This window comes from Salvelinus namaycush, chromosome 31 (genome assembly GCF_016432855.1).
Source record: "Salvelinus namaycush isolate Seneca chromosome 31, SaNama_1.0, whole genome shotgun sequence".
Classification (NCBI taxonomy): Eukaryota; Metazoa; Chordata; class Actinopteri; order Salmoniformes; family Salmonidae; genus Salvelinus; species Salvelinus namaycush.
The window spans coordinates 46907733-47196090 of NC_052337.1; the positions used below are offsets into that span (position 1 = coordinate 46907733).

At 43.4% G+C, this 288358-nt stretch overlaps 1 protein-coding gene across 1 annotated transcript; it reads left to right on the plus strand.

The window, feature by feature from the left end:
* Window positions 1–9599: 9599 nt before the first annotated feature.
* col27a1a (collagen, type XXVII, alpha 1a) lies at window positions 9600–218977 on the plus strand. The gene is made up of 61 exons (XM_038970195.1): window positions 9600–9619; window positions 15121–15191; window positions 21324–22780; window positions 27875–27928; window positions 34841–34897; window positions 35504–35698; window positions 43729–43782; window positions 48427–48480; window positions 48651–48704; window positions 57075–57119; window positions 65986–66039; window positions 66765–66809; window positions 70803–70856; window positions 71638–71682; window positions 80823–80876; window positions 83645–83689; window positions 86475–86528; window positions 86894–86938; window positions 88287–88340; window positions 88573–88626; window positions 91621–91674; window positions 95017–95070; window positions 95432–95476; window positions 98517–98570; window positions 98877–98921; window positions 99037–99090; window positions 101662–101715; window positions 111016–111069; window positions 125133–125186; window positions 131711–131755; window positions 132196–132240; window positions 132607–132660; window positions 144867–144920; window positions 153753–153806; window positions 154149–154202; window positions 154312–154365; window positions 154771–154878; window positions 156915–156968; window positions 157167–157274; window positions 160523–160576; window positions 165507–165560; window positions 167698–167754; window positions 167852–167905; window positions 176582–176635; window positions 187174–187227; window positions 187502–187555; window positions 192304–192411; window positions 197813–197920; window positions 198190–198297; window positions 198482–198535; window positions 203255–203317; window positions 205789–205842; window positions 205936–205971; window positions 207350–207367; window positions 207493–207519; window positions 211900–211926; window positions 212101–212157; window positions 212282–212450; window positions 212676–212785; window positions 214524–214742; window positions 218293–218977. The coding sequence occupies exons 1-61, from the start codon at window positions 9600–9602 to the stop codon at window positions 218437–218439; spliced, it is 5349 nt and encodes a 1782-aa protein (XP_038826123.1). The 3' UTR covers window positions 218440–218977.
* Window positions 218978–288358: the final 69381 nt, after the last annotated feature.

Genomic DNA, 288358 nt, shown 5'->3' on the forward strand with positions numbered 1-288358 from the left:
ACAGCAACCACCCGAGCCACTGCCTGTTCACCCTGCTACCATCCAGAAGGCGATGTCAGAACAGGTACATAAAAGCTGGGACCGAGAGACTGAAAAACAGCTTCTATCTCATGGCCATCAGACTGTTAAACAGCCATCACTATCCCAGAGTGACTGCTGTCTACATACAGACTTGCAATCATTGGCCACCTTAATAGATGGATCACTAGTCACTTTAATAATGCCATGTAATAAGGTTCACATATCTTACATTACTCATCTCATATGTATATACTGTATTTTATACCATCTATTGCATCTTGCCTATGCAGCTCTGTCATTGCTCATCCATATATTTATATGTATATATTCTTATTCCATTCCTTTACTTAGATTTGTGTGTATTAGGTATTTGTTAGATTACATGTTAGACATTGTTGCACTGTTGGAACTAGAAGCACAAGCATTTCGCTACACTCACAATAACATCTGCTAACCACGTTTATGTGACCAATAACATTTTATTTGATTTAATTTCATTTGATAGACCTGAAAGTAGCTGTGCAGCGAAGCTCCCTATCCAACCAGCGCTTGAGAGGATCTGCAGAGAAGAATGGGAGAAACTCCCAAAATTCAGGTGTGCCAAGCTTTTAGCGTCCTACTCAAGAAGAGTCAAAGCTGTAATCACTGCCAAAAGTGCCTCAACAAAGAACAGAATAAAGGGTCTGAATACTTATGTAAATGTGATATTTCAGTTTTTATATTTAATAGTTTTGTAAACAATTATAAAAAAGTGTTTTTGCTTTGTCATTATGGGTTATTGTTTGTAGGTTGATGAGAAAAAAAGTATATTTCATCCATTTTAGAATAAGGGAGTAACATAAAAAAAATTGGAGAAAGTCAAGGGATCTGTACACTTTCCGAATGCACCGTATATCCTGATGCCAGACAAAGAGTCTGTGTTCGACTCTGAGGAGGGATACAACTTCATGAGCAAGATAGCACTCAACATCCGAGCAAAGCTGATGGCTGAGCTGAACAAAAAACCTGGGGCCTGATTTATCAATCATGCATGAGCACAAATATGTGCTTAAACCATGCATGGGCTCATTTCCACGCAAAGTGTGAGATTTAGCAAAACCCACAGTTACATCCAATTTCCATACACAAGAAGAGTTTCTGTGCCATCAAGGTGTTCGGAAATACAATCGGAGAAATAGACGACCCCCACATCGCCATCAAAGCGCAATGCGAGTTCAACTATGTGAACAGAAAATACTTCCACTCACTTAATGTACAGGTGAAATGTTATAGCAAAAATGCTGAGGGAATGTGGCGGCCAGGTGGAACGCACGACTCGTTCCTTCCGCCGAACAGCAATGTTGTTCTTTGCCTACAGGAGGGAGCTGTTGATGATTGATGGCTTACTGGTGAGTGTTGCCTGATCATTTGAAGTATATTTGCCATTGCTAAAGCGACTTGAGTTGTGCTAGTGGCTCTCTCTCTCTTTATAGGAGACAAGGGTTATCCACTAAAACTCTGGTTGTTGACAACCTTGACAAATCTACCCGTTTGGAAAATAATCACTAAAATCAAATAAGATGGCAGAAAATTATTAAATCTATCTGTAATATTTTTTTTTATGTTTTGATGTAAACAGTATGTCAGTACTGTATTTGTATATGTGTTAACTTATGTGCCTCATGTAGGAAACACAATTGAATACAATATTGTGGTGACTTTCCTACAAGACATGGTATGACATATATGAGACAAAAAATATGAATTATTATGTGTCTTCTATGAGTATTATAAGAAAAGTGTATGCTCTGACAATGTAACAACTACAAGATAAATGTTGTCCTAAGTCATCATTATAAAACCCCATGACAATTACTGTAAGAAACATATAATAATAACACCAGCTCTGTCAGGAGGAATGGGCCAAAATTCACCCAACTTACTGTGGGAAGCTTGTGGAAGGCTACCCGAAACATTTGACCCAAGTTAAACAATTTAAAGGCAAGAGACTTTGGGCTATAAATGCCTATACATCCATGCCACTTTGTTGGATCAGCTTGAAACTCATGCTAATGACTGATAACATGTTCCTGAAGATATGTACAGTACCAAGTTTGGTGTTGATGTCTAAAAAACATTAAAAGGTATGGCTTTTTCCCATTTCATTGCCATGGTGTTCTACAGGTGACCCTGTTTCTATTGCTAGGACTATTTCTATTGCTTGTAGGCTTGCATATATATTTATATCTTCATTTTTATTTTGTAGGCTTATAACGCAATTTAGCTTTTAGCTGTGATTGAGTATCCTAAAAGATTAAATAAACAAAAGAACCAATACACCATTCTATCAAATCACAAACTATAATGTCCATTTTAATCCAGTGTATTGGTCACATGCACATTATAACGTATCACACATTTCTGGCAATACTGTGCTGTTATGTACATTTATTGCATGTACAGTATACCACACTGTAAACCCTGACATCTAAACAGACTGCATTGTGTTTCGGTGCATCAAAGAACAGCCTTGTGTCTTGGCGCGGGCCAGGTCTGCAATTTGGGCCAGGGCGTGGTGCAGCACCCAAAGGGGTGTGTCCGCCCTGCGCTGCAGTAATGACCCCTTCCATTGGGAAGCGTTTGATCTGGTGTGCCTCTGTGCTGCGACAGGGGCTATTTCTGGAGCATGGGGGATAAAGGAGGCCTTCAGACAAGTGCCAATGACCGTAATTAAGCAGCTTTAGGGTGGCAGCGAGCGCAAGCCGGGTTGTAATTTGGAAAGGAAGGTAGAACATATCTTATTGGAAATGTATGGGAGGGTTGGTGGCACCCAGCACTGAAACACAGGGGACAATGTGTGTAAAGAGGAGTGTAAAGAGGGTGGTAATGAGTGGGGGTCCATTAGCACCCACCCCTAGGGTACCTGTAGAGTGACTGTGGCCTCAGGGAGATGGTGACTGACACACTGTTGGAACATCTGAACTAGCTGAAGTAGGGGAGATCAGGGCTGGAACTCAGTGGTAGGTTATCACAGTGCTCAGAACAGAAAAAATGGAGGGTGCTTTGTGTTGGAACTTGATTTATCTCTGTGGTTGGAAGTGGCTGAATCTGAATTAGCCAAACTAGCGGGAAATACATTTTCACTAGCCCAAAGCCACTCACTCACTAGCGCACCACTATGTAGAACTCTCCGGAAAGTGCTAAATGCATCAACTTGGATGTTTACATGAGCAATTTTGTGGGGCAAAAGTCAGAAGTGGACTAATGATGAATATATGTTTTTGAGTAAAATGGCCCATTTTTTTAGACGGGTTAAAAATGAAATATAATTTAATTTGAGATCACTTAAACTCAGATGTTGGGGACTTTGAGCGGATCTGGACCGGTTCCCGACTGAAATGGTGTGTTCAAAGCACTCTGAACACCATAGGTTCCTGCACCTTATAATGCCAGAAAGCCCCATCTGTCTGCTCTCCACTTCCGCTGTCTCAGTGGAGCTGACTTGAAGTGTCAGGTTTCAGACCAGGGCTGTCTCCAGGCATAAGCGGTCGCGTCGGGCCCCGGGCCAGCTAGCGGGCTCCAAACCTTCAGTTGATGTCTTAACTTTCTGTTGAGAGTTAGAATAGTAGAATACACAATCTCACTCAGATATCCTTAACATGGCATAAGTCATGGCAAAATGTGTAGAGTTGCAGGGGATTATCTTTGAAACTGAAAAAAATTATCTCTGCCCCATGGCAAAATCAGAAGAATTGCATGAAATGTGTTAGAAATTGCTACGTTTTCTCTCTGCCCAATGGCAAAATGTGTGGAACTGCAGAAAACTTGCTTTAAAACTGCAAGAAATTACTTAATTTTGGTAACTCAGTCTGGGTCTCAACTTACTTTTAAGAGTTAGAATAGTTAGAAATCTGGTTGTACATACTGTAAGCAATTTTCCGCTTGTTACGTCAGTCACCAACAGTCACTCAATTAGCCATATCATCTAACAATTTTTAGCTTGGTAAGTTAGTCTAGTGCTAAAAATAGCCAACATTAACATATGTAGAAATCAATTACTTGCTAGTAACAGATGACATTCATAATCTGACTATCTCTGAAACTCACTTAGATAATACCTTTGATGATATTATTATAAAAAATGATTGTTGTCTATCAACAATGACAGGCCACTGAGGTCTGAAGACTTGGATGGAAATTACAAAGGATAATATCGGACAATATTGCCACTACTATTTGCCATACCTTCAATCTAAGCATACTACAAAGTGTGTGTCCTCAGGCCTGGAGGGAAGCGAAAGTCATTCCGCTACCCAAGAAAAGCAAAGCCCCCTTTACTGGCTCAAATAGCCAACCAATCAGCCTGTTACCAACCCTTAGCAAACTTTTGGAAAAAATAGTGTTTGACCAGATACAATGCTATTTTACAGTAAACAAATTGACAACAGACTTTCAGCACGCTTATAGAGAAGAACATTCAACAAGCACGGCACTTACACAAATGACTGATGATTGGCTGAGAGAAATTGATGATAAAAAGATTGCGGGCCCTGTGTTGTTAGACTTCAGTGCAGCTTTTGACATTATTGATCATAGTCTGCTGCTGGAAAAACGTATGTGTTATGGCTTTACACCCCCTGCTATATTGTGGATAAAGAGTTAACAGTCTAACAGAACACAGAGGGTGTTCTTTAATGGAAGCCTCTCCAACAAAGTCCAGGTAGAATCAGGAATTCCCCAGGGCAGCTGTCTAGGCCTCTTACTTGTATAAATCTTTACAAATGACATGCCTATGTCATGACATGTCTATGTATGCGGATGACTCAACACTATACACGTCAGCTACCACCACACCTGAAATGACTGCAACACTTAACAAAGAGCTGCAGTTAGTTTCAGAATGGGTGGCAAGGAATAAGTTTTAGTCCTAAATATAAAAGAAAACTAAAAGCAGTGAATTTGGGACAAATCATTCACTAAACCTCAACTAAATATTGTAATGAGTCGTGTGGTCAGGTGCCACAAAGAGGGACTTTTACAGAGAGGAACATTACAATAGGCTCAGAACAGGGCAACATGGCTGGCCCTTAAATGTACATGGAGAGCTAACTTTAATAATATGCATGTCAATTTCTCCTGGCTCAAAGTGGAGGAGAGATTGACTTCATCACTACTTGTTTTTGTAAGCAGTGTTGACAAGCTAAATGCACCGAGCTGTCTGTTTAAACTACAAGCACACAGCTCGGACACCCATATATACCCCACAAGATATGCCACCAGAGGTCTCTTCACAAGTGCAGAACAGACCATGGGAAGTGCACAGTAAGACAAAGAGCCACGACTACATAGAAGTCTATTCCACATCAGGTAACTGATGCAAGCAGTAGAATCTGATTTTTAAACAATTTCAAAAAAATACACCTTATGGAACAGTGGGGACTGGGAAGAGACACACACACAAGTACAGCCACACACATGCTAGCACACACACTCCACACACATGTACACTACCGTTCAAAAGTTTGGGGTCACTTAGAAATGTTCTTGTTTTCCATGAAAACATACATGGAATGAGTTGCAAAATGAATAGGAAATATAGTCAAGACGTTGACAAGGTTATTAATAATGATTTTCAATTTAAATAATAATTGCTTTCGTCAAAGAATCCTCCATTTGCAGGAATTACAGCCTTACAGACCTTTGGCATTCTAGTTGTCAATTTGTTGAGGTAATCTGAAGAGAGTTCACTCCATGCTTCCTGAAGCACATCCCAGAAGTTGGATTGGCTTGATGGGCACTTCTTATGTACCATACGGTCAAGCTGCTCCCATAACAGCTCAATAGGGTTGAGATCCGGTGACTGTGCTGGCCACTCCATTATAGACAGAATACCAGCTGACTGCTTCTTTCCTAAATAGTTATTGCATAGTTTGGAGCAGTGCTTTGGGTCATTGTCCTGTTGTAGGAGGAAATTGGCTCCATTTAAGCGCCGTCCACAGGGTCTGGCATGGCGTTGCAAAATGGAGTGATAGCCTTCCTTCTTCAAGATCCCTTTTACCCTGTAGAAATATCCCACTTTACCACCACCAAAGCACCCCCAGACCATCACATTGCCTCCACCATGCTTGACAGGTGGCATCAAGCACTCCTCAAGCATCTTTCGTTTTTTCTGCGTCTCACGAATGTTCTTCTTTGTGATTCGAACACCTCAAACTTATATTTGTCTGTCCATAACACTTTTTTGCTATCTTCCTCTGTCCTGTGTCTGTGTTCTTTTGCCCATCTTAATCTTTTATTTTTATTGTCCAGTCTAAGATATTGCTTTTTCTTTGCAACTCTACCTAGAAGCCCAGCATCCCAGAGTCGCCTCTTCACTGTTGGCGTTGAGACTGGTGTTTTGCGGGTACTATTTAATGAAGCTGCCAGTTGAGGACTTGTGAGGCGTCTGTTTCTCAAACTAGACACTGTAATATACTTGTCCTCTTGCTTAGTTGTGCACCGGGGCCTCCCACTCCTCTTTCTATTCTGGTTAGAGCCAGTTTGCGCTGTTCTGTGACGGGAGTAGTACACAGCGTTGAAGAGATCTTCAGTTTATTGGCAATTTCTGTATGGAATAGCCTTCATTTCTCAGAACAAGAATAGACTGACTAGTTTCAGAAGAAAGGTCTTTGTTTCTGGCCATTTTGAGCCTGTAATCAAACCCACAAATGCTGATGCTCCAGTTTTATTGCTTCTTTAAACAGAACAATAGTTTTCAGCTGTGCTAACATAACTGCAAAAGGATTTTATAATGATCAATTAGCCTTTTAAAATGATAAACTTGGATTAGCTAACACAACGTGCCATTGGAACACAGGAGTGATGCTTGCTGATAATGGGCCTCTGTACGCCTATGCAGATATTCCATTAAAAATCAGCCGTTTCCAGCTACAATAGTAATTTACAACATTAACAATGTCTACACTGGATTTCTGATCAATTTTATGTTATTTTAATGGACAAAAAATGTGCTTTTCTTTCAAAAACAAGACATTTCTAAGTGACCCCAAACTTTTTGAACGGTAGTGCACATTGTAATATTATTGTATGTACTGGTATATGTAGTGGTGTAATAATGTTATATTACGTACTATTTTATCTGTGATGTAAGTCCCTTAATGCTGCCTTGGCATCAGCCAATGGGGATCCCTCATAAATACAAATACAAACATGTTGAAGGTAAACAGTTAAATAAATGTTGATTTTGACACCACACGTGAGAGGATGGTTACACAATATTCCTGAGTATATAAAATTACTTATGAGATAGTGAGAAATATAAATGTCGGCGAAATGAAAGATAATTTCCAAAAAGTTGTCAGAGGTGAAACCGTGTAACTTCTTTTTACATTGTTCAACAGGAACACCTATGTAAGAGGATGGTTACATGATTCATATGTGTGACCAAAGCCAAAGGGTGAAAAGTTCTCAGAGCAGACATGTCAGTGTTTCTATGTTATAGAAGGGTTACTTGGATATGAGTGTGTGTACCTTTTTTCCCTCAAATATCTCAACCCAGCTAGCACAGTGGATCTGGGCCGATTCCGGCTGAGAGTAGGGGCACTCAGCTGAGAGTCAGACTCGGCCGACGTCATGTGGCCCAAGTCTGGGCTGCCTTTGGCAGTATTACTTATGGCTAGGATGCGGCGATTGAGCTCTGGCCGATTCCGGTGTGAGTTATCTGGCCAAAATGTATTATTTGGGGCTCGGGCCGATTCCGGTAAGAGTTATTTGGCCGAAATGTATTACTTGGGGCTTGGGCCGATTCCGGTGAGAGTTATCTGGCCAAAATGTATTACTTGGGGCTCGGGCCGATTGGGACTACTCTCTGGCAGATGGTTACACTTTATATAATTAGTGTAGATCCCAAAATTATATAATTAATTTTTCCATATTTTCTCATTGTTTCTGTGATCAAAAAATACAATTAACATTTAACTTAAACTCTTTAAGAGTCCTGTGTTGTATTTTAGTATTTTGATAGATTGTGCAAGGCAATTGATAAGGATTAAAAACTTAATGGCAGTAGCCTCCCGAGTGGCGCAGTGGTCTAAGACACTGCATCGCATTGCAAACTGCGTTGCTCCAGATGCTGGTTTGAGACCCGTGCCGGCCGTGACTGGGAGACCCATGAGGCGAAGCACAATTGGCCCAGCATCGTCCAATTTAGAGGAGGGTTTGGCCGGTCCGGGATGTCCTTGTCCCATTCCGCTGTAGCGACTCCTGTGGCAGGCGCATGCACGGTCACCAGGTGTATTGTGTTTCCTCTGACACAATATGTTTTTTTGTGGATGGGTATAATTTGTATGTATAAAATGTATAACAGTAATATTCAAAATGACTAAATCGGGTAATTTTGTATACATTTATTTAAATTTGCATCGGGCCGCTTCTGGTGGGATTCTGGTTAGACGCCGGCAAAGTCGGCTGAATGCCGGTAGACGGAAACGGCCCGATGTACTTGGGCCGATTCTGGGCAATCATTCATTTTTGATTTCGGGCCGAGTCCGACACATGATTCCGGGCCGATTCAATCAGTTCCGGCACCCCGGAAGAGGGCCGCTTCTGGGCCGATTCCTCATTGCTAGCTGGGAAATATTGCAGCTGCTGTATGGCTTTTCAAACTTCATCCCATTATCATGTACACATTGACATCTACTACAATATGGCTCAATCATGCTTGTTTATACACCTTTGATTCACTTTTTTTTTGCTTTGTTAAGTAGGCCTAATGGCCTTCTCTTTATCCAAGATACTGTCCATTAAAGATGCACTATGCACAAATCTCTCTGCCATTTCCTGGTTGCTAAAATGCTAATAGTTCACATAATTTAAATGTATGTCACAAAACAAGCAAGTATAGTGTAGATAGATATTGTACCATCTAAACAGCTGTGAAATATATTTTCCATAACCAAAAATGTTGTATTTTCAGCTGTTTGAAGCTCATGTACAAAACCGAAAGTAAAAGATGCAAAAATGAAACTTAAGACCAGGAAGCACATAAATAGCATACATAGAACAGATATACCGCTTCTTAGACTTGCTTTCAATGAGAATGACAGAGTTTTATATTTTAATTTAGTGGGGTCACTCAAAAAGTTACAAATTGCAGCTTTAAGTAATCACGTCTATCTCAAAGGTTCTTGCTCCTGTTTATACAAGGGTGACTTGTAAGACACACCTTCCAAGTTTGCTGCAACATCTGTGAAAACTAGAGTGCTGGGAGGTTTTGTGAAACAAGTTAATTAAGAGTCACAGGCTAATGCAGGAAATATCTATGCTCCAGGCCCTCATCATAAGTAATGATCATCTGTTAGACATGGTACATGAATTCAATTAAACCTGTTAAATAAACGTTCTAGTGCATAAAGATCCCGTCGAGCCTATTTTCATAACATTGTAGATAATGAATATACGCACCTTCTCACATACGGCCGTGGATTATTTCAATGGTCATTTTAACAGGACAGTTTCCCGATTAAGCGGGTCCGTGTGGCCACCCCCTGGAGGCCTCGTGTAGTTGCCCAGCGCAACCGCTGGGTTTGTAACCCGACACCATGTGCTGCGGTGCCTTACGGTCGGTCACCCACAGAGAGGCTGTTTAAAAAGGAAAAGGATGAGTCCTCCGCTCCTGACTCCGTAACCTCCGCTCCTGACTCCGTAACCTCCTCAAGAACTAAACGTTTTCTTTCTGATTCAACGTCCCTCATTACGGATCGGCATAAATGAATGAACCACGGGGAATATCGGAAGAAAGTCACCCTGGAAAGGTTCCTGTCAAACTGCTCTCTGGCTGACCACAGTCATTTATGTTGGTCTTGATAGGAAAATCAACAGAAGAGCTTTCCCTTGGAACTGTATTGCAAGCTTCTCAAATGTGTTAGAGGACAACCGGTGCTTTCTGTTCCCTTGCAAAGGAGTCACGCTGTGATTAACAGATCCGGTTTTTGACTGCCAGGACAAATGAATACAAATGAATCTAGGGATCCGAAGGAGAGATTGCAGAACCTCTCATCTCGACACAAAGTAAGTATTTCTATACTGGATGGTTTTCTGTGATGGGGATCAGAAGTTGATATGAAAGTGATGGAGTCACTCACACACTTGCATATGCAGCCTAATTGAAGTGGACCTGACTGATAGTTACGATGTGATTTTGAATGCAGATGTTCAGTTATCCTAGCCTGCATACACTGAGTGTACAGAACATTAAGAACACCTTCCTAATATTGAGTTGCACCCCCCTTTGCCCTCAGAACAGCCTAAATGATTTCGGGACAAGGTGTCGAAAGCGTTCCATAGGGATGCTGGTTTAAATTGTCTGAATGTCCTTTGGGTTGTGGACCATTCTTGATACACACAGGAACCTGTTGAGTGTGAAAAACCCAGCAACATTGCAGTTCTTGACCCACTCAAACCCACCTACTACCATACCCCGTACAAAGGCACTTCAATATTTTGTCGTGCCTATTCACACTCTGAATGGCACACATACACAATCCATGTCTCAAGGATTAAAAATACTTATTTAACCTGTCTCCTCCACTTTCACCTGGTCATTTGGCAGACGCTCTTATCCAGAGCATTTAGGAATAGATGCCTTGGGCAGATCGACTGATTTGTAACCTACTCGGCTCGGAGGTTCGAACTAGCGACGTTTCGTTTACTGGCCCAACCTTTTTGGTATGTATCCTACCTGCCGGCTGGCAATGGTCCAGCAGCCTGTCACAAACGATGTTCATTTGTGGCAGGTTTACAGTTGCCTAGAGTCTGAAATATCCTGAAGCTGTTTGTATTAAGCTCCAGAGAAAGTTACTGATTCAGTTGGAACAGGATCTACTTTGTAACCTTTTCGAATATGATGTTACAATAGGCTAATTTAGGTCGAATATGCAGTCAAGCAAGGGTTTTTAGGAGAATACCGTTGAGGGCGACAGTGAGAAGAAGCCTATGCTACTATATGCCTACTGTAGGTTTATTATTAATTTGAAAAATAACCTAAAATACATTTGCTATGTTATCTTTGGAATGCACAGCGCTCTCGTCAAAGCTGTCTCAGCGCAAAGTGCGCGTACAATTAAGCCTATTAAATTCACCCGGCGACTGAAATCGAACGTCTTTCGTCTAAAAGTGGCGGTATTTAGAAGGCAATGTGACATTCGTTTTCACTTAGCCGAAGCCTCTGAAGTGTTGACCATTCCAGCGACTTTTCGTCGTTTTTTTGGGTAACTATTTTAACAAATCACACTGCATAATGAAGTACTAACGACGGACCCGGATAATGACCGCACTCCACACTTAAACCAGCTGGATTCGGCGGGTGAGTTGTGTGAACAGCTATCGCTCAGTCTTATCGAAGAGGGAGATTCTGTGAAGTGATTTGTCAACTTTTGAGTTCCATCTGTTTTTGGTTTTCGTCAGACCATTATCCGTCTCCAAACAAGCAACTGGTTGTTATCAGTCTCTTTCGTGTTGTTTGTTTGTCAACTTTTCATTTTCCATAAAGGAGGCTAAATAGGCTTTCATTTTTTTCATAGGTCATACTATTCATATTTTATCAGATGACTTTCACTATCAAATAGCCTACCATTTCGTATATGAAAGGAATATCCCAAAATCGTATTACCCCCAATGAATGAACGAGTCTGTTAATCAATAAAAGGAGGCAGAAGGAAGGGAAGAGCCAGGAAGTAGATCAAGGAATGTCCAGTGCCTCAATTCATGTCCTGACACAATTGGTGTCCACAGCTAGTCACTGTTAGGCTATCTACTCTTCAAAATAAACAGCTAGGTTTTCAAAGTGATATATCATAACAATATGAATAAATGTATAATGAAACTACACCACCTTGTTTCACTGGTGTCTACAGTGGCTTTGTTGTTCAACTGATGACAATAAACAGCGTAACCTATTTAGCTAACAATATTGGCAAAAAAAATAAATCAGGATATTCTCAAAGTTCAATCAAATGTGTATATGTGTTGAGACCAGATGGATAGCGCTCTGACAGAGAGAGAAATACATATAGAAAGAGAGAAATACAGATTGGGAAAAAAGAGACAAAGAGAGGACAGAGATAGATGGTGGAGGTAATAAAGGACTGAGAGTGTGAGGATAGGGACAGAGGTCAGTGGAACCACTAAGGTTGAAGGCATGCAGAAAAGTAGAGGAAGAGGAGCCCTACACACTGACTACAAAATGAGAAACAGAGCTTTAGTATAATGCCATTTTTAAGTCAGACAGGCTGCCTGGTATATTGATTGTAATGGTCACTCAGAAGCTCCAGGCATCATTGAGGTGTCAACATCTGAACAGTTGGGCGCTTTGGCATGACTCAAGGATGTCAAAGGGGGCAATAAATAATAGACCATTTCCCGATTGTGCCCCCCACTGATTGGATTTGTGCATCTCTTACATAAGGGAAGATGTAGAGAGTTTGTTGTGTTGTTATTGTAAAAGAGAACTTGTTCTCAATGACTTACCTGATAAAAAAAAAAAAGGCAAAATCAAAACAAGTATGCCAAAGAATTTACATTTGACATTTTAGTCATTTAGCGCCACACTTATCCAGAGCAACTTACAGTTAGTACATTCATCTTAAGATAGCTAGGTAGGACAACCACATATCACAGGCATATACAGTAGAGAAATGTTTTCCTCAATATCGTAGCTATAAGTAGTGTCAAGAGCTGGGGGGAGGGTGATGACGAGGATTATTTAAGATACTGTTTGAACAGGTCGAGTTTCAGATGTTTTCGGAAGCTGGTTCCACCGTTGGGACAGGGTGGGAGGGCCAAGAGACCTGAGGTGGCAGAACGGAGTGCTCAGGTTGGGGTGTAGGGTTTGTGCATAGCCTGTAGGTAGGGAGGGGCAGTGTCTCTTGCTGTTCCGTCGGTAAGCACCATGGTCTTGTAGTGGAAGCGAGCTTCGACTGGAAGCCAGTGGAGTGTCATGAGAGAACTTGGGAAGGTTGAAAACCTCGCGGGCTGCAGCGTTCTGGATAAGTTGCAGGGGTTTGATGAAACAAGTGGGGAGCCCAACCAACAGCGAGTTTCAGTAGTCCAGACGGGAGAGGACAAGTGCCTGGATTAGGACCTGCACTACTCCCTGTGTGAGGTAGGGTTGTACTCTACCGATGTTGTAGAGAATGAACCTGCAGGAGCGGGTCACGACAGGCTGTTGTCCAGGGTCACGCCAAGGTTCTTTTCACTCTGGGAGGGTGACACTGAGGAGTTGTCAACCAGGATGGAGAGGTCTTCGAGAGGGCAGGCCTTCCTACTCAACTATGTTGAGTGTTGTTTCCAAACAGTGTTGTTTCCAAACGAATAGAATCCGATTGCCCAGCAAACCCACATAGTCCAGACCTGCCACAGAGCCCGTCATACAAGCATCAGTATCTCCTCGAACCAAACCATCTTTAGGATACAGATTTTGCCAGCCCAGTAGGTAGACTTTAGTCGGTAAAAACAGTGCAACTGTAAAAATACTGTTAATTTCAAGCAAACTTAGTTGACTCAACATTACGTCTGGTTCACATACATGAAAACCGACTGACAGAATGAGACTCACTTCCAGCGGCTCCCTGCCCAGCTGATAAGAGACAATCTGAGACCACAACCAGCTGCTTGTCGTGACACACACACACACACACTCCCAGACCTCTGAGACCACAACCAGCTGTTTAGAGTGGTGTCGGGTTGGTGATGATGGCACTCCGCTGCGTTACTTACTGTGAGGTCAGACAGTGGTTTCAGAGCATTCTCTGGTTCTCCGGGTTGTTATTTGCTAAAGCAGAATGACTGTGTTCAGACTGGGGAAGGGGGGGGGGGGGGGGGGGGGGGGGTTGAGTCTCTGTCTATCTGCCTGCTAACCCCCACACACCCACAGCTGCTTAAGACATTTCCTCCAGTGTCTCTCGATGTCTTCCGATGGTAATAACCAAACAGTGACAGCTCCTTTCCTCCTGTTACAGGATCCCCTATTCACCTAAATCAAATCACATGTTATTGGTCTCATACACATGGTTATCAGATGTTAATGTGAGTGTAGCGAAATGCTTGGTGCTTCTAGTTCCAACCATGCAGTAATATCTAACAAGTAATCTAACAGTTCCACAACAACTACCTTATACACACAAATCTAAAGGGATGGAATAAGAATATGTACATATAAATATATGGATGAGCGATGACAGAGCGGCATAGGCAAGATGCAATAGATAAAATACAGTATATACATATGAGATGAGTAATGTAAGATATGTAAACATTATTAAAGTGCCATTATTAAAGTGACTAGTGATCCATTTATTAAGGTGGCCAATGATTTCGAGTTTGTATGTAGGCAGCAGCCTCTCTGTGTTAGTGATGGCTGTTTAACAGTCTGATGGCCTTGAGATGGAAGCTGTTTTTCAGTCTCTCGGGCCCAGCTTTGATGCACCTATACTGACCTCGCCTTCTGGAGTTACTAGTCCACCTGTCATTCACTCACCTCACCCCTCTTGGGACACCAAACTGAAATAGAAAACAGACTGAAACAGGGAGGGACTACCTGGACCTATTAAGAAATGCTTATTGTAGCTTTCCATTGCTAAACGTTTTTGAAGGTTTTCCATTGCGTGGCCCAGTGAACACGATCCCTGTAGTGTGGTGAGATGGACATGTTCAGTGGATGTTGCTGCTGCTGGGTGTTAGAGACTTAGCTACCTTTAACGTGAAATAGTTCTGCAGAGAACTTTATTGCAATTCTTTATGATGATGATAATTATGATGGAGAGAGTTATTAAATGACCAACTGTGATTGGGTTGTTGTTTTGGGGGTATGTTCTGACCCAGATTTAAGCTTTTTATTTCACCTGACGTTACCATAATGCAGCAACACTCATAAGTCTTTCTCATGTCATGATCAACTACAATGATATAAAGTGAAGTATAGTGTCTCGTGAAAGGTACGTTTTTCAATATAATAAAAAATGCATTTTGGGCCTTAAGTTTTATAAGTTGTTTAGTGAGCCAACCTAGCTGTAACATTACTTGCTGTAGAGTGTTTCTAACCAGCCTCTCCTTTCTTCCTCACAGGAGAGTCCTATTGCTCTGTACAGTTTTATATTGTACTTGTTATCTGGGACTTGCACAAGTACACTCTGAAGGTAAGACATGACTTCCTTCTGGCATTAATTTATTTTCTTTTCCACCCTGGTTTCACAGTGCCTGTTTAATAGCGGAAAAGCAGTACAACAGATTGGATTGGAGTTATATTGTGCTCATAGCACAAGCCTGTAAACATGCTGTATGGGATTTGGATGTTTCCATGGCAATGTGTGTAGAGCTCAAACGGCTCATTAAGGTGCGATGGCTCTTGTTTGCGGCTTTCCAAAGACACAAATGAACACAATTGACACAGAATTGCAATAACTGCTCTGGTTCAAATTAACATTTAAAAAAAAAAACTATTTTGGAGTAATGAGGCCCTGAACTCATCCATTATGTGGAATTGAACTAGAAGCGAAGAGGCATAGGCCATAGGGGCCAATTCCGACCCGAGTTAAAGGCGCACAAATGGAACATAATTCCCTTCTTCTGTACTTTTCTCTATGCGTATTAGGACCTTGAACTTAAGTGTGAGAATTGCCTGCTATTCACCCGCTATTTGTTCTGGGTGGAGATCTATGAACAGAAGGTGTGGTGGAAGTGTGTCTACAGATATGTCGTATTCAGACCTTGACTTAATTCCATTACCTTTATGTGCGAGGAGACGGCGAATAAGGTCGTGTGAACATGCGGAAAAAGTGGAAAAAGCATCTACTTTATTTTTTCTGATAGAAATAACAGCATGCTCCATGCACTGTAATTTATAAATCAATAAGAGCTAGGTATATTAGTAATTCATTTGGAGAAGGGGATTGAGAAGGATCCCTAGAGATGATTGTGAAACCAGTCATATGGAAGGAAATGGAAAATCATGTATTGAGGCCCCCTTTCTACAGTTAAGTAGTCTATAAATAACTGTACCACTATTAATTGTGTGCCCTCATCATTTGCGTGGATGACATTTGGAGACGCAAGCTATAGGATTCTGTAGGGCTGAACCTGTTTATGCTCTTTTCTCCGTTATATTTTACATTTGGTATCATGTTAAATATTAGCCACTATTGGGAGCCACCGTCAGTAATACCCACATACATTTAGAACTCTCACTGTAGTGTGCAAAAATTTGGGACATGTAGCCTATTTGAATCATTATGGAACCAAACGTAGCAGGTTAAACATGGACCTTAGTGCACGGTTCACGACGACTGGACAGTTCCATGATTAGTGAGGATTAATGTAGATTTATAGGGCTATTGTTCAACCCTTTATTGTACACTTTTTTCCACCTTCCAATATTTAATGGATTGAACTTGATTATGGCAACTTTCCGGATGAATCAAACCACTGTAGGCTCTCCAAACCTGTTTTTTAAATGAATAATACATACTTTCCTTACCCCAAAATGTGCCTAAGTAATCTACAAAATCAGAGTATTTTTTTAATCTACCAGTTAGTGTTCAATCGGAGATGAATATGCACATATTTAGTTGGCTTTCTTTTGTTGATCCCTATATTCTGAACCTGTTTTTTTATGTATTCTAGTTTGTCGACAAAATTGGAGTTAAAGGTACACCGTTTTTAAAGGGATGGCTTAAGATACATTTACTGAAAACCCCATGAGAAAATCTGTTGGCCAGTAAGTGGGAGGGTTTTCAGCGGTTTAATTAAATGTATTGAGCGCGCACACCAAGCCTGCAAAGCCCGTTACGCACCTGCATAAGGTAAGTCTGAATACTAACTACTGAGAAGGGCGCAGGAAAGGCGTGCGTAGGAAAAGTGTACATTTCCTAAATTGGAGTCGGGCCCTATGGAGTTTGGCAGGGATACCAGAAAGGCTGTGAACACCAACCAGGTGCTAAACACAAACTGTATGGCTGCGTCTCTGGCTCCCAATTCCCTATGGAGTGCATGTTTCTGTCTTAGAGCAGAGACACACCAATCAACCCAAAGCAGTCGGTGGCAGTCCCATCGCCTGCAGTCCCCATGGTGTATTCCAGGGCCCACTTGCTGGGCGGTTGCGAGCGGGGGCTGATTTTTCCCGTTGAACATATTATTATTATCATTATTTTTACGTTTATTTGAACAGGCGCAATATACAACAAAACATAAGTCTCAGTACACTTGATAAAATGTGTTGTACTAGGTTTAGCCAACAGCTAATTTCCATCTGCAGTCCCCAGGCAGGTGAACATATAAACTAAAAAAACATTTACGAGCAGACTACATACAGATATCAAACATATTTAAAAGAAAAGAAAAGAATAGTACAAAAAACAGAGGTCAGGACATACAGATAAGTTTCCACACAGAAGTCAAGACATTGCACATAATAATTATCGGACACATTGTTATTGGACCTATGAGTTGTAAAAACAAATAGTAAAAAAACAGTAACAAAAACAAACAGCAACAAAAAAAATTCATAAGTGGCTATAAACCTGCTGTTCTTTTAACCACTGTTTTAACTTTTGGTGTAAAAGCAGTGGTGTAAAGTACTTAAGTATTACTTTAAAGTGTTTATACTTAAGTAATTTTTTGGGGTATCTGTACATTACTTTACTATTTATACTTCACTACGTTCCTAAAGAAAATAATATAATTTTTACTCCATACATTTTACCTGACACCCAAAAGTGCTAGTTACATTTTGAATGCTTAGCAGGACAGGAAATGGTCTAATTCACACACTTATGAAGAGAACATCCCTGGTCATCCCTACTGCCTCTGATCTGGCAGACTCACTAAACACATGCCTAGTTTGTAAATTATGTCTGAGTGTTGGAGCCTGCCCCTGGCTAGCCATACATTTAAAACAAAAAATTGGTGCCACTGGCACTTTGCTTTATAGAAGGAATTTGAAATTATTTATACTTTTACTTTTGATACTTAAGTATATTTTAGCAATTACATTTACTTTTGATACTTAAGTATATTTAGAACCAAATATTTCTAGACTTTTACTCAAGTAGTATTTTACTTTTGAGTAACTTTCTATTAAAAGTATCTATACTTTTACTCAAGTATGACAATTGGGTACTTTTTCAACCACTGTGTAAAAGCACTGACATTAGCTACACATTTTTAAGTTTTCAGGAAGTTGGCTCCAGTGGTAAAAATGCAGATTGGGCAAAAGCTGTTCTACACACTGGAACTCTACAGTTTCCATTAATTGCTCCCCTAGTGTGTGACCATATAGATAGTAAAGTAGTAGTAGTCACTTGACTTGTTGTGGAGCAAGTCCATGTACACGTTTAAAAAGCAGTTTTACATTTGAAAATGTACAAAAAAGTTCAAAACTTAACAAATTGTGTTTCTTGAGAATTAAACAGTGGTGATAAGTAGTGTCCAGAGCATGGAGGCGCTACCAGGAGACAGGCCAGTACATCAGGAGACGTGGAGGAGGCCGTAGGAGGGCAACTACCCAGCAGCAGGACCGCTACCTCCGCCTTTGTGCAAGGAGGAGCACTGCCAGAGCCCTGCAAAATGACCTCCAGCAGGCCACAAATGTGCATGTGTCTGTTCAAACGGTCAGAAACAGACTCCATGAGGGTGGTATGAGGGCCCGACGTCCACAGGTGGGGGTTGTGCTTACAGCCCAACACCGTGCAGGACGTTTGGCATTTGCCAGAGAACACCAAGATTGGCAAATTCGCCACTGGCGAATATGCCCTCCTACGGCCTCCTCCACGTCTCCTGATGTACTGGCCTGTCTCCTGGTAGCGCCTCCATGCTCTGGACACTACGCTGACAGACACAGCAAACCTTCTTGCCACAGCTTGCATTGATGTGCCATCCTGGATGAGCTGCACTACCTGAGCCACTTGTGTGGGTTGTAGACTCCGTCTCATGCTACCACTAGAGTGAGAGCACCGCCAGCATTCAAAAGTGACCAAAACATCAGCCAGGAAGCATAGGAACTGAGAAGTGGTCTGTGGTCACCACCTGCAGAACCACTCCTTTATTGGGGGTGTCTTGCTAATTGCCTATAATTTCCACCTTTTGTCTATTCCATTTGCACAACAGCATGTGAAATTTATTGTCAATCAGTGTTGCTTCCTAAGTGGACAGTTTGATTTCACAGAAGTGTGATTGACTTGGAGTTACATTGTGTTGTTTAAGTGTTCCCTTTATTTTTTTGAGCAGTGTATAACGTCATAACGAGTCAAGCAAAAATGTACAATTGAGAGGAATATGGTAGTTAATGTAGAGACAAACGATTGTGCATATTTTTTTGTCATAAAGTTAATTTTCGAAAATCGCTATTTAGCAAGTTTTTTTCCAGTCATATATCCAAAACCTGGTGTATCAAACTCCATTATTTGAATGATGCTGTGTCTGCATGTATGTATTACAATTATACACTTAAACACAACAGTGTTTACCACTTCTGCTCCTGGGACATCAATGATTACACGTTGTAACTATGCAATAGACCAGAAACATGATTTAAGTAAAGGCTGATTTGTAATTCATATATACAGAATAAAAAAACAGTACATCCTGCCAGCACGCCCACAAGCATGCTGAAAGACGTGTGGAAGAGAGCGAGGAATGAGATGGGAGTAACAATCTAGGCTATTTGCTCTGAGACCGGCATAATAATGTAATGCAGGGAGCAGGTTTCGAACCCTCAACATTCTAGCCTGAAGTCGCGCATGCTATCGACTGTGCCCAAATGTTTTAATTGGGGTTGGTGCCGATTGTGGCTAAAAACACTTTATCAATTGGAATCTTTAACATATGGAAAGGGGGAAAAGTATTATTATTTGTTTTTCACAAGCGTAGCAGGATGGGCTATTAGCTGAACAATAGACTATTCAACCTTTACTAAAGAATTGTGTAATAGCTGAGCTAGGTGTGAACCCCCCCCTCCCCAACTTGCAACAAATCATTTGTATCTATCTTTCGACATCTACCTACACACGTATCTACTTACACACGGTTAATGTTCTGATATATATATAAACTCAGCAAAAAAAGAAACGTCCTCTCACTGTCAACTGCATTTATTTTCAGTAAACTTAACATGTTGAATCTTGTTACGTTCATACAAATATTTACACAACTGAGACATAAACTGAACAAGTTCCACAGACATGTGACTAACAGAAATGGAATAATGTGTCCCTGAACAAAGGGGGGGTCAAAATCAAAAGAAACAGTCCGTATCTGGTGTGGCCACCAGCTGCATTAATACCTGCAGTGCATCTCCTCCTCATGGACTGTGCCAAATTTGCCAGTTCTTGCTGTGAGATGTTACCCCACCCTTCCACCAAGGCACCTACAAGTTCCCGGACATTTCTGAGGGGAATGGCCCTAGCCCTCACCCTCCGATCCAACAGGTCCCAGACGTGCTCAATGGGATTGAGATCCGGGCTCTTCGCTGGCCATGGCAGAACTCTGACATTCCTGTCTTGCAGGAAATCAGGGTTTCTTTTTTTGCTGAGTTTAGTTTGTTGAGTGCAGTCATAGTGCAGCATTGGTTTGTGGTGGTAAGTAGACAGCTACGAAAAATATAGATGAAAACTCTTGGTAAATAGTATGGTCTACTATTGAGATTTCCTTAATATTAGAGATTGCGCACCAGCTGTTGTTCACAAAGAGACTCATACTCCCGCCCATTAGTTGATGAGACGCTGCCATTCTGTCTAGTCGATGCATAGAAAAACAGCTTGATTTATATTAACCATGTCCTCGTACAGCCACTACTCCGTGAAGCATAGGGTATTACGGTCCCATTTATAAGATAGTCTCAAACAGAGCCAGTCTAGTTTGTTCTCCAGTGATTGTACATTCGCCAATAGAACAGAGGGTAGAGGCATTTAGTTTCATCAGGGTGCCCCCAAGTCGGCCTCTATATATATATTGCTTTTCCTCTTCCGGGTGTCTTGGATTAGGGCCTGGTCTCAGGTCAGCAGTATGTTCTGCGCAGCTGAGTTATTGAAGTAGAATTCTTCCTCCAAATCAAGGTTAGTGATCACTGTTCTGATGTCCAGAAGATCTTTTCGGTCATAGGAAACGATGGCGGAAACATTATGTACAAAAACAGTTCAAATCAGCGCAAAAAAACACAAAATAGTATAACTGGTCAGCAGCCCGTAAAACGGTTACTCCCAGTGCCATTCTTCCTTCAGTCTGTGTGTGCGTGTGCGTGGCCACTCTAATCATACACCTGTCCTGCTCTCTTGCAGATGTGGACATCCTCCAGAGGCTGGGGCTCAAGGGAGAGAAGACATCAAGCTCCATCCGTCCGGGGATCATTCCGTTCCGATCGGGAGTCATCCTCACCCAGCAGGCACGTGTGGAGGCCCCTGCCCGCTCAGTCATACCACCGTCCTACTGGCCCAACCTGGCGCTGCTTCTGAGTGTGCGTTCCCACCGTGTCAACAACGCCTTCCTCTTCACCGTGCTCACCGGCCGCCGCCGGCTCCTGCTGGGCCTGCAGCTGGCCCCGGGGCAGCTTGTCCTCCACACAGGGCCCAATAGCGCCGTCCCACTCCACTACGACCTCCACGATGGCCAGTGGCACCACCTGGCTCTGGACATCCGTGACCAGAGGGTTACTCTGTACTCTGCCTGTGGGAAGCAGAGCGTTCACGCAGACTTGACTTCGGGCGACAGAGAAGGCCTGGACCCTGAGAGCTCCTTCCTGCTCGGGAAGATGGGCCAGGGCTCGGTGCAGTTCGAGGGTGCCATTTGCCAGTTTGACCTGATCCCCTCCTCCCAGGCAGCTCACAACTACTGCAGGTACATTAAGAAACAGTGCAGGGAGGGTGACACCTACAGGCCAAATATAGCGCCCCTCCTTCCCCTCTTAACCCGAGACCCCAACATCACGGCCAGCCTGGCTCCGCCAGCTCCCTCCGAGCTGAACAGGAAGCCCATGGTCATGAACCTAGCAAGGAGCGCCACTGCGGCTGCCTCTGCTGTTAGGTATGTGGTGCCGGCCATCCTGCTAAAGCCCACCCCTAGGACCACTCCTTCTCCCCTGCCTGGTACTGTGATGCTACTCACAACACGGCCTGGGCTAGCCTTCCCGACCAAGGCTCAGAGCGAGACCATTACAGCACCACTCAGGAATGGAGTTGCCCCTCCCTCCTCCCCCAAAACCTACACCATCACTCAGAAATCCCCCAAGCCCACCCATATCAAGCCCGTCAATGTCAAGCCCACCCCTGTTAAGCCTGCCAATTTCAAGCCCACCCCTCCCAAGCCCATCCTAGCCAACCCCACCTCTCGCAGCAGCCCCAAGAAGACCACCTTGGGGCTGGAGGCAAAGCAGAAACCCTCTGTCACTGCTGCGGCCAAGCCTACCAAGAAGAAGCCAGACTCTGCCCTTCTAGCCCAGGGGGCAGTCAGCCCCGGGCCAAAGAAACTACCACAGAAACCACAGCCTACAGCAGCCAAAAAGACAATAGCCCCGCCTAAAGTCACAGCCACTCGCCAATTCAAAGCCACCAATGCACCTGCCAATCCAAAGCTATCCAAAGCCACCAATGCACCTGTCACCCAACGGCCCACCAAACCCACCTATGCACCCTTTAACCTCCCCACCACGGGCTGGTGGCAGACGTACGATGTGGAGCCGACCCATTTTTCTCTACTATTGCCAGGACCCCAAGGGCGAAAGGGTGAACCAGGCCTTGCGGTAAGAGCCTCTTAATACTCTTTCCTACCGACTGGGGATGCATAAGAGATTGTATTTAGCGCACAAAGGCAGTGTACATAGGTGTTTTCATGTGTGCGTGAGTGAGTATGTGCGAGGTGGAAGTGTGTGGCAGGTTGAGTTATTAAACTGGATTGGTGAAAGTGGAGCATATGTGAGCCCTCTCTTCCCCATCCTACCCCCGTCCCCTCTTACACTCTCTCCCAGACTCTATTCCAGTCTGATTACAGACCTCTATCTCTTCAACCCGCCTCACTGTGAACAATCGAGGCTCAGTGACGTTCCGCTGAGGGAATATGGGGGAAACACAGCCTCATCAAAGCTCTGCCAGCCCAGGTAGAGAAAGTTCCCCCCCTTTTCAGTGGAGAGGGGGAGGAGGACAGGAGGGCTGGGTCTGTGATCAGAGAACCTTCAGTGTATATATGACCAGATGTCTACAGTGGAAAGTGGGGGTGGGGGGAGAAAGGAGGATGACTGAAGACAAAAGAGAGACAGAGATGGTGATGGAGAGAGACCATTATGGATGTGGTTCACAAAGTTTCTTGATTCAAATGTCTCTCCTTTTTCTCAGTTTGTTTGTCTTTACTGTCCTCTTCTGCTTTTCAAAACACAACAACATCAAATGTATATCTATTGGGACGTACAGAGTACAAAGCATGTCAGTGTCCTTGTTTGAAGTGAAACGCTGCTAGGGTTTAGCTTTGGGGTAGTGGGGCAAGCTTGCAGGCTAAAGGTCACTGCAAGGTTCACTCCGTCGATCGACGTGAGTGCATGTGCATAGGCGGAGCTGGATTTTTGGGGGCAGAATGCACTTTTGTCCACATCATTGTTGAGTCTGACTTGAGTAGTGTCTATCCACTAGGGGGAGCCAGAGTAGCTTACCAAGCAAAATTAGCCTTGTGTAGTGTTTATCCACTAGGGGGAGCCAGAGTAGCTTACCAAGCAAGATGAGCCTTGTGTAATGTATATCCACTAGGGGAGCCAGAGTAGCTTACCAAGCAAGAGGAGCCTTGTGTAGTGTATATCCACTAGGGGGAGCCAGAGTAGAGTTTTAGAGCACTCCTTTGGATTCCTTGTTGCAAGATGGAGGATCCTGGGACGAGCCCACGAGGTTGGTCCAGAGAAAGCTGAGACCATTGTGAAGGCCTGCGGGGCCCTCCACAACTGCCTTTGCATCACAGACAACAGAGTCATCAACACGGTACATCCACCCCACGTCTGTTGACCACTCCACACTCATTGGGGACCTGTGACCAGGAGAGTGAAGGCAGGTGGTACAAGAGGACACCAGCTTCCTGGACCCAAGGAACATGACGGCAACCAGAGTTGCTATAGACGTGCACAACAACCTCAAGGAGTACCTCCTCACACCAGCTGGTAGAGTGTCTTTCCAGGATGCTGCCATCACACGTGGCACCCTACAGTAAATATAGATATACAGAGGTAGATGGAGTGCCAGGGCAGAGAGTGAAGGTGCGCCTTGGAGCGCTGGATGTTGGTGAGAAGACCAGGGGACGGTATGAACCAGGCCAGGAAGAAGATGTACCAAGGGGCGATGAACCATCTGTCGGGGCTCAGCTCTGTCTCTGTGCTTTCCCCAACGCCATCCTCCTCCAACACCTACAAGCAGATGGCGAATTCTTTTGAATACCTTGCAAGCAATCTTAAAACATCTCCATGGGCTCCTTTTTGAGTTTAATGTTGACTCAAAAGAACTGATTTAATAAACATCTCAATCTCTCTAGCACATACACACCACGGTGTCTGTTTCCAGATGTTTGAACTAGCGCTGCTAATCATTATGATAACAACACAGGCACAGGATATTTCCCAAGCAGAATTTCTCCCATACAGAACTGAGCTGATTTCACATGTTTTAACTACATCTGCTAAACATAAGATCACACACATTGAACAAAATGACTCAGTGAGTACGTACAGTGCCTTCGGAAAGTATTTAAACCCCTTGACCATATACACATTTGTTACATTGCAGCCTTGTTCTAAAATGTATTAAATTGTTTCCCCCCCCCTCAATCTACACACAATACCCCATAATGACAAAGCAAAAACAGGTTTTTAGAAATGTTTGCAAATTGATTAAAAAGAAAAAACTTAAAATATCACATTTACATAAGGATTCAGACCTTTTACTCTACTGGGTTGACGCACCTTTGGCAGCGATTATAGTCTCGAGTCTTCTTGGGTATGACGCTACAAGCTTGGTACACCTGTATTTGGGGAGTTTCTCACATTCTTCTCTGCAGATCCTCTCAAGCTCTGTCAGGTTGGACGGGGGGTGTCACTGCACAGCTATTTTCAGGTCTTTCCAGAGATTTTTGATCGGGCTCAAGTCCGGGCCCTGGTTGGGACACTCAAGGACATTCAGAGACTTGTCCCTAAGCCACTCCTGCGTTGTCTTGGCTGTGTGCTTAGGGTCGTTGTCTTGTTGGAATGTGAACCTTCGCCCCAGTCTGAGGTCCTGAGCACTCGAGCAGGTTTTCATCAAGGATGTCTCTGTACTTTGCTACGTTCATCTTTGCCTCGAACCTGACTAGTCTCCCGCTGAAAAGCATTCCCACAGCATGATGCTGCCACCACCATGCTTCATCGCAGGGATGGTGCCAGGTTTTCCATCAGATGTGACGCTTTGCATTCAGGCCACAGTGTTCAATCTTGGTATCATCAGACCAGACAATCTTGTTTCTCATGGTCTGAGAGTCTCCCTGGGGCCGTCCAAGCGGGCTGTGATGTGCCTTTTACTGAGGAGTGGCTTCCGTCTGGCCACTCTACCATAAAGGCCTGGTTGGTGGAGTGCTGCACAGATGGTTGTCCTTCTGGAAGGTTCTCCCATCTCCAAAGAGTAGAGCTCTTTCAGAGTGACCATCGGGTTCTTGGTCACCCACCTGATCAAGGCCCTTCTCCCCCGATTGCTCAGTTTGGCCGGGCGGCCAGCTCTTGGAAGAGTCTTGGTGGTTCTAAACATCTTCCATTCAAGAATGATGTAGGCCACTGTGTTCTTGGGGACCTTCAATGCTGCAGACATTTTCAATGCTGCAGACACTTTCCCAGATCTGTGCCTCGACACAATCCTGTCTCGGAGCACTACGGACAATTATTTCGACGTCCTCTCTTGGTTTTTGCTCTTGACATGCAATGTCAACTGTGGGACCTTATATAGACAGGTGTGTGCCTTTCCAAATCATGTCCAATCAATTGAATTTATCACATGTGGACTCCAATCAAGTTGTAGAAACATCTCAAGGATGATCAATGGAAACAGGATGCACCTGAGCTGAAATTCAAGTCTCATAGCAAAGTATATGAAATACTTATGTAAATAACGTCAGTTTTTTGGAAAAAAATTAAATAATGATTTTCGCTTTGTCATTATGGTGTATGGTGTTTATTTAATACATTTTTGAATAAGGTTGTAACATAACAAAATGTGGAAAAAGTCCAGAGGTCTGAATATTTTCCGAATGCACCGGATGGGTGTCTGTCCGATGTTTTACATACACTACCATTCAAAAGTTTGGGGTCACTTAGAGATGTCCTTGCTTTTGAAAGAAAAGCACATTTGTTGTCCATTAAAATAACATCAAATTGATCAGAAATACAGTGTATGTCACGACTTCCACCGAAGTCGTTTCCTCTCCTTGTTCGGGCGGCGTTCGGCGGTCAGCGTCAACGGTCTTCTAGCCATCGTCGATCCACTTTTCATTTTCCATTTGTTTTGTCTTGTTTTCCTACACACCTGGTTTCCATTTCCCTCATTATTTGTTGTGTATTTAACCCTCTGTTCCCCCCATATCTTTGTGTGGGATTGTTTATTGTTGAGGTTGGCACGCTTCCGGCTGGTTTGCGCCGGGTTTATTTTATTACCCGTGCTTTGTGGCAGCCTGTACTTTGTACTTGTGTTTTTGTACTTTGTGCTGCCTCACTGGTTCGTTGGGCATTTGTTTTGTGACGCAGTTGCGTTCTGTGCAATTGATTGCCTTAGTAAAGTGCTTTGTCCACTCATCTCTGCTCTCCTGCGCCTGACTTCGATGCACCAGCTGCACTCACCTCTTGACAGGTAGTCAGCTGGAACGCTTTTCAATTAACAAGTGTGCCTTGTTAAAAGTTAATTTGTGGAATTTCATTCCTTAATGCATTTGAGCCAATCAGTTGTGACAAGGTAGGGGTGGTACACCGAAGATAGCCCTATTATATTATGTCCATATTATGGTTAGAACAGCTCAAATAAGCAAAGAGAAACATCAGTCCATCATTACTTTAAGACATGATGGTCAGTCAATCCGGACAATTCCAAGAAATTTCAAGTCGCAAAAACAATAATGCACTATGAAGAAACTGGCTCTCATGAGGACCGACACAGGAAAGGAAGACCCAGAGTTACCTCTGATGAGGAGGATAAATTCATTAGAGTTAACTGCACCTCAGATCGCAGCCCAAATAAATGCTTCACAGAGTTCAAGTAACAGACACATCTCAACATCAACTGTTCAGAGGAGACTGCGTGAATCAGGCCTTCATGGTCGATTTGCTGCAAAGAAACCACTACTAAAAGGACACCAATAAGAAGACGAGACTTGCTTGGGCCAAGAAACACAAGCAATGGACATTAGACCGGTGGAAATCTGTCCTTTGGTCTGATGAGTCCAAATTTTTGACTTTTGGTTCCAACTGACGTGTTTTTGTGAGACGCAGAGTAGGTGAACAAACAATTTCCGTATGTGTGGTTCCCAAAGTGAAGCATGGAGGAGGAGGTGTGATGGTGTGGGGGCCAACAAGTGCTCAGCATATGTGTAAACTCCTTCAAGACAGTTGGAAAAGCATTCCGCATGAAGCTGGTTGAGAGAATGCCAAGAGTGTGCAAAGCTGTCATCAAGGCAAAGGGTGGCTACTTTGAAAAACGTTTTGGTTGCTACATGATTCCATGTGTTTTTTCATAGTTTTGATGTCATCACTATTATTCTACAATGTAAAAATGAAGAAAAACCTTTGAATGAGTAGGTGTTCCATTAAAACAAAACAAAACAATGTGTGTGTGCTTTTTCTCCCACCTTCCAGGGCCCTCCAGGACCACCAGGGAAGTTAGGCACACCAGGGAAGAGTGGTCCTCAGGTAAGCCTCTATTTCATCTCCCTGTCCCCAGTGTTGTTTGTTTGTTTGTTTGATTGTCTGTTAGCCAAGCTGTTTCACCTCTCTCCTTATACATCCCCTCTATCTCTCTTCCCCTCTCCCCCCTCCATCCCCAGGCCTGCTAACCTAACATAGAAATACCAGATCTCAGATCTCTGCTCTGAAATAGAGTTCTGTGGGTATAGTGATGGAACTGGTCATATAAGCAAATAAGATATGTTGACTAATCAAATCAAATCAATATTCCTTGGCTTACTGTGTGCATTCGTGTCTGCTGTTTAACGTGGTCTGTTATGACGGTTGCTGCCACTGCATCAGAGGTCCAAACAAACACACACTAATCACCACCCCAAGGAGGTAAAAGGGGCTCTGCTACTCAGACACACCACCCCACCCTTCGTATGCATTGCAGTCAGATTGACCCTAATAAGTGTAGGGCTGAGAGCGTTGACCTCGAACCCCCAGGCATAAACAGGAAAACTCACATAAAGAGACCTTTGAAAAGACTCCCTATCTGACAGGATGCCTAACAAAACCTCTAAACACAGAGGTGGTAGAGATAGAGAGAGAGACTAGTTAATCCTGTGGTAATAACAACGTATTTAACTGTTTTGGATAACATACAATGATGTATAATGCCAATCTACCCACGGGACACATCAGAGACCTTCTGTTCTCATATCAAGGATACACTCTGCTCTCGCGAGTGAGATGAGATGGGGGTGCAGAAAGAGAGAAGGGGTGGGGGTATAAAAAGAGAGATGAATAAAGACAGACAACGAGAGAGAGATTGAAATAGAGACAGAGAGAAACCGGGAGAAATACTAGTTGACTTTGGTAATAACATACAATGATGTATAATGCCAGTCTACCAGTGGGCCACATCACTTGTAGATGGGCATAGCATTGTTGGCTTTCGCCGTAAAGCATTTTTGACCTTAACAAAAACACAATCACTTAATTGGGGCATCCAGAACTAGCTATATATATATACAGGTCACACTCACCTCAGCCACTGTGGAGACAGCTGCTTGTCTCTCCTCTGATTCATTTTGCGTCTCTCGCAAGTCCCATAAATGTCAATGTGTAAAATACACATAATAAAAACGTAATATGTTTATGAACATCATATCAACTTTGCACAGCACTATAACAACAGTGTCAGTCCTATCAAAAGATGAGTACTCACATTTTGTGATACAGTGAAGTGGCACAGTGTTCCTTTCTTTTCTACATCGAGGTCTGTCAAGGTTTTGACAATTCTCCTACAGAAAAAATAAATTTGGCATATTAGGAATGTGAGCATGTCCGTCCCAGAGAAAGCCACAATCTGCAATCTGTTCAGTGTTCTGGGCTAACTGGGTGACAGTTGCTAGCTACATTTTCAAGTCAGCTCGCCAGGGAATTAACCTCTCTGGGATATGTGGGACGGTAGCGTCCTTTCTGGCCAACATCCAGTGAAAATGCAGAGCACCAAATTCAAATAAATTACTATAAAAATTAAACTTTCATGAAATCACACATTCAATATACCAAATTAAAGCTACACTTGTTGTGAATCCAGCCAACGTGTCAGATTTCAAAAATGCTTTACGGCGAAAGCAAACAATGTTATTATCTGAGGATAGCACCCCAGCTAACAATCACAGACCATCATATTTCAACCCTCCCGGCGCGACACAAAACGCAGAAATAAAGATATAATTCATGCCTTTGATGAGCTTCTTCTGTTGGCACTCCAATATGTCCCATAAACATCACAAATGGTCCTTTTGTTCGATTAATTCCGTCGATATATATATCCAAAATGTCCATTTATTTGGCGCGTTTGATCCAGAAAAACACCGGTTCCAACTTGCACAACGTGACTACAAAATATCTCAAAAGTTACCTGTAAGCTTTGTCCAAACATTTCAGACTACTTTTGTAATACAACTTTAGGTATTTTTTTAACGTAAATAATCAATAAAATTGAAGACGGGATGATCTGTGTTCAATACCTGAGGGAAAAATGTGTAGCATGCTTTCTGGTCACGCGCCTCTAACAAACAGTACACTTCACTGGAGCCTCATTCTGAACATGGCTACTTCTTCATTTCTCGAAGGAAAACCCTCAACCAATTTCTAAAGACTGTTGACATCCAGTGGAAGCGATAGGAACTGCAGGAAGGTCCCTTAGAAATCTGGATTCCCAATGAAAACACATTGAAAAGAGTGACCTCAAAAAAAAAAAAAAAAATCTGAATGGTTTGTCCTCGGGGTTTTGCCTGCCAAATAAGTTCTGTTATAGTCACAGACATGATTCAAACAGTTTTAGAAACTTCAGAGTGTTTTCTATCCAATACTAATAAGAATATGCATATATTAGCATCTGGGACTGAGTAGGAGGCAGTTTACGCTGGGCACGCTTTTCATCCAAACGTGAAAATGCTGCCCCCTATCCTAGAGAAGTTAACTTGACTTAAACTAACGTTACCTCTAAATGACAAGATAATGTATAATTTCTTAACGGTAGCTAGCTAGCTATATGAACTTTGGCGCTTGTGCAGTGGAAACATGTTATGTGCTAAACGTGTATTCTAGCTAGCTAAGGTAGGTTGTTATCAAACGTTAACACTCACTGTAATTTCCATCTTGTTCAAGTATATTTGTGAACTCCATCTCTTTTGTTCTTCTGTGTTAGTGGAACACTTTCTTTTAGTTAGTTAGTTAATTAATAATTAATTAAGTTAGTTAATAGTTAGTCTAATTCGTAACGACAATCCCTACCTTAGCTTTAGATAGCTAGCGGCGCCTTTTTTGCCTATATTTTGCGAGTGTCTTTATTTACAAACGTACGGGTGACGTAGCTCGAATTTTGCTGTCAACGAGTCACCACAACGACAAGCGGAAAGGTTGGACAATTAGATTTTCTAAAGTCAGTCAAACTTCCTCAGCGCATCTGACTGTGAGCTAGCAAACGCAAAGGACAGTGGCAAAATGCTTGCTGATCCAGCTTACAGTATCATGCATTTTACTGTTGTGATCAAGACACAGACAGCCATAGTGTATACAGTGTGTGTGCATCTGTGTGTTAGGTAACTCTTTGTGTGTCTGTGAGAGAGAGACGTGAGGGAAACACCTCTTACTTCCATAGCAGAAAGTCCTCTTTGTCTGCATCTAATTAAGGGCATTTTAACCCCACCAGCCCTCTCACCTTGTCTGTGGTAGCAGGGCACGTCAGTTTCAGCCAGATACATTCAGCATGTAGCAAAACTGCCACCTGTAATCCATCTCATATAGACAAGGTGCACCTTATCGAGGCCAAGGGTGGCTGAAGTGTGGTTCAGAGAGAGAAACGGGGATATACACAGACAGCCAACACTGATCTACACCAGGCACCACAGAGGAGAGAGGAAGGGAGCGGGCAGGCTTAAGCTAATTTATATGTTCCCCTCAAACACTGCTGTCTGACCACTCTCTCCCTTGCTGGTTGACATTGCGCTTCAAACAAAACAGGCATCCACAGAAATCCTATACAGTGAATTCCTCACCACATTGCTCACGCTCGTGCACAATCACCTGCTCACATCTATGCAGGCAGACACGTATGCACCACACACACAGCTCTGTTAATATTGTGCAGAAGACATGACCCTCACAGGGAGAAATATAAAGAGTTTTATACAGGGCTCTGAAGCACAGTAAGGCTGCCTCTGTGGGCTTACGTTTCGCACCTGCACATATAAAAGCTGCCTCTTAACTCCCCCCTAAAACAAATGCCTTTCCAGTCTCTCGCCGCTCGCCACATGTGCATACTGCAGAACACACTCAACACCACCCTCAGGCCAGATGGAGGAATGGTTTCCATTTGAAAGATAAGCTCTTGTTGTTGATTGCTGAAATAATCAATCGGTAACCCAATTTTACACTGCAGGTTTAGCATTCCTCACTTTAGATAGTTGTTGTTAATTTCTAGGTTAGTCAACGACACTCTGAAATACCATAGTAGAATACTACTAGAGCTGTTGCAGTGACCATATGACCATCACTCCGGCAGTCATGTGCCATGATCGCAGTAAAATTTCACGTGACTGTTGAGTCACAGTAATCTTCTCTTATGCACTCTTTGTTTTGTTCGTACCCAATTTGCTAATGACAATCAGGCCCTAATGGCCTGGTACTCAGGGCTCTATTGTTCCTCTAACCACTCTGACATCAATGAAAATGCAATCTTAAATCACATCAAACACATCATTACATTTACATTTAAGTCATTTAGCAGACGCTCTTATCCAGAGCGACTTACAAGTACATACATTCATACTTTTTTGTACTGGCCCCCCGTGGGAATCGAACCCACAACCCTGGCGTTGCAAGCGCCATGCTCTACCAACTGAGCTACACGGGACATCATCAAAACAGTATGCTGCTTTTAAAACTCACCTCACTGCGATGATCAGTTTGAAGAAAGAAGTTCAACAGCAGGTTGAAACTGAGTGCAAAACATGGTCATTGTGGATGTTGTTTCAAACACAACGAAATGGACAGCGCTTTCTAAGGTGAGGATTAATTCAAAAATTTGCATATGCATAGGCCCGAAAAAACCATGTGCCATTATACAATACATATGACATATTACGCATGGCAGAAAAACATAAAAAAAAACTGATTTAAGATGTCTTTGGTACAAAATTGGTCTAGACTATACTCCACAATTAAACAAATTTGAGTAATTGCCTTTGAGTGTGGACTGTATTCATTTGCATATGCTACGCTCCAAAATGTATATCCACGAGTCTGGGAGAAAATGTACAGTGCATTGGGAAAATATTTAGACCCCTTCCCTTTTTCCACGTTTTGTTACGTTACAGCTTTATTCTAAAATGGATGAAATATGTTTTCCCACATCAATCTACACACAATACCCCATAATGACAAAGCAAAAACAGGTTTTTCAACATTTTTGCAAATTTATTACAAATTAAAAAACTGAAAAACCTACATAGGTATTCAGACCCTTTACTATGAGACTGGAAATTGAGCTCTGCATCCTGTTTCCATTGGCCATTCTTGAGAGGTTTCTACAACTTGATTGGAGTCCACCTGTGGTAAATTCAATTGATTGGACATGATTTGGAAAAACACACATCTGTCTATATAAGGTCCCACAGTTGACAGTGCATGTCAGAGCAAAAACCAAGCCATGAGGTCGTAGAGCTCCGAGACAGGATTGTGTCGATGCACAGATCAGGGGAAGGGTACCAAAACATTTCTGCAGCATTGAAGGTCCCCAAGAACACAGTGGCCTCCATCATTCTTAAATGGAAGAAGTTTGGAACCACCAAGAGTCTTCCTAGAGCTGGTCGCCCGGCCAAACTGAGCAATCGGGGGAGAAGGGTCTTGGTCAGGTGGGTGACTCAATACTTTCCGAATGCACTGTATCAATCAACAGCTTGAACAAATTCCTTTACAGGCTTGGGCCCAGGTAACAGTCAACTTCTGGTAAGTGCAATTTGGATAAGTTCAAAATCTGTATATGTGCAATATCCTCCTGACAATTGTATACTCCGGTTTAGTGTGCACAGTTAGTGCAGTACCAAACCATTACATTTTTGTCAGGGGTCAATTGTACTATATGTACATGTAGGATAGGCTTGAAACTGGAGAGGGTACCAAGTAGGCTTTTGGATATTTAGCATGTATTCCACTGAGCTCAGAGTTGAGGCTGTTTTGGTCACAGAATTGTGAAAGATCTACTTGTAACGGTTTTAAAGGTCTCTGTAATCCCAATTTTTAAAATGGGTATGGACAACTCATGTGGAACATGACTGTAATATTCTCCAAGCTATTAAAAACAACTCCATGTTCCTTCTCCAAGTCTGACATTTGTGCAGTCCCCAATAGGGCTAATCATGGCACAAGGGCATCCAGTTGGCAGGACTGGTGAAATCAGAGATGCAGTCTTTTAACGTCTTTATTGATTTGTGCTGAACCCTGATGAGACCAGTTAAAGTAAGCCATGCAAAGCGTTTGAGCGTTTTACGTTTTTGATACTACAATTATGCTGGTTATAACTGTATGTTGTGTTGGTGTAGTTATATCTATGGTTTCTATGGTAATTCAAGTTTTAATGTCACGTGCGCAGACACAGTGACCTGCCTTTCTTACAAGCTCTAAACCCAACAATGCAGTAATCAATATCAATGTAGTACTAAACAATAACACAAGGTTGAACAAAAACACACGAGAAATAAAACTAAATAATAAGAAGAGCACGAGAAGTCAGTAAGCTGCTGTGTATATATAGGGTCGGTTCCAACACCATAGTTTCAATGTGCAGGGATACTGGAGTGATAGAGGTAGACACAGTGCATTCGGAAAATATTCAGACCCCTTGACCTTTTCCACATTTTGTTACGTTACAGCCTTATTCTAAAATTGATTTTTTTTTAAATTCCCTCATCAATCTACACACTATACCCCATAATGACAAAGCAAGAACGTTTTTTTTCTTCTACATTTTTACATAAGTATTCACTTTTACAGAAGTATTCAGACCCTTTACTCAGTACTTTGTTGAAGCACCTTTGGCAGTGATTACAGCCTTGAATCCTCTTGGGTATGACACTACATTTACCTTTTGTTTCATCTGGCTGTGAACACATTGGACAATAGTGCAATATTGCATACAGAGTTTTTAAGGAGACATACAAAACAGGTCTGCTGAAACTCTTGTGGCCTTCTTGGATATATCTGGGCACCCTACTCTGCACTGGGGCATTATCTGAGCAGACACCTGCTTACTGTTGCTTTCATCCTTCCACTTGTCATTGTGCCCTATATATTTTTGGACTGCTGCCAAACTTGAACTCTTGGATTGACTCTTTTTGACTCTCCTGTGTCCCGGTGTAGCTCTTGCCACCCTCCCTGCTTTCCATCGACCTGTACTGGAAACTACATTCCTCCAAGGTGCTTCTCTCCTGGCTATCATACTGGTAACACAGCCTCCATTGCATTGCTGATGGAACCTAGCATTCAATTGTATTGAGTAAGTCACTGCGCTCTCCTTGCTGTTGTTATGCTGGTGAGTTTTGTGCCTTGGTTGTGTTTTGTGGGTCCTAGTACTGGCTGGTTTCGAGTCTGTGGTTGGGTTCTAGCTTGCTGCCCATGACTGTAGTGATCCTACAAACTGTGTGATTCAATCTAACTGACTTTCACACAGTGTGGGTTGATTGACTTTTAGCTGATTCTTTGACAACCTATTTTATTTGTGTGGATTTTAACAGAATTGTTCCAAAATGAGTCTACCACTTTCTGCCACACGGGGAAACTGACTTTTTCAAGATTGGCAGCAACCACGTTCAGAGACTATGGTGAATGTTCCATCCCATGTAGGAGCTGCACCTATTTCGCACAGTTCTCTGGATAATATTGGCCAGCCAAATTTCCAATGTGGAAACTGTCAGCTTATCGAGGAATTATATGTCTGAGCTGGATGTCCAGAAGAAAATTGAGACATTGCAGAGTATCCTGGATAGGTCCCCCTCTAAGACCTTTTCCTCTTCTACTCCTCAGCCTGGTCGTTGTGCCACTGCCTCGCCACAATATTGCCACTCTCTGACTGACTGGCCAGAGCTGCCCTGCAGAGACCCCTCCCTAGTGAAGTCACCTCTCCCCTCCCATCTCACCTGCCCCCCCCCTATAAAGCAAGGACGCTTTGAGCAGCTGGCGGATGCCGCGGTTATCGATCCTGCATCCCAGTGGAGGCACGTCACACACCGTAAGCCCAGCGCAAGGCAGCGGTCCTAGGTGAATGGGGCTGAAATGGCTTTGGGGGATCCCACCCTGCTGACCAACAGTTTCGCCCACCTGCTTCCAGAGATTCCTGCTCCTTCATCCTCTACCCTGACTCCAGCCCAGGGGTCTCTACCACATATACTACAGCCGGCTCTGGTGTACAGGACATTACAAGGCTGCTTCTGACCTTTCTACGACAGATGCCGGGAGCTGATGCTGTCGTAGTCCATGTGGGGTCAAACAACATCAGGAGGGCTAGCTTGGAACATCTGAAAATTGATTTTAAAGAACTGATTTTAGCATTGAATGAGTCCAAAATGTGGCCAATCATTTCCGACCCAGTACCATTCAGCAGGCTACTGGCATTGCACATCTGGCTAAAAGATTACTGTAGCTCTGTTGGCATCACTTTTATAGATAACCTTTGTTCAGATTGTCAGTCATCCTACCAGGGTAGTTACAAAATGCACAGGAAGGAAATCATCAACATGTACTGATCACATCTTTACTAATGCTGCAGAAATGTGCTTTAAAGCAGTATCCAAATCCATTGGATGTAGTGATCACAATATAGTAGGCATATCTAGGAACACCAAAGTTCCAAAGGCTGGGCTTAATATAGTGTATAAGAGGTCATACAATAAGTTTTGTAGTGATTCTAATGTTGATGTAAAGAATATTTGCTGGTCTGTGGAGTGTAATGAGGATCAACCAGACACTGCAGAGTGAGTGTGGAAGAGGTAAAAAAATGATTGTTGTCTATCAACAATGACAAGCCTCTGAGGTCTTACAATCTGAATGGAAATTTACTGAGGATAATAGCAGATGATATTGCCACTCCTATTTGCCATATCTTCAATTTAAGCCTACTAGAAAATGTGTGCCTTCAGGCCTGGAGGGAAGCAAAAGTAATTCCGCTACCCAAGAAAAGTAAAGCCCCCTTTACTGGCTCAAATAGCCCACCAATCAGCCTGTTACCAACTCTCAGTAAACTTCTGGAAAAAATGCTGTTTGAACAGATACAATTGAGCAAGTTGAGGTCACTAAGCTGCTTGGAGTAACCCTGGTTTTAAACTGTCATGGTTAAAACATATTGATACAATAGTAGCTAAGATTGGGACAAGTCTGTCCATAATGAAGTGTTGCTCTGCCTTCTTAGCAACACTATCAACAAGGCAGGTCCTACAGGACCTAGTTTTGTCACACCTAGCCTACTGTTCAATAGTGTGGTCAGGTGCCACAAAGAGGGTCTTTGGAAAATTGCATTTGGCTCAGAACAGGGCAGCAGGGCTGGCCCTAATTACAAGTACATAGAGCGCTAACGTTGATGATATGCATGTCAATCTCTCATGGCTCAAAGTGGAAGAGAGATTTACTTCATCACTGCTCGTTTTTGTAGACCAGCTGAATATAGCGAGACTTCTGGTACTTGTTCCTGTTCTCAGCCGTAGCCTCAGGGTTGTCTGCGATAGCCCTGTGTGCAGTAGCCCTGTCCTTTATTTTAGTGCCAACCTCGGTGTTATCCCAGGGTTTTGATTTGGGAAGCAACTAACCTTGACTGTGGGACAACATCGCTGACACATTTCCTAATGAAGCCGGTGACGGAGGTGGTTAGCTTGTCGATGTTATCGGCACCGTCTCAAAACATATTCCTTTATAGTTACATTTGATTTGATTTAATATTCCAATCACCGCTAGCGAAGCAGTCCTGTAGCATAATCTCTGATTCTGATTACCATTTGTCAACGGAACGAGTCACGGGTATGTCCTGTTTGAGCTTCTGCTTGTAAACTGGAAGCAGGAGTATGGAGTCATGATCTGATTTGCTGAATGGGGGATGAGGGAGGGCCGTGTATGCTTGCTTGTGGGTAGAGTAACAGTGGTGTAGGACTTTATCGCCCTTAGGGGCAAAGGAGACGTGTTGATGGAAGTTGGGCATCACTTGTCCTAATGACGCCAAATTAAAATTAAAACAGCCCCCGGGTCCAGGTTTTCCTGCTTGTTTATAGCTTCGTACAGTTCGTTAAGTGCCAGCTTGTTATTTTTCTTGTACTGTGGTGGAATGTATACAACATTCACGATAACAGCTGAAAACTCACTTGGGAGGTAGAATATTGCAGTTACGAGAGTTCCGTTGGTATCAAATCCATGATCGGAGGTCATCATCTTATTATAAAGTGTTATTGGCCAATAAAATGCAGGGAAGAAGTAGCCAGTTTTCCCTTCACCTTAATCTCGCCAGCACTCAACCTCTCCTGCCTCTGTAACACATGTGTTTCCTCTTGGATACCACGAAAATTGGGTCAGAATTACAGAAAGAGTCCTGGGCAGATGACTCAAAGTTGAAGCCAGAATTTAGGTAACTAACTGCCGATCTGATGTTCAAAAGTTATTGCTGGTTCTAAGAAATTATAGCCGATACATTTTGTCAAAATAAAGTAAAAATAAACTGCAAAAGTATAACAAAATAGAATAGTTTGGTCGGAGCCATCATTTTTTGTTAGTAATTCTTGTTTCTTCTTGTTAATTGTTGTTACTATATACTGAACAAAAATATAAACGCAACATGCAACAATTTCAATGATTTTACTGAGTTACAGTCAATCAGTCAATTGAATTAAATTCATTAGGCCCTAATCTATGGATTTCACATGACTGGACAGGGGTGCAGCAATAGATGGGCCTGGGAGGGCATAAGCCCACCCACTTGGGAGCCAGGCCCAGCCAATCAGAAAGAGCCCTTTTGTGAGGAAAAACTCAGTCACAGACTCCTCAGTTTCATCAGCTGTTCGGGTGGCTGGTCATAGACGATCCCGCAGGTGATGAAGCCAAATGTGGAGGTTCTGAGCTGGAGGGGGTTACACGTGGTCTGCGATTCTGAGGCCGTTTGAACTTACTGCCAAATTCCCGTACACCACGTTAACATTAAATTCTGCGGCAACATCTCTGGTAGACCTTCCTGCTGTCAGAATGCAAATTGCACACTCCCTTAAAACTTGAGACATCTGTGGCATTGTGTTGTGTGTCAAAACTGCAAATTTTAGAGTGGCCTTTTGTCCCCAGCAGAAGGTGCATCTGTCTAAGGATTTCGGAGATCTTTTTATTTCAGCTCATGAGACATGGGACCAACACTTTACATGATCAGTATATTTGAGGTATTGTTGTTATTATTATAATATCCAAAATTGTATACTGGCTTTCTTATATTTTCCCTCTTTATAGAGTAAGAATACCACATGATTTATTTAGCTCTACAAGCTGGTGGATTTTGGCTTTAGAGAATTACTTTATGAAGCATGGCTTTAAAGCACTTTGGACCCTTGTCTCTCTCTCTCTCTCTCTCTCTCTCTCTCTCTGTGTGTTTGCCTGTATGTGTGTGTGTGTGTGTTTGTTGGTGTATTACGGTGGCGTGAGAGGGCAGAGGGGGCAAATGCAGTGAAAACTATTCCTGAGCCTCCAGAGGGTAAATTACACCTCTGGTCTGACGACAGTGGGCTCTGTAATTAAAACGGTGCCTTGGATCCTGTACACACACACACACACACACACACACACACACACACAAGTCTGGTGTCAGTAATGACGCTTCCCCTTGTAGTGGGGAGTGCTTTTTTGGCACCAGTTCATACAGAATTACTTTTATATTGGCCATTTACAGTACATTCAAACTGTCTTTACAATATGTTGTATCAATTTAAACCTTCTTTACTGCGTGCCCTAAAATATGACAGCCTGAAATATGTGCTATATTCTATACATTGTTTGGGTATCGGAAACAAGAAGGACGTTAGTCTTTCACATTTAAAAACCAACTAAATGTATTTTACATTGAGGTTGAAAATATATACCGTGTGGTATTGTAAAAGGCCTACAGCTGAAGTAGAGGGCACTAGTAATATTTTTATACCTGAACGGTAGGTAGACACTGCCAGAACTTGAAACATTTGGACCTATTTGAACACTTTAAGTTTGTCCAGTTTTAGAGCAAGTGCTAATCTTAGGGAGTAGGTTTCATTGTTACCAAAGTTACCACCGTTGACGCCCTGGCTCCCAGTTCAGAGGTTGCGGTTTTCAGTCTCGTATCCCAGTAGCCTCTAGCTAGCTGCGTGCCCCGCCCTGGAATTGTCCTAATTCGAACACCTGCCATGTGAGATGAGAGACAATAAGATGGCATGCATACAGTACAATGCCAACTGCAAGACTCATGTGCCAATGGCTAGAACCAATGGTGCCAACTAATACTACCAAAACTGAGTTGAACTGCTGGCCTATTTGAGGCATGTAATTCAACATTTGAAGGCTACACCACCCTTTCTGTAACAAGCCTCTAGCTAAAGAAAGGGCCTACCGACAGCAGCTAGACAATGACCCTGCAGTGTGTGTGTGTGTTTGTGTGTGGAAAAAATTAGTGGGCTCTGAATTATATCAAGTAGCAGATCTAGCTAGGCCACACACCCTTAGTGACTTGAAATCTCTTACTTGTATAAGAAAAGGGCACTGAGGCTCTCCCTGGAGGAATCAGAGATGGGATTTATGAGGTGTCTGAGAGAGAATAGAAAGAGGGGGGGTGTAGTATTATGTTTTCATTGGTCTCTCATGTCTGTATTTAAACTTTGGCAAATGGGCTTTCATGACTTATCAATTCCAGCCCAAACTAAATTAATTTCCCTTCATGGGACAAAGAATGACTTGACGTGACTTTGGGGTGTGTGCTGGTCTAGTACTCTGAATCAATAACGTGTTCGCTGAATCGTCTTACTGTACCTCACCCCAGCGAAAGTCACTGACCCCACTCTGGAACCGGTTGTGACTCTTTTTCCGGCCACTACTCTGACACAATTGACCTTTGACCCCACATGGAGGGAGTGCTCGGGGTCAAGCAAAATAAAGTGTCTCAGTCAGAGGTGGGGGACCCCTCAAAGGCCCTCAACCATATGGATAGAGAGAGGAAGTGTGTGTGTGAGTCACATGTCGACAGCACAGAGAGGGGCTTGTGCCGTTCGGGCAGTTTAGAGTATTGATTGGGGACTTATTTATGGAGGAATGTAACTGTTATTCTAGGTGATTTGTGATGTTTTACTTGTGCTTCCCATGACTGTGTTTTAGTGTTTTTTGTGTATAAAGGATGTATTTGTGTTGTATTGTTCAGGGCACATTTGAAAAACAGACCTAAGTCTCATTATGTCTTCCGTGCAAAAATAAATAATATAAACATCTAATACATAAAGAGTGTCGTTATCAAATGGAGTCAGTCATCCAGGGGTGGATTATGTCACTTTTACTGCCGGATTTCAGAATTTAAAAAGCTAACGTCTGTTTCCCGTAAGATAGGGAGAAACTGGATCCCATTATCAATTTGCTACTGTATAGATCAAAATGTTTGATTCCAACAATAGCCTGTAGACCAAACGGGAGTACGAGTAATTAACGGGTAACCAAATGGGAGTACGGGTAATTAAACCATCTATTGTTCAGCGAAATAACAACACAATGTCATACAGGTAGCCTAGTCAAATAATTAACATCCAATCACATTAACCGTTACTCTTTCGCGGGAATTCCACTAACGATCCGTATGTAGCCAAGCGTAGCCGCTGCTCATTCCGTTTGCTCGAAAAAGGATAAATGGTTGAAAAGACACATACTGCTATTACCAGCAGTACTACACCTGCACCTGTCGACGACACAAGTTGTTCTTCTTCCACGAGCACATCCTTTGCTAGCATCAGTAATTCTACATTTGTTGTTGGCCCAGCTAGCATGGACACTGACAGTTGTGAAGAGTTATAAGAGCTCTCTGTCACTTTCCACGAGCCGGGTTGTGTTAAAAACTCACTCATTCTTATGTTTAATAAATGTATAGTGTGTGGCAGGCTTACAATGATGGAAAAAAAACTTTTGAGAGTGCGCTGACCCTTTGCTAGAGAGGATGCGCAGCTAGAGTTTAAATGTTTGAAGGCGTACGGGACTATAAAAAGTTTGGGAACCACTGCTGTAGACTAAAATGTGAGCCAATGGACAAAATTATATGTACACCAATCCATCTGTGTGTGTGTTTCTTTGTGTTTATGCATGTTTCTGCTTGTGTTTGTGTCTGTATGCAAACAAGCTACCATTTTTGCCCTGGGGAGACTACAGACTGGGGGGCAATACGGGTGGCGGTTAGAGGAGAATGGAGTGTGGAGTGTGGGAAAACCAAATCCATGTGCTAGAACCCCTTCATTTTACATCCATTTTCCATAATCTTCCCCTTTTACCTAATCCCCCAACGTACACACATGCTCAATCATATACAGTTTGAGTCAGAAGTTCACATACACTTAGGTTGGAGTAATTAAAATGTGTTTTTCAACCACTCCACAAATGTCTTGTTAACAAACTATAGTTTTGGCAACTCGGGTTAGGACATCTACTTTGTGCATGACACAATTAATTTTTCCAACAATTGTTTACAGACAGATTATTTAACCTATAATTCACTGTATCACAATTCCAGTGGGTCAGAAGTTTACATACACTAAATTGACTTGGCCTTTAAACAGCTTGGAAAATTCCAGAAAATTATGTCATGGCTTTAGGAGCTTCTGATAGGCTAATTGACATCATGTGAGTGAATTGGAGGTGTACCTGTGGATTTATTTCAAGGCCTACCTTCAAACTCAGTGCCTCTTTGCTTGACATCATGGGAAAATCTAAAGAAATCAGACAAGACCTCAGAAACAATTGTAGACCTCCACACGTCTGGTTGATCCTTGGGAGCAGTTTCCAAATGCCTGAAGGTACCACGTTCATCTGTACAAATAATAGTACACAAGTATAAACACCATGGAACCACGCAGCCGTCATACCGCTTAGGAAGGAGACGCGTTCTGTCTCCTAAAGATGAACGTACTTTGGTGCGAAAAGTGCAAATCAACCCCAGAACAACAGCAAAGGACCTTGTAAAGATGCTGGAGGAAACAGGTTCAAAAGTATCTATATCCACAGTAAAACGAGCCCTATATTGACATATCCTGAAAGGCCATTCAGCAAGGAAGAAGCCACTGCTCCAAAACCGCCATAAAAAAGCCAGACTACGGTTTGCAATTGCATATGGGGACAAAGATCATACTTTTTGGAGAAATGTCCTCTGGTCTGATGAAACAAAAATATTACTATTTGGCCATAATGACCATTGTTATGTTTGGAGGAAAAAGGGGGATGCTTGCAATCCGAAGAACACCATTCCAACCGTGAAGCACGGGGGTGGCAACATCATGTTGTGGGGGTGCTTTGCTGCAGGAGGGAAGAAAAATGTGGATATATTGAAGCAACATCTCAAGACATCAGTCAGGAAGTTAAAGCTTGGTCGCGAATGCGTCTTCCAAATGGACAATGACCCCAAGCATACGTACAAAGTTGTGGCAAAATGGCTTAAGGACAACTAGGTCAAGGTATTGGAGTGGCCATCACAAAGCCCTGACCTCAATCCCATAGAAAATTTCTGGGCAGAATTGAAAAAGCGTGTGCGAGCAAGGAGGCCTACAAACCTGACTCAGTTACACCAGCTCTGTCAGGAGGAATGGGTCAAAATTCACCCAACTTATTGTGGGAAGCTTGTGGAAGGTTACCCAAACCGTTTGACCCAAGTTAAACAATTTAAAGGCAATGCTACCAAATACTTATTGAATATATGTAAACTTCTGACCCACTGGGAATGTGATGAAAGAAAGAAAAGCTAAAATAAATCATTCTCTCTACTATTATTCTGACATTTCACATTCTTAAAATAAAGTGGTGATCCTAACTGATCCAAGACATGGAGTTTTTACTCTGATTAAATATCAGGAATTGTGAAACTGAGTCTAAATGTATTTGTCTAAGGCGTATGCTATCTTTCGACTTCAACTGTAGGATATGGGGGTCAAAGATTTGACATTCTCCAGACTACCCACGGCCTCTGCTTATGCCAATATAAAGATTGTCATTTTGATCAACATTTGATTGTGTTTTGTCTCTGATAGGGTGAACCCGGTTCCCATGGAAAACCTGGCCGTCCAGGTCCACCTGGACTTAAGGTATGTTCCACACACACACCATTTTTTAAATTTGTACATTAGAGTAATTTAGCAGAAACTCTTATCCAGAGCGACTTACAGTTAGTGCATTCAAGCTAGTTGGGACACCTACATATCATAGTCATAGTAATTTCATTTTTCCTCAATAAATTAGCTATCAGCAAAGTCCGAGCTAGTAAGATTACATTTTTTGGGCATGACAACATTTTAGCTAATGTTAGCTAACGAGTGAAACAGTGTCCGAGACAGTCCAAAAGAAGTGTCAGACTTAGCTAGCTAAGGTAGCTAGCTAGGTAACCCAAACATCGACAAAAAATTTACATTTAGTTATATTCCGCTACAACACTTCAGTGAGCTAGCATAGCGAGCATGGTAACGATACTAACGTTAGCTAACTAACATTACCACAGACAGAGATATTAGCACAGAAAATGGCTCGCTGCCTAACAGTCGTTAGCTAACGCTCAAGCTAACATTAGCTAGCTACCTTTTATGATAGAACAACCTATTTAACCTGAATGACCATGAAATCCATAATTTGTAATGTTTGTTACTTGCCGTTTTCAGTTTTAGTCTGTCAAAATAACATTAGCCATTTTCCACTCAGTCAGCCACTCAGTAGCACTAGAACTAGAAGACTTTCTCACGTTCTGGTGGACTTCATGTGCTGGTGGCGGGAGAATTAACCCGTTGGCTGGGTCAAATATTCATAGCCCAACCTTAATAACCCTCCACCAACAACCCAACCTTGCTGTTCTTACAGAAAACAACCCAACTATTGACCCAATGCCTGCAACCCAGCAATTGGGTCATCCAAACAATCTAACATTTTTTAGAGTGTAATTTACATCTCAAAGCTATGCATGCAAGAAGCCTTGACCTGTCTGGTGCACATATATTTCGCTGTCCTCAGATTGATTGAAGGCTTCAATCTGTATTTTTGTCTTGTAACTGATTGCTTCTAGAAAGAGAGAAGTAACAACACATGATCAAGATGAGTTAGCTACTAGTTTAAAGCAATGAAAGATCTAATTGTTACAAATAATGAATGTATGGACTATGTTTGAGAATAATACATGCATTTGTTTACCTTATTACTCTTGAAGACGATGCACTCATTTATCACTCAAAAAGTGTTATGAGTGAATGCACCACAAACTGATGAGCTTGGAGTGCACTATGGTGTTGAATGCTGAGCCGTAGTCAATGAACAGCATTAAATAGGTGTTCCTCTTCTCCAGGTTGTAAAGAGCACTGTGGAGTGCAATAGAGATGGAATCATCTGTAGATCTGTTGGGGTGTATGTGAATTAGAGTGGGTCCAGGGTGTCTGGGATGATTGTGTTGATATGAGCCATGACCAGCCTTTCAAAGCATTTCATGGCTACAGATGTGAGTGCTACAGGGTGATAGTCATTTAGACAGGTTACCTTGGTATTCTTGGGCGCAGGGACTATGGTGGTCTGCTTGAAACATTTAGGTATTACAGTCTGGGAGAGGTTGAAAATGTCAGTGAAGACACTTCCCAGCTGGTCATCGCATGCTCTGAATACACGTTCTGGTAATCTGTTTGTGAGTAAGACCTGTTTAAAGGTCTTACTCACATCGACTACAGAGAGCATGATCACACAGTCGTCTGGAACACCTGGTGCTCTCATGCATGGTTCAGTGTTGCTTGCCTCGAAGCGAGCATAGAAGGCATTTAGCTCGTCTGGTTGGCTTGCGTCACTGCACAGCTCGCAGCTGGTTTTCCCTTTGTAATCCATGATAGTTTGCAAGCCCGCCACATCCGAGGAGCATCAGAACCGGTGTAGTAGGATTCCATCTTGGTCCTCTATTGACGCCTTATGTTTTTGATGGTTCATCGGAGGGCGTAGTGAGATTTCTTTTAAGCATCCGAATTAGTGTCCAGCTCCTTGAAAGTGGCAGCTCTAGCCTTTAGAAACTCAAATTTGAAACTTATGTGCCTAGGAAAAGACCGTTGTGAACAGAGTGCAAATGTCTTTGTACTTCATAATTACAATGGAGAGAGATAAAGAGAGCGATGTTGTAACTAAGATTGTGTCTATTAAAACTGAGCACAAATGGACAAAAAGTGGAGAAAAGCATTTCACCTCTATCCAGCACCAGCGGGAGGAAAGCACCACTCACTGGTCTGATCCCAGCACTGTGTTGCTTGCTACGGGCAGGAGCAGGCCTTTGACATGGGCATGAGCAGGCCTTTGACATGGGCAGGAGCAGGCCTTTGACATGGGCAGGAGCAGGCCTTTGACATGGGCAGGAGCAGGCCTTTGACATGGGCAGGAGCAGGCCTTTGACATGGGCAGGAGCAGGCCTTTGACATGGGCAGGAGCAGGCCTTTGACATGTGCAGGAGCAGGCCTTTGACATGTGCAGGAGCAGGCCTGCGAGCTGTGGGTGAGAGAATGCCATGCTACTTATTAGATATTGTTTCCATTCCCTTTTCGTTAAGTTTAGAATTGTAAACTAATAGAAAACAGAAGTGAATAACTAATTGCGAGCACTGCTCCAGTTTTATTTAACCCGGCAAGTCAGTTAAAAACAAATTCTTATTTACAATGACAGCCTACTGGGGACCAGTGGGTTAACTGCCTTGTTCAGGGGCAGGACAAAATATTTTTTACCTTGTCAGCTCAGGGATTCAATCCAGCAACCTTTCAGTTACTGGCCCCAACTCTCTAACCACTAGGCTACCTGCCCCCCAGATCACTTGATATCCACCACAAGGGGGAGAGAATAGAAAAGGGAGAGAGCGAGGGGAGAGGTACAGCAGAGCATGTGTCTGACTCAAATCCCCACAACTGAATAGATAAGAGCATATTATGAGTGCACCGTTTACAAAACAGAGCTGAGAGCTCTCCATTCAGAATGGGCCCCATATATAACTATTCCATGTTTTTTTCCCATTCCCTACCCCAATCCCATTATCATTTATATCAATCATTTTATGTTTTATTTTACTGCAACACACATTACAGTTTTACCATTTCACAACCAGGGGGTGCTGCAGCACCTTCAACACCCATACTTCGGCTATGCCACATTGCGTCAACATCAGCCAATACTTGTAAAAATGTCAATTCTGAAAAAGTGTTCCTATACAACTGCAGTCCTTCCGCGATGTTATGAAACTCATACATTTAATTTAAAAAATCTATTGAATACATCCACCAACTTTTTCCTCATTTGTGTTGCTCAACTCAGTGCGAATGCGCTTGTGCCATGTTGAATGCACCGAGCTGTCTGTTTGAACTACTGGCACACAGCTCGGACACCCATGCATACCCCACAAGACATGCCATCAGAGGTCTCTTCACAGTCCCCAAGTCCAGAACAGAGTATGGGAGGTGCACAGTACTACATAGAGCAATGACTACATGGAACTCTATTCCACATCAAGTAACTGATGCAAGTAGTAAAATTTGATTTTAAAAAGAGATAAAAAATACACCTTATGGAACAGCGGGGACTATGAAGCAACACAAACAGACACAGACACATGCATACACACACACGATAACATACACACAGGTACACATGGATTTTGTATTGCACTGTAGATATGTGGTAGTAGAGTAGGGGTCAGAGGGCACACACATAATGTCAATTCTGAAAACGCATACCTGTACTTATGTTCGTCCTGTACAACTGCTGTCTGTTGTGAATGTATTGTATTACTGCCTTCATTTTGCCGGACCCCAGGAAGAGTAGCTGCTGCCTACTAGCTTACGTAGTACGTCAAAGCAGCAATGTCTCCAGTTGAGCAACATAAATTATCCTCTGTAAACACACGCCTTAGGTGTTGCTTGGGGGGGTGGGGGGTGGCGTCAGAGCCGCTCGCTTCGTTAAGCAGGTGTGTTGAGAGAACGTTTTCAAAGTGTTTGATGTGCAGGAGCGCTACCCGGTAGTGCTCTTTCATCACCCCTTAATACAGAAAAGTTGTAAATCCCAGGAGCTCTTTGGGAAAAAGAAGTCCATACGATGAGTTAAATGTCCGACCTGCGGCTTTGAAGTGTAGAGACCCATTCTCTTCACTCCAACAACGAATCCTTGTTTTGTCTGGCAGGAAGGCCGCTGGGGAGAAATCTCACCACAGAGTGATCCGGAGACAGTCTGTAGATGGGGTACCCCTCAAGAAACCGATACAACCATATGGTTTTTCCAAGGAGGGGTACCCCAAAAAGACTGCTACAATCATAAGGTTTCCCATGTGTCCAAGGAGGGTTGCTTTCACTCCTTCCACTCCGGTCACTCGCTGTTTGAGCAGGATGTTGCTAATATCTTGTGACAATCATATTGATAGATGATGATTCATTCATTGATTAGGCCTCAAAAGCTATCAAAAATGAGGTAATGAACATAGCATTCCCATGTGTGAGGAGAGGAGTTTTTTCCCACTTCATGATACCTTATATCAAACCCAATTGACAGTATCCATATAAAAGCAGTGTAATTACAGTATAGGTACTCTACTGCGGTACGGCATAACGTTTATCTACGTATGGTAAAATAGGACCAAATAACCAAGTATCACTGTTAGGTGGTTGTATGTGTCAGTGTGAATAAGTGTGCTTTGTTTTTTTTAAGCGTCACTAATTGGTCCTCTTTCTCTGTGTTTTTCTCAGGGGAGGAACGGAGACCCTGGTCTCTCATCTGGAACAGCCGCTAAAGGAGAGAAGGTAAGCCCCCCCCCCCGTCCTTCACCTAACTTCACCTTGACCAGTTCCTTGACCAGCAAACTGTATATTTATCAAGTACAATAAAGTCATTCTATTCAAGTTTAGTCTAACTTGAATCTAGGTTGTGTATTGAGATGATATGTATTTATATGTGTTTGACTGTCTTTCAGGGAGACCCAGGCATTCTTGGCCAAGTTGGACTAATCGGCCAGGCTGGTCGAAAGGTAAGAGAGACAGACACTCACCTATCGTTTGCTTTAAACCTCATTGCCTCTCATCCTCTACTACTTTCTCATCAGAAAGCCCATATAACTGGAGTCTCGTGTTGTGAGCTGGAATGGGTCCCTCTCTATGTCAAGATGTGAGCTGCAATGTGGCCCAGACACGCACACAAATGCGCCCACACACACACACATGTCTAGTACTCCAAAACACAAGTTTGGACCAAGAAAGAATACTCTCTGCACAATGTGTGTGTGAGGTCATAACATCAGTCAGCCAAATATGCTAGAACATGACCGTAAGAAAAGACAGTTCGGTATGAGTCAGTCACTATTATATATCTTCTCTCTCCTCTGTTTTTCTCTCTCTCTCTCGCTCTCTCTCTCTCTGTGTGTGTGAGTCCCTTTTTGAGCTGCAGGAGATTCTCTTCTCTCTCCTCATGCTTTGTTGCTCTATAACAGGGGTGGGCAAACTTTTTGGCTTGAGGGCCACATCGGGATTTTGAAATTCAACGGAGGGCCGCATTTTTTGGCGGACCAATTGTTTGTTAAAATCAATTTGCTGGGTGCCTCCCGAGAGGGTGAGCAGTCTAAGACACTGCATCACAGTGCTTGAGGCGTCACAACAGACCCGGGTTCAATCCCAGGCTGTGTCACAACTGGCAGTGACTGGGAGACCCATGAGGTTCTGACCCATGCCAGCGGTTCCGCTGTGCTCACCACTTCTACAATCTGTGTCAGCTGGGTCGGCTACAGTTTTGTTCGGAATGAAGGAGAGGGAGGGAGGAGGTTCATACTGTCAGCAGGAGGAGGGGGCTCAGGGTGGAGGGGGGGACATACACATGTAAGTCACTGGTGTCATAATGAGCAGGAAAGTCTTGACTGGGGTGAGTCATACTTCTAGGAAATTGATATCGGGAACTTGGACAGAGGTTCTGTTGGATTGGATTCTCTCTGTGTGTGTGTGTGTGTGTGTGTGTGTGTGGAAGCCTCTTCTCTGATGACAATGTAAACTACTACCCTTGTCCTCATAGAGAGGATAAATGATGAGTTTAGTAGAGTAATCAAATTGTTATGATACAGGCACACGTTGTCAAGGGATAATACATCAGACATATGCGACTTGTTTCAGGAAACTAGGTGAATGTCGCACGTCACTACTTCACATTTGAACATCAACATTTATTTTTTGGCAGAAATGAATTCTGGAACATGTGAACTTTCATGTGCCTTAATAACAAGCTTGTACTGTATGCCATCTGTAAATACGAATAAAATTGTTAAATGACGAGCCAAGTTGGTTTAGCCACGGAAAAAGACATGCCGCTAACCATGATTGGCTGAGATAATGGTTTTGGCTGGAATTAGTATTTGGTAGCATTGCCTTTAAATTGTTTAACTTGGGTCAAACGTTTCAGGTAGCCTTCCACAAGCTTCCCACAATAAGTTGGGTGAATTTTGGCCCATTCCTCCTGACAGAGCTGGTGTAACTGAGTCAGGTTTGTAGGCCTCCTTGCTCACACACGCTTTTTCAGTTCTGCCCACAAATTTTCTATAGGATTGAGGTCAAGGCTTTGGGATGGCCACTCCAATAGCTTGACTTTGTTGTCCTTAAGTCATTTTGCCACAACTTTGGAAGAATGCTTGTGGTCATTGTCCATTTGGAAGACCCATTTGCAACCAAGATTTAACTTCCTGACTGATGTCTTGAGATGTTGCTTCAATATATCCACATCATTTTACGTCCTCATGATGCCATCTATTTTGTGGAGTGCACCAGTCCCTCCTGCAGCAAAGCACCCCCACAACATGATGCTGCCACCCCCGTGCTTCACGGTTGGGATGGTGTTCTTCAGCTTGCAAGCATCCCCCTTTTTCCTCCAAACATAATGATGGTCATTATGGCCAAACCATTTCTATTTTTGTTTCATCAGACCAGAGGACATTTCTCCAAAAAGTACAATCTTTGTCCCCATGTGCAGTTGCAAACCGTAGTCTGGATTTTTTATGGCGGTTTTGGAGCAGTGGCCTCTTCCTTGCTGAGCGGCCTTTCAGGTTATGTCGATATAGGAATCGTTTTACTGTGGATATAGATACTTTTGTACCTGTTTCCTCCAGCATCTTCACAAGGTCCTTTGCTGTTGTTCTGGGATTGATTTGCAGTTTTCCCACCAAAGTACATTCATCTCTAGGAAACAGAACGCGTCTCCTTCCTGAGCGGTATGACGGCTGTGTGGTTAAAAGGTGTTTATACTTGCGTACTATTGTTTGTACAGATACATTTGGTAACTTCAGGCGTTTTGAAATTGCTCCCAAGGATGAACCAGACTTGTGGAGGTCAAAACTTGTGGAGGTCTTGGCTGATTTCTTTTGATTTTCCCATGATGTCAAGCAAAGAGGCACTGAGTTTGGATGCATTTCAAGGCCTACCTTCACAGGTACACCTCCAATTGACTCAAATGATGTCAATTAGCCTATCAGAAGCTTCTAAAGCCATTACATAATTTTCTGGAATTTTCCAAGCTTTTTAAAAGCACAGTCAACTTAGTGTATGTAAACTTCTGACCCACTGGAATTGTGATACAGTGAGTTATAATAGAATTTTTTTTATTGTGTCATGCATAAAGTAGATGTCCTAACCAACTTGCCAAAACTATAGTTTGTTAACAAGACATTTGTGGAGTGGTTGAAAAAACGAGTTTTAATGACTTGTGGATGTATGACCTAAGTGTATGTAAACTTCCGACTTCAACTGTATATGTTTGAACACTTTCGAACCATCTAATGAGTGAACATGTAGTTAATCTATAACTGTCGAGCCCTGACCGTAGAGATCTTTTTATTCTCTATGTTTGGTTGGTCAGGGTGTGACTCGGGTGGGAAACTCTATGTTCTTTATTTCTATGTTTTGGCCAGATATGGTTCTCAATCAGGGACAGCTGTCTATCGTTGTCTCTGATTGGGAATCATACTTAGGCAGCCTGTTTTGCCACCTTAGCTTTGTGGGATGTTGTTTTTTGTTAGCTCTGTGAAGCCTACGGAACGTGACGTTCGTTATTCTTTTGTTGTTTTGTTTGGTGTTCTGAGAAAATAAAGAATCATGAACACGTACCACGCTGCACCTTGGTCCACTTCTTTTATTTCACAATCGGGGAGCCCAGCCAACAGTGAGTTGCAGTAGTCCAGCCAGGAGAGGACAAGTGTCTGGATTAGGACCTGCACTGCTTTCTGCGTGAGGTAGGGTCGTACTCTACAGATGTTGTAGAGCATGAACCTGCAGGAGCGAGTCATTGCTTTGATGTTTGCAGAGAACGACAGGGTGTTGTCCAGGGTCATGCCAAGGTGCTTTGCACTCTATTAGAGCAACACTGTGGAGTTGTCAACCGTGATGTAGTGGTCTTTGAGTGGGTAGGCCTTCCCCGGGAGGAAGAGCACCTCTGTCTTGTCGAGGTTGAGATGTTGGGCCGACATCCAAGTTGAGATATCTGCCAGGCGCTCTGAGATGCATGTTGCTACCTGGGTGTCAGAAGGGGGGAAGGAGATAAGTAGTTGAGTGTCATCTGAATAGCAATGATAGGAGAGACCATGTGAGGATATGTCGGCACCGAGTGACTTGGTATATAGAGAGAAGAGGAGAGGGCCTAGAACCGAGGCCTGAGAGAAACCAGTAGTGAGAGTATGTGGTGCAGACTTAGATCCTCTCTACTTCACCTGGTAGGAGTGGCCTGCCAGGTCGGATGCAATTCAAAAGTGTGCAGAGACGCCCACCCCTGAGAATGTAAGGAGGAGGATCTGATGGTTCAAGGTCTCGAAGGCAGCGGATAGATCTAGGAGGATGAGAACAGAGGAGAAAGAGTCAGCTTTTGCAGTGCAAAGGGCCTCTGTGATACAGAGAAGTGAGGAGGAGGGGAGGAGGGGATGGGGTCGAGTAGGAAGATTGTCGGGCAGCCAGACCTCAGAAGTCACAGGATTTCATCTGGAGAGAGAGGGGAGAAAGAAGTCAAGGCATAAGGTGATTACATGTGAGTGAGACCAGTGGACTCAATAGGCTAAGGGAATGAGTAGCGGATGTCATCAACCTTCTTTAGAAAGTGGTTGACAAAGTCGTCCGTAGAGGGAGGAGATTATAGGTCCTCCGGAAGTTCAGTTTTCCTCAGCTGCCTGCAGCCCTGTTCTGTCAGCTCACAGTGAGTAACTCAGCCACGGAGCAGGAGGGGAGGGCGGGAGGAAAGGAGACAATGCGAGTAATAGGATGCGGAAAGGGAAAAGTGTAGGGTCGAAGAGGCTGAATCAGGAGACAGGAGGGAGAAGGATTTAGCAGAAGGGAGATATGACAGAAGAGGAGAGAGCAGTTGGAGAAAGAGTGAATATTGTGTGACCATCTGGGTAGGGGCTGAGTGGTTAGTGTTGGAGGAAAGGGAGACAAAGGAAACAAAGCAGTGATCAGAGACCTGGAGGGGGGGTTGCAGTGAGAGTAGTAGGCGAGCAGCCTCTACTAAAGATGGGGTCAAGCTTATTGCCTGCCTTGTGAGTTGGAAGGGATTGGGAAAGGGTGAGGTCAAAAGAGGCAAGTAGGGGAAAGAGAGAGTTGGAAAGAAATTAATCGAAGGCGGACGTCGGGAGGTTGAAGTTGCCAAGTACAAAGAGTGGTGAGCCATCGTCAGGAAATGAGCTGATCAAGGTGTCATGCTCATTGAGGAACTCTCCAAGGGCACATGGTGGGCGATAGATGGCAATAATGTTAAGCTTGAGTTGACAATTGACGGTGACAGCATGGAATTCCAATGAGGAGATGTACAGGTGAGAGAGGAAGAAAATAGAAAATCTCAATTTAGGAGAAATGAGTAGACCTGTGCCACCACCGCGACGACCAGATGCTCCTGGACTATGAGAGAAAAAGTAGTCAGATGAAGAAAGTGCAGTTGGAGTAGCAGTGTTCTCTGGGGTGATCCATGTCTCCGTCAGGGCCAAAAAGTCAAGCGACTGAAGGGCAGCATAGGCTGAGATGAACTCTGCGTTCTTGACAGCAGATCAGCATTTCCAAACGCTGCTTTCAAAGAGATAACCCGCTGAAATAAAATGGTGATTAATGCATCGATTATGGAGGCCACTGGGCTCAATTGTAATGAGGCCAGTGTCTGAATTCATGTGTTGTGGCAGAGAGGAGGAAATAGAACCCTTTTTAGGTTTTTGACAGTTGTACAGAATTGAACCAGGTTCCATTACAATCTGAACGATTTGTCTTACACAATGATTCCTCAGTTGCTTAAAAGCTTGCCAGTCCGGGCCTAAGCCTGTGTTCCTGGCCTTGACCCAAGCATTATCTCTTTTATGAATGACCCCGGAGTGTACCAGGCATTCAATCTACCATTAAACCCTGATTATCCACAATAGTATTGAATACATCTGCAAAAAGGCTCAAAGCTAAATCAGGTTCAGGTATAACTGAAATACAATCAAGGTCACCGAAATACAAATCATGTAAAAAAAAAAAAAAAGCCTGTTCACTGAAGTTTTTGAAGTTCCTCTTTGTGATGACACGGATCTTAGATTTAGATCTCTAACACAAACAATTGTGCAACGGTTGCTAAAATCTTGGGGCGAAGACACCAGTAGAAACATATTTATATGGTGTATTCGTTAAATTAAGATCAATGAGAGTTTACTTTGAAGGATCTTCGAAGAATCTTTTATCGAGCGATATAAACCAGATTTGTTTTTTTTGTTCGAACCCGGTTCAGAACTTTATTTCGCTGGTGGTTCTCGCTGGTGGTTCACACTCTATGGAGAGTGTGATCACACTGTCGTCCGGAACAGCTGGTGCTCTCATGCATGCTTCCAGTGTTGCTTGCCTCGATGCAAGCACAAAAAGCATTTAGCTTGTCTGGTAGGCTCGTGTCACTGGGCAGCTCGTGGCTGGGTTTCCCCTTGTAGTCCGTAATATTTTTCAAGCCCTGCCACATCCGATGAGCGTCAGAACCAGTGTAGCAGGATTCAGTCTTAGTCCTGTATTGATGCTTTGCCTGTTTGATGGTTCGTCTGAGAGCATAGAGGATTTCTTATAAGCGTCCGGATTATTGTCCCGCTCCTTGAAAGCGGAAGCTCTAGCTTTTAGCTCGGTGCGGATGCTGCCTGAAATCCATGGCTTCTGGTTGGGAAATGTACGTACGGTCACTGTGGGGACGACGTCGTCGATGCACTTATTGATGAAGCTGGTGACTGAGGTGGTATTCTCCTCAATGCCATTGGATGAGTCCCGGAACATATTCCAGTCTATGCTAGCAAAACAGTCCTGTAGCAGAGCATCCGCGTCATCTGACCATTTCCGTATTGTGCGAGTCACTGGTACTTCCTGCTTTAGGTTTTGTAAGCAGGAATCAGGAGGATATAATTATGGTCAGATTTGCCAAATGGAGTGCGAGGGAGAGCTTTTTATGCGTCTCCGTGTGTGGAAGTAAAGGTGGTCTAGAGTTTTTTTTCTTCTGTGGACTCGTGACATGAGGGTAGAAATTAGGTAAAGCGGATTTAAGTTTGCCTGCATTAAAGTCCCCGGCCGCTTCTGGATGAGCATTTTCTTGTTTGCTTATGGCCTTACACAGCTTGTTGAGTGCAGTCTTAGTGCCAGCATTGGTGGCGGTAAATAAACGTCTGCAAATAATATAGATGAGAACTCACTTGGTAAATATTGTGATCTACAGGTTATCATAAGATATTCTACCTCAGGTGAGCAATACCTCAAGACTTATTTAATATTAGACATTGCACTCCAGCAGTTATTGACAAATAGACACACGCCCCCGCCCCTCGTCTTACCAGACATAGCTTCTCTGTCCTACCGATGCACTGAGAAGCCAGCTCTTTATTATCCGCGTTGTCGTTCAGCCACATCTCGGTGAAACATAAGATATGACCGTTTTTAATGTCCCATTGGTAGGAAAGTCTTAATCGTAGACCGTCCAGTTTGTTTTCCAATAATTGCACGTTAGCCAATAATACGGAGAGTAGTGGTGGTTTACCTACTCGTCTGCAAATTCTTCCAAGGGACCCCGCTGTCCTCCCCCTTTTCCTTGGTCTTTTCTTCACGCTGATGATGGGGATTTGGGCCCTGTCTGGACAAAGCAGTATTTCCTTCGCGTCGGACTCATTAAAGAAAATCTTTGTCCAGTTCAATGTGAGTAATTGCTATTCTGACGTCCAGATGCTCTTTTGGGTCATAAGAGACAATAGCAGCGACATTGTGTACAAAATGAGTTACAAACAATGCTAAGAAAACAAACAAAATTGCACAGTTGGTTAGTAGCCCGTAAAACGGCAGCCATCCCCTCCGGCGCCATTATTAAATAGGTGGTATATTTGAGTATGAGGTGTGTGAGCTTGTGTGTATGTGTTTTGTGTTACTGAGTGAGTCTATATTTGTCTCTTACTTACTACAGGAGTACTACTTACTACTCCCACTTACTACAGGAGATGGCATGATGACTGTTCGAGAGTTTGATGGCCTGGAGATAGAAGCTGTTTTTCTTGTCTTTCGGTCTCGGCTTTGATGCACCTGTATTGTCTCTTTCTGTTAAATGGTAGCAGAGTGAACAGATCATGACTCGGATGGCTGAGGTCCTTGATGAACTTCTTGGCCTTCCTTTGACACAGAGTGCTGTAAGTGGCCTGGAAGGCAGGCAGTGTGCCCCCGGTGATGCATTGAGCTGACCACACAACCCACTGGAAAACCATTCGGTTGAGGGCCGTGCAGTTGCTGTACCAGGCGATGATGCAGCCTGACAGAATGCTCTCAATGGTGCATCTATAGAAGTTTGTGAGGGTCTTATGGGCCATGCCACATTTCTACAGCTGCCTGATGTTGTGCATTATTCACCATGATGTCGGTGTGGTGGGACCATTTCAGGTCCTCAGTGATGTGCACATCAAGGAACTTGAAGCTCTTGACCCTCTACACTGTGCCCCATCGATGTGGATGTGGGCATGCTCCCTCTTCTGTCTCCCGTAGTCCACGATCAGCTCCTTTGTTTTATATTTTGAGGGAGAGGTTATTTTCCTGACACAACTCCACCAGGGCTCTAGCCCTCCCTGTAGACTGTCGTGGCGTTGTTGGTAATCAGGCCTACCATTGTCATGTCGTCAGCAAACTTGGTGATTGAGTTAGGGTCGTGTGTAGATATATGGGTGAACAAGAAGAACAGTGTTAGCTAGTGTTCCGTGACTGCAGTACTCTCGGCTGCGTGTGCCCTTTCATAATTCTTCAGTGTTCTCTCAGATTTTACCTAATTTCTTTAACTGTTTCAATCTATAATTTCTCACTTGCTCTCTCTCAATTTGTCTCTATGCGTGGTACTCATTTCTTTGTGTTTCTCTCCTCAGGGACAGAGAGGGCATCCTGGTCCACCTGGTCACGAAGGAGAGCCTGTGAGTATTAATTAGTTCATATCCAGTAAAAACTCAGTTATAACTGGTTACCACATGTCATGTTACACCTCTACATACACACAAGGCACTGTTTTGATAGTACATAAATGCGTAGATAACATAAATATCCCTAATTTTCCTTTAGCCAGTCACAATACTTCACTAATTTCAAAACCTCTCCTTTTATGATGTGCATAAGGCCAACACTTACTTATGTGGGTGTAAAGCAGTGGTACTTGAGTAAGACCGTCATACTTGAGAAAAGGGAAAGTCACCCAGTAAAATACTACTTGAGTAAAAGTATAAATAATTTCAAATTCCTTATATTAAGCAAACCAGCCAGCACAATTTTCTTGTTTTTAAATGTACTGATAGACAGGGGCACACTCCAACACTCAAACATCATTTACAAATTTGTGTTTAGTGAGTCCGCCAGATCAGATGCAGTAGGGATGACCAGGGATTTTCTCTTTAAGAGTGTTAATTGGACATTCTTCCTGTCCTGCTAAACATTAAAAATGCAGTAGTACTTTTGGGTGTCAGCGAAAATGTATGGATTAGAAAGTACATTATTTTCTTTAGGAATGTTGTAAAGCAAAAGTAAAAGTTGTCAAAAATAGAATTAGTATTACTTAAGTATTACTTTAACCACAGGATCGGTGTTCCCCCCCCGTGGGACGGTTGAGCTAACGTAGGCTAATGTGATTAGCATGAGGTTGTAAGTAACAAGAACATTTCCCTGGACATAGACATATCTGATATGGGCAGAAAGCTTAAATTCTTGTTAATCTAACTGCACTGTCCAATTTACAGTAGCTATTACAGTGAAAGAATACTATGTCAAATCAAATCACATTTATTTATAAAGCCCTTCTTACATCAGCTGATGTCACAAAGTGATGTATGGAAACCCAGCCTAAAACCCCAAACAGCAAGCAATGCAGGTGTAGAAGCACCATGCTATTGTTTGAGGAGAGTGCACAGTTTTGAATTTGAAAATGTATCAATAAACCAATTAGGCACATTTGGGCAGAATTGAAACAACATTTTTAACAGAAATGCAATGGTTCATTGGATCAGTCAAACTTTTTGCACATACAATGCTGCCATCTAGTGGCCAACATCGAAATTGCACCTAACCTGGAATAAAACATTGTGACCTTTCTCTTGCATTTCAAAGATGCTAAAAAAATAATATCGTTTTTTTTCTTTGTATTATCTTTAACCAGATCTAATGTGTTATATTCTCCTACGTTAATTTCACATTTCCACAAACTTCAAAGTGTTTCCTTTCAAATGGTATCAAGAATATGCATATCCTTGCTTCAGTTCCTGAGCTACAGGCAGTTAGATTTGGGTATGTAATTTTAGGCGAAAAAAAGGGTCCGATCCTTAAGAGGTTTTAATGTAGTTTTACTTAAGTACTTTACACGACTGGTGTAAAGTTAACATTGTGTATTTGCAAAGCAATTGCTATTGTCAATCAAGTGTTGTGCTGGGTATTTGGAATGATGCAGTTTGTTTTGGAAACATCTTCGCATTGTCGCTCTGTCAAAATGTCTCTGCTACAGTGCCATAGGAAAGCTCTTATCAATGACCCCTGATGCAAAAAATATCTCCAAGACCAGAGCAACTCCAAACCCATTATGTCTCGCCTCAGTCTGCCACTCTCCGTCAATGTCCAACAGCCCAAATTATGGACTGTATTATGGGATCGCAAAAGTGCTATGGCGACCATGGTAACGGATGATGATTTGGCATTCTAAGGCATCTATCAATCAGATTGATTCCATTATCGACTCTTGGGAGTTCCAGCCCCAATCCCTTTTCTGCAGTTGGCAAATGGCTGAGCCAAACATGCCTGGAGGCAGCCAGAACTGGAGTGAGGAGAGATCTGGCTGGCTGGGCTGTTCCAGCTCCAAGAGCAGAGCCACTCACACCATCCAACACAGACACAGTCACTCATACCATAGCAGCACTATACTGATTCAACCCAAGGAACACACAACAGTAGCAACGCTCATTCCCCTCCCACCTGAGGATCTGTCTTTTTCATTCATCTATTTCCTGTGTTTGAGGGGGGTGCAAAATCCACTTGTCACTTAAATCTCACTGGATTGATTCTTTTCACTTTATTGCGACTCTTTCTTACTCTTGCTTTGTGCCTGTCGTTTTTTTCCCCTTTAACGTTACAACCACAGACGTGTTTGTAATGACCTGTCAAAATGGAATATATTGTCTTTCCGTTGCATCTATAACAACGCTAAAGCTTAGTCAGGGATTTAATGCATGGTCTTGGAAGTTACATCACAAGAAAGAAAAGAAAGGTAACATTATTTTGATGTGTGTTGATTTTTTTGCCCTATTGAAAAAAAAAATGAGAAAAAAAAGTAATAATTTAATACAAGTTGAAATGTTTACAAATGAAATGTGCTGAAATCAACACTCAGTTTATAGTGCTATTATGTCTGAACTCGCAAACAATGTTGTAACGTGTGCGCTGAGAATCGGGAAGCAAGTTCAGGGAGTGAGTGGTTTAATAAATAAACGTAACATAATTCCAAACAAGAAAACACAAACAACGCACAGACATGACACAGGAACAGAAACAATGACGACTGGGGAAGGAACCAAAGGCAGTGACATATATAGGGAAAGTAATCAGGGAGGTGATGGAGTCTAGGTGAGTCTGATGACGCTCAGGTGTGCGTAACGATGGTGACAGGTGTGCGCCATAACGAGCAGCCTGGTGACCTAGAGGCCGGAGAAGGAGCGCACGTGACAAATGTATAGTATGAATAGAGTAGGAAAGTGTATACATTCACTACTGTAAGTCACTCTGGATAAGAGCTCTGGATAAGAGCATCTGCTAAATGACCAAAATGTAAATGAAAAATGTATGTATAGATAGATGTAATATAGAGTCAAGCGTGTTGATTTTTAATCTGATGGTATACTGCTATTGACACACTTGCTGAATTATGCAACAGAACGTGGTGAGTGCAGGTAAGCCTAGACAGAGCAAGTGTTTGGTGTTTGCAGCCCTGTTCCACCCCTTTATGTTAATTTATTGGATCAAATTATTATTAACTTTTATTTAACTAGGGAAAAACACATTGAGACCTAGGTCTCATTTGCAAATGTGCCCTGGGAACAATACAGAAAATAACATTTTATACAATTTAAAACACAAACTTAAATAGCAAATATTATATACACAATAAACAATCAAACATAACAGACACATTTATCATTATAAAAATCCTTAGCCTTTCAACTAAACTGACCCACAGACAACAACACATCCAAATGAAATGTTACTTGGAGATTATTACACATGATAAGGGCCTGGTAGGAAAAGGATGATTTGCCCAACTCTATGGATACATGTGGAGTCTCCAGCATTAAAACCTGTTTGGGACTGGGGTTCCGCTAGCGGAACTCCTCCCACATTCCACTGAAAAGGCAGAGCGCGAAATTCAAAAAAAATATATTTTTTAAATATTGAACTTTCACACATTAACAAGTCCAATACAGCTAATGAAAGATACAGATCGTGTGAATCCAGCCAACATGTCCGATTTTTAAAATGTTTTACAGGGAAGACACAATATGTAAATCTATTAGCTAAACACCTTAGCAAAAGACACCATTTTTTCTTTGTCCACCAACACCACTAGCTATCACCAATTCGGCCAAATAAAGATATTGATAGCCACTAACCAAGAAAAAACCTCATCAGATGACAGTCTGATAACATATTTATGGTATAGGATAGGTTTTGTTAGACAAATGTGCATATTTCAGGTATAAATCATAGTTTACAATTGCACCCACCATCACAACTCGACTAGAATAAATACACAGAGCAACGTGTATTACCTAATTACTAATCATAAAACATTTCGTAAAAATACACAGCATACACTAATTGAAAGACAGATCCTGTGAATACAGACAATATTTCAGATTTTCTAAGTGTCTTACAGCGAAAACACAATAAATCGTTATATTAGCATAGCACATGTGCAAACATTACCAGAGCATTGATTCTAGCCAAAGAGAGCGATAACGTAAATATCGCCAAAATATATTAATTTTTTCACTAACCTTCTCAGAATTCTTCAGATGACACTCCTGTAACATCATATTACAACATACATATAGAGTTTGTTCGAAAATGTGCATATTTAGCCACCAAAATCATGGTTAGACAATGACAAAAGTAGCCCAGCTGGTCAGAAAATGTCGTGCGCCATATTAGACAGTGATCTAGTCTTATACATAAATACTCATAAACTTGACTAAAAAATATAGGGTGGACAGCGATTGATAGACAATTTAATTCTTAATACAATCGCTGAATTACATTTTTTAAATTATCCTTACTTTTCAATACAGGTTGCGCCAAGCGAAGCTACATCTAACAAAATGGCGGCATAAGCGATTAACATTTTTCGACAGAAACACGATTTATCATCATAAATTGTTCTTACTGTGAGCTGTTCTTCCATCAGAATCTTGGGCAATGAATCCTTTCTTGGGTCTAATCGTCTTTTGGTCGAAAGCTGTCCTCTTGCCATGTGGAAATGCCCACTAACGTTCGGCATGAACTGGAAACGTGCCCAGAGGTTCAAAGTGTCTCAGAAAGAAATGCCTCAAAATCGCACTAAACGGATATAAATTGCAATAAAACGGTTTAAATTAACTACCTTATGATGTATTTAACACCTATAACGAGTAAAAACATGACCGGAGAAATATTACTGGCTAAACTAAAGCTTGGAAAAAGAGCAGGTCCGTGTCCACCGTGCGTCAGGCGCAGGCAGGAAAGGGACGCTACTTCCACCTTGTGCTGTTTTATACAGGCCCTGATTGCGCAATCGACTCCATTCAAAGCGTCATCACGTAATGACATCCAGGGGAAGACGTAAGCAGTGTTTGTATCCTCATAGCGTTTACAGGGACTTTACAACTGACTCCAGATCAGGGGCCAAGATGTCTGAAATCTGACTCCATGTCAGGGAAAGTGCTGTAGAATGAGTTCTGTTCCACTCAGAGACAAAATTCCAACGGCTATAGAAACTAGAGAGTGTTTTCTATCCAATAATAATAATAATATGCATATTGTACGAGCAAGAATTGAGTAGGAAGCCGTTTAAAAATTACACGATTTCCAGAAAAAGTGACAACAGCTCCCCCTATCCTCATGAGGTTTTTAACCAACCCTGTAATCTAGTGTTGTAATATCCGAGACAGAGTCTCTGAATAAGTAAGGTGTGATCCACAGTGTCGAATGCCTTGGACAGGTCAATGAAGAGGGCGGCACAGTGTTTCTTCGTATCTAAACAATTTATGAGATCATTTAAAATCATAGAAGTAGCAGAGATGGTACTATGACCTGGTCTGAACCCTGACTGTTTTACTTTCAGAAAAGATGTAGCAGTTAAAAGAGATCTAAACTGAGTATTTTTTTTTTTCTTGTTCATTTTGCTATTTGCCTCATGACTCCTGCATGCTTTGTTGACTATTAACTTTCTTGTTTACCCTACCGTGGGACAGACTGTTCGGGACTCTGACTCTCTATTGGTTACACAGACTTTTGGCCCCCATCCTATTCTATCCACCTCTCGCCGGCTTTGTATTCATGTTACCTGGTGAAATTGCTGTATAATATGATCCTGTTGCCATCTAATGCACATTCTCATGTCATACATCAACACTGCAGAGCTTTCCCTGTCCTCTGCTGTGCCTTGATTGTATTACTGTTGATGATATCTGGAAATGTGCATGTACACCCTGTTGCTAGCCCCAATTCTGACTTGTGCTCTGTTTCACTGATTTCTGCTCTCGTAAAAGCCTGGGTTTTCTGCACGTTAACACTAGAAGATTATTACCTAAAATGGATTGAAAGTGTGGGTTTTGACAGCTCCAATCCAGATGTGTTGGTCATTACTGAGACGTGGTTAAGAAAGAGTGTTTTGAATACTGATGTTAACCTTTCTGGCTATAACCTTTTTCGGCAAGACAGATCTTCCAAAGGTGGGGGAGTGGCAATCTTTTTCCAAGGATCACGTTCGGTTGTCTCCACCAAGTCTGTCCCCAAACAATTTGATTTGCTGGTTTTAAGCATTAAACATTCAAATAACACTTTGTTGGCTGTTGTGGGGTGTTATCGTCCTCCATCAGCGCTGGCCTGTTCCCTACCTGCACCCTAAGCACTCTCCTGGCCCCTTACACTAAGTCTGAATTTGTTCTGCTACGAGACCTAAACTGGGACATGCTTGACCAAGTCCTAAAGCAATAGGACTCCCTAAATCTTTCTCATATTATTACCAATCCCACAAGGTATGACTCCAAATACCCAGAAAAGGTCACTCTCCTTGATATTATCCTCACAAATAATCCTGATAGGTACCAGTCTGGTGTTTTCTGTAATGACCTTAGTGATCACTCTTTTACAGCCTGTGTTTGTAATGGTTGCTCAGTGAAACGTCCTGTCCTGATTTGTCATAGACACTTGCTAGAAAACTTTAATGAGTAAGCCTTCCTTCATGACCTGGCCTCTGTAAAATGGTATAGAATCAGCTTGATCCCCTCTGTCGAAGATGCTTGGACCTTCTTTTTTGATGTCTTCAGTGATATTGTTAACAAACACGACCCCATGAAGAAAATGAGAATTTAAAAAATGTTTAGCCCTTTGTTCAACCGTGATTTTACAGAGTTACTCCACCTCAGAGTGGCACTTGGTGAAAGGCTCAGCACACGCCTACTCATGGTTGAATGGCTCTCGTTCAGGCAAATGAGAAATAAGTGCACCCAGGCTATCCGGAAGGCCAAAGTTAGTTACTTTAAGGAGCAGTTCTCTCTCTGTGGGTCTAATCCCAAGAAGTTCTGGAAAACGGTTAAAGACCTGAAGAATAAACCCTCCTCCTCACAGCTGCCCATGTCCCTTAAAGTTGATGATGTGGTTGTTACTGACAACAAGCACATGGCTGAATTCTTTAATCACCACTTCATTAAGTCAGGATTCCTTTTTGCCCACTCAACATTTCCTCATCTCCCACCCCTTCTAATGCGACTAGACCCGATGCTCCTCCCTCTTTTCCCCCTGCCCTGCTACTAAGTTTCTCCCTGGAGGCGGTCACTGAGTCTGAGGTGCTAAAGGAGCTCCTTAAACTTGACCCCCAAAAAACATCTGGGTCAGATGGGACCAGGATGAATATGTATGAACTTTCCAATTTGTAAGTCGCTCTGGATAAGAGCGTCTGCTAAATGACTTAAATGTAAATGTAAAAAATATGAGTGGCATAATTGCTGTTCTATCCAAGATGTCAGACCCCGGTGGCATGTCATTGTTGATAGAGAAAAAAATTATAATTCACCTCTTCCTCAATCACTTTACAGAATTTGAAATTACAATGCTTTTCTTTCATAATTTGGTCCGATATACTTGGATGTGTAGTGTCAGCAATTGTTGCTGGCATGTCATGCTTAAGTTAGCTAATCTTACAAATTAGAAAATCATTAAAGTAGTTAGCAATATCAGTTGGCTTTGTGATGAATAAGCCATCTGATTCAATGAATGATGGAACTAAGTTTGCCTTTTTTCCCAAAATTGAATTTAAAGTGCTAACCAAAGTGCTTTTTACTATCATTGTTTATATCATTTATCTTTGTTTAATAGTGTTAATAGTTAATTCTAATTTTTATGCAGTTTAGTCATGATTTCCCAATCGGTTGTGCAGCCAGACTTATGAGAGTCAAAATTGAGCTCAGGTGCATCCTGTTTCCATTGATCATCCTTGAGATGTTTCTACAACTGGATTGGAGTTGATTTGGAAAGGCAAACACCTGTCCATATAAGGTCAGTTGACAATGCATGTCAGAGCAAAAACCAAGCCTTGAGGTCGAAGGAATTGAACACAGAGCTTGAGAGGATCTGCGGAGAAGAATGGGAGAAACTCCCCAAATACAGGTGTGCCAAGCTTGTAGCGTCATACCCAAGAAAACTCAAGGCTGTAATCGCTGCCAAAGGTGCTTCAACAAAGTACAGAGCAAAGGTTCTGAATATTTATGTAAATGTGATATTTCAGTTTTTTTTTTATATACATTTGCAAACATTTCTGAAAACCTGTTTAACAAGTTAGTCCATTTTAGAATAAGGCTCTAACATAACAAAATGTGGTAAAAGTCAAGGGGTCTGAATATTTTACGGATGCACTGTATAATTCCAAAACACAATCTTGTTGATATGCATTCATGCATTGCTAGACCATTTATCATACACATTTGCATGTTAAAATGACTTGGTGGTTGTATCAACAATTGCATCAACTTAGATTGGATTTTTTTTTTAAATATACAAGCATATAATGTGATACCGAACACACTTTCAATGTGTTATGAAGATTATTAGGATTGTTTGTTAATTTATATATTGATTTATTATTTCTGTGCGTCTACATCTTTGCAATGTTGTCGCTGACAAGGAAAATAGACTCAAAGTGTAAAACTACTCTGCTTCAAGCGATCCTCGCTTTGCAGACGTGCTGCTTCAAGCGATCCTCGCTTTGCAGACGTGCTGCTTCAAGCGATCCTCGCTTTACAGACGTGCTGCTTCAAGCGATCCTCGCTTCGCAGACATATTGCTATTACTTTCGGTATAGCATGTCTCATAGATCATGTGAGTTGTTAAACAGCGACTCACGTTATGGAGCCGTTACGGTGACGTGGCAGCTTTGGTTTAGTTTGACCGTTACACTACCTATTACTCTGCACAAGGCGCTGTCTGTCACTGGCTTACTGTAATTTTTTATCAATCTTTTCTATCTGCCTTTAACCCCACCTTCCTCCTTTCCCACAGGGGGAGCGAGGTCCAGACGGAAGCCCAGGTGCCAAAGGTTATCCTGGCAGGCAGGTGCAGTAAATCCTCTGATGTGCTGTGACTGTTATAGTAAGGTCAGGGGTCAGGCTTGACTGGTACAGTGGGGTCAAGCTTGTCTGGTACAGTAGGGCAAGGGGTCAGATTTGACTAGTAGAGGAGGGTCAGGGGTCAGGAGGTTATGCTCATCTAGAGTAGGGTTAGAGGGTTCATACCAGCTCTTGACTGGTGGATTAAGGAGGATTAAGTGTTAACAGGTTGTACCTGTGCAGGGGAGAGTGAATGGACTAGAGCTATGATGCATAATTATGCGTATCACAATTCTGCACATCTACACAAAGTGCAGGACAAGAGTTGTTGTCATGTAAATCATGCCACAGAGTCAGCTGAAGAGCTATAGTAAATCTTCCTAAGAATAAATGTTTTGACAATATATTAAGAGACTCTTTCAACTACATACTTCAAACCCAAGTCTGCTTCAGACACAGCTGCTTTCCTGGCATCTACTCCTAGGATGGGTTACTGTGTTTCTAGAAACTGCTACACTAGAGGAAGTCCTGTCTCTCCCTGCTGTTAATCACACACCGACTCATAAATTCCCAATTGACAGACTCATAAAATTGCACACAGGCGCACGTATGCACGAACGCACGCACACACACACACACACACATAGTATCACTGTGATAATTGGTTGTTTTTTATCTTAACCACTAATTGTGTTTAACCGTTCAACTACTTTTTCTCTGTCTTCGTCTTAGGGTTTGCCAGGTCCCATAGGAGCCATTGGGCCGAAAGGCGCTCGGGTAGGTGTACCCTTAACTCCCTCTACCCCAATTATTTTCCAGTGGAGCCTGACTTTCTTTAGCAGTGCTATAGCCTGGATATTTGAGTCATACCCATAAACACCACACTGAACGCTGTTGTCATGCCTACGGGTCGTGATTTGATCAATTCTGGAAAGAGGCTGATGTTCTTATGTTTACTGTATGTCTTTGGTTTTCAAGGGCAATCCATCTCTGTCTTCTATGTTTCGGCTGATCTGACCTTGACTTCTATGCATCCGGCTTGACACAGATTTTACTACTCTCTGTTTACAGTGGATAGTGTCTCCAGTCTGCAGCAAAACACACTCGCTTGCCAAGAGTTGTTTGATCAAAGTTATTGGTTTTGTCTGCTATCACACACACACACACACACACACACACACACACACACACACACACACACACACACACACACACACACACACACACACACACACACGTAGCGTACTTCTGCCTTTTCCACATAAACAGTTGTCTAACTGTATACAGCCGCCACACACACACACACACACACACACACACACACACACACACACTCTCAGTGATGTGATGTTATGTTGCGCTTCATTAAAGACCCTTTATCAGCTCCCATGGCTGTTCCAAAACAGGCCCTGCCCCCACCGGCTGGAATTTCCTGTTTAAAGTAGTAAAAAGAGGCCTTCCATCCTCTCCTTCTCTCCATCAGCAACCCCCATGCCCTGATCTACCACACAACCATCTCCCTGTCCTATCTACATCCATCCCTTACCTACCTATAACTACCACCGTATCTATCTCCTACCTACAACCATAAGCTATGCATCAACCAACTCCCTCCCAACCCCTGGTTCACACATCTACCCCTTATCCCATATTTACCTTCAAGTACTTACCTACCTATAGTATACTACAGCTACCCCGTCAATTACATCTAACCACCCTGTATCTCTGATCTACATCTACCCTGTCTGCTACTGTGCCTCACAACCAGCCCCTGATCCCCTAGCTACAACTAACCAACTCACTACGACTAACCACCACTATCGCTTAGCTATAACCGTAATCTACAAACTACCAGCTATAGGACTCTATTTTTGCCTAGCGTTAATGCACCCTCTTTGGTCAATTTGACTTGTAAAAGCCAGCGCTCTGCTATTTTCCAACCCTGGTAATTGTAACAACACACAAGAACTCAAGTCCTTTTGTTCACATGATCTAGAATTATTCCTCACAACCAAATGCCGACCATATTATCTCCCAAAAGAACTCTCCTCAGTTATAGTCACAGCCGTGTATATCCCCCGCAAGCGGATACCAAGATGGCCATCAAGGAACTTCACTGGACTTTATGCAGACTGGAGGCTGCCTTTATTGTAGCTGGGGATTTTAACAAAGCTAATCTGAGAACAAGGCTACCTAAATTATATCAGCATATCGATTGCAGTACACGAGCGAGTAACACACTTGACCACTGCTACTCTAACGTCCGCGATGCGTACAAGGACCTCCCCCGCCCTCCTTTTGGCAAATCTGACCATGACTCCATCTTGTTGCTCCCCTCCTATAGGCAGAAACTAAAACCGGAAGCACCCGTGCTTAGGTCTACCCAATGCTGGTCTGAAAATCAGATCCACGCTTTAAGATTGCTTCAATCACGTGGACTGGGATATGTTCCAGGTAGCCTCAGACAATAACATTGACATACAGTGGGGAGAACAAGTATTTGATACACTGCCGAGTTTGCAGGTTGTCCTACTTACAAAGCATGTAGAGGTCTGTCATTTTTATCATAGGTACACTTCAACTGTGAGAGACGGAATCTAAAACAAAAATCCAGAAAATCACATTGTATGATTTTTAAGTAATTAATTCACAGAGAGGTGACTCCCTACCTACAGACTTGATATCATTGGCCATTTTAATAAATGGAACACTAGTCACTTTAATAATGCCACTTTAAGAATGTTTACCTATCTCGCATTCCTCATCTCATATGTACAGTTTATACTGTATCTTTCACTATCTATTGCATCTTAGCCGCTCTGTCACTGCTCATCCATATATTTGATACATATATATATTCTCATCCCGTTCCTTTACTAGATTGTGTGTGTTAGGTTTTGTTGTGGAATTGTTACATATTACCTGTTACAAACTGCCTCGCTGTCAGCTCTAGAAGCATAAGCTTTTCGCTACACTCGCAATAACATCTGCTAACCATGTGTATGTGACCAATAACATTTGATTTGATTCAACAGCATATAATCAATACTGGACATTTATTTTTGTCCGTGCAGCTTTTGTGAAACACTTGGACTCATTATGCCCATTGAATGAGCATTGTCAGTGACAGTAGGGAATCTGTTTAGGCACATCACGTTATTACAATAGACTGCTTATTGTTTTTCCTTTATCAATTTGTTAACAAAATGGATCTTCCACTTTCGTCTGGACTTCACCTCCTTGATGCCGAATCTATTTGTAGCCTCGGCTATTTGCCTGTTCATTTGTTTACCTTTCACGTGGCAACGTCACTAACAGGCCATGTCAACGGTGATGGTAGGCTAATCTTCTTAACGTTTGGGCAATGTCCAATTGTCCATGGCTCGAATATGCAATATGTGTAGATCAATATGTCCATGTTGAAGCCAATTTTTTTTTTAAACTAGATGGGCTACACGTTTGAAATAACTACGCCTATTGTGGGGTTAGTTTATACTCTTTAAGAAACGATATTAATTGGATAGGACACACATCCATTCCTCCTGCCGAAGACCTCTTAGACCTGCATGTGCTAACATGGCCTTATGCTCATGTAATGAGATGTGATTTGTGATATCATGCTTCTGACCCGATCATATTTAGAAATGTTGCTGTTGATTTGGAGATACACCTTGATTGTTTTTTAAAAATCAAACTAAACAAAAAACAAACTTAGTATACACCCATGGGGAGCAATTCGAGTAACTCCATTTAGACAGTCTATATAAAACAAGTGGTTGTTAATTTTGTATTAGAATTATACACTGTCTTATCAATAGCCGAGTTAATTTAATCTTGCTTGTTGACTGTTTGGCATGTCCATGTCCAGACTGCAATTTACAGTAGGCCTAGCCCCTATATCAGTATTAATGCTATAGCCTATGTTTAACAATGTATTTCCATATTGAAGCAATGCCATTAGAACAATGTAGACATGTTCAACATGTTTATCAAATATGGGGCAGGCTATTTAACAAACTAGGCTATAATAGACTAACATTCAAATTGGAGTTGATGACAATGCAATACACAACTTGACGCAACCACATATTTAGGCATGGAGCATGTTCTGGTTGGACAGTGAGGGCCAAGCCTCAACACACCCACAACTTGTTTATGTATCAAAATCACCCCCCCCCCCCCCCCAATTCCGGTTGTGAAAATAGCTCAAATATTACTGACACCTCACCAAACCTATAACGCTAGCGCTAAGATATACCATTCCATTAGGTTTGTTAAAATAGAGCACATCTAAAAATGCTACATCTCAATCAACTCCTGATCTACGTAAGTCTTTTCCCTATGTACCTTCAACCTTAACCCATCAGCTGTACCTGAACCAGTATCAGCACTCCACTACTCCACTGTCTTATAGAAAACATTGCTACTGCTATTGCTGCTGTTGTTCCTGGTCTTGTTCTGTTTTGTTGCCTTAAACCGCTATCAACAGGCCAGATTGGTGTCATCTTCAGAGATCCCTGGCGTGAGGGTATGTGCCCTTGGACTACATCGTGGAAGCCAGCACCATGCAGTCCATGGGCATATACACTTGCCTCATGGCTTAGTTCTTCATGGAGACCTGATCCATCAACACTGGAACCTTCAGACCCGCAGCACTGGACTCCTCAACTCTCAACCTATAATAGATCTACTTCGCAGTCACTGAAAATGGAATTCCTCTACCTCTCTCTCTTTCTCTCTCTCTCTCTCTCTCGCTCTCTCTCTCTCTAGGGCTTCATTGGAATCGCGGGCCTTTTTGGCCTACCTGGTGCTGATGGCAAAAGAGTACGTTTGTCTTTCTTTAACTTACCGCTACACACATCTAAATACTCACAACGTCTGTAATGATTAGGGCCAGGACTTTTTCCTGACCTCACCAAACACTTCTTGTGTACAAGAATGGAGGCAACTCTGACTACCTGTCCCAGTGGTGACTCTGATCTGCCCTCCCTCTGTTGATTTAAATGTGGGAACTGCCTCCAGCGTGCTATCAGGCTGCATTGAGTAAGACAGTGCGGGAGTGTTGGTGATGACTCATTGTGACCCCCCCCCCCCTATTGAGCCTTTGAACTGGCTAAACTAATCGAGGCCTTCCAAAAGCTCAGCCTCCAAGAACACCAGACCATTAGCCTACTTATCGCATGCACCCGGGGTTGCGTCATGGGTGAGCCTGCAATGGACCTTTCCACTATGCAGCTCCGCCATACTGTAGCAGGCCAATCTTTGTCTGTTGGTCACTGTGTCTGTCTGTCCTCTCTAACTTCCTCCTAATCTTAAAGGAAGACACCTATATGAGACAGAGCACGATGAAAGAGCTCCAATTAGCTGGCACAGCTGTAGGTTTGTGCAGAGCGCTCTAGAAGCAATACAAGTCGGCATGTACATCAAGCAGTATTTACACAGAGTAGCTAAACAAAATACAAATATATACAATACTCTAGGTAGCTTACAGTCTGTGATGGTTTGACATTATTACATGAGTGTAGTTGTTACTAGAATTATTCCCAGAGAGTACAATGTTGCTCTGATCTTATTATTGTCTCTCTCTCTCTCGTTCTATTTTCAGGGCGTTCCTGGAGAACCAGGGAAGAGGGGCAAGATGGGTAGGCCGGTAAAGTTGTCTCAACATACTTTTATAGATAATTATTTATATGAACTGTTATGAAATGTGTTGATGTCAGCCACAGCAGATGCTGTGTTAAGACCTAACCCACATGCATAAGACATCTATGGTCTCCAGAGACTGATACCGACAACCCTAACAGGACATGCGGTATATAGTGTCATGGAGGCTGATGGCAATGATAGACATAGCTCAGAGCTGTGTTTAGCAAATGTTAGCTTATTGAACAGTCAGACCTCTTTCTCTGTCATTCGGGTCCTCAGATCCTTATTTGTATTCAGTAGCGTTTTGCAGTGGGAAACAAGAGTGAGCATTCTTGTTTGGACAAATTCACATTCAGCACCTCCCAGTTCAGAATTTCAAAATGTTTTGTGACCACTGAACATGACGTTTGTTTCAGTGAGTCAGTGTTCTAGTTCCAGCATGGTTCTACAATATTGTAGCCAGACCTGCTCTCAAGCTGAGAACTCCTTTAAGAGGTTTGGTGCAAAGTCACACATTTGTCTACATCATTGTATGCTTCTCTCTTTGTTATTTCCATTGCTAATAGAAGGGTTACTCTAGGTTGAACACGTCGGAGATGTGCTACAACGCGGGTTTTTTGGACATAATAAGAAAAGGCTCATATTGAAATGATCTTATTTGGTCACCTTTCTCTCGATGGGATCATGTAGTTTGGATACTTTTTAAAAATGTCACCTTTATTGGACCAGGTAGGCCAGTTGAGAGCAAGTTCTCATTTACAACTGCGACCTGACCAAGTTAAAGCAAAGCAGTGCGACAAAAACAAAAACACGGAGTTACACATAAACAAACGTACGGTCAATAACACAATAGAAACATCTATGTACAGTGTGTGCAAATGTAGGGGGGTAAGGCAATAAATAGGCCATAGAGGTGAAATAATTACAATTTAACAATAACACTGGAGTGATAGATGTGCAGATGATGATGTGCAAGTAGAGATACTGGAGTGCAAAGGAGCAAAAAAATTAAATAAAATGACAGTATGGGGAAGCGGGAGTTGGATGGGCTATTTACAGATGGGCTGTGTACAGATACAGGGATCGGTAAGCTGCTCTGACAGCTGATGCTTAAAGTTAGAGGGATATATAAGACTCCAGCTTCAGTGATTTTTGCAATTCATTCCAGTCATTGGCTGCAGAGAACTGGAAGGAAAGGCGGCCAAAGGAAGTGTTGGCTTTGGGGATGACCAGTGAAATATACCTGCTGGAGCGTGTGCTACGGGTGGGTGTTGCTATGGTGACCAGTGTGCTGAGAAGGCGGGGCTTTACCTAGCAAATACTTATAGATGACCTGGAGCCAGTGGTGGGGTAGTATATGGGGCTTTGGTGACAAAACGGATGGCACTGGGATGGACTACATCCAGTTTGCTGAGTAGAGTGTAGGAGGCTATTTTGTAAATGACATCGCCGAAGTCAAGGATCGGTAGGATAGTTTTACGAGGGTATGTTTGGCAGCATGAGTGAAGTATGCTTTGTTGCGAAATAGGGAGCCGATTCAATTTGAGATTGGAGATGCTTAAGTCTGGAAAGAGAGTTTACAGTCTAACCAGACACCTAGGTATTTGTAGTTGTCCACATATTCTAAGTCAGAACTGTCCAGAGTAGTGATACTAGTCGGGCAGGTGGGTGCGGGCAACAGTCGGTTGAAGAGCATGCATTTAGTTTTACTAGCATTTAAAAGCAGTTGGAGGCCACGGAAGGAGTGTTGTATGGCATTGAAGCTTTTTTGGAGGCTTGTTAACAGTGTCCAAAGAAGGGCCAGATGTATACAGAATGGTGTCTGTGTAGAGGTGGATCCGAGAATCACCAGCAGCAAGAGCGACGTCATTGATATATACAGAGGAAAGAGTCTGCCCGAGAATTGAACCCTGTGGCACCTCCATAGAGACTGATAGAGGTCCGGACAACAGGCCCTCCGATTTGACACACTGAACTCTGTCTGAGAAGTAGTTGGTGAACCAGGCAGAGGCAGTCATTTGAGAAACCAAGGCTATTGAGTCTGCCGATAGGAATGCGGTGACTGACAGAGTCGAATTCCTTGGCCAGGTTGATGAAGACGGCTGCACAGTACTGTCTTTTATTGATGGTGGTTATATTGTTTAGGACCTTGAGCGTGGCTGAGGTGCACCCATGACCAGCTTGGAAATGGTCGGTGATCTGTTTGTTAACTTGGGTTTCAAAGATTTTAGAAAGGCAGGGCAGGATGGATATAGGTCTATAACAGTTTGGCTCTAGAGTGTCTCCCCCTTTGAAGAGTTGGATGACCGCGGCAGCTTTCCAATCTTTGGGGATCTCAGACGATACGAAAGCGAGGTTGAACAGGCTAGTAATAGGGGTTGCAACAATAGAAAGAGAGGGTCAAGATTTTAGAAAGAGAGGGTCCAGATTGTCTAGCCCAGCTGATTTTTAGGGATCCAGGCTTTGCAGCTCTTTCAGAACATCAGCTATCTGGATTTGGGTGAAGGAGAAGCTGCAACGGTGAGAGACTTGTTTCTGGAAAGGTGGATTTTTAAAAGTAGAAGCTCGAATTGTTTGGGCACAGACCTGAATAGTATGACAGAACTCTGCAGGCTATCTCTGCAGTAGATTGCAACTCTGCCCCCTTTGGCAGTTCTATCTTGTCGGAAGATGTTAGGGTTGGACATTTCAGGAGTTTTGGTGTCCTTCCTAAGCCATGATTCAGACACGGCTTGGACATCAGGGTTGGCGGAGTGTGCTAAAGCAGTGAATAAAACAAACTTAGGGAGGAGGCTTCTAATGTTAACATGCTTGAAACCAAGGCTTTTACGGTTACAGAAGTCAACAAATGAGAGCGCCTGGGGAATGGGAGTGGTGCTGGGGGCTGCAGGGCCTGGTTTAACCTCTACATCAACAGAGGAGGAGTAGGATAAGGGTACGGCTAAAGGCTATCAGAACTGGTCGTCTTGTGCGTTCAGAACAGAGAGTAAGAGGAGCAGATTTCTGGGCGCGGAAGAATATATTCAAGGCATAATGTACAGACAAAGGTATGGTTGGATGTGAGTACAGTGGAGGTAAACCTAGGCATTGAGTGACGATGAGAGAGGTTTTGTCTCTAGAGGCACCAGTTAAGCCAGGTGAGGTCACCAAATGTTAGGGGGATGGAACAAATGGGCTATCTAAGGCATATTGGGCAGGGCTAGGGGCTCTACAGTGAAATAAGACAATCGCTAAACAAAACAGCAATAGACAAGTCATATTGACATTAGGGAGAGACATGTGTAACCGAGTGATCATAGGGTTCAATGAGTAGCACTAGATGAGTCAGGGAGCCAATTCTGTAGTCGCTGCTACACTAGGCGAGCTGGAGACACGGCGATTCAGACAGCTAGCGGGCCGGGGCAAGCAGATGGGCATCCGGCGACATCGCAACGGAAGAGCCTGTTGAGACCACCGCGGACCGTTACATTGGCAGACCAGTCGTTATGGATCGGCGGGGCTCCATGACGGCAGTAAAGGGTCCGGGTCAATTGGCAAAAGAGGTATTTTGGCCCAAGAATTGGCTGGTGGACTTCTTTGGCTAGCCGGGAGATGGGCCTAGCTCGAGTCTAGCTTCAGGCTAACTGGTGCTTGCTTCAGGACAGAGACGTAAGCCAGGAGTAGCCACTCGCATTGCAGCTAGCTGCGATGATCCGGTGTAAAGTTTCAGAGCTTGCGGTAGGAATCTGGAGATGTGGTAGAGAAAAAGCAGTCTGATATGCTCTGGGTTGATATCGCGCTGTTTAGACTGGCAGGAATTGACCAGGTTGAGGCTGGCTGATGTCCGAGTTAACGGTGAGGACCGCTAGCAGTGGCAAACTGACTACTAGCTAGTAGCTAGTTAGCTGTCTAGCTTCTGATGGGGGTTCCGATTTGAAAGTATAAAAATAGCAGATCCGTACCACAGTGGGTGAGGCGGGTTGCAGTATATTCAGTCCGTAGATGGAAAGTGAGAGAAAAACATATGCAAAATATATACAAATAAAACGATATATACACGGGACAAGACAAAGACACACGTCCGACTGCTACGCCATCTTGGACCTCCTGTAGGTTTTGTTTGTGTGTGAGTCTGTCTTTCAAATAACATTTTATTTGTCATGTTTTGTAAACAACAGGTGTAGACTAACAGTGAAATACTTACTTACGTTAGCCAGGAGTAGGATTCAAAGAAAGAAATAGAAAAATAACAACGAGGAATAAATACACAATGTGTAACGATAACTAGTATATACTATATACACAGGGTACCAGTACCGAGGCGATGTGCAAGAGTATGAGGTAATTAAGGTAGATATGTACATATACTGTAGGTAGGGGTAAAGTGACTAGGCAACAGGATAGATAGATAAGCAGTAGCAGCAGCATGTGTCTAGAATCAAGAGGGTCAAAACTTAAACTAAACACAGTCTCAAATAGCTGCCTGTCCCTTTTAATAGCTGGGCATCTGCACACATTTCATTAAATCAACACCGGTTTCAAACGCAAGGTCTAAATGAATTGTTTACGAGGTTCAATGCTTGATTTGGTACAGTAAATTATTCAGTACTTGACTTTTTTGTAATGACTAAGAAACTGCTAGCCATTTGGCTGCTAACAGCTGAGAACTGCTAGCTAACTGGCAAGCACATAAACAACTTCAGGAGTACAGGCCCCTAAAAATCGGTTGATCGCCCTCTAGTGACAAAGGGAAGAACTGACAAATGCACTGTCAAAGAGGATAAACATTTTTTCTGTCAAGGAAAGGTTTTTATTTATAGAGGTTCCTGGTGGAGAGCCAGACGCGATTACCAGGATGGAACATGGGAGCCTCACTTGCGGTGGTGATCCGCCTGCTCTTTCTGATGGCAGGTTGTGCGCTGGAGTCTCACGTGGGCATCGTTCCATACCTCTTCTGCACATCTGAACTACTGAAAGCCAATGCAGCCTGCTGCCTATTGGCTTTCAGTAAATAAGACTTACAAAGAAACGCAAGCCACTGTTGTTGAAGCGCTAGCGCGGCTTAGAAAAAACTATTCTCCAATGAGGTTATTATTTATGTGGTAGCTTTTAAGTGGGGTTGTGTGTATAGTATGCATGCACTTGCATTCATGAGGGAGCGTTTGTATGTGCAGGCATTTTCTTTGTTTTGGCATATGTACAGTTTGTGTTTTTGAGTGTGTGCATGCTCTCTTCCCCTCTGACGCATCTAGAGGTCAGCTATTCCCTAGGGATCTTTGACTGCCTCACTTACAGTATGTCAAGTGGTAAAGCCATTCTCTGTACGCAGATTCCCTTTTTAGGTTCAGCAGACTGTCTGTTAACTGCTAAACTCTGTTCTCACGATCTTACAATTGTTTGCCGACATTTAATACTTGCTGACAGAGGCTGTTTAGTTTTTCAGACAGAGTGGAAAGATGACCTGTGCCTGCAGAGATTTCGGATGTTGTCCTGTGACAATGATAAATTATATCCACATAGAAACAAAATGCACATAATCGCAGTGTATGTACTCACTCGCTCACTCACTCGCACATTTTGCGACTCCTGTGGCAGGCTGGGCGCAGTGCACGCAGACACGGTCGCCAGGTGCACGGTGTTTCCTCCGACACATTGGTGCGGCTGGCTTCCGTGTTAAGCGGGCATTGTGTCAAGAGGCTGTGCGGCTTGGCTGGGTTGTGTTTCGGAGGAGGCACGGCTCTCGACATTCGCCTCTCCCGAGTCCGTACGGGGGTTGCAGCGATGAGACAAGACTAACTACCACTTGGATCCCACAAAAAAAAAGAGTGGAGGCTGTTATAGCAGCAAAGGGGGTGACCAACTCCACATTAATACCCATGATTTTAGAATGAGATGGTCCAAGATGTGTCCACATACTTTTGATCATGTAGGGTACCTGCAGGATTTAAGTAAAGTTTTACCAGAGATTGCATTCGCAACACATTGACATTTTAATTCGGGATATGGGGATCCCTAAGGGCTCAGACATTTGCTGGCAGAGAGTACTTAGGATCTCTGAACCTAATTTGCGAATCGAGTACGTGCCCATTTTACATGTGGAATCACAGGAAAAATCGGATGCCTTAGGGTGGTCCCTAAAACACGGCAGACGAATGCCAGATCCACTTTCGTTGCGATGTGTACAAGCCTTACGACACATTGCTTGCCCTCTTGGAGTACTGCTCAGCTACAGTCCCAGGGACCTTTACGTTTTATCCAATCAAATCATGTTTAGATGTTAGTTTGGTAGATTTGGATACTAAAGTTATTTTCAATTTAAGATGCCATTTTTGGGCTTAAAATTATTCAGTGAGTTTGCTTAGCCTCTGGTGTAGTATTGTGTGGTGCAGACTGAAGACCTGTATAAATTAGTGTTTTTACTTAGCTCCAGAGTAATCAGATTGACAGAGTACACTCCTCGAAAGTAATGTGATGTAGTTTTGCAGACACAATAGCTTAAGAAAAGGGCTACCTGACATAATTCAAAACAGTCATCCATTAAATGAGTTGGGAAAAAAGCAAATCTGCCTCTTTGAGTTGTGTTTTTGGCACAACAAGTCTGTTTCCACATTTGTTCCACTTCCATAAGGCAGTGATTATAGTATGATTTGTCATTGGGCTGGCAATTAAGGCAGTACAATTTGTCTGCTCGTGTTCCCCCCCCATGCATTTGAAACCGCAATCGGCGGTCTCAACAAATATCACTCAGGCAGAATTTTCCTGTCAAAAGTATCTCCATTCATCTGAAAGGTTGCAAGATCGAATCCCTGAGCTGACAAGGTAAAATCTGTTCTGCCCCTGAACAAGGCATTTAACCCACTGTTACTAGGCCGTCATTGAAAATAAGAATTTGTTCTTGACTGACTTGCCTCGTAAAATAAATAAATATCTAGACATCTGATTTTCCAGCTCATTTCCTGGCACTGTAAAATGCACTCATTTTTTGTTTTTGTTATGTGGCGCTAGGTGAGTGTGTTATGATTCTCCTCGTCTGCGAGCTTAGAGGGGTGTTCAATAGACTTTGTTGTTTAGAAACAAAACTGCTGCGTGCTCAACTGTGGGGTAAAACAGACAGGGTTGGCTTAAATTGTTGACAACATGTAAACAATATTTAGTCTCCAATGTTTATTGAAAATATAAATAAATGTGCACAATGAGCACTTGTCTCAAATACATTGTTGCAGTTGTTGGTTAGCTAACTAGGTCATTTTTAAACATAATAGCATAGACATTCAATCAGTCAAAAACACGTCAAAACAAGACATGATATCAAGAACAAGATAACCCTAGCTGAAACGAGCCACCTACCATTCCCCACACGACAGCTTCTTGTCATTGTTGCTAGCTATCTGGCCATCCAGAATCACAACAACGCAGACTTCTGCCCCATTGAAGCGTGCACATCATTTTCGTGACGTTCTCAGCTAACCTGTCTAAGGTGCTGTCAGTGACATTCTCAAATGGGATTATCTGTGCACTTTGCAGCAGTTTAACCAACCCAGATTAAGCCCGCTCCTTGACTCAAGTGCATCTATTGAGAATTTTCTAGTCCAGGAGTATGTTTTAATATGGGTTTAATGTACTCATGGAGACTCTGAAAGTGTCATAACTTTACATACCTTTGAGCTTTGGAATATTATGAAGTTTGACAAAAAGTTCTATCAATTTATGACTAAGGCTTCCTAAAACTAAATTACCTTTGTGTCGGAATGAAAGTATGAAACCTCAAGGAAAGCTTTGTCTGCAGATTACACCCATCTGGTAAGAAATATGCATTTAATGATACACAGCTCTGCACATCCACCCCGATCAAGACTAATGAACCATTCGCAATTGGCCTTCTAAAACAAGGCATACTGTAGAGGAAAAAGAGCAGAGCCCATCCATTACATTAAGTGTTCCTGGATGGTTTAGTTTAGTGTAGTGCCATTGCTCCTGTTCCAGTAAGGGGAAGCTACAACCTCAGAACACCCATCTCAAGCATAGCTCATATTAGCAACTCGGTTATTTCTAACAGGACTGACTGGCTGGCTGTGTTGTTCTCAGGCTCCTGAGTGGCGCAGCGGCCTAAGTCCCTGCATCTCAGTGCTAGAGGTGTCATTACAGACCCCGGTTCAATTCCAGGCTGTAGCACAACCGGCTGTGATTAGGAGTCCCATAGGGCGGTACACAATTAAATTGGCCCAGCGTCATTCGGGTTTGGCTGGGGTATTTGATCTTTACTGACTTGCCAAGTTAAATACATTTAAAAAATGTAAACCGTTTGTTTCTAAATTGAGCGATAGCAGTACACACCCGTTATGCTATGTGCTTTCAAATAATGGGTCATTTTGCTACTGATTTGAAGATGTTTTTGAATGTAATATATGTCATGTTATATTTCACTTATGTTACAATTACTAGAAGCTATACAATTACTGCAATGGCTTTGCTGTGACTAAAATGAAAGTGTATTGTGTAATAATAATCTGAAGGCAGAATTTGTGATATTCTGTAAGAGTTATTTCTGACCTGAAATGAATAAATGTAAGATAAATTGAGTTTGAATGTGAAATACTGTAGAATGCAAACGTTTTCAACAACTCTGTAGTGTGATAGCCCATTGTCGATTATAAAACCTGATTTAGCATGCATTGTACTAGCACACGTTTTTTCTAGAGTGAATAAAAAAATCTAATCAAAGCCAAAGGGCAAACAAAGATTGGGATGATGTCTTCATGATTTGTTTTTGATTTCTGAACAGCATTAGCATCAGGGTCAAAGTTAGCCTGGTTCCAGATCTGTATGTGCTTTAGCCAACTCCTCTGCCATCTGCTCTGACCATCGGAGCACTTGTAGGTCTGGGACCAGACTAGCAGTAGCACTCTTACTTTCTTTATAATCAGACCTGGTGATACTATGCAGTAGTACAAATGTAACTACTGTGATTAGTAGAACTACTGTGCAGTAGTACAAATGTAACTACTGTGATTAGTAGAACTACTGTGCATTAGTACAAATGTAACTACTGTGATTAGTAGAACTACTGTGCATTAGTACAAATGTAACTACTGTGATTAGTAGAACTATTAGTACAAATGGATGTACCAATCGCAGATTGTCGCTTTAACGCTGCTCTCTCTCCAGGGGTTTCCTGGAGACTTTGGTGAAAGAGGACCACCAGGACCAGACGGGGACCCAGTAAGTGACCTTTCGTGAACAAACACGCACACACACAGCATTGGTCCATACAGTTTCTATCTAGGCATACTATATTACTTTACCCCACATCACTATGTAGGAAGGTGTAAAACCTCCACAGGCACTGTCCTACATAGTACACATCCACATCCCCTCTTTCCCAGTGAAATACTTTTCCATTTACCTCATTCTCACCTGTGTAATGAAGTGAAATCTTTAAGAGCACTTAACTCACCACACCAACCGCACACACACTCCCATACACACTCTTCCCCTGGCTTTTCACTCAGTGGGAATGTGGACTGTGATACTTTTCAACAATGATAAGAAAATCCTCTCTGACCACAAAGGATCCAAGAGATTGACTGTGTTTCCATGTTTTCTTTGTAAATACTTTTTGGACATACAGATGGACAGACAAGGTTTATGATACTGCATGTGTTTTTTGTAATATTGATTTTTTTTTTCCATTGGCATCATTAATTGGCATCAAGGCCTTAAAAATTGTCAGACTCCAGCCATCCTAGTCATAGACTGTTCTCTCTGCTACCGCACGGCAAGCGGTACTGGAGCGCCAAGTCTAGGTCCAAGAGGCTCCTAAATAGCTTCTACCCCCAAGCCATAACACTCCTGAACAGCTATTTAAATGGCTACCCAGACTATTTGCAGTTGGAAGCACAGAATTGTCTAGAATGTCATTGTATGCTGTAGCGTTAAGATTTCCCTTCGAACTAAGGGGCCTAGACCAAACCATGAAAAACAGCCCCAGACCATTATTACAGCTGGCACTATGCATTGGGGAAGGTAGTGTTCTCCTGGCATCTGCCAAATCCAGATTAATCTGTTGGACTACCAGATGGTGAAGAGTGATTCATCAATCCATTGAACGCGTTTCCAATACTCCAGAGTCCAATGGCGGAGAGCTTTCAACCACTGCAGCCGATGCTTGGCTATGCTCATGCTGACTTTAGGCTTTTGTGCGGCTGCCTGGCCATGGAAATCCATTTCATGAAACTCTCGACGATCAGTTCTGCAGCTCTAGCAGGGCAGAAATCTGACAAACTGACTTGTTGAAAGTCACTGAGCTCTTCAGTAAGGCCATTCTACTGCACTGCCAGTGTTTGTCTATGGAGATTGCATTGCTGTGTGCTCTCTTTTATACATCTGTCTGCAACGTTTCAGGCTGAAATAGCTACGTTCACTCATTTGAAGGGGTGTCCACATGCTTTTGTGTATATATAGTGTATATTGTATGCCCCAGAAATCTGGAAATGATATTTTATGCTAATTCATTTTTTTTTTTTTTTACTAGTTATTTAAAAAAATAAGGGTCAAAATGATTGGCAACCTTTTTTTTCAATACTCTGCCACCTTCCCCTTGCGGGGATAATGGCACTGAGCCTTTTTCTAAAATGTTTTACGAGATTGGAGAACACATGGTGAGGGATCTTAGAACAATCCTGCAAACTGAATCAATACAGCCTGATCAACTCTAATAGAAGGAGATGTTGCGCTGCTTGAGGCACATGGTGGTCACACAACGTATCTGTATACCCACTCATATGAAATCCTAATTTATTTATTTCAACTGACAGATTTCCTTAAATGAACTGTAATGCAGTAAAATCTTTGAAATTGTTGTATGTTGCGTTTATACTTTTGTTCAGTATAGCTCAGTATTTTCGTTATTTCTTTTATACAGTCTTTTTTTGGTCATCTTTATCAAGGGTGACAATAACTGTCAGGCTATTGCTATTGGAAGGTGAATGCAACAACAACCTCAGATTGGCTGATGAAGGCTGAAATAATTTGGCCGGTGGGCGGATCTCCACAGATCATGTCCCGCTATCTTTTCAGTTGACTTTATTTTCACTTTTCCTCTGGAAAAGGGAATTTAGCTCGTTTGAGTTTCTTGACTTCCTGCGAGGCTAGCCTCCATCTCTCCTCTCTTCAGAAAAAGGAGAGGAGAATAAAGTGATCCTTTCATCATGGGCTGCAAGGCAGGAGGAAATGGGCATGGCACGTAGCAGAGGGGGCGAGGCAGGGGGTCAACAATCCTCTCTCTGTGTCCCGCTGCAACTGTTCTCTTCTTGCATTGCCAGGGAAGATAGAACCTGGAGATTACATGAACTGCAGCAGGACGGACAGCGGGCCTAGCTCCCAATTCACCTGCTCTCACACATGCACGAGCATGCACTAACATTCGCACACACACAAATGTCCCTCACCACCCCCTTCCTTAGTCTTCACTAAACACTCTTCTGAGCGTGTTTGTTAAAAAAAAGCAGGTCATTTTTAAAATGTGATTTCGCCTTCATTTAACCAGGTAAGCTAGTTGAGAACAAGTTCTCATTTGCAACTGCGACCTGGCCAAGATAAAGCAAAGCAGTGCGACACAAACAACAACACAGAGTTACACATGGAATAAAAAAGCGTACAGTCAATAACACAATAGAAAAAAAAGAAAGTCTATATACAGGGTGTGCAAATGGCGTGAGGCAGGCAATTAATAGGCCACCGAAGCGAAGTAATTACAATTTAGCAGATTAACACTGGAGTGATAAATGAGCAGATGATGATGTGCAAGTAGAGATGCTGGTGTGCAAAAGAGCAGAAAAGTAAATAAAAACAATATGGGGATGAGGTAGGTAGATCGGGTGGGCTATTTACAGATGGATCCAGCATATATCCCCAGAAACCTGTTCTCTCTCTCTCTCTCTCTAGCGCTCTCACAATCACACTTCCTCTCTTCCTCTTTCCTCTCCAAGGGTTTGCTTGGAGCCTGTGGTCCTAATGGAGTTCTTGGACTTATTGTAAGTATAAACTGTGTCTGTGCCTCTGTTTGCTTCTGTGTACCATTTTTATGTTTGTTTTATTGGTTTGTGTGCACGGGTGTCAACATCCATTTCCACCCAACACTGGCTTTGAAGACCATATCTTCAAAAGGCGTGGAGAGCCGTTTAATGTACTGTAAGTCTTTTCATTGGTTGGATATGTTCAGAATGACTTACTGCCTGGCCCATATTTTCCCACTGGGCACACACTGATTGAATCAACGTTTTTTCCACTTTGAATTGACGTCTGTGCCCCGTGGGGGGGCTTTTTGTTGGCCACACGACACGACCCAAAGGCATCTCAGAAGCCCCGTGACAGAATGGCCTTCCCTTCTTTTATCCTGCCTGGGATCTATAAATGACACTCCAAACAGCACACGGCCTTCAATCTACACCAATTCCCCCAGAGACTAACAAGGGAGCTGCTGGGTACATCCCAATGATCTCTCCTTTCTCCCCAAGTGTGCATTTGTTCACTTCCCTTCATGGATTTGAAAGGGAATTACTGGTAGATGGAAACTCCCTCAGCACCAATCCAATGCTTTTAAATTGTTGAGAAGTAGTGAACAAGTGCACACTAAAGGAGGAATGAGAGAATATTGGGGTGTGCACGCTGTGTCCTCTGATTCCTTTCTAATTTGGCTTTATAAAGAGCCAGTTCCTCCGTCATGGGCGAAATTGCATCTGACTATAACGTTTCCCTAGTTTTCTCCCGTCCGCTTTGTTCCTCGCAGCTCCCCCTACTCTATCCTCAGCCACCAGCAGGCCTATACTTGGAAATACTGAGGGCCTCTAATTACAGCTGTGCCCTTAGTCTCAGTCTGACTAGGCATCCACCTGATCCTGGTGGTAAACACAGCAGCCCTTTCCTCTGCCACCGAGCCACATTTCTGTTTGCTTGTAAATATACAACTGCCATTTTCGAGCCGACACCCCACCGTTGCACCATTTGGGATCCAGCCTGTGACAGTTGCCGTGGCCCATTTGCTACTGTTTGAATGCGCATAGGTCAACATTATCTGCAGGCCTTCAATCGAGCACAGGATTCTTTCTAATAAGACTCCTTTGTAATGGCCGTCAAAGACTTGGATCATGTCTCGAATTTGAGCAAACTTGAACACACACTGGAGAGAAGGAAAGTAATACTCTTCTTTTGGGACACCCAGTTCTGAATCCTCGAACTTAGAGGGACCTCCTAACTGAATGAAACTCAAAGCATGCATTCACACGCAGCCACACACACACACACACAGCCACACACACACACACAGATCCAGCTAACGCCATGCTCTCAAAGGCAGGAAAATGTAATTAAATTAATCTCCAACCCAATACACCCAATCTATGTATTTGGTGCTTATACCTAGGAACAGAGGAACTAGCTGGAAGATATTCACTATCATTAGAGTAACACTTGACAGTGTTTTGAATTGTGAAACTGTAACGGGCTTCCTCCTTCTCTTCATCCGAAGAGGAGTAGCAAGGATTGGACCAAAGTGCAGCGGGGTGTGAATTCATAATGATTTATTTAACAAGACAAAGACGAAACGAAATCCACTTTAGAAATACAAAATAACAAAACGAACTAAACAGACCTAAACTTACGAACTTACATGAAACGAAGAACACACGAACAGGAACAGACAAACCGAAACAGTCCCGTGTGGTAACATGTACTGACACGGAAGACAACCACCCACAACAAACAATGTGAAACAACCTACCTTAATATGACTCTCAATCAGAGGAAACGCCAAACACCTGCCTCTAATTGAGAGCCATACCAGGCAACCCATTAACCCAACATAGAAAACACATAACATAGACTACCCACCCAAACTCACGCCCTGACCAATTAAACACATACCAAACAACAGAAAACAGGTCAGGAACGTGACAGAAACACTTCCTGATTTCCTTCCTCAAGGGGTGCGTTCCAGGTCGCCTACATTGTACATTTTTGGGGGGGTGATTCAACGTACAATTGTAAGGCAACCAGCTGTGATAGGATTGTGAGTTTTGTAGCATATAGCTGTACTAACATACATTCTCAAGTTGAGTTGTATGTTCACTCAACTTTGAATTTTAGGTTGAGTGAACATTCATTTCATCTTGAGAATTTATTCAACATTATTTGCATATGTCCCCGTGTAAAATGTAAGTATTTATGACAATATATAACATATATCATAAGGCCTTTGAGGGCCTAGTTACTGTACACCCTAAAGCAGTGGTCTAAAAGTTGCATTATGCTGGCTTGCAAAGTAATGTATATTCCTATTGGAATCCAGTCAGAGTGAGGATATCCAACAATTTGACATTTTTATTATCTCTAACCTATATTGAGAATAACTGCCAGGGTAATGTACATTTGTCATTTTACTCAACAAGCTTGTTGAAATTCAGCTCAATTCGAGTAGAGTTTGTTGATTAAATTAACAATTGTAAGGCAACCAGCTGCAATGGGAGTGTGACTTTTCTCAACATTTGGACATGTACTGTAGCTGAACAAACATACAGTGTTGCCTTCCAAAGGCAAACATGAATTTGTAATTTTACTCAACAAGCTTTTTCAAATTCAGCTCACTTCAAGCAGAGTTTGTTGAGTCAACACACTTTAACACATTAGCTCAAAGTCTTGTCCTTCTGAAGTCCACTAAACTCGCATAATAACACTGATTAAGCAATTGGTTAAATTGGCTTTTTACAGACCAGATTATCAGGACATTAATATGGCTTTGTGTCTCTCTCCTTCTGGCCTCAGGGTGACATGGGACCTAATGGGAAGGTGGGCCTTCTAGGACCCAATGGACTGAAGGTGATCACACACACACACACACACACACACAGAGGGCCATTGCACCTACCTTACTCCTTTATAACCCCACTAGTGTAGTAGTATACTGTACATCTGGGAAAATATGAGTTTCTGCTCCTGTTAAAGTAGTGAGTTACTGTTGTCCTATCTATACTATATGGAATAATACTGCCAATTTAATTAGATGCCTTCGTGGAACTTTAACAAACAGTTTATAGCTGTCAGTGCAGTTGTTGACCAGTGCAGCTCCACAATAATATAGTGAATAATACTAAGTTACTGATTTATTGGGGTGGGACAGGCCAGACAGGAAAGGGGACAGTTTGATTGGTCCCAATCTCTATATGTGTGTGTGTTTCTTGCAGGGGGTGCCCGGCAACCCAGGAGAACCAGGACTGAAAGGTGATAAGGTGATCTGAATATTCCCGTTATTGGCCTGTGATTGAGCAGCATGTGATGGATAATGTACTGGATAATGTACTGGTCATGTTCATTAGGTCACACAACATAATCCTTTTTTTCGACGGAAAACAAAAATTATGAGTCCAGGTAGTAGCTCCATGTTACATTAAGTTGTCTTCTGTTTAGTGCCTAATGAACACAACCCTGGCCTAGTGTAAGTACAAGTGAGACTTGTTGCCTTAGCTTAGCATGTAAGGTGATAAACTGATATTTTGGTAGTCACACATACACAATTGTTAAAACCGGCATTTTTACAGAAATGTTGATTAATCTACATTGTCCTTGTAAAAATAACCTTAATAAAGTAAAGTAAATATAGGCCATCATACAGTAAGTCAAGGAAGCCAACACTCCCCTCCCTGTTCTCTCTTGTTCTTAATTTGGGTGGTTCGATCCCTGAATGGTGATTGGCTCACAGCCAATATACCACTGGTATGACAAAACATGTATTTTTACTGCTCTAATTACGTTGATAAGGCACCTCGGGTTTGTGATATATGGCCAATATACCACGGCTAAGGGCTGTGTCCAGACACTCCGCGTTGCGTCGTGGTATAAGAACAGCCCTTATCTGTGGTATATTGGCCATATACCACACACTCTCGTGCCGTATTGCTTAAACATGCCCCGGTGAACTCATCTATTGAATTGAGTGTCAGAGACATATGGATGGATGTTACTACATCCATACATTTACTCATTGGCATCAGCACCACGTGGAACAGGTGTATTAGACCGCTGTGCCACTCGGAGGGGATAACATTTATTGAAATTACTGGAATTCTGATAGACTTTGGTTTTTAATGTAAATATATAATTTAATCGTATTATTATATGTAGTAGAAAGCGATGGGTTAGAAGAAGCCTACATGACCAACCCATAAAGTAAAATGTAACATCCATATATGGCCAGCTATGTAAACTTTAACATTGATTTATCCTACAGTAGGTGTTGTTCAATTGGTAACATACATTTTTGTCTTCTTCTAATGCCTCTTAAGGGGGAAAAGTAACTGAATGTAATCAAAATGCGTTACTGAGTGTGGTTTATCCAAAAGTTACGTTAATGATTAAAAATTTGGACAGGTAACTACTAACTGTAAAAGATTACATTTAGAAAGTAACCTACCCAACCCTAGTGATCGGGTATAGGGAATGCTAATCGTTGCAAAGTTGTAATGAGTATTGTCTTGTGGTAAAATGTTGAATATGAGCAATAGAACGCAGACATTTCACTTTTGCTAACGGTGTTCTCTCTTTCCCCCTCCATTCTTTCACTTCCTCCAACCACATTAGGGTGACATTGGGCTTCATGGAGAGCAGGGAAAGATCGGCTTCCAAGGAGACAAGGTAGAACCCAAACCCCCCAGGTTAACCCTTTAATTTCCTCTCCGCTGACCTCCGACTGCCCAAGCAAATGTACACACTCACACACAGAGCCTTGGCCTTGGAGATGTGAACCAAAGTCGTGCATGTCTGACGGCTGGTGAAGTTCCCATCGATCTCATTGGATATCATGCTTTCAGAGTAGTTCTGTTGCTGCTGAGTTTATTAAGATAATTGGGGTCTGTGTATCTAACAGGGTGTTCAGGGTACTCCAGGGTTGCCAGGTACCAGAGGAAAACCAGGACTTCAGGTGAGTTCTCCCGCTATGAATTGCTTTGGGATAAGGATTTTAGTTTGGCCATGCAAAATGCATCATCATCACCGTTTTTGCTCTGTACTGAAAGTGCTCGAATTGATATGCACAATTCTTTGAAGATGTTATTAATAGTGGACTAATGAACAAAATAGATGCCATAACTTAATTTAAGCCAGTTTCACATGACGTTTTAGTAGACACTCTTATCCAGATCGACTTAGAGTAGTGAGAGCATACATTTTCATGCTTTCTCGTACTGGTCCCTTGTGGGAGTCCAACCCACAACCATGTTCTACCCAACTGAGCAACATGGGACCACGTGGCAGGAAAATAATCATGCAGCAACAGTAAATGTGAATTGTTATGTGGCTTTTAGTTATTGGTCCAAAATTCCTGTAAGGCATATTGTATGATCTGTTTGATGTTGTGTTCATATATTTGGCAAGCGTGGTAAGGAGTAACAGAAGCAGCTCATCCTAGAGCGATGTGTTCAATTTGTCCTGATGGTGGCGCTATGGGGCCTGTGTTTGAGTAGTCTAGAGGAAAAAGAAACACACACCTATTTAGGTGCTGGCTAGCGGAGTGGAAAACTTGAAAATAAAGGAGAGCCGCACACTCTAAGAGCTCAGATGCAAAAATGTCATGTCCAACGTTTCGACAGGCAAGCTGTCTTCATCAGGATAATGAGTAGTGTTTATGAGTAGTACCTGAAGATGTGCATCAGGAGTATTGATAGTGTTTCACGATTAAACATTTCACATACATAAATATGTATGTACAGTGCATTCGGAAAGTATTCAGACCCCTTAACTTTTTCCAGATTTTGTTAAGTTACAGCCTTATTCTAAAATGTATTAAAATATAATAATCCACATCAATCTACTCACGATACTCCATAATGACAAAGCAAAAGCTATTTAAAAAAAAATATATCTTTGCAAATGTATTAAAAATAAAAAACAGAAATACCTTATTTACATAAGTATTCAGACCCATTGCTATGAGACTCGAAATTCAGCTAAGGTGCATCCTGTTTCCATTGATCATCCTTGAGCTGTTTCTACAACTTGATTGGAGTCCACCTGTGGTAAATTCAATTTTTTGGACATGATTTGTAAAGGCACACACCTGTCTATATAAGGTCCCACAGTTGACAATGCATGTCAGAGCAAAGAAAAAGCCATGAGGTCAAAGGAATTGTCCGCAGATGGGTTGGGTTAAATGCGGAAGGCACATTTCAGTTGAAGGCATTCAGTTGTACAACTGACTAGGTATCCCCCTTTCCCTTTAGCGCTCCAAGACAGGATTGTATCGAGGCACAGATCTGGGGAAGGGTACCAAAAGCTTTCTGCAGCATTGAAGGTCCTCAAGAACGCAGTGGCCTCCATCATTCTTAAATGGAAGAAGTTTGGAACCACCAAGACTCTGACTAGAGCTGGCAGCCCGGCCAAATTGAGAAATCGGGGGAGAAGGGCCTTCGTCAGGGAGGTGGCCAAGAACCCAATGGTCACTCTGACAAAGCTTCAGAGTTCCTCTGTGGAGATGGGAGAACCTTGCAGAAGGACAACCATCTCTGCAGCACTCCACCAATCAGGCATTTTTGGTAGAGTGGCCAGATGGAAGCCATTCCTCAGTTAAAGGCACATGACAGCCTGCTTGGAGTTTGCTAAAAGGCACATAAAGGACTCTCAGACAATGAGAACAAGATTCTATGATCTGATGAAACCAAGATTGAACTCTTTGGCCTGAATGCCAAGCGTCACATCTGGAGGAAACCAGGCACCGCTCATCACCTGGCCAATAACATCCCTCGGTGAAGCATGGTGATCGCAGCATCATGAAGTGAGGGTGTTTTTCAGCGGCAGGGAGTGGGAGACCAGTCAGAATCAAGGGAAAGGTGAACGGAGCAAAGTATAGAGAGATCCTTGATGAAAACCTAATCCAGAGCGCTCAGGACCTCAGACTGGGGCGAAGGTTCACCTTCCTACAGGACAATGACCCTAATCACACAGCCAAGACAACACATGATTGGCTTAGGGACAAGTCTCTGAATGTCTTTGAGTGGCCCAGCCAGAGCCCGGACTTGAACCCATTCAAACATCTCTGGAGAGACCTGAAAATAACTGTGCAGCGACGCTCCCCATCCAACCAGACAGAACATGAGAGGATCTGCAAAGAAGAATTGTTGAAACTCCCCAAATACAGGTGTGCCAAGCTTGTAGCATCATACCATGAAGGCTCGAGGCTGTAATTGCTGTCAAAGGTGCTTCAACAAAGTACTGAGTAAAGGGTTCTGAATGCTCATGTAAATGTTTCCGGTTTTTATATGTAATGAATTTGCAAGAAATTCTAAAAACCTGTTTTTGCATTGTCATTCTGGGGTATTGTGTGTAGATTGATGAGATTTTATTTTGCATTTTATCCATTTTAAAATAAGGCTGTAATGTAACAAAATGTGGGAAAATTTAAGGGGTCTGAATAGGCTGCTGGACATGCTGTTGGACAGGAACAATCATTAATGCAGGCACATTGGCTTATTGCGGGCATATTGTTTGAATATGTGCATCCGTAGACGCCATGTACCAAATTTGGCACTGATCAGTCGAGCGGTTCTGGAGAAGAAGACATTTAAAGTAGTCTGTATCATAAATAATTGTCTCAAATTGTCTAAAATATTGTATGATCTGTTTAATTTTTAGTTGTGATATTTGGCAAGCATGGTAAGGAGTACAGAAGTAGCGCATCCTAGGGCAATATGTCCACTTTGTGCTGATGGTGGCACAGCTTGCAGCTTTAATTTTCCTTGCATTTCCCTCCTACTCCCAGGGCAGGCCAGGAGAGAGAGGGCCTGATGCTGTACCTGGCCTTCCAGGAGCAGAGGTAGCCACTTACAGTACACATGCACACATGCATGTACACACACACACACACACACAAGTACACAACAACAACAACATAAATATGTTCCCTTTTCTCTCTAAATCACAGGGTTTCCCTGGAGACATTGGGCCTCCTGGAGATAATGGCTTAGAAGGCCCAAATGTGAGTAAATAACTTTTGTTCTTTTTGGGATCTGTTGAATGTTAGTATGACCCACATGAAAAAATACGAATGCATACTATGGTATAAATACTGTAGTATTACTGTATTACTGCAGACTAGTATTGTTTTTGCAAACATTTTGCAGACATTGCATACAGTTTACTAAAGTATAAATACTGCACTATTACCATAGTTAAAAAACTATAGTATTTCAGGCATATCTGTAGTATTTACTATTGGGTTTTTGATTTATTATCTTTGACATAGAAGTGGGGGCTTCTACAAATACTAAAAGAGCAAACTTTCCATAACCTGTTCGTAGGTAGGACTGCAGTCTGAACCGCTTGTTCAGCGCTTCTGCTCTTTTCTGTAACCTGTATAGAACACAATATATGTTCTATACTCAAGGTTGGGTACGTTACTTTCTAAATGTAATTCGTTACAGTTAGTAGTTACCTGTCCAAAATTCTAATCAGTAACGTAACTTTTGGATTACCCAAACTCAGTAACATAATCGGATTACATTCAGTTACTTTTAGATTACTTTCCCATTAAGAGGCATTAGAAGAAGACAACAATTTGTGTTACCAATTGAACAACATCTATTGCAGATTAAATCATTGTTAAAGTTTACATAGCTGGCCATTTATGGATGTTACATTTTACTTGATGGGTTGTGTATGTATGCTTCTTCTAACCCATCGCTTTCTACTACATATAATAATATGTTTAAATTATATCTTTACATTAATATATGTAATTTATAAGTCCAAAAATGGATGTAGAGACTACAGATTTCTCCTTTAAATTGATCAAAAGTCTGCAAGTTTGAGCATGTGTCCATTAGGCCTATGGATTTTTTTTTTTTTTTATCAGCTTAAATTAGATTGAGCAATAAAAGCCCCACTTTTATTCCACAGGTTGGGAGCTGCACTGTGCAGCTGTTGCAAGAGCGCATTTTTCACTGGCTGTCCACTGGTTTCGAAAACAATGATTGATAGGCAGCTTAAACTTCTTGAATTCAACCCTGATTGGGTTCAAATGCACATTTCGATTGGTGAACAGCCATCCACAGCAACCACAATCCGTAAGGCGCAAATAGCTAAATGAGAGAGCAGCATTGTGATTCACATCAATGCGCTATGGAGATATCAATAATAAGTCATTTCCTTATCGTCTTTAGATGTTTGATAATCTTTGGATGCCGACAGCAGTCGCACCATTGGAAGACATAGCTACAAAAGCCTATTCCTGCTCTTTGCCCACGATCCATGAAACAAATTTGGTGTGTCATTTTTATCTTAACTGACTTGCCTAGTTAAATAAAGGTTAAGAACACATTCTTATTTACAATGACAGCTTTCCAGGGAACAGTGGTTTAACTGCCTTGTTCAGGGGCAGAAAGACAGATTTTGATCTTGTCAGCTCGGGATTCCATCCAGCAATCCTTCGGTTACTTGCCAAACTTTCTAACCACTAGGCTATCTGCCGCCCCAAAAGTAGTCACAAAACGTAGTCCTAAAGTAGTCAGTAGTAACAAAACGTCATCATAGTGGTCTCTGACTTGTGGTCAGACTCGCAGAGGTGGAACTAACTTAAACTTGCGTCTTTTTTCAATGCTGATTTGAATGTCATTGAGAGCAGAGAATCAAACATCCTTTCTGAATTTAAAAGTAATCCTCGAAGTAATCCTCTAGTTTTTCAAAAGTGTCTGTAATCTGATAAAAAAAAAATGTTGCTGGTAACAGATGCCAGTTTCTTGTAATCCCTTACATGTAAGAGATGTTACTCCCCAACCCTGTCTATACTTGGCATGTAGGTTTCTCACTCATGGGTGGCACAAGTTAGAATATGAGGGTTGGGAATGGGTGGGGTATATGCAAATTAAATGCTGTAGTAGTACAATAGTTAAAAGATGTATTAGTATTTAAACACTACAGAGTGTTTTTGTGGATAATACTGTAGTATTGTATATTAAGTACTACACATGATCGAGGGATACTACAGTTAAACAATAAGGCCAGAGGTTAAGGGCTGTTCTTATACACAACGCAAAGCTGAGTGCCTGGACACAGTCCTTAGCCGTGGTATGGTATATAGGCCAAATACCATAAAACCCAGAGGTTCCGTATTGCTATTATAAACGGACTACCGACATAATTAGAGTAAACGAGTAATGTTGCATCATAACCGTGGTCTATTGTCTGATATACCACAGCTTTCAGCCAATCAGCATCCAGGACCCAAACTACCTGGTTTATAATGTATAGTATAAAAAGGCAGTAACTGTTCATAGTGTGGAACTGAGAAAAATGACTTTTATTTACTTTGGTTTCACAGTAACTTTATGCAGGTACTGCTAACATGACCCCGATTTTCTCCAAAACACAATTACAATAGAGGCAGGATACTTGTCCACGCATGTATTTAATGTATCAAAAATGACTAACTCATTTTCGACCTAATTAGCAGTTACTGCCCATTTGCTTGGTAAAGCAATACAGGTATCTACAGTTTACTACAGAATTACATTTTTTAGATGTACTTTTAAATGACTAAAACCAAATCTAAACTGTCTAGAAATTATAATGGACCTACATTTATACAATTTACTGAATGTGCACAGCTCGCTAATAATCACCGGAAGTAAAGCTAGACAGTCAGGAAGTATGGAAAATTCCAAAAATGAAGGATATTTTACCTTTATTTAACTAGGCAAGTCAGTTAAGAACAAATTCTTATTTTCAATGATGGCCTAGGAACAGTGGGGTAACTGCCTTGCTCAGGGGCAGAACAACAGATTTTTACCTTGTCAGCTTGGGGATTCAATCTTGCAACCTTTCGGTTACAAGTCCAATGCTTTAACCACTAGGCTACCTGCCTCCCCAGGATAGAGGACTATATTATGCAAATGTTTATGCCGAGGAAATATAACACATTTTCAGTGCGGCCCGACGGACCTTGTTGAAGACCAAATGCAGCCCCCAGGGCGAAATTAGTTTGACACCCCTGTTCTACAGTAAGAACTACACGATCAACATATAGTAAGAACTACACGATTGGATACTACAGTGTGTAGTATAGTATACTACAAAATTCAATACTAAGTAGTACTACGCATGATCGAGGGATACTACAGGGTGGAGTATAGTATCTACAGTATGCTACAGGTTACTACAGAGATCTATAGAATTCTCGATTAAGTACTGTAGTATTCTATAGAAAACTGAAGTATTCTTTCATGGGGGGAGACACAGTAGGTGATGAGCATGAAGAAGTGCCTGCTTTTGGTTATGATACTGCACATTCTGCCTTTGTAAAATGTTTTGTAATGTCCTGCAGGGAAAGCCAGGAGTGAGGGGGTTGCCTGGTCCTAGAGGGGTGCCCGGGCTAGAGGTACAGTATGATATGATACAGCAGCTTGTTTTATGCCAGGGGTGGGCAAACCCCAGTCCATGAGTTCTGCTGTCCCGGTGGTTTTTATTGCTCTCTGTGGTTTTACTGACCCTGTTGCTGATTGGCTGGGGTCATGTTCAGTAGTCACAAAATGCTACAAGGACTGGAGTTGTGCACCACTGCTCCTGAAACAACCGTGAGGACAACCAGCTCCATATACATGTTGTGTCCTATTTATAATGCACTTCTTTTCACCAAGGGCATATGTCACAAGTATATTGTGCCATTTGGGATGCAGCCACAGTAACTGTGTTTCATTTTAATAAAAGATAAACGCTAATGACATTATCACTGTTTTCAGGGAGATGAGGGCCCACTTGGACCACTGGGTCTGACAGGACTGGAGGTGAGTGGTGATTGGATGAAAACGGGAAAGGGGAAGTGAAGATAGCGGGGATCATTGTGGCTGCCTGTTTTTTATTTTTAACTGAGCTTTTTATCTCAGCACAGCCCCTCTGGCTCCTGTAACTCACACTCGCTTCTCACTGCGCTATGGAATAAATATGTGCACGTGCCTTCGGAAAGTATTCAGACCCCTTGACTTTTTCCACATTTGTGACCCGTTTCAGGAAGCTAGACATATGTCGCGGGTCACTACTTCACAGGAGAGTCGTTTGAACGTTAACTCTTTTTTAGGCAGAAATGCCTTCTCGAACATTTGAACTTTCATGTGCCTTAACAAAATTGTATGCCATCTGTAAGTATGAATAAAATTGTTAAATTACGAGCCTAGTTGGTTTAGCCACAGAAAAAGTCAGCAACCTTCCCACTAGCCATAATTGGCTGAGATAATGATTTGGCTGGACATGCCGAGAGATGAGTTTGGATTTGTCTGCCATATAGCACCCGTCTGTCTATTTGAGCTGGTCAGTATGTCTAGGTAATCCTGTCTAACGCGGCTTTTAAAAAAATGTATCATGTAGTAAAACTGCATATGTAACGATCTGGGTGTCGTGGGTGTGAAGTCAGGCGCAGGAAACAGAGAGTTCAAGGTAGTGCTCTTTAATGCACACACGGCGGACATAGGCCACCCCACGATGCTAAAATGCTAAAAAAACAAATGCCCCAAACACGGGGACTTAAACAGTCCAGCAAAACCCACGAACAGGAACAAACACGTTCGTCTCCAACATACACAAATGTTACAACAAACAATCCCACACAAAGAAACAGGCGGGCCGGCTGACTAATAAAGCCCAACTAATCACCACAAACGCATAACAGGTGTAACCAATAAACAGACAAGGAGGGGGAGGAAAGAATCAGTGGCAGCTAGTAGGCCGGCGACGACGACCGCCGAGTGCCACCCGGACGGGAAGGGGAGCCACCTTCGGTCGGAGTCGTGACAGCATAAGTGTTCCTCTCCACTTTCTGGAGGTCTGAGTTTTTAAATCAGTGGAATTCGAGTGTGATAGCTAAGGAGATGCAGAAAACACCTGTTTCCAGATAACATCTTCAAACTAAGGGCAACCATGGCATTGGACAGGAGACGCGTCCATCCATGAATGATGTATACGGACGGGTAAGATAGTCTAGCTAGCTACATTGTCAGATATTGCACATTTCTAATTTCGACAAAGTTGTTTAATTTAAAGTTAGTGTACTGTTAGCTAGCTAACGTTACGTTATGATCTTATTATTCATAGCTCAGAGCCATTTGCTTGGCTAGCTATAGCCTAATGTTAGCTAGCTAACATTGAACCTGGTTGGTTAGCTACCTGCAGATTCATGCAGGGTAGTAACATCATGGGATTATGGTTCATTGTTTAACTAGCTAGCTACATGTCTTAACAAAAGAGTCCACTATGCAAGTAACCATTTCGGGTGCGTTCGTAAATACAGTATTGCCATCTACTCTGATTTCTGAGCACTCTTGCAAAAAAGCAGAATTAAATTGTTGCCAGCAGCACAGTTACAGTCACCAACACTCTAGATAACATGAAAACAGACTAACCAGCTCTGCTAGGGCAAGTAAAATGGTCAGAGTGGGGTGTTTTCTCATTTGGTATCCACCCCCCCCTCCTCCTCCTTCCTTCCCCATGGGCTAGGTCCGTCTTTCCCATGGGCTAGGTCCGTCTGTGCACGGCTCTGCAGCCCATCCCATGCCCCCTGCCCTCGTGCCTTGAACCTCGCACGCTTTCAGTGGATACAGCTGGAGAACTGCAAGGCAATCCCATTGTGCGCCATGACCAATAGGACCAATATATATTGTCCTGCTAATAACAGGGTTAATAATATATCTGTGAGATTGTCTAAGGGGCTTTTATATAATTCTAAATGTATAATAATTACAATCACTTTGTTTAAAAAATAATATATTTTGGAGATTATTTATTTTTCAAATATCGTAAAATGAGCGAGAAAAAGGCCATTCTTGAACATGGGGTGAGACATTGTTACTAATTTGTAAATAAAGCCAGTTTGCTATTTAGAATGATATATTTCTGTTTTTAGAGGGAGAGAAACCAAAAACCTACAGTCATCTCATGGGTCTCCCAGTCGAGGCCAGCACGGGTATTGAACCAGCATTTGTAGAAACACAGCTTACACTACTATGCTGTGTCTTAGACCATTGCACCACTCAGGCACTGAGTGACTCATCGGGAGTGGGCCACACAACTACAGTAAGAGCAAAATAATCCTAATAAAATAATAAAACCTTAGCGTAACAACAGTTTTAGTAAGTAATACTGAAGTCGTGCACAATTATCAGTTTCTATTTAGGTTTATGTCGCCCATTCATTGTCAGTTAGAGACACAGTAGGACCCAAAAGCATAATCAGTGCTCTAACTCCCCCTTGCGCTGGTCTGAATCAATGAAGTGGTGACGCAGGGTACCATACTAAACCACAAGTTACCTCTAAGTTCTGCAGCATGATCGCAAAACTTTTAGTGGAGCAACCACTGTATGCCTTTCCAAATCATGTCAAATCAATTGAACGTACCACGGGTGGACTCCAATCAAGTTTTAGAAACATTTCAAGGCTGATCAATGGAAACAGGATGTACCTGAGCTCAATTTCAAGTCTCATAGCAGTGGGTCTGAATACTTATGTCAATAAGTTATTTCTGTTTTTTATTTGTAATACATTTGCAAACATTTCTAAAAAAAACTGTTTTTGCTTTGTCATTAAGGGATATAGTTTGTAGATTGATGAGGAAAAAATATAATTTAATCCATTTTTAGAATAAGGCTGTAACGTAACAAAATGTGGAAAAAGTCAAGGGGTCTGAATACTTTCCGAATTCACTGTATGTGACCTGCTGGGAGTGTTACCACTAGACCACAGGCTCTACACATTGAGTGGTTTTCTTTGTTGTCATACAGTAGATGACTGGTACATTAGTACAATGAGGGTCAACGGTGGGCTATGTGTTTTGTTCAGGGTAGAGTCGGCATGAAGGGCTTCCCTGGGAAGATCGGAACGGATGGAGTGAAGGTGAGGACAGCTGTGAATTACCTCACATCCTTGACATTTTCATACATTGATGCTGACTTTTTACTCTAGTCGCACACACGCAGTGAGCAGAAGCTGTCTATGAGAAGTTGGCAATTTATTTACGCTGATACAAATTTAGATGAGTAAAATGTTGCCTTTTTATATCTTGCTCCAGTAATTATTACATTCAATATGCTATATGGAATATAAAATACATTATACTGTTCAGCATGCTTGCTATCGATTTTGGGTATTCTTCCTTGTGGGTACAGTAAAAAATAAGTAACGTGCTATTTGTTCTCTTAGGGAGAGCTTGGTATCATCGGGAAGGTTGGAGGCATGGGTGAAAGGGTACGAGTTTTCGCAAACGCCTAGTGTTATGGCCACTTGGTTGTTTTATTATTAACACAATAATACTAATGTTAATATTAACTCCCTTTCTGGCTCTTTCTGTGTTGTTTCACAGGGCCTGGTTGGCTTTATTGGTCCTGTTGGAGAGACTGGATTGGCAGGGGAGAAGGTAAGACACCCCCATCTCTCATCTGTTATTGGGTGTTTATTTTGGATGTACATGTGTGTGCCTGCCTGCATAGGGGTGTATGTCTGTGATCACCATGGTGCATTTGAGTGTCTGAGTTCCAATGTCTGACCATTATCTGATAGTCCTGTATGTGTGTGCCCTATAAACAGAAAATAAAAATAAAAAGATGTGGATTCAACGTACAATTGTAAGGCAACCGGCTTCAATAGGATTGTGAGTTTGCTGTACTTTGTTGATCAAATGTTGAGCCAACTCACAATCCTACAGAAGGCTTGACTGACAACATGAAAAGGATGCGTGGTTATCGACATGACCGGAAGGCGTGTTTTGTAATGATTCTGAACGGTCTTATAGCTAGCAACAATGACAAGAAGCTGTCATGTGGGGAATCGTAAGTGACTCGTTTCTGCTAGTTTTATATCGTTCTTGATACCATCTCTTGTTTTGAGGTGTTTTGACTGATGTCATGTCTATGCTAATATGGCTAAAGTGTGCTAACTAGCAAACCAACAACTGTGCTCATTGTGCAAATGTATTTATGTTTTCAATAAACCTTTGGAGACAAAATATAGTTAACATTTTGCCGACAATCTAAGCCAACCCTTCTGTTTTGTCCCATAGTTGTGCATGCGTCAGTTTTGTTGTTAAACAACCAACCGGTCTATTGCAGCTGGCTGCCTTACTAGTGATGTTACGTTTGATACAGGAGCTCCAAGTTATGCATCGAAACTGCTAAGCATTTTACTTCGAAGCAGTGTGCTGACGCTTGTATCATTTTATCAGAAGCACGTGATCGATTCCCGAAGCTTAGTTTAGTAGAACAATCACCTGATTGGTTCGGTTTCGGTAGAAGACTATCCTAAGGCTATCCTTCGACCGGTAAGGCTATCCTGTGTGTGTGACGTCATCTATAATAATTTGGCTGTTCTAAATTCTTTTGACTAACAGGTGCCATTAGTGTGTTGATCAAAGCCTCGAGTAATGAACCTATTTGACACAATTGGCTCAATGTTCAAGCGTCGTTGCCCCATCACTATGCCTTACAATTGTATGTTGATTCAAACCTCAATGCTGGCTTGCAAAGTTATGTGTAATTCCTATTTGAGACTACCTCAATCATATAAACTGGAACATTCATCTCAGTAACGGGTGCAAAAAGTCAAACTACTAACAGGTTGGATTAGTTTAGATTTTTTATTTATACTGCACAAAAATATAAACTCAACATGCAAGCATTTTCAAAGATTTTACTGAGTTACAGTTCATATAAGGAAATCAGTCAATTGAAATCAATTCATTAGGACCTAATCTATGGATTTCACATGACTAGGAATACAGATATGCATATGTTGGTCACAGATACAGTACCTTAAAGGTAGGGGCGTGGATCAGAAAACCAGTTAATATCGGTTGTGACCACCATTTGCCTCATGCAGTGCGACACATGTCCTTCACATAGAATTGATCAGGCTGTTGATTGTGGCCTGTGGAATGTTGTCCCACTCCTCTTCAATGGCTGTGCAAATTTGCTGGATATTAGTGGGAACTGGAATACGCTGTCCACCTCATCAATACAGAGCATCCCAAACATGCTCATTGGGTGTCATGTCTGGTAATTATGCAAGTCATGGTAGAACTGGGACATGTCAGATTTCAAGAATTGTGTACAGATCTTTGTGACATTGGGCAGTGCATGCTGGAACATGAGTTGATGGCTGCGGATGAATGTCACGGCAATGTGCCTCAGGAGCTCAACTTGCCATCGATAAAATGCTATTTTATTCATTGTCCGTAGCTTATACATGCCCATACCATAACCCCACCGCCACCATGGGGCACACTGGTCACAACGAGTTCTCTAAAATGACGTTGGAGGCGGCTTAAGGTAGAGAAATCAACCTTAAATGATCTGACAACAGCTCTGGTGAACATTCCTGCAGTCAGCATGCCAATTGCACACTCCCTCAAAAGTTGAGACATTTTTGTCATTGGGTTGTGTGACATAACTGCACATTTTAGAGTGGCCTTGTATTGTCCCCAGCACAATGTGCACCTGTGTAATGATCATGTGGTTTAATCAGCTTCTTGATATGCCATCATCTTGGATTATCTCGGCAAAGGAGAAATGGTCACTAACAAGGATGTAAACAAAAACTAGAAAGAAATACGCTTTTTATGCATATGGAAAATTTCTTGGATCTTTTATTTCAGCTCATGAAACATGGGACCAACGCTTTACATGTTGCGTTTATATTTTTATTCAGTGTGTGTTGTGTAGCATATGATTAAATCAACCAATCAATGTACAGTACATGCAAAAACGCAGGTATTGAAACCTACGATAGAACATGCTGGGAAATGTGATGATGACGGGCGTGGTTTTGAGAACATACATTTGGAATTTCACTCAACAAGCTTGTTCAAATGCAAACTTTCACTCCTTAGCTCAAGTTCTTGTCCTTCTGAAGTCCACACAACTCAGAGAATTAAGCTGATTAAGCAATGGTTAAGTTGGCGTGCTCACAGTGTATGATTGTGTGTGTTTTCTAGGGGGAACGAGGGGAGATGGGCCTGCCGGGACCTGCTGGAGAAAAGGGATCAATGGTAAGATAGAGATGTGAGGAGCCAGAGTATTTTGAGAGTCCAAGTGAGGGGGTACGAGGGGTGGGGCCCTCATAAAAGTGAAGTTGAAAGTCAGTCCTCTAAAATTGTTTATGTAATTCCCATGGGAATAAATGGTCCTATTGAGACCATGCATGTACGTACGCACACGCACGCACTCTCTCACACACACACACACACACCCACACAAGATGTGTGTAAATGTCTAGCTGACAAAGTAACCTGGCCAGTTCAGAACTGCCATTATTGATGATCTCACATGAGTCGCAGAGGCAGCTGAAAACACGTCTGTCTGAACCGCAGCCAACAGCCATGTTACACACACACACACACACACACACACACACACACACACACACACACACACACACACACACACACACACAGTAACAGAAAACTGTAATTTATAGGGATATCTGGGGTATTATAAAGAGTAAAATACTCAAACGTTTTACAGTGGCATAGTGTAAATGATGGTGCATTGTGGGAAAATGTTGTGGGTGCTGTATTTCCAATGATACTGTAATTTCACCCCACAGAATACCGTACCTTTTGACCACTAGTGGATGCAACATATTTTGAGGCGTGCCTATTTGTTGCACCCGTGAATGAGAATGCTGTACGAATTTATCTTCTATGTGGTTTTATTCCCAGTTCAATTTAAAATGTATAGGAGACAGATTTGACTGGCAGCAAGTCTTAAAGTTTTAATGGTTGAGCATTTTGCCATGTCCTTTTTGCTGCCTTTTTGGAAGCCTTTGTTAAGGCATCTAGAAGTGTAAGTGACCTAAAACACAAAATATTCATTAATATGCTGTAATGTGCAAACATTTAGCAGCAAACCTGCTCACACCAATCCCTTGTAATTACAGTAAAATATTGTGAAATACAAACCCCTCCCGTCAATGAATTTCATCCATTCCGTTTACGGTAGCATCTGCTTTTTTATAGTATAATAGTAAATTTTACGGTATTGTAGTGTGTCAATACAAAGTACTTTCTCTGATGCCGTATTTATATTACAGTAGATGTACTGGAATCACAGTATACACACTGTAACCTTGTACCAGGCTCAATTGCTACTGCATATAGAGCCTGGTACCATTGTGCTTCAAAGTGGAACTTGAAAGGGGTGTGTTTAAAATTGAGGGAGCGAGCCTGCTACAGTTGTATTAGATGGGTCTTTGAAAAATGGCAAAAATTGTCAATCAAAATAAATGCTCTATCACATTGACCATATTATTTTTGGGAAGCCCATTTGATTCTGAGTTCGGACATATAAAGTTTAAATGTCAAAATTATTTCTAAGATGTGTACTTTCAGTTTTTCCAAACTCACTTTCTGTGATGCTCGTGCTTTGAAGTCAACAATGTAGGGGGGAGGTACTAAGGGACAAGCTAGATGGTGATACACAGAGGTCAGCCAATTAAAACCAGCGGTTGTTTCGTCCGCTCCTGCCATAGGCTTTCAGTAAAGTTCATTCTGAGGCGCTGTGAAACCAGACGGTTTGACAGAGAGAGACAAGATTACACAGCATGTGGGTTTTCGTGTGTACCTTACAAACAGCCCAACAAATCCATCCCCTCCTGTATGTAGGTGGCAGAATAGAGGCTCACCCTAATCTAAAAACAACACAGCTGACAAGGACCACTGCTCGCCTCCTCAGGACCAAGCAGAAAAGGAACGTTTGTTTGAATGCACAGATTTTTAAGTCATCATAGATACACTACATCGCCAAAAGTATGTGGACACCCTTCAAATTAGTGGATTCGGCTATTTCAATCACACCCGTTGCTGACAGATGTATACAATTTAGCACACAGCCATGCAATCTCCATACACAAACATTGCCAGTAGAATGGCCCATACTGAAGAGCTGTGACTTTCAACGTGGCACTGTCATAGGATGCAATTTTCCATCAAATCAGTTTGGCAAATTTCTGCCATGCTAGAGCTGCCCCGGTCAACTGTAAATGCTGTGAAGTGGAAATAGCAACAACGGCTCAGCCATGAAGTGGTAGGCCACATACGCTCACAGAATGGGACCCCGAGCGCTGAAGCGAGTAAAAATTGTCTGTCCTCGGGTTGCAACACTCACTACCGAGTTACAAACTGCCTCTGGAAGCAACGTCAGCACAATAACTGTTCGTCAAGAGTTTCATGAAATGGATTTCCATGGCCAGGCAGCTGCACACAAGCCTAAGATCACCATGCACAATGCCAAGCGTTGGCTGGAGTGGTGTAAAGCTCGCCACCATTGGACTCTGGAGCAGTGGAAACGCGTTCTCTAGAGAAGTGGTTCCCAAACTTTTTATAGTCCCGTACCCCTTCAAACATTCAACCTCCAGCTGCGTAACCCCTCTAGCACCAGGGTCAGCGCACTCTCAAATGTTGTTTTTTGCACTCATTGTAACCTGCCACACTATACGATACATTTATTAAACATAAGAATGAGTGAGTTTTTGTCACAACCCGTCTCGTGGGAAGTGACAAAGAGCTCTTATAAGACCAGGGCACAAGTAATAATATAATAATAATCAATAATTTAGCTATTTTTTTAGCCATCTTACATATAATGCCTTATTTGTTCATCAAAAATTGTGAATAACTCACCACAGGTTAATGAGAAGGGTGTGCTTGAAAGGATGCACATAACTCTGCAATGTTGTATTGGAGCGTGTCAGTCTTAAATAACTTTCCACACAGAGTCTGTGCCTGTATTTAGTTTTCCTGCTAGTGAGAATCCTGAGAATCCACTCTCACATAGGTACTTGATTGCAAAGGGCATCAGTGTCTTAACAGCGCGATTTGGCAAGGCAAGAAACTCTGAGCGCACCCCTATCCAGAAATATGGCAGTGGCTTCCGATTTTAAATTCAATTTACACAGAACCGCTTGTTGCAATTTCGATGAGTCTCTCTTGTCCAGATATCGGTAAGTGGACTGGAGGCAGGGCATGAAAGGGTTAACCAATCCAGTTGTTTGTGTCGTCTGTTTCGGGAAAGTACCTGCGTAACCCAGCCCAACATTTGACATTGTCTGTAAGCTTGAATTCATTTGTACACAAAAAAATCATACAGTGATGGAAAGACCTGTGTGTTGTCCTTGTTAATGCAGACAAAAGAGAGCTCCAATTTCTTAATCATAGCCTCAATTTCGTCCCGCACATTGAATATAGTTGCGGAGAGTCCCTGTAATCCTAGATTCAGATCATTCAGGCAGGAAAAAACATCACCCAGATAGGCCAGTCGTGTGAGAAACTCGTCATCATGCAAGCGGTCAGACAAGTGAACATGATGGTGAGTAAAGATAAGCTCGTCTCTCAATTAAAAGAAACGTGTCAATACTTTGCCCCTTGATAACCAGCGCATGTATGTATGTTGTAAAAGCGTTACATGGTTGCTGCCCATATCATTGCATAATGCAGAAAATACAAGAGAGTTTAGGGGCCATGCTTTAACAAAGTTAACCATTTTCACTGTAGTGGCCTCTCGGTGGATGCTGCAGTGTACCCAAGTGGCGTCGGGAGCAACTGCTTGCACGCGCGTTACCACTCCACTATGTCTCCCTGTCATGGCTTTTGCGCCATCAGTACAGATGCCAACACATCTTGACTACCAAAGTCCATTTGATGTCACAAAGCTGTCCAGTACTTTAAAAATATCCTCTCATGTTGTCCTGGTTTCCAATGGTTTGCAGAAGAGGATATCTTCCTTAATTGACCCCCCATAAATGTAACGGACATATACCAGGTGCTGTGCCAGGCCCGCCACGTCTGTTGACTCATCCTGCTGTAACGCATATAATTCACTGGCTTGTATGCGAAGCAGTTATTGTTTCAAAACATCTTCTGCTATGTCACTGATGTGTTGTGAAACAGTGTTGTTTGATGAAGATATTGTCTGTATAGGTTTTTCCCCCAGCATTGTCCCAGCCATTTCTGCGGTAGCAGGAAGAATTAAGTCCTCCACAATAGTATGGGGCTTGCCTGTCCTAGCCACTCGGTAGCTCACCATATAAAATGCTTCTAACCCCTTCTTATTAATGGTATCTGTTTCTTTTATACGTCTTACTACTCAAAAGTCATCTTTATTATATCTCAAAAAACTCCCGTGGCTTATTTTTCAAATTGTCATGTTTTGTTTCTAAATGTCTGCGCAAGAGTGAAGGTTTCCCGCGAGAGAGTAACGGTTCATGTGATTGGATGTTAATTATTTGACAAGGCTACATGTATTGGACATTGTGTTGTTATTTCACTGAACACTAGATGGTTTAATTTTATTTTTGGCAGTGAAACGAGGCTACTCAGGCAAGGAAAAAAAACTCACCTAAATGTATAGCCCCTTTGGAAAATATAAATGTACTGTTTTTAAATGTGAATCACATTTTGTTTGGCGTACCCCCGACGGCATTGCGCATACCCCTGGGGGTACTCGTACCCCAGTTTGGGAATACCTGCTCTAGAGTGATGAATCCCGCTTCACCACCTGTCAGTCCGAGGGATGAATATGCAAGAAGAACACTACCTGCCTGAATACATAGTGCCAACTGTAAAGTTTGGTGGATGAGAAATAATGGTCTGGCGCTGTTTTTCATGGTTAGGGCTAGGCCCATTAGTTCCAGTGAAGGGAATCATTAATGCTACAGCATACAAGACAATTCTGTGCTTCCAACTTTCTGGCAACAGTTTGGGGAAGGCTATTTCCTGTTTCAGCATGACAATGCCCCTGTTCACAAACAGAGGTCCATACAGAAATGGTTTGTCGAGTTCGCTGTGGAAGAACTTGACTGGCCTGCACAGTGCCCTGGCCTCAACCCCATTGCACAACTTTGGGATGAATTGGAACGCCGACTGCGAGCCAGGCCTAATCGCCCAACATCAGTGCCCAACATCAGTAATGCTCTTGTAGCTGAATGGAAGCAAGTCCCGGCAGCAATGTGGAAGGCCTTCTAAGAAGAGTGGAGGCTGTTATAGCAGCAAAGGGGGGACCAACTCCATGCCCATGATTTTGGAATGAGATGTTCGAAGAGCAGTTGTCCATATACTTATGGTCATGTAGTGTAGGAGCGACTGCTAAATGACTAAAATGTGAATACAACTTCAGACACTTAACCTTTTGTTTGGTCTTCTTTCAGGTTTTACAATTTTATTTAATTCCCATACCTGTTTCAGACATGCTTGAAAAGTTTCAAGACAGGAAAGACAGCAGACGGTTTAAAGTCCTTTCCTACATACTGTATCCCTGTCAGTCCTTAAAGAGAGAGTCCTTGCAAGGTTATGATGGTTTATGGGTTAATCAAATGGTGCCTGACTTTTATATAGGATGATATGTATGACCAGTCTGAGTGGATAATATGAATGGAAGTCAGCCATCAATCATGTTGAAACAGTTTCCTGGTTACCTGCTGATTGCAAAGGGAATCCTTTGGGGCTTGACTCGTGCATGAATATGAGGAGACTCTGTCAGCTGCACTAAAGCCTCTGGGAGAAAAAAAAAGAAGTATAAAAGGAAAAACCTGACCAGCACGTTGTCTCTGTCTCTCTCTCTCCCCCTGATGCAACAGACATGTTCCCCACAGTGCGTTAATCACATTCATGTGACGAGGGACTCGTGTAGCCAGCCACCACCATTACTTTCCCTATTCACTCTCACTGTGTGAATCCCCATCCATTTCCTACCCTCAATGACTGCTTGCCAATTGGCACCATAGTCTCTACATGCACTACTGTTGACCAGAGCAAGGTCATATGATATAGGTTGCCATGTGGGACACAGTCAATAAACCTTAATTTACACCCTTCCTAGCATAACTGGGAGGAATAGTTTGCCATGAGTTTTAATGTACAGTGGCAAGAAACAGAATGTGAACCCTTTGGAGTTAGCTGAATTTCTGCATACATTTGACATAACATTTGATCTGATCTTCATCTAAGTCACAACAATAGACAAACTCAGTGTGCTTAAACTAACACACAAATTATTGTAATTGTCTTGTCTATATTGAATACATCATTTAAACATTCACAGTGTAGGTTGGAAAAAGCATGTGAATCCCTAGGACATTGACTTCTCCAAAAGCTAATTGGAGTCAGGAGTCAACTAACCTGGAGTCGAATCAATGAGACGAGATTGGAGATTTTGGTTAGAGCTGCCCTGCCCCATTAAAAAAAAAAAAAAACACTCACAAAATTTGAGTTTGCTATTCACGAGAAACATTGCCTGATGTTAACCATGCCTCGAACAAAAGAGATCTCAGAAGACCTCAAATTAAGAATTGTTGCCTTGCATTAAGCTGGACAGGGTTACACAAGTATCTCTAAAAGTCAGTCCATGGTAAGACAAATTGTTTATAAATGGAGAAATTACAGCACTGTTGCTACTCTCCCTAGGAGTGGCCGTCCTGCAATGATGACTGCAAGAGCACAGTGCAGAATGCTCAATGAGGTTAAGAAGAATCCTAGAATGTCAGCTAAAGACTTACAGAAATCTCTGGAACATGCTAACATCTCTGTTGATGAGTCTACAACACGTAAAACACTAAACAAGAATGGTGGTCATGGGAGGACACCATGGAAGAAGCCACTGCTGTCCAGAAAAAACATTGCTGTCCAGAAAAAACATTGCTGCACATCTGAAGTTCGCAAAAGAGCACCTGGATGTTCCGCAGCGCTACTGGCAAAATATTCTGTGGACAGATGAAACTAAAGTTGAGTTTTTTTGGAAGGAACACACAACACTATGTGTGGAGAAAAAAGGCACAGCACACCAACATCCAAACCTCATCCCAACTGTAAACTATGGTGAAGGGAGCATCATGGTTTGGGGCTGTTTGCTGCCTCAGGGCCTGGACAGCTTGCTATCATCGCCGGAAAAATGTATTCCCAAGTTTATCAAGACATTTTGCAGGAGAATGTAAGGATATCTGTTCACCAATTGAAGTTCAACAGAAGTTGGGTGATGCAATAGGACAACAACCCAAAAGACAGAAGTAATCAACAACAGAATGGCTTGAACAGAAGAAAATGTGCCTTCTGGTGTGGCCCAGTCAGTCCTGACCTCAATCTGATTGAGATGCTGTGGCATGACCTCGAGAGCGGTTCACACCAGACATCCCAAGAATATTGCTGAACTGAAACAGTTTTGTAAAGAGGAATGGTCCAAAATTCCTCCTGACCATTGTGCAGGTCTGATCCGCAACTACAGAAAACATTTGGTTGAGGTTATTGCTGCCGAAGGGAGGGTCAACCTGTTATTAAATCCAAGGGTTCACATACTTTTTCCAACCTGCACTGTGAATGGTTACTCGGTGTGTTCAATAAAGACATGAAAAATTATAATTGTTTGTGTGTTATTAGTTTAAGTGTTTGTCTGTTGTGAAGATTGGATCAAATTTTATGACCAATTTATGCATAAATCCAGGTATTTCTAAAGGGTTCACATACTTTTTCTTCCCACTGTATGTAAAAACTCAATTAGTCACTGGAATGTCACGTTGTAAAGTTCTATGGTACTAAATCAAATCAAAATCAAATACATTTTTATTTGTCACACGTGCCGAATACAGTGGTGGTAAAAGTAACCAATTGTCATACTTGAGTAAAAGTAAAGATACCTTAATAGAAAATGAATCAAGAAAAAGCGAGTCACCCAGTAAAATACTACTTGAGTAGTCTAAAAGTATTTGGTTTTAAATATACTTAAGTACCAGAAGTAAATGTCATTTTTGAAATGTACTTAAGTATCGAAAGTAAAAGTGTAAATAATGTCTAAGTCCTTATATTAAGCAAACCAGACGACACCATTTTCTTTTTTTATATATTTACGGATAGCCAGGAGCATACTCCAACACTCCAACACAGCATTTGTGTTTAGTGAGTCCGTCAGGTCAGAGGTAGGAGAGATGCCAGGGATGTTCTCTTAAGTGCGTGAATTGGACTTTCTGTCCTGCTGAGCATTCAAAATGTAATTTGTACTTTTGGGTGTAAAGGAAAATGTATGGAGTTTCTTTAGGAATGTAGTAAAGTAAAAGTTGTCAAAAATATAAATAGTAAAGTACGGATACCCCCAAAAAACAACTTAAGTAGTACTTTAAAGTATTTTTAATTAAGTACTTTACACCACTGGGCGAATACAACCGTAAAATGCTTACTTACAAGCCCGTACTTCACAATACATTAGAACATAAGCTTCCTCGGTTTCAGAGCCGTCAGCAATAATCACAGTAAATTGTGTTTATGAATGCTTACATTACAATAAACACACACACATCATAAGGTACACAGTAAATCCTGTGTCCTTCCAATTGGAAGTTTAACTATCTTTCTGCTCTTATTCTGATAGCTTGTTCCGTTGTTACAACTCGTATTAAGGAATGGGTGATATGTAAAACTCTAACTACTGTGATACAGTCTGCTATTGTTCTTAAACAGCAGTGTCCTGTGCTGTCATCATGTCGTTAAGTAGTTTATTAATCCCTCAGTGTGTCGTTGCTCTCTAAACAGGGTCACCAAGGGACACTAGGTGAAAGTGGGCCATCTGGTGAACTTGGAAGACCGGTAAGTCACCATCCATTCATTCACCCACACTCACTCACACGATATATTGAATTAGCTATGGTCTTAGCATAGCTTACTTCACATAATATTAGCTCTAGGCTAATGTTTGCAGGGATGAGCTGTGTCATGAGATCTAATGTTAAACATTTATGTTTGATCCATTATGATCACAAATATAAAAGAATAGAATATGACTTTACCGTATGTCTTTAATGACATTTGACCCTGTTTGCTACAGTAGCTACTATATTGCAAGAACTGTAACATGTTACAGCAACTCTACAGCAAGTCTACAGCCTGTGTTGTTGAAGGGTTCTGAGGCTTATAGGACCTGGCTTCCCGCTGCTGGATTACCCTCCTGTCAGTCAAAACTCCAACACCTCCAACCAATTAGACGTACCCCCTGACCCTGTGATGTGTTTTGCCCCGGCCCTGTGCCGCCTCGCCGGGCTCACACAGTGCAGGGGTCCAGAGGAGAGCTCTAGAGGAGGCGGGGGGCCACAGAGGCACCAAAACAAACATAAACAGAGGGCCTCAGAGGAGCAAGATTCCTGAGCCAGCTCTTTAATTGGGCTGAGTGACATCTAACAACAAACCCCAGAGTGTGTTCCTGAGGTCAGACTGCACCCCAGGGTGGGCAAAAAGGGGCTTTGCGGTTATTCTAAACCTTTGTTTTATCTCTACCTCTCTCTTTCTCTCCCTCCCCCACTTCATTTTGTTGTACAGGGCCCCCCTGGATCTCGTGGGCCAATTGGTACCAGAGGACCCAAAGGCAGATGGGTACGAGATGGAATATTTCCTAATTTACTGCATGTTTCACACTCTTGCCCTTTTGGGACTGTGTAGAGAAGTAGCTACTGATGTAGGATCTGAATTTGATCACCCTGTTGAAGGAGAATTTTCCTGCAATGAAGGACATTTTAAACTTGTAGTATATTTGAGAATGAAAAAAGCTTCTTCTGAATTTTGTATTTTCCACTTTGAAATTTCAGACTTGATTTCCCTTATGAAAAATGTATCATATCAGCCCCTACAAAAATGTCCATAAATTATAACCCACATAATAACAACTCTTCAGCCTTTGGAGTAGGTGAGATGCTTACAGTTTGTCTAGTCTAGTCAGTCTGTCATAATTCACAAGCCTGTGAGTGGGTATGCATTTGTGCTAGTTAATGCATGTCTGTGTGTGCTTACACATTGTGTGAGCGTGCACATGTGTGTGTATGGATTTATCTTCACAGATTCTGTTCTAAACATGTGTCCACGCGCGCGCGCGCGTGTGTGTGTGTGTGGTGCTGGAGTCTTTATCGATATGTTGAGGTGGAGGAAAACATTTAGCTGTGTAATAAAATTATATGGAACTGCTTCTACACATTCTCGGGGTCAGAGGGACTGAGAACCAATCGAATAAAATGTATTTAAGGCCAGATTGTTCTTCAAGATAGCCAAGCATTCAGATGTCGAGACAGCAGGTGTGAAAGAGCGAGAGAAAGAGAGAGACCCTAGCATTTGTCATCTTCGTTGGAAGTCAAAGCTCATAGGCAGCTATTATTTGTTACCAATAAAAATATAACAATGAACAGTTAAAATGGGTTTCAGTGCAGCTAAATTGGATTTCTGAAAAATGGACTTGGCTGTTCCTGGTTATAGTCACAAGTAGTGGTCCTGGAGGATGATGGACACATTTTGTGAATTAGAGGGACAGGCCATGTTCTAACTTTAACCCCCCAGGGAGTGGTAACTAGGGGTTCACGAAGAGAACAACGAGATGTACCTTTCCACTGTTTACCCCAATAATAAGAGGTAAATGGGTTGATCTGTCGATCAGCTGCCTCATGGGGTCAAAAAGGGATCACGAAGAAGAAGAGCTCATGAATGACAATGATTATGGAGGTCATGAAGAGGAAGATGTTTATCGTGATGATGGAGAAAACGGTGAACAAGTAGGTTCATCTGTAAAAATGATGACAGAGACATACGCTCTCTTCTACCCAAGTAGCTGGACGCCGCTAACAAACTCAAAGGCTTTAAAGTCAGATGTCTATTTTGGTAATGTTATAAATAATAATAATGTTATGGCAGTAGGCGGAAAAGGCACGTGTAATACTTTCGATATGGTATCAAAGATGACAGACCAATAGTTATGTAGAGAAGATAAGGACCAAAACATATGTATTGATGAAGCAGGGGCTTGCCGACACCTGTCGCAAACAGGGTCGACATCAGGATAGACCTTTAGAAAGCCTGAGTTTAGTCCAGTGAGTGCGGTGTAGGATTTTGCATTGGATCAAACCATGTTTGGCACAAATAGAAGAGAAGTGGACACGGTACCGAATATCTTCCCATGTGTCACCAGTAAACTCGTCAACTTGATCATGTTCCCATACAGTTTTAAGAGCTGCGAATGAAGGATTGAGAGTACATTTGATCATAGCTATGAGAAATAATACCTTTTACTGTTGGGGATGGTGTGTAAAATGCATCAGCGGGAGGGCCCACGGGAATTGAGACGTCATTTCACGGACAAAGATATCTCAAGAAATGACTATTCGGAAGATGGAATTTAGCTGAGAGTTGTTGCAATGATGTAAACGTGCCGTCAATATACAAATCATTGAATGATTTGATGCCAAGGCTGAACCACATTTAGAAGGCTCCATCTACTAGGGATGGATGTAAAACGTGATTTCTGAGTAGCGGGGCCCTTAATGAATAGGATTGCAAACCAAAGTGACGTCTAAACTGGTTCCAGATCTTGAGAGTGGTTTTAACTAAAATGTTTTTGGTATAACTTGAACTACCACAATGGATAGGAGAATGTGCCAAAGCATCAAGTGAGGATGGCATACATGAGGAAGATTCTATCTTCATCCATGCTGGAATGATATGTGGGGTATCTGCACGAATTCAGTACTGGATTACACGGAAGTTGGCAGCCCAATAATAGAACTGGAAATTTGTAGGAACACCTTGCGGATCCTTGGATTTTTTTTATTCCAGATGAAGTGTGAGAATCCCATCGAGTTTGCATAAAAACGATTTAGGAATAAAAATAGGTATACATTGAAAAAGGTAGGACAATTTAGGAAGGGTATTCATTTTAACCAAATTATTTCGACCAGCTAATGATAGCGGGAGTAGTCACCATCGTTCAAAATCTTTCTCCAACATAGTAAGGAGAGGAGTAAAATGTTCCTTAAAAAGATCAAATTTGTCTGTGACATGTACCCCCAAGTATGTAAATTTGTTGAGAACGACTCTGAAAGGCAATGTGTGTAATCGGTATTTACGAGCTGACACATTTAGAGGGAAACACTTGCTCTTATTCAGATTTAACTTGTAACCAGAGACTAGGCCAAATGCATTAAGACCACAATGGGTAAGGATACATCAGGGTTTGAGATGTAGAGAAGCAGGTAATCAGCATAAAGTGAGAACCTCTGTTTGATGTCGCCTCTGAACACTCCCTTTATATGTAGGTTGGATCTAAATGCAATTGCAAGGGGCTCGATGGTGATGGCAAAAAGTAAGGGAGACATTTGACACCCCTGTCTAGTGCCTCTGAAGAGAGGGAAATAGGCTGAGTGGGTGTTTGTTCGGTCTGACAGATGCAAGTGGAGAAATGAACTTGATCCAAGCAATAGAATTTTTGCAGAGGCCACATTTTTCTAAGGTATGAAAAAGGTAGCCCCACTCCACTCTATCAAAAGCCTTCTCAGCATCTAGGAGATTAGAATCTCTGGGAGCTTTGAGATAGAGGAATTATACATAACATTAAAGAGTTGTCTGATATTTGAAAAATAATGTCTATTTTTTTATAGAACCTGTCTGGTCAGAGGAAATAACAGATGGTAAGACCGACTCCAAACGCATAGCTAATAGTTTAGCCAAGAGCTTAACATCCACATTGAGCAGTGAGATTGGGCAATAGGACCCGCAGAAGAGAGGGTCTTTTATTCCTTTTCAATATCAATGAAATGGAGGCCTGTGTTTAGGATGAAGGACAGTTAAAGTATAACAAAATGTATCAAGAGCAGAGGGGTCAGCAGATTGTTCTGAAGTGTATAAAGATGCATAGAAGTCCTTAAACTGGTTGAGGTTCTGGGGACACATTCCAAATTTTTTCAGTCTCCTGAGGGGGAAAGGAAAAGGCATTGTTGTGCCCTCTTCATGACTTTCTTGGTGTGTTTGGACCATAATAGTTTATTGGTGATGTGGACACCAAGGAACTTGTAGGCTGTCTCGTCGTTGTCGGTGATCAGGCCTACCACCATTGTGTCTTCAGCAAACTTAATGGTGTTGGAGTCATGCTTGTCCACGCAGTCGTGGGTGAACAGAGCACAGGAGGGGATTAAGAACACACCCATGAGGGGCCCCCGTGTAGAGGATTAGCGTTTGTTGTTGCCTATCCTTTCCACCTGGGGGCGGCCTGTCAGGAAGTCCAGGATCCAGTTGCAGAGGGAGGTGTTTAGTCCCAGGGTCCATAGTTTAGTGAAGAGCTTTGTGGGCACTCTGGAATTGAACTGAGGTGTAGTCAATTAACAGCATTCTCACATAGGTGGTCCAGGTGGGAAATGGCTGTGCAATTGAGATTGTGGATCTGTTGTGGCGGTATGTGAATCGGAGTGGGTCTAGGGTTTCTGGGATGATGGTGTTAATGTGAGCCATGACCAGCCTTTCAAAGCACTTCAAGGCTACCAACGTAAGTGCTATGGGGCGGTAGTCACTTAGGCAGGTTACCTTCGCTTTCTTGGGCACAGGGACTATGGTGGTCTGCTTGAAACACCGTTAGGTATTACAGACTCGGTCAGGGAGAAGTTGAAAATATCATTAAGGACACTTGTCAGTTGGTCCGCTCATGCTCGGAGTACACATCCTGGTAGTCCGTCTGGCCCGCTGCCTTGTGAATGTTGACCTGTTTAAAGGTCTTGCTCACATCGGCTACGGAGAGCATCATCAAAGAGTTGTCCGGAACAGCTGGTGCTCTCGTGCATGCTTCTGTGTTGCTTGCCTCGAAGTGAGCATAAAAGGCTTTTAGCCCATCTGGGCAGCTCGCGGCTGGGTTTCCCTTTGTAGTCCGTAGTAGTTTGCAAGCCCTGCCACATCCGACGAGCATCAGAGCCGGTGCAGTAGAATTCAATCTTAGTCCTGTATTGACGTTTTGCCTGTTTGATGGTTCGTCTGAGGCCGTAGTGGGAGTTCTTAAGTGTCCGGATTACTTTCCCGCTCCTTGAAAGCGGCAGCTTCAGCCTTTAGCTTGGTGCGGATGTTGCTTGTAGTCCATGGCTTTTGGTTGGGATATGTACGTACGGTCACTGTGGGGACGACGTCGCTTATGCACTTATTTATGAAGCCGGCGACTGAGGTGGTATACTCCTCAATGCCATTGGATGAATCCCGGAACATTTTCCAGTCTGTGCTAGCAAAACAGTCCTGTAGCATAGCATCCGCATCATCTGACCACTTCCATAATGAGCAAGTCACTGGTACTTCCTGCTTTGATTTTTAGCTTGTAAGCAGGAATCAGGAGGATAGAATTATGGTCAGATTTTCCAAATGGAAGGTGAGAGAGAGCTTTGTACACGTCTCTGTGTGTGGAGTAAAGGTGGTCTAGAGTTTTTTTTGCACATGTGACATGCTGGTAGAAATGAGGTGAAACGGATTAAAAAACCCGGCCACTAAGAGTGCTGCTTCTGGATGAGCATTTTCTTGTTTGCTTATGGCCTTATACAGCTCGTTGAGTGCGGTCTTAGTATAGTATAGACGAAAACTCTCTTGCTAGATAGTGTGGTCTACATCTTATCATGAGGTACTCTACCTCAGGCGAGCAATACCTCGAGACTACCTTAATGTTAGACATCGCGCACCAGCTGTTATTGACAAATAGACACACACCCCCACCCTTCGTCTTACTGGACGTAGCTGTTCTGTCCTGCCAATTTCACGGAAAACCCAGCCAACTGTATATTATCTTAATGTTGTCATTCAGCCACAACTCAGTGAAACATAACAGTTTTTACAGTTTTTAATATCTCGTTGGTAGCATAGTCTCGAACGGAGCTCATCCAGTTTATTCTCCAGGGATTGCACTTTGGCCAATAGAACGGATGGTAGAGGCGGGTACCCACTCGCCAACAAATTCTCACAAGGCACCCTGATCGCCACCCCCTGTATTTCCTTATTTTCTTAATGCGAATGATGGGGATTTGGGCCTTGTCTGGGAGCAGCATTAATCTTTGTCCAGTTCGAGGTGAGTAATCGCTGTTCTGATATCCAGAATCTCTTTTCGGTCATAAGAGAGGTAGCATCAACATTGTGTACAAAATAACTTACAAACAATGCGAAAAAACACACAAAATAGCACAAATCAATTCACATATTATTGGTCACATACACATATTTAGCAGATGTTATTGCGGGTGTAGCGAAATGCTCGTGTTCCTAGCTCCAACAGTGCAGTAGTATCTAACAATTCACAACAATACACCAATCTAAAATTAAAAGAATGGAATTAAGAAATATATACATATTAGGATGAGCAATGTCGTAGTGGCATTGACTAAAATACAGTAGAATAGAATACAGTATATACATATGAGATGAGTAAAGCAGTATGTAAACATTTTTAAGTGACTAGTGCTTCATTATTAAAGTGACCAGTGATTCCATGTTAATGTATATATGGCAGCAGCCTCTAAGGTGCAGGGTTGAGTAACCAGGTGGTAGCCGGCTGGTAACGGTTAGGAGCCCGTAGGACGGCAGCCATCCCTTCTGGCACCATACAGTATAGGAGCTCAGGAGCAGAACAGATGTTGGTGTAGTTATGCCAAAATATCTATGAATGAGTCTGTGGCCACAGGTTCTGGGCCTGAACATGTATTCTGAGCAGTAGCTGTAGGCATGTCTTCTTGACCTCAGATCCCGATGGAACCTGAGTAGGCATTTTCTGGTGGTTTTATCATGGAAATATGGTGAGCCACCAGGAGGTTTAGTTGGCTCTGGGCAGCAAACCTTCAGTGCCTCGTTAACCAGTAAACCACCAGGGTAACCAATCAACCCCCTTCTTCTCCATCTCCCTCTCTCTCTTTTCCTGTCTCTCCCTTCCAGTAACCGAGGGCTTAATCTTTCTTAACTGTTGCCATGATGTAGCGTGTCTGATGTTCAATGGTTTCTCAGGAATGGCCATCAAATCTTCAGCGAATAGCTTCCCTATTGATCGTCATAATATTATTTTGTGTTTATATCCCATTTGGGGGCTTATGAACAACAATAGCTTGTACTGTATGTGTTGTGTGATAGTTAGTTGTGTTTTCTGGACTTTCTGTGGCACACAGTAGTCTTGTTAACCCGAGTTTGGGGAGTTGGTGTCCTTGCCTGTTTTTAAGACTCTATTTTATGGACACGCTGCTATTTCCCTGTTTTGACTTCTTGCCAGGTCGCGCTCGCAAAATAGGTTTTTATCCTCAATGGGTTTTACCTGGTTAAATAAAGGTTAAATAAATAAAAAACATTGTCCTGATGTTGCAAGAATGTTCCTAAAACACATTTAATATATTCTTTAGCAGGATACCTAATGAGAACTTGTGGGGTATGTTCTTTGGTGGTTGTTACAGATGTTGTGCATAACATTTTTGTGAATGTTAGGAAATATTCCAATAATATTTCATAAAATAAAAAAATAAAAAAACTTATTGCTATCAAAAACATTCTTTGTGTAACGCTCGTCTTTCTCCTCGTCTGAAGAGGAGCATGGATCGGACCAAAACGCAGCGTGGGTTGAATACATATTTGTTTATTTGATAAAGAAAGACGAACACAAAAAAACACTTGATAAACTACAAAACAATAAATGACGTGAACAGACCTGTACTTGAGAACATAAAACAAGAACGCACGAACAGGAAAGAACACACGAACGAACGAACGAAAACAGTCCCGTGTGGCACAAACACTGACACAGGAACATTCACCCACCAACAAACAGTGAGAACAGCCTACCTTAATATGGTTCTCAATCAGAGGAAACGTAAAACACCTGCCCCTGACTGAGAACCATATCAGGCTAATTGAAAATGAACCCAACATAGAAACACATAACATAGAATGCCTACCCAGCTCACGTCCTAGCCAACTAAACAAAGACAAAACAAAGGAAATAAGGTCAGGAACGTGACAGTACCCCCCTCCCCCCCAAGGTGCGGACTCCGGCCGCAAAACCTGAACCTATAGGGGAGGGTTTGGGTGGGCATCTGTCCACGGTGGCGGCTCTGGCTCTGGATGTGGTCCCCACCCCACCATAGTTAATCCCCGCTTCCGTAGCCTCCTCCTAAAGGCTACCCACCATATTAACCCCACTGGATTAGGGGGCAGCACCGGACTGAGGGGCAGCTCCGGACTGAGGGGCAGCTCCGGACTGAGGGGCAGCTCCGGACTGAGGGGCAGCTCCGGACTGAGGGGCAGCTCCGGACTGAGGGGCAGCTCCGGACTGAGGGGCAGCTCCGGACTGAGGGGTAGCTCCGGACTGAGTGACGGCTCTGGCAGGTCATGGCTGGCTGACGGCTCTGGCAGGTCATGGCTGGCTGACGGCACTGGCAGGTCATGGCTGGCTGACGGCACTGGCAGGTCATGGCTGGCTGACGGCACTGGCAGGTCATGGCTGGCTGACGGCACTGGCAGGTCATGGCTGGCTGACGGCACTGGCAGGTCATGGCTGGCGGGCGGCTCTGGCTGCTCCTGGCTGGCGGGCGGCTCTGGCTGCTCCTGGCTGGCGGGCGGCTCTGGCTGCTCCTGGCTGGCGGGCGGCTCTGGCTGCTCCTGTCTGGCGGGCGGCTCTGGCGGCTCCTGACTGACGGACGGCTCTGGCGGCTCCTGACTGACGGACGGCTCTGGCGGCTCCTGACTGACGGACGGCTCTAGCGGCTCCTGACGGACGGCTCTGAAGGCTCAGGACAGACGGGCGGCTCTGAAGGCTCAGGACAGACGGGCGGCTCTGAAGGCTCAGGACAGACGGGCGGCTTTGAAGGCTCAGGACAGACGGGCGGCTTTGAAGGCTCAGGACAGACGGGCGGCTTTGAAGGCTCAGGACAGACGGGCGGCTCTGAAGGCTCAGGACAGACGGGCGGCTCTGAAGGCTCAGGACAGACGGGCGGCTCTGAAGGCTCAGGACAGACGGGCGGCTCTGAAGGCTCAGGACAGACGGGCGGCTTTGAAGGCTCAGGACAGACGGGCGGCTTTGAAGGCCCAGGACAGACGGGCGGCTTTGAAGGCTCAGGACAGACGGGCAGTTCAGACGGCGCTGGGCAGACGGCACTGGGCAGACGGGCAGTGCAGGCGGCTCTGGGCAGACGGGCAGTGCAGGCGGATCTGGGCAGACGGGCAGTGCAGGCGGCACTGGGCAGACGGCAGACTCTGGCCGGCTGAGGCGCACAGTAGGCCTGGTGCATGGTGCCGGAACTGGAGGTACTGGGCTGGAGACACGCACCACAGGGAGAGGGTGTGGAGGAGGAACAGGGCTCTGGAGACGCACAGGAAGCCTGGTGCGTGGTGTTGGCACTGGTGGTACTGGGCTGGGGCGGGGAGGTGGCGCCGGATATACCGGGCCGTGCAGGCGTACTGGCTCCCTTGAGCACCGAGCCTGCCCAACCTTACCTGGTTGAATGCTCCCCATAGCCCGAGCAGTGCGGGGAGGTGGAATAACCCGCACTGGGCTGTGTTGGCGAACCGGGGACACCCTGCGTAAGGCTGGTGCCATGTATGCCGGCCCGAGGAGACACACTGGAGACCAGACGCGTTGAGGTGTCTGCCCGTACTTTCGCTCTCCACGATAAGCTCGGGGAGTTGGCGCAGGTCTCCTACCTGACTTCGCCACACGCCCTTGTAGCCCCCCCCCCCCAAGACATTTTTTGGGCTTACTCACAGGCTTCCAGCCTCGCTTCCGTGCTGCCTCCTCATACCACCGCCTCTCGGCTTTAGCTGCCTCCAGCTCTTCACGAGGGCGGCGATATTCTCCAGGTTGTGCCCAGGGTCCCTTACCGTCCAGAATTTCCTCCCATGTCCAGAAATCCTGTGTATGTTGCCGCTGCTGTCGCTGCTGCCCGTTACCACGCTGCTTGGTCCTTGGTTGGTGGGTGATTCTGTAACGCTCGTCTTTCTCCTCGTCTGAAGAGGAGCATGGATCGGACCAATATGCAGCGTGGTTTGAATACATACTTGTTTTATTAAAGAAAGACGAACACGAAAAAACACTTGATAAACTACAAAACAATAAACGACGTGAACAGACCTGTACTTGAACATAAAACAAGAACGCACGAACAGGAAAGAACGAACGAACGAACGAAAACAGTCCCGTGTGGCACAAACACTGACACAGGAACATTCACCCACCAACAAACAGTGAGAACAGCCTACCTTAATATGGTTCTCAATCAGAGGAAACGTAAAACACCTGCCCCTTATTGAGAACCATATCAGGCTAATTGAAAATGAACCCAACATAGAAACACATAACATAGAATGCCCACCCAGCTCACGTCCTGACCAACTAAACAAAGACAAAGGAAATAAGGTCAGGAACGTGACACTTTGAATGTTTTTGTGATGTTATCATCTTAATGTTAAATAAACCCTAACTAGAACTTAATATGAATCTTAGCTAATGTTTTGGAATTGTTCCCAGTTCGCTGGGTAGGGTCTGGTTTCAATGATCGACTCTTTTGGCAACCTCAATAAGAAAATAAGAAAATCTGGGGTGGGTCAGACATACAACTCTACCAACAAATCAGGAGCGGGACATGCAAGAAAATCGCGATTTGAAACCAAAGTATGCAGGCAAAAAAAAGGTAATTGATAAACGATCCACTTGTGAAATGTACTCATTAAAAATAACCTCAGTGATCTCCATCTTGCCAGTTACTATTTTGCATTTTATTCAAGCGGATAAGGTAGTGACATAGTTCCTTAACGCCAAAAATACTATTACCTACAGAGGTGTTAAGCCAGAACATTTGAAAATTGTGGGAGGCAACTTGGATGTCTAGAGACATTAGGCACACAGGGGTGTTGGTTTAACAAAAACATGAAAATGTTTTGTGCATCGGTTGCCTATTTTCAAGCAGACGTGTGTACTTTATATACCACTGGTTTGGTATGGTTTTCCTATACAGTAGCTAGAGAGGTGCAGCCTATGTACTATTTAGTAAGTTACTCAGGAATGTAATTCACTCAGGAATTTTTATGAGTTCATCTTATCCATCTCTGTGTGTAATGGGCTTATATTTTCGCACTGGCCCAGAGTAGAGCTCCCACTGAGCACCCAGTCATATCGCACTCAAATGTTATTCACACTGTCTGAGTCCTATGACTTACTATAATGCCTCACTGTCTGAGTCCTATGACTTACCTCGCGCCTCACGTCAAAATCATTGTAAAGTAACTTCATTGTAGACACTTTAGGATGATTTAGACATGAAGCAAAAACAATGCTAGTATCAGGCAAAAGTTATCATTTGGAGATACTGTAGTCACCAGGTTAACAAAACCAAAGCATGAATTGCTGTCTTACCTTACCTTCCTGACAAGGTAAGGAAACCAAAAGGTAATTTTGGAACTTGGATTAACTATCCCTTTCATTGCTGTACATCCATTGACAGATTTTTGGTTGATATTTTGTACGTCCAGCCTGGCCTTGATTTAAACATCCATAGACGTTGATATTTGGTCTGGTCCCGGCCGGCCTTGATTTGTCCCCAAAATAGACATTTATGATTGGTTCAGATTTGGTAGGGTCTGGATCGGCCTTGATTTGGCCTAAAAATAGATGTCTATGATTGGCTCAGATTTGGTCCAGACATGCCCAAAAATCTATGTCTGTGTAAGTTCAAATCAAGGCCATGGTGGACCGACCAATTTTGTCGTTGTTTGGGGGTGGAGCTCATTACAATAATACCCAGTGTGTTTTGCAAGTGTTCATTGTTACGTTCACATTTTGGGCCTTTAGCGGATGCTCTTATCAGAGCGATTTACAGTCAGTGAATTCAACTAAAGTAGATAAACAACCACATATGTGACATGCTTCATTATTATCAGTCGCATTGACCTCAACATGCATGTTGAGCTCTATATTTGTTAAAAGAGGAGATTCTAAGCTTCAAAACAATGTATAACTTCTGTATCAACTCTCCAAATTCAGCTCAGTATAGAGCTACTTAAAATGGAGGTTTCAAGTTTTATTAGTTGTATGTATGGGATACACATGGTATAAACCGTACAACAAAATGCCTACTTGCAGATTCATTCTCAACAATGCAACAACAATAAGAAAATATAAGAATACGAACCAGGTAAATGGCTCAGATGAAGGCCATCAGCCCCCCCCCCCCCCCCCCCAAAGCAAATTATTATGCTCACTCAGCTGTGCCTCACAAATAATACAACAGATACAATCGATTACCGGTGTGATCATATACCTACTATTTTTTTAACATAATTTCAAAATGGTCAGAAGAACATAGAAGAACAGGGCATTTCAAGCATACCCAATATTTTGTGATAATGTATTGGGCCTATAGCCTACTGCACAAACCTCATTGTTACAAAACTGTTTTAATCGCTTAGTGAGTACATTTACATGCACAGTACTAATTCAATGTTAAACTGATTATGGCAGTAGGCAGATTTTGCAATAGTCATGTTAACATCTTACTCTGCTTATCTTAATCGGTAGTAAAAAATCTAAGTAAGCATACGCTGATTAAAACACCTGGGTTTCTGAGCAATCTTTCTAATCATTAGGACACATAAACACCTTAATCGGCATTCCAGCAGTGTATTTGATCTGTGCATGTGCTAGCTAGCACCAGGCAAGCGAGCCTCCCTTTTTAGCGTGAGTGAAGTGAATGTATGCATTTTAGAGGTCCTTTTCACATACAAGCTTCATATGTCCAAACTCAGAATCAAATATGCTTACCAAAAATAACATGGTCGCTGTGGTGGAACGTTTATTTTGATTGGTGATTTTCTGCATTTATCAGAGTGCCATCAGGTAACCTGATTTCAGGATGTGTCCATGTAAACACGATTATTAGGGAAATCGTTCTTCTTGCAAAGCATGTAAATGTTTTAATCAAACTATTATATTAATCTGACATTAATCGCATTATTGTGTGAATGTAACGGTACTCAATGTAACATAGGCTTACGGTTATTAAGTCATGTTTTTTTTATTAAGTCGGGCTCCTGAGTGGTGCAGCGGTCTAAGGCACTGCATCTCAGTGCAAGAGGTGTCACTACAGACCATGGTTTGATTCCAGGCTGTATCACATCCAGCCATGATTGGGAGTCCCATAGGGTGGGGCACAATTGGCCCATCGTTGTCCGGGTTTGGCCGGGGTAGGCCGTCATTGTAAATAATAATTTGTTCTTAACTGACCTGCCTAGTTAAATAAAGGTTAAATAAAATATATTATAACTTTTTTTTACAATCTGAGCAGTAGATCTCGGCTTGCATTTGTACTTTTTTTTTTTATCTTTTAGGGTTAAATCAGCTTTAATATTGCAGATAAATTGTGGGTTCTATCAATGCATAATTTAGAATCCCCGATATATATATACAGTGGCGGCGGCGGACGGGCCAGTTGCAGCTGCCGAAGTTGCGTTGTCGTCAGACGGGTATATACAGTGGCAGCGGCGGACGGGCCAGTTGCAGCTGCCGAAGTTGCGGAAGAGGCGACTCCGGGATGTTGGCTTTCGAGGCAGAGTTCCTCTGTTCAGTGTCTGTGTTCTTTTGCCCATCTTAATCTTTTATTTTTATTGGCCAGTCTGAGAAACTGATTTTTCTCTGCAACTCTGCCTCGAAGGCCAGCATCCCGGAGTTGCCTCTTCACTGTTGACGTTGAGACTGGTGTTTTGAAGGGTACTATTTAATGAAGCTGCCAGTTGAGGACTTGTGAGGCATCTGTTTCTCAAACTAGACACTCTAATGTACTTGTCCTCTTGCTCAGTTGTGCACCGGGGCCTCCCATTCCTCTTTCTATATTGGTTAGAGCCACTTTGCACTGTTTTGTGAAGGGAGTAGTACACAGAGTTGTACGAGATCTTCAGTTTCTTGGCAATTTCTCGCATGGAATAGCCTTCATTTCTCAGAACAAGAATAGACTGACGAGTTTCAGAAGAAAGTTCTTTGTTTCTGGCTGTTTTGAGCCTGTAATCAAACCCGCTAATGCTACAGATACTCAACTAGTCTAAAGAAGGCCAGTTTTATTGCTTCTTTAATCAGAACAACAGTTTTCAGCTGTGCTAACATAATTGCAAAATTATTTTCTAATGATCAATTAGCCTTTTAAAATGATAAACTTGGATTAGCTTACACAACGTGCCATTGGAACACAGGAGTGATGGTTGCTGATAATGGGCCTCTGTACGCCTATGTAGATATTCCATTAAAAACCAGCCGTTTCCAGCTACAATATTAATTGTTAGCATTAGCACTGTATTTCTGATACATTTGATGTTATTTGATTGGACAAAAAAATTGCTTTTCTTTCAAAAACAAGGACATTTCTAAGTGACCCCAAACTTTTGAACGGTAGTGTATGTCCGCGGCAATTTAGTACATGGAAACCTTTCTGCCCGTTAAAATTACAAATGCAAACAACAACCACAGAGGAACATTTTTATTCCTTGCTGACAAAATACACCCTCACACTCACTTATTGATGTTTTTAAGGCAATGATGGCTTATGTAAAGTAAGAGTCTGTTGTGCTGTGCTATGTTGTGGCTGTCTGTCTGTCTGGCTGTTTTACAGCAACCTCTACTGGTCTATAATAAACTCCTCTCTTTTTAGGGTGCGAGAGGGCCCGACGGTCCAACGGGGAAGCTTGGGTTAGTGGGCATGAAGGTAAGACTCCTGCTTGTGTCAAAGGTCACAGCCCTGCAGGGTGTAAGGGACTTCAGCTGTAACACACCCCCCCAAAAAGAGCAAGCTGCAGATACACATGGGGCCCACATAAAAAATACTACAGTTTACTGTAGATTACTATAGTATTTACTATAGAAGTATATAGTAAACTGTTGTAAACTATAGTATACTGTAGAATCCTATAATCCACACTGGAGTATTCCTCGATTGTGTAGTGCTTACTTAAGAACTTTGTAGTATACTGTAGAGTACTACACTGAGTATGCAAAACATTAACACTTGCTCTTTCCTTGACATAGACTGACCAGGTAAATCTAGGTGAACGCTATGATCCCCCTATTGATGTCACTTAAATCCACTTCAATCAGTGTGGATGAGACAAGAGGAGGAGACAGGTTAAAAAACCCTTTGTCTATGCCCTGTCAAAAGGATGTTTATTCTGAAGTGTCTGTCCTACAGTATATCTGAATGGTGTAAGAAAGATCAGGAAACATATTTCTTTTTTACATGTATTTGTCCCCTTATTTTTGGCACTAAACAGTGTTCATATACTGTATACTTTCATTCCTTTTTTCAACTGGTACCGGGGGACCATCATATGAGTCTTGTGAGGCCTGTGGGCATCCTACAGCAAAACAACTGACATGTACGTGTTTCACCTTTCTATGGAGGGGTCATGTGTAGCCCATACTGTTTGGATGCTACAGACAGAACTTGTCAGATTGGCTGCACCGACTTCAGATGAGTCCCAAGACGCTTGTGGGGGTCGTAGAGCAAAACTGAGAAAACCATGGCGTTCGTGAGAGTCATCTTTCCATAGAGGGGTCATAATAGTAGGCTACAGATGATTTTGTGAGAAGACCGATTTTCGGGATGTCTCATGGTCTGACAAACACCTCTCTAGCTCTGTTCCGCATATGCGGAAGTGCGACATAGGCAGATGCGGTGGATTGAGACACATCCAATGCAAAAAAGAATATCTCTAAACTGACAGATTTTTATGGAGAATTTTTTATTATGCGGTATTTCTGCGGGTATTTACTGTAGTGTTTTTGCGGACAAGACTGTAGTGTACTATAGTATTATTGCGGACATGACGGTAGAACACCTGCCGACTAGGGTTAGCTAAAATGGAACAACTGCCAGACTTTGCCAGTTACTGTTTAATGTGTGGGACATCTTAACCAGAACATAAAACACAGGTTTGTGACAGGCCACCTATTGAGATGGGTCAACAGTTCTGAGCAATGCAACGGACCAGAAAACACCTTAGCAAAATCATTACAGTGAATACTACAGTATACTGGTCATGTCCACAAAAACACTACAGTGAATACTACAGTATACGAGTCATGTCCACAAAAACACTACAGTGAATACTACAGTATACGAGTCATGTCCACAAAAACACTACAGTGAATACTACAGTATACTGGTCATGTCCACAAAAACACTACAGTGAATACTACAGTATACGAGTCATGTCCACAAAAACACTACAGTGAATACTACAGTATACGAGTCATGTCCACAAAAACACTACAGTGAATACTACAGTATACGAGTCATGTCCACAAAAACACTACAGTGAATACTACAGTATACGAGTCATGTCCACAAAAACACTACAGTGAATACTACAGTATACGAGTCATGTCCACAAAAACACTACAGTGAATACTACAGTATACGAGTCATGTCCACAAAAACACTACAGTGAATACTACAGTATACGAGCCATGTCCACAAAAACACTACAGTGAATACTACAGTATACGAGTCATGTCCACAAAAACACTACAGTGAATACTACAGTATACGAGTCATGTCCACAAAAACACTACAGTGAATACTACAGTATACGAGTCATGTCCACAAAAACACTACAGTGAATACTACAGTATACGAGTCATGTCCACAAAAACACTACAGTGAATACTACAGTATATGAGCCATGTCCACAAAAACACTACAGTGAATACTACAGTATACGAGCCATGTCCACAAAAACACTACAGTGAATACTACAGTATATGAGCCATGTCCACAAAAACACTACAGTGAATACTACAGTATATGAGCCATGTCCACAAAAACACTACAGTGAATACTACAGTATATGAGCCATGTCCACAAAAACACTACAGTGAATACTACAGTATACGAGTCATGTCCACAAAAACACTACAGTGAATACTAGAGTATACGAGCCATGTCCACAAAAACACTACAGTGAATACTACAGTATACGAGTCATGTCCACAAAAACACTACAGTGAATACTAGAGTATACGAGCCATGTCCACAAAAACACTACAGTGAATACTACAGTAAAGTCTGCAAAAACACTATAGTAAATACTACAGTCATGTGTGCAAAAATACTTAAATGAATACTATAGTATACTAGTCATGTCCGCAAAAACACTACAGTGAATACTACAGTAAAGTCTGCAAAAACACGACAGTGAATACTACAGTATGGTGGTCAAATCAAATCAAACTTTATTTGTCACATACACATGGTTAGCAGATGTTAATGCGAGTGTAGCGAAATGCTTGTGCTTCTAGTTCCGACAATGCAGTAATATCCAATGAGTAATCTAACCTAACAATTCCACAACAACTACCTTATACACACACGTGTAAATGAATGAATAAGAATATGTACATAAAAAAATATATGCATGAGTGATGGTATAGAACGGCATAGGCAAGATGCAGAAGATGGTATAGAGTACAGTATATACATATGAGATGAGTAATGTAGGGTATGTAAACATTACATAAAGTGGCATTGTTTAAAGTGGATATTGATACATTTATTACATCAATTTTTGGCTGGAGTTGAGTCCGTATGTTGGCAGCAGCCACTCAATGTTAGTAATGGCTGTTTAACAGTCTGATGGCCTTTTAGATAGAAGCTGTTTTTCAGTCTCTCGGTCCCTGCTTTGATGCACCTGTACTGACCTTGCCTTCTGGATGATAGCGGGGTGAACAGGCAGTGGCTCGGGTGGTTGTTGTCCTTGATGATCTTTTTGGCCTTCCTGTGACATCGGGTGGTGTAGGTGTCCTGGAGGGCAGGTAGTTTGCCCCCGGTGATGCGTTGTGCAGACCTCACTACCCTCTGGAGAGGCTTACGGTTATGGGCGGAGCAGTTGCCGTACCAGGCGGTGATACAGCCCGACAGGATGCTCTCGATTGTGCATCTGTAAAAGTTTGTGAGTGTTTTTGGTGACAAGCCGAATTTCTTCAGCCTCCTGAGGTTGAAGAGGCGCTGCTGCGCCTTCTTCACCACGCTGTCTGTGTGGGTGGACCATGATGTTTGTCCGTGATGTGTACGCCGAGGAACTTAAAACTTTCTAACCTCTCCACTACTGTCCCGTCGATGTGGATAGGGGGGTGCTCCCTCTGCTGTTTCCTGAAGTCCACAGTCATCTCCTTTGTTTTGTTGACGTTGAGTGTGAGGTTATTTTCCTGACACCACACTCCGAGAGCCCTCACCTCCTCCCTGTAGGCCGTCTCGTCATTGTTGGTAATCAAGCCTACCACTGTAGTGTCGTCTGCAAACTTGATGATTGAGTTGGAGGCGTGCATGGCCACGCAGTCATGGGTGAACAGGGCGTACAGGAGGGGGCTGAGAACGCACCCTTGTGGGGCCCCAGTGTTGAGGATCAGCGGGGTGGAGATGTTGTTACCTACCCTCACCACCTGGGGGCGGCCCGTCAGGAAGTCCAGGACCCAGTTGCACAGGGCGGGGTCGAGACCCAGGGTCTCGAGCTTGATGACGAGTTTGGAGGGTACTATGGTGTTAAATGCTGAGCTGTAGTCAATGAACAGCATTCTCACATAGGTATTCCTCTTGTCCAGGCAGTGTGATTACGATTTGCGTCGTCTGTGGGAATATTGGGGCGGTAAGCAAATTGGAGTGGGTTTAGGGTGTTAGGTAGGGTGGAGGTGATATGGTCCTTGATTAGTCTCTCAAAGCACTTCATGATGACGGAAGTGAGTGCTACGGAGCGGTAGTCATTTAGCTCAGTTACCTTAGCTTTCTTGGGAACAGGAACAATGGTGGCCCTCTTGAAGCATGTGGAAATAGCAGACTGGGATAAGGATTGATTGAATATGTCCTTAAACACACCAGCTAGCTGGTCTGAGCATGCTCTGAGGCTGGGGATGCCGTCTAGGCCTGCAGCCTTGCGAGGGTTGACACGTTTAAATGTTTTACTCATGTCGGCTACAGTGAAGGAGGGCCCGCAGGTTTTGGTAGCGGGCCATGTCAGTGGCACTGTATTGTCCTCAAAGCGAGCAAAGAAGTTGTTTAGTCTGTCTGGGAGCAAGACATCCTGGTCCGCGACGGGGCTGGTTTTCCTTTTATAGTCCGTGATTGACTGTAGACCCTGCCACATACCTCTCGTGTCTGACTCTACTTTGTCTCTATACTGACACTTAGCTTGTTTGATTGCCTTGCGGAGGGAATAGCTACACTGTTACTACACTGTTACTGTATTCGGTCATGTTTCCGGTCACCTTGCCCTGATTAAAAGCAGTGGTTCGTGCTTTCAGTTTCGCGCAAATGCTGCCATCAATCCACGGTTTCTGGTTTGGGAATGTTTTAATAGACGCTGTGGGTACGACATCGCCGATGCACTTGCTAATAAACCCGCTCACCGAATTAGTGTATTCATCAATGTTGTTCGACGCAGTGCGGAACATATCCCAGTCCACGTGATCGAAGCAATCTTGAAGCTTGGAATCCGATTGGTCGGACCAGCGTTGGGCAGACCTGAGCGCGGGAGCTTCCCGTTTTAGTTTCTGTCTATAGGCTGGGAGCAACAAAATGGAGCCGTGGTCAGCTTTTCCGAAAAGAGGGCAGGGGAGGGCCTTATATGCGTCACAGAAGTTAGAAGAACAATAATCTAAGGTTTTGCCAGCCCTGGTTGCGCCATCGATATGCTGATAGAATTTAGGGAGCCTTGTTTTCAGATTAGCCTTGTTGAAATCCCCAGCTACAATAAATGCAGCCTCAGGATATTTGGTTTCCAGTTTACATACAGTCAAATTAAGTTCTTTCAGGGCCGTTGATGTGTCTGCTTGGGGGGGAATATACACGACTGTGATTATGATCAAAGAGAATTCTCTAGGTAGATAATGCGGTCGGCATTTGATTGTGAGGAATTCTAAGTCAGGTGAACAGAAGGACTTGAGTTCCTGTATGTTGTTATGATCACACCACGTCTCGTTAATCATAAGGTACACACCCCCGTCCTTCTTCTTACCAGAAAGATGTTTGTTTCTGTCGGCGCGATGCGTGAAGAAACCAGCTGTACCGACTTCCGTGAAACAAAGAACGTTACAGTCTCTGATGTCTCTCTGGGATGCAACCCTTGCTCGGATTTTGTCTACCTTGTTGTCAAGAGACTGGCCATTGGCGAGTAGTATGCTCGGGAGCGGTGTGCGAAGTGCCCGCCTACGGAGCCTGACTAGAAGACCGCTCCGTCTGCCCCTTCTACGGCGTCGTAGTTTTGGGTCGCCGACTGGGATCCGGTCCGTTGTCCTGGGTGGTGGGCAAAACAGAGGATCTGCTTCGGGAAAGTGGTATATCCAATAGTTCATCTCGGCTGTATGTAATAAAACCTAAGATTTACCTGGGGTAACAATGTAAGAAATAACACATAAAAAAACTAAATGCTGCATAGTTTCCTAGGAACGCGAAGCGAGGCGGCCATCTCTGTCGGCGCCGGAAGTGCTCACAAAAACACTACAGTGAATACTACAGTATACTAGTCATGTCCACAAAAACACTACAGTGAATAGTAGAGTATTTAGACCATAGTGTACTATTAAAAAAAACATATGGGGGGAGTGTTACGTCTGTCGATGAATGAGTGAGACCAAAGCGCAGTGTGGAAAGTGTTCATGATAATTTAATAATGAAACACCGACAAAACAACAAAAAATATAAACGAACGTAAAGTTCTGCAGGGCTAGACGGCTACTGTGCAAAAACAAGATCCCACAAACTAGGGTGGAAAACAGGCTGCCCAAGTATGATTCCCAATCAGAGACAACGATAGACAGCTGCCTCTGATTGGGAACCATACCCGGCCAACAAAGAAATAGAAAACTAGAATGCCCACCCAAATCACACCCTGACCTAACCAAATAGAGAAATTAAAAGGCTCTCTAAGGTCAGGGCATGACAGGGAGAGAGTAAAAAGCATTTTATAGACACATTGACACTCACGTATGTCTTATTGTATAGACACTCTTCACTGCACTAGGCTGCACACAATTCATCAGACACTGGTTAGTGATTTTGTCTCTGTCTCTCCATCCATATATCTGCTGTCTGCTTTCCTGATGTTTGTCTCTTGGTCTGCCTTTTTTTCTGCCTCTCTCCTTTTTCCTCTCACTCAAACACGCACACACACTTCTGTCACACGTTTCACATATTCATACTTTCCCTCCTTATCCCTCCTCATCATCCCTTTCTCTCCACAGGGCCCTGATGGTCTTCCAGGAAAAATTGGTTTTTCGGGAGATGAGGTAAAATTATGCTGAAGTTTCCTATCACTGTCATATTTCACCCCTGGTTATGTTACACTGGATAGCCCAGCCACTTATCCCTAACTGATTGACTGACAGGCACGCCACTTGAGACAGGCAGCTTTTTTACAGTTTCTTGTTCTTAGGAGCTTGTAGGTACACTGTAATTCATTGATTTACTGTGTGTTGCAATTTATTTCTTCAAGCATATACTGCTTTACCTTGTAAGGAGAGGACTCACCTTATCCACTGTCAACATGTTGCACTCACACGGCAGTGCTGCAACAAATATGCTCATTTGTATTTCAGTTGTAGCTGTGTGTTAGTCATATGATGGTCAGTCTTTTCTTAGCCTTTGTTCGGTAGCACATTTGGTGTATGTTAGGTCAGCTATCTCGTCTGGTCTTATTTTTCCTGCTTCTTTTGTGCTCTCCCCCCAGGGGAAAATTGGAGAGCTGGGAGAAGCTGGACCTCAAGGGTTTCCCGTAAGTTCTAAGGTTTGAATCTTAAGCAACCTGCCTACACATAGTTTGAAGTACAATACCAACACAGCTACTGTAGTAGGTCAAAGCTGTGTGCTGGAAAACCTTTTGTAAAGCATGGGTGGAGTAAGCATTTTTGTGCTTTTTCTTTATTTTTGAGCTTCAGACTAATGCCTACTTTTCACTTAGAATATAGTTTTTTGTTTTTAATAGTACTGCTTTTGGCCAGAGCTTTATATCTTATCTTATGACTGTCTGAAAGTGGAGATTTAACCCATCATTAACTGCCCACATGTTGCGTGTTGTTCTGCTTCCCCCTCGGTGCGTGTGTGTGCGTGTATCTGTACTCATTAGCTGTTATATCAACAGGGTATTCAAGGACCCTCTGGACCTCCAGGAGACCAAGGAATAGCAGGCGAGCCAGTAAGTCCCTCTCTCCATCTCCCCCTCTCCTTCTACTCTCTTACTCTTTCACTTTCTCCGTCACCTTTCTCTCCATCTCCTCTCTCTCTATTTATACTCTTTCTATTTCTCCTCTCTCATCACTCCTCTCCTTTCTCTCTCCACCTCCCCCTCTCCTTCTACTGTCTCTCTCTCCCACTTTCACCATCACATTTCTCTCCATCTCCTCTCTCTCTATTTAAACTCTTACTATTTCTCCTCTCTCCATCGCTCCTCTCTTTTCTCTCACCATCTCTCTCCATCTCTCTCCATCTTCTCCCTTTTCTCTCTCCATTATATTTTCTCCCTATTTATCTCCTCAACCCCATCTCCACCTCCTTCTCTTCATATGCCTCTCCTCTCTCCTTCTCCATCCTCAATAAATTGCCTCCACTTCTCTTTCACACTCTCATCTGTCTGCATATTATTGTCTCGCCAACACCGCCCTCTCTCTCTCTTGCTCTTAATCGGTTAATAAGCACTAAATCCATCATACTTAACAGAGTTCTCTCTCTGTATCCCTGAACAAGCCAGTTACCTCAGGGAGAGTGGCAGCTAGTTTATAAGAGATATATGAATGTCTATTAAAGATGTACACTTCCGGTTAAAAGTTTTACAACCCCTACTCATTCAATTTGCCCACCGGACGACGGTGGGCAAATTGTGCACCGCACTATGGGACTCCTGGTCATTGCCAGTTGTGACACAGTCTGGGACAAACTATTGCCTCAAGCACGGCAATTGAACAGAATAATAACCTAAGCTAATTTTAGGTGACACATTCATTTGCAAAGGACACATTCATTTAACAATTTGAATGACCAGGATCTCTCCCTGCGCATTGTATAGTAGGGTCCACTTGAACCACGTCTATAGAAATCACCCAGTTCTCCTAACCACACCAATATTTCAACTTTCCTTTTTCAAACGACCCAAGGTAGATTTGAACATTAAAAACTATATCAAAATTAAATTGTACCTGGTAGAAAATAGGCAGAATAACGAGAAAAAGTATTCCAATGTTATGAAAGTGATTTAATAGTTTTGTAATTGTGAGAAAATAAAAGCAAAGCGGTAGCTATCTCCTGCAAAAGTGATATGCAAGGACGTCGATCGCCAGTGCAGTGACTTGATCAGCTGCTTAGCTAACTGTTGTAGCTAGCTTGCTTACTGACATAGATGTTAGCTAGCTATCTCTACCTTTACTGATGTAAAAAGCTTGCTTAGCCTGTTTAAATGACCCTGAATTTGTCAAATTGCAGCCCCAAAATGAAGAGGGACTGTTATCAGAAATCTGTCCGTAGATCTATTTTTACATTATGCTCCCTTCAGCTCTAAAAGCCTACGGAGTACCCTGGCATTCCCTTATTGCCACCCATCCCCTGATTGAGACTCTTTTGAATACTCCCAAGTCTGATGGTCTGGTCTCCATCCTCTACTCCAAACTTAACTCAACCAACAAGAGTTCACCTGCGGTCACTTCCATCTGGATTGGAGAACTCCTAGGTTTTGGAGAACAGTTGAACGGGTCTGGAGCAATGTTTTCTCATCATCAAAAAAACGTATCTCTCCAGTTAATTCATTTGAAATGTATTCACAAATTGTATTATGCATCATATCGCCTCTTCCAGATGAAACTCTCTGATGATAATCTCTACAACGGTTGCCCTCTTGGTTTAGTCAGGACTAGGGTTGAATGGTGGGTTACCGAGATTTAACGCCCAAAACCACTCCCCTTTCCGGGATAAATAGCTGCGAAGAAACAGTACGTTCTAATAAATTATTTATATGAACGGCATGGAATGAAATGGAACTGTTAAATTATATGTGATGTCTAAATCTGTCTAAAGATTCTCTACGGCCTCTGCATGATGAATCATCAATGCTCAGGGTGGGGACATACAGCCCATCTCAGTATGGAGCGCAGGTCACAACGCATGTACTGTAGACCCATCATGGTAACATTTTTTCTTGTGACAGGTTGGCCTGCATTCGCTGTAGCATATAAAGTAATATGCATTAATATAAAGACTGAATGCCGGTCTAATTTACTCATCTCCAGCTTGCTTTCGGGGGTCACCTTCTTTTTTTTTTTAAATTGCAGCTACAGAGTTTTAAAACAGCCTATCACTCGAATATCGTTGCTTTAAATCAGTGCACACGTGAGCAGTCTTGCAGTCTTTCTCTCTTGTCATCAACTCCATTCAAATTGCATCCAAAATAGATAATCCTGTTCTATATTTATATATATATATATATATAGCCCTATATATAGATGACCTAGCCTGTCTCCTTCAGGTAATAAATGAAATGTGGTATTAGCCTTATATTTACAGTGCCTTGCAAAGTGATTCATCCCCCTTGGCGTTTTTCCTATTTTGTTGCATTACAACCTGTAATTTAAATGGATTTTTATTTGGATTTCATGTAATGAACATTTTCAAAATAGTCCAAATTGGTGAAGTGAAACGGAAAAAATAACTTGTTTCAGAAAATGCCCCCCCAAAAATTATTTGAAAAGTGGTGCGTGCATATGTATCCACCCCCTTTGCTATGAAGCCCCTAAATAAGATCTGGTGCAACCAATTACCTTCAGAAGTCACATAATTAGTTAAATAAAGTCCACCTGTGTGCAATCTAAGTGTCACATGATCTGTCACATGATCTCAGTATTCTGGAAGGCCCCAGAGTGCAACATCACTAAGCAAGGGGCACCAACAAGCAAGAGGCACCATGAAGCAAGAGGCACCATGAAGACCAAGGAGCGCTCCAAACAGGTCAGGGACAAAGTTGTGGAGAAGTACAGATCAGGGTTGGGTTATAAAAAAATATCCGAAACTTTGAACATCTCACAGAGCACCTTTAAATCCATTATTAAAATGGAAAGAATATGGCACCACAACAAACCTGCCAAGAGACGGCCGCCCACCAAAACTCATGGACCAGGCAAGAGACCAAAGATAACCCTGAAGTAGCTGCAAAGCTCCACAGCGGAGATTGGAGTATCTGTCCATAGGATCACTTTAAGCAGTACGCTCCACAGAGCTGGGCTTTATGGAAGAGTGGCCAGAAAAAATGCATTGCTTAAAGAAAGAAATAAGCAAACACGTTTGGTGTTCGCCAAAAGGCATGTGGGAGACTCCCCAAACATATGGAAGAAGGTACCCTAGTCAGATGAGACTAAATTCTTGAGGGAAACATGTTTGTCTTCCAGAGATTTGAGACTGAGACGGAGGTTCACCTTCCAGCAGGACAATGACCGTAAGCATACTGCTAAAGCACCGCTCGAGTGGTTTAAGGGGAAACATTTAAATGTCTTGGAATGGCCTAGTCAAAGCCCAGCCCTCAATCCAATTGAGAATCTGTGGTAGGACGTAAAGATTGCTGTACACCAGCGGAACCCATCCACCTTGAAGGAGCTGGAGCAGTTTTGCCTTGATGAATGGGCAAGAATCCCAGTGGCTAGATGTGCCAAGCTTATGGAAACATACCCCAAGAGACTTGCAGCTGTAATTGCTGAAAAAGGTGGGTCTACAAATTGACTTTGGGGGGGTGAATAGTTATGCACGCTCAAGTTCAGTTTTTTTGTCTTATTTCTTGTTTGTTTCACAAGAGAACATGTTTAGCATCTTCAAAGTGGAAGGCATGTTGTGTAAATCAAATGATACAAACCCTCCAAAAATCTATTTTAATTCTAGGTTGTAAGGCAACAAAATAGGAAAAATGCCAAGGGGGTGAATACTTTCGCAAGACACTGTAGCTAATTAATGATGGGTTATGCAAAATCATCTTCTAACCTATAGCATCTGTCTCTTGCGCAATATGCACGCACCTGTGCTCCGCTGGCCTCTCTCCTTAAGGGCTTTGTAAGTAAGCATTTCACTGTAAGGTCTACACCTGTTGTGTTCAGCGCATGAACAAATACAATTTAATTTGATTTGATTAGCTTTTCCTGCATGGGACTCCAAGACCTAAGGAGCGTTTCTTTAACCAACAATGCTTTAAGAAGCATTAATAAAAAATAAGTGTTAAGTAAAAATAGGAAAAAAGTTACAAATAATTAAACGGTAGCAGTAAAATAACAAGTGAGGCTATATACAGCAGGTACCAGTACAGAGTCAATGTGCGGGGGCACCGGTTAGTCGAGGTAATTTTGGTAGTATGTACATGTAGGTAGAGTTAAAGTGACTATGCATAGATAATAAACAGAGAGTAGCGTAAAAGAGGGGTATGGGTAGCCCTTTGATTAGCTGTTCAAGAGTCTTATGGCTTGGGGGTAGAAGCTGTTTAGAAACCTCTTAGACCCAGACTTGGCTCACGGCACCGCTTGCCGTGCGGTAGCAGAGAGAACAGTCTATGACTAGGGTGACTGGAGTCTTTGACAATAGTTAGGGCCTTCCTCTGACACCGCCTGGTATAGAGGTCCAGGATGGCAGGAAGCTTGGCACCAGTGATGTACTGGGCCGTACGCATTACCCTCTGTAGTGCCTTGCGGTCGGAGGCCGAGCAGATGCCATACCAGGCAGTGATGCAACCAGTCAGGATGCACCCGATGGTGCAGCTGTAGAACCTTTTGAGGATCTGAGGACCCATGCCAAATCTTTTCAGTCTCCTGAGGGGGAATAGGCTTTGTCGTGCCCTCTTCACGACTGTCTTAGTGTGTTTGGACCATGTTAGTTTGTTGGTGATGTGGACACCAGTGAACTTGAAGCGCTCAACCTGTTTCACTACAGCCCCGTCGATGAGAATGGGGGCCAGCTCGGTCCTCCTTTTCATGTAGTCCACAATCATCTCCTTTGTCTTCATCACATTGAGGGAGAGGTTGTAGTCCTGGCACCACAAGGCCAGGTCTCTTGATCTCCTCGCTCTAGACTGTCTCATCATTGTCGGTGATCAGGCCTACCACTATTGTGTCATCAGCAAACTTCATGATGGTGTTGGAGTCGTGCCTGGCCATGCAGTCATGAGTGAACAGGGAGTAAAGGAGGGGACTGAGCATGAACCCCTGAGGGGCCTCCGTGTTGAGGATAAGCATGGCGGATGTGTTGTTCTTTACTACCTGGGGGGTGGCCCGTTAGGAATTTCAGGATCCAGTTGCAGAGGGAGGTGTTTAGTCCCAGGGTCCTTAGCTTAGTGGTGAGCTTTGAGGGCGCTATGGTGTGAGCACTGAGCTGTAGTCAATAGCAAAGTGTTCCTTTTGTCCAGGTGGGAAAGGGCAGTGTTGGGGCGGTATGCAAATTGGAGTGGGTCTAGGGTTTCTGGGATAATGGTGTTAATGTGAGCCATGACCAGCCTTTCAAAGTACTTCATGGCTACAGATGTGAGTGCTAGGGGTCGGTAGTCATTTAGGCAGGTTACCTTAGTGTTCTTGAGCACAGGGACCATGGTGGTCTGCTTGAAACATGTTTGTATTACAGACTCAGTCAGGGACTGGTTGAAAATGTCTGTGAAGACACTTGACATTTGGTTAGCGCATGCTCCGAACACACGTCCTGGTAATCCGTCTGGCCCTGCGGCCTTGTGATTGTTGACCTTTTTAAAGGTCTTACTCACATTGGCTACGGAGAGTGTGATCACACAGTCATTCGGAACAGCTGATGCTTTCATGCATGCTTCAGTGTTACTTGCCTCGAAGTGAGCATAGGAGTAATTTAGCTTGTCTGGTAGGTTTGTGTCACTGGGCAGCTAGTGGATGTGCTTCCCTTCGTAGTCTAACCCGGCAGCCCTGGCTCATCCGACGAACATCGGACCGGTATAGTACGATTTAATCTTAGTCCTGTATTACAGCTTTGCCTGTTTTATGGTTCGTCGGAGGGTATAGTGGGATTTCTTATAAGCTTCCGGGTTAGAGTACCGCTCCTTGACAGCAGCAGCTCTACCCTTTAGCTCAGTGCAGATGTTGTCTGTAATCCATTGCTTCTGGTTGGGGTATGTACGTACGGTCCCTGTGGGTACGTATGGTCACTGATGCACTTATTGATGAAGCCAGTAACTAATGTAGTGTACTCCTCAATGTCATCGGAAGAATCCCAGAACATATTCCAGTCTGTGCTAGCAAAACAGTCCTGTAGCTTAGCATCTGCTTCATCTGACCACTTTCTTATTGACCGAGTCACTTGTGCTTTTTTATTTTTTATTTTTTTTATTCTTTTTTTATCCCATTTTCTCCCCAATTTTCGTGGTATCCAATCGCTAGTAATTACTATCTTGTCTCCTCGCTACAACTCCCGTACGGGCTCGGGAGAGACGAAGGTCGAAAGCCATGCGTCCTCCGAAGCACAACCCAACCAAGCCGCACTGCTTCTTAACACAGCGCGCCTCCAACCCGGAAGCCAGCCGCACCAATGTGTCGGAGGAAACACCGTGTACCTGGCCCCCTTGGTTAGCGTGCACTGCGCCCGGCCCGCCACAGGAGTCGCTGGAGCGCGATGAGACAAGGATATCCCTACCGGCCAAACCCTCCCTAACCCGGACGACGCTATGCCAATTGTGCGTCGCCCCACGGACCTCCCGGTCGCGGCCGGCTGCGACAGAGCCTGGGCGCGAACCCAGAGACTCTGGTGGCGCAGCTAGCACTGCGATGCAGTGCCCTAGACCACTGCGCCACCCGGGAGGCCCCCCTGCTTTAGTTTTTGCTTGTAAGCAGGAATCAGGAGGATTTAATTATGGTCAGATTTGCCAAATGGAGGGCGAGGGAGAGCTTTGTACACATCTCTGTACAACATTAACAATGTCTACACTGTATTTCTGATCAATTAGATGTTATTTTAATGGACATTTCTAAGTCACCCCAAACTTTTGAACGGTAGAGTATGTAAATTAGATATTTCTGTATTTCATTTTAAATCAAATTGCAATATTTTCTATGAACATGTTTTCACTTTGTCATTATGGGGTATTGTGTGTAGATGTGTCATTATGGGGTATTGTGTGTAGATGTGTAAGACGCAGAATTTTGAATTCAGGCTGTAGTACAATACATTTATAATATAAAAACATTTAAAAGACGCTTTCGACAGGATTACCAACACAGACTGACGTTCGGCTCAAATAGATAGCAGCCTTCAATATGGCAGACCAATCCAAACTCCTCTCTCGGCATGTCCAGCCCACTCATTATCTCAGCCAATTATAGCTAGTGGGAAGGTTGCAAACTTTTTCTGTGGTTTAACCAACAAGGCTTGTAATTTAACAAATGTATTCGTATTTACAGATGGCATACAAGTTTGTTATTAAGGCACATGAAAGGTCACATGTTTGAGAAGGCATTTCTGTCCAAAAACGCATTTTGATTTAAAAAAAAAATGTTTACGTTCAAATATTTCTCCTGTGAAGTCGTGACTTGCGACATACACCTAGTTTCCTGAATCGGGTCACGTATTGGGGGCTTTTCTCAGACACCGCCTGGTATGTATGTATGTCCTGGATGGCTGGGAGCTCACTCCCAGTGATGCGCTGGGCCGCCCGCACCACCCTCTGTAGGGCCTTCTGTTCGAAGGTGGTGCAATTTCCATACCCGATGGTGATGAAATCAGTTAGGATGCTCTCGATCATGCAGCTGTAAAAGTTTTTCAGGATCTGAGGAGCCATGCATTCCACGATCAGCTCCTAGGTCTTGCTGATGTCTCTGTGTCATTGGCGTTGTTGATCAGGCCTACCACCATCGTGTCATCAACAAACTTTATGATAGACTTGGAGTCGTGGGTGGCTACATAGTTGTAGGTGAACACGGAGTATAGCAGGGGGCTAAGCACACACCTCTGGGGGGGGGGGGGGGGGGTTGTTGCCCACTCTTAGCACCTAGGGTGAGCCCCGGAAGTCCAGGATCCAGTTGCAGGGGGAGGTGTTCAGTCCCAGGATCCCGAGCTTGGAGACGAGCTTGGAGGGTGTTAAGGTTTTGTGGAGTACAATTGAGGTTGCGTTGTCTGTGGATCTGTTGAAGCGGTATGCAAATTGGAGTGGATTCACGGTGTCTGGGATGATGAGTTGATGTGTGCCTTGACCATCCTTTCAAAGCACTTCATTATCACATATGTGATTGATACAGGGCGGTAGTCATTGTGGCAGGATGCCTTTGAGTTTTTGGGAACAGGAATGATGGTAGTCAGTTTGAAATATGTGGGGATTACAGACTGGGACAAGGAGTTGTGTCTGTGAAGACACTTGCCAGCTGGTCTGCACATGCCCTGAAGACTTAAAAATCTTACTTACATAAGCCTCGGAGAGAGAGCTCCCCCAGTCCTCCGGATCAGCAGGGGCCCTCATGCAGGGCTCTGTTGTTTTTGTCGAAGCATTCATTAAAGGCATTGAGTTTGTCTGGTAGAGACACATCGTTGGGCAGATCACAGCTAGGGCTTATTTTGTAGTCTGTAATGCACATTAGCCCCTCACTCTCTGGATTTTCCTGAATCTGATGTCCTGTCCGCTCTGTGAATTGAGAATCCATCGAGTTGGATAGTCATGGGGGGTAATCTTGTCCAAAAGCCATGTTTCAGAAAAACAGAGAATATTGCAGTTACGAGTGTGTAATGTTAGCACTAGCAGTAAAGTTACTACAATAGCTTACGACATACGTTACTACAGTAGCTTACTAGCTAGCTTTTGTTGGAAGCTGTCAACATTGTATGTCTAGCACTAACTAGGTAGCTGGTTGGTTAGCAGCATCGTTTCAGTGACTGGCTCAGCCGGCAAGCTAGTAATGTTGGACACATTTCTGTTAGCTTTTGTGCCCATTATGAAACTTCAGAAATACTGTTCATTGAAGCACAAAACTCCTTAGTTAAATGTGAAATGGTGCAACTAAGACTTCCTCGCCAAAAAATAAAATAATATCTATCCCATTACTCTTTGCGAGATACAAGACGGATCAGTGCAGGCATAATCGTCACGCTATCTGACGTTGAAAGTGGAAATGTTACATGTAGCTCCTTAAGGAACCAAGCTTGTTCCATACACTGTTTATGCCTTCAGTAGTGTTGGGAATTCATTTAATCCATAGAAGGGTCATTTGGAGGAAGGATTGTTGATAAATATTTAACATCTGTATCTAAAAGCATAATTGAGAGAGAATTCATCAACAGTGGCATATTTATGACATTTTGGCCTAACCCAGGTCTCCTTTTAGACTACGTAATGTTTCATCTTTAGATAATACAAAACAAACATCGGTGTCATGTGAAGCTTTACTGCTTGCTCTGTAGTATGAGTAGTATTTTGATTTTAATTGTAAAAAATATTTAATTAATTAATGAAGATTGAAAAATGTAAACATGAACATTGCATTTTTTTAATATATATATATTGTTGAACATAATATACCCTACCAGCATGTTAAATCTCCAGAGTTTGATCTCTGCTACTTTTAGAGTAAAGGCCCATTTTATACAGATAAATAGGCATAGTAGGCAATGTAACCAATCACAACCCACAGCCCTCCTTTAACTTGTATCTTTGGGCATGTAAAATGGCGCTGGAGAGGAAGGCAGACGTTTTACGTGCCCCCAACCGATTGTGTTTTTTTGTTTGTTTATTTGTGTTGTTTTTAACTTATTTTTTTACTTATTTTGTACAAAAATAACTTTTAGACATCAGGACTGCGATTACTCACCACGGACTAGAAGAATCCTTTTTTTTCCCTTTCACGACTCTGATGAGCCCGACGTGAAGGATGTACTGCTTTCTCGGGAACAGGCCCCGATCTCCATGATTTGCGTGAAGAGGAGATGGAGAAAAAGGGGCCAAAAGGCAGGCTGCCTTCTGAGAATTCATAGGCGATCGAATAAACCCCCACTTCCCTCCATTTAAAAAATTATTATTATTTCACCTTTTATTTAACCAGGTGGGCCAGTTGAGAACAAGTTCTCATTTAAAAATGCGACCTGGCCAAGATAAAGCAAAGCAGTGCGACAAACAAAACAGAGTTACACATAGGATTTAAAAAAGTACAGTCGATAACACAATAGAAACATTTATATACAGTGTGTGCAAATGGAGTAAGGAGGAAAGGCAATAAATACGCCATAGTAGCGAAGCAATTACAATTTAGCAAATTAACACTGAAGGGATGGATGTGCAGATGATGATGTGCAAGTAGAAATACTGGTGTGCAAAAAAGTAAATTAAAATAATATGGGGATGCGGTAGGTAGTTGGGTGGGCTAATAACAGATGGGCTATAGCTGCAGCGATCGGTAAGCTGCTCAGATAGCTGATGCTTAAAGTTAGAGAGGGATATATGAGTCTCCAGCTTCAGTGATTTTTGCAATTCGTTCCAGTCATTGGCAGCAGAGAACTGGAAGGAAAGGCGGCCAAAGGAAGAATAGGCTTTGGGTGTGACCAGTGAAATATACCTGCTACAGATGTTTTTGTGCTGGTCAAGGGCAGTCAGGTCTGGAGTGAACTAAGGACTATATCTGTTCCTGGTTCTACATTTTTAGAATGTGGCATGCTTATTTAAGATGTTGAGGAAAGCACTTTTAAAGAATAACCAGGCATCCTCTACTGACGGAATGAGGTCAATATCATTCCAGGATACCCGGGCCAGGTCGATTAGAAAAGCCTGAAGTGTCATTGACATCAGTCATTGGCTTCATCAAAAAGTGCATCGATGACGTCGTCCCCACAGTGACCGTACGTACATACCTCAACCAGAAGCCATGGATTACAGGCAGCATCCGCACTGAGCTAAAGGCTACAGCTGCCATTTTCAAGGAGCTGGACTCTAACCCGGAAGCTGTAAGAAATCCCGCTTTGCCCTCCGACGATCCATCAAACAGGCACAGCGGCAATACAGGACGAAGATCGAATCGTACTACACTGGCTTTGACGCTCATCGGATGTGGCAGGGTTTGCAAACCATTACAGACTACAAAGTGAAGCACAGGCGAGAGCTGCCCAGTGACACGAGCCTACAAGATGAGCTAAACTACTTCTATGCTCGCTTCGAGGCAAATTACACTGCTTCAATATGAGGTCCTAAACTTAGCATGAAAGTGCATCCTTGTAGGTGTGTGTGCTAATATAGTCAAAATGTTTGGGGTAAGTTTAGCCAATGTCCATGGGATTAGCTGAGCCAAGGGCTGAGCCAATGGCAAGTTGATCAAATTTAAGTGTTTTCTTCCCAGGCGTAATGTAAGGCAAGTTGAGCCTGTCCTGCGGCTCAATACACAGGATTTACAGCATCCTGCAATATATGTAGATATCTTTGTTTGAAAATGATACTATATTTCCCTTGACGGAGTGATGCTGATGTGCTTTGAAAGACTGTTCATGGCTCACATCAACAGCATCATCACGGATACCCTAGACCCACTCCAATTCGAATACCACCCCAACAGATCCACAGATGAGGTAATCTCAATCGCACTCCACACTGCCCTTTCCCATCTGGACAAAAGGAACACGCATGTGAGAATGCTGTTCATTGACTACAGCTTAGCGTTCAACACCATAGTGGCCGTAGAACTCATCACTAAGCTAAGGACCCTGGGACTAAACACCTCCCTCTGCAACTGGATCTTGGACTTCCTGACGGGCCGCCCCCAGGTGGTAAGGGTAGGCAACAACACGTCTGCCACGCCGATCCTCAACACTGGTGCCCCTTGGGGGGGTGTGCTTAGTCCCCTCCTGTACTCCCTGTTCACCCACAACTGCATGGTCAAACACGACTCCAACACCATCATTAAGTTTGCCGATGACACAAAAGCGGTAGGCCTGATCACCGACAATGATGAGACAGCCTATAGGGAGGCGGTCAGAGAATTGGCAGTGTGGTGCCAGGACAACAACCTCTCACTCAATGTGAGCAAGACAAAGGAACTGATCGTGGACTACAGGAAAAGGCGGGACAAACAGGCCCCCATTATTAACATTGACGGGGCTGTAGTGGAGCGCGTCGAGAGTTTCAAGTTCCTTGGTGTCCACATCACCAACGAACTATCGTGGTCCAAACACACCAAGACAGTCGTGAAGAGCAGCACCTGTTGGGCAGCACTTGTTCTCTTGTAGCCTGATCCACCAACCCGACCTGACTGTAACCCTCGTGGATCCATGTAGCGAAACAGAACGCAAGCTCATGAGATCAGGATGGTTGAACAAGGATAGTTCTTGTGTGGTTTGAGCACAAAGCTGCATTGGTTTCTCTTATATGACCATCTCTCATCAACATTGTGTCTCTGCTCTGTTTTCTAGGGACTCCCTGGGCCAGTGGGGACAGTGGGGCCACTAGGAGAAATGGGTCTAAAGGTGAAAATTTACACATACAGTACACACACACATGGATGCTCACACGTACACTCATGCGCGCACGCACACACACACGTACACACACTTTATCACTCTCTCTCACACACACACAGACACATACACATTCACATCGTCTGGTCTGGTCTCACTAGTTTAATCAGGATGTGTGTGTAACTACCTGTTTCTTCCTCCCACTATAATGAATAATGATTGATTGACTGATTTTATTTGTCACTTAGAAATGCCCTTGTTTTTCAAAGAAAAGCACATTTTTTGTCCATTATAATGACATCAAATTGATCAGAAATACAGTGTAGACATTGTTAATGTTGTAAATGACTATTGTAGCTGGAAAATGGCAGATTTTGTTATGTAATATCTACATAGGCCCATTATCAGCAACCATGTGTTCCAATGGCACGTTGTGTTAGCTAATCCAAGTTTATCATTTTAAAAGGCTAATTGATCATTAGAAAACCCTTTTGCAATTATGTTAGCACAGCTGAAAACTGTTGTCCTGATTAAAGAGCAAAAAAACTGGCCTTCTTTAGACTAGTTGAGTATCTGGAGCATCAGCATTTGTGGGTTCGATTACAGGATCAAAATGGGCAGAAACAAAGAACGTTTTCTGAAACTCGTCAGTCTATTCTTGTTCTGAGAAATGAAGGCTATTCCATGCGAGAAATTGACAACTGAAGATCTCATACAACGCTGTGTACTACTCCCTTCACAGAACAGCGCAAACTGGTCTAACCACAATTGAAAGAGGAGTGGGAGGCCCCGGGATGCTGGTCTTCTTGGCAGAGTTGCAAAGAAAAAGCCATATCATATTGCTGCAAATTGAGGATTCTTTGACGAAAGCAAAGTTTGAAGGACACAATTATTTCAATTAAAAATCATTATTTATAACCTTGTCAACATCTTGACTATATGTCCTATTCGTTTTGCTACTAATGTCATGTATGTTTTCATGGAAAACAAGGGCATTTCTAAGTGACCCCGAACTTCTGAACGGTAGTGTATATACACAGTGTATATAAAGTGCATTCGGAAAGTATTCAGACCCCTTGACATTTTCCACATTTTGTAAGCTATAGCCTTATTCTGTTTTTTTCCCTCGTCAATCTACACACAATACCCCATAATGACAAAGCAAAAACGTTTTTTTTCAACTCTAGAGAGTTGAAAACAGCATGTCTGGGACAGGTAGCACGTCCGGTGAACAGGTCAGGGTTCCATAGCCGCAGGCAGAACAGTTGAAACTGGAGTAGCAGCACGACCAGGTGGACTGGGAATAGCAAGGAGTCATCAGGCCAGCTAGTCCTGAGGCCTGGTCTTAGGGCTCAGGTCCTCCGAGAGAGAGAAAGAAAGAAATAGAGAAAAAGAGAGAATTATAGAGAGCATACTTAAATTCACACAGGACACCGGATAAGACAGGAGAAATACTCCAGATATAACAGACTGACCCTAGCCCCCCGACACAAAGTATTGCAGCATAAATACTGGAGGCTGAGACAGGAGGGGTCGGGAGACACTGTGGCCCCGTCCGACGATACCCCGGACAGGGACAAACAGGCAGGATATAACCCCACATACTTTGCCAAAGCACAGCCCCCACACCACTAGAGGGATATCTCCAATCACCAACTTACCATCGTGAGACAAGGCCGAGTATAGCCCACAAAGATCTCCCCCACGGCACAACCCGGGGGGCGCCAACCCGGACAGGAAGATCACGTCAGTGACTCAACTCAAAACTCAAGTGAAGCACCCCTCTTAGGGACGGCATGGAAGAGCACCAGTAAGCCAGTGACTCAGCCCCTGTAATAGGGTTAGAGGCAGAGAATCCCTGTGGAGAGAGGGGAACTGGCCAGACAACGACAGCAAGGGTGGTTCGTTGCTCCAGTGCCTTTCCGTTGACCTTCACACTCCTGGACCAGACTACACTCAATCATAGGACCTACTGAAGAGATGAGTCTTCAATAAAAAGACTTAAAGGTCGAGACCAAGTCTCCAACTCACACATGGATAGGCAGACCATTCCATAAAAAGGGAGCTCTATAGGAGAAAGCCCTGCCTCCAGCTGTTTGCTTAGAAATTCTAGGGACAATAAGGAGGCCTGCGTCTTGTGACCATAATGTACGTGTAGGTATGTACGGCAGGAACAAATCGGAACGATAGATAGGAGCAAGCCCATATAATGCTTTGTAGGTTAGCAGTAAAACCTTGAAATCAGCCCTTGCCTTAACAGGAAGCCAATTTAGAGAGGCTAGCACTGGAGTAATATGATCACATTTTTTGGTTCTAGTCAAGATTCTAGCAGCTGTGTTTAGCAATAACTGAAGTTTATTTAATTATTTATCCGGGTAGCCGGAAAGTAGAGCATTGCAGTAGTCTAACGTAGAAGTAAAAAAAGCATGGATACATTTTTCTGCATCATTTTTGGGCAGAAAGTTTCTGATTTTTGCAATGTTACGTTGATGGAAAAAAAGCTGTCCTTGAAACAGTCTTCATATGTTGGTCAAAAGAGAGATCAGGGTCCAGAGTAACGCTGAGGTCCTTCACAGGTTTATTTGAGACGACTGTACAACCATCAAGATTAATTGTCAGATTCAACAGAAGATCTCTTTGTTTCTTGGGACCTAGAACTAGCATCTCTGTTTTGTCCGAGTTTAAAAGTAGAACATTTGCCGCCATCTACTTCCTTATGTCTGAAACACAGGCTTCCAGGTAGGTCGGTTTTGGGGCTTCACCATGTTTCATCAAAATGTATAGCTGTGTGTCGTCCGCATAGCAGTGAAAGTTAACATTATGTTTCCGAATGACATTACCCGTGCTCAGGCTAGGCCATTCAATGACATTCAGAGATTTGTCCCGAAGCCACTCCTGAGTTGTCTTGGCTGTGTGCTTAGGGTCATTTTCCTGTTGCCTTCTGGATGATAGCGGGGTGAACAGGCAGTGGCTTGGGTGGTTGTTGTCCTTGATTATATTTGTGGCCTTCCTGTGACATCGGGTGCTGTAGGTGTCCTGGAGGGCAGGTAGTTTGCCCCCGGTGATGCATTGTGCAGACCGCACTACCCTCTAGATAGGAATCCTATAGGATTTTTTGGCTAGGGTGCTGCTACTCTGTTTAATATCTAACCTGATTGCCTAGTCACCTTTACTCCTACCTACCTACATACCGTCCCAATAGTGGACCTTTGGTCTCGACCCCGCCCTGTGCAACTGGGTCCTGACGGGCTGCCCCCAGGTGGTGAAGATAGGAAACAACATCTCCATCCCACTGATCCTCAACACTGGGGCCCCACAAGGGTGCGTCCTCAGTCCTCTCCTGTACTCCCTGTTTACCCATGACTGCGTGGCCATGCACGCTTCCAACTCAATCATCAAGTTTGCAGACGACACTACAGTGGTAGGCCTGATTACCAACAACGACAAGACAGCCTACGGGAGGAGGTGAGGGCCCTCGGAATGGTACGGCAATTGCACCTCTCTCAACCGCAAGGCAATAAAAAAAATCCAATAGAAAATCCTATCAGATTTTGGAACCAATAGGACTGGTTCCAAAATCTGACTTAAATGTTTCTATTGGTCATACTGCAAAATAATTTGCAGCCTTGAATCACTCCCATATTGCGATGGTGTGTTGAAGAGGTTGAGAACCCCAGGGAATTATCACTGGTGTGAGTAGGTAAAGATATGGAGATTGTGTTCTGGACATAGGAGGGGGGTTTAGTACCATTGATTTTGTCAATGGTATTGGTATTTCAAATTCTACTAGCATTTTCAAATTCAAATGGCAGGGAGAATATGGGGTGCTTTCTGTATAAAAGTCGCTGGCTTCACACTTATACATGGATTTGAGAGTCAAACTATCACTCAAACAACAACCAATCTTTGTCACTGTTGATATTCTATAGTGGGTTGTGATTCTTTTGAAGTTAAATAACAAAGCAACTGATTAGTTTCCTTCCCTGTTTCAGCAGCCTCCCAAAACTTCCATCCGACATTCTAGAATTTAGATGACTGTTTTCAGCAAATTATTTTCTAACCAGTGATAGGAAAATTATTCTCAGATTCAAAGTGAGCTTTAAACAGTGTTAGTTTAAACAATGCATACACCCCAAAAGTTTGCCTCAGATCTATTGATTTCAAATAAATATCAATATTATTGATTGAAAAATAAGTGTTGGGTTTCTCTTTTTGTTTTGGCGACCCCCAAAATAAAATATGTATATGATTACTATTGTGGCACATGTACAGTGGGGCAAAAAAGTATTTAGTCAGCCACCAATTGTGCAAGTTCTCCCACTTAAAAAGATGAGAGAGGCCTGTAATTTTCATCATAGGTACACTTCAACTATGACAGACAAAACGAGAGAAAAAAAATCCAGAAAATCACATTGTAGGATTTTTAATACATTGATTTGCAAATTATGGTGGAAAATAAGTATTTGGTCACCTACAAACAAGCAAGATTTCTGGCTCTCACAGACCTGTAACTTCTTCTTTAAGAGGCTCCTCTGTCCTCCACTCGTTACCTGTATTAATGGCACCTGTTTGAACTTGTTATCAGTATAAAAGACACCTGTCCACAACCTCAAACAGTCACACTCCAAACTCCACTATGGCCAAGACCAAAGAGCTGTCAAAGGACACCAGAAACAAAATTGTAGACCTGCACCAGGCTGGGAAGACTGAATCTGCAATAGGTAAGCAGCTTGGTTTGAAGAAATCAACTGTGGGAGCAATTATTAGGAAATGGAAGACATACAAGACCACTGATAATCTCCCTCGATCTGGGGCTCCACGCAAGATCTCACCCCGTGGGGTCAAAATGATCACAAGAACGGTGAGCAAAAATCCCAGAACCACACGGGGAGACCTTGCTAGAGAGCATTTGGATGATCCAGAAGAAGATTGGGAGAATGTCATATGGTCAGATGAAACCAAAATAGAACTTTTTGGTAACTCAACTCGTCGTGTTTGGAGGACAAAGAATGCTGAGTTGCATCCAAAGAACACCATACCTACTGTGAAGCATGGGGGTGGAAACATCATGCTTTGGGGCTGTTTTTCTGCAAAGGGACCAGGACGACTGATCCGTGTAAAGGAAAGAATGAATGGGGCCATGTATCGTGAGATTTTGAGTGAAAACCTCCTTCCATCAGCAAGGGCATTGAAGATGAAACGTGGCTGGGTCTTTCAGCATGACAATGATCCCAAACACACCGCCCGGGCAACGAAGGAGTGGCTTCGTAAGAAGCATTTCAAGGTCCTGGAGTGGCCTAGCCAGTCTCCAGATCTCAACCCCATAGAAAATCTTTGGAGGGAGTTGAAAGTCCGTGTTGCCCAGCAACAGCCCCAAAACATCACTGCTCTAGAGGAGATCTGCATGGAGGAATGGGCCAAAATACCAGCAACAGTGTGTGAAAACCTTGTGAAGACTTACAGAAAACGTTTGACCTCTGTCATTGCCAACAAAGGGTATATAACAAAGTATTGAGAGAAACTTTTGTTATTGACCAAATACGTATTTTCCACCATAATTTGCAAATAAATTCATGAAAAATCCTACAATGTGATTTTCTGGATTTATTTTTCTCATTTTGTCTGTCATAGTTGAAGTGTACCTATGATGAAAATTACAGGCCTCTCTCATCTTTTTAAGTGGGAGAACTTGCACAATTGGTGGCTGACTAAATACTTTTTTGCCCCACTGTATACTTTATATTTACTATATACTCCGCGATGCGTCATGCCTAAGAATAGCCCTTAGCCGTGGTATATTGGTCATATACCACCTCTTCGGGCCTTATTGCTTAAATAACAAACAAGAAAAAACACATCATGACGCTGGCCCTTTCAGTGATTTGGCTAGCAGAGATGTGAACAGCAGTTTTATTACCTTACAACCACATCATAAATACCACAGACTCTCCCTGACCATGCAATTGAGAGAGTTTCACAGTAAAAACAAGGGATTCTTCTGCCCAATTCTACTACGTCCCATAATTTGAGAATAGAACAATATTCCTATTTTGGAGAATGTGTAAATGATCGGTGGAGAAGCCAGCTATGACCCGGTCCATTTTGTTTCATGTTTGTGACCTCATGAAAGACAATACAGCCACATTACCCTAACTCTGTTTATACAGGTGCCTCAGTTATTAAGTTTGCATCTAATTCTTGTATAAAATGAATGAGTAAAGATGAAACTATTTACGAAATTATGTAATGTGATGTTAACTTTTAAAATGAGAAAATTGTCTTCCTGTAAAGTTGAACAAAGTCAGTAGCCATGCCCAAGTGAATAGGCATTGGTTGGAAATAATGAGCCAAACCATTTTCTACATTTCTATAAGAGCCTCCATGACCCAATTCACGTTAGACGAAGCAAACCCCAGCGTGAGCTGAGGTTGCAAATGGTTGAATTTCTGAGACCAAAACATGCCAGGTGACGCTGGTGTGTGAAGTGGTTGAAACTACAACTCTACCAAAGGACAAAACTATTCCACGTGGGGCATTGGTTACACAGCTGGAAATGGTTAAACTCTGAGACTATCGATCCCTACAGAATAAGAGCACATTTTAGGCACAAATTACTAGTCTGCAGCTAGAAATTACGTAAACCGAGGACGAGAATACAGACAACCTCCGAAATATCTATATATGAAAACATTTCTGAATGGTACTCTAAAGTATCTATTCTAACCACGAAATACTTGGTTCGGGGAAACGCAACCAGAGAGACGGAACTCTATAATCATACAACCACATCATAACATATAATCATTTTTCTGAGATTTATGTGAATTTTGGAATTTTGGAGTAATTTTTCAGCAAAGCTCTGTCATTGACGTACATTGTGTTCCCAGGCCCATATGCTTAAAGGATTAGCATTTCAATAAATATAATTATAGAATGTGTGTAATGAATCCATTTGTCTTTCCCACTCTTTCTCAGTCCCACCCCTTTCCCTTTGTCCACCAAGCCGTTATATTGGCTTAGCCCACTAGAGACTCTTTCCGATCATTGTTAGTAACCAATGTCTGTTTGTTTATGTATTTCTGTGATTGTTTAGTTAGTTAGTAAATAAATAATTGAGCCAATTAGTAAATGGATGATTCATAGTAGAGGCTGGATTCGTGCAGATAACCAATAATTTACGATGTTCCGATGAGACTGTCGAAGGTAATAATAATAATTCATTAATATAAGATAAATTGATCAGATATTAAAATATCTGAAGAGTTATATTGTCACGCCCTGACCTTAGTTTTATATGTTTTATGTATTATTTTGGTCAGGTCAGGGTGTGACGAGGGTGGGTATGTTTGTTTGTCCTGTCTAGGGTTTTTTGTATATCTAGGGCATTTGTTAGTCTAGGTTATTATAGGTCTATGGTGGCCTGAATTGGTTCCCAATCAGAGACAGCTGTTTATCCTTGTCTCTGATTGGGGATCCTATTTAGGTTGCCATTTTCCATTTAGGTTTTGTGGGTTATTTTCTATGTGTAGCATGTCAGCACTCGTTATTATTAGCTCCACGTTATTTTGTTAGTTTGTTTAGTGTTCTTTGTATATAAAAGAAGAATGTATTATAATCACGCTGCGCCTTGGTCTCATTACGACGAACGTGGCATATATTCGGAAAATTATAACTTTGTAATCTGAACATTTTCCTTGGTGCCCCGACTTCCTAGTTAATTAAATTTACATGATTAGTTTAATCACGTAATAATAATTACAGAGAATTTATTTGATAAAATAACAGTCTTCACATTTAATGATACTAAAGACACGACACTTATCATCTACTATAACAATACAGTGACTAAAAATGGCATACAAATGGCTACAACTTAGCTAGCTAGCTAGTCAGCTGACAGGAAAAATGTGGCTAACAGTAGTTTCTTAGCATAAAATAAAATGATGTACAATGATGAAAATATGTCTAAAACATTGACAACTTCATCAGGAAACATAAGGAAATAAATACTCTACTCAAAATTATTGCATTCACGCACAGTAAAGGATAAAACAGAATAATCATTTTAGAATGTGGCAAGCTTAACTTGGGAGTTTGGCTAATTAATGCTGCGAGCTCGTGCTAGCTGTGACATCATCAGTCACTCTTAAAGGGACAGGCTGTCTTACAAGTGAATGAAACAAAAATTAATATAGAACTGTTGTTTCCGATCAACGAACATTTTGTAATTAATTTTGTTGTATTATACTGGAAGTAATGAAAACAAACTAATTTAATGGGTTCAATTAAGAAAAAGTTATAATAAAATCCTACAAGAGATCTAAGACCTATAGGATCTTTGATTTCCAAAAGGAAAAAAAGTAGTCCAATAGGATTCTGATAGAGGAGATACAAAATCCTATAGTTAGTGTGTGTTTTGTGTTTGTAAGCGTATGTTGTGTGTGAGTGTGTGTTGGAGTGTCAGTGTAGTATGCGTGAGTGTGTGGGTAGAGTCCCGTGAGTGTTCATAGAGCCAGTGCAAGAGAGTCAGTGCTACAAAAAAGAGGGTCAATGCAAATAGTCCGGGTAGCCATTTGATTATCTGTTCAGCAGTGTTATGGCTTGGGGGTAGAAGCTGTTCAGCAGTCTTTTGGTTCCAGACTTGGCGCGAGCAAAGAGATGGGTGCAGTGAAATGTGTTGTTTTACAGGGTCAGACATAGTAGTACGGCGTCCTTGGAGCCAATTAGGGATAAGTGCCTTGCTCAAGGGTACGTCAACTGATTTTTCAGCTTGTTGCCTTTGGTATTTGAACCAGCGAGCTTTCGGTTACTTCTCCTTTACTCTTTTTGTCTGTCTCTTAGGGTCCTCCAGGCAAAGTGGGTCATCCAGGACTGCCTGGCGAGCCGGGGGAGAAGGTCAGTCACGAGTACTCACCACATCCTACTCTTATCACCCTCTTTCCTCATTCTAACACTGTAACATGGTTGTCTGTCCATTATAATAAGTCAGTCTCTCACTTCCTACACACACACTTACTGTCGTGAATGCAATGATGTTTCTGTGATGAGTCTGTGTAAATGACAAATTAGTGAATAACAGCACAGTTACTGTATGTAGGCAGTTGTTACAGCACATTCACACACCCATGCACACACATGTACGCACACACGCATAAGCACACACACACACACACAGGCAGAAACATATCTGTAACGTTAAGGAAACCCTGCCCTCAAAATTGTGTGTGTGTGTATCAGGGAGCACTCGGAGCCATTGGTAACATCGGAGAGCAGGGACTAATGGGACAACGGGTCAGTGTTTCTGTCATTCTCTTCTTAAAATGAATTTCTCCTGATCATTTTGTGGTTTTTGTTAGCCATCAAATGTCAATCTCATTCACTGCTTGTGCTCTGTGTGTAGGGAGAGCCAGGGCTTGAGGGAGAGGCCGGTGCTGCTGGTCCTGATGGAACAAAGGTAAGGCCTGAGACAAATCTCAATGAGTCATTGTGTGCGTCCAAATGGCACCCTATTCGCTATGAGCCCTGGTCAAAAGTAGTGCATAATACATTTTTATTAACTTTGGTGCTCTCATTATTCTGATGTCTTTTGTGAGGTAATGGTCAAGTTGTTTATGGTGTTTTGAAACCACCAGGCAAAAACATATCTGAACAGATAAAAAAACACTATTATGAAGCAGAAATACCTCTATCTGATGACTCCACAACCAGAAAAACTGTTTACACCCAGAAATATGACATCATTATGACATTCCATGCCACATTATGCCTGCTGGTTTCACCAGCTCTCTTTGCAGATCATTCCGTTTTTAGCTGTTGTATTGAGCTGCCCAGTTGAACCCATGCTGTTCTGTTTTATTAGGGTGAAAAGGGTGACATGGGGCAGGAGGGCGACAAAGGAGAGAAGGGTGAAACCGGAATGAAGGGAAAGGACGGCCCACCTGGGAATCCTGGACTCATAGGCATCACAGTGAGTGACAAACGTAACCAAACACCCCCCCACACACACACTCAATTGTTCTCAATTGCTCACCTTGGTAAATAAAAGCTTTCTATGGCTACAATATGTTGACCCGACACACTACACCAACTGTGACTGGGTTGTAGTTGTAATAAATAAATTCGATTTAATTACCACTAATATTCCATGAAAAACGATAGAACGATAACCCAAATAAATAGCCTATGTATAGCAGCCTAGAAGTAGGTGCTTTCTTCCCTGTCTTCTCTCTGGCGGTGGTGAGAATGATGAAGAAGCTGCGTGTGTGCACTGCGGAGGCCGTCAGAGACTTGACCGCTTTGGCCAATGAGAACGTTGAAAAACAATCACCAGCAGCTCCCGTCTAGCCTTATAAACAACATGAGGAGCTGCTAGTTCAAAACCACAAGCTTTAGAGGCACGTCCGCAGTGGACCAGACTGCAGCGCGGTCCGATTACAGAGAGCTGGTCAGAGCCTCTCATTCTGAGATTCAGGGAACAAGACATTCGCATCCTGTGCCAACGCTTCTCCCTCCCGTGCGCCTCCACTATCAATGGCTTTAGGGACTTTGTTCACAGTAGGGGACACGCAAGCTGAGACCACTGCTTAACTGTACACATCTCCAGTTCTTGACTTGAGTCTGACTAGCTCAAAAGTATTGTGGAGCTCCCGCAGCTAAATATAAACTGTACCGGCAAGAAAAATTAGTACCGGAACCTATTTCAGGTCAAGCACTGTTCACTGTAGCTCGGCAGCATGTGAGAGGGGGTTTAGCCACATGAACCTTATCATCACACCAACAAGATCTAAGATCCAAATTCACCATGCGCCTGCATTGATGTTCATAAAACTCCACGAACCCCCTCTTGCACAGTGGAACCCAGAACAATGTGACCACTTGGTTACGGCGACACTATTCTGTTGAGGAAACCCAAACCAGATTAGCCACAGCAAAACCCAAGGAGCCTGACCATCTCTGGGAGTATTTAGCCTATATTGGCTATTGGTTGAGACGCAGGAACCGTTCTAGCTTAAAATAATACATGAAGGTTATAGTTTATTAAGATGCATGAATACACCACACCAAAAGTTTGATTTTATGGCTGTTTTAAAACAAATTTTCTGCAATTCTAAGTAGTAATGATTTATGTTAATACTTGGTCAATTGATTTGATGTTTGTTTAATCTATGCGTGTTTAATCTATGCAAATAAATGATATGAATTGATAGTTCACCCCTCTGTTTTATTTTATAATAGCATATTGTAACCATGTGTTCAAGCTAATCAAATCAAAGTTTATTTATGATACAGCGTGGTGTAAGCTACACAATGCAATGAAATAGCTACTCGCAACGAAAGCTCTCCTCGCAAACAGTGCAATGATATTAAGCTATATGTATTTGTATTTACTCCACTTGGGAGGCCCCGAGTGGAGTAAATAGTAAAAGTTCAATAGTAAAAAAAGAGCGGGCAGGATATGTGCTTTAATTGAAACAAAATACAAGGCTGATAGTTTGTTAACCCCATTTGCTCTAATCCGTTTATGAAACAGTAATTCAAGAAGATCTAAATGCATATTACCATGAAACTGATTGAGATCAATCAAATCATTGGCATGCAGATACAGTTTGGACGTTTTACTGGTAAAACATTGTAATGCTGGGAATCGAGAAGCAGGTGCAGGTGGTAAGTTTAATATGACAAGTATCATGGAGAAAAAACCTAAGGGAGTGCCAGATAAAGGGGAGGTAATGAGAGAGGTGCGCGTATTGATGAATGCCAGGTGTGCGTAATGATGGTTCCCAGGACCGGTGGTTAGTAAACCGGCTACGTCAAGCGCAAGAGGGGAGGAGCGGGAGTAGAGGTGACATACATGAATAATTATCATTCACGAGTTACATTATTTTGCGCTCTCTCACCTAGAAATATTTCACAACACCATTGTCTATCTCTGTTAAATTTTGTCATATGTAGCTATTCAGCTGAAATGTCTATTTCTCAGTCTGTCTCATATCTCCACTCCAGGGACAAGAGGGTAAATCCGGCAAGATTGGTGAAAGAGGCAAACCAGGAAGAAAGGTATTCTTATCAACCACATATTTGATTTCACGTATTATTTTCCATTGCTACATCAAAACATGGTCCAGAACCCTGCATTACCAATTATACCTGTATTATACCTTTATAAATGTATCTTTGTTTACAGGACTTGTATATCAAGTAATTTTACTGTATAATGTTTCATAATATCATACCAATTATATGTGTATGTTGTAGGGAGCCAAAGGTCATATGGGTCATCTTGGGGAGACGGGACCAATCGGAAAGACAGGGCCAAAAGGGTTTGTGGGACCGAAGGGCTCGAGAGGAACCATTGGACCTGTGGTAATGTGGACCTGTAATATTGCAGACAGTGAGATCATTTTCTGGGCCTGTATTCATAAACCGTCTCAGAGGAGGAGTGCTAATCTAGGATCAGTTTTTCCTTTTAGATCATAATGTATCAAATTACATGGGCAGGGGGCACCTGATCCTTCACCCTTAGAAAGAAAGGTGCTATCTAGAACCTAAAAGGGTTCTTCAGCTGTCCCCATAGGAGAACCATTTGAGGAACCATTTTGGGTTCCATGCAGGACCTTTTCCACAGAAGGTTATACATGGAACCTAATAGGGTTCTGCAATGGGGACAAATGAAGAATCCCTTTGGCAGTAGGGATGCGTGGGCAAGATCAAGCCAACCCCCCCCCCCCCCCCCCCCCCTCCACACACACAAAAAAGCCATATTGCAACCTACACTATATGTGTTCTGTAAATTGCATTGTTTGCTTAATTCATATGCCTTGCGACCATGATATATATAGGCCTAAAGGCCGAGACAATAAGAAGACAGTGGCAGAATAAATTCAACCACACCATTGTTTTATCACAAAAACGGATAGAAACCTCTGTCCAGTGAAGTCCAGAACGCATATTGCATGTAACAGATAGTTACATGACCTACAGCATGGTTAAGCAAGTTAACTTCTAGTTCCTCCCAAACCCGGATCCGGGAGCACCCCCACCAGTAAAAAAGCTGACTAGCCTAGCATAGCGTCACAAGTAAATACTAGCATCTAAATATCATTAAATCACAAGTCCAAGACACCAGATGAAAGATACACTTCTTGTGAATCCAGCCATCATTTCTGATTTTTAAAATGTTTTACAGGGAAGACACAATATGTAAATCTATTAGTTAACCACGTTAGCAAAAGACACCACTTTTCTTACTCCACCATTTTTTTACTGCATCAGTAGCTATCACAAATTCGACCAAATAAAGATATAAATAGCCACTAACCAAGAAACAACTTTATCAGATGACAGTCTGATAACATATTTATTGTATAGCATATGTTTTGTTAGAAAAATGTGCATATTTCAGGTATAAATCATAGTTTACCATTGCAGCCACCATCACAACTCTCCCCAAAGCGACTAGAATAACTACAGAGAGCAACGTGTATTACCTAATTACTCATCATAAAACATTTCTTAAAAATACACAGCGTACAGCAATTGAAAGACACAGATCTTGTGAATCCAGACAATATTTCAGATTTTCTAAGTGTTTTACAGCGAAAACACAATATAGCGTTATATTAGCTTAGCACAATAGCAAACCACACAACAGCATTGATTCCAGCCAAACATAGCGATAACGTATTCACCACCAAAATATATTAATTTTTTCACTAACCTTCTCAGAATTCTTCAGATGACAGTCCTGTAACATCATATTACACAATGCATATAGAGTTTGTTCGAAAATGTGCATATTTAGCGGCACAAATCGTGCTTATACAATGAAAATAGTGTCCAAATACTCAAGCAATCTGTCCGGCGCCATCTTGGAAAGGCACCTATTCTTATCGAAAACTATTCATAAACTTGACTAAAAAAATACAGGTTGGACAGCAATTGAAAGACAAATTAGTTCTTAATGCAATCGCTGAATTACATTTTAAAAATTAACGTTATTGCGCAATACAGCGTGCGCTAAAGCAAGGCTACACTGAAATTAATGGCGGCTTATGCATTTAACATTTTTCAACAGAACAACGATTTATCAGCATAAATAGTTCTTACTTTTTGATGACCTCCCATCAGAATCTTGGGAAAGGTGTCCTTTGTCCAGAACAATCGTCTTTTGGTTGAAAGCTGTCCTCTTGTCCTGTCGAAATAGCCGGTAACGTTCGGCATGTGCCGGAAAGGTGTCCAACTCTTGAAAGCGCGTCACAAAGAAATGCCAGAAAATCGCAATAAACTGATATAAATTGCTATAAGTCGGTTTAAATTAACTACCTTATGATGTCTTTAACAACTATAACGAATAAAAACATGACCGGAGATATAGAACTGGCAAAACGAAAGCTTGGCAGGAGGCAACTCTGATGTCCCTACTGCGCCAGGCGCACCGTTGAAAAGGACGGTACTTCCGCTCCAGGGTCTTATATAAGGTCCCAGATTGCGCAATCCACTCCATTCAAATTCTCACCACTTACTGACATCTAGAGGAAGGCGTATGCAGTGTTTGTAGCCCCACAGCGTACATAGGGACTTATAAACTGACCCCAGAATAGGGACCTCGATTTCAGAAATCTCACTCCCTGACAGGAAATGTGCTGCAGAATGAGTCCTGTTTCACTCAGAGACATAATTCAAACGGTTTTAGAAACTAGAGAGTGTTTTCTATCCAATAGTAATAATAATATGCATATTGTACGAGCAAGAATTGAGTACGAGGCAGTTTAATTTGGGAACTCATTTTTCCAAAGTCGAAATAGCACCCCCCATAGGCTCAAGAGGTTAATTAATGTTTCCCGACATTTTCGGACCACTAAACAACTAGTGATTTAGAACCACAGAGAGTTACTGCAAGTCGCATAAAAAAACAGGAGCTGCCTCCACTATCCCAGCACCATTTTGCGTGCACGCGTCGGTGCAAGTAGAAAAACATGTTGACTCACCCTACTTGTAGAGAAACGCCAATGCCATCCTCCTCTCTTTCATGTTGACAAAACGGTCTATCACTCTGTCATACAGTACATACTTTTAGATTTTGTTGTCCTAGGCTACTTGGCTAAAATGCTTGCTTGCTAGCCTAACTTCCATTCATGGGAAACGTTAACTAGTTAACAGTAGTCTTCTACATCTAGCTACATATTTAACTTCCATCCTCTCATGCCAGGGGCACAATGTATGAGTTGATGGTTGGATCAGAATTGCCGTTATCATCAATTGCCCAGTATTGAAGGAAAATTATGAAACACAGAGTAATGAAAGATACATTATTTTATGTGTCTTTGTGTTCCCTATGTTCCCTTGGAATACACGGCACTACCCTTTCGGAAGTCTCTTTTTTTTTTAAGAGTCTAGATCAGTACTCCTGCTCTGTGATGCTTTATGAATATGGGTCCTGATGTTAGAACTAGAAGGTCAAACCCAGTAAGAAGTCAAGCAGTCAGAGCCCAATCCGTATTTAGGTTATGACCTTCATTGACATCTGAAGGCTGTCACTTTTAGATGGGTAATGTGGTTATTTGCAGTTTTAGCTCCGGTGTGACCAAACCCTCCCTCCCTTCCTCTCACAGGGTCCCCCAGGTAGAATGGGTAAACAGGGGGACATGGGTCTAGCAGGTTACGAGGTAAGTCTACATATTTATTTACCTTTATTTAATCAGGGAATCAACATTAAGACCAGTGTCTCTTTTATGAGGGAGCCCTTCATATACAGTCGTGGCCAAAAGTTTTGAGAATGACACAAATATGAATTTTCAAAAAGTCTGCTGCCTCAGTTTGTATGATGGCAATTTGCATATACTCCAGAATGTTATAAAGAGTGATCAGATGAATTGCAATTAATTTCAAAGTCCCTCTTTGCCATGCAAATGAACTGAATCCCCCAAAAAACATTTCCACTGCATGTCAGCCCTGCCACAAAAGGACCAGCTGACATCATATCAGTGATTCTCTCGTTAACACAGGTGTGAGTGTTGACGAGGACAAGGCTGGAGATCACTCTGTCATGATGATTGTGTTCGAATAACAGACTGGAAGCTTCAAAAGGAGGGTGGTGCTTGGAATCATTGTTCTTCCTCTGTCATCCATGATTCCCTGCAAGAAAACACGTGCCGTCATCATTGCTTTGCACAAAAAGGGCTTCACAAGGATATATATTGCTGCCAGTAAGATTGCAACTAAATCAACCATTTATCGGATCATCAAGAACTTCAAGGAGAGCGGTTCAATTGTTGTGAAGAAGGCTTCAGGGCGCCCAAGAAAGTCAAGCAAGCGCCAGGACCGTCTCCTAAAGTTGATTCAGCTGTGGGATCGGGGCACCACCAGTACAGAGCTTGCTCAGGAATGGCAGCAGGCAGGTGTGAGTGCATGCACAATGAGGCGAAGACTTTTGGAGGATGGCCTGGTGTCAAGAAGGGCAGCAGAGAAGCCACTTCTCTCCAGGAAAAACATCAGGGACAGACTGATATTCTGCAAGAGGTACAGGGATTGGACTGCTGAGGACTGGGGTAAAGTCATTTTCTCTGATGAATCCCGTTTCCGATTGTTTGGGGCATCCGGAAAAAAGCTTGTCCGGAGAAGACAAGGTGAGCACTACCATCAGTCCTGTGTCATGCCAACAGTAAAGCATCTTGAGACCATTCGTGTGTGAAGTTGCTTCTCAGCCAAGGGAGTGGGCTCACTCACAATTTTGCCTAAGAACACAGCCATGAATAAAGAATGCTACCAACACATCCTCCGAGAGCAACTTCTCCAACCATCCAGGAACAGTTTGGTGACGAACAATGCCTTTTCCAGCATGATGGAGCACCTTGCCATAAAACTCCCCATTGTCAATAAAAGCCTTTGACACTTATGAAATGCTTGTAATTATACTTCAGTATTCCATAGTAACATCTGACAAAAATATCTAAAGACACTGAAGCAGAAAACTTTGTGAAAATGAATATTTGTGTCATTCTCAAAACTTTTGGCCACGACTGTACTGTACAATTTCATAAAACACAGACATGTTTTTTATATAAAACAAAATACAGCTTTTGACCTGTTCCTTGAGCTCCAAATCTCTCCTGTAATGCTTTAATCACACCGTACTAGTTTGTTAAAACTGGGTTACAGTAATGTACTGAGTTAAACTGTTCCTGCAACGCGCTCCACTCCTAATGCTTTTGATCACACTACTTAGGTACAGTTTGAAATTTAAGGGAGAGTGGTCTAACAATTTTTCTTTGCTTTGGGGAGGGCTGTGTGTTTTTTCCCTGGTTTACATTCACCCTTTTGCAGGTTTTACTATAGAATTCCATCCTAGACAAATGTCCTTATCTGCTTGCATGGGCCTCCCCTATATTAAAGTGTTTTGATATTGCCCTTATGCACTATGCTTTTCTGCGTGCTAACTATATTATAGGTCAATATAGTCTTCCAGTCTGTCTATCCTGCCCTCTATCCACTATTCAAAGTAGCAATAGTGGTAGGTGGATCGTTTATCCAGATCGGGAATAGGCTAACTATACTGAACAAAAATATCAACGCATCATGCAACAATTCCAAAGATTTTACTGAGTTACAGTTCATATAAGGAAATCAGTCAATTTCAATAAATTCATTAGGCCCTAATCTATGGATTTCATATGACTGGGAATACAGATATGCATCTGTAAGGTAGGGGCGTGGATCAGAAAACCAATCAGTATCTGGTCTGACAACTTTTTGCCTTATGCAGCGTGACACATCTCCTTCACTTAGAGTTGATCAGGCTGTTGATTGTGGCGTGTGGAATGTTGTCCCACTCTTCTTCAATGGCTGCGCGAAGTTGCTGGATATTGGCGGGAACTGGAACACGCTGTCGTACACGTCGATCCAGAGCATCCCAAACATGCTCAATGGGTGACATGTCTGGTGAGTATGCAGGCCATGGGTGATCTGGGACATTTTCAGCTTCTAGGAATTGTGTATAGTTCCTTGAAACATTGGGCCGTGTATTATCATGCTGAAACGTGGTGGTGGCGGTGGATAAATGGCACGACAATGGTATCTCTTTGCATTCAAAATGCTATCAATAAAATGCAATTGTGTTCATTGTTCATAGCTTATGTCAGCCCATACCATAACCCCACCTCCACCTTGGGACACTCTGTTCACAACGTTGACATCAGCAAACCGCTCACCCACACAACGCCATACACTTGGTCTGGGGTTGTGAGGTCGGTTAGACGTACTGCCAAATTCTCTAAAACTACGTTAGAGGCGTCTTATGGTTGGAAAATTAACATTAAATTATCTGGGAATTGCACGCTCCCTCAAAATTTTGGACATCTGTGGCATTGTGTTGTGTGACAAAACTGCACATTTTGGAATGGCCTTTTATTGTCCCTAGCACAAGGTGCACATGTGTACTGATCATGCTGTTCAGCATCTTGATATGCCACACCTGTAAGGTGGCTGAATTATCTTGGCAAAGGAGGGATGTAAAACACATTTGTGCACATAACATTTCTAGGATCTTTTATTCAGCCCATGAAACATGGGTCCTTTACATGTTACGTTTATATTTTTGTTCAGTATAGAACCATCCGATGAGCGAAGACGAGAACTTGAAAACAACATGTACTGTATTTAGTTTTTCCCGTATTAAGCATGAATTTTAAACCAGTAAAGGCTTCCCGTATAACTGCAAAATCGGACAGTAGTCTTGTCACAGCCAGTTCAGCAGTCAGGGGAATTGTGTACATAATAGTATCATCTGCATATAGATGAAATGTACAATTTTCAACAGATGAACCAACAGCATTTATATAAATAGGGAAAAGAACAGGTCCTAGTATCGACACCTGCGGAACTACTTCAATAAATTCTGACTTAACCTCATCAATCAGGATGGCCTGAATTTTGTCACTAAAATAATCCTAATACCTATAACTGACTATAACTGGTTTCAACTGGCTTAATAACAGTTAGAGCATGGTACTCCAACTCACGGTACTCCAACTCTCTTTTTAATCCAGACCATCACTAAGGTACCTAATTCAATGCATCATGATTATCCATGTGAACAATGAATAGCTGAATCAGGTGTGATGCTGGAATAAAAGCCTACACACCCAGTAGCTCTCCAGACTGGAGTTGGAGACCCTGAACTAGAAAATTGGCAATTTTAGTAAACAAACCTATGACAAGGAAACAAGTTACGAAACAATAAAACATGTTTTGCTTCAAAGTGGGTGTAGCTTTGCCATCAGGGGAATATTTCATTATAAAGGTTATGTCAGTGAAAAAGTGATCTCCGCAAACATCAGTGAAATTGCCTTTAAAAGTATATCACTGATTACATCTGTATATCACAGAATTAACCCTTCCGTGGCCTCCAACTGCTCCTACATGGTAGTCAAACCAAATGCATGCTTTTCAACCATTCACTGCCTGACACCCGCCCGCCCGACTAACATCACCGCCCTGGACGGTTCTGACCTAGAATATGTGGACAACTATAAATACCTAGGTGTCTGGCTAGACATAAAACTCTCCTTCCAGACTCATATTACACATCTCCAATCCAAAATCAAAGCTAGAATCGGCTTTCTACTTCGCAACAAAGCCTCCTTCACTCACGCCGCCAAACTTACCCTAGTAAAATTGACTATACTGCCGATCCTCGACTTCGGCGATGTCATCTACAAAATAGATTTCAATACTCTACTCAGCAAACTGGATGCAGTCTATCACAGTGCCTTCCGTTTTGTTAACAAATCACCTTATACCACCCACCACTGCGAACTGTATGCTCTAGTCGGTTGGCCCTCGCTACATATTCATCGCCAGACCCACTGGCTCCAGGTCATCTATAAGTCTATGCTAGGTAAAGCTCCGCCTTATCTCAGTTCCTTGGTCACGATAACAACACCCACCCGTAGCACACATTCCAGCAGGTATATCTCACTGATCATCCCCAGAGCCAACACCTCATTTGGCTACCTTTCCTTCCAGTTCTCTGCTGCCAGTGACTGGAACGAATTGCAAAAATCGCTGAAGCTGGAGACTTATATTTCCCTCACCAACTTTAAATATCAGCTATCTGAGCAGCTAACCGATCACTGCAGCTGTACATAGTCCATCTGTAAATAGCCCATCCAATCTACCTACCTCATCCCCATACTGTTTTTATTAACTTTTCTGCTCTTCTACACACCAGTATCTCTACTTGCACATCATCATCTGCTCATTTATCACTCCAGTGTTAAACTGCCGAATTGTAATTCTTCGCTACTATGGCCTATTTATTGCCTACCTCCTCATGCATTTTGCACACACTGTATATAGACTTTCTTTTTTTCTACTGTGTCATTGACTTGTTTATTGTGTTATTGGCTTGTTTATTGTTTATTCCATGTTATTCCATGTGTAAATCTGTGTTGTTATCTGTGTCACACTGCTTTGCCTCATCTTGGCCAGGTCACAGTTATAAATGAGAACTTGTTCGCAACTAGCCTACCTGGTTAAATAAAGGTTAAATAAAAATAAAATAAAACCCCTTTCCTCCTTCCCTGTCTGTCTATATAGGGTCATCAGGGACCCCAAGGCCCTATTGGGCATCGAGGACCAAATGGTGAAAAGGTACACCATTCCCAACACATTATGTCTAACTCAGAAACTACACTGCAAGCATCCCGTAAGGCTAATGTTGCTTTGTCAACTTCATTTTGGGGGTGCTACTGCAGAAGCATATTACAGGCATACAGTGCCATCAGACAGTATTCACACCCCTTAACATGTTCCACTTTTTGTTGTGTTACAGCCTGAATTTAAAATGGAATACTGGCCCACACATTGCGTCATTGGCCGACACACAATACCCCACAATATCAAAGTAGAATTATGTTTTTGGAAATGTTTACTAATGAATTAAAAATGAAAAGCTGAATTGTTTTTTTTCAATAAGTATTGAAACCCCTTTTGTTATGGCAAGCCTAAATAAGTTCAAGAGTAAGTTGCTTAATAAGTCACATAATAAGTTGCATGGTGCAATAATAGTATCTAACATGATTTTTGAATGACTACCTTACCTCTGTACTTAACACTATACAGTTATCTGTAAGGTCCCTCAGTTGAGCAGTGAATTTCAAACACAGATTCAACCACAAAGACCAGGGCGGTTTTCCAATGCCTCACAATGAAGGGCACCTACAGGTAGATTTTTAAAAAAAAGCATACATTCAATATCCCTTTGAGCATTGTGAAGTTATTAATTTCTCTTTTGGATGGTGTATCAATACACCCAGTCACTGCAAAGATACAGGCGTCCTTCCTAATTCAGTTGCTGTAGAGGAAGGAAACCGCTCAGGGATTTCACCATGAGGCCAATGGTGACTTTAAAACAGTTAGTGTTTTTTGGCTGTGATAGGAGAAAACTGAGGATGGATCTACATCACTAAAGTAAAACTGCAAAAAAATGTGGCAAAGAAATTACCTTCATGTCCTGAATACAAAAAGCTTTATGTTTGGAGCAAATCCAACACAACACATCACTGAGTACCACTCTTCTTATTTTCAAGCATGGTGTTGGCTGCATCATGTTATGGGTATGCTTTTAGGATAAATCTTAGAGGAAAACCGTGTTCAGTCTGCTTTCCAATCGACACTGGGAGACAAATTCACCTTTCAGCAGGAGAATAACCTAAAACACAAGGCCAAATCTACACTGTAGTTGCTTACCAAGATGATATTGAATGAGTGGCCTAGTTACAGTTGTGGCTTAAATCGGCTTGAAAATCTATGGCAAGACTTGAAAATGGCTGTCTAGCCATGATAAACAAACCAACTTGATAGACCTTGAAGAATTTTTTTTAGAATAATGGGCAAATATTATTATTTACAGCTGTAATCGCTGCCTAAGGTGATTCTAACATATTGACTCAAGGGTGTGAATACTCATGTAAATAAGATATTTCTGTATTTCATCTTCAACACATTTGCAAACATTTCTAAAAATGATGGGTAATTATGTCATATGTCATTATGGGGTAATCTATGTAATCCATTTTAAATGGAGGCTGTAACAACAAAATGTCAAGGGGTATGACTACTTTCTGACGGGACTGTATATCAGACATTTGTAAAAAGTGTTTAGCAAATCGAGCTTACTGCCTCACTGATGTGATTCTTCTGCACCCACTGTAGCGCATCTAAAATATTACAGTGAGTTAGATTCAACTGTGCCTGACGGGCATAAGAAAAATGGACACTTGCGGTCTTGTTTGAACATAATGCTACCCTATCTCTCTATCAACATGTCTCTATCTCAGTCTGTTACGCAGCAGTGTGTATTAACATCAACCAGCTGTCTGGATCTACATTTGAACTCAATCTTTCCCATTTGAACCGTGAAACAAACATCCTCCAACACAACTCTGCAGTTATCCTTTATATCCCCCAAGTCTGCTTCAGATGTATTGCCTAACACACAACAAATCAACCATGGCTAAAGCTAGTCATTTAAGCATGGCGTAAACACTGCAAAGCTTTTATTTTGCAGAGTGAGAGAGAAAACCATATCTGCTTCATGCACTGATGTGATATGTTTTTGAGTTTTTTGATCTGCCATGTGTACACAGTTAGAGTAGGATCATTCAGGACACTAACCAACCATCTTTGAAGAAACAAAATACATGAAACTTTCATTGAGCAATCTGTGAGAGGTAAATTGTATTGTCTTCCATTGAATGGCTCCACTAACATTGTTTCTTTATATTAGGGCGAACAGGGGGATGATGGGAAGGTTGAGGGTCCTACTGGTCCTCCAGGCGACAGAGTGAGTTACTCACTATTATCGTCTCTCATCTTTCATTACTAATCCCAATACGGTTCTGAGGGTCTTTAATATCACCTATTCTTCTGTTTTTGATCAGGGTCCTCCAGGAGACAGAGGAGAGAGAGGGGAGTTAGGGGATCCAGGATACCTAGTAAGTGTTATAAATATGCATCTAAACAAACCAGTCAACCAGCTGATTGGTCCAAAAATTCCTGACCAATTGCATTTCAGTAGTTTATTCCAGGCTATCTCATTGGTTAGAATTTTGACACTGACATCTACCTGTGAAATATTATAGCAAGAGATTCACTCGGCTAAAGCGAGATGGATTTTGAAGAGTAAAATTAAAATATGTGTGTGAGAAGAGACATCCGGGCAGGGTATATTTGCAACAACTTCTGAATCTTTACATTTAATGAGTATTTCTTCAGGGGGAAAATATCTCCACTCTCAGACTAATTTATTGGAAGCTGCAATGATTTTCTGTTCCCAATGACACACTTGCACGCTCTCAAATTCAATTTGTGCACCCTACACAACATGTGCACACTTGATGTGTTTTATATGCGCTTTGCAACTGATGTCATATGGGGCCTTCACATGCTGTCGGAATTATCTGAAGTTCAGAGTTTTGACTCTGAAGTTTCACTTGAACCAACCTCCAAGTCATAATTACAAGTGGGAAAGTCTGAGAACATGTTGTTACCCAAGTTGCCGAGTTGTACATTCACCACTGACCATTCACCTTTTCAACCTAAACATGACAACAAATCTGTTTTTTATAATTACAAAAAAACGGTTTGTTGTTTGCAGCAGCATGTCTTTTGTTGTAATGTCCCCAACATAGGTGTTAGTTTCACCAATGAAGGATTCAAGCAAGCTAGCTTATTAGTGTGAACGCTGCGTGTAACACATCCGGTGTCAGGATAAATAAAAAGCAAGGTCTGCTAACTTTCTTTAATTATGTTTAATTACCGCAAACAATGAATGGCAAATGCAATTTTCGTATATACGGGTTCGCTGTATCACCACGCAGGGTTAACAGGGAACTGGCAGGAAGTACGTGAACAGCTGTTCTTATACCGTGATGACGTAGTTCCAACGCGTCTGTTGGCCTATCACAGTAGAGGCTGGGCGCGGTTTAGACTTTGCCCCCCTCGGATTTGTCCAAGCCCCTTGGCGTGTTCCTTTTGTCCACATCTGGTTGCTGGGTAGATTAGATCCGTCTTGTGTCTGTCGATTCTACACTAAAACAGTTCCTAATATGGTATTGTCCAGTATTCTAACCTCTTGGTTGGCCTAGAGAGATGCACCCCTCCCCTCTCCAGACTGTCCACTGGCCTGTGTTGGTCAGTCCTTACACCTACACACACCCCCCCCCCCCCCCCCCCCCTCTGTATAGTGTGTGTGTGTAACAAAACAATATTCATCTTCAAACAATATGCTAACAAGCTATTATGCATAAACATAAATCCTAACATTAGCAACATTAACTAGCTTATTAGCAACATTAACTAGCTTATTAGCAACATTAACTAGCTTATTAGCAACATTAACTAGCTTATTAGCAACATTAACTAGCTTATTAGCAACATTAACTAGGTAATTTGGGTTTTTATGTTTTATTTATTTGCACCAAAGAAAACAAGTGAAATGCATAACACTACAGATAAAAAAAACTGCATGGAGGAGACTACTGGGTAGTTTGGTTCATCAGGCTAACCACTAGTCTATGCAGGAATTCCAGAGTTTGGAACCTGTGTCTGATAGGGAATGGACTGTGAGGTGCGGCAGTGGGAGGATGCAGGTTATCGCAGTGTCTTGTGTTGTATGCATGGGTTTGGGAATTAACCTGGAAGAATCCATTGAAGGGTTTAGGTAGGCTGTTTGTGGGGTATTTGTAGATGAAGGTGCATCATTTTAGTATATTAAATGTTGTAGATATACAATATATTCCGTTTCTTAAACAGAGGGTCCGATGGAGCCAAGTAGTTAAAGGGGGTGGCTAGTCTTGTAAATGTATTTGGTGTGATGAATAATTTGTGTAGGTAGGAAGCATACAGTATGTACTGGCCCAGACAATATTGCAGTAAATGAGATATGGGTAAATGAATCTGTAGTGTAGTAATAGGAAGCAAGCCTGATGAACAAAACCACTAATATTTCTGATGATACTTTGCTGCAAACAAAATGAATATGATTTATAACTTTTTATCAATTGAAACACCTAGGAATCGAGTGGATGAAACCTGGTCCATTTTATTCCCCCCAATTGAGATTTTTCTATTCTATTGTTTTCTATTTCTTAATCTTACCAGTGAATACAATGAAGATGGATTTTTTTTTAACATTTAAAGATTATTAATTTATCTGTAACCATTCAGAAAACTTGAGTTGGCTTCATTGATTAGTGAATAAAAATTCTAGAGTGACAAAATCATTAGCAAAAAGAATGGTAATTACGGTAGAAGACACAGCAGCAAGGTCTTTGGTTTGAACCCTGTGGAACGCAACAGAATATCTTGGCCCTGGTAGGTGCACAACCATTTGCATATACAAATTGTTCTCAATCATAAACATAATTATATAGCCATTTATATGTAAAATCATGAAAACTGTAATAATGCAATATAGTAATATTTCATGATCAACCATGTCGAATGCTTTTGATAAATCTAAAAAGATGCCAAGAGTGTATTCATTGTTGTTCAGGGCTGTAAAGATTTTATCCACAAGTTGTAAAAGAGACATATCTGTGTGGTAGTTTTTATGAAAACCATATTGGTGCTCATATAGAATACAGTGTTGGTTTAAATGTTTCAACATTCTTTTACAACCCAGTTTCTCTAGGATTTTTGAAAAACATCATAGTACAGATATTGGGCGATAATATGTAAAAGATCTTGGATCCCCAGATTTACAAAAATACAGTAATGGGAAGAACAAATAAAAAATCACATCACCCAGAAAAAGAGTTACATTCCTCCACAAATAAGTCCCCAATCAATACTTTAAATTGCCTGAACAGTACCAGAACATCAAGATGAAATGTATACTGTTCCAACAATACAGTGAATTAAAACACAGCAACTTCAAGAGTTAACCAATCCTCTGAACGGGTTAGGCAACTCAGATGCCTATACTTCAACAGCAAAGTTAGATTAGACAGAAGTTTATGAAGTAGGGCCTTGTAAACAAAAAAAGGGAGTAATGTAGAGGTCTATGTTGTTGTCTGGACTTCCATAAAGACCCGTAGACCTCTACATTACTCCCTTTTTGTTTACAAGGCCCTACTTCATAAACTTCTGTTTATGATAAGTATCAAAACTGTCACCTATAGGGCCTCCCGAGTGGCGTTTCTACAGACCCGGGTTCGATCCCAGGTGGCCGCAACAGATGTCCTTGTCCCATTGCGCTCTAGCGACTCCTTGTGGCAGGCTGGGCGCATGCACACTGACTTCGGTCACCAGTTGTACGGTGCTTCCTCCAACACATTGGTGCGACTTTGTTGTTTCTTTCAAAAACAAGGAAATGTCTAAGTGAAACCAAACTTTTGAACGGTAGTGTATATTGCATTATTTTGTGGCGGGTTATGACAGGTACATAAGAGTGTAAAATCCATCATGGTAGTTATTTAATGGCGTGTTATGTCTAAGGCTGTTGTGGTGACTGTATTACCGCCACACCGGCAGCCATGAGTCATGACCGCAGTAAAATTCTACGTACCAGTCCTGAGTCTTGACCGCATAAAAATTCTAATGTGAATTCTACGTGACTGTTGAGTCACGGTAATCTCCCTTTTTGCACTCTGGACATGTGTTAGTAGTACCAACTCGCTAATGATAATCCATTTGCTAATGGCCTGGTACTCAGGGCTCTATTTTCCCTCTAACCACTCTGGCATCAATGCAAATGCAATCGTAAATCACATCAAACACATCATCAAAACAGTATGTGCTTTTTAAATCTCACCTCACCGCGATGATCAGTTTGAAGAAAGAAGTTCAACAGCAGGTTGAAACTGAGTGGAAAACATGGTCGTTGTGGATGTTGTTTCAAAGTCTAACACAACGAAATAGACAGTGCTTTCTAAGGTTATGGTTACTTCAAAACCACCATATGCATATTAGAGCTTACGCATAGGCCTATATATGACCTCAAGCCTGAAAATAAAACGGAATAAAAATAATGATTGTGCCATTATGCAATACATAGCTTACCGCATATTACACATGGCAGAAAAGCAGAAAAATGAGATATCTTTGGTACATAATTGGTCTAGCCTAAATTAAACACGTGCACAGTTAGCCTACAATTATAGTGAATTTGTATTTGATTTTGAATAGCCTAGTAATAGGCTAGTAATGAATAGCCTCATAATTAATAAGCTGACACATCACCTTATTCTACAGAATATCTCACCACTGTGTGTTTCCTTCTCCTCCCCTCTCTCCTTAATTCCTTTCTCCAGTGCACAGAGGGGCTGTCAAAATATTTCATTGTTTCATTGTGAAAACATGTTACTATCGATGTTCCTGAACAGATTTCACTTGGTTTCCCAAATTGAGCACTGGGTAGCTACAGGAACAGGTTTGGAGAGCCCATAGCATACAGAGTTTCAGCGGAATATCACGATGGCATCGGAGGGGAGGGCTGCCGTCTTATCGGCTCTAAACTAACCATGCTATTTGTTTGTTTTTATGCGATGTTCGTAACTTGTTTTCCAAATAATGTTGCTGCCATGACCGAAAAAAGCTTCTGGACATCAGAACTGGGATTACTCACCTCAAATTGGACGAGGAGTCATTCTTCAATGAGTTGGACGCGAGGGGTATACTACAGAAACCCGACCAGGCCCAGATCCCCGTGATTCCCTGGAAAAGGAAACGTAGGTTTCACTGAAAGAGAAAAGGATGCCTTCTGAGGATAGGCGATGAGTGGCTAATCTGCCCTCGCCTTCCGTTCTGCTAGCTAACGTTCAATCGCTGGAAAATAAATGGGACTACCTGAAAACACGTATATCCTACCAACTGAACATTAAAAACTGTTATACCGCATCGTGGCTGAACGACGACATTAAAAACATACAGCTGGCGGGTTATGCACTCTATCGGCAGGACAGAACAGCAGCCTCTGGTAAGACACGGGGTGGGGGCCTATGCATATTTGTAAACAATAGCTGGTGCACGATATCTAAGGAAGGTTTTGCTCGCCTGAGGTAGAGTATCTCATGATAAGCTGTAGACCACACTATCTACCAAGAGAGTTTTCATCTGTATTTTTGTAGCTGTCTTACATACCACCACAGACCGTGGCTGGCACTAAAACGGCACTCAATGAGCTGTATTCCGCCATAACCAAACAGGAAAATGCTCATCCAGAGGTGGCGCTCCTAGTGGCCGGGGACTTTAAAGCGGGGAAACTTAAATCAGTTTTACCTAATTTCTATCACCATGTTAAATGTTCAACCAGAGGGAAAAAAATTCTAGACCACCTTTACTCCACACACAGAGACGTGTACAAAGCTCTCCCTCACCTTTCATTTGACAAATCTGACCATAGCTCTATCCTCCTGTATCCAGCTTACAAGCTAAAATTAAAGCAGAAAGCATCAGTGACTCGGTCTATAAAAAAGTGGTCAGCTGAAGCAGATACTAAACTACAGAACTGTTTTGCTAGCACAGACTGGAATATGTTCCGGGATTCTTCCGATGGCATTGAGGAGTACACCACATCAGTCACTGGCTTTATCAATAAGTGTATCGAGGACGTCGTCCCCACAGTGACTGTACGTACATATCCCAACCAGAAGCCATGGATTACATGCCACATTCGCACTGAACTAAAGGGTAGAGCTGCCGCACTCTAACCAGGAAGCTTATAAGAAATCCCGCTATGCCCTCCAACAAACCATCAAACAGGCAAAGCGTCAATACAAGACTAAGATCGAATCGTACTACACCGGCTCTGACGCTCGTCGGTTGTGGCAGGGCTTGCAAACTATTACAGACTACAAAGGGAAGCACAGCCGAGAGCTGCCCAGTGACACGAGCCTACCAGTAAAACAGCAAGTAAAACTGAAACATGCATGAGAGCATCAGCTGTTCTGGACGACTGTGTAATCACGCTCTCCGCAGCCAATGAGTAAGACCTTTAAACAGGTCAACATTCACAAGACCGCTGGGCCAGACGGATTACCAGGACGTGTACTGCAAGCATGCGCTGACCAACTGGAAAGTGTCTTCACTGACATTTTCAACCTCTCCCTGTGTTTGAGTCTGTAAGACCACCAAAGTCCCTGTGCCCAAGAACACTAAGGTAACCTGCCTAAATGACTACCGACCCGTAGCACTCACGTCTGTAGCCATGAAATGCTTTGAAAGGCTGGTAATGGCTCACATCAACACCATTATCCCAGAAACCCTAGACCCACTCCAATTTGCATACCGCACCAACAGATCCCCTGGTGATAATCTCTATTGCAGTCCACACTGCCCTTTCCCACCTTCGCAAAAGGAACACCTATGTGAGAATTTTATGAATTGACTACAGATCAGCGTTCAACACCATAGTGCCCTCAAAGCTCATCACTAAGCTAAGGACCCTAGGACTAAACCTCCCTCTGCAACTGGATCCTGGACTTCCTGATGGGCCGCCCCAGGTGGTAAGAGTAGGTAACAACACATCCTCCACACTGATCCTCAACACAGGGGCCCCTCAGGGGTGCGTGCTCAGTCCCCTCCTGTACTCCCTGTTCACTCATGAGTGCACGGCCAGCCATGACTCCAACACCATCATTACGTTTGCTGATGACACAAATGTGGTAGACCTGATCACCGACAACGATGAGACAACCTATAGGGAGGAGGTCAGAGACCTGACCGTGTGGTGCAAGGACAACCTCTCCGTCAACGTGATCAAGACAAAGGAGATGATTGTGGACTACAGGAAAAGGTGGACCGAGCACGCCCCCATTCTCATCGACGGGGCTGTAGTGGAGCAGATTGAGAGCTTCAATTTCCTTGGCGTCCACATCACCAACAAGCTAACATGGTCCAAGCACACCAAGACAGTCGTGAAAAGGGAACGGCAAAACCTATTCCCCCTCTGGAGACTGAAAAGATTTGGCATGGGTCCTCAGATCCTCAAAAAGTTTTATAGCTTCACCATCGAGAGCATCCTGACGGGTTGCATCACTGCCCGGTATGGCATCTGTTCGGCCTCCCGCAAGGCACTACAGAGGGCGTACAGCCCAGTACATCACCGGGGCCATGCTTACTAGAATCGGCATCCTATTTTGCAATAAAGCATCCTTCACTCATGCTACCAAACATACCCTCGTAAAACTGACTATCCTACCGATCCTTGACTTCGGCGATGTCATTTATAAAATAGCCTCCAACACTCTACTCAGCAAATTGGATGCAGTCTATCAACAGTGCCATCCGTTTTGTCACCAAAGCCCCATATACTACCCCCCACTGCGACCTGTATGCTCTCGTTGGCTTACCCTCACTTCATATTCATCGCCAAACCCACTGGCTCCAGGTCATCTATAAGTCTTTGCTAGGTAAAGCCCCACCTTAGCTCACTGGTCACCATAGCAGCACCCACCCGTAGCACGCGTTCCAGCAGGTATATTTCACTGGTCACCCCCAAAGCCTATTCCTGTTTGGCCACCTTTCCTTACAGTTCTCTGCTGCCAAAATCACTGAAGCTGGAGACTCATATCTCCCTCACTAACTTTAAGCATGAGCTGTCAGAGCAGCTCACAGATCACTGCACCTGTACATAGCCCATCTATAAATAGGCCATCCAACTACCTCATTCCCATATTGTTATTTAAAATTGTTTTGCTGCTCTGCACCCCAGTATCTCTACTTGCACATTCATCTTCTGCACATCTATCACTCCAGTGTTTAATTGCTAAATTGTAATTATTTCGCCTCTATGGCCTATTATTTTTCTTACCTCCCTAATCTTACCTCGTTTGCACACACTGTGTATAGATTTTTTCCCCTAACTCTGTGTTGTTTGTGTCGCACTGCTTTGCTTTATCTTGGCCAGGTCGCAGTTGTAAATGAGAACTTGTTCTCAACTGGCCTACCAGGTTAAATAAAGGTGAAATGAAAAAAGTTTCCAGAACCCATCTGCTGCTCAGTCTAACAAAGGGAAAGCAACTGCACTGTTATTGTTTGAAGAAAAGGTCACACTTAAAAAGCACTTGAACACAATCATGTCGGACCCAGAAGCACATTAATGCCCCAATTGCCACGCTCCCCTGGTATGACACCTCTGATGAAGTGTGCTTAATGCTACCTTTGAATTTTGACTGAGTTGCAATCCGCCCCACAAAAAATACATCTTCAGTTATTCATATCAGATCAGGTATAGTTTAAAACTAGCTGGTTAAAGTATTTTTTAAAACCTAAGAAGTGGGGGTGTTGTTTTTATCTACAGTAGTATCTTGTGATTTTATGCTGTGTTAAAATGAAGTGAATCTGAATGCCTATCCCAGCTTTATTTACCAAACATGGCATTAAAGTTGATGATAGCAAATAATTGTATCTGTCTGAGCTATTTAGCACTCAGCTAGTTTGTTCTGCCTTTGCTTGTCATGTTCCTTACCTGTTGGGGGCTGCTAGAGGCTCGGTGGTCTCCCAGCAAGTTTTTAGAACAGTATGGTGAAGTAATACTATAGTGCAACCCGGTTGCACCACATTACAGGCATACCAACTATACAGTACTCTCCTCATGCACGTCTTTTTGTACTACTGTCCTGTTGCATATGTTTTATTGTAGCTGACAATGTTTTACTGTTCCTAAGGGGCAACAAGGCGTGGACGGAGGGAGAGGCAAACCTGGAGCCCCTGGACAACCTGTGAGTGTGGATCTATTGAAGCTATGATTTACACATCAATATGTATTTACATGGGATTGTGCACCCAAGCATGCTTGCAAATCATTGGCATTAATGAGCCAAATCAGTCGTAACTGTACTGTATAGAAATGCATTGTGCAACAAGGAGTATAGAATATACAGCATGAATACACCACAAAAACCTGTATTCTTAAAAACAAACAGTTTTATAGATTTTTACATTGTGACTGCGCAGGCACAACAAACATATTTCTCATTTGTACAAAATAAAATAATCAACCTACCCCCAAGGCCAAATGTGCTTGGACCAACACAGCATAGAGCCACCAACACAGAGAATAGTGAGGCGCTGGACTGAGGAGGTAGACTGAATGCTGCGTGATTGTTTTGAGAATATTGATTGGAATATATTCATAGATTCATCCACCCAGGACTCATTAATCAACATTGACAAATATACTGTACATCGTCAGTCACAGGCTTCATTAGGAAATGTGTTGATGATGTCGTACAAGAACAAGAACAATCCGGACATACCCCAAACAAAAACCCTGAATGAACGGAGATAACCGTACAATGCTGAGAGCTCGTACTGCAGTAGAACGAACGCTGATGACTTGGTGGGGCACGACGCCTAAATCCATTGGGGACGCAAAAAGACTTTAGAGATTCAAACTTGAATTGATGTTCGACAACTGACTACAGACTATTACAGACTACAAAGGAAATCCAGCTGTGCAGTGCCCACTGAAGCCTCCCTCCCAGACAAGCTTAACACATTCTATGATCGCTTCAAGGCAGACAATATAGAGCCATCCAGGAAGAGTCTCGCTGCTCCGGATGACCAGGTGCTTTCGCTCTACGAGGCTTATGTGAGGAAAACTCTCAAAAGAGTGAATACTTACAAAACCGCCGGCCCAGATGGCATCCCTGGCCGCGTCCCCAGAGTGAAGTCTTCTCTGACATCTCTCAACCTGTCCCTTTCCCAGGCTTTAGTCCCCACCTGCTTTAAGGAGACCTACATCACCACCACTCTTGTCAAGAAGGCACAACGGCGTCTCTACTTCCTAAGGTGGCTGAAGAAATTTGTCATGCCGCTCCAGGTCCTCTCCAAATACTACCACTACACCATCGAGAGCGTCCTGAATGGTTGCATCGTGGCCTGGTACGGGAATTGCTCCGCTCATGACTGCAAGGTCTTCCAGTGGGTGGTGAACCTCACTGGGACCGTGCTCCCGCCCATCCAGTACATATACTTGAAACTGTGCCTGAGGAAGGCAGGCAGCATCATCAAGGACCCCCACACACCACAGCAACGAGCTGTTCTCTCCTTTACCATCGGGCAGACGGAGTCGGAGCATGAAGTCTGATACCAACAGGTTCAGAGACAATTTCTTTTTTCCAAGACATCCAACTGCTGAACACTTGAACTGGACTAACCACCTGCTCTGATTCTCTGCACCTTAGCACACATGCACACACTCACACAGGCATACACACACACACATACAGTTGATGTCCGAAAAACCTCTATTTTCTGCGACTTACTTTCCATCCTTGCAGTACAGTTGATAACCATTGCTATGAATGCTAAAAAGCCAATCTCACCGAAGCATACAGTTGAAGTCGGAAGTTTACATACACTTAGGTTGGAGTCATTAAAACTCTTTTTTTCGACCACTCCACAAATTTCTTGTTATCAAACTATAGTTTTGGCATGTCGGTTAGGACATCTACTTTGTGCATGACACAAGTAATTTTTCCAATAATTGTTTACAGACAGATTGTTTCACTTTCAGACTGTATCACAATTCCAGTGGGTCAGAAGTTTACATACACTAAGTTGACTGTGCCTTTAAACAGCTTGGAAAATTCCAGAAAATTATGTCATGGCTTTAGAAGCTTCTGATAGGCTAAATGACATCATTTAAGTCAATTGGAGGTGTACCTGTGGATGTATTTCAAGGCCTACCTTCAAACGCAGTGCCTCTTTGCTTGACATCATAGGAAAATCTAAAGAAATCAGCCAAGACCTCAGAAAAAAGGTGTAGACCTCCACAAGTCTGGTTCATCCTTGGGAGCAATTTCCAAACCCCTGAAGGTACCACGTTCATCTGTACAAATCAAATCAAAGTTTATTTGTCACGTGCGCCGAATACAACAGGTGTAGACCTTACAGTGAAATGCTTACTTACAGGCTCTAACCAATGGTGCGGGGAACAAAAGGTGTGTGTGTGTGTGTGTGTGTGTGTGTAGGTAAGTAAAGACATAAAACAACAGTAAAAAGACATTTGAAAAAAGAGTAGCAAGGCTATATACAGACACCTGTTAGTCAGGCTTATTGAGGTAGTATGTACATGTAGGTATCGTTAAAGTGACTATGCATATATGATGAACAGAGAGTAGCAGAAGCGTAAAAAGAGGGGTTGGCGGGTGGTGGGACACAATGCAGATAGCCCGGTTAGCCAATGTGCGGGAGCACTGGTTGGTCGGGCCAATTTAGGTAGTATGTACATGAATGTATAGTTAAAGTGACTATGCATATATGATAAACAGAGAGTAGCAGCAGCGTAAAAGAGGGGTTGGGGGGGGGCATACAATGCAAATAGTCCGGGTAACCATTTGGTTACCTGTTCAGGAGTCTTATGGCTTGGGGGTAAAAACTGTTGAGAAGCCTTTTTGTCCTAGACTTGGTACTCCGGTACCGCTTGCTATGCGGTAGTAGAGAGAACAGTCTATGACTGGGGTGGCTGGGGTCTTTGACAATTTTTAGGGCCTTCCTCTGACACCGCCTGGTGTAAAGGTCCTGGATGGCAGGCAGCTTTGCCCATGTGGTGTACTGGGCCGTACGTACTACCCTCTGAAGTGCCTTGCGGTCGGAGGCCGAGCAATTGCCGTACCAGGCAGTGATGCAACCGGTCAGGATGCTCTCGATGTTGCAGCTGTAGAAACTTTTGAGGATCTCAGGACCCATGCCAAATCTTTTCAGTTTCCTGAGGGGGAATAGGCTTTGTCGTGCCCTCTTCACGACTGTCTTGGTGTGTTTGGACCAATCTAGTTTGTTGTTGATGTGGACACCAAGGAATTTGAAGCTCTCAACCTGCTCCACTACAGCCCCGTCGATGAGAATGGGGACGTGCTCGGTGCTCCTTTTCCTGTAGTCCACAATCATCTCCTTAGTCTTGGTTACGTTGAGGGATAGGTTGTTATTCTGGCACCACCCACAGCAAACTTAATGATGGAGCCATGCAGTGTTGGAGCCATGCCTGGCCATGCAGTCGTGGGTGAACAGGGAGTACAGGAGGGGACTGAGCACGTACCCCTGGGGAGCTCCAGTGTTGAGGATCAGCGTGGCAGATGTGTTGCTACCTACCCTCACCACCTGGGGGCTGCCTGTCAGGAAGTCCAGGATCCAGTTGCAGAGGGAGGTGTTTAGTCCCAGGATCCTTAGCTTGGTGATGAGCTTTGAGGGTACGATGGTGTTGAACGCTGAGCTGTAGTCAATGAACAGCATTCTCACATAGGTGTTCTTTTTGTCCAGGTGGGAAAGGGCAGTGTGGAGTGCAATAGAGATTGCATCATCTGTGGATCTGTTTGGGCGGTATGCAAATTGGAGTGTGTCTGGGGTTTCTGGGATAATGGTGTTGATGTGAGCCATTACCAGCCTTTCAAAGCACTTCATGGCTACGGACGTGAGTGCTACGGGTCTGTAGTCATTTAGGCAGGTTGCCTTTGTGTTCTTGGGCACAGGGACTATGGTGGTCTGCTTGAAGCATGTTGGTATTACAGACTCGATCAGGGACATGTTGAAAATGTCAGTGAAGACACCTGCCAGTTGGTCAGCACATGCCCGGAGCACACGTCCTGGTAATCCGTCTGGCCCCACAGCCTTGTGTATGTTGACCTGTTTAAAAGGTCTTACTCATGTCGGCTACGGAGATCGTGATCACACAGTCGTCCAGAACAGCTGATGCTCTCATGCATGCCTCAGTGTTGCTTGCCTCGATGCGAGCATAGAAGTGATTTAGCTCGTCTGGTAGGCTCTTGTCACTGGGCAGCTCGCGGCTGTGCTTCCCTTTGTAGTCTGTAATAGTTTGCAAGCCCTGCCACGTCGGAGCCGGTGTAGTAGGATTCAATCTTAGCCCTGTATTGACGCTTTGCCTGTTTGATGGTTCGTCGCAGGGCATAGCGGGATTTCTTGTAAGCTTCCGGGTTAGAGTCCCGCACTTTGAAAGCGGCAGCTCTACCCTTTAGCTCAGTGCGAATGTTGCCTGTAATCCATGGTTTCTGGTTGGAGTATGTACGTACAGTCACTGTGGGGACGACGTCCTCAATGCACTTATTGTTAAAGCCAGTGACTGATGTGGTGTATTCCTCAATGTCATCGGAAGAATCCCGGAACATGTTCCAGTCTGTGATAGCAAAGCAGTCCTGTAGTTTAGCATCTGCTTCATCTGACAATTTTTTTATAGACCGAGTCACTGGTGCGTCCTGCTTTAATTTTTGCTTGTAAGCAGGAATCAGGAGGATAAAGTTGTGGTCGGATTTACTAAATGGAGGGCGAGGGAGAGCTTTGTACGCGTGTCTGTGTGTGGAGTACAGGTGATCTAGAATTTTTTTCCCTCTGGTTGCACATTTAACATGTTGATAGAGATTTGGTAGAACTGATTTAAGTTTCCCTGCATTAAAGTCTCCGGCCACTAGGAGTGCCGCCTCTGGGTGAGTGGTTTCCTGTTTGCTTATTTCCTTATACAACAGTGCGGTCTTAGTGCCAGCATCTGTCTGTGGTGATAAATAAACAGCCACGAAAAGTATAGCTGAGAACTCTCTAAGCAAGTAGTATGGCCTGCAGTTTATCACAATATACTCTCCTTCAGGTGAGCAAAATCTAGAGTCTTCCTTAGATTTCGTGCACCAGCTGTTGTTTACAAATATGCACAGACCGCCCCCCCCCTTGTCTTACCGGAGTGTGCTGTTCTATCCTGCCGGTACAGCGTGTATCCCGCTAGCTGAATATCCATGTCGTCATTCAGTCACGATTCCGTGAAGCATAGGATATTACAGTTTTTGATGTCCCGTTTTTAGGATATTTGTGATCTTACCTCATCTAGTTTATTGTCCAATGATTGCACGTTGGCGAGTAATATTGACGGTAACGGCAGCTTTCCTAGTTGTCTTCTGCGGGTCCGGATAGGCATCCAGCTCTTCGTCCTCTGCGTCGCTTCCTTTTGCGAATAATTGGGATGTCTGCCCTGTGGGGTGTTTGGAGAATATCGTGTGAGTCCTGATTGTTGTTGTTGAAGAAATCTTAGTCTAATCCGAGGTGAGTGATCACTGTCCTGATATCCAGAAGCTCTTTTCTTCCGTAAGATACGGTTGCAGAAACATTATGTACAAAATCATTTACAAATATCGCGGGGAAAAAACACATAATAGCACAATTGGTTAGGAGACCGTAAAACGGTGGCCATCTCCTCCGGCGCCAACAATAGTATGCAAGTATAAACACCATGGGACCACGCAGCCATCATACCGCTAAGGAAGGAGATGCGTTCTGTTGCCTAGAGATGAGCATACTTTGGTGCGATAAGTGCAAATCAATCCCAGAACAACAACGAATGACCTTGTGAAGATACAAAGGTACAAAGGCATCTATATCCACATTAAAATGAGTCCTATATCGACATAACCTGAAAGTTCGCTCAGCAAGGAAGAAGCCAATGCTCCAAAACCGCCATAAAAAAGCTAGACTACGGTTTCCAACTGCACATGGCGACAAAGATCGTACTTTTTGGAAAAATGTCCTCTGGTCTGATGAAACAAAAATAGAACTGTTTGGCCATAATGACCATCGTTCTGTTTGGAGGAAAAGGGGGGAGGCATGCAAGCCGAAGAACACCATCCCAACCGTGAAGCACGGGGGTGGCAGCATCATGTTGTGGGAATGCTTTGCTGCAAGAGGGACTGGTGCACTTCACAAAATATATGGCATCATGGGGCAGGAAAAGTATGTGGATATATTGAATCAACATCTCAAGACATCAGTCTTGGGTCTTCTAAATGGACACGGGTCTTCCACATGGACAATGACCCCAAGCATACTTCCAAAGTTGTGGCAAAATGGCTTGACAACAAAGTCAAGGTATTGGGGTGGCCATCACAAAGCCCTGACCTCAATCCCATAGAAAATGTGTGGGCAAAACTGAAAAAGCGTGTGCGAGCAAGGAGGCCTACAAACCTGACTCCGTTACACCAGCTCTGTCAGGAGGAAATAGCCAAAACTCACCCAACTTATTGTGGAAGGCTACCCGAAACTTTGACCCAAGTTAAACAATTTAAAGGCAATGCTACCAAATACTAATTGGGTGTATGTAAACTTCTGACCTACTGGGAATGTGATGAAAGAAATAAAAGCTGAATTAAATCATTCTCTAAACTGAGTTTAAATGTATTTGGCTAAGGTGTATGTAAACTTCCGACTTCAACTGTATACATTCATGCTTAACACATTCAACTGCTGCTACCAGACTCTTCCCCAATACACATGTAAATATTGGACTATAAATTGTGCATTCCTGTAATTTACTTATGCTAAGATGTATTATTAGATTCTACTGTCATTTAGTTTATGTTCGTAACTCTTATATTTTATTATTTCTTATTGTTGTTTCATTGTCGAGAAGGAACCTGCAACTAAGAATTTCGCTGGGCAATGTATTCCATGTGTCCCTTAAAACTTTAAAATTGAAAGCTATCCACCCATGTACCCACCCTCAAATTCTGCATGGGGTCTTGGGTCCAAAGAAATTGTAAATGTATGTGAGCTGACAGACATGCCAGCTCTGCTTCTAGCTCCTAAGCAACTTTGCAGTATTTTGTTTTTCTGTGTTATTTCTTACATTATTAGCCCAGAAGGTTTTTTGTGTTATTACATGCAGCCAGAAATAACTTTTGGATATCAGAGCGGAGGTAACTCACCAGCATTATGACCAGAAATACAATTTTCCAGAATTGGATACTATGTTCCTACCCCCCAAGGCAATTGAACTCATCCCAGAGGCTGCTCCTCGCAGCCAGCGGAGAAGAGATAATCGGAGTGGACTTCTAGTCCGACTCAGGAGGCATGCACACCATCCACCACTTCCGAGTATATTACTCACTAATGTTCAGTCCCTGGACATTAAAGTAGATGAGCTCAGGGCGAGGATCTACTTCCAGATTGACATCAGGGACTGTAACATACTCTGTTTCACAAAATCATGGCTCTCTCCGGATATACTGTCCCCGTCCATACAACCAGCTGAGTTCTCAGAACATCGCGCAGAAAGGAATAAAGAACTTTCCGGGAAGAAGAAAGGGGTATTGTATGTTTCCTGATTAACTACTCATGGTGTGATTGTGATAACGTATAGGAACTCAAGTCCTTTTGCTCACCCAACTTAGAATACCTCACAATCAAATGCTGACCGTATTACAGCCCAAGAGAATTCTCTTCGGTTATAGTCAAAGCCATTTACATTTCCACTCAAGCCGATACCACTACGGCCCTCTAGGAACTACACTGAACTTTGTGCAAACTGGAAACCACATATCCTGAGGCCGTATTTATTGTAGTTGGGGATTTTAACAAAGCAGATTTGAGGAAAACACTATCAAAGTTCTATCAACACATTGCCTGTAGTACTCGCGCATCAAAAACTCTCGACCATTGTCACTCCCCCTTCTGGGATGGTTACAAGGCCCTCCTCCGCCCTCCCGTTGGCAAATCAGATCACGACTCTATCCAGCTCCTCCCTTCATATAGGCAGAAACTCAAACAGGAAGTACCCGTGCTAAGGTATGTTCAACGTTGGTCTGACCAATCGGAATCCATGCTTCAAGTTTGATTTGATCATGCGGACTGGGATATGTTCTGGGTTACCTGTGAGAATAACAATGACGATGGACACAGTGACTGAGTTCATCCGGAAATGTATAAGGGATGTTGTTCCTACTGTGACTATTAAAACCTACCCAAACCAAAAAACATGGATAGATGGCAGCATTCGCGCAAAACTGAAAGCATGAACCACAGTATTTAACCAATCAAAGTGACTGGGAAAATGGTTGAATAAAAACATTGTAGTTATTCCCTCCGTCAGGCAATCAAACAGGCAAAACGTCAGTACAGAGACTTGCAATTCAACAGCTCAGACAGGAGACGTATGTGGCAGGGTTTACAGACAATCACGAAAATATCAGCCACGTCTCGGGCACCGACATCTTACTCCCAGACAAGCTAAACACCTTCGCCGATTTGAGGATAACATAGTGCCACCGATGTGGCCCGCTCCCAAGGACTGTGGGCTCTCATTCTCCGTGGCCGACGTGAGTAAGACATTTAAATGCGTTAGCCCTCGCAAGGCTGCCGGCCCAGACGGCATTCTTAGCCGCATCCTCAGAGCATGCTCACACCAGCTGGCTTGAGTGTTTACGGACATATTCAATCTCTCCCTATCCCATTCTGTTGTCCCCACTTGTTTGAAGATGTCCACCATTGTTCCTGTACCCAAGAAAGCAAAGGTAACATAATGAAATTACTATCGCCCCTAGCACTCACTTTGTCATCATGAAGTGCTTAGAGAGGCTAGTTAAGGATCATATCACCTCTGCCTTACCTGACACCCTAGACCCACTTCAATTTGCATACCAACCCAATAGATCCACAGACGATGCAATCGCCATCGCACTGCACACTGCCCTCTCCCATCTGGACAAGAGGAATATCTAGGTAAGAATGCTGTTCATTGACTATAGCTCAGCATTCAACACCATAGTACCCTCCATGCTAATCATCAATCTCGGGGCCCTGCGTCTTAACCCCGCCTTGTGCAATTGGGTTCTGGACTTCCTGATGGGCCGCCACCAGGTGGTGAAGGTAGTAATCAACACCTCCACTTCGCTGATCCTCTACACGGGGACCCCACAAGGCTGCATGCTCAGCCCCCTCTTGTACTCCCTGTTCACCCATAACTGTGTGAACATGCACGTCTCCAACTCAATCATCAAGTTTACAGACAGCACAACAGTAGTAGGCCTGATTACCAACAATGACGACACAGCTTACAGGTAGGAGGTAAGGGCCCTGGCGGAGTTGTGCCAGGAAAATAACCTCTCCCTCAATGTCAACAAAACTAATGAGCTGATCGTGGACTTCAGGAGACAGCATAGGGAGCACGCCCCTATCCACATCAACGGGACCGCAGTGGAGAAGGTGAAAATGGAAAATCTGAAATGGTCCACCCATACAGACAGTGCTGTGAAGAAGGCGCAACAGCACCTCTTCAAACTCAGGAGGCTGAAGCAATTTGGCTTGGCCACTAAGACCCCCCTAAGACCGTCTTTTACAGATGCACAATTGAAAGCATCCTGTCGGGCTATATCACAGCCTGGTACGGCAACTGCACAGCCCTCAACCGCAGGGCTCTTCAGAGGGTGGTCCGATCTGCCCAACGCATCACCGGGGGCACACTGCCTGGCCTCTAGGACACCTACAGCACCCGATGTCAAAGGAAGGCCAAAAAGATCATCACGGACATCAACCACCGGAGCCACGACCTGTTCACCCCGCTATCATCCAGAACAGAAGGCGAGATCAGTACAGGTGCATCAAAGCTGGGACCGAGAGACTGAAAAACAGCTTCTATCTCAAGATCATCAGACTTAAATAGCCATCACTAGCCAGCTGGCTACCACCCGGTGACTCAACCCTGCACCTTAGAGGCTGTTGCCCTATGTACATAGACATGGAATCACTGATCACATGAATAATGGAACACTAGTCACTTTAAACATACTGCTGTACTCATTTCATATGTATATACTGTATTCTACTGTATTTTAGTTAATGCCATTCCGACGTTGCTCATCCTAATATTTATATATTTCTTAATTCCATTATTTTACTTTGAGATTTGTGTGTATTGTTCTGAACTGTAAGATACTACTGCACTGCTGGAGCGAGGAACACAAGCATTTCGCTACACCCGCAATAACATCTGATAAATATGTGTATGTGACCGTTCTCCAAATGTCTTGCTAGACACCTTCAATTTATTGTTCAGTCTTTTCCTATTTCCAAATGGTCAAATTTCCAAACCAGGAAGGTCAAAATAGATTCTATAAATAAAAGGTCTTTGAAACTGTTATTGATTCAAATAAAATGAAATACACATTTTATTTGTCACATGCACCAAATATAACAGATGTAGACCTTACCTTGAAATGCTTACTTACAAGTCCTTAACCGACAACGCGGTTTAGAAAATATTGACTGAATAAACTAAAGTATAAAAAGTAACACAATAGAACAATAATAACGAGGGGGTACCGGTAGCGAGGCAATGTGCAGGAGTACAGGTTAGTCGAGGTCATTTACTTGTGTTAGCGTTAGAACTATAAATACACTATATTCATTGGTCCTTTAATAATGGTATACTCGTTGCTGTTCATCAAATCTGCCTATCCTTTATCTGATGTTCACTGATCTGATGTCCTAGGGACATCCAGGACCTCATGGACAACACGGGCCCAAAGGATCCAAAGGAGATCAAGTAAGGATGTCAAACATTATCACCATATTTGTTGCACACACCTAAACATTGCATAGTCTTTGTGTTTGGGTGTGTCTGTGAACATGTTACTGAACTGTGCAGATAGTGCACATTTATCCACCTATGACCCTGACGCCTAACTATACACAACTCATACATGGGAATTAGCCATTCTCATGCCATTTTGACAGTGCCTTTTGCCATTTCTGTTTTTTTCTGTTTTTCTCTCTCTCTCTCTCACTCTCTCCTTCGCTCTATTTCATTGTCTGTTTAGGGTCAGAAAGGCAAACTGGGTCAGAGAGGAGAATCTGGAAGCAGAGGATCGCTGGTAAGGAGTAGATTTCTCTCTGGTCCTGTCTCTCTAGTCCACGACTGATTATGTTATCAGCGTTTTGTTTAGTCTACATTTCAGTCTTCATATATCACAGCATGTTGGATTTTGGGGAAATGCTTGGACATGACCTCATGTTTTCGAAAGGTTTTCATGGCTGATCTTCAAAACTTGAGTGGAACAAAAACAGCATAGACAGAACTGTCATAGTTTGCTAACGTTCAAGTCAGAGTTTGGTTGTGCATCTCACCTTGATTTCAATTGCAATGTTTGTCAGACGTCACTTATGTAGCATCAGCTTTTTAAAAACCAACTCATGAGCGGGTTTCAGAAGATATAAATCATAATGGATCACGCAATATAAGCCACAATCTTTACACATAAGCATATTATTATACAACATTAATTTATTTCACCATATCGTCATTATTTAGCCTACTTTGACATAGGCCTAATGTAAAAACAATTTTGAAAGACTTGGAACCCACAAAGGCTTACTGTAGATTCAATCAGTTCAGCGTTAACCCGTGATAACTGACACCTACATAGCAGATGATTGTTTTAATTTAGGCGATATGTCAGAGGTGTAACTGCGTTGGAGCTGTGAAATTGGTGAGTGGCTGCACTTGTGGTCATTTCCACTGAGCCACACCCATCCCACTCAAGTTAGAAGTTAAGAACAAGAAAGTGTAAGGTATATAGAAATAATGACACTCAAATATAAAATCATTAAACAAAAACATTTTGATTTCTATCAGCTTAATTGAGTTGTAGATTACAGTGCCTTGCAAAAGTATTAATTTCTCCTATTTTTTTTTTCATTACAACCTGTAAATTAAATGGATTTTTATTTGGATTTCATGTAATGGACATACACAAAATAGTTAAAAAATTACTTGTTTCAAAATATTCACACAAAAAAAAATGGAAAAGTGGTGCGTGTATGTGTGTTCACCCCCTTTGCTATGAAGCCCCTAAATAAGATCTGGTGCAACCAATTACCGTCAGAAGTCACATTATTAGTTAAATAAAGTCCACCTGTGTGCAATCTTAAGTGTCACATGATCTGTCACATGATCTCCGTATATATACACCTGTTCTGAAAGGCTCCAGAGTCTGCAACACTACTAAGCAAGGGGCACCACTAAGCAAGCGGCACTATGAAGACCAAGGAGCTCTCCAAGCAGGTCAGGGACAAAGTTGTGGAGAAGTACAGATCAGGGTGGTGTTATAAAAAAATGTCTGAAACTTTGAACATTAACTTTAACTTTGAACAATCCATTATTAAAAAATGGAAAGAATATGGCACCACCCCAAACCTGCCAAGAGAGGGCTGCCCACCAAAACTCACGGACCATGCAAGGAGGGCATTAATCAGAGGCAAAAAAGAGACCAAAGATAACCCTGAAGGAGCTGCAAAGCTCCACAGTGGAGATTGGAGTATTTGTCCATAGGACCACTTTAAGCCGTATACTCCACAGAGCTGGGCTTTACATAAGAATAAAAGCCATTGCTTTAAGAAAAAAATAAGCAACACATTTGTTGTTTGCCAAAAGGCATGTGGGAGACTCCCCAAAATTGTGGAAGAAGGTACTGTGGTTAGATGAGACTAAAATTCAGCTTTTTGGCCATCGAGGAAAACGCTATGTCTGGCGCAAACCCAACACCTCTCATCACCCCGAGAACACCATCCCCACAGTGAAGCATGGTGGTGGCAGCATCATGCTGTGGGGATGTTGTTAATCGGCAGGGACTGGGAAACTGGTCAGAATTGAAGGAATGATGGATGGGGCTAAATACAGGGAAATTCTTGAGGGAAACCTGTTTCAGTCTTCCAGAGATTTGAGACTGGGACGGAGGTTCACCTTCCAGCAGGACAATGACCCTAAGCTTACTGCTAAAGCAACACTCCAGTGGTTTAAAGGGAAACATTTAAATGTCTTGGAATGGCCTAGTCAAAGCCCAGCCCTCAATCCAATTGAGAATCTGTGGTTTGACTTAAATATTGCTGTACACTAGCGGAACCCATCCAACTTGAAGGAGCTGGAGCAGTTTACCCTTGAAGAATGGACAAAAATCCCAGCGGCTAGATGTGCCAAGCTTATAGAGGCTTGCAGCTGTAATTGCTGCAAAAGGTAGAGCTACAAAGTATTGACTTTGGGGGGGTGAATAGTTTTGTAGTTATGCGCGCTCAAGTTTTCAGTTTTTTTAATCTTATTTCTTGTTTGTTTCATAATAAAAATATTTAGCATCTTCAAAGTGGTAGGCATGTTGTGTAAATCAAACTATACAAACCCCCCAAAAGGCAACAAAATAAGAAAAATACCAAGGCGGTGAATACTTTCGCAAGCCACTGTACATCTCACATTCCAGTGTTCAAACTTGTAGACAAGGCTGCACGGGATTTCTACTAATGCGACTCCGTGTAGCCAATGGCAATCTCCGCTTTAGGTATAATGCCGAGATGTTGTTTTGACAGCTATAATGCAGTTACGGCTAGAGCGTGTTAGCTAGCGCGAATCTGACTGAATTTAGCCCTTAGTCTTATATTCGGCTGTGCCATACCATTCCATTTTGGTGACAGATTTTCTTGATAATCATCTCTAAATTAAGCAAAGTCAGCTAAATACAGTAGCTTACCTGTCCACCTTCACGCCACATTTTCCCATAATTGAGGGGTTTCATTCCTAAACACTATGTCCACAATTGTTTTCACATTTGTGTTTTTTCATCAGAAATGAATACTTAGGGGTCCTTTATGTGGGTGTAAAATTGTACTGTTCTCAGATTTTTCATTCGTAGATTTTAGATATACAGTTGAAGTCGGAAGTTTACATACACTTAGGTTAGAGTAATTAAAACTCGTTTTTCAACCACTCCACAAATTTCTTGTTAACAAACTATAGTTTTGGCAAGTCTGTTAGGTCATCTATTTTGTGCATGACACAAGTCATTTTTCCAACAATTGTTTACAGACAGATTATTTCACTTATAATTCATTGTATCACAATTCCAGTGGGTCAGAAGTTTACATACACTAAGTTGACTGTGCCTTTAAACAACTTAGAAAATTCCAGAAAATGATGTCATGGCTGTAGAAGCTTCTGATAGGCTAATTGACATCATTTGAGTCAATTGGAGGTGTACCTGTGGATGTATTTCAAGGCCTACCTTCAAACTCAGTGCCTTTTTCCTTGACGTCATGGGAAAATCAAAAGAAATCAGCCAAGACCTCAGAAAAATTGTAGACCTCCACATGTCTGGTTCATCCTTGGGAGCGATTTACAAACACCTGAAGGTACCACGTTCATCTGTACAAACAATAGTACGCAAGTATAAACACCATGGGACCACGCAGCCATAATACCACTCAGGAAGGAGATGAACGTACTTTGGTGCGAAAAGTGCAAATCAATCCCAGAACAACAGCAAATGACCTTGTGAAGGTGCTGGAGGAAACCGGTACAAAAGTATCTATATCCACAGTAAAACGAGTCCTATATCGACATAACCTGAAAGGCCGCTCAGCAAGGAAGAAGCCACTGCTCCAAAACCGCCATAAAAAAGCCATACTACGGTTTGCAACTGCACATGGGGACAAATATCGTACTTTTTGGAGAAATGTCCTCTGGTCTGATGAAACAAAAATATAACTATTTGGCCATAATGACTATCGTTATGTTTGGAGGAAAAAGGGGGAGGCTTGCAAGCCGAAGAACACCATCCCAACCGTGAAGCACAGGGGTGGCAGCATCATGTTGTGGGGGTGCTTTGCTGCAGGAGGGACTGGTGCACTCCACAGAATAGATGGCATCATGAGGCAGGAAAATAATGTGGATATATTGAAGCAACATCTCAAGACATCAGCCAGAAAGTTAAAGCTTGGTCGCAAATGGGTCTTCCAAATGGACAATGACCCCAAGCATTCTTCCAAAGTTGTGGCAAAATGGCTTAAGTACAACAAAGTCAAGCTATTGGAGTGGCCATCACAAAGCCCTGACCTCAATCCTATAGAAAATGTGTGGGCAGAACTGAAAAAGCGTGTGTGAGCAAGAAACCTGACTCAGTTACACCAGCTCTGTCAGGAGGAATGGGCCAAAATTCCCCCAACTTATTGTGGGAAGCTTGTGGAAGGCTACCTGAAACGTTTGACCCAAGTTAAACAATTTAAAGGCAGTGCTACCAAATACTAATTGAGTGTATGTAAACTTCTGACCCACTGGGAATGTGATGAAAGAAATAAAAGCTGAAATAAATCACTCTCTCTACTATTATTCTGACATTTCACATTCATAAAATAAAGTGATGATCCTAAAACAGGGAATTTATACTAGGATTACTAGGATTAAATGTCAGGAATTGTGAAAAACTGAGTTTAAGTGATTTTGGATAAGGTGTATGTTAACTTCTGACTTCAACTGTATATATCACAGCCACACAACTACTATATATCCGTTCGTATCATGCATATTTTACATTTTTCTATATTATTTTTAATATGGACTTCACATATGTTTCATTTGTACAGTTCTTTATTAAAAATATTAAAAAATCACATTTGACTGTATAAAACCTTGCAGTGCTGTACTTAACCTGGTTACATTAATAGTCGGCCATATTAATTATAAGAATCCTGTGATATCACACCAAAAACTTGACAGGGCTTACTCACACATTTGGTGCTGATGGCTCGTTCTCCCTTTGTCTTGATCCTTCTTGCTTATTTTGTCTTTCTTCTTCCTCAGGGTGTGGTTGGTCTCCATGGCCCGAGAGGCATGGTGGGGCGAGAGGGGCTGGAGGGCGTGCCAGGCGTAGACGGAGTCTCAGGGAAGGACGGGTCCAAAGGCATGCCAGTGAGTAGAGCGTGTGGAGAGAGAGTGCATTACCACTTGTGGAAATGTTTGGTAAGGGCAGCACATTATAAAAATACAGCAGTTCACGGAATTCTAATTCTTAGCTGTCAATGGTAAAGCAATGTGCTAGCCATGATTACGACGATTGTACCTAACTTAGAACCAATTAGTCCTCAGCAGTTAGAATACAATGCACTGTCGTAAAGCAATGGTATGCCGTGTAGTAAAGCAAAATTACACATTCATATTGCCAAAGAAAAATGGTTGAACAATTCACCAAGACACAAGAAAAATATTTGGTAACATTGATGAGAATGTGTAAGTAATTAGACAACTATTAACTTAATAACTAGTTGAGTCATGATGGAAGAAGTTTAAAAAGTTGTAGTTTAATTATATTATTTGAATAGTGAAATAATTTCAATTGCCCATCGATAGTCTGTAGTGGTCAGTCGTTTTGGACAGTAGTTGTGGTCAGTAGTAGTTGTGTGCTCAATAGTTGTGTGGTTGTGGTCAGTAGTTGTGTGGTTTAGTATTGTGGTCACTATTTGTGTGGTTGTGGTTAGGAGTTGTGGTAAGTAGTTGTGTTGTGGTCAGTAGTTGTGTTGTAGAGAGTAGCTGTTGTCAGTAGTTGTGTGGTCAGTTGCTGTGCGGTTGTGGCAAGTAGATGTCTTTCTCAGTAGTCGTGTGGTCAATAGTTGTGTTGTGTGGTCAGTTGGTGTGTGGTTGTTGTCAGTAATTGTCTTTCTCAGAAGTTGTGTGGTCAATAGTTGTGTTATTTTGGTCAGTAGTTGTGTGGTTAAGGTCAGTAGTTGTGGTCAGGTGTTGTGTTGTGATCAGTAGTTGTATGGTTCAGTAGTTGTGTGGTAAGTAGGTTTAGTCAGTAGTTGTGTGGTTGTGGTGAGTAGTTGTCTTTCTGAGTAGTTGTGTGTTCAATAGTTGTGTTGTGTGGTCCGTAGTTGTGTGGTCAGTTGGTGTGTGGTTGTTGTCAGTAGTTGTGTGCTCGGTAGTTGTGGTCAGTAGGTGTGTTGTGGTCAGGTGTTGTGGTTAGTAGTTGTATGGTTCAGTAGTTGTGTGGTTATCAAAATCAAATCAAATTTTATTGGTCACATACACATGGTTAGCAGATGTTAATGCGAGTGTAGCAAAATGCTTGTGCAGTAATATCTAAACAGTAATCAAACAATTCCACAACAACTACCTAATACACACAAATCTAAAGGGATGGAATAAGATTATGTACTTTCAAATATATGGAGGACCGATGGCCGAGCGGCATAGGCAAGATGCAATAGATACAGTATATACATATGAGATGAGTAATGTAAGATATGTAAACATTATTAAAGTGGCATTATTTAAAGTGACTAGTGATCAATGTTTTAAAGTGGACAATGATTTGAGTCTGTATGTAGGCAGCAGCCTCTGAGTTAGTGATTGCTGTTCAACAGTCTGATGGCCTTGAGAGAGAAGCTGTTTTTCAGTCTCTCGGTCCCAGCTTTGATGCACCTGTATTGACCTCGCCTCCTGGATGGTAGCGGGGTGAACAGGCAGTGGCTCGGGTGTTTGTTGTCCTTGATGATCTTTTTGGCCTTCCTGTGACATTGGGTGCTGTAGGTGTCTTGGAGGGCAGATAGTTTGCCCCCAGTGATGAGTTGTGCAGACCGCACCACCCTCTGGAGAGCCTTGCGGATGAGGGCGGTGCAGTTGCCGTACCAGGCAGTGATACAGCCCAACAGGATGCTCTCAATTGTGCATCTGTAAAAGTTTGTCAGGGTTTTAGGTGACAAGCCAAATTTCTTCAGCCTCCTGAGGTTGACGAGGCGCTGTTGCGCCTTCCTCACCACATTGACTGTGTGAGTGGACCATTTCAGTTTGTCTGTGATGTGTACGCTGAGGAACTTAAAACTTTCCTCCTTCTCCACTACTGTCCCGTCGATGTGGATGGGGGGTGCTCCCTCTGCTGTTTCCTGAAGTCCACAATCATCTCCTTTGTTTTGTTGACGTTGACGGGTTGTTTTCCTGACACCACATTCCGAGTGCCCTCACCTCCTCCCTGCAGGATGTCTCGTCGTTGTTGGTAATCAAGCCCACTACTGTTGTGTCGTCTGCAAACTTGATGATTGAGTTGGAGGCGTGCATGGCCACGCAGTCATGGGTGAACAGGGAGTACAGGAGGGGGCTGAGCACGCACCCTTGCGGGGCCCCAGTGTTGAGGGTCAACGAAGTGTAGATGTTGTTTCCTACCTTCACCACCTGGGGGCGGCCCGTCAGAAATTCCAGGACCCAATTGCACAGGGCGGGGTTGAGAGAAGTTGAGTATTTGTGGTCAGTAGTTTTGTTCAGTGGTTGTGGTCAGTAGTTGTGTGTTGTGGTTGTGGGCCCCGTGTGGCTCAGTTGGTAGAGCATGGCGCTTGCAACGCCAGGGTTGTGGGTTCGTTTCCCACGGGGGGCCAGTACAAAAAAAAAAAAAAAAGTATGAATGTATGTACTTGTAAGTCGCTCTGGATAAGAGCGTCTGCTAAATGACTTAAATGTAAATGTATGTGTTCAGTTGTGTGGTTGTGGTCAGTACTTGTCTTTGTCAGTAGTTGCGTGGTCAATAGTGTTTGTGGTCAGTGGTTTTTTGTTTGTGGTCAGTAGGTTTGTTGTTTAGTAGTTGTGTGCTCACTATTTGTGTGGTTGTGGTCAGTAGGGTGGTTCTTGCTGGTAGTTGAGGTCAATAGTTATGTGGTCGTGGTTAGGAGTTGTGGTCAGTAGTTGGGGTCGGTAGCTGTGGTGTGGTTAGTAGCTGTGTGGTTGTTGTCAGTAGTTCTGGGGTTGTGGTCTGTTGTAGTGGTGTTGTCAGTAGTTGTCTTTTTCAGTAGTTGTAGTAGCTGATGTGAATAGTGTTGAGTCATAAGCATACCTAGACACACTGGCTTTACTCAAGGCCAGTGGCATATCATTAGTAAAGATTGAAAAAAGTTCTACCTGGATTATGTTTGAGAGACTTCCATTAAAGATCACCCTCTGTGTTCCATAATATAGCAGGGGGTGTAAAGCCAAAACACTTACGTTTTTCCATCAGCAGACTATGATGGATAATGTCAAAAGCCGCATTGAAGTCTAACAAAACAGCTCCCACAATCTTTTTATCGTCATTTTCTTTCAGCCAATCATCAGCCATTTGTGTAAGTGCTGTGCTTGTCGAATGTCCTTCCCTATAAGCGTGCTGAAAGTCTGTTGTCAATTTGTTTACTGTAAAATAGCATTGTATCTGGTCAAACACAATTTTTTCCAGAAGTTATCCAAAAGGGTTGGTAAAAGGCTGATTGGTCAGCTATTTCAGCCAGTAAAGGGGGCTTTACTATTCTTGGGCAGCGGAATTATCCAACGCAAAAAGAATTATGCAACATGCAACAATTTCTCAGATTTTGCCGAGAAATCAGTCAATTGAAATAAATGCATTAGGCCCTAATTTATGGATTTCACATGACTGGGCAAGGGCAAAGCCAGTGGTGGGGCTGGGAGGGCATAGGCCCACCCACTTGGGAGCCAGGCCGACCCACTGGGAAGCCAGGCCCAGCCAATCTGAATGAGTTTTTCCCCACAAAAGGGCTTTATTACAGACAGAAAAACCCCTCTGCACCCCCCTTTTTGCGCATATGGAACATTTCTGCAATCTTTAATTTCAGCTCATGAAACATGGGACCAGCACTTTACATGTTGCGTTTATATTTTTGTTCAGTGTAATTTTGCTCCCCTCCAGGTCTGAAGGCACACACTTTCTAGTAGGCTTAGATTGAAGATATGGTAAATAGGAATGGCAATATCGTCTGAAATTACCCTCAGTAATTTACCATCCAAGTTGTCAGACTCCGGTGCTTTGTCAGATGAGCTAAATGCCTTTTATCCTCGCTTCAAGGCACGCATTACACTGAACCATGCATGAGAGCACCAGCTGTTCCGGACAACTGTATGATCACGCTCTCCGTAGCCGATGTAAGAACTTTAAACAGGTTAACATTTATAAGGCCTTGGGGCCAGACGGATTACCAAGACGCATACTCAGAGCATGTGCTGACCAGTTGGTAAGTATATTCACTGATATTTTCAACCTCCTCCTGACTCAATCTGTAATCCCCATGTTTCAAGCAGACCACCGTAGTAACCTGTGCCCAAGAATGCCAACATAACCTGTCTAAATTACTATTGCCCTGTAGCACTCACATCTGTAGCCATGAAACGCTTTGAAAGGCTGTTCATGGCTCACATCAACACCACCATCCCAGACACCCTGGACCCACTCCAATTTGCATACCGCCCCACAGATCCACAGATGACACCATCTCTATTGCACTCCACAATGCCCTTTCACATCTGGACAAAAGGAAAATCAGCGTTCAACACCATAGTGCCCACAAAGCTCATCACTAAGCTAAGGACCCTGGGACTAAACACCTCCCTCTGCAACTGGATTCTGGACTTCCTGACGGGCTGCCCACAGGTGGTAAGGGTAGGCAACAACACATCTGCATCGCTGATCCTCATAACAGGGGCCCCTCAGGGGTGCGTGCTTAGTCTCCTCCTGTACTCCCTGTTCACCCATGACTGCATGGCCAAGAACGACTCCAACACCATCATTAAGTTTGCTGACGACACAATAGTGGTAGGCCTGATCCCCGACAACGTTGAGCCAGCCTATAGGGAAGAGGTCAGAGACCTGGCAGTGTAGTGCCAGGACCACAACCTCTCCCTCAATGTGAGCAAGACAAAGGAGATGATCGTGGACTACTGGAAAAGGAGAGTCAAACAGGCCCCCATTAACATCGACGGGGCTGTAGTGGAGCGGGTCGAGAGTTTAATGTTCCTTGGTGTCCACATCACCAACAAACTATCATGGTCCAAACACACCAAGACAGTCGTGAAGAGGGCACAACAGCACCTTTTCCCCCAAAGGAGACTGAAAAGATTTGGAATGGGTTCCCAGATCTTCAAAAAGTTCTACAGCTGCTCCATCTAGAGCATCCTGACCGTTTGCTTCACCGCCTGGTATGGCAACTGCTCGGCATCCCACCGTAAGGCTCTACAGAGGGTAGTGCGCACGGCCCAGTACATCGCTGGGGCCAAGCTTCCTGCCATCCAAGACCGATACAGTAGGCGGTGTCAGAGGAAAGCCCGTCAAATTGTCAGAGACTCCAGTCACCCAAGTTATAGACTGTTTTCTCTGCTACCGCACGGCAAGGCCGTTATTGTAATACGATTTTGTTCTTAACTGACTTGCCAACTTAAATAAAAGTTAAATATAAGAAAAGCTGGGGCTCATGCTTCGCATTCTTCACAATAAGAATACCCAATGAATAATAATGATAAACAGGACAATACAGTACAAAGAAATCTACTCTCTCTCTCGCTGTAGGGCGAGCATGGTGACGATGGTGAGTTCGGTCTCCCTGGCAAAGCTGGTTACCGTGGAAAAGTCGGCGGGCTGGGACTGCCGGGCGATATGGGAACCTTCGGACCAAAGGTACTGTAAGAGAGATGGAAATTGTGTTGTTGAGTGTATGGAGGAAGGGTTTTCATCAGGGTGTAAACATAGGCTAAGGATAATTGAATGACAATTCCAATTCAATAATTGTAAAATCGCCTTTTCGATTCATCCCCTGAATTGACTGAATTAAAATGTAATTAAGCTCAACTTAAAGAATGTCTTGTAACGTTATTGTAGAGCAATAGGCACCTACTCCATACTACTATTCTTCATGTCAGTTGGCTCTATATGATTTCTTTTCCCAGGGTGAAAGGGGCCTCCCAGGCCAGACAGGACCCTCAGGGAAGAGAGGCTTTAAGGGTGGGATGGGACTGCCAGGGCCACAGGGGGACCAGGGGCCCAAAGGACAACCTGTAAGTTTCAGCCAACTAACAACATGTATATAGATCAATATTGACATTGATGATACTGGTAAGCTCACATAGCATGGTTCCTGTATTAGCTTACTTCTGTTTTCTGATGTAGGTCTATTGATGGAATGTTGTTGCCCCACATTGTTGGGGCCACATCCTAACTGCTGTGTCTGCTCTGTTCCAGGGTGATACAGGAGAACCAGGTTTTCAAGGGATACTGGGAGTGTTTGGACCAACAGTGAGTTCATACACACATGCACATGTCAGGCAGCCGAGGGGTATATGTAAATGTAGCCGAACTACACCACCTACTGTATGTGTGTGTATATATATATATATTATACAAGAAATGCACAAAAAAAAAGTCCTTAATAATGTTCATGAAAACAGTTGAGTTAGCAAAAAAGTGTCCTTCCATTGCCAGTAGATGGTGTCCTCGTACCACACAGTCCAGTTCAGATCTTAAGATGGCTAGGTGGGACAACCACATAAAGTGAGCTCCAAAAGTCTTGGGACAGTGACAAATGTTTTTGTTGCTTTGGTTGTGCACTTAGGATTTGACATGATACAATGATTGAGGTTAAAGTACAGACTGTCATTTTTTATTTGAGGGTATTTTCACCCTTATCTGGTGAACCATTTAGAAATGTCAGCACTTTTTGTACATATTCCCGCCATTTTATTGGACCAAAAGTATTGGGACAAATTCACATACATGAGTATTAAAGTAGTCAAACGTTTAGTATTTGTATTTGTATTCAGCAGCTACTCTTCCTTGGGTCCAGTAAAATTAAGGCAGTTATACATTTTAAAAACATTCCAATACATTCATAACAGAATTCACAACATTAAGTGTATGCCCTCAGGCCTCTACTACCACACATCTATAACACAAAATCAATGTGTACATGTGTGTATAGTGCGGATGTTATCGTGTGTTTGTATTAGGTCCCATAGCCCAGATTATTTTGTGCCCAATAGAAATTAATGGTGAATAATGTATTGTGTCATTTCTGAGTCACTTATATTCTATTCTTGCAAATAAGAATAGAATATGTTTCTAAACACTTCTACATTAATGTGGATGCTACCATGATTATGGATAATCCTGAATGAATCGTGAGTATGATTATCCGTAATCATGGTAGCATCCACATTTAGATAGGGAGTCAATGCTGAAACCAAGGTCTTTTTTTCCAGATGACCCCTGTATGGCACCACACATCAAAATACAATAAACACGATACAATACACGTTATTATACAACAAAATACACCAAAAGCAAAGCACAATCAGAAAGAACAGACACATTCTTCAGTAAAACGGTCCCCGAACAACCGTCTGAAATGCCCTAGAGGCACCAATTCCTCCAATTTTAAAGTGTACTGTCTATCATTACACACATAAAGGTGCAAGGAAATTAAAGGCTGATTTACCTAACTCTCTGGACTGAATGAGTTTCCAGAGTTAACCAACCCTGTGAACGGATTTGATAACTTGTTAGGTAAGTCAGCAGTTTGTGGAGCAGGGCTATGAAAGTTTTAAAAAAAGCATAATGATGTGATTTAACCTTTTGATAAAGAATACAGTGATGAGTACTAAAACTGACTCATGTGATAAAACGAAGGGCACTATTGTAACGTTCGTCTATTTCTTCCTCCTCCTCGGATGAGGAGAGGCGAGAAGGATCGGACCAAAATGCAGCGTAGGTGGAATACATGATGAATTTTATTTAGACAAGACGAACACGAAGCAAACTTGAATAACTACAAAACAACAAAATGACGTAGACAGACCTGAACATGAGAACTTACAATAAACGAAGAACGCACGAACAGGAACAGACTAGACAAAACGAAACAGTCCCGTGTGGTACATAAACTGACACGGAAGACAATCACCCACAAACAAACAGTGAGAACAGCCTACCTTAATATGGTTCTCAATCAGAGGAAACGTAAAACACCTGCCCCTGATTGAGAACCATATCAGGCAAATACAATTAACCCAACATAGAAACACATAACATAGAATGCCCACCCAGCTCACGTCCTGACCACTTAAACACATACTAAACAAAGGAAATAAGGTCAGGAACGTGACAGTACCCCCCCCCTCAAGATGCGGACTCCGGCCGCAAAACCTGAACCTATAGGGGAGGGTTTGGGTGGGCATCTGTCCACGGTGGCGGCTCTGGCTCTGGACGTTGTCCCCACCCCACCACCTTAAGGCTAGTGCGGGGAGCAGCAACAGGACGCACAGGACTCTGGAGGCGCACAGGAGGCTTGGTGCGTGGTACCGGAACTGGAGGTACTGGGCTGGAGACACGCACCACAGAGCTAGTGCGTGGAGGAGGAACAGGGCTCTGGAGACGCACAGGAGGCTTGGTGTGTGGTGCCGGAACTGGTGGTACCGGGCTGAAGACACGCACCATAGGGCTAGTGCGTGGAGGAGGAACAGGGCTCTGGAGACGCACAGGAAGCCTGGTGCGTGGTGTAGGCACTGGTGGTACTGGGCTGGGGCGGGGAGGTGGCGCCGGATATACCGGACCATGCAGGCGTACTGGCTCCCTTGAGCACTGAGCCTGCCCAACCTTACCTGGTTGTATGCTCCCCGTAGCCCGACCAGTGCGGGGAGGTGGAATAACCCGCACTGGGCTGTGTAGGCGAACCGGGGACACCATGCGTAAGGCTGGTGCCATGTATGCCGGCCCGAGGAGACGCACTGGAGACCAGACGCGTTGAGCCGGCTTCATGGCACCTGGCTCAATACTCAATCTAGCCCTGCCAGTGCGGGGAGGTGGAATAACCCGCACCGGGCTATGCACACGTACAGGAGACACCGTGCGCTCTACCGCATAACACGGTGTCTGCCCGTACTCTCGCCCTCCACGGTAAGATCGGGAAGTTGGCGCAGGTCTCCTACCTGACTTCGCCACACTACCCTTTAGCCCCCCCCCCCCCAATACATTTTTGGGCTTGACTAACAGGCTTCCTACCGCGTCGTCGTGCTGCCTCCATTCGCCGGTATCCCTCCTCACACTGCGCCAGAGAATCCCAGGCGGGCTCCGGCTTTCTCCCTGGGTCGATCGCCCACCTGTCGATCTCCTCCCACGTAGTGTCGTCCAGATTTTGCTCCTGTTTCCGTGCTACCTCCTCATACTGCCGCCTCTCGGCTTTAGCTGCCTCCAGCTCTTCACGAGGGCGGCGATATTCTCCAGGTTGTGCCCATGGACCTTTACCGTCCAGTATTTCCTCCCATGTCCAGAAATCCTGCGATCGCTGCTGCTGCTTTTTCCCACGCCGCTTGGTCCTTGGTTGGTGGGTGATTCTGTAACGTTCGTCTATTTCTTCCTCCTCCTCGGATGAGGAGAGGCGAGAAGGATCGGACCAAAATGCAGCGTAGGTGGAATACATGATGAATTTTATTTAGACAAGACGAACACGAAGCAAACTTGAATAACTACAAAACAACAAAACGACGTAGACAGACCTGAACATGAGAACTTACAATAAACGAAGAACGCACGAACAGGAACAGACTACAAAAAACGAAACAGTCCCGTGTGGTACATAAACTGACACGGAAGACAATCACCCACAAACAAACAGTGAGAACAGGCTACCTTAATATGGTTCTCAATCAGAGGAAACGTAAAACACCTGCCCCTGATTGAGAACCATATCAGGCAAATACAATTAACCCAACATAGAAACACATAACATAGAATGCCCACCCAGCTCACGTCCTGACCACTTAAACACATACTAAACAGAGGAAATAAGGTCAGGAACGTGACAACTATGGGAAATTTAAGAGTAGAGGCAGCTGCACTTTAATAAATAGTATCACCATAATCAAGAACAGGTAGAAAGGTTGACTGCACAATCTGCAGTCATCTGCAGTCAACCTTTTCAACAAAATGAAAAGAAACTGCAACTTAAAATCTTAACCGTCAGTAGAGACTAGAGAAAGACAATATCTGTTTCTGTAAAAAAAAAAAAAAAGCCCACTATAAATCTTTGTTTTTTTAACAAGCTCAGTTGTATGTTTTTTAAACGATAAATCATTGTCGGGACTCGTTTGATAATAGAACCATCCAATGAGTAAAGATACAATTCATCTGAGACAGTGTTACAAGAACTTGAAAACAACATGTATTTAGTTTTGCCTGTATTAAATACGAGTTTTAAATCAGTAAGGGCTTCCTGCAAAACCAGAATGTAGCCTTGTCAGAGCCAGTTCAGCAGTCGGAGCAATTGTGTACATAATAGTATCATCCACATATAGATGAAATGTAAAAATTAACAGATTGACCAACATCATTTATATAAATAGTGAAAAGAACAGGTCCTAGTATCGGCCCCTGTGGTACACCTTTCTGTACTTCAAGAAATTTGGACCTCATCAATCACGATGTCCTGAGTTCTGTCACTAAGATAATCATGAAACCATGAACAGGCATCAGAGCTCAGGCCTGTCGAGGACAACTTATTCAATAAAATAGCATGATCAACAGTATCAAAAGCTTCTCCACAAACAAAGCAGCACATTTCATTTTAGTGTCTAAAGCATTGACAAGTTCATTAACAACTAAAGTGGTTGCTCTAATAGTGTTATGCCCAGGTCTAAACCCTGATTAGTTTACATTCAAAATACTGTAATGAAACAGACCTTCTAGCCCGAAGTCCAGCGTGCTATCGACTGTGCCCCAAAAGCATGCTCGAGCGGCAGAGTTGATATCTGCGCTTATAAACGCAGGGTCGTTACAATACATTTCTCAGATTAAAAAATAGCAAAGTTGTACATTTATCAAGGATTCAAAAATCTTAGATAAGGAAGCCTTGAAATGGGGTGATAGTTTAAAATCACTACTATACTTAAATGGGGGGGTGTAATACATGTGTTGCACATGAAGTATACTGATTGTATAAATGTTTGTCATTTATGTTTCCAGGGGCCTCCAGGTGACTTGGGACCAAAAGGCATACAGGGACCAAAAGGGCCACAGGGCACAATGGTAAGTAGAGGCCTTTTGTAGACCCGTAATTTCCGGCATGCTAGCTCTACCAAACCTGGGTTCAATTAGTATTTGTTTTCTTTCAAATACTTTGAGGTTTAGTTTCCCGGACACAGCTCAAGCCTAGTCCTAGACGAAAAAGAACTCTGGAGGAAGGGTTTTTGAGTTTGCTTTTTAGTCTAGGACTAGGCTTAATCTGTTTGATTTAGCCTGCCTTAAGTGCCAGAGGGGCTGGGTTTGCACTTTTGGGACTATTCTGTGATGGGTTTATTGATTGCACACACAGGAGAAGGCTTTGTCTGAAACATCTGTGTGAAAAAGTATTTCCCTTGCTGCTGCTAGAGAAAATATATTAAAATAGCATAAAGAAGATATTGTACTATGTCTACCTTGTGTGCGAACCTACCCTCTTGAACACTTTATTGGTTATACCATGTACGAACACAGATTTTTTTCAAACCGATGTCAGTTAGCGCAATTGTACCTTGGTCTCTTTTGAAAGAAAAATAAGCTATTTGAACCCAGGTCAGGGACAGTATCCATAAAATATCTTATATTCTAAAATATCTAAAATAGTGCTACACATTTTTACCAAGAAATTTCAATTCAGATACAATTCATAAAGTTTCCCGGAATATTAAGAACTATTTTTTGACTACAGTAGTGACACACAAGTTTCTTCAAAACTACTCAGGGGATGTTTAGCAAGTGCATATTGGTGTAATCACTGCAGAAAATAAAATCTTCCCCAGCAGAAAAATATGTTGGTCACTGTCTTGCACATGTCATAAGCCTCGTTTACACCTTGCGCTATCATGTGGGTTTCCTGATCTGATCATTATTATCCAATCACTATCTGATCAAGGTTTGTTGCGTCTACACATGGTGTTAAAATGTGTCTCTAATTTGTCCACTGTCCGCATTGTCTCCAGATTTCCTTGTATGCAAATAATTTCACAAATTTTTTCTAAATAATATTTATTTTAAGACATATTAACCCCATAAGTCAATGGTGCCACCTGTCAATGATTTTAGAGGGCAGGATAATATTGTTCTTACAGAAGAACAATATCTCCATGTTTTATTATTTTGAACAGCTGATGCAGTTGCATTTGTATAAACAATATAAATAATTTGGAGTTAGAATGTTACACCACCTGAAATGACACAACCTCTACTTGTCACGCCCTGACCTTAGAAAACCTTTTTATTTCTCTATTTGGTTAGGTCAGGGTGTGATTTGGGTGGGCATTCTATGTTTTCTGTTTCTTTGTTTTTGGCCGAGTGTGGTTCCCAATCAGAGGCAGCTGTCTATCGTTGTCTCTGATTGGGGATCATACTTAGGCAGCCCTTTTCCCCACCATTAGGTTGTGGGATCTTGTTTTCTGTTTCGTGTTTTCTGCCTGACAGAACTGTGCGCTTTCGTTTTCACGGTTGTTATTTTGTTTGAGTGTTTTTGAAATAAAAGAATCATGAACACTTTCCACGCTGCGCTTTGGTCCACTCTTCCTTCAACAAACGAGAGCCGTAACACTACTATCTACTTCTATGTCTGTTCACAATTCTTGATGGTACAGTCATCAGATAATGATATTTATTAAAAACATCACTGATCTGAAAATGTAAAAGGCACAACGTTAGAGCCATGTCATAAGTATAAAACTATATTTTATATATTTTATTTTACCTTTATTTAACTAGGCAAGTCAGTTAAGAACACCTTTTTATTTACAATGACTCAGTAATCCATTCTTTCTGGGAATGCTATGAAGTCCCCAAATTATGGGACGGAGCTAGAAAGTTGTCTGTCAGAAGTATTACAATGTAAACTTACTTTTAATCCGTCTGTCTGCATATTTCAAGATATGGCATATGGTGGTGAGATACCCACTGGGCTGGACGATTCTCTTCACCTCACTGATCTTGAAAAAAATGTATGAAAATCGTGGAAATCAATCCGCCATCATTAACACAATGGAAAAACAATAAGATTTATTCTTGAAATATTTAAATTGCCTGGGTGACCGAGAAAAACTAATTGATACAATTTAAGGCCACATGGCAGATAATAATGCAGGCACTAGGGATGGGGTTTGGGCAGATGAGATGTTGTCGTTGTTTGTGTGCGACTGAAAGTCGTTGTTCGTATTTGTATGTGTATGTTTGTATTTGGTGTGAGATTTTTTTTTAATGAAAATGCAAAAAGCCCATCCAGTTCTTCGTCTGTAGGGCTCAATTATGATTTGAATGATTTTACTGTCTAGATCCGTCTACACTTGTAAGATATCCAGACACAATGCATTCCCGACTGCCTCTGGAGTCTTTTAATCGTCTACACCAGTCTAAAAATGTGTGCACAATCAGAATGTGGACGAAATCAGGAACAAAGGACGCATGTTAGCACCAGATATAAACAGGGCTATAGATTGACGTGAACTCATCACTCTCTTCCTCTTTCCTTCCATCTCCAGGGCAGAGGTGGAGTAATGGGTCCGATGGGGATTATTGGGCCCGATGGAAGTCCAGTAAGTATTTTGTCCATATCAATGAAACAATATTTATTTAGGTATGGCTGCTTGCTAGCCTTCATCATTCTGACTATACACGTATCTCCTCAGGGCCCTAAAGGAGACAAGGGGAGCCGTGGAGAGATGGTAAGTACTTCAGTACTCAAACCCCCCTAACTACTATACCTACTCTGGAATCCAAGGTCAATGTTAGTATTGTTTCACTTCACTGATTCAGCCTGCTCCAATAATGACACATTTGGTCCTTTGCTGAGGGCAGCCCTCCTCTGGTGAGGGCCATTTGGGTCCTAATATGAGCTCATGGTATAGGCCCAACCTTATGACAATTGATCCGTTTTAACAGATTAGCATTGTATCCAAAAATCAACATAGTAGGTTACTATGTAAGATACTTTTATGTGTCACATGCACTTACTCAAGTTCTTTATTAAGACTACTGAAATGGCAGTGTACAATCTGGAATGACACTCTCAGTAACAGCTGTACAAAATAACTGGAAGCAAACCACGCCCCAAATATTCTAATGAGCCCCCGCCGCTACATTATCAAGTAGAACAGAATAAAACACTCACCCCATCTAACACATTAGGGGCCAGTGTGGGCTTCCCCATTTGGCCCATGCTATGTTACCCACCTAATAATTGGCCCAGCATGTGCTAGCACATGTTAAGCTGGTGTGGGCTAGCCTGTGCTGGACTGGTGTTGCTGGTGGAGCTAGTCCATGCCCACAGAATATCCAACAGGGCCAATGTGGTCATGTTTTCTGGGTATTGTCCACTTGCAGCTCTGTAGTCTTTTTAAAGGATTTATGTAAGCGCATGAGACAATAAAAAAAGCTATTGTTAATATCAAATGTTATTGAGTCGACATTTTCCTTACAATATCTAATTGTTTTTCTCGGCGTGTTATAAAAAAAAGAAAGGAAAAAGGATGTAGAATGTTTAAACAGGCATTTTACAGCATTCTTGTCACTTAAAAATAACATCTTCCTACCAGGCCCCTATCATGTGGAATAATCTCCAAGTAATGTTTCATTTGGATGTGGTGTTGTCTCTGGGTCAGTTTAGGAGAAAGGCTAGGGATTTTTATATTTATAAATGTGTTTGTTTTGTTTGATTGTTTATTGTGTATATAATATTTGCTATTTATTGAATTAATCTCAATGTGTTTTTCCCTGGTTAAATAAAAGTGTATCAAAAGGGCTGTAGTGGCACCCTAAAAAAGCTAATGTGTACCATTTCTGTAGGTGCACATTTGTACCTGTGAGAAAGGTGCTATTTCGTCACCCAAGAGGTACACAATTGCCTCTTTGCAAATACAACCTATAAGGGTAATAAGTAATATGATATACCGCTGACTAAAGGTATAATATTGACGTACCTTACAGGGTACCACCTCAGTGACAAGTAGGGTACCCCAGTGACAACTACTGTAGGTACCTTTTTTTCCTGAGTGTACCCAGAATTTACGTATTTTTTTCTCTTTCCCTCTTGCTCATCAACAGGGATTACGAGGACCAAAGGTATGTGTTTGCAGTGCAGGATGTTTTAAATAATGAAACTGATTTAAAAACCCTACAATGTTAGGCTTAAAAAAGGCATTTATAACTACCGGTTTGAGATGTTTTGTGATTTTGTTGTTTCACAGGGGCATCCAGGACCACCGGGACCTCCAGTAAGTCTTCACCTTCCTAACTCAATCTAGCATACTTTGTTAGTGTGTTAACCTAATTTGGCTAACACTTTACTTGACACCCAGCGTCACAGCAGGTTATAACCATGTCATAACAGCTGACATAACACGTCATAACCTGTTATAATATGGTCATAACACTGTCATGACACATGTTTACACCTGTTGTGACATATATTGTGTTATTTTATGGCTGGTTATGACACCTACATAAGAGTGTAAAAACCCACGAAACCAACCACGGTAGTTATTTTATGGCTGGTTATGACACCTACATAAGAGTGTAAAACCCACGAAACCAACCACGGTAGTTATTTTATGGCTGGTTATGACGCCTACATAAGAGTGTAAAAACCCACGAAACCTACCACGGTAGTTATTTTATGGCTGGTTATGACGCCTACATAAGAGTGTAAAAACCCACGAAACCTACCACGGTAATTATTTTATGGCTGGTTATGACACCTACATAAGAGTGTAAAAACCCACGAAACCAACCACGGTAGTTATTTTATGGCTGGTTATGACGCCTACATAAGAGTGTAAAAACCCACGAAACCTACCACGGTAGTTATTTTATGGCTGGTTATGACGCCTACATAAGAGTGTAAAAACCCACGAAACCAACCACGGTAGTTATTTTATGGCTGGTTATGACGCCTACATAAGAGTGTAAAAACCCACGAAACCTACCACGGTAGTTATTTTATGGCTGGTTATGACGCCTACATAAGAGTGTAAAAACCCACGAAACCAACCACGGTAGTTATTTTATGGCTGGTTATGACGCCTACATAAGAGTGTAAAAACCCACGAAACCAACCACGGTAGTTATTTTATGGCTGGTTATGACGCCTACATAAGAGTGTAAAAACCCACGAAACCAACCACGGTAGTTATTTTATGGCTGGTTATGACGCCTACATAAGAGTGTAAAAACCCACGAAACCAACCACGGTAGTTATTTTATGGCTGGTTATGACGCCTACATAAGAGTGTAAAAACCCACGAAACCAACCACGGTAGTTATTTTATGGCTGGTTATGACGCCTACATAAGAGTGTAAAAACCCACGAAACCTACCACGGTAGTTATTTTATGGCTGGTTATGACGCCTACATAAGAGTGTAAAAACCCACGAAACCAACCACGGTAGTTATTTTATGGCTGGTTATGACACCTACATAAGAGTGTAAAAACCCACGAAACCTACCACGGTAGTTATTTTATGGCTGGTTATGACACCTACATAAGAGTGTAAAAACCCACGAAACCTACCACGGTAGTTATTTTATGGCTGGTTATGACGCCTACATAAGAGTGTAAAAACCCACGAAACCTACCACGGTAGTTATTTTATGGCTGGTTATGACGCCTACATAAGAGTGTAAAAACCCACGAAACCTACCACGGTAGTTATTTTATGGCTGGTTATGACGCCTACATAAGAGTGTAAAAACCCACGAAACCTACCACGGTAGTTATTTTATGGCTGGTTATGACACCTACATAAGAGTGTAAAAACCCATAAAACCAACCACGGTAGTTATTTTATGGCTGGTTATGACACCTACATAAGAGTGTAAAAACCCATAAAACCTACCACGGTAGTTATTTTATGGCTGGTTATGACACCTACATAAGAGTGTAAAAACCCATAAAACCTACCACGGTAGTTATTTTATGGCTGGTTATGACGCCTACATAAGAGTGTAAAAACCCACAAAACCTACCACGTAGTTAGTTAATATAACAACATAAGCGTCAATACCCACAAAACCTGCACACAAGGAAAAACAGTCAATTACACCGTAGCCTACGTGTCAACAGTGTGTTTATGTTGAATACATTTTTGGGAAATGAACCATATTAAACTATCATTGTAATTGCACACACATTGATGTCAGACATGCACCTACCCCAATGCTCAGTTGCTGATGACTGGGATGAATGCAGTAGCAGATTTCAGGAGGAGGACAAGACACTCTCTTTTTGACAGATGACTGATATAAGGGCATGTACGAGATAGGCCTATCTGGCTTATATGATTATGATGGTCATAATGTTTCTTGACAGTGCCATAAAGTGTATTTTCTTAGTCCAAGTAAACAAGATGGTCAGAAAGCTTATTTTCTACAAGTTATTTAAAATATGATGGGAAAAAATTACTTTAAAAGAATTACAACAACAACAAAGTTTCAAACAAAAGGAAAGTTCTTGTCAGGGAAATAAAGAACACTCTTATGTAGGTGTCATAACAGGTCTAAATATTTATTTATTTTTATTTATTTTATTTAACCTTTATTTAACTAGGCAAGTCAGTTAAGAACAAATTCTTATTTACAATGATTTACCCGGGCCAAACCCTAACCCAGACGACGCTGTGCCAATTGTGCGCCGCACTATGGGACTCCCAATTCGTCCGGTTGTGATACAGCCTGGAATCGAACCAGGGTCTATAGTGACGCCTCTATCACTGAGATGCAGTGCCTTAGATAGCTGCGCCACTCGGGAGCACTATAAATGGGTCATGACAATGTTATGGCTATATTATGACAGGTTATGACATGTTATGTCAGCTGTTGTAACTTTGTATTTGTATTAATTATGAATCCCCACTCTTCTTGGGGTTCAGCTAGATTAAGGCAGTTATACATTTTTTCATATTACAATACATTCATAACAGATTTCACAACACATTAAGTGTGTGCCCTCAGGCCCCTACTCTACTACCACATATATACAAAACAAAATCCATGTGTACAGTGCGTATGTTATCATGTGTTTGTATGCATGTGTCTGTGTTGCTTCATAGTTCCCGCTGTACCATAAGGTGTATTTTTATCTGTTTTTTAAATCTAATTTTACTTCTTGCATGAGTTACAATATGTGGAATAGAGTTCCATGTAGTCATGGCTCTATGTAGTACTGTGCGCCTCCCATAGTTTGTTATGGACTTGGGGACTGTGAAGAGACCTCTGGTGGCATGTCTTGTGGGGTATGCATGGGTGTCCAAGCTGTGTGCCAGTAGTTCAAACAGACAGCTTGGTGCATTCAACATGTCAATACCTCTCACAAATACAAGTAGTGATGAAGTCAAGCTCTCCTCCACTTTGAGCCAGGAGAGATTGACATGCATAGTATTAATGTTAGCTCTCTGTGTACATCCAAGGGCCAGCCGTGCTGCCCTGTTCTGAGCCAATTGCAATTTTCCTAAGTCACTCATTGTGACACTTGACCACATGACTGAACAGTAGTCCAGGTGCGACAAAACTAGGGCCTGTAGTACCTGCCTTGCTGATAGTGCTGTTAAGAATGCAGAGCAGCACTTTATTATGGACAGTCTTCTCCCCATCCTAGCTACTGTTGTATCAAAATGTTTTGACCATGACAGTTTACAATCCATGGTTACTCCAAGCAGTTTAGTCTTTATTTAAAGCCAGTGGCATGTCATTAATAAAATTTGAAAAAAGTAAGTGCCCTGGGGAATTCCTGATTCTACCTGGATTTTGTTTGAGAGGTTTCCATTAAAGAACACCCTCTGTGTTCTGTTAGACAGGTAACTCTTTATCCACAATATAGCAGGGGGTATAAAGCCATGTTTTTCCAGCAACAGACTATGATGGATAATGTCAAAAGCCGCACTGAAGTCTAACAAAACAGCCCCCACAATCTTTTATTCATCAATTTCTCTCAGCCAATAATGTCCTTCCCTATAAGCGTGCTGAAAGTCTGTTGTCAATGTGTTTACTGTAAAATAGCATTGTATCTGGTCAAACACTATTTTTTCCAATTTTTACTAAGGGTTGGTGACAGGGTGATTGGTCGGCTATTTGAGGCGGTCAAGGCAGGCGCACCGGGAACGATTCTTCATCTTTTTTTCTGGTCCCACCACGCATCCAATTACTCTCACCTGGAGTCTAACAATACTTTGACATGGTTATGTAACGTGTTACCCTAATTTGCCCTAAATTTCAATTTTGAAGGGCTCCATTTTCATAAAAACAGCTTAGTTCACAGTGCATTCTCAAAACTCCCTGCTCTTAGCATGTTGGAAAGTAGCATCGCGAACCACTATTGTGACTGATAATTTTTTATCACACACAAAAGCTGTTGATACAATTTTTTTAAAGAGAATATTGTGCCAAAGGTACCAGGTTGGACGCAGAACAACTTAAGGAAACCTCCAACCGAAGAATTCAGATGGGCCTAATCAAGGACTACATTGCAAGATTAGTACTTTATAAGGGCTCATTTCTTGATAGTTCCTGCAATCCAACTGTGATGGAGCATACTCCATCTGTGTTACTTTAGGTGATCTGTAGCGTTATTCCTCCTGACTGGTTGTTTTATTTTCTCTAGGGTCCTCCCGGTGTCCCTCTGTCATTTGTAAGTTATTGTACATATCTTCAATACACTAAATACACTAGACCTTTCACCAAAACATTAGCTATTGTGACTACGGCCATCACTACAGCACCAAACACGTTATCTTCCTATACAGTACGTCCTATGACAGTGTAATGTTACATTATGTTGTCTGTGCCCCGTTTTCTTATTCAGAAACAGGACGCTTCCCTTCAGGTGTTTGAGTCTATAAACACCCCACTTAGGACTGAGGTCAGTGCCATGATACCCTCAACAAGCTGTGAACATAGCCATTTATTCTCATGTATAGTCATCCATTCATGTTTTTTTGATTGACTGTAGACTGCTACACATTAATGTCTCTATCTCTGTGCAGAATTGGCTAGTTATGGACCTGCCTATGCTAGACCATGTTACAGAGATCATTAAGACCATCCACTACCTTAGTGACCTGATCCAGAGCCTGAAAAATCCACTGGGCACCAGCGATAACCCCGCCCGCATTTGCAGGGACCTCCACAGCTGTGAACAGAAAATGAGCGATGGTGAGAGGACAGATGTGTGTGTGTGTGCGCTTGCATGGTGAGAGGACAGGTGTGTGTGTGTGTGTGTGTGTGTGTGTGTGTGTGTGTGTGTGTGCTTGCATGGTGAGAGGACAGATGTGTGTGTGTGTTTGTGCGCGCTTGCATGCATGTACTGTATGTGCACACAAGAGGGAGAAGAAGAATGGGAAAGAGTATGTTTAGTAACTGCCTCTTTTCTCTCCCTAGGCACTTATTGGATTGACCCAAACCTGGGCTACTCCTCAGATACAATAGAGGTCACCTGTAACTTCACAGGTGGAGGGCAGACCTGCCTAAAACCTGTAACGGTGTCCAAGGTACTGCAGACATCACCGGTCATACATCACCAGTTATACTACAACCAGTCACACTGAATATATGATACCACAGTATTTCATGAATAGTAGCTAGGTTTCCATTCAATTGGCAAAAGAGATTCAAATAAATGTTATTTGTCAAATGCGCCGACCACTCCACAAATTTCTTGTTAACAAACTATAGTTTTGGCAAGTCGGTTAGGACATCTACTTCGTGGATGACACGAGTCATTTTTCCAACAATTGTTTACAGACAGATTATTCAACTTAGAATTCACTGTATCACAATTCCAGTGGGTCAGAAGTTTACATGCACTAAGTTGACTGTGCCTTTAAACAGCTTGGAAAATTCCTGAAAATTATGTCATGGCTTTAGAAGCTTCTGATAGGCTAATTGACATCATTTGAGTCAATTGGAGGTGTACCTGTGGATGTATTTCAAGGCCTACCTTCAAACTCAGTGCCTCTTAGCTTGACATCATGGGAAAATCAAAAGAAATCAGCCAAGACCTTAGAAAAAAGAAATGTAGACCTCCACAAGTCTGGTTCATCCTTGGGAGCAATTTCCAAATGCCTGAAGGTACCACATGCATCTGTACAAACAATAGTACGCAAGTATAAACACCATGGGTGTCTCCTAGAGATGAACGTACTTTGGTGTGAAAAGTGCAAATCAATCCCAGAACAACAGCAACGGACCTTGTGAAGATGCTGGAGGAAACAGGTACAAAAGTATCTATATCCATAGTTAAACGAGTCCTATATCGACATAACCTGAAAGGCCGCTCAGCAAGGAAGAAGCCATTGCTCCAAAACCGCCATAAAAAAGCCAGACTACGGTTTGCAACTGCACATGGGGACAATGATCGTATTTTTGGAGAAATGTCCTCTGGTCTGTGGACACAAAAATGGAACTGTTTGGCCATAATGACCATCGTTTTGTTTGGAGGAAAAAGGGGGAGGCTTGCAAGCCGAAGAACACCATCCCAACCGTGAAGCACGGGGGTGTGAGTATCATGTTGTGGGGGTGCTTTGCTGCAGGAGGGACTGGTGCACTTCACAAAATAGATGGCATCATGAGGAAGGGGAATTATGTGGATATATTGAAGCAACATCTCAAGACATCAGTCAGGAAGTTAAAGCTTGGTCGCAAATGGGGTCTTCCAAATGGACAATGACCCCAAGCTTACTTCCAAAGGTGTGGCAAAATGGCTTTAGGACAACAAAGTCAAGGTATTGGAGTGGCCATCACAAAGCCCTGACCTCAATCCTATAGAAAATGTGTGGGCAGAACTGAAAAAGCGTGTGCGAGCAAGGAGGCCTACAAACCTGACTCAATTACACAAGCTCTGTCAGGAGGAATGGGCCAAACTTCACCCAACTTATTGTGGGAAGCTTGTGGATGGCTACCCGACTCTGACCGAAGTTAAACAATTTAATGGCAATGCTACCAAATACTAATTAAGTGTATGTAAACTTCTGACCCACTGGGAATGTGATGAAAGAAATAAAAGCTGAAATAAATCATTCTCCCTACTATTATTCTGACATTTCACATTCTTAAAATAAAGTGGTGATCCTAACTGACCTAAGACAGGGAATTTTTACTAGGATTAAATGTCAGGAATTGTGAAAAACTGAGTTGAAATGTATTTGGTAAACTTCCGACTTCTACTGTATATTTATATATTATTGTATTTGTTTTGAACAACTTTCATCCTCTTTATTGACAATGCAGCTGGAGATTAGTGTTGGGCGTGTCCAGATGAACTTCCTGCATCTCTTGAGCTCAGAGGCGGTGCAACATGTGACCATCCACTGCCTGAACGTACCTATCTGGAGGACCTCTGAGGACCAGCCTCCTTCACAGGGGTCTGTGCATTTCAGGGCGTGGAGTGGGGAGATCATTGAGGCAGGGGGAGAGATGGAGCCTCACGTCATCGAGGACTCCTGTTGGGTACGGCTGCCATGTTCTCTCAGTGGAGTGCACTCTCTGAGCTTGAGGTCGAAGTTGCCTCTCACCACAGATCTAGGATCAGTTTACACTACCCTACCCCTGATTCTAACCATTAGGGGTATGGAAGATATACTCCCCTCCATATGAAGAGTTTCTTTCCAAAACGCTATATACACTGTATCCATTTAAAGATATGGTCAATTAGCTTTTATTGTTAAAATAACTTATTAAAGAGATTGATGTGTTGTTTCACTACTTATCATGACATGGGGTTGTTCAATGATTGCTTGAAATCTATCACTATCTTCCTTTCAGAGAGACAAATGTTTTTTTTTGCAAAACACGATAAATAAGTAGTACTGCTAGGTTTTACAGTCACATCTACAAATAACTACGTACAAATAACTACATTTTTTATAAATAACTTTACAAATGATACATTGACATCAATATTAAAATAAAAAACATGAAGAAATGTATCAATATAGTAATATGAGATCTGCATGTAAAACATTTACATTTGAGTCATTTAGCAGATGCTCTTATCTATAGCAACTTACAGTTAGTGCATTCATCTTAAGATAGCTAATAAAAATCATGGTGAGACATAAAAATACAGTATACGAACATTCCATTCCAGCAAAAAAATATATAGATTCATAATCAAGTGACATAACAAAGCATTGCAGCGCCATCTTTAGGACTCCATCTTCTGTTGTCTAAAACAGGCTCAATTAATCGAAGTTAAAACAATACATACTTTATATGAAATCAAAGTGATGCTGCTAACCAGCTAACCAGTTCAGCACACAAAATGTTGAATGAATTCTTCCACCAAAAGCAAGCTAGCTACTGTTGCTAAGTTAATAGGTAGCTAAAATTATTCTCAGATGAGGCAAAGTTGGCTAGCTATGTCGCCATGTTTCTAGCTCCTAGCCAACTTTGCTGTATTTTATTTTTTGTGTTATTTCTTACATTATTTCCTCTGAATATTTCCGGCATTATTACCTACATCCGAAAATAACTTTTGGATATTAGATCAGCGGTCACTCGTCAGAATTTCGATAAGAAATTAAACTTTCCTGAATTGGATCCTTTGTTTGAACTCCCAGAGGCAATTCCATTCATTCTGGGGCTGCTCTGTCGACGGAGAATAGGAATAAGGTCTGGGCTGCTAATCAGACTCAGGAGGCGTGCATATCATCCACCTCTTCAGAGTATATTATTCATTAACTTTCAGTCCCTGGACAATAAAGTTTTGATGTATACACTGACTCTGTGACAGAGTTCATCAGGAAGTGCATTGAGGATGTTGTTCCCACTGTGACGATTAGAACTTATCCAAACCACAAACCGGGGATAGATGGCAGCATTCGCGCAAAACTGAAAGCGCAAACCACCTCATTTAAGCACGGCAAGGTGTACAAACAGACCAGCTATGGGCAATCAAAGAGACAAAATTGACAGTACAGGGACAAAGTGGAGACACAATTCAACGGCTCAGACACAAGACGTATGTGTCAGGGACTCCAGACAATCACAGATTATAAAGGGAAAGCCAGCCACGTTGCGGACACCAACGCCTCACTACCGGACAAGCTAAAAAACCTTCTTCACCCGCTTCAAGCAAAAACACAGAGCCACCGATGCCGGCCACTGCCGCTCACGAGGACAGTGAGCTCTCATTCTTCGGCCCAGATGGCATCCCTAGCCAGAGCATGTGCAGACCAGCTGGCAGGAGTGTTTATGGGCATATTCAATCTCTCCCTATCCCAGTCTGTTGTCCCCTCATGCTTCAAGTCCCCCCTTATTCCTGTACCCAAGAAAGCAATGGTAACTGAACTAAATTACAATCACTCCGTAGCACTCACTTCTGTCATCATTAAGTGCTTTGAGAGGCTAGTTAAGGATCATATCACCTCCACCTTACCTGACACCCTAGACCCACTACAATTTCCATTCTGCCCCAACAGATAATACAATCACCGTCGCACTGCACACTGCTCACTGCCTATCCAATCTGGACAAGATAAATACCTATGTAAGAATGCTGTTCATTGACAACAGCTCAGCCTTCATCACCATAGTGCCCTCCAAGCTCTTCACTAAGCTCAAGCCCCTGGGTCTGAATCCCACCCTGTGCAACTGGGTCCAGGACTTCCTTATTGGCCGACCCCAGGTGGGGAAGGTAGGCAAAAACACTTCCTCCACGCTGATCCTCAACATGGGGGCCCCACAAGGGTGCATGCTCAGCCCCCTCCTGTACACCCTGTTCACCCAGGACGCATGTCTCCAACTCAATAATCAAGTTTGCTGACGACACAACAGTGGTAGGCCTGATTTACCATCTATGACAAGACAGCCTACAGGGAGGAGGTGAGGGCCCTGGCGGAGTGGTGCCAGGAAAATAACCATTCCCTCAACGACAACAAAACAAGCTGATTGTGAAGTTCAGGAGACAGCAGAGAGAGCACCCCCCCCTCCCCCCCCATCCACATCAACGGGGCCACAGTGGAGAGGGTGAAAAGCTTCAAGTTCCTCTGCGTGCTCATCACTGACAACCTGAAACGGTCCATCCCACACAAAGTGTGGTGAAGAAGGCTCAGCAGCTATGGGGGTTGATCCAGGGGATGGCCGGCTCAGTAACCCAGGACCAGGTCCAGAGGAGCTTGTCGGAGGGGCCCCGGTGAAGTCAGGGGGTCTCAGAGCCGGAAAACTGTTCGAGAGCCGCAGGTCTGGACGAAAGGGCAGAGGGAGAATACGTTGGAATGTTCCTCCTCTCTTAGCTCGAACTCGATTCCACTTTGCCTCCGACGGTGTAGAGCAAGACGCAGTAGTCCACTGGTTCTCGTCGGTGGGATGTGTTAATACAGGAAAGTGGTCCAAGGTAGTATCCTCAGAAGCTACTGCAGAGGATTCCAATCTCATAGAGCACCCTGTATTACCCTCTCGGTCATTTAATATTGTCACATCAAAAACAGCATGCAATCTTGAAGTCTTCTTAGCCAGAGCGTGATGTTCTTTTAGGATCCTTGTTCAATGATCTGGTCTTTTGAGGCAACTAGTTGTTTACACTTTTCACAAGTGCATACAGTAAGTCTGTAAATTCTTCCTCTTTCACTACAGTCAACATAACACAGGTCTCACATTTCAGGAATCCTGGGTTAATTGAATTAGTCCAAATTCTTATGAATTCTTCACATGGGGGGGACTAGATACATACTGTGCTTACAGATATGTATGAAAATACTCTCAAATAAAAGGTGACATTCTGTACTGTCGCCTCATATAAAACATTTGAATTCAAATAAAAAATACTGGAGTATAGAGCCACATTTTTTTATTTTAGCTTCACTGTCCAAATGCATATGGAGGGGAGTGTATCTGACCAGTAGCTGATCTGTCTCAGTGAGGGTATCAGAAAGGGTCTACTTCTTCCTCCAGTCTCTGAACTTCCATTTTCTGCACTATGAACAGTAATAGAATAACAACATATCAATCAGAAAATCTGAAACTCTTTTAGTTTGACTTCTTTGTTTCTCTATTACAGATGAAGGATGGACGCTGGCACCAGACCCATTTTGTGTTCCACTCCCAGGATCCTAACCTGCTCCCTGTGGTTAACATCTATAACTTACCCAAGGCCACACTCGGGTCACACTACCACCTGGAGGTTGGCCCTGTGTGTTTCCTGTAAGGGTGTGTATGTCTGTGTGGTGCTGTGTGTGCAGGGACCCTCACTTCTGAACCTCCATGCAGTTGGGGTGAATGGAACAGTCCACTCCCTCCCTCAAGCACTGTCCAAGAAGGACCTCTGCACCCCTCCCTCAACACCCCCGTATCACCCCTCTCATCAGACTGCAGAAATAAAGGGAAGATATTTTGGTGCTGGGGGAGAATGAGGAGAAGAAGAGCAAAGGAGGAATGGGGGAGTTCTCACACTAATAGCTCCTAAAGAAGACAATTTGTTATTTTTTGCTCTTCAGGAATGATTTAAACTAAAAACAAGCTGTGGATATCTTCTTGGAGAAAAGGCTTTGCCAAACAGTCTCTCGTGAACATTTAAGTTAAGGGACATCCAGGCTAAGTCGATACTGCCAATTCCCCTACTTTTGGAATTATAGTGAGTTATCATACAGTGTGTACAGTGTGTACTTAATTAATACCAAGGAACAACAGTCTGTGCAAGAGATTAATTAAAGTAATTGGGAACAATATTAAACATACTGTACATATATATGTGTATTCTGTCACTTTTATACATGTATATTTTATGTAAAGAAATAATCTTCAAGTGCAATAGAAAATTAGATGATCATTTAATATTTTGGACTTTAAAAATGCTGAAGGCTTTTTTTGTGTGCCTTTGGTGCTTGACTCCGCTCTTGGCCCGTGTGAAGTATTTTTTTAAAGCACGTCCTTACTTACCCATGAGACCTACACGTCTTCCGACTTCAACTGTAAATATATATATATATATTTACCTGCAAAATATCAGCCAAATGACTCATGCATCTCCAAACAAGATCTATGCTGTTGCCTTCACGTGTCTGTTTGCCTTGCATTTTCCCATGTTTAATGTTCAGTTCTTCAATAAATATTTAGGATCTGGGTTTGAACACTTGCATACCCAATAATATATTTTCTAGATTCTGCAGTATATCCGCTAGGGGTCACTATAATGGAGCCAGTCTGATACTGAATCACAAACCAGTCCCTTCCTCTCACTACTCTGCCCTAGATTTGTGCGTTCACATGCGCTTCCACCGTAGGCATCAGTGCAGGCTGCTAAAGGGGAGGACAGTGTCATAATAATGTCTGGAATGGAGTGAGTGGAATGGCATCAAACCCATGGAAACCAGTTCTATCCTAGCACCCTCAGCGATATGTTTGGAATATGCGCAAAAAGGGCAGCGTTCAATCTGTGGAGCACATTTGGCAGTGCCCCATTCATTTAAAGGTCATTTCCTTCGGCTCGGGAGAGACGAAGGTTGAAAGCCATGCGTCCTCCGAAGCACAACCCAACCAAGCCGCACTGCTTCTTTAACACAGCGCGCCTCCAACCCGGAAGCCAACCGCACCAATGTGTCGGAGGAAACACCGTGCACCTAGCTACCTTGGTTAGCGCGCACTGCGCCCGGCCCGCCACAGGAGTCGCTGGAGCGCGATGAGACAAGGATATCCCTACCGGCCAAACCCTCCCTAACCCGGATGACGCTAGGCCAATTGTGCGTCGCCCCACGGACCTCCCGGTCGCGGCCGGCTGCCACAGAGCCTGGGCGCGAACCCAGAGTCTCTGGTGGCACAGCTAGCGCTGCGATGCAGTGCCCTAGACCACTGCGCCACCCGGGAGGCCTCTTTAAAGGTCATTTCCAATAGAGCCATCAATAAAATGCAATTGTGTTCATTGTCCGTAGCTTATGCCTGCCCATACCATAACCCCACCGTCACCATGGGGCACTCTGTTCATAACGTTGACATCACTATAAACCACTTGCCCACATGATGCCATACACGTAATCTGCGGTTGTGAGGCAGGTTGGACGTACCTCCAAATTCTCTAAAACGACGTTAGGGGTGACTTATAGTAGAGAAATTAACATTCCATTATCTGGTAACAGCTCTGGTGGACATTCCTGCAATCAGCATGCCAATTGCATGCTCCCTCAAAACTTGAACCATCTGTGGCATTGTGTTGTGTGACAAAATTGTACATTTTAGAGTGGCCTTTTATTGTCCCCAGCACAAGGTGCACCTGTGTAATTTAAAAAAAAGAAATCTTATTTAACCAGGTAGGCTAGTTGAGAACAAGTTCTCATTTGCAACTGCGACCTGGCCAAGATAAAGCATATAGCAATTTGACACATACAACAACAGAGTTACACATGGAATAAACAAAACATACAGTCAATAATACAGTAGAACAAAGAAAACAAAAAGTATATATACAGTGAGTGCAAATTAGGTAAGATAAGGGAGTTAAGGCAATAAATAGGCCATGGTGGCAAAGTAATTACAATATAGCAATTAAACACTGGAATGGTAGATGTGCAGAAGAGGAATGTGCAAGTAGAGATACTGGGGTGCAAAGGAGCAAGATACATAAATAAATACAGTATGGGGATGAGGTAGGTAGATAGATGGGCTGTTTACAGGTGCTGTGAGCTGCTCTGACAGCTGGTGCTTAAAGCTAGTGAGGGAGATATGAGTCTCCAGCTTCAGAGATTTTTGCAGTTCGTTCCAGTCATTGGCAGCAGAGAACTGTAAGGAAAGACGACCAAAGGAGGAATTGGCTTTGGGGGTGACCAGTGAGATATACCTGCTGGAGCGCGTGCTACAAGTGGGTGCTGCTATGGTGACCAGTGAGCTGAGATAAGGCGGGGCTTTACCTAGCAGAGACTTGTAGATAACCTGTAGCCAGTGGGTTTGGCGACGAGTATGAAGCGAGGGCCAACCAACGAGAGCATACAGGTCGCAATGGTGGGTAGTGTATGGGGCTTTGGTGACAAAACGGATGGCACTGTGATAGACTGCATCCAATTTGTTGAGTAGAGTGTTGGAGGCTATTTTATAGATGACATCACCGAAGTCGAGGATCGGTAGGATGGTCAGTTTTACGAGGGTATGTTGGCAGCATGAGTGAAGGATGCTTTGTTGCGAAATAGGAAGCCGATTCTAGATTTAATTTTGGATTGGAGATGCTTAATGTGAGTCTGGAAGGAGAGTTTACAATCTAACCAGACACCTAGGTATTTGTAGTTGTCCACGTATTCTAAGTCAGAGCCGTGATGCTGGACGGGCGAGCAGGTGTGGGCAGTGATCGGTTGAAGAGCATGCATTTAGTTTTACTTGCGTTTAAGAGCAGTTGGAGGCCACGGAAGGAGAGTTGTATGGCATTGAAGCTCGTCTGGAGGTTAGTGTCGTCAGAATGGTGTCTGCGTAGAGGTGGATCAGAAAATCACCAGCAGCAAGAGCAACATCATTGATGTACACAGAGAAGAGAGTCGGCCCAAGGATTGAACCTTGTGGCACCCCCATAGACTGCCAGAGGTCCGGACAACAGGCCCTCCGATTTGACACACTGAACTCTATCAGAGAAGTAGTTGGTAAACCAGGCGAGGCAATCATTTGAGAAACCAAGTCTGTCGAGTCTGCCAATAAGAATGTGGTGATTGACAGAGTCGAAAGCCTTGGCCAGGTCGATGAATACGGCTGCACAGTAATGTCTCTTATCGATGGCGGTTAAGATGTCGTTTAGGACCTTGAGCCTGGCTGAGGTGCACCCATGACCAGCTCTGAAACCAGATTGCATAGCGGAAAAGGTACGGTGGGATTTGAAATGGTCGGTAATCTGTTTGTTAACTTGGCTTTCGGAGACCTTAGAAAGACAGGGTAGGATAGATATAGGTCTGTAGCAGTTTGGGACTAGAGGGTCACCCCCTTTGAAGAGGGGGATGACCGCGGCAGCTTTCCAATCTTTGGGAATCTCAGACGATACGAAAGAGAGGTTGAACAGGCTAGTAAAAGCGGTTGCAACAATTTCAGCAGATAATTTTAGAAAGAGAGGGTCCAGATTGTCTAGCCCGGCTGATTTGTAGGGGTCCAGATTTTGCAGCTCTTTCAGAACATCAGCTATCTGGATTTGGGTGAAGGAGAAATGTTGGGGGCTTTGGCGAGTTGCTGTGGAGGGTGCCGGGCAGTTGACCGGGGTAGGGGTAGCCAGGTGGAAAGCATGGCCAGCCGTAGAGAAATGCTTATTGAAATTCTCAATTATAGTGGATTTATCGGTGGTGACAGAGTTTCCTAGCCTCAGAGCAGTGGGCATCTGGGAGGAGGTGTTCTTATTCTCCATGGACTTTACAGTGTCCCAGAACCTTTTTTGAGTTAGTACTACAGGATGCAAATTTCTGTTTGAAAAAGCTAGCCTTAGCTTTCCTAACTGCCTGTGTATATTTGTTCCCAACTTCCCTGAAAAGTTGCATATCACGGGGGATATTCGATGCTAATGCAGAACGCCACAGGATGTTTTTGTGCTGGTCAAGGGCAGACAGGTCTGGAGTGAACCAAGGACTATATCTATTCCTAGTTCTAGGAAGGGCATGTCAAGGGCATGCTTATTTAAGATGGTGAGGAAGGCACTTTTAAAGAATAGCCAGGCATCATCTACTGACGGGATGAGGTCAATGTCATTCCAGGACACCCCGGCCAGGTCGATTAGAAAGGCCTGCTCGCAGAAGTGTTTTAGGGAGCGTTTGACAGTGATGAGGGGTGGTCGTTTGGTCGCAGACCCATTACGGATGCAGGCAATGAGGTAGTGATTGCTGAGATCTTGATTGAAAACAGCAGAGGTGTATTTAGAGGGCGAGTTAGTTAGGATGACATCTATGAGGGTGCCCGTGTTTACGGATTTGGAGTTGTACCTGGTAGGTTCATTGCTAATTTGTGTGAGATTGAGGGCATCAAGCTTAGATTGTAGGATGGCCGGGGTGTTAAGCATGTCCCAGTTTAGGTCACCTAGTAGCACGAGCTCAGAAGATAGATGGGGGGCAATCAATTCACATTTGGTATCGAGGGCACAGCTGGGGGCAGAGGGAGGTCTATAGCAAGCGGCAACAGTGAGAGACTTGTTTCTGGAAAGGTGCATTTTTAGAAGTCGAAGCTCGATTTGTTTGGGTACAGACTTGGATAGTAATACAGAACTCAGCTGGCTATCTTTGTGGAAAATGTTATAGTTAGCTATGAAGATTTCAGGGTTTTTGGTGGTTTTCCGAAGCCAGGATTCAGACACGGGGTTGGCAGAGTGTGCTAAAGCAGTGAGTAAAACAAACTTATGGAGTAGGCTTCTAATGTTAACATGCATGAAACCAAGGCTTTTACGGTTACAGAGGTCAACAAATGAGAGCACGTAGGGAGTGGGAGTGGAGCTAGGCACTGCAGGACCTGGATAAGGGTACGGCTGTAGGATAAGGGTACGGCTGAATGCTATACGAACTGGCCGTCTAGCACGTTCGGAACAGAGAGTAAAAGGAGCAGGTTTCTGGGCACGATAGCATAGATTCAAGGCATAGTGTACAGACAAAGGTAAGGTAGGATGTGAGTACATTGGAGGTAAACCTAGGCATTGAGTAATGATGAGAGAGATATAGTCTCTAGAGACGTTTAAACCAGGTGATGTCATCGCATATGTAGGAGGTGGAACAACATGGTTGGTTAAGGCATATTGAGCAGGGCTAGAGGCTCTACAGTGAAATAAAACAGTAATCACTAACCAGGACAGTAATGGACGAGGCATATTGATATTAGAGAGAGGCATGCGTAGCCAAGTGAACATATGGGTCCAGTGAGTGGTTGGGCTGACAGGGGACACGGCGATTCAGACTGTTAGCAGGCCGATGCTAACAGTTAGTAGGCCGGGGCTAAACAAGTTAGCAGTTAGCAAACCGGGGCTGGCAAGCCAGCAGTTAGCAAGGGCTAGCAGTTAGCAGACCAGGTTAGCAAGCAAGCAGTTAGCAAGGGCTAGCAGTTAGCAGACCGGGGCAGGCAAGCTAGTAGTTAGCAGACCGGGGCAAGCAAGCTAGCAGATGGGGGTAAGTCTGTTTTTGCCTCTTCTTGCGGTGACGTCGATAGACCAGTCGTGGAATTAGTAGGGTTCCAAGTAGCTCTTGGTAGCTAGCAGGTTAGCAGAATGGGCCTTCAGCGGGCATCGCGCCTGAGGGGCCTGTTGAAATCCTCGGGCAGATTATGTCGGTATTCCAGTCGTAGAGGATCGGCGGGGTTCCGTGCCCCGTACCGGCATTAGAAGGGGTCCGGATATTGTAGCCCAGGAGTTCCGTGCCCCGTACCGGCAGTAGAAGGGGTCCGGATATTGTAGCCCAGGAGCCTGACGCTAGGCCGGGCTAGCGTCAGGCTAATTGGTGCTTGCTTCGGGATGGAAACGCAAGCCAGGAGTGGTCTCCCGGGATTGCGGTTAGCTAGTTGCGAAGATCCAGATGAAAATGTTCAGAGTTTGCGGTAGGAATCCGGGGATATGGAGAGAAATAGGTCCGTTATGCTCTGGTTTGAGTCACGTTGTTCGAACTGGCGTGAGCTTTCCGAGCTAAAGGTTAGCTGATGACCGCTAGCAATGGTTTGCTGACTGATAGCTGGTAGGTAGTTAGCTGGCTAGAAATACTTTAGAAAAAAGCAGATCCATGCCAAATTGGGTGAGGTGGGTTGCAGGAGAGTATTTAGAAGTTGAGGTTTAGGAAAATATGCAAAGAAAAAGCTATATACAAGGGACAGGACAAAGACGTCTGACTGCTACGCCATCTTGGTTTCATGCTATTTAATCAGCTTCTTGATATGCCACACCTGTCAGGTGGATGTATTATCTTGGCAAAGGAGAAATGCTCACTGACAGGCATGTAAACACATTTGAGCAGAACATTTTCGAGAAATACACTTTTTGTGCATATGGAACATTTCTGGGATCTTTTATTTCTGCTCATGAAACATGCGACCAACACTTTACATATATATTTTTATTCAGCATAGTTTCTTTTGACAGAACTAATTGTCATTTTAAGGAGAAGACACATTCCAGTGGGCACAGATGTCAGGTCAACGTCTAGTTTTGATTTACATTTGATTGAGTTGTACACAAACGTTGAATTCAACGTGAAATCAACAACAACAAAAAAACGTCATTGGATTTAGGTAAAACGTTTTTTTACCTTGATTACTTTTTGCAAATCCAATCAGTTTCCCACGTTGATTCAACGTCATCACCATAGATTTGAAAGGGTTGAAATGACATGGAAACGACGTTGATTCAACCTAGTGGAATCGCACCGATTGACGTCTGCCGTTCATTTGCCATTCATTCAATTGCTGACGGCGCTGTGTGTTTTTAGGGTGGCGACTGACATGTAGAATCGGTTTGCAAATTATGGCTGGCACTCAGTTGAGGTGCTAAGCAGAGGTGCTAGGCAACAACCACATTGAATCTGTTTTTATTTCCAAATTCATACGTGGCACTCAATCCTGATACAATTTCAGTGTTTCATATTTTGAATTTCAAGCATCTAGACCTTAGTCTGGACACTCACATCCATTTTTTAAAATCTGAAGTGTTTCTTTTGCTCATGACCTGCCATTACCACGACAACCACCCCCAAATTTAGAGGAACAGTGAGATGAAATGAGCATTACATCTGTGTGCTACTTCAGAGGCTACATCAGTGTGAATGCACAAATCTGATATGTAAAACTGAGTGTGGACAGTCAGAAACCAATATTGAATATGAGTAATGATCAGATTTGGGTTTTTAGGATGGCTGTGTAATGCAATTCCACAGTTTTTGCCATGGGGCGAAGAGAAGATTTTACAATTGTATAATTCATTTCATGCAATTCTACTCATTCTGCCATAGGGCGGAGAGAAAAATGTGCAGATTTACAGCTAATTTCCTGCATTTCCACAGATTTTCCCAGACGGTGGAGGCAAATGTTTGAAGTTTTAGTATGATAACTGATGATCAATGGGTCGATACTGGTAGGTAATTCAACCATGCTTATTACAAGTTTAGACAGCTGGCCAATCTAAAAAAATTGCTGACGTGGGCTAATTGTCACGTTCATGACCGGTTTTCTGTTATTTTGTATGTGTTTGACGGTCAGGGCGTGAGTTTGGGTGGGTAGTCTATGTTATGTGTTTCTATGTTTGTTAAAGGGTGACCTGATATGGTTCTCAATTAGAGGCAGGTGGTTTTCATTTCCTCTGATTGAGAGCCATATTAAGGTAGGTGTTTTCACATTGATTGTTGTGGGTGGTACCACGCACCAGGTCCATAGTGCGTTTTGAGAGTCCAGTGTGCCCTGTCCCTGCTCCCCGCACTAGCCTGAAGGTGCGTGTCCTTAGCCCGGTGCCTCCAGTTCCGGCACCACGCACCAGGCCTACAGTGCGCCTCATCCGGCCAGAGCCATCCGTCTCCCCAGCGCCATCTGAGCCATCCGTCTCCCCAGCGCCATCTGAGCCATCCGTCTCCCCAGCGCCATCTGAGCCATCCGTCTCCCCAGCGCCATCTGAGCCATCCGTCTCCCCAGCGCCATCTGAGCCATCCGTCTCCCCAGCGCCATCTGAGCCATCCGTCTGCCCAGTGCCGTCTGAGCCATCCGTCTGTCCCGAGCCATTAGAGCCGCCCGTCTGTCCCGAGCCGTCAGAGCCGTTAGTCAGTCAGGAGCCGCTAGAGCCATTCGTCAGTCAGGATCTGCCAGAGCCGCCAACCAGACAGGATCTGCCAGAGCCGCCAACCAGACAGGATCTGCCAGAGCCGCCAACCAGACAGGATCTGCCAGAGCCGCCAACCAGACAGGATCTGCCAGAGCCGCCAATCAGACAGGATCTGCCAGAGCCGCCAATCAGACAGGATCTGCCAGAGCCGCCAACCAGGCAGGATCTGCCAGAGCCGCCAACCAGACAGGATCTGCCAGAGCCGCCAACCAGACAGGATCTGCCAGAGCCGCCAACCAGACAGGATCTGCCAGAGCCGCTAACCAGCCATGAGCGTCCAGAGCCGTCAGCCAGCCATGAGCGTCCAGAGCCGTCAGCCAGCCATGAGCGTCCAGAGCCGTCAGCCAGCCATGAGCGTCCAGAGCCGTCAGCCAGCCATGAGCGTCCAGAGCCGTCAGCTAGCCATGAGCTGCCCCTCAGCCCAGAGCTGCCATTTATCCAGAACTGCCCCTCAGTCCAGAGCTGTCTCTCTGTCCGGAGCTGCCCTTCAGTCCGGAGTTGCCCCTCTATCCTGACCTACCTCTCTGTCCTGAGCTATCTATCTGTCCTGAGCTACCTTATCCCGGTGCTGCCCCTTATCTTAAGGGTACCATTTAAATTAAGTGGGTGTAATATGAGGGTGGTCATTCTAAGGGGGAGACGTAAGCTGGGATTGACTATGGTGGGGTGGGGACCTCGCCCAGAGCCTGAGCCACCACCGTGGTCAGACGCCCACCCAGACCCTCCCCTAGACTTTTGGTGGTGCGTTCGGAGTACGCACCTTGAGGGGGGGGGTTATGTCACGTTCCTGACCGGTTTTCTGTTATTTTGTATGTGTTTGACGGTCAGGGCGTGAGTTTGGGTGGGTAGTCTATGTTATGTGTTTCTATGTTTGTTAAAGGGTGACCTGATATGGTTCTCAATTAGAGGCAGGTGGTTTTCATTTCCTCTGATTGAGAGCCATATTAAGGTAGGTGTTTTCACATTGATTGTTGTGGGTGGTTGTCTCCTGTGTCAGTGTCTGTGTATGTTACGCCACACGGGACTGTTTCGGTTTTGTTTGTTCGTTCGTTTTATGTAGTCATTTTTCCTGTTCGTGCGTTCTTCGTGTTTCATGTAAGTTCGTCGTCCAGGTCTGTCTACGTCGTTTATTGTTTTGTAATTATTCAAGTGTTCGTCGTGTTTTCTGTTTTGTTTATTAAATATCATGTCTTATCACAACGCTGCGTCTTGGTTCAATCCATGCTCCTCCTCTTCGGATGAAGAGGAAGAGGAAAGCCGTTACACTAATTGAGTGACTGCTGATGCACAACCACATTTTGAAATTGCACCTTGTGCATTCTATTATACTAACTCTCAACAGGAAGTTCAGACACTGACTGAGTTCCTGAAATTGGTCCATAGGCCAGTTGCAAATAACTGTTCTACAAAATAGGACAGCAGCTAGCTGATAGCATCATCACGCATCTGCGCTCCACTAGTCCAACAGGGGCTACAGCTACTAGCCAGAGCACACCTAGTCCAACAGGGGCTACAGCTACTAGCCAGAGCACACCTAGTCCAACAGGGGCTACAGCTACTAGCCAGAGCACACCTAGTCCAACAGGGGCTACAACTACTATCCAGAGCACACCTAGTCCAACAGGGGCTACAGTTACTAGCCAGAGCACACCTAGTCCAACAGGGGCTACAGCTACTAGCCAGAGCACACCAAGTCCAACAGGGGCTACAGCTACTAGCCAGAGCACACCTAGTCCAACAGGGGCTACAGCCACTAGCCAGGGCACACCTAGTCCAACAGGGGCTACAGGTACTAGCTAGAGCACACCTAGTCCAACAGGGCTACAGCTCCTAGCCAGAGCTCACCTAGTCCAACAGGGGCTACAGCTCCTAGACAGAGCTCACCTAGTCCAACAGGGGCTACAGCTACTAGCCAGAGCACACATAGTCCAACAGGGGCTACAACTACTAGCCATAGCACACGTAGTCCAACAGGGGCTTTGGCTACTTGCAAGAGCTCACCTAGTCCATCAGGGGCAACAGCCATTAGCCAGAGCACACCTAGTCCAACAGGGCTGAAATTTCTAGCCAGAGCTCACCTAGTCCAACAGGGGCAAAAGCTACTAGAGAGAGCTCACCTAGTCCAACAAGACTACAGCTCCAAGCCAGAGCTCACCTCGTCCAACAGGGGCAAAAGCTACTAGCCAGAGCTAACCTACTCCAAAAAGGGCCACAGCTACTAGCCAGAGCTCACCTCGTCCAACAGGACTACAGCTCCTTGCCAGAGCTCACCTCGTCCACCAGGGGCTACAGCCACTAGCCAGAGCACACCTAGTCCAACAGGGGCTACAGCTACTAGCCAGAGCACACCTAGTCCAACAAGACTACAGCTCCAAGCCAGAGCTCACCTCGTCCAACAGGGGCAAAAGCTACTAGCCAGAGCTAACCTACTCCAAAAAGGGCCACAGCTACTAGCCACAGCTCACCTCGTCCAACAGGACTACAGCTCCTTGCCAGAGCTCACCTCGTCCAACAGGGGCTACAGCCACTAGCCAGAGCTCACCTCATCCACCAGGGGCTACAGCCACTAGCCAGAGCACACCTAGTCTAACAGGGGCTACAGCCACTAGCCAGAGCTCACCTAGTCCAACAGGGGCTACAGCTACTAGCCAGAGCACACCTAGTCCAACAGGGGCTACAGCTACTAGCCAGAGCTCATCTAGTCCAAGATGGGCTACAGCCACTAGCCAGAGCCAACCTAGTCCAAAAGCGGAAACAGCTACTAGAGAGAGCTCACCTAGTCCAACAGGACTACAGCTCCTAGCCAGAGCTCACCTCGTCCAACAGGGGCAAAAGCTACTAGCCAGAGCAAACCTACTCCAACATGCCTACATTTTCTAGCCAGAGCTCACCTATTCCAACAGGGGCTACAGCTACTAGCCAGAGCTCACCTCGTCCAGCAGGGGCTACAGCCACTAGCCAGAGCTCACCTCGTCCAGCAGGGGCTACAGCCACTAGCCAGAGCTCACCTGGTCCAACAGGGGCTACAGCCACTAGCCAGAGCTCACCTCGTCCAACAGGACTACAGCTCCTGGCCAGAGCTCACCTCGTCCAACAGGGGCATTGGCTTCTAGCCAGAGCTAACCTAGTCCAAAAAGGGCTATAGCTACCAGAGAAAGCCCACCTAGTCCAACAGGGGCTACAGCTCCTAGCCAGAGCTCACCTAGTCCGCCAGGGGCATTGGCTACTAGCCAGAGCACTACCTACTCCAAAAAGGGCCACAGCTACTAGCCAGAGCACACCTAGTCCAACAGGGGCTACAGCTACTATCCAGAGCACACCTAGTCCAACAGGGGCTACAGTTACTAGCCAGAGCACACCTAGTCCAACAGGGGCTACAGCTACTAGCCAGAGCACACCTAGTCCAACAGGGGCTACAGCCACTAGCCAGATCTCACCTAGTCCAACAGGGGCTACAGCCACGAGCCAGAGCTCACCTCGTCCAACAGGGGCATTAGCTACTAGCCAGAGCACCACCTACTCCAAAAAGGGCTACAGCTCCAATCCATTGTTCACCTAGTCCAACAGGGGCTACAGCTACCAGAGAAATCTCACCTAGTCCAACAGGGGCTACAGCTGCTAGCCAGATTTCACATAGTCCAACAAGGGCTACAGCTACAAGCCAGATCACACCTAGTCCAACAGGGGCTACAGCTCCTAGCCAGAGCTCACCTAGTCCGCCAGGGGCAAGAGCTACTAGCCAGAGCACACCTAGTCCAACAGGGCTACATTTTCTAGCCAGAGCTCACCTATTACAACAGGGGCTACAGCCACCAGCCAGAGCTCACCTATTCCAACAGGGGCTGCAGCCGCGAGCCAGAACTCACCTAGTCCAACAGGGGCTGCAGCCGCGAGCCAGAACTCACCTAGTCCAACAGGGGCTGCAGCCGCGAGCCAGAACTCACCTAGTCCAACGGGCTGCAGCCGCGAGCCAGAACTCACCTAGTCCAACAGGGGATACAGCCACGAGCCAGAGCACACCTAGTCCAACAGGGTATACAGCCACTAAACAGAGCTCACCTCGTCCAGCAGAAGCTACAGCCACTAGCCAGAGCTCACCTCGTCCAACAGGGGCTACAGCCACTAGCCAGAGCTAACATAGTCCAAAAGGGGCTACAGCCACTAGCCAGAGCTAACCTAGTCCAACAGGACTACAGCTCCTGGCCAGAGCTCACCTCGTCCAACAGGGGCATTGGCTACTAGCCAGAGCTCACCTACTCCAAAAAGGGCTACAGCTACCAGAGAAAGCTCACCTAGTCCAACAGGGGCTACAGCTCCTAGCCAGAGCTCACCTAGTCCGCCAGGGGCATTGGCTACTAGCCAGAGCACTACCTACTCCAAAAGTGGCCACAGCTACTAGCCAGAGCACTACCTACTCCAAAAATGGCCACAGCTACTAGCCAGAGCACACCTAGTCCAACAGGACTACAGCTCCTAGCCAGAGCTCACCTAGTCCAATGGGCTACAGCTACTAGCCAGAGCTCACCTCGTCCAACAGGGGCTACAGCCACTAGCCAGAGCTCACCTAGTCCAACAGGGGCTACAGCTACTAGCCAGAGCTCACCTAGTCCAGCAGGGGCTACAGCCACGAGCCAGAGCTCACCTCGTCCAACAGGGGCATTAGCTACTAGCCAGAGCACCACCTACTCCAACAGGGGCTGCAGCCGCGAGCCAGAACTCACCTAGTCCAACGGGCTGCAGCCGCGAGCCAGAACTCACCTAGTCCAACAGAGGCTGCAGCCACGAGCCAGAGCACACCTAGTCCAACAGGGGATACAGCCACGAGCCAGAGCACACCTAGTCCAACAGGGGCTACAGCTACTAGCCAGAGCACACCTAGTCCAACAGGGGCTACAGCTACTAGCCAGAGCTCATCTAGTCCAAGATGGGCTACAGCCACTAGCCAGAGCCAACCTAGTCCAAAAGCGGAAACAGCTACTAGAGAGAGCTCACCTAGTCCAACAGGACTACAGTTCCTAGCCAGAGCTCACCTCGTCCAACAGGGGCAAAAGCTACTAGCCAGAGCAAACCTACTCCAACATGCCTACATTTTCTAGCCAGAGCTCACCTATTCCAACAGGGGCTACAGCTACTAGCCAGAGCGCACCTCGTCCAGCAGGGGCTACAGCCACTAGCCAGAGCTCACCTCGTCCAGCAGGGGCTACAGCCACTAGCCAGAGCTCACCTGGTCCAACAGGGGCTACAGCCACTAGCCAGAGCTCACCTCGTCCAACAGGACTACAGCTCCTGGCCAGAGCTCACCTCGTCCAACAGGGGCATTGGCTTCTAGCCAGAGCTAACCTAGTCCAAAAAGGGCTATAGCTACCAGAGAAAGCCCACCTAGTCCAACAGGGGCTACAGCTCCTAGCCAGAGCTCACCTAGTCCGCCAGGGGCATTGGCTACTAGCCAGAGCACTACCTACTCCAAAAAGGGCCACAGCTACTAGCCAGAGCACACCTAGTCCAACAGGGGCTACAGCTACTAGCCAGAGCACACCTAGTCCAACAGGGGCTACAGTTACTAGCCAGAGCACACCTAGTCCAACAGGGGCTACAGCTACTAGCCAGAGCACACCTAGTCCAACAGGGGCTACAGCCACTAGCCAGATCTCACCTAGTCCAACAGGGGCTACAGCCACGAGCCAGAGCTCACCTCGTCCAACAGGGGCATTAGCTACTAGCCAGAGCACCACCTACTCCAAAAAGGGCTACAGCTCCAATCCATTGTTCACCTAGTCCAACAGGGGCTACAGCTACCAGAGAAATCTCACCTAGTCCAACAGGGGCTACAGCTGCTAGCCAGATTTCACATAGTCCAACAAGGGCTACAGCTACAAGCCAGATCACACCTAGTCCAACAGGGGCTACAGCTCCTAGCCAGAGCTCACCTAGTCCGCCAGGGGCAAGAGCTACTAGCCAGAGCACACCTAGTCCAACAGGGCTACATTTTCTAGCCAGAGCTCACCTATTACAACAGGGGCTACAGCCACCAGCCAGAGCTCACCTATTCCAACAGGGGCTGCAGCCGCGAGCCAGAACTCACCTAGTCCAACAGGGGCTGCAGCCGCGAGCCAGAACTCACCTAGTCCAACAGGGGCTGCAGCCGCGAGCCAGAACTCACCTAGTCCAACGGGCTGCAGCCGCGAGCCAGAACTCACCTAGTCCAACAGGGGATACAGCCACGAACCAGAGCACACCTAGTCCAACAGGGGATACAGCCACTAAACAGAGCTCACCTCGTCCAGCAGAGGCTACAGCCACTAGCCAGAGCTCACCTCGTCCAACAGGGGCTACAGCCACTAGCCAGAGCTAACATAGTCCAAAAGAGGCTACAGCCACTAGCCAGAGCTAACCTAGTCCAACAGGACTACAGCTCCTGGCCAGAGCTCACCTCGTCCAACAGGGGCATTGGCTACTAGCCAGAGCTCACCTACTCCAAAAAGGGCTACAGCTACCAGAGAAAGCTCACCTAGTCCAACAGGGGCTACAGCTCCTAGCCAGAGCTCACCTAGTCCGCCAGGGGCATTGGCTACTAGCCAGAGCACTACCTACTCCAAAAGTGGCCACAGCTACTAGCCAGAGCACTACCTACTCCAAAAATGGCCACAGCTACTAGCCAGAGCACACCTAGTCCAACAGGACTACAGCTCCTAGCCAGAGCTCACCTAGTCCAATGGGCTACAGCTACTAGCCAGAGCTCACCTCGTCCAACAGGGGCTACAGCCACTAGCCAGAGCTCACCTAGTCCAACAGGGGCTACAGCTACTAGCCAGAGCTTACCTAGTCCAACAGGGGCTACAGTCACGAGCCAGAGCTCACCTCGTCCAACAGGGGCATTAGCTACTAGCCAGAGCACCACCTACTCCAACAGGGGCTGCAGCCGCGAGCCAGAACTCACCTAGTCCAACGGGCTGCAGCCGCGAGCCAGAACTCACCTAGTCCAACAGAGGCTGCAGCCACGAGCCAGAGCACACCTAGTCCAACAGGGGATACAGCCACGAGCCAGAGCACACCTAGTCCAACAGGCGATACAGCCACGGGCCAGAGCTCGCCTAGTTTAACAGGGTCTACAACTCCTAGCCAGAGCTTACCTAGTTTAACAGGGGCATTAGCTACTATTCAGAGCACTGCCTACTCCAAAAAGGGCTACAGCTCCTAGCCAGAGCTCACCTAGTCCAACAGGGGCTACAGCCACTAGCCAGAGCTCACCTAGTCCAAAAGGGGCTACAGCCACTAGCCAGAGCTCACCTAGTCCAAAAGGGGCTACAGCCACTAGCCAGAGCTCACCTAGTCCAAAAGGGGCTACAGCCACGAGCCAGAGCACACCTAGTCCAACAGGGGCAACAGCTACTAGCCAGAGCTCACCTAGTCCAACAGGGAATACAGCCACTAGCCAGAGCTCACCTAGTCCAACAGGGAATACAGCCACTAGCCAGAGCTCACCTAGTCCAAAAGGGGCTACAGCCACTAGCCAGAGCTCACCTAGTCCAACAGGCCTACAGCTACTAGAGAGAGCTCACCTAGTCCAACAGGACTACAGCCACTAGCCAGAGCTCACCTCATCCAACAGGGGCAAAAGCTACTAGCCAGAGCACACCTACTCCAACAGGGGCTACATTTTCATCCCTACTTGTATTTGTGAGAGGTATTGACATGTTGAATGCACCGAGCTCTGTTTGAACTACTGGACATATGGTCTACCATATAGCCAGTTATGCAGGGTTAAACGAATGTGGCCACCAGTCAGATTTTGACAGCAATGCTAAAAAAATGACAGATAAATTCAAAATGAGAGGCTACAAGGACAAAACTCTTGATGCTGCAATGATGAAAATATATCAAAAACCAAGAGCGGAATTACTAAAAACTCAACCAAAGAAGAAAAACAAAGCAACCGTCTTTTGCACTAAGTACACCAAGGGTTCGGAGAAAATGAAAGCAATCCTGAAAAAGCACTGGCATATTCTGCAATCAGACAACAAAGAAATCTCACACCTCTTCAAGGAACCCCCACTGGTGGTCTACAAGCATGGTCGCAATATTGGAGATATTTTGGTGAGATCTGACATGACCCCTGAGCCCACTCAGACATCCTTGACACCTATCCCAAATGGGAACTACAAATGTGGCTCATGTGCACAGTGTAATATCACTATAAAAACATCCTTCTTCAGACACCCACATACAGGTCGAAAGATCCCTGTTTGGGGTATCATCTCATGCAAGACCAATGGAGTAATCTATCTCATCACCTGTTCATGTGGGAAAGCCTACGTAGGACAAACAGAAAGACAATTAAAACAACGCATAGCTGAACACCGCAGCTCAATCAGGTGTAAGAACACTGACTATCCAGTAGCAGCTCACTTTGTTGAAGCTAACCATCCCATCTCCTCCCTCAAATACACAGGCATTGAGATCCTACTACTACAAAGGGAGGCTTACTGGATATCCTATCTAAAAACATTGACCCCTAGTGGTCTGAATATGGACTTTGATCTCAGGCCCTTCTCATGAACACATTTTACTCTATGAACAAGTCTTATAAATTGAAAAATTATTTTTACAGCTTATTAGCGTACACCTAATATGTTCCCTCTGTTGATGATGGTCATTATATATTAAGGTTGCACCAATATTACATGTAACAAAAATGAAATACGAAAATATGTGAAATTGAATGACACAATGTATGTTGATGCTAATATTATGTACAATATTCCATTATATTTCTATATGATAACAATAACATATTTAATATGCCATATATAATTTAACAGTTTCACTAATTAATTTTAATTAACTTAATCATTATGACACACCCCTCACTACTGTCATTGGTTACACTAATTGCACTGTGTGTCTACATAACCTGGTTCAAGTATTCATGACATTACCCTGAAGAAGGCACAGTGATGCCGAAACATTGATAAATACCTATTAAATTGCTGGGAGATTATACATGGAGTGTGCAACTTTATTTTGATAGTTATGAGTCTGTAATACCAGCATGTTTCAAGCAGACCACCATAGTCCCTGTGCCCAAGAACACTAAGGTAACCTGCTTAAACGACTACTGACCCATAGAACTCACGTCTGTAGCCATGAAGTGCTTTGAAAGGCTGGTCATGGCTCACATCAACACCATTATCCCAGAAACCCTAGACCCACTCCAATTTGCATACCGCCCCAACAGATCCACAGATGATGCAATCTCTATTGCACTCCACACAGCCCTTTCACACCTGGACAAGAGGAAAACCTATGCGAGAATGCTATTCATTGACTACAGCTCAGCATTCAACACCATAGTGCCCTCAAAGCTCATCACTAAGCTAAGGACCCTGGGACTATCGGAGTGCCAAGTCAAGATCCAATATGCTTCTAAACAGCTTCTACCCCCAAGCCATAAGACTCCTGAACATCTAATCAAATCGCTACCCAGACTATTTACACCCCCCCCCCTCCTCTTTTACTCTCTGTTATTATCTATGCATAGTCACTTTAATAACTCTACCTACATGTACATATTACCTTAATTTCCTCTACTAACCGGTGCCCCCACACATCGACTCTGTACCCCCCTGTATAAAGCCTCGCTATTGTTGTTTTACAGCTGCTCTTTAATTATTTGTTACTTTTATTTCTTGTTTTTTGGGGGGTATTTTTCTTAACTGCATTGTTGGTTAGGGGCTTGTTAGTAAGCATTTCACTGTAAGATCTTTACCTGTTGTATTCGGCGCATGTGACTAATACAATTTGATTTGACCCTTCTGGGAAGATGGTTAAGCACCGCTTTCCTAAGGCAGACACAGGCAGCGGGGGGATACCCACAGAACCTGGTCCCCCTCTCTCTTCGAGTAGCCTCCGCAACCAGCGACAGAGCGCGCAGGAGCCGGGAGACATTCGACCCGACCAACAACCCAATCCATCTCCACAACTCGGAACCAGCCAAGGTACGGCACCTGGGAGAGGATTTTACTATCGGAAACGCCAAGCCACCTAAAGAACGCTACACAATTTGTCAAGAGAACCTGCACCGTGGACTAGTAGAGGAACAGTGCCAGCCGTCCCCTAGTCTAGGACACGAACTGACTAGAACAAGGGCAGCCTGAGCATGCACCGAACTTAGAAATACAAGACAACAAACGTGACATGAGTATCATTTTATTCATTGCGGCATGGTTGCGAACCCAAACGTGTCTTGTTAGCCTTTGTCGTTTCGGTCGTGTTAACCATCTTACTCATTGCTATAGCCAGGTAAAGCAATTTTTTTTTAAATTGCGAATTGTTTGTGATTAGGAAACTTATGAGAACCATACAAACGTCAGCACACAATGTCCAGGGAGTGACAACGCTCTACCAATGTAAAACAGTTTAGTTGGTGCAACATAACACAGTATCGTGTTCCAATTGTTTGTTATGGTAGCGTGAATCGTTCCTGTCCACACCGGGCTGAAGAGCGGAATAATTTAAGGCTTGAATCCGAGCCTGCAACTTATCACCTGTGGAAGGTGGGGCGGATTTCATTGGCCTTGTCAGGCGTGATCGTAGATCCTTCAACCGACTCCCTGTAGTATGTTGTACCGAAGTTGACTGACTGAAAGGGAACAACATTGCAGTCATTGCGCTTCATAAGGTAGCTTCATAAGGAATTTTTCACCCCTACCCTTGCCCTGCAGATTCTCATAAAATTTCTTGTTGGTCATTCAGTCTGCCAGTATCTGCAAAAGGCTTCACCAGCCATGCCTGAGAGGGGTGGGCAGCATCTCCAATAATAAAATACTCCTCATCCTCACCACCGAGGGTCCTGAATGTAGCCAGCTTCCACAGGGCAATGGCAATTCGCTTTCGGAGAAGGACACAAAGGCGGAACACTGTATCCTTTCTCTCCATAACAGGTCTCAGCCTGTTGCAGGGGAACTGGAAAGTGGCACCGGGTCCGGACATTAGGTGCTGGCCTGCGGCTCTGCAACATGATAGATCTGAAACACATATATTGCAGATTGTTACTAGAGGTTCATGATATTGTAATGTTCCTTAGGGAAAGAGTCTGCAGTTTATATCTCGGCACCTACTCCCCACTGGACAGAGTTCCTGAGAGCAAATACAGGAGATCCTGAGAGTATCACAATTACCATCCAGAGGGGTATGCTACAAAGCAGGATCACTGAGTTAGCCTGCTAACATTGATGAACAACCAGAAATAACTATTGATTTTATTATTCACTAAGAAAGCTAAAGTTGTGTGTGTTTTTGGTTGCTGAGTCAATTAGACCATGCCAATTTCAACATTTTCTTTAAAAAATTATAAAAAAATGTAATAAAACAATTTTAGCTAAGTTAGCTAAGGCACATTCTGCTGACAGAGTGAAAACGTTTTGCACAACACATACATTTAGGATATTGTTGCGATTAGAGTAGCAAAACAAGCTACTCTAATCTTTTAACAAAGTTACTGGAATTTTCAGTCATTTTGGTAATTAACAGTTGATCTATAGAAAATATGGTAATTTATACTTGACTAACTTTGTCTACAACTCACAAGTATTATTCATATGTCTCAATATTCACAAGATATATATTCTAAACATTGTAAACTCTTTACATATATTATACTATGTATTACATTATGCTACTTTCACATAATATAAAGTAATACCGTGTCAGTGTATGCCGCCTTAGATACAGTGGGGATGTGTTATATAGTGTACATGTTCCACATGTAGATAGTTCTTAACATCTTAGATACTAGTACATTAGTGGTATATAACTGTGTAGTACTACAGTACTGGTACGCCTCGTTTGACACTATAAAGCTACATGTTTGTCAGAATGAGCCTTCTGGATATGTGTATTATATAACACATTAGTGTCTCCGCGAGTCACCACAGGTTCCTGTTCTCAACAGTTTAACAAACAATATTTCACTCCCCTGTAAAAATGTATTTTTGGATTATAAACATGCGAAAACGGATTACTAATATAACTAAAGTGCCTTGTCATTGTAATCTTATGTAATGGTGTGTTTATTCTACATGGACCAGTTACTACATTTGAAAGTTATCAAAACACTTTGTTTACAATATCTACATGAACTCAGCAATTGCATTCTTCTCATACTACCCACGTGTTAGTGAACCTTGTCAGACCGTCCGGGAGGCGTACTAGTCACCTCAACACAACCAAAACCCCTAGAGTATTTCAATTGTAGTAAATTTGACTAAATGACTCACTCAAAATGTACCAAGTATACTATATTATAGTTGAAAATATTACATATAAATAAATACAATTATCCAAAATGTGACCAGAGGAGAATATTCAGAAAGTATTTCAAAACCCACTTAAAGTAAGCCATTTGATTGACAACGATTCTTACTTGTGACAATGTAAAAATGCAAACAACTATTCAGAGACTATTTCAAAATGTAGGTAAACTCTCTCAGTAAGATTTAGTACAGACCAGGCCTGACACAAAATGTAGAAATAGTAACCTACTTTGACAACAATTCAGTGAATGCAACAAGTATTAGAGACAGATTAAGAGAAGATTTTTTTTAAACAGCTGTTCAAAGCCAATAAAATATTTGTAGGACATATTCTTATTTCACACTGTCACTTTAGTGTTTGCTTTTAGCCTACATGTCATGGAACTTCTGGAAGCACTGCCCCATCCTGCAAAGTGGCACAGAACACACAGCACCCAAAGGAGGTTTCTACACATCTACCACTCTTTGTCCTCCGTCCACTCAGGTCCTCTCTTCACATGCTTTCAAATGAGTTACAACTCGGTCCACACACCCTGGTGCATACTCTTGGCTCCCGTCTTCCTGCCACTGTAGCCATATAACAAAGTGAATACACAAGCTGCATTATGAATGCCTTCAGGGACCAGTGCATGTGGTTTCTGTGAAGGGGCCTTTGCAGGGTCCCCAACACAATGTACTTATTTATTATGGCAATGTTGAGCATCCCTCAAAACACATACTTCCACCATTCTCTGCCTGTATGTCCAACATTGTAATAGCACCTCAGTTTGTCAAGATGGTCAACCCTGCCCATTTTCTTGTTGTAATCCATTACAAGCTCTGGAACAGATCCAAGTTTCTGCCACTTTTAAAAACAACGCCAAAACCCCTGCTACTGTCACTTTAGGCCTAGGCTGTGTGGTACAAGGGTGAATGGTGGGACATGGGGCAGACACACTCGGGTGTCCTCTTCCTCCTCCTCTCCCTCTGCTTCGTCCTCCTCCTCCTGTCCCTCCACTCTCCTCTACACTCTCCTCACGCTCAACCTCCCTCCTTGCTCTACATCTCTATCCATCCAATCATCTCTAACTCCTCTTCCTCCCTACCTTTTGCTGCTGAGCCCCGACTCTCCACATCACTTCCCTCACTTTCACTGACCAAAACGAACAGAGTAACAGAGTGAGAGGAGTAGGGCTGTCCCCGACTAAATCGACTGGTCGACATTTTTAAAACGAGCTCAGACTTGCTGCGCTGTAGCTAAACAGTGCAATTGCACTTGAGATGGATTTTAAGGCTATGTATGAGAAAGTTAACTTCTAATTTCCAAACGTTAAGGTCAGTCGTATGCTGCTGCTTTGCGATCTATTAACAGGAATGGTTCCATTAAATAGGCTCAATATTTTTTTACTGATTCATTTGGTTCAATTTAGGTTCTGAATGTAAGGTGAAAAGGTATTTTCTGTATGTTTAAAATATATATTTTCCTGGACGCTGAAATGGCATACTTTCCAGACGTTGAAAAATACAGATTTTCCAGATGTTGATATCAGGCAAATGTTTGGTTCTGAATGAAAGGCTGGTATTTTCTTTTTTGCTATGATCAGCTTGTCACAAAATTGAAGGATACAAACTTAAAACCACTGATCATGACAATGGGGTGAAACTCTTGGACAACAGTTGCGATTGTCCATTCCATAATGTCCATTTTACTTTGATCTGTCCTGTTTTTAGGATATGTTGCTTTGTTAACATGACAGCAATTTTTTTATTTGATTGAGTGCCATTTAGGTTATGCTATTTGATCGGAGAAACCTGCACGATGTTTAAAAGTGTTCGTCTCATTACATTGTCATACATTTTATCTCTAGCCTATAGGCTTTAAAAAAGGCAACATACTCTTTCTACCATAGCCTAAATCATGTAGCAGATATAGGCTATGTTAGATTTAAAAAATTACTGCACCTTGGTGGAGCGCTGCAGAGATGTCTCTCCAACAGCACCCTGGAGAGGCACGCTGGGAATGGACAAGCAAGATATTTTGCGCCACTGTCTTTGACAAAGTGGGAACTGTTTATCAAAAGGCGGCATCAACGCTCACCTAAAAAGCCCATATGCCACTGGTTGAGAGAAATGTAGGTTATGTGTTGTTGTTGGTCAATTTAGCTCAGAAAATGCCACCCGTGTCAATCTGCCGCCATGAGCGGGCAGGCCATGCCTATAGCATATCATAATATCACATCAATAAATGTGTTATAACAAACTGAACACCGTAACACGTGACTGCAACATGAATGCAGAGGACATGACAAAAACTTGAAACGGGTTGCTCAGGACGTAAAGTGAATAATTGTGACTAGTTGTGGAAAATACTGGAGATCAAGGAAAATAAGGTAAGGAGCAAGCACTACGTGCATATTATGTGTGCCAAACAGGTACTGAATAGATTGCTATGCAGGTGCTTCTACACCTGCATTGCTTGCTGTTTGGGGTTTTAGGCTGGGTTTCTGTACAGCACTTTGAGATTTCAGCTGATGTAAGAAGGGCTTTATAAATACATTTGATTGATTACAATATTTATTTGACCATTTGGAACAATATAAATAACACTAAATAAAGTATAAGCGTACCAGAGAGTATGTTGTAACGTTTTTTTGTTAAGCCTTTATTACAGAAAAGACTAAGCACAGTCGCGTTCATTCGTAAATGTAATTTTCCGAAGCGGTTTATTTATTGTTTAAGCTAATTAAATATGCTTGCTTTATTTAAAAACTAAAATGCCTGATTGCATTTCAAATCATGAATGACTCATATGCTGTGTGATGACATGAACGAATGAATGATTGATTGATACAGTAGCCTATAGAAATGTAGGCCTAAATAAATTACGGGATTAGCGGTCTGACGCTTCGAACACACCGACAGCTTCATTGCATTTTGGTACACCAGAATTACATTAATTTCCAATAAAACGCTGCGTTTGCCTTGAAGCATTGCGTTGCAGAGGCAGTTGTATATTTAACTGACTTGCCTAGTCAAATATATATATATTTTTTTTTAAATGTCATTGTGTGAGTCTCGGTGCTCACGGAATAACTAGGCTATTAAACAAACACTCAAACAGGCAACAAAAGCAGGTGCTGTCTTATTTCTGTAGATATATTGATGATTTATAAAGCCAGGCATATTTAACAATTAGACTACTGATTATAGACCTAATTAAGTTTGGGTTTCCTCCTCACTTTTCATAGACAATAAGGCAAGGGCTGTTTTCTCATCTCATTCTGATGCTCCCTCCGGCATTGTTCTCAACACCAATATGCTAGTTAACTTTGCTATTATGCACATAGCAACATGGTCTAGGAAAAGGTGCCAATTCAACAGAGCACTGATGTGTTTCAGAACCATGGACAGCGACCGCTATACAACAAGGGAGAAAGCGCATTTGTTATAAAATAATATTATTTTTAATTAGTGCTGCACCATTGTTTATGTAATATAACCATATACTGTGCCATCCCCACGGCCTCCACAATGGATCAGTCCACTCAGCACGAATCAGACAGGTAGGTGTCTTATACACCATTATATTTTTGCTACTGCTCGACTAATGAAATGTCGGTTGACCAACTGCCTATCGACCAGTCGACTAAATGGGGTCAGCCCAAGAGAGGATAGACGCAACAAATAGGATACCATTGTGGTCAGGAACATAATCCCTCTCTCCCCGTCTCACTCTTCCTTCTTTCTTTTTCACAAGTCTCAACTATTCACATACTTTCTTCCTAATAAGGGGTTTCCATAATAAATTGTGTGATACAGTTAAACGCCTCCCATTCCATACACACACACTCTCCTGCAATACAAGCATTTCGCTACACTCGCATTAACATCTGCTAACCATGTGTATGTGACCAATAACATTTGATTACTCTTGCTTTCTTGCCTGACAGACTAACTACAGAGTTCGCCAATGTTAGCTGATTAGTTAGGAAGCTGGGACAGTTTCCAAATGAATTGCATCGGTAGAAACAGGACAAAATAAGCAACTTGTTAGCTGGCTATGTAAACAAACATCGAACTCATCATATGAGCTCCCCTGCACGGGCATCTACTACCCTAACACGACAGCTAAACTGTCAAATAATAGGAAAACGAGACAATGTATAGCCTATGAATATCTGCACCTAGCAAACACGACAAACCATAACCTAAGCCCAACCGATTAAAAACAAATTACTCTAGCCTTCATTCCGGTGGCTAGTTAGCTGGTTGTCTGTATGGCTAGCTAGTGAATGTGACAGCTGAGGTTGACGCTTCGTGAGCGCAGCCCTAGTTTAGCGCTACACACAACTTTCCTTGCCTGACAGATTAGCTAACTAACGCTAGTTAGCTAGCAATAGCAAGCAGCTTGGGCCGTTTCCATATGAATTACATCGGTAGAAATAAGACAGAACAACCAACTAGTTAACGGTAGCTGACTATATACAGCTAAACACTGCACCTATTTCCATGAGACAGGAGAGAAATGATTCGAGCTCCACCGCTGCTCGCCAAGTTATCATGACATGACTTGCTTATCTGAAAGCTATTTCCCAAATTTCACACCATCAAACATCGACAACACCAAACATATATCTGCTGTTTACTTATTTCACTCATTCTTCTTCTGTTGTGGGTTTTATGGCGGACTACACCCCAAAAGGTGCATTGCCGCAACCAACTGGACAGTTTGAAACAAAAAAAGAACACTTTTTTTTTATAAATCCATACTTAATAGTGAAATTAACTTAATACACCCTAATAAAAATAGTACATTGTCAAAACAAACAAAGCTCCAAATTCTTCCTTCTTTTAGTTCTCCATATCTCCCTTCTCAAGCTCTAGGGACTTGAGAGGGTGCTATGGCTTTTGCCAATATTGCATGTAACTCCTTCGCTGAGAAATCTTTCAGCCTCAGGAACCGCTCTGTCGCAATCGCAATCTATCTTCCTGGACCTTCTCTCCACCTTGGCAGTGCTATTAATCACCATAGCTATAAATGCCACAAAGTCCACCTTCTTAACCTTTAAAATGTCAGGATCCTGCTGGTGAAAGTCAACCCCTGCATCCTGCAGTGTAGGCCTATCCACTACCATGGACTCTTCTGATGCACCATTCAACCCCTCTACCCTTTTCACAGCTGCTGCACATGAAATGCTCTGTACAACCCTGACTTTGGCCACCTCATTCTCTTTCACCCTTGTGCGGCATTAGGAAGACGTGGCTTCATGACTCCCACCGCAAATGCAACATGTCACATTTTCATCACTTTCATAACACATAATATGATCCTTTCCACAACTTGGACATCTCTGCTTCTCCCTTCTGCAAACACTTGCTACATGACCAAAAGCTTTACAATGATCGCACTGCGTTGGTCTTGGGATAAATGCTCTGATTCTGTAGTTAATATAGCCTAACTGCACTTGAGAAAGGAGAGACTCCATATCATAAAAACAAAAGAACAGATAGACTCTTAACTTTTTCACCATTCACCACGATTCATCCAACGTGCTTCAATCACTCCAGGAATATTTTTAATCTCTTCAAAATCGACTTCCCACGAGACACCAGATATAACCCCCTTGAGGGGTGCCCTGTTCTGAAGAGACACACACAACACTTAAAACATATCAAATCTGTTAAGACACAACGCATGTTCCTTCTGATCCTGACAGCCTTCGCTTTACCCAGCACTCTCTCCACCAGTTTGGATAACTCAAATGATTTCTTCAAGATTGGTACTCTGCTCAGCTGCCCCTCATTACCAAACCATACTCCTACTAGATATGAAGGGTCATTCTAATCACTGTACACTACTTTTCTCCCTTTTTCCATTCTTTTGGACAATACTCCAATTCTCCTTGATTCTACCGCTATTGTATTCAGAATCCACTTCATCATCCGCTTCCGCCATCTTTTGTCGTGAAAAAAAATCACGCCAAAAGATCACTTTGCTTTTCAAAGTGCAAGAACATGTACGAATCCGTATCACCAACCAACATTGACTTCTTCTTCTTCTGCTGCTTCTTCTTCTTCTTCAGTGGGGTTTATCAGTGGTTGGCATCCAACATTATGGTGCATTACTGCCACCTACTGTACTGGAGTGTGGGCCAGAGACAGGGAGAAACTAAATCCTACCTGCAAGACCAGTTGCTCTTAAAAAAGTATAACAAAATATTCCAGACTATATCTAATGACGTTCTACTCAATATACACTTTAAACTAATTTCCTGTATCCCATTCTCCCTCATACTAGATCTCAGCCTCTCTCTTTCCCTCTAATACTGCCCACACTGTAGCAATACATGCTCCACATTCTATGTTTCCTGACAATAATCACACTTTCCTGTCGGATGCTTTCCTATCACATTTTAGGACTTATTCAACTGGCTGTGTCCCACCCTTAATTCATCTTTTAAAAATAGCCTCCTCTCTTCTGTCTCTTCCTACCATCCTCCCCTCCCCGACTTTCCTCTGTACTTGAAATAAATGCCTGCCCTTAGTATCTCTATTTCACTGGTCCTGCCATCTCTGCACCATCACTGTCCATATCAGGCTTTTTGCCTCTGCCTTGCTCATTGAAACTACAACCTCAACATCCCACCTACTAAGTGCTTGTTTAGCCAGTACATCAACTACCCCGTTCCCCTCCACCACCACATGGGCTTGGACCCAAGTAAATCTTATCTGTATACTCATTTTACTAACCCTGCAATGGGTTTGTGGCACCTCATAAAGCAGGTCTTGTCTGTTATGTGAGCTAAAGGATTGGAGACTCATTAACACTGCACATGAATCCAAGCAAATAACTACTCTGTCTGGCTTGACTTCCTCCCCCCACTGCAAGGCCAACAGTATGGCCATCAACTCCGCCGTATATGCAGCCAGATGATCTGTAATAAGTTTCCTGACTGCCACCCCACATTACTGCACTACAAATGCTGACCCAGTATGTCCTGTCCTTGGATCTTTTGAACCATCTGTGTAAATGGCCACAAGATCCTGATACACAGTATCCAGACGTCTCTTAAACAAATCAGATGGATCAACACCCTCCCTATTTTTCTGTAGCGTTGACAGAGAAGGCTGCCATGCTTCTAGCTCTTAGGAAACTTTGTAGTATTTTGTTTTTATATGAATTATTTCTGACATTATTTTTTTTGTTGTGTTATTACATACAGCCGGGAAGAACTAGGATATCAGAGCGGCGGTAACTCACCAGCACTACCAGTATTACGACCAGGAATACAACTTTCCTGAACCGGATCCTTTGTTTGCATCCCCCAGGGCAATTGAACTGATTCCAGAAGCTGACCCAAAACACCGCAGGCGGAGGAGAGGTACTCAGAGTGGTCACCACCCACCGCTTCTGAGTATATTACTCGCTAATGTTCTGGATAATAAAGTTGAGGCGCTCAGGGCGAGGATTTATTTCCAGAGAGACATCAGCGATTGTAACATACTCTGTTTCACGGAAACATGGCTCTCTCGGGATACACTATCTGAGTCCGTCCAGCCAGTTGGCTTCTCAGTTCATTGCGCATACAGGAATAAATATCTCACTGGGACGAAGAAGGGCAGTGGTGTATGTTTCATGATTAACGACTAACGATTAACATACAGGAACTCAAGTCATTTTGTTCACGCGACCTAGAATACTTCACAATCAAATGCTGACCGTATTATCTCCCAAGAGAATTCACTTCGGATATAGTCACAGCCGTGTATATCCCCCCTCAAGCCGATACCACGACGGGCCTTCTGCAAACTGGAAACCACATATCCTGAGGCCGCATTTATTGTAGCTGGGATTTTGACAAAGCAAATTTGAGAAAAAGGCTTTCGAAGTTCTATCAACACATTGACTGTAGTACTCACATTGCTAAAACACTCGACCACTGCTACTCCAACTTCCGGGATGCCTAAAAGACCCTCCCCCGCCCTCCTTTTGGTATATCTGACCACAACTCCATTTTGCTACTCCCTTCCTATAGGCAGAAACTCAAACAGGAAGTACCCGTGCTAAGGACTATTCAACGCTGGTCTGACCAATTGGAATCCACACGTCAAGATTGTTATGATCACGCCCACTGCGATATGTTCTGGGTAGCCTCCAATAATAACATTGATGAATATACTGATATGGTGACTGAGTTTATCAGGAAGTGCATAGGAGATGTTGTACCCACTGTGACTATTAAAACCTACCCTAACCAGAAACTGTGGATTAATGGCAGCATTCGTGCAAAACTGAAAGCGCGAACCACCGCATTTAACCATGGCAAGGTGACTGGGAATATGGCAGAATACAGACAGTTTAGTTATTCCCTCCGTAAGGCAATCAAACAGTCAAACCGTCAGTATTGAGGCAAAGTGTTGCAATTCAACAGCTCAGACATGAGACGTATGTGGCAGGGTATACAGTCAGTCATGGACTACAAAAGGAAAACCAGCCACATCGTGGACACCGACGTCTTGCTTCCAGGACAAGCTAAACACCTTCTTTGCCACCTTTGACTATAAAACAGTGCCACCAATGCCAAGGACTGTGTGGCCGACGTGAGTAAGACGTTTAAGCGTGTCAACCCTCGCAAGGCTGCCGCCCCAGACGGCATCCTTAGCTGCGTCTTCAGAGCATGCGCAGACCAGCTGGCTGGTGTGTTTCCAGAAATATTCAATCTCTCCCTATCCCAGTCTGCTGTCCCCAAATGCTTCAAGATGGCCACCATTGTTCCTGTACCCAAGAAAGCAAAGGTAACTAAACTAAATGACTATCGCACCGTAGCACTCACTTCTGTCATCATGAAGTACTTTGAGAGACTAGTCACGGATCATCTCACCTCCACCTTACCTGTCTGAACCACGATCTGTGCGACTGGGTCCTGGACTTCCTGACGGGCCGCCCCCAGGTGGTGAAGGTAGGAAACAACACCTCAATTTCGCTGATCCTCAACACTGGGGCCCCACAAGGGCTCAGCCCCCTCCTGTACGACCTGTTCACCCTTGACTGTGTGGCCACGCACACCTCCAACTCAATCATCAAGTTTGCAGACGACACAACAGTAGTAGGCTTGATTAACAACAATGACAAGACAGCCTACAGGGAGGAGGTGAGGGCTCTGGGACTGTGGTGCCAGGAAAAGAACCTCTCACTCAACGTCAACAAAGCAAAGGAGATGATCGTGGACTTCAGGAAACAGCAGAGGGAGCATCCCCCCATCCACATCTACAGTTCCGCAGTGGAGAAGGTGGAAAGTTTTAAGTTCCTTGGTGTACACATCACTGACAAACTGAAATGGTCCACCCACACAGACAGTGTGGTGAAGAAGGCACAACAAAGCCTCTTCAACCTCAGGAGGCTGAAGAAACGTGGCTTGGCATCTAAAACCCTCAAAAACTTTTACAGATGCACAATTGAGAGCATCCTGTCGGGCTGTATTACTGCCTGGTATGGCAACGGCACCGCCCACAACTGCAGGGCTCTCCAGAGGGTGGTGCAGACTGCACAATGCATCACCGGGGGAAAACTACCTGCCCTCCAGGACACCTACAGTATCCGATGTCACAGGAAGGCCAAAAAGGTCATCAAGGACAACATCCACCCGAGCCACTGCCTGTTCACCCTACTATCATCCAGAAGGTCAGTACAGGTGCATCAAAGCTGGGACCGAGAGACTGAAAAACAGCTTCTATCTCAAGGCTATCAGACTGTTAAATAGCCATCACAAGCACATTAGAGGTTGCTGCCTATATACAAAGACTTGAAATCACTGGCAACTTTAATAACTGGAACACTTGTCACTTTAATAATGTTTACATATTTTGCATTAGTCATCTCATATGTACAGTGGGGCAAAAAAGTATTTAGTCAGCCACCAATTGTGCAAGTTCTCCCACTTAAAAAGATGAGAGAGGCCTGTAATTTTCATCGTAGGTACACTTCAACTATGACAGACAAAATGAGAAAAAAAAATCCAGAAAATCACATTGTAGGATTTTTAATGAATTTATTTGCAAATTATGGTGGAAAATAAGTATTTGGTCACCTACAAACAAGCAAGATTTCTGGCTCTCACAGACCTGTAACTTCTTTTTTAAGAGGCTCCTCTGTCCTCCACTCGTTACCTGTATTAATGGCACCTGTTTGAACTTGTTATCAGTATAAAAGACACCTGTCCACAACCTCAAACAGTCACACTCCAAACTCCACTATGGCCAAGACCAAAGAGCTGTCAAAGGACACCAGAAACAAAATTGTAGACCTGCACCAGGCTGGGAAGACTGAATCTGCAATAGGTAAGCAGCTTGGTTTGAAGAAATCAACTGTGGGAGCAATTATTAGGAAATGGAAGACATACAAGACCACTGATAATCTCCCTCGATCTGGGGCTCCACGCAAGATCTCACCCCGTGGGGTCAAAATGATCACAAGAACGGTGAGCAAAAATCCCAGAACCACACGGGGGGACCTAGTGAATGACCTGCAGAGAGCTGGGACCAAAGTAACAAAGCCTACCATCAGTAACACACTACGCCGCCAGGGACTCAAATCCTGCAGTGCCAGACGTGTCCCCCTGCTTAAGCCAGTACATGTCCAGGCCCGTCTGAAGTTTGCTAGAGAGCATTTGGATGATCCAGAAGAAGATTGGGAGAATGTCATATGGTCAGATGAAACCAAAATAGAACTTTTTGGTAAAAACTCAACTCGTCGTGTTTGGAGGACAAAGAATGCTGAGTTGCATCCAAAGAACACCATACCTACTGTGAAGCATGGGGGTGGAAACATCATGCTTTGGGGCTGTTTTTCTGCAAAGGGACCAGGACGACTGATCCGTGTAAAGGAAAGAATGAATGGGGCCATGTATCGTGAGATTTTGAGTGAAAACCTCCTTCCATCAGCAAGGGCATTGAAGATGAAACGTGGCTGGGTCTTTCAGCATGACAATGATCCCAAACACACCGCCCGGGCAATGAATGAGTGGCTTCGTAAGAAGCATTTCAAGGTCCTGGAGTGGCCTAGCCAGTCTCCAGATCTCAACCCCATAGAAAATCTTTGGAGGGAGTTGAAAGTCCGTGTTGCCCAGCAACAGCCTCAAAACATCACTGCTCTAGAGGAGATCTGCATGGAGGAATGGGCCAAAATATCAGCAACAGTGTGTGAAAACCTTGTGAAGACTTACAGAAAACATTTGACCTCTGTCATTGCCAACAAAGGGTATATAACAAAGTATTGAGATAAACTTTTGTTATTGACCAAATACTTATTTTCCACCATAATTTGCAAATAAATTCATTAAAAATCCTACAATGTGATTTTCTGGATTTTTTTCTTCTCATTTTGTCTGTCATTGTCACGTTCCTGACCGGTTTTCTGTTATTTTGTATGTGTTTGACGGTCAGGGCGTGAGTTTGGGTGGGTAGTCTATGTTATGTGTTTCTATGTTTGTTAAAGGGTGACCTGATATGGTTCTCAATTAGAGGCAGGTGGTTTTCATTTCCTCTGATTGAGAGCCATATTAAGGTAGGTGTTTTCACATTGATTGTTGTGGGTGGTTGTCTCCTGTGTTTGTGTTTGTCGCGCCACACGGGACTGTCTCGGTTTGTTTGTACGTTCGTTCTTTTGTGTAGTCATTTTCCTGTTCGTGAGTTCTTCGTTGTATGTAAGTTCGCATGTCCAGGTCTGTCTACTCCGTTTTGTTATTTTGTTAGTGATTCAAGTATAGTTCGTTTTTGTCTTGTTTAAATAAATTCATTATGTCATCATACCTCGCTGCATATTGGTCATCTGATCCGTCTCGCCTCTCCTCGTCTGAGGAGGAGGACGAAGTAGAGAATCGTTACAGTCATAGTTGAAGTATACCTATGATGAAAATTACAGGCCTCTCATCTTTTTAAGTGGGAGAACTTGCACAATTGGTGGCTGACTAAATACTTTTTTGCCCCACTGTATATACTGTATTCTCTCCTAATATACTGTATCTTAGTCTTTGCCGCTCTGGCATTGCTCGTTCATATATTTATATATTCTTAATTCCATTCCTTTACTTAGATTTGTGCGTATTGGGTATATGTTGTGAAATTGTTAGATATTACTTGTTAGACTCTTAGGTATAGCCACAGTAGCTGCCCCCAGTAACTCTGTTCTCACCCAGTTATTCATACTATCCACATCCCTTCTCATACCCACCTGAGCCATCACCTGCTCACTCAGCTCCTGAAACTGATCCCATTTTGCCCTTCCAAACACCCACCTGCCTACTCCATCCACTGTCACTCTAGCCTAATGTACATACTATGGGGTAATGATCACTCCCTACTGTCGACTCCTCCCATACCTCCCACTCACAGATTCCTGCCATTGCACTAGATACCAGAATGAGGTCCAAGGCAGACTCTTTCCCTGTGTCTACATCAATCCTGGTCCCTCGGTCCTCATTCAGACACACCAGATCTTTCATTTCTATCAGATTTTCAAATTACATGGCCATTTCCATCCATATGTTTACCCCCCAGAGCGTGATGTGGGCATTTAAATCCCCACACCACATGACCTTAATTTTATCCTGGCCCTCCCTCCACCCTCTCCAGCACTTCCAGGTCCTCTCAACCACATCTCCACCACCACCACATATTCCTGTTCAATACCTTTGCCTAGCATCCTGTAAGGAAGTACCTTCTTTATGAAATTGGCACATCCCCCCCCTCACCTTACATCTCTGTCCCTATGAACGACTACATAGCCCTGTATGATAAACACCACAGTCAGTTTGAGCCATGTTTCCTGCACACAAATCACATCAGGCTTAGCTGGCATATCTACAATGAACTGCTTGAACTCCTGCCCATTACCCATTTATGCTTTGAGCATTCCATTGTAGTACTACCACCATAACTAAGATCCAGTAATACATGACTCCACCCTTGGCTGATTGAGGTGATCAATCAGTCAACCCTGTCATACTCAGATGTCTCCCAGCCGCTTTCACTATCAGCTGGATACTTTCTGTTTTAGACTCTACTTTAGCAGTGCTATTGATATCTCCTGCTATGAACGTCACCAGCTTTCTCTTATTTATGTATAACGCCGCCCACCTGCCCTGTAATCCCGGTCTAGATGCTCCTACCCATCGTTCCCTTGAACCTGTATCTCCCTGGACCTGGACCACCCTCACTGCCTCAGCATATGACACCCTTCTCACCACTCTCACTTGTTGCACCTCCATTGCCTGTTTCATTGTCTCACAACCAGTATATGCCACACTATGAGCACCACCACAGCTGCAGCACTTTGAGTGTACACCATCCCCACACTTCCCATACTCATGCTCCCCTCAACACCTGGCACACCTCTTTTTCTCTTTACAGGATGTTGCCACATACCCAAACCTCCGAGCAGTTATAACATCTTAATTAAAGGCTTCGGTACATGAGCCCTCACATAATAACTCATATATCCTATGGTTACTTTATTTGGCAATACTCGGTCCTTGAAGTGTAACAAAATAGACAGGCTATCTACCCTAACTCCACCCCTTGTTGCTTGCAATCTTTGAACATTCACTAGAACGCCTCCTCTCAAGTTGCCGCTTACCTCTTTAGTGCTAACACTCACACTCCTGTTATCACCCCTTTAATCAACTGCTTCTCTGCTTGATCAGTCCAGCTGCTCGACACCACCGTACACTTCCCTATTTGCTTCACTCTGAAAGCTTTTTCCCTTTGCGCCATGTCCTTACAGAACACCAACAAGCTCCCATCTCTTAACACTTTAGCATTGACAACTTCCCCAATCAACACTTTTATCACAGCCGTCAACTCAACCTACTCAATAAATCGGATGCAGTCTATCACAGTGCCATCCGTTTTGTCACCAAAGCCCCATATACTACCCACCACTGCGACCTGTACGCTCTCGTTGGCTGGCCCTCGCTTCATACTCGTCGCCAAACCCACTGGCTCCAGGTCATTTACAAGACCCTGCTAGGTAAAGTCCCCCCTTATCTCCGCTCGCTGCTCACCATAGCAGCACCCACCTGTAGCACGCGCTCCAGCAGGTATATCTCTCTGGTCACCCCCAAAACCAATTCCTCCTTTGGCCGTCTCTCCTTCCAGTTCACTGCTGCCAATGACTGAAACGATCTACAAAAATCTCTGAAACTGGAAACACTTAACTCTCTCTCTAGCTTTAAGCACCAGCTGTCAGAGCAGCTCACAGATTACTGCACCTGTACATAGCCCATCTATAATTTAGCCCAAACAACTACCTCTTCCCCTAAAGTATTTATTTATTTATTTATTTTGCTCCTTTGCACCCCATTATTCCTATTTCTACTTTGCACATTCTTCCACTGCAAATCTACCATTCCAGTGTTTTACTTGCTATTGTCACGTTCTGACCTTAGTTCCTTTTTTATGTCTTTATTTTAGTTGGTCAGGGCGTGAGTTGGGGTGGGCATTCTATGTTGTTTTTCTATGTTTTGTTCTGTTGTTATATTTCTATGTGTTTGACCCAGTATGGTTCTCAATCAGAGGCAGGTGTCAGTCGTTGTCTCTGATTGGGAGCCATATTTAGGTAGCCTGTTTTCTATTGTGTTTTGTGGGTGGTTGTATCCTGTGTTAGTGTTTGTTTCACATTTCAGGACTGTTTCTACCACGCTGCGTATTGGTCCGATATCTCCTACTCCTCCTCAGACGAAGAGGACGAAAGCCGTTACAGAACCACCCACCAGAAAAGGACCAAGCAGCGTGGTAACCAGGAGCAGAGGGTTCTGGACTCCTGGACATGGGAGGAAATTTTGGACGGCAAAGGACCCTGGGCACAGCCGGGGGAGTATCGCCGTCCGAAAGAGGAGCTGGAGGTAGCTAGAGCGGAGCGACGCCACTACGAGGAATTGGCGCGAGGTAACGGGCATGAGAGGCAGCCCCAGAAATTATTTTGGTGGGGGGCACACGGGTAGATTGGCGGACTCAAGTAGGAGACCTGAGCCAAATCCCCGTGCTTACCGTGGCGAGCGTCGTACTGGTCAGGCACCGTGTTATGCGGTGGAGTGCACGGTGTCTCCAGTACGTGTGCTTAGCCCGGTACGTTACATCGCAGCTCCTCGAATCGGCCGGGCTAGAGTGGGCATCGAGCCAGGAAGGATGATGCCGGCTCAGCGCATCTGGTCTCCTGTGCGTCTCCTCGGCCCGGGGTATTCTGCACCAGCCCTACGCACGGTGTCTCCAGTTCGACAGCACAGCCCAGTGCGGCCTATTCCAACTCCCTGCACTTGCCGGGCTACAGGGGGATCCAGCCAGGACGAGTGGTGCTAGCTCTGCGCTCGAGACCGCCAGTGTGCCTCCACGGTCCAGTGCATCCGGTGCCTCGGCCAAGGACAAGGCCTCCTGCATGTCTCCCCAGCCTGGTGAGTTCTGTGTCTGTACTAAGAACTAACCCTCCTGCATGTCTCCCCAGCCTGGTGAGTCCTGTGCCTTCTCCCAGAGCCAGGCCTTCTGTGTGTCTCTCCAATCCAGTGATAATCCATGGCAAGAAGCCTCCAGTGATAATCCATGGCAAGAAGCCTCCAGTGATAATCCATGGCAAGAAGCCTCCAGTGATAAACCATGGCAAGAAGCCTCCAGTGATAAACCATGGCACGAAGCCTCCAGTGATGATCCATGGCACAAAGCCTCCAGTGATGATCCATGGCACGAAGCCTCCAGTGATGATCCATGGCACAAAGCCTCCAGTGATGATCCATGGCACGAAGCCTCCTGTGAGGATCCATGGCACGAAGCCTCCTGTGAGGATGCATGGCACGAAGCCTCCGGTGAGGATCCATGGCACGAAGCCTCCGGTGAGGATCCATGGCATGAGGCCTCCAACGAAGGAGGTCAGTCCGGAGCCTCCAGCGACGCCTTCTAGTCCGGAGCCTCCAGCGACGCCTTCTAGTCCGGAGCCTCCAGCGACGCCCTCCAGTCCGGAGCCTCCAGAGCCTCCCTCCTGTCCGGAGCCTCAAGAGTCTCCCTCCTGTCCGGAGCAGCCAGAGTCTCCCTCCTGTCCGGAGCAGCCAGAGTCTCCCTCCTGTCCGGAGCAGCCAGAGTCTCCCTCCTGTCCGGAGCAGCAAGAGTCTCCCTCCTGTCCGGAGCAGCAAGAGTCTCCCTCCTGTCCGGAGCAGCCAGAGTCTCCCTCCTGTCCGGAGCAGCCAGAGTCTCCCTCCTGTCCGGAGCAGCCAGAGTCTCCCTCCTGTCCGGAGCTGCCTGAGCCGTCCGTCAGTCAGGAGCTGCCTGAGCCGCCCGTCAGTCAGGAGCTGCCCGTCACTCCGGCGCTGCCGGAGCCGCCTTTCACTCCGGCGCTGCCGGAGTCGTCCTTCACTCCGGCGCTGCCGGAGTCTCCCGCCTGTCCGGCGATGCCGGAGTCTCCCGTCTATTCGGGGCCCACTGAAAGGGTTCCCAGTCCGAGGTCGGCGGCGAGGGTCGCCGCTCCAAAGGCGCCACATAAGTGGGCCAAGACTATGGTGGAGTGGGGTCCACGTCCCGCACCAGAGCCGCCACCGCGGTGAAATGCCCACCCAGACCCTCCCCTATAGGTTCAGGTTTTGCGGCCGGAGTCCGCACCTTTTGGGGGGGGGGGGGGGGTACTGTCACGTTCTGACCTTAGTTCCTTTTTTATGTCTTTATTTTAGTTGGTCAGGGCGTGAGTTGGGGTGGGCATTCTATGTTTTGTTCTGTTGTTATATTTCTATGTGTTTGGCCTAGTATGGTTCTCAAATCAGAGGCAGGTGTCAGTCGTTGTCTCTGATTGGGAGCCATATTTAGGTAGCCTGTTTTCTATTGTGTTTTGTGGGTGGTTGTATCCTGTGTTAGTGTTTGTTTCACATTTCAGGACTGTTTCGGTTTTCATATTCCATTCACCTTGTTATTTTTGTATTTTTGTCGTGTTCAGTTTTATTAAAATATAATGGACACTTACCACGCTGCGTATTGGTCCGATATCTCCTACTCCTCCTCAGACGAAGAGGACGAAAGCCGTTACAGCTATATTGTATTTACTTCGCCACCATGGCCTTTTTTGCCTTTACCTTCCTTATCTCACTTCATTTGCTCACATTGTACATAGACTTATTTTTCAACTGTATTATTGACTGTGTGTTTGTTTTACTCCATGTGTAACTCTGTGTTGTTGTATGTGTCGAACTGCTTTGCTTTATCTTGGCCAGGTCGCAATTATAAATGATAACTTGTTCTCAACTTGCCTACCTGGTTAAATAAAGGTGAAATAAATCAAATAAATATATAAAACCTTATGGGACTCATCTCCCCACCTCCCCCTTCTTCCCTAAACATCAGAATCACTATGTTCTCCTCCTCACCTCCATGCTCCCCTCGTGACTTATTTTGCCCTTTCTCGGCACTCTCTACCTCTGAACTGCAGCTAGCGTTGGAAACTATGTTGCTCTCCTCAAACTTCCTATTCTGCCTCCTCTCTGCCTCCATAGACCGCTCGCTCCCCTTGAAACCCCTCCGTACTCGCTTCACTTTCTTCTCCATCACTGTCTCCTACCATTTATGACCCGGTCACAGCACAGCCGTGCCGAACCTCCACCACACCGTCATTCATCACTTGAACACAGTGGCTGCAGTCCAAACATGTTATTTTTACCCCCCTCAGCCCTTGCACTAGCCACTTTCCCCCGGGGGAATACCCGTCCAACCAACATAGACACAGCCTTTCACAGTTAAAAGTCGTGTCCTTCTTCTTCGATGCGATTTAACGGCGGTTGGCAACTAATAAAATGTGCATTATCGCCGCCTACTAGACTGGAGTACAACTCCCTTATACTTTGCTTGAAAAAAAGATAAATAAATCAACAGATACCCTACCATCTAATCCTACACTCATTAAAAAAACCACCACCCTACTACACTATTTAAGCCTATCTAATCCTACCTCAGGCCAACAGCCTGAAAGGACGGGACATCATCACTCAACACACCCTGTAACTCTTCTGATGTCAAATCTAGTGCACCAAAATACCTCTCTGCAGCTGCCACCACAACATCTATTTTCTGCGACTTACTTTCCATCCTTGCAGTACAGTTGATAACCATTGCTATGGATGCTAAAAAGCCAATCTCACCGAAGCATACAGTTGAAGTCGGAAGTTTACATACACTTAGGTTGGAGTCATTAAAACTTGTTTTTCAACCACTCAACAAATTTCTTGTTAACAAACTATAGTTTTGGCAAGTCGGTTAGGATATCTACTATGTGCATGACACAAGTACTTGTTCTAACAATTGTATACAGACAGATTATTTCACTTATAATTCACTGTATCACAATTCCAGTGGGTCAGAAGTTTACATACACTAAGTTGACTGTGCCTTTAAACAGCTTGGAAAATTCCAGAAAATTTGGTCATGGCTTCTGATAGGCTAATTGACATCATTTGAATCAATTGGAGCTGTACCTGTGGATGTATTTCAATGCCTACCTTCAAACTCAGTGCCTCTTTGCTTGACATCATGGGAAAATCAAAAGAAATCAGCCAAGTCCTCCACAAGTCTGGTTCATTCTTGGGAGCAATTTCCAAACGCCCGAAGGTACCATGTTCATCTGTACAAACAATAGTATGCAAGTATAAACAACATGGAACCACGCAGCCATCATACCGCCAGGAAGGAGACACGTTCTGTCTCCTAGAGATGAACGTGCTTTGGTGAGAAAAGTGCAAATCAATCCCAGAACAACAGCAAAGGACCTTGTGAAGATGCTGGAGGAAACAGGTACAAAAGTATCTATATCCACAGTAAAACGAGTCTTATATTGACATAACCTGAAAGGCCGCTCAGCAAGGAAGAAGCCACTGCTCCAAAACCACCATAAAAAAGCCAGACTACGATTTGCAACTGCACATGGGGACAAAGATCGTACTTTTTGGAGAAATGTCTTCTGGTCTGATGAAACAAAAATAGAACTGTTTGGCCATTCTTCAGTAAATAGGTCCTCAATCAGCAGTCTTAATTGCCCTAGAGCAAGGCTCTCCAACCCTGTTCATGGAGAGCTACCGTCCTGTAGGTTTTTGCTCCAACCCTAATTCTAATAATTTGCTGGTTTGTAGCAAAAAGTTTGGACGCTACAGACAGAAGTTGGCACATCAGCAAAATCAAATCAAATCAAAATGTATTTGTTACATGCGCCTAACACAACAGGTGTAGACCTTAGAGTTAAATGCTTACTTACAAGCCCTTAACCAGTTAAGGGGGAAAAAATGGAAATATAACAAATAATTAAGGAGCAACAATAAAATAACAGTAGCGAGGCTATATACAGGGGGTACCGGTACAGAGTCAATGTGCGGGGGCAAAGGTTAGTCGAGGTAATTGAAGTAATATGTACATGTAGGTAGAGATAAAGTGACTATGCATGGATAATAAACAGAAAGTAGCAGCAACGTAAAAATGGGGGGTGGGGCGGGGACAATGCAAATAGTCTGGGTAGACATTTGATTAGCTGTTCAAGAGTCTTAAGGCTTGGGGGTAGAAGCTGTTTAGAAGCCTTTTTGACCTAGACTTGGCGCTCCGGTACCACTTGCCGTGCGGTAGTTGAGAGAACATTCTATGGCTAGTGTGGCTGGAGTCCTTGGCTATTTTTTGGGACAACATCATCGATGCACTTTTTGATGAAGCCAGTGACTGATGTGGTGTACTCCTCAATGCCATCGGATGAATCCCGGAACATGTTCCAGTCTGTCCTAGCAAAACAGTCCTGTAGCTTAGCATCTGCATCCTCTGACCACTTCTTTATTGAGCGAGTCACTTGTACTACCTGCTTTAGTTTTTGTTTGTAAGCAGGAATCAGGAGGATAGAATTATGGTCAGATTTGCCAGATGGAGGGAGAGGGAGAGCTTTGTACGCATCTATGTGTGGAGTAAAGGTGGTCTAGAGTTGTTTTCCCTCTGGTTGCACATTTTACATGCTGATAGAAATTAGGTCAAATGGATTTAACTTTCCCTGCATTAAATACCCCGGCCACTAGGAGCGCCGCCTCTGGATTAGCATTTTCCTGTTTGCTTATGGCCCTATACAGCTCGTTGAGTGCCGTCTTAATGCCAGCATCGGTTTGTGGTGGTAAATAGACGGCTATGAAAAATATAGCTGAAAACTGTCTTGGTAAATAGTGTGGTCTACAGCTTATCATGAGATACTCTACCTTGAGACTTCCTTAATATAAGATTTTGTGCACTAGCTGTTATTTACCAATAGACACAGACCGCCACCCCTTGTCTTACTAGAGGCAGCTGTTCTATCTTGCCGATGAACCGAAAACCCCGCCAGCTGTATGTTGTCCATGTCGTCGTTCAGCCACAACTCTGTGAAACATGAGATATAAAAAATGTTGATGTCCCGTTGGTAGGATATCCTTGATCGGAGCTCATACATTTTGTTATCCAATGATTGCACTTTGGCTAATAGGACTGATGGTCGAGGGGGTTTACTCACTCGCCTACGAATTCTCAGAAGGCAGCCAGACCTCCGCCTCCTTTTTCTCCATCTTTTCTTCATGCAAATGATGGGGATTTGGGCCCGTTCCCAAGAAAGCAGTACATCCTTCATGTCGGACTAGTTAAAGAAAAAATATTTTTCCAGTTCGAGGTGAGTAATCGCTGTTCTGTTGTCCAGAAGTTATTTTCGGTCATAAGTGACGGTAGCAGTAACATAATAAGTTAAAAAATAAGTTACAAACAATGCTGAAGAATGAACAAAATAGCACAGTTGGTTAGGAGCACATAAAACGGCAGCCATCCCCTCTGGCACCAATACTGACTTTAGACGAGTCCTGGGGGTCTTTGTGGGGGTCGTAGAGCGAAAAAATATATTAAAAAATAAATAAAATCGAATATTTCCATAGAGTGGGGCATTTAAGGGAATTGTAATTAATAGAAAATGCTCACATTGTTTGCGAATGCTATAACTCAGGCTATCACGCCTGCTCCCGCTCTTCCCCCCTGGCGCTCGAGGGCGCCAGGCTGCCCTGCATCACGCACTCCTGCCATCATCAATTAAGCACACCTGTCTTCCCTCGTCACGCGCATCAGCGATATTGGACTCACCTGGACTCACTCATCATCTGTTTATTACCTCGCCTATATTTGTCAGTTCCCCTGCTCTGTTCCCCGCTGCTGCATTGATTGTTATGTGTCTGTGTTACCCGTGTGCTGACGCTGTTCCTGTCTCGTTCCATGTCCGTTTAAATGTGACTCCCCGTACCTGCTTCGCCTCTCCAGCGTCCTCCGTGTGACACAGGCTCAACTGGGGACCAACTGAAAAAATGGGGAATGTGTAAGATGTTTCTATCATCCACAGACTACAATGGTAAAACCCGAAATATGCCCCCTTCTACACTTTGCCACATGGTATCCTTCTTAGCAACAGAATGTAGAAATTGATAGACAATGCTCACATTGTTCAAATGCTATAACTCAGGCTCCAAAAGTGGACTTTTTGGGAGGTCTAGAACACTCAACTTTAAGTCTAGACTCGAATCCAGTTCGCCTGCTTTTTCATTGTTCCCCTCTAATTAGTGACTGACTTTTCGTACAGGTTGTTTATTCCTGTCCACCAAAATCTTAAAGAACTTTCATTTAAAACACACACTCACACACCAGGGGTGGTTGCTGAGGGGAAGATGGCTCAAAATAATGTCTGGAATGGAGTGTAAGTCGACCTCCCCTCAGCAGCCTCCACTGGCACACACACATACATACACACACACACACACACACGCACAAGCATACACAATTCTATTGAAAATTGCATTTACTGTCAGTTATATGTTTTGCAACTACAATTCCACTAGAGGGCATTTTTGGTCAACTCTTGAGTAGATCCTTGCTGCGGTTGTAATGCACGGACATGACATTTGCTTTTCCTTACATTGTCTCCACAGTCAATTTGACAATTAAAACATTTCAGTTCAACAAATCAACATATTGTATACTATAACACGCCTGATAACATTTGTATAAATCACATTCATTTAAACACACACACAAACACACAATAATATATTTCAATATTAAAAACTTAAACTATAAGAAGAAAATGTTTTGTTGTCACACACTGGGGATACAACATGCATGTCAGGGATCATTATTATATAAAATGTATGTTAAACTTACATTCAAATTGATCCATTAGAAATAAAAGATTCAAGGCTTCTCTTTGGCTGCTAAGTTAGCTTTTCTCTAGGTCTTCTAGATTTGTTGGTTGACAGGGGGTAAGTGGCTGCTTTTTTTAAAAGGTAAAATTAGATGTTGAGGCGCTCATTATCCTTTCAATTGCTTCATTAATTGCTTCATAGACAGAACCTGTGCTTCATAGACAGAAAATGCCCCAAATGCCTCATTGTACACTGAACAAAAATATAAAAGCAGCATGAATTGTTGGTCCCATGTTTCATGAGCTGAAATAAAAGATCCCAGAAATGTTCCATACTCACAAAAGTTTATTTCTCTCAAATTTTGTGCACAAATTTGTTTACATCCCTGTTAGTGAGCATTTCTCCTTTGCCAAGATAATCCATCCACCTGACAGGTGTGGCACATCAAGAAGCTGATTAAACAGCATGATCATTACACTGGTGCACCTTGTGCTGGGGACAATAAAAGGCCACTGTAAAATGTGCAGTTTTGTCACACAACACAATGCCAGGGAGTGTTCAATTGGCATGCTGACTGCAAGAATGTCCACCAGAGTTGTTGCCAGCTAATTTAATGTTAAGCAGCCTCCAACATTGTTTTAGAGAATTTGGCATTACATCCAACCGGCCTCTCAACCGCAGAACACGTTTAACCACAAAAGCCCAGGACCTCCACATCCGGCTTCTTCACCTGCGGGATCATCTGAGACTAGCCACCCGGACAGATAATTAAACTGAGTATTTATGTCTGTAATAAAGCTCTTTTGTCGGGAAAAACTCCTTCTGATTGGCTGGGCCTGGCTCCCCAGTGCGTGGGCCTGGCTCCGAAGAGGGTGGGCCTGGTAGGGCCCACCCATGGCTGTGCCCCTGCCTAGTCATGTGAAATCTACAGATTAGGGCCTAATGAATTTATTTCAGTTGACTGATTTCCTTATATGAACTGTAACTCGGTAAAATCGTTGAAATTGTTGCATGTTGCATTTATATTTTTGTTCAGTATCAAGTTTATTTTTTTATATATTTTATATAGCCCTTCGTACATCAGCTAATATCTTGAAGTGCTGTACAGAAACCCAGCCTAAAACCCCAAACAGCAAGCAATGCAGGTGTAGAAGCACGGCGGCTAGGAAAAACTCCCTAGAAAGGCCAAAACCTAGGAAGAAACCTAGAGAGGAACCAGGCTATGAGGGGTGGCCAGTCCTCTTCTGGCTGTGCCGGGTGGAGAACAGAACATGGCCAAGATGTTCAAATGTTCATAAATGACCAGCATGGTCAAATAATAATCAGGAGTAAATGTCAGTTTAAGAGTATCTCTACCGCTCCTGCGGTCTCTAGAGAGTTGAAAACAGCAGGTCTGGGACAGGTAGCACGTCCGGTGGACAGGTCAGGGTTCCATAGCCGCAAGCAGAACAGTTGAAACTGGAACAGCAGCAAGGCCAGGTGGACTGGGGACAGCAAGGAGTCATCATGCCCGGTAGTCCTGACGCATGGTCCTAGGGCTCAGGTCCTCCGAAGGGAGAAAGAAAGAGAGAAGGAGAGAATTAGAGAGAGCATACTTAAATTCACACAGGACACCGGATAAGACAGGAGAAGTACTCCAGATATAACCAACTGACCCTAGCCCCCCGACACATAAACTACTGCAGCATAAATACTGGAGGCTGAGACAGGAGGGGTCAGGAGACACTGTGGCCCCATCCGATGATACCCCCGGCGGACAGGGCCAAACAGGAAGGATATAACCCCACCCACTTTGCCAAAGCACAGCCCCCACACTACTAGAGGGATATCTTCAACCACCAACTTACCATCCTGAGACAAGGCCGAGTATAGCCCACAAAGATCTCCACCACAGCACAAACCAAGGGGGGCGCCAACCCAGACAGGAAGATCACGTCAGTAACTCAACCCACTCAAGTGACACACCCCTCCTAGGGACGGCATGAAAGAGCACCAGTAAGCCAGTGACTCAGCCCCTGTAATAGGGTTAGAGGCAGTGAATCCCAGTGGAGAGAAGGGAACCGGCCAGGCAGAGACAGCAAGGGCTGTTCGTTGCTCCAGTGCCTTTCCGTTCACCTTCACACTCCTGGGCCAGACTACACTCAATCATATGACCTATTGAAGAGATGAGTCTTCAGTAAAGACTTAAAGGTTGAGACCGAGTCTGCGTCTCTCACATGGGTAGGCAGACCATTCCATAAAAATGGAGCTCTATAGGAGAAGGCCCTGCCTCCAGCTGTTTGCTTAGAAATTCTAGGGACAATTAGGAGGCCTGCGTCTTGTGACCGTAGCGTACGTGTAGGTATGTACGGCAGGACCAACTCGGAAAGATAGGTAGGAGCAAGCCCATGTAACGCTTTATAGGTTAACAGTAAAACGTTGAAATCAGCCCTTGCCTTAACAGGAAGCCAGTGTAGGGAAGCTAGCACTGGAGTAATATGATAAAATTTCTTGGTTCTAGTCAGGATTCTAGCAGCCGTATTTAGCACTAACTGAAGTTTATTTAGTGCTTTATCCGGGTAGCCGGAAAGTAGAGCATTGCAGTAGTCTAACCTAGAAGTAACAAAAGCATGGATAAATTTTTCTGCATCATTTTTGGACAGAAAATTTCTGATTTTTGCAATGTTACATAGATGGAAAAAAGCTGTCCTTGAAACAGTCTTGATATGTTCGTCAAAAGAGAGATCAGGGTCCAGAGTAACGCCGAGGTCCTTCACAGTTTTATTTGAGACGACTTTACAACCATCAAGATTAATTGTCAGATTTAACAGAATATCTCTTTGTTTCTTGGGACCTAGAACAAGCATCTCTGTTTTGTCCGAGTTTAAAAGTAGAAAGTTTTCAGCCATCCACTTCCTTATGTCTGAAACACAGGCTTCTAGCGAGGGCAATTTTGGGGCTTCACCATGTTTCATTGAAATGTACAGCTGTGTTTCATCCGCATAGCAGTGAAAGTTAACATTATGTTTTCGAATGACATCCCCAAGAGGTAAAATATATAGTGAAAACAATAGTGGTCCTAAAACGGAACCTTGAGGAACACCGAAATGTACAGTTGATTTGTCAGAGGACAAACTATTCACAGAGACAAACTGATATCTTTCCCACAGATAAGATCTAAACCAGGCCAGAACTTGTCCGTGTAGACCAATTTGGGTTTCCAGTCTCTCCAAAAGAATGTGGTGATCGATGGTATCAAAGGCAGCACTAAGGTCTAGTAGCACGAGGACAGATGCAGAGCCTCGGTCTGACGCCATTAAAAGGTCATTTACCACCTTCACAAGTGCAGTCTCAGTGCTATGATGGGGTCTAAAACCAGACTGAAGCATTTCGTATACATTGTTTGTCTTCAGGAAGGCAGTGAGTTGCTGCGCAACAGCTTTTTCTAAAATTTTTGAGAGGAATGGAAGATTCGATATAGGCCGATAGTTTTTTATATTTTCTCGGTCAAGGTTTGACTTTTTCAAGAGAGGCTTTATTACTGCCACTTTTAGTGAGTTTGGTACACATCCGGTGGATGGAGAGCCGTTTATTATGTTCAACATAGGAGGGCCAAGCACATGAAGCAGCTCTTTCAGTAGTTTAGTTGGAATAGGATCCAGTATGCAGCTTGAAGGTTTAGAGGCCATGATTATTTTCATCATTGTGTCAAGAGATATAGTACTAAAACACTTAAGTGTCTCTCTTGGTCCTAGGTCCTGGCAGAGTTGTGGAGACTCAGGACAGCTAAGCTTTGGACGAATACGCAGATTTAAAGAGGAGTCCGTAATTTGCTTTCTAATGATCATGATCTTTTCCTCAAAGAAGTTCATGAATTTATTACTGCTGAAGTGAAAGCCAGTATAGATGATAGGTTTGATGCTTGTTTGTTTTGGGGGGCCAAGTCATTAATAACGTTGTGGACCTATCCTTTCCTTTAAACCCAAGCAGACATCCTCTTAGATAAATTTGCTCATGGACACATAAATGACCAAGGGCTCTTTTGTAGAGAGAGAGAGAGAGAGAGATGTATTTCATTAAAGATAAATCAAAACCTGAAGAGTTTCAACATGATCATGTTGTTGTATATTCTCTTCAAAACCTTGTGTCCAACAATTTATGCATACATATTACATTATGAAACAATATGAAACTATGACACTAATGTTTATTACTAAACTTTTATATAGAGCATACAGATTATTACTACATAATACTACACAACACATATATATGTTTTCATATTTGTAAACCACTGTTTTCCTTACTTAGAAAAAGTCTCCAGTCGCTGCTTGTAACGTGACACCACTGTCCACCTCAAGCCCTCCACCAGCTCCATAGGTCTCTAGACTTCTGTCCAGCTCAAAATCTTCATCCATCATACATTGCCTGTTGCATGGGAGCTCCAAAAAGGCCTCTGCCGTTGCTCAACCTTCTAGAAGGGCAGAGAAAGTTCTGTCTTGGGTTCAGAAGGGACCAGCGGTGCCAATTTTGTCTGTGGTGAAATAGATTCTGCACTTGTTGGAGCATATCAAGCACCTTAAACCAATCTCAACACCTGAAACTACACACAGGTTCAAAATAATTGACCTGTGTGCAAACGTCTGAAAACACAATTGAGTTAACAGACTTTGTGGCATTCGCGCTATTGAATTCCGAACAACCTAAAATGGTAACTCTGGAATCTGGACTACAGGCCACAGGCGAGATACTTATGGCCTTCAGATTCTCTATGTCTTCACCTGCATAACCAGTTAGGGAAGATCCACTCAGTGGACCTGACATAGAGCCAATCATACAGTATCTTAAACCATTCTCTAAAATGAAATGCAGGAGAAGAACTCCCAGCTTTTGGCTAGAAAAAGGTTGAGACAAGTTTTACTTGTGAAGATCTTCACAGTCGAATCCTCCGGTTGGAAAATGTAGCCCATATGACATTCACTGATATGAATAACACTGCTAAGACTAGCAGGTGCATGACGAAGAATGTCGTCTATTGGTTTGTTTTTGTGACTCTCACATGAAGGATACAGCACACCAAGAATTGGTCTAGGAGCCATATTTGCAACATTGAGGTTTTTTTCACTCACAGTGTTCACAGCACTTACAGTGCGTTTGTCACTACTACTTATTAGTCAGGCAATTTCAAGCCTACCCGGGAAATACTTTTTACAGTTCAATCTACATGGAGCAACAACTTCAAACACTACCCAGAAAAAAGATACCTTTTTCGAAAACAGCAAGTCAGGATTTTTAGCAGGACGTCACTAAGAGGACTACAAAAGGAACACCAAGAAACCATATTGTCAGCATGTTCGCAGGATGTCTTTAAGATGTCAACATCAAGAGAACATTCTGTAATGATGTCTTTAAATGGCCAACATCAAGAGGATGTTCATAGGACGTCATTAAGAGGGCAGCAAAACGAAGAGATCAGCAAAAAAAAGGACAACCTCAGCAAAAACATTATCAAAACAACAATCATCCGTCAAAAACATTTTGACTTATGCAATCTACTATATTCTCTCTTATGATTTTTTGTGTTGTATTTAGACAATTGAAAATGTGATGAGAGTTTTGAAACAACTGCCTTTTTGATGATCTGTTTTTAGTTTTGTACCAAGAGTTGTGAAAATGTACCACATACTTGTGAAAATTGCTCCCAAGTGTTGTTCTACATATGTACTGTATAAGGTCTGTATAAAACTGTTCTACATATGTACTGTATAAGGTCACTGAAAGTAAGTCTGACACATTTCTCAACATGCTCACAACCTTACATTGAATACGTTGAAAAATGTTGCATGTCAAGTTATAGCCAAATGCTGTATGAGAAATGATATTTACCATCTATTATAGCTTCTGTTTAGCACTTCAAAAAGGTCTGTTTCGAAAAATGTTGGATATTGTACTAAAAATCAGGAAAATGACTAAACGCTGAGCTTATGATTATCTGACCAAATTCTCATGGTATTTCACAAAAAAACATAGATTTTGCATGATTGAGTTAGGAGTGAAAGATGCACAATCAAAGGTTCTGAACATACAGTACGATATCAGTCATTACAAGTATTCAGATTTTTTTGTTTTTATTCTTTTAAAAAAATTATTATAATAATATCCCACTTATATTTTTTTTAAACCTAGGTAAAGTCAAGGTAAAGGCAAGTTAAAAGATGGACAGTGGGTTAAAGGTAACAGCTCCGCTGGGTTCGTGTGTGTGTGTGTGTGTGTGTGTGTGTGTGTGTGTGTGTGTGTGTGTGTGTGTGTGTGTGTGTGTGTGTGTGTGTGTGTGTGTGTGTGTGTGTGTGTGTGTGTGTGTGGGGGGGTGGGTGGGTGGGAGGGGGGCTGGAGAGGCAGAAAGACTAAGTGGGTGCTTAATACCTTAAAGTTCTCTGTGATACCCCACATGCACATTTTCAGATATAAACATCGCATTGTCTGAGTACACATTATTTTCAGCAATTTCATGTCTTTGCTTTTCATATTAGTGATGCTAAGAGAGAGAGAGAGAGTAAGATGATGAAGTAGAGGTGAAGAGGGAGAATAAAGTTGAAAGTTAGTGTGCTTTGTGGAGGATGGAGAGTAGGACGCTGGTAGGGATGTCATAGGGAGGGGAGTAGACATTACATTTGTTCCCGCCAGTCACCTGGGGCCTAGAGAATGGGAAACTATGTCAGATCCAATGGGCTGCAACGGGCAGCAGTACTGTCTGTGCTTCTATCATACAAGGAAGAGAATAGAGAAGGGTAGGGGTGAGAGGGAATTTTGTAAACTTTTTTCATCCAACTTTTAACCGAACTGCAACGATAGTTTTTTTTTTTTTTTACATCGACTTCACATTAGTTAACAACTCAGTCAGATATCAAAACCAGGTGTTGAATTGGTGTATCTGGCCAGTGGGCAGGGTCTGCAAAGGTAAAACATCCCTTGCTTTTCTGTTCAGGATTCAGAAACATGTCAGAAATGTCCCCCACATATTCCACATTCAGGACACATAACATAACATAAGTCCCTTCCCTCCCTAATTCCCATAAGGAGTTTCATCATTGGAAATAAAAGTCCTCTGAAAATATCCTTGGATATTTATGCCTGCTCTGTTTATGTCGAAGTAGGTGTTGAGTTTCCCTTTACACGCTTATCCTTTCACCCCGTGGATACCGACCACACTCTAATAGGCCATTTCACAGGGGTCGATTTTCCTTTCTCCACGGCGTCAGCTGGTCCACCCCCCTGCCCCCCATTGGTATGATACACTATAGATAGTGTGTGCGTGTGTGTGTCTCTCTATCCCCCGGCACCCACTGGAATGTGCTTCGACCCAGCGGTGTTTCCTGGGATGAGCATTTAGTGGAGTTAGCGTTATAGCGTGGCAGCTGTTGGCACCATGTGCCCTCCCCACTGGCGGTTAGCCGACGGCACGCAGGCCACTGCTCCACACACCCTCCAAGGATCCCCAAGGACCTTCCCCAGGTCAGGCACAGCAGTACATTTGGGATCACATATCAGTCCTAATGTGAAGACACAGCAGGAGCTATCATCGGGGAGTTCTGTTTCCATTATGGGCCCCCTAGCCAGGCATTTCTTGCTCTTCAACTTATTGTCCAGAATTACACGCAGACGTGCAAGGGCGCACACACACACACCTCACTCTAACATGTTCTAATGTCCATGGTGCAGCTGATAATGTATGCCGGCACAGTAGTGGCTTGTCTGTCATTAGTAGTTTTCGCGCTCTCGTCCTCAGTGACACCAAGGTCACCTCTTCACAGAATCTAAAACAGCCCTCAGAATTAAAGGACTCCTGCCACAGGCCGGGGAAAATTCAATTAACCACCTGACAAGGAGAGAGAGAGAGAAGGAAAGAGAGGGAGAGAGAGAAGGAGATAAGGAAGAGGAGGTGGGGTGGGGTATGTGATGGAGGTATGTGAGAAATTATTTGTGACATTTAGACATTTAGAATCCATTCCAAATGGCACCCTATTCCCTATGTAGTGCACTACTTTTGACTAGGACCCATAAGGCTCTGGTCAAAAGTAGTGCACCATGTAGGGAATATGGTGCCATTTTGGATGCACCCTTGGATTCCATTCCAAGCCCTGTGCTGTAGTGGGTTTGGCTTCAGGGATCGGTCACTTAGTTATCAGACTTATTCCTGGATTGTTGTGTGTCGTTCTCCACCATTATTCAGATTGACACCAAATGAGTTCGGTCAGATGAGGGTCGTTGTGGTTGAAACTGCATCATGTTTTCGAAATGGTTATTTAGCAAATCAAGTCTTAAATACATTTTTTACAGAGCAGGAGACAGATGAGGGAAGAGAGGCAGGCCAGAAATGGTCAACCTGGACCAGAAAGTGAACCCCGGTCTCCGGTGCGGGGATAAGATATGGACTGTAGTTGGTGGGGTTACTCACTCAGGCAAACTCAGGCACCAGTCTAGTATTTTTCTAAGGAGATGCTCTCTGTCTGCATTCCGCCTATGACAAACACACAGAAACACTGTCTCTAAGATGCTAACATGCTAGCCTCTGCCATACCATTAGCCATCTGTTCAGGCCCTGTCATATCAACATCATCACTTTTTGATTGACAGACGGCAGGGGGACAGTGTTTTCGGAAAGTGAGATGATTGTGAACGCAGGTAACCTTGTCCAGTCCCACCACAGGGGGGAGGGGGGGGGGGGGGGGGCAAGGTCATGGTAGCAGTTGTCAGATCCCCCCTATGCCACTTGGAAGGAAAGTGATACCACAGCAGACAGCTGACACTCCCTGAGTTGCTCTGAGGGTTAATTTGGACAGTTTTTACATACTCTCTCTGGCAATGAATGTGGCTGGTGGTATATGAGAGTATGTGAGTTTCCATCTCTCTCTCTTGCCCTGTCTCTCTACTCCCTAGTCCTCTCTTTTGCATACTAACACTCAGGGCAGAAGTTGCCCTAAAGCACAGATCTAGGACATTAGGTTGTTCATGAAAAACAGAAGCTCACAAGTCGCACAGTGTGGTAGGATCAACAACATCCGATTTAATGCATTTGCAAGCTACGGACAACATCGATTCGTCCTAGCCAAAAGACTAGACTGTCTGAATTTTCTGTGGGAGATTTCACAAGATTGTTTTGTGGAATCCCCCTAGTAAGCAATTGGTTCGTCTTTCTACAGCACAAAAACATTAGCCTACATTTAGGCAATTTAGGCTGTATATTTCACACTATTTTATGAAAACAGCCAAATAAAACAAAATCCGATTTTATTAACCACATTGTAGGCCTACTAGAACACATACATTATTTAACAAATAAGCACTTTGTTTATATCTGAAACAAATCAACTCTTTATTGGAAATGACACGGACAGTGTCAAGTTGACAGGGGTGCTGTGAATATAGGCTGTGAGCGTAGGCTGTGAAATGCAAAGTGAGAACACCCTACCGGTAGTAAATCCTCAAGCTGTTATGTCGTACAGTTAGTGGAGCTGCTTAGTGGGGCGGCTGAGCTGAAAAATCTGAAACAACCTGCGTTTTGTGATAAAAGCACCACATTTGGCACAGAGGTAGGTTTTAGATGTAGAGCCACCTGAGATGTTGGCCTGTTTGGGATAAAGGCACTACATTTGGAACAGAGGTAGGTTTATGGACCCTGAGAAGATAGAGCACCCCAGATTTTCCCCTTGGGGCCGTCACCGCCATCTTTCAAAATGGCCCCGATGGTACCATTATTTTTCAAACCCCTAAAAGGCGAAAAGTGAATCTAGTTCACACCTGGAGGTGTGGTTGAACCTCTCACTCAATGTCAACAAAACAAAGGAGATGATTGTGGACTTCAGGAAACAGCAGAGGGAGCACTCCCCTATCCACATAGACAGGACAGCATTGGAGAAGGTGGAACGTTTTAAGTTCCTCGGCGTACATATCACTGACAAACTGAAATGGTCCACCCACACAACAGCGCCTCTTCAAACTCAGGAGGCTGAAGAAATTTGGCTTGTCACCTAAAACCCTCACAAACTTTTACAGATGCTGTCGAGCTGTATCACCGCCTGGTACGGCAACTGCACAGCCCACAACCGCAGGGCTCTCCAAAGGGTGGTGCGGTCTGCCCAACGCATCACCGGTGGCAAACTACCTGCCCTCCAGGACACTTACAGCACTCGATGTCACAGGAAGGCTAAAAATATCATCAAGGACAACAACCACCCGAGCCACTGCCTGTTCCCCCGTTATCATCCAGAAGGCGAGGTCAGTGCATCAAAGCTAGGACCGAGAGACTGAAAAATAGCTTCTATCTCAAGGCCATCAGACTGTTAAACAGCCATCACTAGCACAGAGAGGCTGCTGTCTACATACACAGACTTGAAATCATTGTCCACTTTAATAAATGGAACACTAGTCACTTTAATAATGTTTACATATCTTGCATTACTCATCTCATATGTATACACTGTATTCTATACTACTGTATCTTAGTCTATGCCGCTCTGACATCGCTCGTCCAAATATTTATATATTCTTAATTCCATTCCTTTACTTAGATTTGTGTGTATTAGGTATTTGATGAGAAATGCACAAGCATTTCGCTACACCCGCAATAACATCTGCTAAACACGACCAATAAAATGTGATTTGAACAATCAGATTTATAAAAAAATATATATTACCAAATTTATTTGAAATGTTTAGCTGCTAAATACGCCCCTCGATATTAGTCAGCTAGCTAGCTAACATCAAATTAACTAAAAACACAGTGGAGAAAAATGCACTGTGGGGGAGAGCCATGTGCCAGCAGTTCCCAACCTGCAATCCGGTCTGCGAGGGAGCATGGTCCACAATTATAATTTTTTCCAAAAGATAGTTGAAATTTTACATAACTTTTCACAATGCACATAATAGGCCTTTAATAATCAGTCACATTCACATTGATTGAGTTTTAGGTAAAACATTTTGCACAGTAAAAAGCAATGTAAAATAATCTCAGAGGATGACACTAAAAAACCAACGTGGTTCTCAGTGTAGGATAAAAACAGGACATAACACACACAGAATACATAGAAATAAACACGAGAAAATACATCAGACCATGTGCCATGGGCCTATAATAAGCTAACTATCTTGACTACCACTAACATTGTTATGTAAAGAAAATGAACGATTCCTCTTATGGAGGTCTTAAAGAGCTTTTGACAGTGATATTGTGGTCTCCAGAAGAGAAAAGTTTGGGAAGTTAGGGGAGAACACAAAAAACTGACCTGAGATAATTAGTAGGGGCAATGTACTTTTTTTGATAATATTCCTACACAAACAGTCTTATAAACTGTGACTGTGATTTTCACCTTCCGCATTGAAAAAACTGAACAGTGCAATCCGTAAGAAGTACATTATGCAAATAACCCTTCTTGCATGTCTATATAAATTCTGTGAATGTCCAAATACCAGACACGACAGGGGACAGCGTTCAGGTGGTTCTCTCATTACTGACCCAACCGTCCCATCACCATAACTCTTCCAATCATGTTTATTGCGAGCTTGTTGCATCCAGCCACACACACGCTCACACAAACTCCCTACGGGTTATGAGGTGATGAGTAAAATCTTCAGACCTGGTTGCATGCTTCGCAGCTCCTCAGTGGTCAGGCATCGTATCAAGGGTGCACCCTAAAATATACAGCAGGGAAACTGGACCAGACACCCTCAAAATCAGATCCCTCCTCTAGATGGGACACAGATGGGACACCCTTGGCATTTTGTTGCCTTACAACCTGGAATTGAAATGGATTTTGGGGGGGGTTGTATCATTTGATTTACACAACATGCCTACCACTTTGAAGATGCAAAATATTTTTGATTGTGAAACAAACAAGAAATAAGACAAAAAAACTGAACACTTAAGTGAGCATAACTATTCACCCCCCCCAAAGTCAATACTTTGTAGAGCCACCTTTTGCAGCAATTACAGCTGCAAGTCTCTTGTGTTATGTCTATATAAGCTTGGCACGTCTAGCCACTGGGATTTTTGCCCATTCTTCAAGGCAAAACTGCTCCAGCGCCTTCAAGTTGGATGGGTTCCGGTCTGGGCTTTGACTAGGCCATTCCAAGACATTTAAATGTTTCCCCTTAAACCACTCGAGTGTTCCTTTAGCAGTATGCTTAGGGTCATTGTCCTGCTGGAAGGTGAACCTCCGTCCCAGTCTCAAATCTCTGGAAGACAGAAACAGGTTTCCCTTAAGAATTTCCCTGTATTTAGCACCATCCATCATTCCTTCAATTCTTACCAGTTTCCCAGTCCCTGCCGATGAAAAACATCCCCACAGCATGATGCTGCCACCCCCATGCTTCACCTTTGGGATTATATTGGCCAGGTTATAAGCAAACTGGCAGAGTTTGAGAGGATCTGCAGAGAAGAATGGGAGATACTCCCCAAATCCAGGTGTGCCAAGCTTGTAACGTGATACCCAACAAGACTCAAGGCTGTAATCGCTGCCAAAGGTGCTTCAAAAAAGTACTGAGTAAAGGGTCTGAATACTTCTGTAAATGTCATATTTCAGTGTTTTATTTTTAATACATACATATACATACCTATATATATATATACACACATACTGGGAAGAATGCCAGTACATTTTAGTCATTCAGCAGACACTCTTATCCAGAGCGACTTTTAGTCAGTGCATTCAACTATAGTAGGTAAAAGCAACCACATTAATTGAAATTAAAAAAACTTTTTCATTCAAAATAGCAGAGTGCCATCAGGTCAAAACATAGTTTGAAGGTATATGCATGTAACACTAGAGGGAAAGGACTGTGTTGTGGCTCTGGCTTTGCTATTGTGGAGCTAATGTAACAAGGTGGTTCAGTGAACGACACTTATGTGATGAGTAACTTTGCCTGACATCTGAAGGCTTGTGCTAGCTCCAAGTAGACCCGGGTTCAACCTGTGTGTGTGTGTGTGTGTGTGTGTGCGTGGCTGCGTGTGTACATGTGTGTGTGTGTGAGTGTGTGTGAGAGAGAGATAGAGAGTGAGAGCAGCTGAACCTACTTTAAACTGAAGCCCTCTTTCTTTCTCTCAGCTTGTCTCTTGTTTACATTCCGCCACCCACCAGAACTACAACGCCTAATCTCATCAGTTTTCGGCTGAACAAATATCTCCTCTCTCTTAAGTGAACATTCTCACCCCTTACACACACGCATGCACACATGCTTACGCACAGACATGTATGCACGCACGCACGCACGCACGCACGCACGCACGCACGCACGCACGCACGCACGCACGCACGCACGCACGCACGCACGCACGCACGCACGCACGCACACACACACACACACACACACACACACACACACACACACACACACAATAAGCCATCAACAGGACATCAATTGTCCCTGCTTGTGAGACATGGCTTTGATTACTTAGAAAGATAGGGGTCTTGGTTCAGTTCTCCTCTCTGCTGTGGATTGGCAGGTCTCCAGCTAGTAATTTGTGCTGGTGGTAAAAAAGTCTCTTTCCCTTGCTCTCCTTTCCGCTCTCTCTCTCTCTCTCTCTCTCTTTTCTCCTCTCCTCTCCTTCTCTCTCTCTCTCTCTCTCTCTCTCTCTCTCTCTCTCTCTCTCTCTCTCTCTCTCTCTCTCTCTCTCTCTCACTCTCAATGTCCTTCTAATTAAAGTACACAGGTCAAACTCATAGTCTTTGTTCAGAGAGCTGCTCAGAGAGCAGGGCTTGGTGTAATGGCTGAGTGTAAAGTGTTGAGTGTTTTCAGTGTGGATTCAGGGGGGGGGGAGTTGGAGAGGAGTGGGTAGGAGGTGGGGTTGGTCTCTACAGCAGGACAGAGAGCAGCTTTGTTCCTTGGCCCAATGAGTGGGGGTCCAGTGTGGCCGTGGCGTTTGGCTGGCAGGGTAGCTGCACACCGCCGTGCCACTTGAAGGACCCATGGGATGGAGAGATGCACACAAAAGGCCGGGGAGGGAGGGGAGGACGTGCCTCACCGGCGGTCCTCAGGGGGAGAGGACAGACCTCTAACTGTGTGACCCCGACCCGGCCGGGCGGCCATTAACACATGGCTCACTGGACCACTAAAGCCCAACTGCCTGCCCGCGCGTAGGCTACATCTTCGAACTGACTGACTGACTGTCTGCACCCGCCACTCTGATTAGAGCAATGTGCAGTGTTCATCCCTAGGCTCTTTGCAGTTTGTTTGTGTCTTTGTGTCTTGAAGTGTGTTGCGCGTGTGTGTGTGTATGTGTGTGTGTGTGGACATGTTTAACTATACTTGTGGAGACCAGAAGTCCCCACAAGGGTAGTAAACAAACCAAAATTCGACCAATTGGGGACATTTTGCTGGTACCCACAAGGAAAAAGGCTATTTCAGGGGGTTTATGGTTAGAGTTAGAATTTGTGTTAGGGTTAGAATTAGGGTTAAGGTTAGGTTTTGGGGTTAGGGTTAGGGTTTAGGGAAAATAGGGGAATCAATTGTGTGTCCCCACAAAGTTAGTAAAAAAAGACTGTGTGTGGGGGGGAGGGTGTCTGTGTGTGTCTTTTATCAGCTGACCAACAATGTGCTGCTGCAGGACAATGAAACTCAGGAAGGACCTGGCTCCAGTCAGACCATGGGGACTACAACAAAGGCACACACAAACAGCGCTTTCATTGTGTTTCCTTCCCCCCAAGGAGTTGACACTGTTGTTTTCTAAATAGGCCATGGTGAGAAGAGTGTCACCTTGGCTTTACTCACCCCAGGAAATGCACCCTAATTCACAACTCAGTGGGACAGAAGACAACACACACACACAAACACACACACAGACACACACTCCAGAAAAACAGCCATGATTATTCAGATTGTCCCTGCCATCACCAATATAAATGCTAATAAAGCTTGGCAGACAAAAGAAGGTGCTCAGTGTCACTGAAGTGGGCTGCTCTGGTCAGCTCTCCACAGCATAACCGTTATCTTTGGCCATCTTACATCTACTCACTGGGTTCAATGATAAGAACCCCAGACTATCCTCTCCCTGTCCCGTTTCCTTTTCAGATAAGTTGGTGTTGCCCCTCTCCATTCCCCTACCCTGATGGGCTCTCTTTCTCACCAGGGCCCTTCATCGCTGTGCTGGGATAACGAGAGGTGGGATGAAGCTTGCGGAATGGTCATCTTCCAATGCCTATTTTCCATATTGGTTAGGTGAATATATTTGACTGACTGCAACCAGACCTTGGTCCAAATACTATTTCAAATATTTCAATTACTTTCACATATATTCAAAGTAAGCATTCACATATACTTTATTTGAAAAGGCAAGTAGTTTAATATTTTAATATATTTGGAAATACACTTGAAAATGTACAAGAAGTCCCGCTACGACCTCAGCAGAGTCATCAAAAAACCAAAAGGACAATTTAGGAATAAAGTGATATCATATTACAAAGGCTCCAACGCCCGTCTCATGTGGCAGGGGCTACAGTCCATTACATGATCTGCCCAACGATGCCTCTCTACCAGACAAACTCAACGCCTTTTATGTATGCTTCGACAATAACACCATTCCCCCACCCACCCAGAGGACTGGGTGATCTCGCACTCTGAGGCCGAGTAAGGTCTTTAATTGGATGGTATTCCAAGGCGCATTCTCAGAGCATGCGAAGATCAGCTGACAGGCATAGTCACAGTCATTTTTAAACTCTCCTTGTCCCAGTCCCTAATCCCCACGTGTTTTAAGATGACTACCATCATTCCTGTTCCCAAGAACTCTAAGTCTTCATGCCACAATGACAACTGCCCTGTAGCACTCACATTTGTAATCATCAAATCAAATCAAATCAAATCAAATTTTATTTGTCACATACACATGGTTAGCAGATGTTAATGCGAGTGTAGCAAAATGCTTGTGCTTCTAGTTCCGACAATGCAGTAATAACCAACAAGTAATCTAACCTAACAATTCCACAACTACTACCTTATACACACAAGTGTAAAGGGATAAAGAATATGTACATAAAGATATATGAATGAGTGATGGTACAGAACGGCATAGGCAAGATGCAGTAGATGGTATAGAGTACAGTATATACATATGAGATGAGTAATGTAGGGTATGTAAACATAAAGTGGCATAGTTTAAAGTGGCTAGTGATACATGTATTACATAAAGATGGCAAGATGCAGTAGATGATATAGAGTACAGTATATACATATACATATGAGATGAGTAATGTAGGGTATGTAAACATTATATTAAGTGGCATTGTTTAAAGTGGCTAGTGGTACATTTTTACATAATTTCCATCAATTCCCATTATTAAAGTGGCTGGAGTTGAGTCAGTATGTTGGCAGCGGCCGCTAAATGTTAGTGGTGGCTGTTTAACAGTCTGATGGCCTTGAGATAGAAGCTGTTTTTCAGTCTCTCGGTCCCTGCTTTGATGCACCTGTACTGACCTCGCCTTCTGGATGATAGCGGGGTGAACAGGCAGTGGCTTGGGTGGTTGTTGTCCTTGATGATCTTTATGGCCTTCCTGTGACATCGGGTGGTGTAGGTGTCCTGGAGGGCAGGTAGTTTGCCCCCGGTGATGCGTTGTGCAGACCTCACTACCCTCTGGAGAGCCTTACGGTTGTGGGCGGAGCAGTTGCCGTACCAGGCGGTGATACAGCCCGACAGGATGCTCTCGATTGTGCATCTGTAGAAGTTTGTGAGTGCTTTTGGTGACAAGCCGAATTTCTTCAGCCTCCTGAGGTTGAAGAGGCGCTGCTGCGCCTTCTTCACAACGCTGTCTGTCTGGGTGGACCAATTCAGTTTGTCCGTGATGTGTACACCGAGGAACTTAAAACTTTCCACCTTCTCCACTACTGACCCGTCGATGTGGATAGGGGGGTGCTCCCTCTGCTGTTTCCTGAAGTCCACAATCATTTCCTTTGTTTTGTTGACGTTGAGTGTGAGGTTATTTTCCTGACACCACACTCCGAGGGCCCTCACCTCCTCCCTGTAGGCCGTCTCGTCGTTGTTGGTAATCAAGCCTACCACTGTAGTGTCATCCACAAACTTGATGATTGAGTTGGAGGCGTGCATGGCCACGCAGTCGTGGGTGAACAGGGAGTACAGGAGAGGGCTCAGAAGTGCTTTGAAAGGCTGTTTATGGCACACATCAACCATCATCCCAGACACCCTAGACCAGGGTTCCCCAACTGGTGGCCCTCGGTACAAAGTTTTCTGAGCAAAAAAATTGTCACGCGGGACTAGTTGGGTGAAGGAATCAGACGCAGAGAGAGATCCACTTGGAAAAAAATATTCCTTTTACTAATGCACAAAAAATGATAAGCCCAAACATCCAGGGCACAGAGAACAACTTGATAACCCAAAACACAGGGTACCAAGTAAATAGAAAAAATAATACACCTCTACCTAAAACACACACACGTAACATAAAGACAATCCCGCACAAAACAAGGGCGGGTCTACCTACTAAATATAGGGAAGCTCATTTACGAAAACAACAGAAACACAGGTGAAACTAATAAGACAAAACAAACAGACAAACGAAAAAGGGATCGGTGGCGGCTAGTAGGACGGTGACGACGACCGCCGAGCACCGCCCGAACAGGCAGGGTAGCCAACTTCGGCGGAAGTCGTGACAAAAATGAATACAAAAAATGTTTTATTTGTTTGAATTTTCATTGTTGGACATAAAAGACTATAAAAACACCAGTTATTTGAATTTTGGATATCTTTTTCCCAAGTATTCCAATGCTGTCATGAACGACGTTGCCAGAGTACTAACCACAATCCTGGGATTCATCATTACGCACACCTGGCACTCATCATTACACGCACCTGTGAATCACCTGGACTCCATTACCTTCATCATTTCCTCCCCTTTATGTCACTCTCCCATGTTCACTCACCAGTTGGTATTGTTCTTGTGTATTGGATTACTGCCTTATGTTAGTTTAGTGTTCTTGGTTTTGTTTTAAAACGTTGCACCTGCTTCCGACTCACCGCCCCATCATTACAAACACATAATAGAGAGACACAGGAGTGATGGTTGCTGATACTGGGCCTCTGTACGCCTATGTAGATATTCCACTAAAAATCTGCCGTTTTCAGCTACAAAAGTAATTTACAACATTAACAATGTCTACACTGTATTTCTGATCAATTTGATGTTATTTTAATGGACAAAAAATGTTGCTTTTCTTTCAAAAGCAAGGACATTTCTAAGTGATCCCAAACTTTTGAACGGTAGTGTATACGTATATATATTTAAAACGTTTATTTAGGCAGGGAGGCCACCATTGAGACCAGGGTCTCATTCTCAAGGGAGCCTGTGAACATGAACACACAATTCAATACAACATTAAGCAAAATAGCCACATTAACACAATGCAATAAATACAACAAGATTCATCTAAACAAACACAACTATAATATTATATCAAAATTGATCTAAACTGTCCAACGGAAACCAGCGAGTTCAGCTTCAAGGTGGCCTGAAGGCCATTCCACGAGCTGGGGGCATAAAAAATGTAATTACATTTTTCCAGCTCAGTGGAGACCTGCAGAACCTCCAGAACCAGCCAGTCCAGAGAGCAGGTCTGAAAATTGATGGATTGCCTATTAATACGTGAGCTTAGGTAGTGGGGGAGTTTCTGAAGAACTGCTATATATACAAAAAGTAACCAATGCTGGGCCCTTCTTGTAGTCAGGGAGTCCCAGCCAACAAAACGATACAAAAGGCAGTGATGTTTAGGAAAATTGTCCCCAGTGATAAAACGCAGTGCTGAATGATAGACTGAATGTAAAGGTTTTAAAACAGAGGCTGCCACATTCATGTACACTACTGGTCAAGATTTTTAGAACACCTACTCATTCAAGGGTTTTTCTTTATTTGTACTATTTTCTACATTGTAGAATAATAGTGAAGACATCAAAACTATGAAATAACACACACGGTCGTTTTGTATTGTTTATTGTTTTGTTGGCGACATTCAAATAAAAAGGAATATGTACGCTCAACACGCTGCACTTTGGTCGTCTTCCAGCATCGTACACATTTAAACATGGAAAGAGGTCTGGGAATATGACTGAATATAAACAGTGTAGTTATTCCCTCCGCAAGGCAATCAAACAAGCAAAATGCCAGTACAGGGACAAGGTGGAGTCTCAATTCAACGGCTCAGACACGAGACGTATGTGGCAGGGTCTACAGGAAATCACGGACTACAAAAAGAAATCCAGCCACGTCACGGACACCAACGTCACGCTTCCAGACAAACTAAACACCTTCTTTGCCCGCTTTGAGGATAATACGGTGCCACCGTCGCGGACCGCTAACAAGGACTGCGCCCCCACCCTCTCCTTCTCTGTGGCTGACGTGAGTAAAACATTTAATCATGATAACCCTCGCAAGGCTGCTGGCCCAGACGGCATCCCTAGCCGCATCCTCAGAGCATGCGCAGGCTGGTGTGTTTTACAGACATATTGAATCGCTCCCTATCCCAGTCTGTGTTCCCCACATGCCTCAAAATGTCTACTGTCGGCGGAGAAGAGGTATTCGAAGTGAACTTCTAGTCCGACTCAGGAGGCATGCACACCATCCACCTCTTCCGAGTATATTACTGTAACGACAGGTGAGTGAAATGAATGAGGAGTCAACTGCAGAGAGCGAAATATACGGGAAAACGCTTTAATGTCCTTCGAAAACGTAACAGGTCCAAACATGGGTGAATGCCCAAAACACTGGCGCTAAACAAACCCCAAACCTTGTTACAAACACTGGACAGCGAAAAACCCAAAACAGACACGAAACATCACCACACGTAACAACTAATAAGCCCGCACAAACACTAGCGGGCAAAACGAACCTAAATAGCACCCATCCCAAAACCCCAACAAGGAACAGGTGAAAACAATTAGACAGACATAAACGAAAAGGAAAAAGGGATCGGTGGCAGCTAGTAGACCGGCGACGACGACCGCCGAGCGCCACCCGAACAGGAAGGGGAGCCACCTTCGGTAGTATTTGTGACAATTACTCGCTAATGTTCAGTCCCTGGACAATTAAGTAGATGAGTTCAGGGTGAGGATCTCCTTCCAGAGAGACATCAAGAACTGTAACATAATCTGTTTCACGGAATCATGGTTCTCTCCGGATATACTGTCCCCATCCATACAGCCAGCTGGTTTCTCAATACATCCCGTAGACTGGAATAAAGAACTCTCCGGGAAGAAGAAGGGAGGAGGTGTATGTTTCTTGATAAACTACTCATGGTGTAATTGTGATAACATACAATAACTCAAGTCCTTTTGTTCACCCGACCTAGAATACCTCACAATCAAAAGCCGACCTAATTACCTCCCAAGAGAATTCTCTTCGGTTATAGTCACAGCCGTGTATATTGCCCCTCAAGCCAATACCACGACGTCCCTCAAGGAACTACACTAGACTTTCTGCATACTGGAAACCACATATCCTAAGGCTGCATTTATTGTAGCTGGGGACTTTAACAAAGGAAATTTGAGGGAAACGCTACCAAAGTTCTATCAACACATTGCCTGTAGTGCTCGCACTTCAAAAACTCTCGACCACTGTAACTCTCCCTTCCAGGATGGCTACTAGGCCCTCCCTCGCCCTCCCTTCGGTCAAATCAGATCACGACTCCATTCTGCTCCTCCCTTCCTATAGGCAGAAAGTCAAACAGTATGTACCCGTGCTAAGGTCTATTACACGCTAGTCTTGTTACATCTGCTCCTGCCACGCCCTTTACTTCTCATCCTGTGTCTCCCTAACCTGCCGCCACTCCCCCAGTGCTCTCTCCCTCTCTGTGTGGGTGTATGTGATTGTGTGAGTGGAGACAGGCGTGCTGGAGGCAAAGAGGATCCCCACCAGCTGCAACCTGTTCCATAATCAAGCCCTGCCACTTCGACGCTGCCAGATCATAGCCTCTGCTCAGTCAGTTTGCTTTTCAAGCCATTTGTTCCTGCTTAGATCTTGTTATCCTGTTTTCCCTAGCCTGATGCTGCTTTTCTCTCCACTACAGTTCTATTCGCTCTGACTCTGGTTCCTGTCTCCAGTCCTTCATCTCGTCAGTCCTACTTCCCTGCCCTGGACCCCCGCTCTACTGCTTCCTTGGATTCTGCTCCGGAACTGCTTACCCTGCCCCTACTCCCCTTGTCCCAGTCTCAGCCTCAGTTCCTGGCTCCCTGCTACCTGCCCGAGCTCACCTTGGCCTGCACCCTATCCCCCCCCCCCCCCCCCCCCCCCCGCTTTCCAATAAAAACCTTAGTTACCTTATCCCAGTCTACTCGTCTGAGTCTGCACTTGGGTTCACCTGTGTCGCGCCGTGTAACAAGTCTGGCCAATTGGAATCCATGCTTTAAGATTGTTTTCATCACACCAACTGGGATAAGCTCCGGGTTGCTTCTGAGAATAACATTGTCGTATACACTGACACGGTGACTGAGTTCATCAGGAAGCGTATAGGGGATGTTGTTCCCACGGTGACTATTAAAACCTGCCAAAACCGAAAACTGTGGATAGATGGCAGCTTTCGCTCAAAACTGAAAGTGCAAACCTCCGCATTTAACCATAACAATGTGACTGGGAATATGGTTGAATACAAACAGTGCAGTCATGCCTTCCGTAAGGCATTCAAACAGGCAAAACGTCAATACAGAAACAAAGTGGAGTGGCAATTCAATGGCTCAGACACGAGATGTATGTGGAAATTAAGCAAGTTGAGGTAACTAAACTGCTTGGCGTAACCCTGGAGCAGTCTGTTCAAACTACTAGCACACAGCTCGGACACCCATGCATACCCCACAAGACATGACACCAGAGGTCTCTTCACAATCCCCAAATCCAGAATAGACTATGGGAGGCGCATAGAACTACTTATAGCCATAACTACAGGTAACTCTATTTCACATCAGGTAACTGATGCAAGCAGTATAATCAGATTTAAAAAACAGATAAAAATGTACCTTATGGAACAGTGGGACTGTGAAGAGACAGACACAAACGCACAAACGTCAGTGTAGCCTAGTGGTTAGAGCGTTGGACTAGTAACCGAAAGGTTGCAAGATCGAATCCCTGAGCCGAAAAGGTACAAGTCTGTCGTTCTGCCCCCCAAAGCAGATAACCCACGGTTCCTAGGCCGTCATTGAAAATAAGAATTTGTTCTTACCTGACTTGCCTAGTTAAATAAAGGTTAAATAAAAATGTGCATACGCACACATGTAATATGGTGGTATTATACATTTTATATTGTAGCTATGTAGTGGTGTAATATTGTTGTATGATACACAGTTTTATCTTTTGTTTTATATGTAATGTAAGTGCCTTAATATGTTGGGACCCCGGGAAGAGTAGCTGCTGCCTTTGCAAGCAGCAGCTAATGGGGATCCCTAATAAACACAAAAACAAATATAGCACGGGGTGTAAAGCCATAACACATTTTTCCATCAGCAGACTATGATCGATAATGTCAAAAGCCGCACTGAAGTCTAACAAAACAGCCTCCACAATAATTTTATCATCAATTTCAATTATCTTATCTAGATGGTAATTTCCATCTAAGTTGCAAGACCCCGGTAGCTCATCATTATTGAAAGACAATTGTCACGCCTGCTCCCGCTCCCCCTCCCTGGCGCTCGAAGGCACCAGGCTCCCCAGCATTATGCATTCCTGCACCATCAGTACGCACACCTGCCTTTCCCCATCACGCGCATCAGCGTATTATTGGTCTCACCTGGACTCAATCACCTGTTTATTACCTCCCCTATATTTGTCAGTTCCCCATCTCTGTTCCCCGCTGCTGCATTGACTGTCGAATGTTGTTGTTTTGCCCATGTGCTAACGTTGTACCTGTCTTGTTTCATGTCCGTTCCTTATTAAATGTTGATTTCCGTTACCTGCTTCTCATCTCCAGCGTCCGGTCCTTACAGCAATAATCTTTTCACCTCTTCCAGACTTACTGTACGGACTTCAAAATTACAATGCTTGTCTTTCATAATTTGGTCAGATATACTTGGATGTGTAGTGTCAGCGTTTGTTGCTGGCATGTCATGCCTAAATTTGATAATCTTGCCAATGAAAAAATCATTAAAGTAATTGGCAATATCAGTGGGTTTTGTGATGAATGATTCATTCTGTCAACCTACCAGGATATTTACAAACAGCACAGAAATGAAATCATCAACATGCATTGATCACATCTTTACCAATGCTGCTTTAAAGCAGTATCCAAATCCATAGGATGTAGTGATCACAATATAGTAGCCATATCTAGGAAAATCAAAGTTCCAAAGGCTGGGCCTAATAAAGTGTATAGGAGGTCATACAATAAGTTTTGTAGTGATTCATATGTTGATGATGTAAAGAATATTTGCTGGTCTGTGGTGTGTAATGAGGAGCAACCAGACGCTGCACTTGACACATTTAGGAAATTGCTTATTCCAGTTACTAATAAGCACACACCCATTTAGAAAATTACTGTAAAAACTGTTAAATCCCCTTGATGAGGAATTGAAGAATATGGTTGAGAGGGATGAGGCTAAAGGTATGGGAAATAAGTCTGGCAGCCCAACTGAGTGGCAAACATACTGCAAATTAAGAAAACATGTGACTCAACTAAATAAAAACAAAAATAAATTATATAAAGAATGAGAGTAAAAGATTTGGAGCACCATTTTAGGAAAAAAGGCAAACTAGACTCCATCGTTGATTGAATCAGATGGCTCATTCATCACAAAACCCACTGATCTTGCCATGTACTTTTTCACTTTCAGCAAACTTAGGTATGACATGCCAGCAACAAACGCTGACACTACATATCCAAGTATATCTGACCAAATAATGAAAGACTAGAATTGTACTTCTGAATTCCATGAAGTCAGTCACCCAGAGGTGGCACTCGTAGTGGCTGGGTATATTAATGCAGGGAAACTTAAATCAGTTTTACCTAATTTCTATCAACATGTTAAATGCGCAACCAGAGGGAAAAAATTCGAGATCACCTCTACTCCACACACAGAGATGCATACAAAGCTCTCCCTCTCCCTCCATTTGGTAAATATGACCACAATTCTATCCTCCTGATTCCTGTTTTACAAGCAAAAGTTAAAGCAGGAAGCACCAGTGACTCGGTCAATAAATAAGTGGTCAGATGAAGCAGATGCTAAACTACAGGACTGTTTTGCTAGCACAGACGAACATGTTCCGAGATTCTTCCGATGACATTGAGGAGTACACCAAATCAGTCACTGGCTTTATCAATAAGTGCATCGAGGACGTCTTCCCTACAGTGAATGTACGTACATACCCCAACCAGAAGCCATGGATAACAGGCAACATTCTCAATGAGCTAAAGGGTAGAGCAGCCGATTTCAAGGTGTGGGACTCTAACCCGGAAGCTTATAATAAATCCTGCTATGCTCTCCGACGAACCATCAAGCAGGCAAAGCGCCAAGACAGGGCTAAGATTGAATCATACTACACCGGCCCCAACGCTCGTCTTATGTGGCAGGGCTTGCAAATTATTACAGAAGCACAGCTGCAAGCTGCCCAGTGACACGAGCCTACTAGACGAGCTAAATCACTTCTATACTCGCTTCAAGGCAAGCAACATTGAGGCATGCATGAGAGCATCAGCTGTGCAGGATGACTGTGTGATCATGCTCTCTGTAGCCGACGTGAGTCAGACCATTAAACAGGTCGACATTCACAAGGCCACGGGGCCAGACGGATTACCAGGATGTGTGCTCCGGGCATGTGATGATCAACTGGCAGGTGTCTTCACTGACATTTTCAACATGTCCCTGATTGAGTCTGTAATACCAACATGTTTCAAGCAGACCACCATAGTCCCTGTGCCCAAGAAAACTAAGGAAACCTGCCTAAATGACTACAGACCCATAGCTCTGTCACCTCCTGTACTTCCTGTTCACCCACGACTGCGTGGCCATGCACGACTCCAACACCATCATTACGTTTGCAGACGACACAACAGTGGTAGGCCTGATCACCGACAACGACGAGACAGCCTATAGGGAGGAGGTCAAAGACCTGGCCGGGTGGTGTCAGAATAACAACCTATCCCTCAACATAATCAAGCCAAAGGAGATGATTGTGGACTATGGGAAAAGGGGGACCGAGCACGCAACCATTCTCATCGACGGGGCTGTAGTGGAGCAGGTTGACAGCTTCAAGTTCCTTGGTGTCCACATCACCAACAATCTAGAATGGTCCAAACACACCAAGACAGTCGTGAAGAGGGCACAACAAAGACTATTCCCCCTCAGGAAACTAAAAAGATTTGGCATGGGTCTTCAGATCCTCAAAAGGTTCTACAGCTGCAACATAGAGAGCATCCTGACTGGTTGCATCACTGCAGGGTACGGCAACTGCTCGGCCTCCGACCGCAAGGCACTACAGAGGGTAGTGCGTACGGCCCAGTACATCACTGGGGCTAAGCTGCCTGCCATCCAGGACCTCTACACCAGGCGGTGTCAGAATAAGGTTAAAAAAATTGTCAAAGACCCCAGCCACCCCAGTCATAGAATGTTCTCTCTACTATCGCATGGCAAGCGGTATCGGAGCGCCAAGTCTAGGACCAAAAGGCTTCTCAACAGTTTTACCCCCCAGCCATAAGACTCCTGAACAAGTAATCAAATGACTACCTGGACTATTTGAATTGTTCCCCCACACCCCCCAACCCCACTTTTACGCTGGTGCTACTCTCATATACAGTTGAAGTTTACATACACTTAGGTTATAGTCATTAAAAACAATTTTTCAACAACTAACTTCTTGTTAACAAACTACAGTTTTGGCAAGTCGGTTAGGACATCTACTTTGTGCATGACACAAGTCATTTTTCAAAAAATTGTTTACAGACAGATTATTTCTCTTATAATTTACTGTATCACAATTCCAGTGAGTGAGAAGTTTACATACACTAAGTTGACTGTGCCTTTCAACAGCTTGGAAAATTCCAGAAAAATTATGTCATGGCTTTGGAAGCTTCTGATAGGCTAATTGACATAATTTTAGTCAATTGGAGGTGTACCTGTGGATGTATTTCAAGGCCTACCTTCAAACTCAGTGCCTCTTTGCTTGACATCATGGGAAAATCAAATGAAATCAGCCAAGACCTCAGGAAAAAACATTGTAGACCTCCACAAGTCTGGTTCATCCTTGGGAGTAATTTCCAAAATGCCTGAAGCTACCACGTTAATCTGTACAAACAATAGTACGCAAGTATAAACACCATGGGACCACGCAGCCGTCATTTCGCTCAGGAAGGGGATGCGTTCCGTCTCTTAGAGATGAACGTACTTTGGTGCGAAAAGTGCAAATCAATCCCAGAACAACAGCAACAGACCTTGTGAAGATGCTGGAGGAAACAGGTACAAAATAATCTATATCCACAGTAAAAAGAATCCTGTATGGACACAACCTGAAAGGCCGCTCAGCAAGGAAGAAGCCACTGCTCCAAAACCGCCATAAAAAAGCTAGACTACGCTTTGCAACTGCACATGGCGACAAAGATCATACTTTTTGGAGAAATGTCCTCTGGTCTGATGAAACAAAAATAGAACTGTTTGGCCATAATGACCATTGTTCGTTTGGAGGAAAAAGGGGGATGCTTGCAAGCCGAAGAACACCATCCCAATCGTGAAGCACGGGGGTGGCAGCATCATGTTGTGGGGGTGCTTGGCTGCAGGAGGGACTGGTGCACTTCACAAAATAGATGGCATCATGAGGAAGGGGAATTGTGTGCATATATTGAAGCAACATCTCAAGACATCAGTCAGGAAGTTAAATGTTGGTCGCAAATGCGTCTTCCAAATGGACAATGACCCCAAGCATA

Excerpts from the sequence above, each read along its gene's own strand:
- col27a1a (XM_038970195.1), top strand. The coding sequence starts at position 9,600 with ATGTGCTGCGGTGCCTTACG. Across the intron at positions 125,187-131,710 it reads TTGGGTTAGTGGGCATGAAG|GGCCCTGATGGTCTTCCAGG; the intron begins GTAAGACTCCTG and ends TTCTCTCCACAG. Across the intron at positions 203,318-205,788 it reads AAGGGCCACAGGGCACAATG|GGCAGAGGTGGAGTAATGGG; the intron begins GTAAGTAGAGGC and ends TTCCATCTCCAG.